Source organism: Sarcophilus harrisii, chromosome 1 (genome assembly GCF_902635505.1).
Source record: "Sarcophilus harrisii chromosome 1, mSarHar1.11, whole genome shotgun sequence".
Classification (NCBI taxonomy): domain Eukaryota; kingdom Metazoa; phylum Chordata; class Mammalia; order Dasyuromorphia; family Dasyuridae; genus Sarcophilus; species Sarcophilus harrisii.
In genome coordinates this window covers 649172937-649461294 of record NC_045426.1, presented here as the reverse complement: position 1 = coordinate 649461294, position 288358 = coordinate 649172937, and the positions used below count along the sequence as shown (strand labels likewise).

The window sequence follows — 288358 nt, the reverse complement described above, 5'->3', positions numbered from 1 at the left end:
AATGTCTTGTAATGTATTCCAATGGAGTAAGTAATCATATTGGTGATATCCCAAATCCATCAAAATATCAAATTAAATTGAATTTCAAAATCAGAGTTGGAAAATCTAAAAGCTGGAAAAAGCTTCAGAGGCCTAATCGAAAGTATATCTCATCAAGAATCATCTCTACAATATGCCTAAGGAGTGGTCATTTGGCTTTTGCTTGAAGCCCACCAGTGATTACCACCTCCAGAGGCAGCCCATTCCATGACTGTCTAGGTGGCTCTAATTGTTAAACATTGACAGTGTTATCTAATGCTTTCCATGCTATAAACTTGAAGCTCTTAAGCAAAATTGAACATAGTCCTCTGCATTTAATCCAGCTGAGGTAGACCAGGAATATGATCATTCTTCTGGTCTTGAATATCATACATTTCTTAATACAAAGGCCCTTAAAATGTAATTTGCACCTAAAATTGCATTAGTACTTTTGGATGTCATATTACTGTTGATTCATAGGAAACTTGGAGTTAACCAGAACCCCAAACCCTTTTTCTGACACATTGATCTATAGTCTTATCTCCTTTTATTTTTAAGCCAAAGTGCAAGATTTTAACATTTATCCCTATTGAATTTCATTTTGTTAGAGTTAGATCAGCTTCCTAGCTTATTAAGTCTTGCTTCTGTCATCCAGAACTTTAGATATCTTTCCCAGCTTCTGCTATCCACAAATTTGATAAAACATTATCTGTCCTTTTAGCCAATCTATTGAGAAAAAAATATAAGTAGCCAAGAGGCTAGAATAGATCAGATCCCCAGGGCACTCCACTAGTAACTTGTTTCTAAGTTAACTTTGAACCCCTAATGACTACTCTTTGGGTCCAGATATTCAACAAATTCAAAATTCACCTAACTACACTATTGTCTAGTCCACATGTTTTCTACAGGAATGAGAATCCTTGTATAGTGCTTTGCTAAAATTTAGGTAAACAATTGTGAACAGAATTTTACTGTCTTTGTCTCTAAGCTGTGAATAGCTGGAGCCACACCAAGCAGGTCCAAGTGGCAGGTTTTAGAGATCAAGTAGCATATTAATTAATTACTTCAGAATGAAAAATACAATTTGTAAACTGGAAGTTCTCTTGGGCAGGAGACCTCCCCTATTGCAAGAAAGGTAAAGATTTCACACACAAATCATAAGTAGGGAGGGAACGGAAAAATGGATTACAATACAATCAGTTTCAGGGCCAGAGTGGTTTTCCATGACAAGTCCATGAGTGTAGGATGCTATGGGTATTCTCCAGTCCTGTGGAAACAGTTCTTAAGTGATTGTTTCAAATCATGGGGGTCATTGCTTGATGGGGGCATAAGACCAGAGTTCTGTGACAGGAAGAGGTTCTACAATCTTTGATTCACTTTACTTAACATGCACAGGAGAACATTATCAAGAATTGATTTCAGAAAGTAGATTTCAAACAATTCAGAAAAAAATGACAAGTAAGATCAATAGTATGGCCTAAAATTCTAAAAAGAAATTAGGCCAACTGAAGGTAGAAAGACCTTGAGAATGAAATCTTGTAGCATTGTAATATTCTGATTTCCAAGTCAGAATCTGCTGGGAAAAAAATCTAGATTATTAGTATATTCATTACACAATATCATGATAATTATAAAATTATAATGATTTTCCTCACTATATTTAGAGAATTCTCTTAATTTGTCAGTCTCCCAATCTTGTACCCCTATCAAAAAATAAAATGTTCTTGACAAAGTCATGATGGCTTTTTGTTATCACTATTTCTTTTTCTGATTGTTCACTAAACTTCCCTTTAATTGTATCTTCTAAAAGATTACAAGAAGTTAAAGTCAAATGCATTGGTCTAGATTTTGCAGATTTTTCTCTCTTTTGAAATTTGGGTATTTTCTTATTCTAATTAAAATTAGAATCATAACTAAACATTCCCCCCCACCCCCCACTGGGACAAGTACTATAAACCATACTCAAGGTGAGCCACATGAAGTACATAGCTGAGTGTGGTGAGATGGGAGGGATATATATGTGTATGTGTGTGTGTGTGTGTGTGTGTGTGTGTGTGTGTATACATATATATACACATGTATGTATGTATTTATGTATATAGAACCTGGATATTAGCTCAGGGCTGTTGGAAGCATCACTGAAGAACAGGGCAAGAGGAGAGTTTACCTCAGTCTGATATCTGATAATTTTCGATTTTGCTGTTCAGTCATTTTTAATTGTGTCTGATTCTTTATGATTCCATTTGGGGTTTTCTTGGCAAAGATACTGGCAAAATAACTTGCCGTTTCTTTCTCCAGCTTACTTTACAGAGAGGAGACTGAGGCAAACAGGGTTAAGAGACTTGTCCAGGATCACATAGTTATTAAGTATCTGAGGCGAGAAAGATAGTCTTCTTGACTCAAGTCTAGGACTCTATCCACTTATCCTCTTATCCATTTAGTTGCCCAGCTTTCTATTTTATCAACTTTTATTTGCTGACTAAATGAGTGATAAATTCCTGCTGTTTTTATGCTACTAAAGATCTACTTTTGGTTCTCTCTAAAGAGAAAGACCTCTAAATTTGGCACTGTGGGACAAATTTTTAGTTTTCGTGCCTTGGTTATACATCTAGACCTCACTCTTTTTCTTCATGATCTTTCAAACATGTTATCCGGGACTCAGCAATCACACTGGCTAGTTCTTTCAATGCCTTAGATATAGTTCAATAAGTCATTAATTCAATCAATTAACAAGTATTTCTTAAGTGGCTATTGTATGCCAGGTACTGTACAGATTCAAGGGTTGCAAATAAAAAATTTGCAAGGAGCTTATATGCTTGGACCTGGTGGCTTGAATCCACTGGGAGAACTATGGACTTTCTTATTGCCTCCCTGCTTATCTTGGACATCAACTCCCCATTTTAGCTATTTTTGACTAGTCCTTTCTACTCCAAAAATCCTTTTCCTTGGTAGAAAAAGGGAAATAATGAGGTTTCAACCTTCTCTTTCCTGTCCTGAACTTTATTTTCCCAACATAATTCCTGCGGGACTATGTCATGCTTTTCTATTCATTCTGTAATATCTACATCCGATTCCATCTACTACTAATATCTTATTAAAATGTAGGTTGATTAATAAAGTTCCTGCATATACACATTGTCTCTTTAGAAAACTTTCCCATTTTTTTTCTCATTAGAATTATTCTCTCTGTGTCTTCAAGATTTCATTCTCAAGGTCTTTCTACCTTCAGTTGGCCTAATTTCTTTTTAGAATTTTAGGCCATACTATTGATCTTACTTGTCATTTTTTTCTGAATTGTTTGAAATCTACTTTCTGAAATTCTAAGAATTGTGTCAGATGATATTTAAACTTCCTCTCATGGATCACAAACTCTAAATTGCTGGAAAAAATAAAAAATTTCCCTGAGATTCTCTTTAAAAAGATATCTTTAGATGAAGCAGCAATGTCCCCTGAAGAAGAAGAGACAGCATGTGCCCCCAAAATCAAACCACCACCACCATCTTGACCATTTCCCCTCAAACTTTAAAGGAGATAGTCCAGGACTTTAAGCCCAAGAGCCTTGGGAATAGCAATGCTTCCAGCCCTGTGCCTGCAGCCATCATCCTGGGAATTTCCACTCCTGTGGAAATACAACCTGGCTACTTCGGCAGGTGCCTCAGCCACAGCAACTGAAGACCAAGGGAAAAAAGTTCTTGCAACAAAAGTTCTTGGAACCATTAATTGGTTCAACATCAGACACTGATGTGATCTTTTCCAGGAAAATGACATTAAGGAAGAAGCATTACCATCTGCTTTGCTACTGCACCCTAAGGACCATGAGACTTTTCCATCTGACTTCTCGCTGAAATCTTTATATGTGTGGTTTCCCCCAATAGAAAGTGACCAATGAAAGCAGGATCTGTTTTTATTTTCTTTTTATACCCCCAGTGCTTAGCACTGGGCTTTGCACGTAATAAATGCTTGCTAAATGCTTTTCTTCGTTCATTGATTCATTCCTTATTGGTGAGAGAATTAGATTCAGAATAGTAATTACTCTAGCTTGTTCCCCCACCTTTTGATGTATGAAATAATCATCAAGGTAAATTAAGAAATGGTGAGCTGGTCTGCTTTCAGCAAAGAGAATACTTCCACTAATTGAAATCCCCCAACACTACTAGAACATTCATCCATATGAGGCTTATGATGTGTTTCCCAAACTCTTCATCTTTCTGTCCTCTGATGACAATGCTACTTCTGATCTTTCCTCTATTGATCTTTATCCAAAAGCTTTCTACAGACTTTCCCCCTCTATTTCCTGGAATTCCTGACATGAAAATATCTTCTTAATGTACAGTGATACTCTGTCCGTAACCCTAACTTTTGCTACTTATCCTACTCTGTCCTTTCAGAGTTACATTTCAATCTCTGGATTCATCTTGCCAAATCTCAGTAATACCTGTGAGGTTCAATTTTGTTCCTTGCACATTTAATTGTTACTTATATTTTGTGTTGTTGTATATAGATATCCTAGGCCATGGTTTTTATTGCTGATTTTTTTCTTGGATTTTGTTTCCTGTGCATTTTTACAAATCTTTGTATGATTCTTTAACCACATTCTAGTTATTGTCTATGAAATATAATTTGGTAGAGATACATAGGTAGTTTTCTCCCTCCCTCCTCCTTCCTTTTCAGTATAAAGCTCTTTTGATTAGATTTGCAAGATTCTGAGCAAATACATTCTTACTGGCTCTTGTTTTAGGGTGTGATCCACCTTTAGTCAGGAACATGTAATTCCTTTATTTAAAGTCATGGTCCAGTAACACAAATTATATTCTTTTAGGGCATCTTTTTGAACTAGATGGTCACTTCCCAAATCTGCCTTTTTGTTCTTTATCTCTTGAACTTAATAGGCAATAATGGTGGAAATAACACTTATCCTTATAAAATCTTCAGTTTCTTTACCAAGACTTCTCAATCTTTAGGAATTCCTTCTATATAGCTCCCGACAGTACTGTTTGTGCCCAAATGAATCTCCAGAAGTAGGTCATAAACTTTCAGTCTGAAAGGTTCTCATTCATGCCCTGGATAAATGTCTTAAAATAGAAGATAATAGACTTTATTGTTGCTGTTGTTGCCAGATCAACAAATATTTTACTTCTTCTCTTTTCTTTCTCTGACTCTTATTTGATGAAATCTGTAGATCAATTATTCCTTGGAGGTCAAGCAGATCCTTATCCTCAGTAGGTCGAGATTATTTCTTATTGGCAAGAAGTTCATATCTCTAACTTAGTTTCAAATGTTTAGGGTTTCTTTTTTTTTTTCTGTCATACTTTCACTCTCCATCTTTCTGACTTAAGTCAGGATTCCTCTCCTTTAAATTTTTTTCTTCTTTGTTTTCACAGTGCAGTCCTTTTTTTCTTTCTATCTTTTCTTTCTTCCTTCCTTCCTTTATTTCACTCTCTCTTTTTCTCTCCCCTCCCTTCCCCTCCCCCACCCCTCTTCTCTCCCCTCTCCTCCCCAACCCCTCTTCTCCTCTCCCCTCTCCTCCCCCTCCTCTCTTCTCCTCTCCCCTCCCCTCCTCTCCCCTCTCCTTCCCTTCCCTTCCCTTCCCTTCCCTTCCCTGCTCTTTCTTTCTCTCTTTCTTCTTCAGTTCATTCTCCTCGATAACTCACAGGGTATTGATGATAATACTTTGCACATGACAGAAATATAAATTCTATATACTTTACACAGGTTATTACAAAAACTTCTTTGCTGAAAGTGAGATCCTCAATCCATTTTTCTTTCTTCCCCACTCCTACCTCAGAGAACTGAAATGATTTGAATGGAAGGGTATAAATTCTTTCCAGTGCCCTGAATACTTGGGGGGAAGAGATCAAATCCAGATACTACCATAAATCTGGAGGAGAGTTACCCTAATCTCAACCTACTCATGAGCATTCTTCTTGTGAATGGGGCCACCTAAGGTAGTATTATAAGATTAAAGTGCTGTGTAGGTCCCTAGGGGAGATAGAGGCTCATCAGAGAGAAGTTATCTTGATTATTTATAGCTTCAACTAGATGCACTTTGCTTTTATGGCAGGGTTAAGTGAAATCTATTCTATATGCTCTATAACTTGTTCGTTTGAGTACTTGAATGGGAATTGAGATCCGTGTATGTGTGTATGTGTATACTTGGGAGCCAATAAAATACATCTCATATTGAACTCTGTTCATGGCAGCACAGAGCTATGGCAATTGGTCATTTGGATGTACTATAATGCACCCTATTATACATTGTGTAGTAGAGGGTTTTTTTTAAAGATATGGTACATATATGCATGATTATATATATATGATATAGATATGATAGATATGCATGACTATATATGTATATTATATGTATAATGTATAGCTTATTTTGTTAGGATATGTTCTCAAATAATTTTATTTTTTAAAAAAAGAACATTTATTAAATACTATGTCATGATTCAAGTGATTGGATATATGAGAAATGCTTTGCAAACCTTATTGCTAGTCATAAAGGATAGGATTTTTTAAAAAATATGATTCATTATGTGAAAATAAAACTTAATTAAGGTTAACAACTGAACTTAAAATTAAAATAAAAACTGAAAAGTCAGGAATAAAATAACTTTTTTGGAGACATTAAAGTGTACTCTTTCCAAAGTTATCAATGATCTCTTAATTGAGGGTAGCTAGGTAGCACAATGGATAGATCACTGAGGTTAGAATTAGAAATATCTGAATTCAAATATTTATTAGCTGTGTGATCCTGGACTGTTCTTTTAGCTTCTGTATGCCTCAGGTTCCTTAACTGTAAAATGGAAATAACAATAGCACCCACCTCCCACAGTTGTTATGATGATCAAATGAAATATTTGTAAAGTACTTAGTAAAGTGTCTGGAAATATAGTAGGCACTTAATGAATGCTTGTTTCTTTCTTCCCTCCCCTCTTAATTGCCCAGTCTAAAATGCCCAATTTCATCTAAATTCTCATTCTTCTTGATCTTTCTACAATCTTTGACATTACCTGGGTGATCTCATTAAGCTCCCATGGATTCAATGAGAACACCTATGTTGATGATTCTCAAATCTATGTCTTTAACCCAAGCCTCTCTGCAAGCCTGCAGGCTTGCATCTACAATTGAACCTTGGCCATCTTGACCTGGATGTCTCAAAGACATAAACATAAACTTAAATTGAACATCTTTCTCCACAAAAATTCCCTCTTTCTAATTTCTATATTATTGCCAAAGACATTTTTAGTCATCTAGCCTCATAATCTAGTGGTGATTCTCAGTTCTTCTCTCTCCTATCCTCTGCCCACCCCCCCCCCCCCCCCCCCCCCCCCCCCCCCCCCCCCCCAAATCTAATCCAGGCAAGAGCCTGCCATTTCTACTTTTGGAAAATCTCTCATATGGGTCCTCTTTTTTTGTCTCTCTCTCTGACAATACAACCTTCCTGGTTCAGGTATTTAGCATTTATTGCACAGATTATTGCAATTGTTTGCTAGTTGGTCTCTCTGTTTCAAGTTATTAGAGAATAACTCTAACTCATCCTCTACCCCACATCACTTCTTCTACTCAATAAGCTTATGGCTCCCTATTACCTCCATGACCAAATATAAAATCCTCCACTTGGATTTTTAGAACTCGTTTAATCTGGCCTCTTCCATGTCATCTGGGAACCAGTGATTTTGACCTCCTTGATGCTCTTTCATCTTCCAACTCAAGACTTTTCACTCTGCTCCCATGCTTGGATCTCTCTTTTGTCTCATCTCATCCCTGGCATTGAATTCCCTGGCTTTCTTCTCTTTTTCTACCAAAAGTCCTGTTCAGTTTTCCTTAATTTTAGTGTGCTCTCTTTGAGATTATTCCCAATTTTTCTTGTATATAATTTATTTGTATATAATTGTGTGCATATTTCTCCTGTCCGATTGTGAGCTTCCTGAGAGCTTTTCTTGTTCTTGTTGTCATCGTGTGTGTGTGTGTGTGTGTGTGTGTGTGTATGTGTGCACTAGATTTAGCACAATGCTAGCCATATTGTAGGTACTTAATAAATGCTTGCTGACTGTTTCACTGCACAAGCTTGTATACAGTCCTGTCATTATGTAAGGTCTAAAGGGAAGGGAAATTACTTTCTTCTTGAGATAAGATAGGTGGGAATTTGACAGATTAAGGGAATAGGGAGGGAAGCACAGGTATAGACAATAGATTCTGTGAGTTAACATCACTAAGTTATCCAAGTATTGTATATGTTTGGGAGACAGTTATACAGGTTGGCTAGAGTACTGAGTCATTAGACAGCAGTAATATGAGATAAGGCAGAAATGGTAAAGTGACATCAGACTGTAGTGGACCGTAAGTGCCAGCCAGAGGAATCTGAACAGTACTCAGTAGCCAATAGGGAGCCATGGAAATTTTTGAGCCAAAGAATTTAGTGATCAGAAATATATGCTGGAATTGACAAACAAGATAAAATAGAGTAACTATTGAAATCACTCTTTTCAAGTTACCAGTGACTTTAAGTCACTGGATGCAACTGTCATGTTTTCAGGCCATTTCCTTTATCTTTCTATAGTTTTTTATTTGTTTTACACCTTCTTGATACTTCCTCCATACTGCTGCTCTCCTGGTTATCCTCCTACTTCTGTCCTTTTTTGGGAAGGAATTGTTTTTTATTTTTGTTTTTACTGGTTTTTCTTCCAACTCTCACTGCCTAAGTATTATGCCTAAGTATCTATTTTGGTTCTGTCCACAACCTTCTCTTTATATATGTCATCCTTTGACAATTTCATCTATTCCTATGGTTTCAGTTATTCTTTCTATGCAAATGAATCCTAAATTTGTACATTTCTAGGGTCATCTGCTTCCCCCAGGGACTGTCCCCTACATTGTCAACTGTCTATGAGGCACCTCCTCTCTAGAGACTTGACCTTAAACATAATATGCTCTGACCAACATAAAATCATACTTATTAAATCTACTTCTCTCTGTCTCTCTCTGTCTTTCTCACCTGCTTCTGTTGATGGCATCATGACTCTCCCACTCATCCGGTCTTAAAAATTTGGAACTATTTTGTCACCTTTCTCTCACTTCCTAATTCTAAGCAATAGTCAAGTCCTATTGTGTCTATCTACAAAATGCCCCCTAGCATTTCTCCCTTCCTTTCCATTTCTATTGCCATCTCTCTAATTTGGTTCCTCTTTACCTCTAGCCTGGATTACTGTAATAGCTTCCTAACTGGTTCTATTCTGTGTGCCTCTCTCTATCTCTATTTTTCTCCCCTCTCTTCCTCCCTCTCTCTTCTTTCCTCTTCCACCTAGTCTCTCTCTCTCCCCTTCCCTTTTTCTCCCTTTTTCTCTTCTTCTTTCCCTATTGTCTTTTTCCCCCTCCCTCCCTCTGTCCCCATCCTGCTCTCTATCCCACCTCACCCAATTCATCTCTATATTGCTGCCAAAGTAACTTTCCTATTTAGACACTAATTTCTTCCCTATTCCATCTTCTTTTCTTTCCTAGAAGATGGTTGTCTGAAGGAGATGTGATGGTTTATGGAGGGAAAAAAAAGGGAAAGAAGCCTGGTCAGAGCACAGGATTGATGGTCAAAAGGACCCTGAAAACCTTTTATTTTACAGATGGGGAAACTGAGGCCCAAAATTATGCATGTGGTAAGTGGTAGAACTAGGATAGAAACCCAGAAATCTGACTCACAATCTAGTACTCTTTTTTATAACATGATACTGCTAACTTTTGATCTAATTCCAAGGTGGAGAGCACTATGGTTGGCTTGCTTTTAATGAGCAAAGTAGAAAGGAGTGCCATCTTGTTTCTGGGACAAATCTGTATGAGCATATCAATAGCTCTTTATGACTTATATAATGGATGGAGGCCCTGAATATTAGGGTACCTGTTTCTACCACAAGTCATTGTTGCCTGCCCACTTCCTGGACCAATTATGAGAAACACATTCAAGGAACATAATCATACTCAAACTATGCTTCAATCAGAGAAACCCTTCATTTGCTCAGGAACTCGAGGGCCTGCAATCTGGATGAATGTGATTCAGAGAGGATTATTTGGAGCCCTACTTTCAGTTTTTTGTTTTGGAAGCATAAAAAATCCTTCTCTGTATTTCTCTGGTCTTTTCCCTAGAGGAGACAAGAATGGACTGGAATTTCTCCAATCTGCCAGACCAATGGATACGCTGAAACCGCGAGAGCTGGTTCTTAGCCTTTTTGCCTTGGAAGCACTTTCCCTGCCGTTCTAGCATCTTTGCCAGCTAGCTCTTCTGCCTCCTCGTATTCATCGCCTGCTCAGAGGCTTTACAAAGCTCTGAAATCTGAAAGTGCTGAGGCCAAGGGTCTTTTAAGTGCTTTGGTCTCCTGTGACCAAGAAAGGACCTGCTGGGAAATTCTGTTAACTCCTTCCTGCCCAGGGTCAATTGTTAGCTGAGGAGGAAGGAAGGAGGAGGGAAACTGGGTTGGCAAATGGTCCCAAAGCTCCAGTCCATCACCCTCAATATTGAAGGAGCCTAATACATAGTCACCTACCAAAGTTCCTTCCAAGTCTGTAATGAGAATGGAGCTGAGAGGGTCATGGCCATGGGCTAAGGTCAGGAAGCTTAGTCTTGGAAAATGTGGGCAAAGTTTTCTTCTATACCTTCAAATGAAAATATTTTCCAGTTTCCTACTTCCTTTTAGTTGGCTCTCTCTTCTCCTTTGCCTTCCTCCCCCCACCCCCTTTCCTCTGTCTCTTTGCCTGTCTATTTCTCTTTTGTATAGTCTTTTTATTTTTATTTTTTCTGGGTGGTGCTGGAGGAGGGGAAGCTGGATTCATCTAATTCTCCTGTGTAGCCCCTAACCAGGAGCCAGGAAGACAAGAATGAACTAGATGAGAAAATCAATTTGGCCTGCTTAGGGAAGGGCGGGGAGAGCTTGAGTCAGCCATAATTGTACTGACACATTCCCCCCTTCTTTTTGTACCTGCATCTCCGGAGGGAGGGAGGGAGAAGGGAGGCTCCTAGCAGGTGGGCACTGGGGGTTAGGCTGTTGGCCACACTCGGAGCCGCCAAAGCAGAACAGGAAAGAGAGGTCTGGCCCATTCAAGTGCCACCTACTCTTTTGTCTGCCTGTCTGCAAGGTCCCTCTGCTACCTTCCCACACACCTAGCCTGCTGTTTAATCAGAGGGTAGGCTGTGCTGATGAGCCCGTAACAGAGCCACTGTTACCAACACAGCTGTTGACTTCGCCTGCCCAGTTCTTTTCTAAATGAAATTTTTGGCAGCAGAAGGTGACATGTTGCTGCTGGCTGCTGCCCTCTTTTTATCCTTAGCGGGGATAGTGCCAGCTTCTTCATCTCTGCTCTCAGCCATTAGTCTCCCCTCCAGCTGAGAGAGCCCCCAGTCAGGAGAGGAGAGGTTGTCTTCCAGGTGGGGTGAGCTATTATGCTGAGGTGCACACCTGCCCAATCAGGACTGAGCCTGAGCTCCTGAACCATTTCTTATCTCGCTGCTTTACCCCTAGGCTACTCAGCAGTCAAGCGGTACCCTGTTTTCAATGTTTTTCTTTGCAAAGTAATATATATTTTTCTGTTGGAAAGATATGTAAAGATGATTGGTTCCTGTCCTAAGGGAATTTTTTGTTTAGTTAGGGAATCAAAATATATGAAAAGAGATTTAGAATCATAAAGCTACATAAATCTACAAATGAGCCCTAGAACCTCACTAATTTGGACTATGGAGGGGAAGGGGTTGATAAGTGATAGAATGACAAGTGAAAAGCCTGGGGTGTATATTTTGAAAAGAAATGGAATCCACATGGCGATTAGAACTGAAATAATAGAACATTGTATTGCCCAACATAGGGCTTTCAGGAAGCTACTTAAATTAGAATAATTTGTAGCTAGCATATTAAATTTTTAGATAAAAGATAATCCTTTTAGAATATTTGCTAATCATACTTTCAAATATGCTAAACATCCCCTTGCAAACTTTGTTCACCTTATTCATTTGCTTATGAGAGGCCTCTTCTTTCCTAGTCAAATATGCTCTAGTTTGGATTATGACAAATTCTGAATTAATAATAATGATAACTAGCATTTATATAGCGCCAACCATGTGTCAGGCAATGTGCTAAGCAAATATTACATCATGTAATATTACCTATTTTACATTGATTGATGTCTTGGGGAGGGTAAAAATATAAATTTAAAAAGAAAAAATATATCATTTGATCCTTACAACAGGAAGTAGGTGCTATTATTAATAGCCATTTTATAATTTTATTATTAACTCAGGCAGACAGGGGATAAGTGACTTATCCAAGAACACAAGTTGAGGCTAGTTTTGAACTGAGATCATCCTGACTTCAGGCTTAGCATTTTACCCACTGTACTAGTTAGTTGCCAATTAGTGAGCTCTGTATTAATGATCTTTTATTAAATAGTACAAACAGTAGTATATAGAACATAGGCTGTGATCAGAACCACGTGAAGCATAATTTAATTTAAGGAAATTTTCCCTCTAATTTAAGGAAAGTTTTTCTGGAAATAGGTTACAAGGAATAAATTCTGGATTGAGTGTTAAAGAGGAGGACATGGATAGCAGTGGATAAAATAGTACACATTAAAGCAGGAATACGAAATTATCTGGAATCAATATAGTCTAATAAATCTAGGTCTTGATTAGTGTGAACAATGACTGTTTCTAAAGTGGCTGCATTATTTGAATTCACACTGCATATTTCCATTGGGTTGGAACCAATAATCATGTTTTACATAATTATAAATTCTAATAATATGAATTTAAATATGTGCAACTGCTTCAGGAGATTCATTATTTGCACTCATTATTTGCACTAATTGGGATTTAGTTATAATGTAAAATGGCTAAGTTGGGAATTGGGAGCTTAGAATTCTAGTTTTTACTCTCCAATTAACCTGTGATTTAGGGTAGGCCACTTAGCTTCTTTATGGTTCAATTTCCTTATCTCTTAATATTAATTAATCTATTAATAGTATGCATCCTCTATGGGCTCATTCTCCCAACTTCCTCTCACCCTGAAGCTTAGGGTTTCCACCACAGGGCTATTCTTCCCCCAAGGTTCTAGGGATAAACTTGAAGGAGCTGGGTATTCCATTATTACAACTCATTATCTCCCCAGTATCTATTAGCCAATTATCATCTCCTCAATATCAATTACCCAGGTAATATCAATTAGAGATAGTATTGAAGAGGTGCTGTAGCAAGGACCAAAGAACAAAAACATCCCTCCAAATGGGGAGGGGCAATATTCCTTTTACAATATCCAATCTACTGATTGGATAATCAGTCTCTGGGGAGAGTGGAAAGACTCAAACTTGAAATAGTTTCCATAAAACATTTCTCCAACCTGAGGTGGGTATGGGAACTCTCTTCTCCCCCAAATTCACTTTTGAATTTGTTTTAACCACTTGTCCAGTTGGGCTGCCTTGTTGTTATTCCTCAGGATTGCTATAAGATTTTCTTATCATACTTGACTACTGCTGCCACTGATTCTGGGAAAGATATCTAACTGATCTCTCGATCTCACCATGGAAACACAATGGGAATAGGATCACCATACATTCACAGATAAGCTAGTCAAGCCATTTCCTCTCCCGTTACCTAGAAGTTTGCAGCAATCCTTTATTTTTTGAAAGTCATCAAGAAAGAGATGGGGACTTGGACCTTTTATAAGAACACTCAGAATCTAGCTTGATAGTCAATTAAAAGGCTTTAAAAAAAAAAAAAACAACATTCAGTAAAGCAAACAGGAAATAGAAAATACTTTTCTTGTGCTATGAAGGTGAAGGAAGAACCCTTCCATGATACATACCTGAAAGCAGATTCACCAAGCTTCTACACGAGCTAGAACCAGGTAGACTGCATTTCACATATACTAAAAACAAGGGCCCTCAGCCATTACAGTGAGAAGACAACTATGTGCCTCACAGAATGTGAGGTTAATTTAAAATGATAATACCAAAGGGCATGAAAAACAGTAGGTAACTTTGGGTAATAAGTGTTTTATCTTTAAAGGTTTTAAGGTAAGAAACTCTATTTCCTTAAAAGGTTCTAAGGTAAAATAATTCTTCTTTTTCCTTCTTCCTTCTTCCTCTTCCTCTTCTTCCTTCTCTCTTCTTTCTTCTTCTCTTCCTCCTTCTCCTCTTCTTCCTCCTCCTCCTTATTCCTCTTACCCACCTCTTAGTCTTCTTCTTCTTCCTCTTCTTCCTCCTCCCTCTCTTCCTCTTCCTCCTCCTTCTCCTCCTCTTCCCAGTCTTCCTCCTCCTTCTCCTCCTCTTCCCAGTCTTCCTCCTCCTCTTCCTCCATCTCCTTTTCTTCCTCCTCCTCTTCTCCATCTTCCTCCTCTTTTCCATCTTCCTCCTCCTCCTCCTTCTCCTCCTCCCCATCTTCCTCCTGCTCCTCCTCTTCTTCCTTCTCTTCTTCCTTCTCCTCTTCCTTCTTCTCCTCCTCCTCTTCCCCATCCTCCTTCTCCTCCTCTTCTTCTCCATGCTTCTTCTCCTACTTCTCCTCCTCCTCTTCCTTCTCCTCCTCTTTCTCCTATTCTTCCTCTTCCTCCTCCTTCTCCTTTTCCTCATCTTCCTCCTCCTCCTTTTCTTCTTCCTCCTCTTCCTCCTCCTCACCCTCCTCTTCTTCCTCCTCTTCCTTCTTTTCCTCCTTCTCCTCCTTCTTCTCTGCATCCTCCTCCTCTTCCTCTTCCTTCTCTTCCTCCTTTCCTCTTCTTCCTTTCTCTCCTCTTTCTTCTTCCCTCTCTTCCTCCTTCATTATCATCATAATAAACACTTATACTAAAAGTCTGCAAAACACTACAAATATTAGCTTATTTTTATCCTCAAAAAATCCTAAGAGATAGATGCTATTTATCATCTCCATTTTATAGATGAGGAAATGAAGACATACAAAAATTAAATGACTTCCTGGAGACACATAGCTAAGTATCCAAGGTAGGCATGAACTCAGGTCTTCCTGATTGCGGTTATAGCATCTGATCCACTAACCCATCAGCTGCCTAGATTCATAGTTATAATTAAGGAATAATCAGCAATTTCAGTCCATGAAGAAGGAGTCCTTACTTTGCACTGAATCTTCCTAGACCAAGCCAGGAAGAAACACAGCTAGTAAAGGATATTTACTTAAAATAGAATACAAGGTAAATAATAAAGGGTGTAATCAAGCAGCAAGTACATCCACCACCCAGTTCTTCAAATTGCAACTTTCTAAGCCTCTAAGATGGGTTCTCATTCTGTGTCATGGACCTTGTCCCCCCCTCCCCTTTGGAAGTCTGCTGAACTTTATGGGCCCTTTCTGAAAAGAATGTTTTAAGTGCATCATATAAAATACATAAGATTATAAAGGAAATGTTATTGAAATATAGACATCAAAATGTTAGAAACAAAACAAAATAACCAAAAAAGTGCACATATCCCATAAACCTGATTTGAAAATGGAAGACTGTGTAAGTCTCCCAGAGTTGCTTTTCAGACCAACTGTAAAGCCTACAAAATGGGAATGAAGGGGTGCTAAAAGATTTGTCCGTCATGAATGAAAACAACATGCATGAAAAAAATCTTTGTTTTAATACGGTAACGCCAAGGGTTGGGGGCACTTCTCTCCAAACAAATACTAAGACTTTAATAACTCCTTCTGCTCTCTTTCCTTGAAATACTGACATCAGCATGAGTTGATGGGAGAAATGTCCCATGCAGCTGGTCCTGGCAGGAGATTGATGCAATCCTCATTCATTCTTTTCTCATATAACTTGCCACTTATTTGTTAGCCTTCTTGTGAAAATTCCTCCCAAATTTAAACTCTCTACCCAGAAATGATGATCACCTAGTATCTGATGATCTCTTCATGCCATGGAACCCTACAAGAGGTTCTGGGGAATATAGCCGCCCCAAGAAATCACATTCCCTTTACATTCAAGGAAGCTATGGACTAATTTCATGACCCAAATGCTGCAGAGGAAGATGCAGAAAACAGTCTGTGAGGAGCTCCAGGACTCCAGGGGAGATGCTGATTAAGTGGGAGGCAACTTTCCTAGGATGTGGAAAGAAAGAAAATGTGAGAATTCTTACCTCAGCTTTTACAAGAGCAGAAAATAGAGCAGGAAAACTCCCAAAGCTTCCTAAGTACTGTAGGATCCTAGACTGAGAACTGGAAGGGAACCCCCTGATTTTCAGATGAGGGAAACTAAGGCTGAGAGATCAAATTACTTGTATGCCATTATTCAGTTAGTAAATATTTGAGGCAGGAATTGAAGGCAGATTTTCATGATTCCCAGCCTACTGCTTTGTCCATTATCCACTTAGCTGCCTCTACAAGACTCTTGGTGAAGGCAGAGCTGAGAAACACAAATGAGGGAAAAGAAAGTCATCAAGAGCCAGGAAGTACTATTATTCAACTTTTGGTCTTTTTTCCTTGGTTAAAAAGCTTGGAAATTGGTAGCATATCCCTAGGAAGGGGAAGAAATCCTGGAACTCCTAGAGATCATTAGTGGAAAGAGAGCCTGCTAAGATAAGTGAAGGGAGCCAGAACACTAGGGGAATGGAGTACCCCAAACTGGTAAGTCAACATGCCAAGGCAGTACCATTGAGAGAGTAAGATGGGCACAAATCTCAATGGAGAATGAAGCAGCAACCAAAAGAATAGAGAAAAGGAAGTATTCAAAGAGCAATAAAACAGAAGCCCCCGGTGTGGAAGAACAAACCAGAATCTCATCCAGGATAGCACTGCAAGTTTTGTGGAGTCTTTAGGTCTTTCAGGATGGTTGACCAACTAAAAGGTTTGGGGTTGTTGAAGTCATGAGAAAACTCCAAATTCTTTTCCTTAGTACTATATTCCAAGAGGACTGGATGGGTCTTTGGTGGAGGTTTACAGAAAACTATTGAGCTATGTGAATGTCTAGGAAATCTTGAGTTACTTCTCCTTAATGAGGGCCCTATCCAAAACAGTGCTCTAATCAAGGAGGCTATGAAAATGCCTAGGGGAAGGCAGAGTACTCTATCGGAGAGGAGCTTTCACTTTTGAGTTTGTGTTCTTTGTTAAACCAATAAAGATTATTTCACATTTGATGCCTTTTGACTCCGAGTGCTTGTAAGGGTAACTTCTCCCTCTGGCAAGGTGCCATATCCTGATATTCTTAGGTGGGGAATGAAAGCCAGATTTATAAGATAAACGAGCTCATGGCAATTTTGGGGGTAGTACCAAATAAATGAGTTGTCAAGAGCACCTGGGTAGGAGTTAATCAACCAGAGAGACTTATGAAATGCACCCCCTCAAAGGGTTACCAGCCTCTCATGTCAAGAAGGCTCTGATACAAAGGCTAAATTTTAGACCACTCCTAGGTAGGTGCAAATGATACACAAATGAAGGAAGAGAAGTAAAGAGGAAACCCTCACACAGATTTATGTCCCCAGTAACTGCCATTTAACTCCTGAGCTTCTTTTTTTTACCCTTCCACTCATGGCCTCTGAAACTCTGAGTTTAGGGATCTGAAAATCTATAAAGAAAATGGCGGGAGGCTAAAAATACAAGAAAAGATTACAACAAAAGGAAAGGACCTGAGCTGTGGACTTTATGTAATGAGCACTAAAGCTTTGTAAACAAATCTCCTTTAGCAACACATTGGACTCACAAAAGCCAGGATGTGCTTTTCTTTTCCTTCCTGCAATTCTTGCCTAAAAGACCTCTCTTCCCATAGGTTGATGATTGATTTGTCAACATTTCCATGTGAGATATAATGAGCTCTGATAGCTAGCTACCACTTTATCACCAGGTGCAAAATTTGTAGACTGCTTTCAGGTTCTGAAGGCACAAACCCAATTCCCAGCTGGTGAAATGGAGAATACTTCAAGGACCAGCACGTGGTCATAAGCTGGCAAAGTTGAATTTGGTTGAATCTCCTTTAATGAGTTTTCTAGATTGCTGCCAGTTTCTGTCTTTTACAGGATAGTGTTGAGAGGAAGTGTGGTATATTGGCTCTTTGAAGCTAAGAAAACCTGGGTCAAAGTCTATTCTGTCATATATGCTAGCTGAATAATCCTGGGGTAATCATTTAGCCTCTTTGTGCTCTGAACAGTCTCTAAAACCATAAATTGCAGAATAGTTATCAACCTGCATTGGCAAATAAACTTTCCTAATTTGGGAGTTCCTAGATTAATCACTGTAACAGTCCCTATCTATCTCTAAGGTTGTAGACAATTTGATTTGTTAGAATGTTCTTTGACTCTTTCCATGTCAACCCCTTCTGACTGGCTTCTTAAAGAAAGTATTCATAGTATGCAGGTCTCTTTTATAGGACCATATGGTTTAGAACTGGAAAGAACCGTGGAGATCATCTCATGCAACCCTATCACATTGCAGATAAGCAAACAGAGGCTCTGAGAACTTAAAGTGATTTGTGTGAGGTCACACAGATAGGCAGTAGTCAAGCTCCTCTGCTCACCTTGGCACTGAATTTACACAGTATACATAAACCCAATTTGGAGGATCTTTTCTTCTGCTAAAGATGTGTAGTAAAAATAATAAAATAATAGATAAACTGTAATAATCTTCATTATGGCCTATTTGCTTATGAAAACACTGAAAGATAAGATATCCCTAAATCCCATGAAATGATGTTTCTTATTGTTTTGGGGCTCACAATGAATTTAGCTCTCATAAGGCCATTTTCATTTAGTTGTAATTTCTTTATGACTTTTGATTTCATTTATCATATGACATAAGTATAGGTTGTTTAGGTGCAAGCTTGTGGAGTAGTCCGTGTCATTGCTTAAGGGACACTGGAATAGGGCAGACAGTTCAGCCCATACTGACTCATAGGAACCCTAGGAAGGCAGGACTCCACTTTATTAATAAATCTGCAAAGACATGTAAAATATAATTTGACCACCAGGTGATGCTATACTAAAGACACAGACTAATGATTTTGTAAAAGTTGATCTGATTTCTGCTGTGAAAGAACCCTATTAATAAACTCTCAGGCTACATTTCCTCCCCCTCCCTCCACTTCCTCCTTGGAATTTCTGGGCAGTTAAAAAAAATCCTGAATTTGGGGTTCTGAATTTTAACAGGGGCATTGACAAAACATTTCCCAGAATTATTAAAGTAGGAAAAAAACGCATAAACACACAATCTGTGGATTGTTAGCTCTTAGCTCACATCTGGAACTTTCCTTCTTTTCCCATTACAAGCTCCCACATTCATAAGACTCGGGCAAACAACATTCTGTAGCTGTCCTGTTTATTGGACATAAAGGGGGGGGGGAATGGAAAAAGAAATTAATCAGGTATTCCTGCATGAAGCCCAACCATTTCCCAGTCTCCTTTCTCATTTCCTCCTAACTATCCTCAGGTTATAAGAAAATAAAAAGATGTGTGTGTGTGTGTGTGTGTGTGTGTGTGTGTGTGTGTGTGTATCTTTACAGGGTAAAAAGTCCATCTTTCTGACCCTGATTACTCTTTCACACTCTGCCATAATTGATGTTCTCCATTACTTTAAAATTTCCTTTGGTAACAGTAATCCCTGCAGTCTCTAAAGGTAGTTTGCATTTCTGTGTTATGGGCCAGAACTTGAAACAAAGTGCTAAGTCAGTGGAATTGATAGAGACAATAGATATCTCGTTTAACATGGTTTAGTATGATTGATTTAATCCTACAAGGAGATGTTATGGGCCAGAACTTGAAACAAGGTATTAAGTGGAATTGAGGAGACAATGGTTAAATCTAGTTTAGCATTGATTAAATCCTGCAACAAATAATGGTTTCCTAGTGATGTAATGATTGGTGTATGTATTGGTATTGTATTGGTATATGTAGAGCATATAAGGAGAAGCTCTCAGGGCCAGGAAGGATAAGCACTAGAAGCTCTCAGAGGCTGAGACAGATTCATTCCATCTTTCACCTTTGTTGTGGCTGGAGGCTGAAGCACAAACCCTTGGAAGTTGGGGAGATTTAGAGGCCAGAGAAGGCAGGCAGGAGCTCGAGTTCTTGGAACCAAGGAGAGAGATGGGCCTCCAGAAAAACTAGCTGAACCCCAAGTGAAGGAGACAAGGCTTTGAAGGAGACAATAGAGGATTTGGACTTTAACCCCTGGCTGCATTTGTGGTGATTACTGAACTGAAACGAAGGCTTCCTCCAGAGACCCCAAGGAAACCCCAACGAGAGAAGATTACATTTTTTTAGAAAGAATATTACATTTCTGCTCCAAATTTGGGTCTCAGCTCTCTCCTATCTTGGCAGGTAGGGGCTTGGATTGTAGTCCCTGCAATTTAAGAGGTTCCATTCTCAAAACTTTTCAGGCTCACCCACATGGTAAAGAATCAGTTCCAGTCGGACAGCCAGGCAGGCAAGTCGACAAGCATTGATGAAATTCTTTAATAATTGCCAGGCACTGTGTGAGTTAAGTTCTAGGGATACCAAGGGTAGGCAAAACCAGTCTGACTGCAGTGTCTTTATTAGCTCTTTACAAGGCAGAGGGGAGGAGCAATACTCCCACATCTGCACACAAAATGTCAACCCCTATCCTATCCTCTTGTTGACAATTCATCCATCCTCAATGTACTTGGACACTACTTTATCTGGTAGTGTGGGATCCCTATTCATCTTTTAGGAATTTCAACTGATCCCCACCTTCCTCAAACTGTGCCCTATCAGCTAGATGGAGGAATAAATAGAGTACTGGGTCAGTAATCAGGAAAATGTAAGTTCAAATCCTAGGCAAATTTAATCTCTGCATGTCTCAGTTTCTTCATTTGTAAAATTGAGATAATAATAGTATTTACCTCCCACAGTGGTCAGGATCAAATTTGTAAATCATTTAGCATAGCACCTGGTATATAGTAGGTGCTTAATACCTCCCTTCCTCTCTCCCTCCCTCCCTTCTTTCCTCTATCCTTATCCTGCCTCCTTCCTTTTTTCCTTCCTTCCTTCCTTCCTTCCTTCCTTCCTTCCTTCCTTCCTTCCTTCCTTCCTTCCTTCCTTCCTTCCTTCCTTCCTTCCTTCCTTCCTTCCTTCCTTCCTTCCTTCCTTCCTTCTTCCCTTCCTTCCTCCCTCTCTCCCCTCCTTCCTTCCCTCTTTCCTTTTCTTCTTTCCTAGGTAATTTCTTCCTTGCTCCTCTAATTGGTTAATGATGTCAGGTTTTATGTTTATATCATGGACCTATTTGGAGTTTGTACTTGGTATTGAATACACCTTCTTAATATACAATGCTCCCATCCCCTTATGTATCCTATTTCTTTTGAATAAGCAATATGTGTTCAGTGTTATGTCTTGATCCTCAGTTTTATTCCACAAAGTCTCAATGATATTTACAAGATCCCAAATTTGCCTTATTCCATTATGTCCTCTTAGTTTGTATTTATTGCCTAAAATCTGGGCATTTATGTATAGATGTTTGAGGCCAGATTTTGTCTCCTGTGAACTTCTAACATTCTTTGCTATTCTTTGTAGCTAATCTCTGTGGGATCTAACTTGGGGAATATGCATATATTGTCTACTCCCTTCTTCCATTCCTTTTGATTCATTTAATTGATTAGTTCTGCAAGTCACATGACAAATACATTCTAATCAGATTTTGCTAGGTGTACTCTCTGACCAGTAATCTATCATCTTTATATTACACCATCATCCAGTGTAAGGAAAGGAGTTTTCCCACCCACCTCAGTTGGTGTAGTTATGGAGGATCCAGAATATAATCCAGTTGTTAAGTAGGTATTAAGGAATCTTCCAGCAGCACCTTTGCAATAATGTGTGAATTTGTTAGTTATAAATTAGTCAGTTTGAGAGAATTCTTGGCCTTAAGCATTGGATGAAGTATATTGGTCCCTCACAAGAAACATTTGTGATGTGAATATCGGTGACATCCCTTGAAACTATATATAAAAGAAACAAGTAATTCAGTGATAGAGTAATGCAGATAGAATTCTTGGGTTGGTTCTAGAAGTCAACGAAAGGGAGAGGGGACCTTGTCTTCTTTCTACTCATGTTGGCCACATCAGTCCAGTTTTACTGGACTGGTAGATGATATATTCAGCCAGGAGCAGGGACATATCCATATTCTCCCATCCTTCATAGTCACCCAACAGAGCACAACCCCTTGAATCAGAGAATAGGGATGATTATCAAATAAAGAGATGAGCAGGCTCTGGGAGCACAGCTGACTGGCCTGCCAAGCAGAGATGCTTTGTTCAAGGGGAACTGTTGTATAACTACAAAAAGAAATGGAATTTCCAGACATGCAGTACCAGGAGTTGTGAGTTACGCTGCTACATTAGAGCAGAAAAAAAGATGCAAAAAAGGAAATAGAAACTTTAGTTGGGATAGATGGAATGTTAATTGCCGACAACAGAGGGAAGATAGAGCTTATACAATTCATAATTTGTTCCTGCCTCTTCTGTAAAGGAGAATAACCTTCATTCTGGGAAAAAATAGAACAAAAATGAGCAATGAGGAGTTGAGAGCCAAGATAAACATAGGTATAGTGAATAATTTGCTTTCCTTTGTTCAAGTCACCTGGACCAGGTGAACTATAGCTTCAGGTATTGGAAAAATTGGCATATGTCATTGTTAAGCCATTGTTAGTCATATATGAAAGATTATGGAACTTGGGAGAGGTACTCCAAGGTTCTACTTTTAAACATTTCTAACCTATTAACTATCCCACTCACCCTTCTAGCTATTTCAAACCTTTTATTACCTCCTTAAGCCTCCCATTATATCTCCTGCTTTTTAACTGAGGATTTTTCCGCCGATTTCTCTGGGGAAAAAATTGAGGTCATTTGCCTAGCTCCCTCTTTTTCCCTCCTCCTCATCCAATATCACTTGTCCATCTTTAGTCACCATCTCCTCCCTCTCTCTTGTCTCACATGAAGTAGTGGTCCTTCTTCTTACCAAAGCAAACCCTTTTACACACACAGATTTTTCTACACAAACTTGATACCATCTTCTCCCATCTTCTCCAGCTGATTTCCTCCTCCCTCAATTCCACTCTTTAAATTTCAGTCTCAATTACTGGCTCCTTTCCTACTGCCTACAAACATACCCATGTCTCCCTGATACTTATAAAACCCTCACTTAATCTGACCCTTCCCTCTCTCATCTGCTATCTCTTCCCTCCTCTTGTCTGTACACCTAGAGAAAGACATCTACAATAGGTACCTCTGCTTTCTCTCCTAAATCCTTTGCAATCTTGCTTAAAACCTCAGTGAATAATTCACCTGAAATGACTCTATCCAAAGTTACCAATGTTCTCTTTCAGGTCTAATGACCTTTCCTCAGTCCTCATCTTTCTGGATCTTTCAACAGCATTTGACACGCTCACTCATTTGCTCATTCTGGATACTATCACTGTCCTAGGTTTTCATGACATTATTCTCTTCGGATTTTCTCTTTTGGATGCTCACTCTTCAAATTCTTTTGCTAGTTCCTCAACCTCATCTTTCTTGCCTTCTTTGTAGCACTTGATGCTATTGATCACCCATTCCATTCTGCTGGATACTCTCTCCCCTGTGGGATTTTAAAAATAAAATAAAATTTAAAATATATAAAAATAAAAATATTATTAAAAATTAAAATTTTTCAAACAAAAATATGGTTTTTCCCACCCCTACCTCCATCAGGAGAAAGCAATAGAAACCTTTCAGGTTTTTGTGATGCTGATTTCTCCTATTTCTCTACTGCTTAATCTTCATCCAGATCAAATCTACCAATCCTGGGTTTCTCAAGGCTCTGCTTTGGATCTTCATCTCTTCTCTCCCTAGTCTAGCTTTATTGGTGAGTTCATTAATTCCCATGCCATCAATTATCATCTTTCTATAGAGTAAAGCTTCTTAAGCTGTGGGTCATAACCTCACATAACTGAATGTATATTGTGGAGTTGCAAAATTATTATTTATTATGGATAAATGTTTGATTTGTATACCTATTTTATATACCCATTATCATGTAAAAAATTTGGGGGCAAAAGATGTTGTGAGTGGAAAAGGTTTAATAAGCTCTGCCTTAGAGGACTCCCAGATCTCAAATTTCAGGTCGATCTCTAATCTTTTCTTCTGAGCTATAGTCCCCTATCACCAACTGCCTTCTGGGCAACTTGAACTGAATGTGCTATTGGCATCTCAAACTCAATGTGTCTAGAACAAAACTCATTATCTTTCCTCCTAAACCTCTTCTTCCTTTCTTATTACTTTCTTCTTATTATTATCCTCTTCTAATTCACAATCTTGGTATAATACTTGATTCCTCACTCACATTCGCCCCACACATCCAATCTGTTGTCAAATCTTATCAGTTCTATCTCTATAGCATCTCTTATATATGTCCCCCTTTTCCCACTCACATAACAAGTACACTAGTAGGGGTCCTCATCATTTCTTGCCTGCATTATTGCAATAGCTTTTTTTTTTTTTAACTGATCTCCCTGCTTCAAGTATTTCCTTCCTCATATCTATTCTAAGTATCCCACTTTATGCAGAAGGCCTTTCCTAGTCCTTCTTGCTAATAGTGCCTTTTTCTCTGAGATCATCTTCTACATATTCTGTGTATACATAGATATCTATGTACATATTGTCTCCTTAGAATGTGAGCTACTTAAGGTTAATGATAGTGTTTTTCCTGGTACTTAGTAAACATTTAATCAATGTATATTGACTGACTGGTTCCATGTCAATATAGCAGGAAGTCTCTAGTGTAACACTTCATAAATCTGTTCTTGACCCTGTGCTATTTAACATTCTTAGCAAAGTCTTGGATAGAGGCATAAATAGCTCTGTGTACATGACCCAAAGGTAGGAGGGATAACCAGCACTCTGGATGATCTTGAGCACAATCTAATAAAACGAAATTCGACAGGAATAAATGTAAAATCTTTTACATCTAAGTACCAAAAATTCAAATTTATAAATCTTAGATAGAGGAAATATGTTTGGGCAATAGTTGTTCTGAAAAAAGATCTAGGGGTTTTAGTGGGTTGCAAGATTAATATGAGTCAGAGTGTGGTGTGGTATGACAGTCAAAAAAAAAAAAAAACCCAATAAAACCCAAACCCAAATGCAATTGTGGGTTGTATTAAAAAAGCATAGCTTCCAGGAATAGCAAGGTGATAATTTTACTTTTCTATGAAATTTCACCATTTTATGCTCAGAATAGTTGCTAGGGAGGTGGTTCCATGCCGGTAGTATGTAGAGCTCTTTTATAACCTAGGTCCTGATTTCTTCATCCAGTCAGTATTCAGCCAGCATAGCAAAAAGTACTTTCAAAGTAACTTTTTGACTACTCCATTTACTTCTCAGGGAGAACTTCCCAAGGCCTATTTAATATTTCAATTAAGAGGTGTAAATGCCTTTCAACCTCCACCATGGTCCTGGTTGACCCCATCATTACATTGGAGCTTTACTTAACTGCCTGGAGAGGCAGGATGGAGATAGTCACCATTGTTTTATATTTTGAAGTCATATCAAAATTTCCCCATTCTCTAATATGTCATGACAGAATGACATATTGAATTGCCTGCTGTACTTGGTGCCAAGGTTCAATATCTTCCAATAAGCCTCAGTTTATGTAAAAGGGGAATAACAATATTAGTAAAACATTATAGTGCTGTGAGGATTAAAGGAAATAATGTATGTCAGACAGTTTCAAAACTTTAAGATGCCATATAAATATTAATTATTGTAACATAGTCTAATTACCTTATTTCATAGATAAGAAAACTGAGACTCTGAAGGGTTAGGGGTCATAACAATCACATAGCAGCAGAATCAATATTTGAGCCCAAATTTTCTTTTTTTTTTTCTTAGTTCTTTTTTTTCAAATTTTAATAGTATTTTATTTTTCAAATACATGCAAAGATAGTTTTCAGCATTCACTTTTGTAAAATCTTGTTACAAATTTTTCTCCTCTTCCTCTCAAGAAGGAAGCAATTTGATGTGCAATTCTTATAAAAAACATTTCCATATTTGTCATGCTGTGCAAGAAAAATTAGATCAAAAGATAAAAAACAAAAGAAAAAAGAAACAAACAAATAAATAACAGCAATAGAAAGGTGAAAATACTATGCTTTGATCCACATTCAGTTTCTATAATCCTTTCCCTGAATGTAGATGGCACTTTCCATCACAAGTCTATTGAAATTGTTTTGCATCACCTCATTATTGAAAAGAAATAATTCTATCACAGTTTTTCATCACATAATCTTATTGTTATTATGTACAATGTTCTCTTGGTTCTGCTCACTTCACAGCATCAGTTCATGTAAGTCTTTCCAGGCTTTTCTGAAATCTTCCTGCTCATCATTTCTCATAGAACAATGATTCATGTACCATAACTTATTTAGCCACTTTCCAACTGATGGGCATCCACTCAATTTTCAGTTCCTTGCCACTACAAAAAGAGCTACTACAAATATTTTTCACATGTGAGTCCTTTTCCCTCTTTTATAATCTCTTTGGGATCCAGATCCAGTAGATACATTGCTAGATCAAAGGGTAGACGTCAAATTTGTTGAGCCCAAACCCTATGTTCTATTCTCAGTGTGCTGCCTTTAATAGTCTATGAATGGATAAATGCAAAAACCAATAATTATTATTTACTATGTGTGCTACTATAAGCATTTACTAGAATGTGCACTGTGCTAGTTATTGGAGATACAAGGACAAAATTCAAGGCTATCTTTACCCTCAGAGAACTTACATGCTAGTAGAGAAAGGCAGTACATGTAAAGAAGTGGTGATCATGAAGAAATACTTAGGTCTGGGAAGTCGTTGGGATGGAAAATGGAGATATAGGGTGATTGATTGACATGCTTCTTCCAGGAATGGTAATATGGATTTAATCATTATTCTTAGAGCAAGAAAAGGAAAGTAAAGGGCTGGGAGAGGAATGGTACTGTAAGAAAATGGCCAGGTCATAGGTGGTCAAGTTTGAGGGCAGCTAGCTTTGGTAAAATCCCATCAGTGACTATTGTGCATATTTGTGCAATAATTTCTCCATACACCAGTCAGTGAATAAGTAATCATCTTACCTGAGGTTTTTGCTTAAACAGAGCTTCCACTAAGCATAAGTGTTCATATGCAAATCTCTCTGGATTTTTAGGGTATATATCTTGAGATAGACTTATTCAATTTAAGCCTATGTATTCATGGTGTAAAGCAGTTGTTGGATAAAATTCAAAGATTTTGATTCAAAGTATTAGCATTTAAAATTTTAGCAAGCAGAATACGAACCAATATTGTTGCTTTTCCACTACCTCTTGCAGTGGCAGACTAATAGCAGAGAGAATGTTCTCTATTGGTTTCTGGAATCAATGACGAATAAAGAAATTTCTCTCCTGGTGGTCCTTTTTAAAAGTTTCCTATACTAATCTTTTTTTATTAAAGCTTTTTATTTTCAAAATGTGCATGGATAATTTTTCAACATTAACTCTTGCGAAACCTTGTGTCCCAATTTCTCCCCTTCTTCCACCCCCTCCTGTAGATAGCAAGTAGTCCAATATATGTTCAACATGGTAGAAATACGTTAAACCCAATATATGCTTACAAATTTATACAATTATCTTGTTACACAAGAAAAATTAAATCAAACAGGAAAAAATGAGAAATAAAATAAAATGCAAGCAAACAACAAAAAGAGTCCTACACTAACTAAACTTACAAGATTGAGAAATTTGACAAAGCTGTCATGTAGTAGGAAGAAATCTAGGTCTGTCAGAAACCTAGGTGATCTTGGCCAAGCCACTTAATGTTCACGGTCTTTAGTTTTCCCATTTCCAAAATGAAATCCCTTAAACTTAGCACTTTTAGAAATTCCAATCCTTCCCTTGTTGGTATACATTATGGAAATGATTGCATAATAAATTCATCTTTAATAATAATAAATGGCATTTATATAGATAGCACTCTAATGTTTTAAGCTTTTTACATGTTTACTCATTTTATCCTCATGACAATCCTGAGAGGTAGGTTTTATAAATCCCCATTTTACAGATGAGAAAACTAAAGCTGAGAAAAATTAAATGTTTTACCCAGGATCACAGAGTTAGTGAGTAGCTCATGCATGATTCAAACTCAGAACTTCCTGACTACACTCTATCTAATGTGTCACTTATCTGTCGACCTGGGTCTGAAAGGTCATTCTTTGGAACATGCTGGAGTTGGATCCTGGCGCCTTCCCATGAGCTCCATGTGCTCTGGCTCACCTCTGTAGGATCTCTGCTTTGGGATCTTAGCATCCCTTTTTCAAGTGCTCCTGGACTTTCACATGGGCATGATGCCATCTCAAGGATCATGCTTGGGGATGGGACCAAGTTTTAACCCTTGCCAAAAGATGTGTGTGACCAGAGGTTCTTAGTTCCTGTTGTAACCCAGTTTTATTTTTAGTCAAGTCTGGAACACTTTACATAAGATTCTTGTAATTAGGGGAGAAAATGATGACACAATGACAAAATGACTGCATGAGAGAAGTTGGAGAGGAGAGACATTCTTTATGCTGTTTTCAAGAGGACATGCTTGGTGTCAGAGGATTGACTCTAGACACATGGAGAGAGAAAGCAGAAAATAGGGAAAGCTGATTCCTGAACCAGATCCTAATTTTGTAATCAAAGCCTCTGTCTAACTAGAGACTTCAGAAAATTTCCCCGCGGGTAGAATTAAAGGCTCCTTCTTTGGGTTTGAGTTGAGATATTTCAATCTGAGTAGGAAAATCTCATTCACTCAGTATATTTTCTGGTATGTTATAATCCACATAACTTCTCTGATTTCTATGTGCTATTTGCTATTCATTATTTGGGATAATCTTTTGCAACTATCATTTGGTGGGAAGAAATTAAATCTGTGGGTGTAATCTTGGTATAATCCTCCTCCCAAGAGAGATCAGGAAAGTAATTTTGTTTTGAACCCATTATAGTTCTAGATGAGAAACATTTAGGGAGGCCAGAGAAACATAAGAGGGGCAAGAAATATTTTAGAGATATCTGTCAATATTTTCTTTTGAGTTGCTTGCCTATATGTTTAGATATCCCACACAGATATATTAATGTTACAGGGGAACATATACATCTTACATTATTATCAGGGGGAGGAGGTGAAATTGCACTAAAGAGGACTGACCATAAAGCCAGGAAGAGTCCTACCAATCACTAATTTTAGAAGAAATGGTTTCTGCTGTCATTCACTCTTTCTATCTTTTGAAAGAAAGTATGACTTGGGATTCAGGAAGCTTTCCCTTGGATATTTCCAGTGAGGTAAAGGAAAGGCAATTTCTCTTCCTTTTCTCTCCTCAGTAGCAGCTATGATAGTTACGTGCAACATGGCAACAAGAGAGTATTTGCCTGAGAGTGGATCTCAAGGCCCTCGTTTTCTCTCAGTGTCTCTTCTGCTTTGTATTTCTTTCCCTGAGCACAGGTGACTAATGAATCTTTTTAGCCTTGGTTACCACCTCATGAATTTGAGAAGTTGAGTCATTTAGAGAGGTTTGAGTGTTGACAGCAGGAAGTTCTTAATATAACTGGATTCCTTGAAAGAGAAAATAACCAGTGACATAAAGATAAGGCATGCAATCATTTCTGGCTGACCAGAAAATATGGATCTTGACTCAGCTGCTCAAAAGGTATCGTTAGAAGGTGAAAGTACAATATCTATTCAGCAGTCCTACAAAGTATCCTTGGAGTCTCTACCTCTTGAGAGCAAAATAAAAGATACTGTTTCATGTTTTAAATATCCTTTATGAGAGTTTTATGTTGTAAGCATTTCTTGTGTGGGGGAGGAAATGCATAGCTGATTTATACCTGATATCTAGTGCTCTGTAGATTTTCTAGAAGGGGCCCTGTGAATATCTTTTGGGTAGATCCTTAGATATTAGCCAAACATAAGCTATATTTAAGTGATTTTCCCCAGGATTTCGGAATAGGGGAAAAAAAGAATTAAAGAATATGAAGGAAATTCTTAATTTCTTCTTTTAGCGGTCAGGCAACTCCAGGGCTGAATTTCAATTTCAGTGAAGCAAGAGTTAGAGTCTGTTGGTGGGAGAATGATGTTTTTTGAATCATAAGAAGGAAGAAAGGAAGAAAATGAGGGAAAAATAAGGAAAGCAAGAAGGAAGCAAGGAAGAAAAGAAGGAAGGAAGGAAGGGGAAAGGAAGGAAAAAAGAAAGGAAGAAGAGCAAGAAAGAAGGAAGGAGAGAAAGAAAAAGGGAAGGAAAGAAGAAGGAAGGAACTTATTAAGTTCCTACTATAGGCCAGACTCCATGCTAAGTGTTTTACAGATATCTATTTTAAGCCTCATAATAACCCGGGGAGATAGGTGATATTATTATTCCTATTTTATAGTTGAATAAATTGAGACAAGCAGAAATATAGTGTCGCCCAGACACGTGTCTAAGGTCAGATTAGAACTCAGGTTTTTGTGACTCTGGGTTCAACACTTAATCCATGGCCATACCATAGGACATATATATCATGAGCATAGATTTCATAGAAAAATAAGGAGATTGATCTTTCTAGTTCTGTCTCTGGTACTAGTTTGTAGCGGGAGTTCTGGCACACTTATCTTTCTATTCTTCAATTTCCTCATCTATCAGATAGAGATTATAATATTTTATCTACCTCACAATGCTATTACCACATTAAGTTTAAATTGTGGGAGTGAAAATGCTTAGAAAAAATAAAGGATGGTCTTCTATGCACTAATTGACATACAGGTGATAGATGGATTCAAGAAGCAGACTGAGATATACTTTTTTTTTTTTTTGAGAATAGTACCAGGCAGAGACTTACACGAACTGATGCTGAGTGAAATGAGCAGGACCAGGGGATCATTATATACGTCAACAACAATACTAGATGATGACCAGTTCTGATGGATCAGGCCATCCTCAGCAACGAGATCAACCAAATTATTTCTAATGGAGCAGTAATGAACTGAGCTAGCTATGCCCAGAAAAATAACTCTGGGAGATGACTAAAAACCATTACATTGAATTCCCAATCCCTATATTTATGCACACATGCATTTTTGATTTCCTTCACAAGCTAATTGTACAATAATTCAGAGTCTGATTCTTTTTGTACAGCAAAATAATGTTTTGGTCATGTATACTTATTGTGTATCTAAGTTATATTTTAATATATTTAACATCTACTGGTCATCCTGCCATCTAGGGGAGGGGGTGGGGGGGGGTAAGAGGTGAAAAATTGGAACAAGAGGTTTGGCAATTGTTAATGCTGTAAAGTTACCCATGTATAAATCCTGTAAATAAAAGGCTATTAAATAAAAAAATAAAAAAAAAAGAGAATAGTACCAGGCAGCATTTATAAGACACTTTAAAGTTTGCAAAACTCTTTTTACAAATATTTCTTCACTTGATCTTCTCAACACCTCGAGGAGGTGGATGCTATAATTATCCCCATTTTATAGCTATGAAAATTGAAGCAGACAAAGGTTAAGTGACTTGCCCAGGATTAGAAAGTTAATAAATGTCATGGGCAGGACTTGAACTCAAGTAATGGTTTGTCTTCCTGACCTCACTATATATTGCACCATACCTATCTCTGACAAAAAATCATGTGAGAATTTGTTTTTCTTGGTTATGCATATTTGTTACAAAAAGCTTTGTTTTTCTTTTCTTTCCTTTTCCATGATGGTGGTGGAAGAATGAGGGGAATAGGGATAAGATAGCAAAATAAAAAAGAAAGAAAGAAAAGAAAAGAAAAAAAGAGGTCACCGAAGCAAGTTTTAAAAAATACAGAGAAGAGAAAAGAAGGAAGGAAGAAAAAGGAATAGACAAGGAAGACAACTTTAAAAGCTATAGGATGAACTTACAAAAAGAGAAAATAAGCTATACATAAGAGATATGAAGTTTCATGTGCAATCATTTTTTTACTGTTGTAATTTCTATATGCTCATTTTATTTCCTATTTTAAATTCACAATGAAAATTAAAACAAAACAAAAACTCTTTCACATAAGAAAAAAGGGAAAAAAGATGGTATAATAATATAGTATTATTATAATAAACTTTGGAGAAACAGTTAAACTTATCTAGAAGTACATTTAAAAGTGTCCTTTATAAAACTTTAAAGAGATAAGCTCCAAATTTTAAGAAAATGGAAATTATTAGTTAAAAATATACCTATAAGCATAGACTTATAACATCAGATGGGACCATCTTGTCCTGTTCCCCTACCTGAAGTCTTCACAACATATTCAGCACCCTCGTCTTGAACATGTCAAATAAAAATCTCCCAATCTAGCTCATTCTACTTTCTTTAGGAAGTTTTTTCCTTACATTGAGCTTAACCTACCACTTTGCAATTTCCATCTACCAATCTTAATTCTTCCTTCTGGGGCCAAGCAGAATAAGTCTAATTTCTCTTTCACAAGCCATCCATTTAAATACTTGCAGACAGCATGCACAGCCCTTGCAAATCTTCCTAGTTCTTGCAACCAATATGCATATGGTATGGTTTCTAATCCTTTCAGCATTTTGGTGAAAATCTTTTAAATGTTATTTTATTTTTAATTTATGGAATAAAACAAGCATTTCTATAACATAGTATAATATGAAAGATGATTGCACATGAAACTATTAATCTACTGTGTACAATTTGCTATTTCTTTCAAATATACAATAAAAGTATGCAAATTTTTTTCCTTTTTTTCTTCCTTCTCACCTATCACCCTAGAAATGTTCAGTATAGACACAAATAGGAATATAGATGTGCATGTATGTAAAATAATTATATATATATATATATATATATATGTAATTCTATTTAGGAGTTCTTTCTGTTCATAAATTTTTTATGGTTATTTTGGGTATTTATAATAGTCAAAATGACTTATTGGCTCAAAATTGAAAAAATAGGAAGTGGAGTCATCATATCCATTAATTTAGGATTTGATTTTATTGATAAATTGATAAAAATCAAATCTTTAATAAGTAATAAAGGATTTGAGGTCTGCAGATTTGGATCAGGACAATATAAACTCTTGTCTTCTTTAAAAATTTCCTAATTTTGATATTTTTATAAACTGTGCTTGTTTGAACATTTTAGCCCTATCTATGAACATAGGAGATCCAATATAAATCCAACCACCCAGGCCTTATTTAGAAATCATAACATTCTCTATGGCAAAATACTCACAAAAGGTGGAGAAACCCATATGGTAATATTCAAAGAGGGCCAAAGTGACTATGTGTAATGAATGGACGTAAGTTGTGTTAGGGAAAAGTGCTATCTTATCTACCATATGCTCTCATCTTTCAGAGACTTCCGTTTGAAGAAGGTAATGTAAAGTCGTGGTTAAGAACATGATTTAGAATACCTGAATTTGAATCCTGACTTTGCTCTCTATCTAACTTGCAGCAAATCAATGACCCCAGTGTTTCCTCATCTGAAAAAGAAACAGTTGGATGGGATGATGTCTAAGATTCTTTCTAGTATTAGGCACTATGAACTTTAGTTTAAAAGCCAACAAAACATATTTCACTTTGACATAGCTTCCATTAAACACTGTGATAAAGACTCAGCCCTTCTTAAGAAGGCCAATAGGAGCTTAATTCCTAGAATTTGAGTGCTCAGTAAAGGATGCATTACTCAATTAAACTTTAAGTTGTTAGTTAACATCCATGAGGCACAGGGAAAGAAAGATATGAATTTATTTAAAGAACTTATCTTTCCACAGAGACATGAGAAAAAATTAAATAAAAGAGAATTGGGGTTCTGTGTTATCTATAGCTTATCCATATTGTGATTGATTATAGTCATGGATTGTTGAATATGGTGACATAGATCAAATACTCTTTGTGTCTCATACTAAGACCCTATAACCCATTTTAGAAGGGACACTAAGCAATTAGATAATAAGGATTTGAAGCCTTTGGATTTGGACCAGGAAGACAGAAAATTAAATCTTTGGATAGATCTGTTCTTGAAGAACACCACTGTATCATCTGGTAATTGTTTTTGAAACCAAATGTAATTTAAGGTAATTTGTTTCAGAAATTATTCTGGTGATGCTGCCCTGGTTAATTGAATAAAGCATTCAGAAATGGTTTAGTAATGCTGTTGCTGTGTGTTGATCTTGTGAAATTTGGTTTTGTTTGATACATGTAACCCCCAGGTAACAGATGTGAGTTAAAGATTTGAACTAACCACCTGAGTTAATTTTTGCCAGTCTCTTCTTTTTGTGACTGAGATCTCTCTACTTGGCAAAGAGCAATAATTCAGATGATTGTGCAGTACTTGTCTAATGACTTTAGGAATTCTAGGAAGGTCAACAACACCTTACTCATTTACTAGCAGATACCCCAAATCTCACAATAAGGGGGTTATTCCTTTGACTCAAAACTTATTACTTTGTTGCTTTCATCATTATACATAAAGCAAATCTCAACTCTCACATTTGAGAGAAACTCAGGAGTTTCTGGGGCCACAAATGTCCTATTCTTCCTGGTGATCAACCTCCTAGCGAGGAACCTCTCCTCTCTTAGCTAGTCTGATTCTCTGAAAACAGACAGACATTCAGTCAGTCAGAGGACTTGTGAATCCTCTCTAGCTTGGCAGGATCTGCAATGAGAACTTCTGTTATGTTAGCATATCCTTAAGGAAACCAATATCTTTGATGAATCATCAGAAGGAACCTTTCCTAGAGTTTAAGACTTTTTTGTGCCTATAAAATGGAAATATTACCAGAAAAAGTATCAAAATCCCCACAATAGAATGTAAGCTTCCTGAAGGCAAACACTGTTTTTTTGTCTTTGTATCCTTAGCACTTAGCAAAGGTACCTTATTAATTTTTTCTTTTTATAATAATAGCTATATGCAAAGATAATTTTCAATATTCACCCTTGCAAAACCTTGTGTTTCAAATTTTATTTTGTTAATTTGGGATATAAATATAAATATAAATAAAGAGATGCCTTTCCATCCTTGGTAAGGGCAGAACTCTTTGAAAAAGTTTTCTATAATGCTGTCTCTGCTTTTTCTTTTCTCATTTTCTTCTTAACTCCTTACAATCTGACTTCTAACATTAACATTCCACCAAACTGCTCTCTCCAAAGTTATTGATGATTTTTTAGTTTCTAAATCAATAACATTTTCTCAATCTTCACCGTCCTTAATCTCAGTGCAGCTTTTGACACTACAAATCATACTTTTCTCTTGATACTGTCTTCTTAGGTTTCCAAGACACCATTCTCTCCTGGTTTTGTGTTGACCTCTCTGAGGTCTCTGAGTAGTTACAAGAGAGGCAGGAGAGTTTTGCATGTCTAGGGAACATCCAGAGAAAATTCCCAGAGCTGGGCAGAGAAATTTCCAAAGAAATGGAGTCTTGTTTCTGGAACAGCCAGGAAGCCAATATTACTCCATCAAAGAGTATGTCAGGGAATGAAGTGTAAAAAGACTGGAAACAGGAAGGGGCTGGGTTGAAAGCCTTTGAGTGCCAAACACTATTTTGTATTTGCTCATAGAGGCAATAAGGAGCCACTGGAATTTATTGAATGGGAGTGGAGGGGTGTATGTGTGTGGGGGATTGTGTGTGACAGTTGAAATTCTATTTTCTATAGAAAGCCTTTCCTAACCTCTATTATAGTGTTTTCCCTTAATTATTTCCTATTTATACTATGTATAGCTTGTACATACATATTTGTTTACTTGTTGTCTCCCCTATCGACTGTAAACTCTTTGTGGATAGGGACTTTTACCTTTTTTTATATTAGGTATCCCCAGCACAGTGTCTGGTTTAGGAATTCTGGTGATCAACCTCCTAGCGAGGAACCTCTCCTCTCAGCTAGTCTGATTCTCTGAAAACAGACAGACATTCAGTCAGTCAGAGGACTTGTGAATCCTCTCTAGCTTGGCAGGATCTGCCAAGTAGGTACTTAAAAATGTTTATGGATTCACAGATTATTATTGATATCATTCTACTACACATTATTTCATTCAAATCAACCTGGACCACTCCACTTTCCCATCATTCCTTTATTTAAACTACTCCTTATATCTGAGAGATGCTGCCTATCTCCTCTTCACCTGTTGAATTTTTACCTCAAAGTCTTCTCTGATACTATCAATATCATTCTTCCTCCTGTGACATTCTGGTTTTACAACTAATGTGCTTCTGTAATATTCGATACTGTAGCTATTTTCATTTGCGTATTAACTCCCTCCTAGACTTGTAAACTCTAGGAGGACAGGATATTTATTATCTAAACTTTGTAGCTCCTCTCTAGCCCAGCCACCTTGGCACAGACACTTAATATATTTATTTGGTGAATGAATGTTTCACTGTTTTGCCTAAGGCCTGCTCTGTAAACTATATTAACTGAGAAGAAATAATGGAATATATCAAGGCAGATTCAATAATAGCTCATACTCCCCTAAACTGAAACTTTGATTGATTTCCTTAACTAAGCAGGATTAGAATAGATTTCTATGGTGGACAAGATACCTTCAGAACCTGATTGCTCGCAGCCCTTCAAAATGTATTATGTAGCCCTTGTCATTTGGTTTAGTAACTTGTAATCAAATGAACAAGTGAAGCAAAAATAATGTGTGTCTGTGTGCTACACACAGATACACATACACTTTTTAATCTACTATGTATAATATATGTATATATGTATAGGCAATGGATTAGACACTGAAATCAGAAAGACCTGACTTACTTTACATAGGGCTTTAAGGTATGCAGAGAATTTTATATGTGTTATATCTTTTGATCCTACCATTCTGCAAAGTAGATGCTATTATTATCCCCATTATACAGATAAAAAAGCTGAGGCAAACAATAATTAAGTGACTTTTTCAGAATCATGTAGCTAGTAAGTATCTGAGGCAGGTTTTGAACTCAGGTCTTCCAGACTTTACTTTGGAGTCCGATCAAGGTGGGCCCCTTGATGGTACTTTGAATGCAGTTGTCTATTTGGGTTCACAGTTCTGAGTTCTCACTAATGACACATCTTCTCTTGCTACATCAATCCAGATAATATATAAATTCAAAGCAAAAAGCAGTTGGTGAAATAGAATTGCAAGATAATAAAGATAGTGAAGCTCTTAAGTTATTTTCCCAACCCACAGTAGTACTAACAGGTCAGATTCCCAGCGCATGGCTGTTGCTTTAGCTTTCTTTTAAGATTCTAGTGGTACTCCTGAATGTTTTTTTTTAATAATGCTATTGAGTCAACCCCCAATTCTAGTGTTTTCTCCTCAAAATAAATGGGGAGCAATTACTTCTCCACTATTATCTACCACTGCCAATCTCTCTGGTATAATTTGTTAATATCTTAATATTATTAATAAACAATTAACATCCATTAGATTTCACAAAGAAATATTTTTAAAATGGTCTTATTCAGTCACATCTGATTCCTTGTGATCCCATTTGGGGTTTTCTTGGAAAAGATACTAGGAATGGCTTGCCATTTTCTTCTTTGGCTCAATTTACAGATGAGGAACTGAGGCAAACAGAGTTAAGTGACTAGACTAGTGTTACCTAGCTACTAAATATCTGAGGCTGAATTGAACTCAGAAAGATGAGTCTTCCTGACTTAAGGACCACCACTCTAGCTACTGCAATACCCAGCTGCTTTCAAAAAACCCAAAGTACAAAACATTTCCCCAAACCAGGAAATATTTTCTCCTCTATATCTAGATTCCTAGGGAGAGTGGACTCAGCCTTTTTTGTTTAAAAAAAAAATCAGTATTATGTTTTTTATCTTAATTCTTTCCCTCCCATCTCTTCCTTCCCCTTCCATTGAGAAAATATAAAAAGCAAAACATGTTACAAACATGTATAGTCAAGCAAAACAATTTTGAGTGGATTCAAACTTCAGGTAGCCCACTTAGTTCACTTCTGGATGAGGAAAAAGCTCCCTTGCCATGTCACTCCATTGCTGGGTGTCAATGCTGGTAGTTTTCTCAGTCTCTTGAAAATCATAAGCATCCTCATTTGCCTCTTTCCTCTGAGTAGAGGGTTAGAAGGTAGAGAAATAAAAACTCCTCTCAAAGCCTCCCTTTAGGGTGGGTTAGATAATATCTAGATAACTACTTAACATTTTTAGGTAACATCAGCTGCTTTGCTTGGTTTCAACTCCAGGAACATCATTCCTCCTTCAGGATAAGCTTGAAATTTAGTCATCACACAGATTGACTCAGTTCTTTTCAATTCAGTTGTTTGACTCAATATTGAGTATATTTCTTCAGCTCCTTCAGGTGCCTCTCCCCTTTGACTGGAGGGCTGAGAAATAAACACCTCCTCAAGCTTTTTTTTTGGTAAAAGACTCAGAACTTTCCAGCTAATTCTTCATTTTCTAAATTATTCAGAGTAGTTTTAGACTCCACAAACATCATGTCCTATCCTTGGTATCCCCTGATGGCTCTCCCCTCTTCCCTTTTCAGCTTTCTTTTGTGTATTGTCTTCCTCCATTAGATTGTAAGGGTAGCTAGGTGGCACAGCAGAGAAAGCACTGGCCCTGGAGTCAGCCCACTTATTAGTGGTGTGACCCAGTAATTTAACCCTGTTTGTGTCCATTTCCTTATTTGTAAAATGAGCTGGGGAAGGAAGTGGCAAACTACTCCAGTATTTTTGCCAATAAAACCCCAAATGGGGATTAGGAAGAGTCAGACATGACTGAAGACAAATGAACAACAAAACATTAGCTTGTAAGATTCCCCAATATTTAGTACCTATCAAATGTTTATTTTCTGACTAGCATGGCTGTAGTCTGGTTCTTTCTATCTCAATACTCATGCCCTTATTGCTTGTGGGAGAAATTATAAAGCTCACCCTTTGGCATTTAAAGTGCTCCATAATATGTCTTTTCTCAACCTTTATTTCAAATTACTTGGAAGTAATACTCTGGAAGCTATACTCTGTATTCCTATCCTACTGGACTACTATAGAGATCCCAGTCTCCATAGAAAGCACTCTATCTCACCCCTACCTCAGACAATAGAATTCTTAGCCTCTTTCCAAACACAGCTGAAGGTCTCTCTTAAGAACTTGAATTGATTGTAGGAGGTGGGAAACACTGGCACAGGACCACTCAGCATGGCATGCCCTTATCAGAGAAGATGCTGTGCTCTACGAGCAAAACACAATTGAAGTAGTTCAGAAAAAGCACAAGATGCACAAAATTAGAGAAGCCCATCCCAAATATTCATATGGTCTATTTGTGCTAGACCTGTGGCAGAGCATTCCAAGTTCCTATTGGTCTGATCAGTCAAAGTCAAATACACTAACTTGACTCTAACATAATAATGTCATTTTGGTCCTCTTTGAGAATGAAGGACAACAATCAACCAATCAACCAGGTACCACCTTCTGTGAGATATTTTTTTAAGAGGTTCCTCTTAAAGTTATTATATGTTCTATTCTATTTACTTATTTGGGTACATGTCATAATTGTTCCTTCCACTCCCAAGGGAAATGTAAGTTTCTTGAAGTCAGAAACTCTAATTTTTGTGTTTTGTCTTTGTCTACAAAGCCTTGCATATAGTAGGTGACTAATAAATGTTTGTTGAATTCAGTAGGTGTTCAACAGTGATGACGACATACCATGGAAAATACTTGTTGAGCTCTATGGTCTTACTAGCACTAAATCTTATTTTCTAATATTCTGATGACATTTTAGGTCAATAATGAGTAGATAAAGACAGGACCATCAAATCTGAAGGTAACAAAACATGAGATGGATAGCTAACAATTAAAACACAGTATAATACAAAGAAAAGAGCCCAGTAATGATTGTCTGGGAACCCGTTTCAAAATCCAACCCTGTTATTTCCTGCCTGTGTAGTGTTAGATAAATGACTTAAACTTTTTGGGAGTCACTTTACTGATTTGTAAAATTATCCCTTTTAGTCTTAAATCTATGATTGTAAGAGAATTCAAAAATATTCCAACAGGTTAGGAGAATGACTGAAATAAATAAAACAAAATTTAGCAGGGACAAAAATAAAATAATTTTCTAGTTCAAAAAAATCCATTGATAAGTACATTTGGAAAGGTGTGTGTGTGTGTGTGTGTGTGTGTGTGTGTGTGTGTTTCCCTTACCATTCTTTACCAACTTTACATTATTTTGAACTTTTGGTATCCTGATAAAATTGGTATGGCACTAATATTACACTTTTGTAATATTACAAAATATTACATTACACATTATACAATTACACAATACAATGCATACATTATACAATACAAAATATCACATTGCAAAATATTTTTCTGAGCCATTAGCTCTTGTTTTTTCCTTCCTCAAATACTTCTTGAGAACTGTTTGATCTTCACATTATTGTTATTGTTCTTCAGTCATGTATGACTCTTCATAACCTCATGAACCATAGCATATCAGATCTTTTTTTCCTCTACTATCTCACAAAGTCTGTTATAGTTCACGTTTGATGTTTCTGTAACTCTATCCATCTCATTCTCTGCCTTCTCCTTTCCTTTTGCCTTCCATCTTTCCCAACATCAAGGTCTTTTTCAATGAGTCCTATCTTCTCATCCTCTTGTGCTTAAGTTTCAGCATCAGTATTTGACTTTCCAGTGAATGGTCTGAATTAATTCTTTAAATATCGACTGATTTGATCTTGCTATTCAAAGGATCTCTCAAAAGTTTTCTTAAAAGCATTGATTCTGGATGTATTCAGCTTTCCTTTTAGTCCAATTCTTACAGTCATATATTGCTGCGAAAGATCATAGCTTTGACTATATAGATCTTTGTCAGCAAGGTGATGTCTCTTCTTTTTAGTATGCTGTCCAGATTTGCTATAGCTTTCTTCCAATCAGCAAGCGTCTTTTAATTTCATGACTGCATTCATTGTCTGAAGTGATCTTTGAGCTCAAGAATATAAAATCTGACACCCTTCTATTTCTTCTTTGTCCATTTTCCAGGAAATGATGTGTCCAGTTACCAAGATCTTAGAGTTGTTATTATTATTATTGTTGTTGTTGTTGTTGTTAAGTTTCAGACCAGCTTTTACTTTCTCCTTTTTTATTATTTCCTCCAAGCCCAGTAAAATTCCTTGAGGGAAGGGATTATTTCTTTTTCATTATCGGTCTCCTTCTCCTCGAAATTTTTTTCTCTCAAGGTTTTTGTGACATTCCTCTATCTCTTTTGCTGCATCTGCATCTTTTTACATGTCATCTCACTAACTGTAGATGTCCCTCAAATCTCTATCCTGGGTACTCTTCTTTTTTCCTTCTCTGTGATTTTACTTCATGATCCAATTCCCATGGATTCAATTATCATTTCTATGCAGAAAATTCTCAGATTTATAACTGTAACCTCTCCCTGTCTCCAAATGGATGTCTCTGAGACTTCTTATACTTAACATGTCCAAAATGGAACTCTCCCTCCCAACACACCTACCTAAGTGTATACATACCTGTGTGTTTGCCTTACTTTGTATCTCCACTGTTTAGCACAGTGTCTTGCACATATCGGGCATGTAAACACATTTGTTGCATTCAATTTGATTGGATCCACACTGTTACCTGTCAAATGTGATAATGTTTGTAAAGCACTTAGCAGAGTATGTAGCACATAAAAAGTGTTTCATAAAAGCTTATTCTTTCCTTTTTCCTCTTCCTTGCTTCCATCTTCTATGATATCTTTAAAAAATATGCCTTATTCAATGAGTTCCTTTTGTAACCATATTAGGCTCTTTAGACAGTTCCCCTTTTTCTTCATCAAAATTCCATTTGTGTCTCCAGCATTCAATTCATGAGAACTTTCTGTCCCTTTGGGTCTGCCTTACCTTTGAAATTTTTAGGCTGTTCAATCTTATTTACCATTTGTTGAACCCTTTGAAATTTGCTCTCTCAAAAATTTAGGGTCCATATCAGTTGATGCTTAGATTTCCATTTTTCTCTCAATGGTTTCTAAGTTAGAGGTTCTGATCTTTTCTACTTCAAAAACTAGTTATTTATTAGGATCCAGTCCAGAATAAACAGAGCTGTGTATGATTTCCTCTCTTCTTTGAAGAATGGAACAACCCAAGAATCTTATCAGCATCTCTGCTTTTGAAGTGATGTTAGAGCAATGGGTTTGGAGTAAGGAAGACCTGAGTTTAAATCCTGTCTCAGACACTTACTAGATGTGTGGTCCTGGGCAAGTAACAATGCCTGGCACATGGTAGGCTTCAAAAATGCTTATTCCCTTTCTCTTTTTGATAAAGAAAGTGTTCTAGCAGTTGTTCAGCACTGAACCCACAGAAGCCCTACAACATGCTGTTTCATATCTCCCAAATTTGTTGTTAATTTTTCATCCTTCTGTCCAGGTGGTCTGTGGTATAATCCCACAATAATATGGCTTTTGTTTCTCCTTCTCTTGCTCTTTATCCAAATTCTTTCTACCATCCTTGAGTGAGAATTTTTTCACATACGAATGTGTTTTTTACATATAATACTTCTCCATTTTTTTCCTTTTGAATAATGTGTCCTTCCAGACACTTCCAGACAGTCATGAGTCCTATCCCATCAACTTTCAGTGATATCTATGAAGGGGTAGCCCTTTTTGCTTCTTTTTAGTTCCTCAGAAAGAAGTTAGGAATGAAGGGATAAGGAGAAGGGCAGCTGTCAGTAAGGCATTCCTTAAAGCCCAAGTAGGTATGAGGTGGCAGATGAGAGAACCTCTTTGGGAATGAATAAAATGTTTCCCACTCCTGACATCAGAGTCAGGAGTTATAGCTATGTTTCACAGATATTTATGAGCTGCCTTTTCTCTCCCCTTCCTTTAACATTGTTGTTCTTGGATTTACTTGTTAACTGTGAGGCTACGAATGTTACTTTTTATATGTAAGTCTCAAAGGGAGTTGGATTAGATGTTTTAAGATAATAGATAGTTAAGAAGAGATCTTAAGGTCATCTTGTCTATTTTCCCCATTTTATTGATGTGGAAAATGAGACCCAGAAAAGTTAAATTACTTGCCAAAAATCATACAAGGCAGTAAGTAGAAGAGCCAGAATTAGAAAATTGTTCTTTGGATTCCAAATCCATTATGCCATGTCAAAGATAGTCTACCTCCAAATCTTGTGATTTTCTAGCTAACTTACACTGCATGCTAATAGAAGAGATCATGCAAAACAGTTAATAATTTAAAAAATTATTTATTTTTGTCCATTTGCTTTTAAATGCTCGCAGATTCACCCAAAACCTTCATGGATTCACCCTTCTCTGTCCTGCCCTCCTTCAAACCTTTTCTTGGCTTAATAATACTATCTGCAGTTTGATTGCATCGCTCTGGGGAGGATGGGTCCCTATGGACAGATAGCCTAAAAAGGATAACCCAATTGCAGAACCCAGGTAGGAAGAAAGAACACTTTTTAATGTAAAAAATAGTGAAAGGAGAAATGGATTTAAGTCAGAAGATGTGAGTTTGAATCCTGTGTCATTAACAATCTATGTGACCTTGAGCAAATAACTCTGGGTATAGATTTTTTTCCTCCATAAAATGAATGGGTTTAACTCAGTGGCCTCTAAGACCCCTTCCAGCTTGGATATTGTGAGATGAGAATTAACTTTTCTCTGAAATTTCTGGGCAAGTTACCTTACCTCCCTGAGTGTCCTCTAGACAGCTTGGGGGAGAGGGTGCTAATCAGATGGTCCCTTTGAACTCTAACATTCTAAGCTTCCCTGGTGAATTTAGTAAAGACAGGACTTACCAAGCCTTCCCAGAAGTCTATGTCAATTAATTGCTATTAATCCCATGGCCAGCTAGATGGAAGAGCTGGAGAAAAAGAGAAGGGAAGTAGGCCTGCTCCCACTGTAGCTGCCACCAGGTTAATTATCAGCCACAAGGAGATTAACCATTTCCTGCTTCTTTGCCTAAGGGGACTTTCTGGGGCACTGACTCAGAATTTTCATAGCTCAAGTGTGGTTCCTTGTTCCTTATTTTGGGTGCTAACATCTGAGAAAGAAATAGACTGTGGTTGGTTATCTTTTTTTTTTTTTTTTTAGTTTAGAAGAGAAACTCCAGAATTCCCAGAAGGGCTTGGTTTTTATTTCTCTTTCAAGAAATATGTCGTTTCTTTAGAGCTTGAGAAAGTAGGTACTATCTTTACATTTCACTCACCTTTCTTCAGCCAGTTTCTCCCCACACCCTCCTCAGGTTAGGAACTGGGGAGAATCTCAGCAGTTTTCCACTTACCATTGGAGTCCGTGTGAGAATAGTGGGGTAGGAAACAAGATCTTCTTTCCAGGCTTCCTGGGGGGAGGGGGATTTGTCCCAACTTCCCCTCTGCCTCTACACCATCTCTATCCCCCACAAACTCCAGTGGGTTTGTCGTGCAGTACCTCCTGTGATTGGTCCCCAAGACATCATGTGCTAAATATTTGGGCTGTTCTTTCCCACATTAAATTGATCAGTCTCTGCTCATTATAGCTCAGCTTGCCAGTGGTTCAGACCTTTTCTCCCATTTTTTTTTTCTGACTCTCTTCTCTTTCCTTCCCTCTTGATCCCCCTCTCCCCTTCTTATTTTAGCAAATTCAAGAAAGAAGAGAAATTTATCAGGAAAAAAAAGGGCAGACATTGCAGCACCTAGGCAATGGTCAGGAGTAGATGGTGGATGGCACACACTCCTCAAGCTTTCGTGTTCGGATTTTACCGAATTTCCTTGCTGCATTCAAGCCCTAAGATGATGCCAAATTGAGACACACGCGCGCTCGCGCGCGCGCACACGCACACACATCAGGGCAGGAGCAGCAGCCGCGGGTGGGGATACAGGAAGAGCAAACAGCCCTGCGTCTTCAAGGAGCCTAACGCGATCTTCCGAGCATCTTCCCTCACCCCCATCCCCAGCCCCTCTGATCCCCCAATCTTTTCCTCTTTTCCAACCCCCTTTTCTTTCCCTTTAATTTGTGTTTCATTTTTTTTTCTACATATATTTCACATATATATTTATTTATTTAGGGATCAGAAGCAAATGCTCAAGTGATATAGAACTGGGGGGGAGGGTATTATCTGCTGGTTTTTCTTTTCTTTGCCAAGAATATATTTTTAAAAATTTTATTTTTCTTTTTTAAATGATTTTTTTTGCGGGAGAAGATAGGACCGCACTCAGTTGCAGAGAGAGATCATTTTTGAAAAATGCAGTCCTGATCGGGACATCGGAGGGATTGAAGGTTGCATCGCGTTCCGGGTTGGGGGGCCGCTGAGGGGGGAGGGGATCCTCATTTCTTTAACAACTGTCCGTGTGGCAGCTGGGATCTGGGAACCTGCGGTTGATTTTTTTGGGAAGGAAATTGACCTTTTGGAGGGGGTGGAGAGAGGTTTGCCTTGATTTCTTCATCAGGTATTATTTGCGTTGCTTGTCTTGCTCCCCCACCCCATCCTCCGCCCCCCCTTCCCCCCGTGCCCCGCCCCCGCAACCTCTTTGCCCGCCCCTCCTCCCCCCGAACAGCAAGGAAGATGTCCCGAGCCGCTGCTGGCCCCTGCTCTGGCCGGGCTGCTGCCTGAGCCACACAGCGCCCGCCCCGCCGAGCCGAGCCACTGCCGCCGCCCGATGGGATGGGATGTGGAGCTGCTCCGCAGTAGCAGCAGTAGCAGCAGCAGCAGCAGCAGCAGCAGCAGCAGCAACCTTAGCAGCAACAGTAGCAGTAGCAGCAGCCGCCTTAGCAGCAGCAGCAGCAGCGTCCGCCGCAGCATCCGCCGCAGCCTCGTAACCCTCGGCCCTTTCCTCTTTGCAGGATGGCCCGGTTCGGAGACGAGATGCCTGCCCGCTACGGGGGAGGAGGCGCCGGAGGAGGCGCTGGGGCAGTCGTGGGAGGTGGAGGCGGCCGGGGTGCCGGGGGCAGCCGGCAGGGAGGACAGCCTGGGGCGCAAAGGATGTACAAGCAATCCATGGCGCAGCGAGCCCGGACCATGGCTCTGTACAACCCTATTCCGGTCCGACAGAACTGCCTCACGGTCAACCGGTCTCTGTTCCTCTTCAGCGAGGACAATGTGGTGAGGAAATACGCCAAAAAGATCACCGAATGGCCATATCCTTTGCCAAAGACCTTCTCACCTGCCACTCCCCACCTCCTCTCCCTTCTCTTGCCTTCCCCTCCCTGCCCCCACCACTTGCATGGCCACCCTAGTTTTCAAAAGGGATAGGGCCCTAGGGCAGTGGGTCGGGAGTCAGCCGGGTCGGGCCCTGGTCGGGAGTAGGGAATCAGATGGAGGACTGGGGGGTGGAGGGGATGAGGAGGGTAATAAGAGGTAACTGCTTCAGAGGATTAGGGTTTTGCCAGACCAGGCACAAAGCTAGAGCTACCATGTTGCTCTGTGGGGAACTGGCTTACTCTTAGTGACTCAAAATTAGGGCTGGGCAGGCCAGGCCATGCCATTCTCTTCCACCCAATGGGCTAAGATTGCAGAGGGGAGCTCTGGTTAGGGCTTTGAGGCCGATCCAAAAGAGTCATTTGGCCATGACAGGACAGGACAGGAGCATTTGAGAGAGGGAAATGGAGGAGGAAAGAAGGGTGGTAGTTACTCTGCTTCTGGTCTGCTGCTCCTGTTCATTGATGAGTGTTCAATACTAGAAGCTCATCAGTTGTAGGCCAGTCCAAGGGAGAACCAAGTGAACTCTCCACTGTCTGTGGTCTTCATGGGGTTTGGAAGAGAAACAATAGGGTGCCAAACTTGCTTTACCCAATTGCAGCTTTATAGGTAGAGCAGGAGAAGGGAGAAAGGGGATTATGTGAAGTTTACATGGAAATTGTAGGACTTCTTGCTGCACCCTAGTTAATAGGGTACAGTATGGTCCTAAATGCTTGGACCAGATCTGTGAAGTGATGTATTTGTACATGGGGATTACTGCTATATGTCTGCATGCGCAGTTAACATATTCACTAAAAAATGGTCCTTGGAGGTGTTGGTTGCTATTAGTCAACTTGATAGAGAAAGCATAGATTTCCACCATCAGCAGAAATCTGACATTCCTTCTTCTTACCCTTGCCCATGAAAACCCAGTTTGGGTCATTGTGGCAGAGAAGGGAAAAGAAATGAGGCTTCCGGGCTCAGCCACTCATTCCTAAGGCCTCCTCCTCTCCCTCAGTGATAAATATTACTTCAGGTGCTCTGGAGGACTGGGTGGAGAGAACCGAAAAATATTGTCATCTATTTGGATAGACCAACTTCGGTAGGTAAATACATTTTTTTTTTAAAGACTCAAGGGAAAGTGGTTGAGAATCACATTTTTCCTTTATTGACCCTCTATCAAAATAGACCTTAGAGCTTATCAGACCCCCTTTGGAGCCATCTCTCCTTGAAATGGGGATAGGGGAACATTTAGCATCGGTTGAGCTGTATGCAGAGACTGGTCTTTAATTTGTTACATGGGTCTGTTCAATTTCTTAGCAGGTACCTAATCATGACCTAGATTCCATGTGGGCAAATTTGCTGGGATTATCACAGTTAATTTTACATCAAGATATGTTTTTTTTTAAATTTGAGATTCTTTCTAGATTCTCTTAAATTTTTTTTTAAATTCTCTGTCTGGGAGCTTGTGGTTAAAAGCTCTGGGTTTAATTTCCATTTTCTTTTTTATCCTAGAGTTGAGTGCTTTGTACCCACCAGGGACAGGCATATGCCTGAAGCCTACTAGCAGTGGTGGAATGTTATTGGTGGGCCAAACATTGAATAGAGCTGCTGACTTCTTTGTGTTGAAATTTTAGGGGGGAACCACACATGAATGTTTAGGGTGAATAATTTGATAAGACCTCAATTTACCCTGAAGTCGTGAGAATTAACTGGTTCATTGGGAGGTCATGGGGGAGGGAAGGAAAAGGGAGAAAACATCTCTAATCATAGGAATTCTATGAAAATTATTAATGGAAAATGACCACTATGATTACACAGCTCTTCAAAGTGGTTCCCTCAGGAAGAGCCTCCTAAAATGAGAAAGGTGTTGCTTGGAATAACGTCTGAGGGTTAACTCATCAAAATGGTTGGGGATCCCCTTCCCTTCTAGGGGTTTCTGATATGCTCAGTGATAATATCTGTATTTAGCTTTTCATACCTAAACTTGGGAAGCTGGAGGGGAAGCTCAGAAACTGCATCCTGTAGACTCTTAGAACATGTGTCATGCAACAGTAGTTTTCTTTCAATCCTCTCTCTTTTGGAAGATTGTTTCTGGAACAGGCACAATACTGACTTGTGTTTAAATTCACTTTTCCCATCTGATTTTGAAATTAAAGGAAATGAAGGGAACGAGAAGCTTTCTGCTGTGTCCTTAACTCGCCTCTGCCTACCCTAGATTCCCTACTAAGCATCGATGTTGAACAGGGGGACTTCAAAGGGTTTACCTGAAGGAAGGATTGCAGCTCAGCAGTGCAAGGCTAGAGAATAGACCTTCATTTGGAATGCCATTCTTTGCTGTGGTGAGCTATCCTCGAGCTCTTTGTAGTCCCAAAATAAGACTTCCTGCATTTTCACTTGGCAGGTTGTGTGTGTCATCCAGTTGCCCATGGGTGGTAAAGATAGTACTGTCCTCTCCTAAGGTAGAAGGTTTTTGCAGACAAATTTAATCAAGCCTAAGGGAACCGTGAATGGATCAGCCAGGACTAAATATCGAGGCTTAAGGTAATTTTAAGAAAGGGTTTGGGCTAGGCACAGAGAAATAGACTCATCCACAGTGTATTCAATGCACAGAGAATGGAGGATCAAGGAAGATCCAAGGTTGTGTGCAGACTTCAAAGAATTAAAGTCCCAGAACAGAACATGGATTTGTCTACTATCCAGAGATGCTTTCCATTGCTTGTTAGGTTGGGCCTTCTATTTGATAATATCATTTAAGGAGCCAACTAGGAAGGATGTCTCTTTCTGACATGTGGAATAAAGAGAACATGTGTGTTTTTATAGCTATAGCTGCAAATCTAATCCAAATGCTTGCAGAAAGCACTAATTCAGGACATGTCATTGTTTTCATAAAGAAGGGTCCTATGATATTTTCCTTTAAGCATAATAACCCCCATATTGTATTGATGAGGAGACTGGAAGTAGAATGACTGGCATTGAGGTCACCCAGCAAGTCAGTGACAAAGCTAGTATTCAAATAGAAGTCATCTTAGTACTGGTTTAGCTCTTTCCAAGACAACGAGCCAACCTTAGGATCACTCCACCTTTTCATTTGCCACCTGCCACTCCCCTGGCATTCCTCCCTTCCTTCCATCTCTCCATTCCATGAAGCCTATAAAAAGGGGGGGAATTCTCTTTCTTTCAAAACGTAGATAGTGGAAATTAATTAAATGTCATTAGAATTATTGCTTACATTAGTACTTTCTATGAGTGTACTGTTTATCTATAAGTGGGCAAGCTGCATCCTTCTGATATCAGGATTTTGTCGATTGATACTCAGATTTAAATAATGTCATACTGGCTCCTGATGGTTCCCAGAGAGTTTAAATCTATCAGCTCAGGAACATACATCTGGTGACTTTGAATTGAGTGAGCTTCCCTTTAATGCGACTTTGTACTTTGAATTTCCTAGCAGAACAAGCAGCATTCATGTTCTGTTTCTAGGTCTGCTGATGCCAGCAGATCTCTAAATGAACTTGTCAGGGGGGATTTATCCATAGAAGGGATGGCAAATTCAGACATCTGGGTTTTTAACATAGTTGAGCCTTTCAGGAACAAACCTGTGGTTCCAGCTTTTATGTTCATGGGAAGCCACAGAAATTGAGTTGGAAAGAAGAGCAGAGACCATCCAGTTCAATCCATCCCTGAATAAAATCCCCCCTACAAATTTCACAGAAGCTGTTATCCTGTCTCCATTGGAAGACAGAACTGGGGACCCATAATGCAGCCCATCTGATTTTTGTATATCTCTGTTAGGAAATTTTTCCTTTCTAAATTCTAAATTGAACTCTTTCCAGTTTCCATCCATTCTTCCTGCTCTTCACCTCTAAAGTCAAGCAGAACAAGCTTATGACAGCTCCTCATATTCTTAAAGACTACAATTGTGCCCTCCCTCTCTTCCTAGCCTTCTCTACAGGGAAAGTTTTTCCAACTGAGCCTCTTGTCTTCCCAATTTTTGAAGCCCAGACATATTGACACCAGGGTATTTATTAAATCCGATTGACCAAAACTTATAAAACATATATCTTTTTACAAGCAGATGCAATTGGGAATCTGAGGGAATTCTTAATTCCAAGAAGCTATCTTCTTAGTTGGTTCCTCTGAGCCTGTAGGTTGCTAGTGAATTATTGACCTACAAAGTAGATGCAATTCTTTTATTAGATGCAAAATTATATGGTCCTTTAACTAAATTAGCTTGACTGGTTTATTCAGAAGGCAAAGTGATGAGGAATGAATTAATTTATCCTATTTCGTTGGGGGAGATGATTTTTTTTTTTTTTGCTATTGTTAAAGTGAGGGCCATAGTAGGTTTAGGTCCTCAATAGGTAAATCAGAGAAAGTAAATTGCTTCTAAAATATATCTTTGCAGCAGTACAGAATAGACATGGTTGTTTTTTTTCTTAACAATGCAGTGCAGTAGACAAGATCCTCAGACATTAGGCTAATTGGTTCTGCCTCTATTGTGAATTAAATAGTGTTTTGAATGTTGTGCTCATGGATAATTTATTATTTCCTAAAATTGATAATAATTGTGGTCCTTGACCCGAATGTAAAGAAACTAGATTGTGGGTGGTAGGATGTTCATGGGGATGAATAAGCCAATATCAAAGATGGATTGAAAAAAATATATATATTAGCAGTCTCGAGAGGCATGCCAAAGTTGGAAAAGGCATGAGAGCCAAGTACTTATAATTCTATGGTGAAGCCAGTTTTCCAGAGTTTGGATTGGTTCTTTTTATTTGGGAACAATTTCCCCCTAATAAAGGCATTTAGTCCCGCCTTTCCATTTCTTTATCTTGAGCACCCACACTCAAGAATACTCATTTGACTTTGGGGACACTATGACAGTGAGTTTTCAAAGGACAGGAGGCAGTACATTTCTGAATAACCATTTGCTCCTTTTTTTTTTTTTTTTTTTTCAAATTGAGGGTGGGAATGTCTCCAGATTTGCAATGGGAAAGCTACAACCACCACAGAGAAATAAGAAAAGCACTTCAACTTGACTCTTCAACATCTGGAATCTAACCCTCGTGTCCCCCTCTCCAGGCATATACAAAGAAAATGTCTTTTTCCCATTTAATCATAGGGTCATAGGACTTAAAGTTGGCAAGGTGCTTAGTAATCTTCTAGTTTAACCCTGTCAGCTGTAGCATTTCAGTAGTGATAGGAACCATAGCAACCACAATAGATATTTTTTGATCACATATTATGATTCCAAGATAAGGAAAAAAGGTAATGGTGCAGGCTTCTTATTGATGCAATGGTCACTTTTTCCAAACTTGTTTAAATTCTGATTTTTAAAAAAATGGGGAATTTATTTGTGGGAATTGGTGGGAGGGTGGGAGAAGTAGGAGCCAAAAAAAGAACCTTTTATCATGGTTGGAGAGGGTAGATTCATTGGTGTTTATTAATTTGACTCCATTAGAAATAGCTCAAGGACTTCTTTTAATAGAGTTTTGGTATTCATTTCTCTCTGAGAGATTCAGGATGGAAACACCCTTGTCCATTTGGCCTATTTCCTATTCCTATCAGTTGTTTTGTCTCTTTAGGAAGAATGAGTAGCTCATTAAGGGGGCAAATCCAGTGCATTTAGTGAGTTCTCAGCCACAGTCCAGAAGCTTAGGACTCTTGGGATCAATTTGAACTCCCTAAAATGATCTTTACACTAGTTATAGTAGCCACCCAGTTTTTGAAATAGAGCTGTGAGCTAAATTTGCTTGTAAATTCTAAAATGAGGAAATGCTATTATTTTCAGTGTGTTTCATTAAAGGCACACACACACACACACACACGTGCCATTCCCTTTCTTATCCAACCTTTTACTCCCCTTGCTGCGACCCAACCTCTTCTTCCTCCCTTCACATCTTATGAGCACGCCAGCTAGAAGAGATTTACAAAATGGAGGCCACAGAGATTGACAGGGACATTGTTAGCTGCTGCCCAGGCTAACAGGGCAATCCAAGGGGGAGAAATTGCACCTGCTTCTTTCCTTTGACACTAATGAATTTTCCTGTTGTATTTCTTTTCTTAATCCATATTGTTCCACTCTTCTTCCTATCTCTAGTACCAGAAAGGAGAAGGTAGAAGGGGAGGTGGACTGTGGGAAGATGCTAGATTCCTTGTGTATTCCAGTTAGCAGTAATTTAAGCATGATCTTATCAGAGGTGCGTGCATTTGTAGAGAGGGAAGAAGAAGGCAAGTCAGAGAGATGTTGTCAGAGCATTGGTAGTGAGGTGATTTCTAGTGGAGCAAGTGAACTAGACCTTTTAGTGATGGCCATTTTATTTGAATGAATTCTGCTTAGAAGCTGACTTTATGGAGATGTCTAAAAGCAGGCTAGCATATCATGACACAGGAGTTCTGAAGGCATCTTGCTTTCATTTGTTTCTGTGTTGAGCCTTGTTCCTTGTCTCAGAGCTGGCTGAGGTGTCTATTTTGACATAGTAAATCCAGTGCATTTAGTGAGATCTCAGCCATGGTCTGGAAGCTTGGGACTCCTGGGATCAATATGAGCTCACTAAAATGACCCTTACACCAGTTTTAGTGTCTGTCTCATTTCTTAAAAAGAGCTGTGAGCTACCTTTGCTTGTAAATTCTAAAACCAGGAAAAGATGTGTTTCATTTTTTTTTTTTTTTGGTCAGTTGTGAATGTTTTATCAATCTTTTTAGAACATTTATACATGAAACGGTATCTGAAGTAGGGACATGAAACCTTGATAATGCTTTTTCAACCTGGAGACTAAATTAATTGATTCATCTTAAAATAAGACATTAATCCAGAATTTCCTACTCTGCAAGGGATACAAAGATAATGACCTTCAAGAACCAATATTAATAACTTTGTATTCTATTATCTCATTGACCTTTATTACTTTCTTTAGTCAGAATAATGGATGCTCAGTGACTCTGCTGACATTGCATTTTCCTCTATGAAATTTTTATGGTATGTTGTGGATTTTGTGAATGAGAAATCAAAAGTGGAAGTATCACAAAGATAGAAAGGGAGGAACTGGCAAAGGGAGATTTTAGAAGAGGGAAAGAAAATGGGCAGTCAAGGCGTTGATTTTAATTTGTTCTCTGTGGGGTAGCTAGCTTCAGCTGGGTTCACCTGAGGTAACAGATGAGCCAGGATGTTCCCCCTTTTCAACCTTTCCAGTGCTTAAAGGCAGGGTTCTGTGGCTAGAGAGGTTGTTCCTCTCAAATTAGGGAGCAATCCTTTGGGACTCTTGACGGGAAGTCTTGGATATTTGCAAGTCTCATCTACCCTTTGGCAGTCCATGGGTGAAATGTAGGCTTTCAAATTATGACTCATGAATGGGTTACTGTGCAACAATGGAATGTGGGTAGTGTTTGGCAGATTTTAGTGGGCAGCTGCAGGGAGGGCTCTATTTATTGTATTTCTTTTGGCCAGAGAATGACCGATTTCCCATCATTCCTTGTCAGGTGTAGTAGTTAATGGGTCCAGTTTCCTAAAAAGTACGAATTACACCTATACAATGTCTTATTGCCCTCTGAGTGAGCCCCATCTTGGTTTGAAATTCAAGTGCTGAATGCGGTTGATAATCAATTAAGTTTTATGGAATGTTTCCTTAATGTTTAGCAGTATGCTAATAAATAGTAGAAAAACACAAGTTGTATATATTTGAGCTGACTTTGAGACATGGAGACATGATTAACATGCCTGAAACAATCTGCTAATGATGCAAAATCATGTATGCTCAAATGCTTAATTATGCCTAGTGGATTGTCAGAAAAAAGTCAGAAAAAAAGGAGATCTATTTGGCCTCAAATGGTCCAAGGAGTACTCCTTGGTGGAAGAAGGTGGAACTAGAGCTGAGCCTTTTAAACTAATACAATTTAAATCATTGGAGAAGACAAAGTATAGGCAGAGAAGCAGAAGGGAGACTAGCTGAGGAGATTCATTTGATGAAAGTGGCTGGCAGGTCTGTGTTGGAGGGTAGTGTAAAATAATGTGTACCAATTTATGAATGTCTTTGAGAGCCATATGAAGAAACTTAGATTTGATGTGGTAAGGAATGGGGAGCCACTACTGATTTGCTGGTTTAACAGAACAAGCAATAACAAGAAATATTTATTGAGCTCACTTTGGGGCAGGCATTGGACTAAATATTGGGAATCCATATCTACCACACAAAGAAAGACTGCCCCTTATTGCTTTCAGGGAGTTAAATTCTAATTGAGTGAGTCTTCTGGGGTAGCAGGGCAAAACAGTAGATAAAGCACTTGGAGTCAAGAAGATTTGGGTTCAAAACAGACCTTCGACACTTACTAGCTGTGTGTCCCCATTGGGCAAATCACTTAACCCCTATTTGCCTCAGTTCTTCTGTAAAATGGGGACACACTGAAGAAGGAAATGATAAACCACTCCAGTATCTTTGCTATGAGAATCCCATGAATAAAGTCCATGGGATCACCTAGAGTCAAACAAGAAAGGCAACTCATTAAAAAAAAAAAAAGGAATTAAAAAAGAGAGGTGGGAAGGAGATGAAGGTACCTGGTCCAGAGACAGAAGAGAGGAAGTGAGAAGGGCAGCCTGGACAGGAATGAAGATCTATCTGGCTTGAACCTCCTCCTTAGAATGGAGGCTTGGGGAGAAACCAGCCTGATCAGAGGAAGAGACTGAAGGGGTACAGGATACTTCCAATGTGAGAAATAGTCCAGGAGTGAAGGTGACTTCCAGCGGGAAGATAAAAGTTGTAACACTCTGGAAGAGTCTCTTAAGTTCTCCAAACCTCAGTGTTCTCATTTACAACAAGGGGTTGGGGAGACATAATATTATGTCAGGGTGGCAAATTAGGAGGCTGCTGCAGTAATCCAAGGGTGAAGCAGAAAAAGCCTAGACAAGGGAAAGGGGGAAGGAAAAAGGTAAGAGAAAGATTTCCAAGAAACAATGGATAGAACTTAGTGATTGAATGGAGGAACAGAGATCAGAGGTTTTGAGCTGGGGAGAATGGACAGCAAAATTATGAGAAGAAGTCTGAATGGAAAGAGAGTAATTTTTCAGCTTCCAAGTAGACACTGTGGTGGAGTAAAAACAAACAAACACCTGGTGGATTTGGAGTGAAGAGAGAAAGAATATGGAATTGAATCCTGATTTTGCTACTTTTAGTAAGTGACTTTATATCTCTGGACTTCTCTTTCTCTATGATCTTTGAGGTTTCTTCCAGCTACAAATCTTGTGTTCCTATAAAATACTCAGAGATGTGAGAATTGAACTGGTAGATATAAAAAGACAGGATATGTAGAAAAATAGAGTAGATGATGAGTTGGCCTGAGAAACTCCAAAACCTGGATTCAGGTTTCTGACCTTGGGCAAATGATGCCTCAGGTAGCTTTCAGAGAACTTATGTTGCAAAATAGTTGATGATCTACAATGAGAGATTCCTCCATTGGTGAAATCATGGGTACAAATGATAATGATATTTTTTTCTTTTAAGAAGAAGACAAGCTAACAGAATTTTGAGATATAGTTAGAATGAAATTCACATATTGGGGCAGGAAGGATTTTTTTCTTGGTACTGTAAGACAGACCATAGCTCATGGTAAGGCTGTCTTGGCATTTAACACTTATCTTTATTACTTAGATCTTCTGTAAGCTAAATTTCCTAATTAATTTTGAATCTTGAAAGCTCCTTTGGATTTTTCTGCATTTACACCATTCTGATGCTTTAGCTCAGCTCCAGAGCTAAAAGCCACTCCTTGCTGAGATGGTGTACCAGAAATACTGAGATGGGCTGCAGCTCCAAAAAACATTGTTGCAGCATTCTTAGGAGATAGATTTCTCCAGGGCTCCCTGTATCTTTACTGTAATCTCTTCAATGGCTTCTTCATCAGGTTTTTGAAGGTCTGGGTTATTTGCATTTATTACTTGTTTGGGAACCAGGTCCTTTCAGGGTATCTCAGGTGAGTAAACTAGAGACCAGAATCCTTAAATAAGAAATCGTCCTGTCCTAAGGGTAACCTCATTCTGTACTCCCCTGTCATGCCTGATTTCCTCAAGGCTCCTGAAGCTTTGGTGTCATTCCTACAGAAAACCTATCCTGACTTCTGTTTGCTAGTATCCTCTTTGTGGAGGTGATCCTTCTTATCTCTACACCTTAACCCCCTAAATCTCACAGTTACTTTCTATATTTAGTCTTTAACAAAGTAAGAAGGAAAAAAAGAAGGAAGGAAGGAAGGAAGGAAGGAAGGAAGGAAGGAAGGAAGGAAGGAAGGAAGGAGGGAGGGAGGGAAGGAAGGAAGGAAGGAGGGAGGGAAAGAAGAAAGGAGGGAGGGAAGGAAGGAAGGAAGGAAGGAAGGAAGGAAGGAAGGAAGGAAGGGAGGGAGGGAGGAAAGGAAGGAGTTAGGAAGAGAAGGAGCGAGGAAACAGGCATTTAGTAGACACTATGTGCCAAGCAATATACTAAGCACTTTAGAAATATTATCCCCTTTTATTCTCACAACAGCTTTGGGCAGTAAATGTTATTTTGGTTCTCTTTTTATAACTGAGGAAACTGAAGCAGATGAATGATTTGCCCAGGATCACATAGCTAACAAGTTTCTAAGGCTGGATTTGAATTCAGGTCTTTCTGACTCCAGGCTCAGACCACTATCTACTGTGTCTCAGTAGAAATAAATTGCTTAAGGGAAGGGACTGTTTTAGTTTTGTGTTCCCAGAATCTAAGACATCTAGAATATAGTAGATACTTAGAAAAATCTTATTGAATGAATATTGAAACAGGGCTGCCCTTGCTGTATAGTTTAGGACTCCTGTGAATGTAGGGGAAACAATGGGTTGATGGCATTATCGTTCCAATTTCCTTTGGATTGTATGAGGAGCCCTAAGAGATGGTGGTTCTGTTTCATTCAGGATGATGCTTATGATGAGCAGAGAAGCTTTAGGGAGGGGCACATTGTAGAGATGACATTCACACCAATTTGGAATGTTTGCCATTCTCTCACTGAGTGATGCTGAAGGTGACAGAGGCTTAGGACTTTTGGGTGACTTAGAGTTTAATTTATACATGCTTTTTATATAGAAGTTTAAGCCAGCTTTTTTTCTGACCTTTGGATTCCACATGATCAACAGGCTTGCTGCAGACATATACACGAATACATGGCTGTATATATAGAAGACTATATTTAGAGAACTCTCACTCTATATCTGTTAGCGAATGTTGGAATGAAAGCTACTGCCTCCTCCTTTTCTTTCTCTTCCTCCTGGGTCTTTCAGACTGGGTGTTTGGCCCATTTTATGGATCGTGTCTCACTTGCATGCCTTGGCAGCCTAATTGCTCCTGGTATATATCATAGCTCTATAACCCTTGATGTGCCCAACCAGGTCTGACCTCGGCTGTAGGTGGAAAAGGCAGTGGTCTGTGTGGCGTGGTTTGGGAAGAGTCCCAATTGCCACCAAATACATCAAATGTTTCCCCTTCCCTTGGTCCAAGGAGGTCAAAAATCTGCCATTACAGATACATTTTTGTCAGAACAGATTATTAAAGGGATAGTTTGTTAACACTTAGAAAGGGGAGCTATAAGCACTAAGAATCAACATCACTTTATCAAGAATAGGACTTGCCAGATTAATCCCGTTTCAGCTCTGTGATGAGAAGACTAGAATGACTTATCAGGAATCCTATTGTCTACATAATCTGGTTTTCAGAAGGCTATTTAACAAAGTCTCTCATGGCATCCTTATGTGGAAGATAGATATGTATGTGGATTAGATGATAGTAAAGTTGGATGGATTTAAAACTGATCGAATTATGGGATCCGAGGGTCATCGTTAAAGAATTAATATTTACTGGAAGAGTGAGATCTCCAATGGAGAGCCATGGGAATCTACCCTTGATATTTTCTGTTTAATATTTCTACCAATATATGTCATGTTTGTTTCAGATGATACAAAGTTAGGAGGGATGTTAAGCACATATTATAAAAGAATGAGAATTTTAAAATGTTATCTAATAAAATGAAATTTTTTTTAGGAAGGAAGGAGGGAAATAAGCATTTGTGAAACACTTACTGTGTATCAGGCACCATGCTAGTGAAGTCCAATTTTTGCATTTGATTAAACCCATACAAGGTGGAGGACGCATGGTAGGACTATGTATAGTGGAACTTATGTGAGAAAGATCTGGAGCCTTTGGTGGACTCAGCATTGAATGGAAGTGAGACATGCTAGTTGAATAAGTTAGGTAAACCTTGAATTAATAAAACATGGTGTTCAGTATTTTCCAACCATTGGTGAACCCATTTAGGGTTTTCTTGGCAAAGATATCAGAGTAATTTGTTATTCCTACAACTCATTTTACAAATGAGGCATTCAACAACTTGCTTTGGCTTATGCTGCTAGTGTCTGAAGCTAGATTTGAATTCAGGTTTTCCTGATTTTAGTACTATATCCACTTCACGACTTAGCTGCCCTTTATGAAACAATATCTAGAACAAGAGAGGTGGCAATCTCGCTACTCTCCTTATAGTCTACATGTTATGGGGAACATTGACAAATTTCCAGAGGAGAGTGGCCTAGGATGGTGAAGAAACTAGAAACTCTTAAATGAGAAGAATAGTGGAGGACCTAAGGATGTCTAACTAGGGGAAGAAAAACCTTAGAAAGGGACATGAGAGCTGTCTTCATGTATTTGAAGAGCTTTTCAATGGAAGAGGTACTTGATTTGTTCTTCCTAGCCCCAGAGGGCAGAACTAGCCTTAAGTTAGAAGCTATAGAAAGGAAACTTTAGGTAGGAAAAAATGTCTAACTAGAACTGCCTAAATATAAAATGGACTGCCTTGGGAGGTAGTAAGTTTTCTTTCTCTGGAAGTCTGTAGGCAGAAGTTGAATGACTGTTAGTTTGGTTTATTAAAGAGATGATAGCTAGATTCCAAGGGCTCTTCTAATTCTTGAGATTCTGGGGGATTCTGGGCATGGGAATGACCTCAGATGACTGCCTTCACAATTTTGCTGAGGGTTAGTCATATAGTTAGCCATTCTTTGGCAAATCGATATGATCTGATTCAGTCCATTTTTTTCTTCTTCCTATTTAAATCAGAATGGTATCTTGGGCCTATAGCATCCCATATTAATTCTATGAATCTCAGAGGATATAGTAGATTTCTTTTGATTTTAAAATTCCCTTGGTAGGCAATATGGCATAGAGTGCTACTGTGAATTGAAGTAAACTAAGATTCAAATCCTGCCTCAGACTTTTACTAGCTATGTAACTCAACTGCTGTCTATCTCAGTTTCCTCATCTATAAAATGAGGATAATCGTAGCACTTATCTTTCAGGGTTATTGTGAGAATCAAATGAAATCACGTTTGTGAAGTACTTTGCAAATTCTAAATATCTAGTTATAATTGTTTTTCTTGTTATTTCCCATCATATTCCTGGATCTTTGTGAACAGGGGCTCTCTTCTGACATTCAGATTCTTGAAAATTCCCTACACTAACCAGTTGCTTTTACTCATTGCCTTTTCCTATGACCTGGACACCAGGAGTGGATAGAAAGGGACAGTAGAATAAGGGAATCTCTATGATTTTTCCTCACATTTTATTCCTCTGGAGATGAGAGAAAAATTCATCTTGCTTCTGTCCTTGGGTATCTATCTTCATGGAAGGTTAAAGTTTAGTGCTTCGTGAAGTCTATGTTGGTCTTGGACTTCATGAGCTTCAGGATGTCAGTTGAAGCTATTGGTGAAGTGAATCAGCCAAGTGATTCTCTTATGGTGAGATGGTGGCTATTCAATTCAATACAGTTCAATAAATATTTATTAAGCACCTACTATATATGAAATCTTGTGTTGGATGCTGGAGGGGATACAACTTATAACAGGCATGGTCGCCGTCCTCATGGAGTTTAGTGGGAGGAATGCCATATACATAGATAATTATAGTACAGAGTAATCCAGAGGAACATCACAGAGGTGTAAGCAAAGAGCTCTTCAAGGTCCAAGGAGAGGAAGAACATTGTGAACTGGGAAACTAAGGAAGGCTCCTTGAAAGAAAATAGTGTTAGTCTTTAAAAGCTAGGTAAAAAGTCAGCAGGTAGACAATAGGAGGATAGCAAAATGAAGCATTCTATGCATAAGAAATAACACGAGCCAATGGACATGTTCTTTACACCTATGTACTTTTTGGGGGGAGATCCAATTGTTAAAAATTTGCTAGCACCCCTTCAACTGATTGATAAAGGGAATCGGAAATCCTGTGAGACAGATGGGAGAGAACAGTGTATTGAAAGCCAGTATTAAGACATAGATCTGGTAAATGTAATGTCTTGTATGGGGAACTGCACATAGATCAGTTTGCCTGGGAAAGAAAATGCACAAAGAAGGGTGATAGCAGTTATCCTGGAAAAGTAGGCTGGAGCTATATTTTGAAGGGCTTGGAATATCAACAAAAGAGTGTTTATTTGATCCTAGAGGAAATGGAACCCATGGTAGCTTCCATAACAGGGGAATAATATGATCAGAGCTGTGCTTTGGGAATATCAATTTGAAAGTCTTATGGGATGTATTAGAGAAAAGGGAGATACCATGAGGAGGGAGAACAATTAGAAGGTCAAGAGGTGCTGAAGAGCAATGCCCACATGAGTGAAAATAAGAGTGCATGTGGGAGAGCTGCTGAGAAAGAAAAATCAACTTTGCAACTGGATTTGGGGGGAGGAAATGGGGAAGAATGAAAAGCTGAGGTAAGTATCCCTTCTTCATTTTGTGGTGGGTTTGAAACTTCTGAGGAATCCTTGTAGATAAAATTTAAAAATAAATGGGGAGCCTCGAGAAGAATTTCAGGACTAGGGGAAGGTGAGATTAATACATGAATAGACTTGAACATTCATCTGCCTGGAGGTCTTTAGTATAGTGCATGCAGGAAACCAGGACCGGATTCCTCAATGGGGAGGACATGTATTTGAGGGAAAATATAGTGTGATGGACAGCCTAGGGATTGAAATCAGAAGATCTGAGCTGGAATCATAGTTCTTTTGGTTACTACCACTATGGTTTTAGGCTAGTCCTTTTCTTCTTTCTATACTTCATTTGCAAAATGAGATGGTTGGACTACATGGTTTCTAAGGTGTCTTCCTGATCTAAATCCAATAATCCTTTGAAAAGAGAGAATTTGTTCTGGGTTAGGTGCCAGGAATGAAGTACTGTGCATTCAGATTCTTGAAAATCCCTACACTAACCAGTTGGGGGTTATTTTTGCAGAAATATATAATGACATATACAAAATATAACATTTAGAATTCAGAGGTTCTTAACCTGGGGTCCAAGGTCCTGGATGAGGTCCATGGATTTGTGAACTTGGACAGAAAAAAATTACATCTTTATTTTAATTACCTTTTGGTTTCATTTATAATCCCATGTGTTTTATCTTATGTACTGAAAATCATAATTCTAAGGAGTCCATAGTCTTTACCAGACTCCCAGAAGTATCCATGACACACAAAAAAGTTAAGAATGTCAATTGAGATATTTGGAGGAGTCTCAGCTATCCAGAGGAGTCTCTGTCTTGCTTTTTCAAATGCTTGAAGAAAACATTGGTTTATTTGTTACTGACATGAGGGAGTGTTTCACAAAGTTATTCTTTTACCAAGCCTGAGTTACACACTTATCCAGAGGTGACTGAATGTGAGCAAAAGCTTTGTTTGCTTTGCCCTTTTTTCCTACACTCCCTTCCCAATGTTGCCAGTTTTTTGAACTAAATGATCTTCACTAAGGTCCTTCCCTGCTCAAACATCCTCTGATTCATTGTTCTCCAAGTCATATGTAGTATTCCTATGCTAAAATGTCACCATCACCTTTCAGTGCTAATAGACAAGAATTCTCTCTGACTGTAAAATGGCAGAGCTCTTTCTGTGAAGCCACCTGTTTTTCTTCCTCGCTTTCCTAGGGAAGGTTCTTTGTAGAAGAGATTTCTCTCCATCTCCTCTTTCCTAATTAATTCCAAATGAGATAATACATTATTAAGTGGGACCCATTCAAAAATATTTATGAGAGGGTTTTTATAATAGTAATAATAATAATAATAAAATTAATAATAATAATAATACTCTACCTTGGTTACATAGGGTACTTTCATACAAAAAACATTATTTGAGGGTTTCCCTGGCTGGAAATGACCTGGCATATGGGAGTTTTAGCCCCCAAGAGGCAGCTCCACAAGATAGTCATGACTCATTAAAGTGCCTGCAATAGAATTTGCAAATAGCAAAATGAAATAAGTTCATATATACTAAGTACATTCTAGCATCCCATTCTCTAGACTATTTAACTTCTCTTCATTCCACACCCTTTCTGCTCAGGAATCACAAAACACCTTTTCCCTAACCTTTCTTGTACTACCTTCCACGATAAGATCCCTTATCAGTATCTGGAAGAAAGCAGCCAAACACTACTTTGTTTCTTTCCTAACTGGCTTCTCTTGTACCCAGTGCCCACTGTCTCTACTACTTTTAAGAGAAATTCTTTGAACATTACATAAATAATATTGGAGTTGGGACAACATGCTCTACATATTATAAATTGGGATCTTTATTTCTTAGGAAAGTCTTGGGAGGAAATTAACATTGTATTATTTTGTGTATGTGTGTGTGTTTCTTTAAAATATTTTTTACAATTACATGTAAAAATAATTTTTAACATTCACTTTAAAAAATTATGAATTTCAAATTCTCTCTCTCCTTTCTTCCTTCCCTCTTCATTGAGAAGACAAGCATTTTGATATAGGTTATACATGTGCAGTTATGTAAAACATTTCTATATTAGTCATGTTATGAAAAAATGTAGACCAACCCCACCCCAAAATAAAGTAAAAATATTATGCTTCAATCTGCATTCAGACTCTATCAGACTCTAGAAGTAGATAACATTTTCTTCTTAAGTCCTTCAAAATTGTCTTAGATCATTGTATTTCTAAGTATTTCACAGTTGATCATTGTACAATGTTGCTATTGCTATATACTAAGTTCTTTTGGTTCTTCATCCTTTACTCTGTGTCACCTTCTTTGAAGGCTTTTCTGAAAGCATCCTGCTCATCATTTCTTATAGTACAATAACATTCCACCACAATCATATACTACAATTTCTTCAGCTATTCCCTAACTGATGAGCACCCACTCAATTTCTAATTCATTACCACTACAAAAAGAGCTGCTATAAAGATTTTTGTATATATAGATACTTTTCCTTTTTCAAAAAATCTCTTTGGGATGCAGAACTAGTAGAGATAGTGTTAGATCAAAGGGAATAAACAGTGTTATAGTAATTTGGACATAATTCCATATTGCTCTCCAGCTGGTTGGATCAGTTCACAACTCCACCAACAATGTATTAATATCTCAATTTTCTCACACTCCCTTCAAGATTTATCACTTTCCTTTTCCATAATATTAGCCAATATGACAGGTGTGAGGTAGTACCTCCCAGATATTTTAATTTGCATTTCACTAATCAAATAATGATTTAGAACATTTTTTCATATGACTGTAGATAGATAGCTTTGATTACTTTGTCTGAAAACTGCCTGTTCATATCCTTTGACCTAAGTGTTCTCCTTCACAAAAGAATTCAAGCTTCTTGAGGTGAGGGATAGTTCATTTTTGTCTTTGTGTCCTGAGTTTAATAAAGAAGGAGTTTAATAAATGCTAACTAATTAATTGATTTTTGCTTTTTCTCAAAGATGAGCTTAGAGTTGAAAGGAACCATTTTGGTGTCCTGTTTTTTCTTTTCTTAATTTTTACTTTTATTGTAATATTGAGATTTCATAGAACCATAGTCTCAATATTGAAATTTCATAGAACCATAGCCTTCAAGTTCTTTAGAATCAGAACACACCTTTTCCAAGGCTTAGATACTTGCACATCAAAATAGTAGAAAAATACTTCTTTTAAAAAATTATTGGGCAACAAGATCACTCCATAGAAGCAAAAAGTGACTATAAGCTTTGTAGTCCATTGTCTCATGATTTTCTTGGTGGAAGAAAGATGCAGTGCTAGATTTAGTGATCTTTTTCTGAGCTCCCTGGGCTTTGCCCTGCTGAGAATGGGTGTAAACTGGTTAATCCCAGCAGCAAGTCCCATGTCATACTCTCCAGGGTCCTGATATAAAGGCAAGATTTCATCTCAGCTGGATTTCTCCTAGTTAAATATTTAATAAATAATACATGCAGCCTGTGATGCTGGAGATTGTTTGATAGTGAAATTAATGAGAGTTGTAGGCACTACACATGGCTATTTCAGAGCAAACCAGCATTCACATTTCAGGTACCCTGGTGATGATGAACCCATGCTGTTCATTTTTTTTCTTCCCCTCCTTTTTCATTGATCTCTCTCTCTCTTCTTTTTTTTCCTTGATTATTCTTTTCTTGCACTCCTTCCATCTTTCCACTTCCTCCCCATATTTCTTTTGGTTCCCTCTTTTCTCTTTCAATTCTCTCTTGGATATACTTTAATTTCTCACCTAGCTACTGCCCCTTTTCTCCAAATCTATTAAAGAGTTTCCCTCTATGTTTATGGACCTTTTTCTGTATTCTTGTTTTCTTTCATTAGGTTTTTCTTTTTCCATCTCATCCATACTGCGCTTTCCTTTGTCATTCTATTGTCCCTCTGTCTAATCATAAGGACATACTTTAAAAACAAAACAAAACCATTGCTTAAAGGAGGATATTGGTTTCAAGTTTTTGTTGGATGTGCCCTTGAGATGAGATATTTGCTATAAATATCCTTTGATGGTCCAGTTAACAAGGACCACCATTGTACTTCCACAGCCCATTAATCTGCCTGAAGAGTTTGTGGGGGGAATTGTATTTTATTATAGTAATAGTTAATATATTCATCAATATATAGTGGTACATCGTTCTATTTTATGAATGATCTGTTTAATGTAGGTATACCTTCAGTGATGCAGATTAAAACCTATCCATACCTTCTCATCCTATATTATTCTTGTCTGTGTCTTTAAATCTTCAATAAAGGACTTTTCCATTATGCTAGAAGCTTTCCTTTAAGTTTTTCTTTTTATACTTGGGGTATTCAGTCGTTGTTCTATGTTCTTACTGTATGACTGTCTCTCTTTGTTTTCCCATCACATATGTCCTGAATGGTATATTTTATGCCACCTATTATTTGCAAGGCTTACATGGTAATATGATATATATTACAGTTCTACCATACATTTATTCATAGGTCACCTACAATTTAAAATTTTTGGAGATTGTGACCTTTCATGATTCTTAGCCATATAGACCAATGTCCTGATTAGTACAAATAATGAATCCTGCAAAGTAGTCACTTTTATTTGAGTTCATACTGAACCTTTCCTTTGAACTGGAACCAATGACCATATTTTACATAATTATAACTTCAGATAGTATGAATTTGAATACTTGTGATTACTTCACAGGATTCATTATCCACATCAATGAAGATCTATTAGGGTGTTGTCACTGAAAATAAGTATGGAGCTAATGTGAAAGAACATCTAAGTCTTTGCATTTCATGAGTTCCGTGCACTTATCCTGGATGGATTACATACATTTGAGAGCATTGAAACAATTGATAGATGTGACTGATAAGCCACTATTAGGAATATCTGAAAGGTTATGGGGACCCAGAGAGGTATCAGAGGATGTGCAACATCAAGTTGCACAAGTGCAAATGTTGACCTAGTTTTCCAAAACAGAAGAGAGAATGGCTGCAGATTCTTTACCTTTTGGAATCTGTCTTTAATTTTTGGCAAAATTGGGGAATAAATTAAAGAAATGGTTAAGAACATCAATAAAAGGCTACAGTGAGCTTGGAGAAACAACTTAGCATCATCTAGAACAAATCATGACAGACTAACCTCATTTCTGTGTTTGACAAGGTTGCTAGACTGAAAGGCCAGAGGATTGTTGTAGATAGGGCTTACAAAGATTTTAATGAAGAATTGGCAGTATTTCTCATGTTATTCTTGTAGACAAGATGAAGAGATACGTGCCGATGTCAGTAGCATGAGGTGGATTTTAACTGGTTGAATGGCTCAAACCAAAGTATAATCATAAATGGCACCGTGTCAGCTTGGAAGAAGGTATCTAGTGGAGTGTCCCAGAGATATGTGCTTGGCATTGAGCTATTTAACAGTTTTATCAGTGCTTTCAATAAAGACATAAATCATATGCTTACTCAATTTGAAGAAGACACAAGCTGGAAGGGAACGCTAACATACTAAATGACAGAATTCAAAAAGATTTTGAATGGCTTGTATCGGGCTGAATCTAATAAGATGAAATATATTAGAAATAAATGTGCAGTGTTACATTTGAATTCAGAAAAGTGAGGGACTCTTGTCTGCAGTTTCTTTGAAAAAGATCTGGAGTTTTAGTGAATTGCAAACTTAATATGAATCAGCACTGTGATTGGCAGCAAGGAAAAGCCTTTTGGTCAGGAGCATTAATGTCCAGGATTGTGGACGCACTAGTCCCACTGCCCTGTTTCCTGGTCAAGCCAAATTTGGAGCATGGTATTTGAATCTGGGTGCAACATTATGAGACATTGATAAGCTAGAGAATGTCCAGCAAAGGATAAATTGAAATTGAAGGAAAATGAAGTTTCATGAGGTCAGGCGGATCCATTAAAGGAACTGGGTATAGTTAGCCCTGAGAGGAAGAAATCTAAGGTTGAGGGGGATGGGGAATGATATGATAGCATTGAAGGGTTGTCATATGAGGCAATAAACTTGCTTTGTTTGTTGGCATAGTCCTAAGTTAGGAGCAATAGGTGGAAGATAAAGAGGAAGATTTAAGCTAAATAACAGAAACAATTTCCTAATAATTAGAATCCTTCAAAAATAGAATGAAATACCTCAGGAAATAGTGAGTTCCCCCTTACTAAAGGTCTGCAAGTAAAATAGGGAGGATCATATATTTTGGTATGCCATAGAGAGGATTCTTTTTTTATATGTGAGTTGGACTAAATGGCTCGAGACACCATCCAGATGTGAGATTCTGTGGTAAAAGTGAAGAACACACTTGAAAATGTCTCCTGATTCTATGACTCACGTGACATGGATAATTGGGGTTGTGGTACAAACAGATACAATTGCATATTTGTATCTGTTAAAGAATCTTGTATGATCTTAACATGAAAGATAGTTTATTTTTTCCCTTTTTATTACTTAAAGAGAAAAGGAATACAAAGCAAAACATTGTCATATGCACAGCAGAACATTAGGGAGGATTCAAAATATATAACAAGAAATACTAGTTCAAGAAAGTATATATATATATATATATATATATATGTGTTAGTAGAAGAAATTATGTTCATGAGTATCCATCTTTTCTTTATTTCCTTGTAAATTGTTCTTTTGTTCTCTGCTATGTACCTTTTTACTTTATTCTTTTTCCCCCTTTCATGCCCACCAACATTCCCAAGCAGGCTATAGTTAAGAAAGGATATATTTATATATACATATGTAGATATATACATACACATACCTATACACATACATACCCCCCACATATACACACACATATCTTTTCCTATCCCTGTTTACCCTTAGCTTTAATTCTTCTTCTAACTTGCATTGCTATTACTTAATCTCCCTTCACCCATGGACCCCTCCTTTGGGTTCCTGAACCCTTTGCTTCCCTGTCCACCCTTTGTCTCCCCTTGTTTCTTTATAGATTTGGAAGGGTACTATATTTTTCATTGTATATGTGCCATGTTGTCTATTTAACCCATTCCTGATGTGAGTAGCTTTTCAGAACTATGAGCCCTCCTTTCTCCTCTAATGCCTCTGTATCTATTCTTCCTTTGCACCTCATTTATATGACACAATTACTATTTTTGCCTTAATTCTGACCCAACCTTTCCAGCTGCCCTATTGTTTATGTCAGCCTTAAACATCTGCTATACATTGCTCATGTAAAAAAGAAATAAATATTTTGTCCATATTGTCCATATTGAGTTCTTTCCCTCTCCTCTTATTTCTTTGTAGATTTTTGGAGGGTGCTACCCTTTATCGTATATATGTAGTGAAAAATACTTTAGAAAGAGAACTTATAAGACTGCATTTTACTCTGCTGAGTCAAATGCCTTTTAAAACATAACTAACAAACAATAAGCACAATGAGATCTTGTATTTTTCATAGCTTTACACTTTAATTTTGTAACTATGAAGATATGCTTTGATGTAGTGAATCATCCACTAATTTACCTGTTCTGTTCTGAGATTTTATCAAGGATATCCACTATGTGAACAGATCATTCTCATAAAGAATTTGTCAAGGTAATTTGTAGAAAAAATAGGCATAAAGGGGAAAATTGATGTCCTATTGTTCAAATTTTTAGATAATAATACCACTTATTATTTTCCCCAATATTTTGATTCTTTTCCTTTCTCTAAGATTTCTCAATAATGGCTTACTAAACATTTTCAAAATCTTCTCTCATTGCATATTTCTTATATGTATTTTTTCTGGTCTAATTGTTCTTCCTTTTTTCATTTTCTTTAGTAATATGTATTCATATAGTATGACAGGGTCTGAAGAGTTAGTCTAAATGTGGTTCATTCCATTGTCATCAGTAATGAAAATACTTTGTTATAGAAATGCTTATATAGAACTGTTCCATTTTTTGTCTGTTTGTTATCCTCTTGGTCTCATTTGTAAATGCTCATTGGATGATCTGGATTAGTTGAATTTCATGCCAAATTTTTTTTGCAAACTCATTTTCCCTTTATGACTCAGATAATATATAAGACATGAAGGACTTATAGGAACTCATAAACAGATATAAAAACACATCAAATACTCAAATAGCCCATCAGTTGGAGCTCATCAGTCCTTCCCTTGGAAGAGAATGAAACTTAATGTTGCTATCAGAATAATTCTTTGATATTCTACCTGATCTCTTTCCTACAAAATCATATGCAGTTTCCCTGGACTCTAAGACTATAGATAATATTAATTGTGATTTAGAGTCCCCTTCAAACATATTCTGAGCACTGTAATTTCCTTTTCACCAGACTTTCACTATCCATGTTATTCACATTAACAGTGGGAAGTGGAGAGATCTTTTCCCCCTGACACTGGACTTTAATCCATCAACTTTAGCTCCTCTAAAAAAATCTCACTTTAAAAGTGTCCAAACTCTTGAACTTAGGAACTTTCAAATTTAGGATCACTCACAAGGCAGACTAGGGCAGGACTTCCACCTTGGGCTGAGTGAGCATGTCCACCTCTTCTGTCAAATGCTTCTGTAGGAAATTTTTTAACACTCAAGCTGCTGCCATCTGCCATGTTTCTGCAGGAATGTTACCAGTGTCCCAACTGCTGCCATCTCTTAGGCTAGGAAAAGTCTCTCAGGAAATCAAGTTTCCACTAGTTGATAAGAAACTATGGGTGGAAACAGGTAATCCTATGTACTTCTATCCTAAGCTTCCTAGAGAGAAGTAAGAACAGGGAGGATAGAAAAAGAAATTGTCTTTTATTTCCCTCACTTCCTTCCCTCTAGAAAAAAGGGTTAAAAAAATTGAAGGAATCCAGAAGAGAAAATGAGATGGTTTATCAACTCAATTTTATATCTTTGAAAAGGAACTTTCTTATTGAATTTCAACTAAACTCATCATGATTTCCTTAGCAAATGTACCTATGAGCGTTCTCATACTCCATGGGAAAGTGCCTTTCAGATCTTTTCAATTCTTTTTACAAATAATTTGGTATTGATAAATACATAGATATATACATATATACATATATACACATACATGTATATATCTTAATTTTATAAAATGTTTAGCATAGTGTCTGGCACAGAGTTTGTTGTTGTTGTTGAGTCATGAACGGATCTTTGTAACCTCATTTGGAGTTTTTTGGCAGAACTACTGGAATGATTTGCCATTTCTTTCTCCAGCTCATCTTACAGATGAGGAAACTGAGGCAAAAAGGGTTAAGTGATTTGCTCAGGGTCACAAAGCTAGTTAAGTTTCTGAGGCCAGATTTGGTCTCAGAAAAGTGAATCTTCCTGACTCCAAGCCAGGCACTTTATCCACTGACCTTCAAGCCAGGGATATTTGAGTCCATTTTCCTGTAGCACATACAAGTTAAATAACTCTGGAAATCACACAAGCAGCCCTTAGTTGAAGGCCAAACTTAGTTCTCTTGACTCCCAGTCTTGGACTCTTTTCCAAAGAGGAACATGCATAATAACAAGAAGCATTTATGTGATCTTTTAGGATTTACTGATGAGGAAATTCCAGATTAGAAAGATGAAGCAAATTGTGAGCTAGATTTACTGAATTTCCTCCCAACACCAAGGTCAGCACGGTTTTTACTTCAGCTTCTACCTGTCACATCTATACTTAATTCTTTTGGAACTCATCTTTTCACAGTGCTAGAATAAAACCTGAACCTCTTCCCTCCTCATATTCTTTCAGCTATTTTGGAGGGCTCAGTAAACGGACAAGATGACTTCTAGCTTCCTTTTTAGGGAGGTGTTAGCAGCACATTATAAATGTGGGGAAGAGAGGGGCATAGGGGAAAAGGCCTGAAAAGGAGGACCTGGAGTGGGCTGGGCCAAGTGACCTCTAAGGCCCTTTCCAGCTTTGGCATCTGTGATTCTGAGTGTTGAGAAATATCCAAGAGTTGTGCAGTCGCTAGGGTTTTTTCCTGGCTCTCTCTGATAGTGAGTGGCAATGTGCTTAGGAGTTACAATTCAGCAATATCTGCTTAAAAAGGAGATGAGGTGTTGTACCATTCATTCTGGAATGACATCCAAACAGGACTAAGATTTACTGGAAGCGATCAAGAAAATGTTCAGGGAAGGAGTGGTGCAGCATGTTGCCTTGGAAGATCTGCCAAAGCCACACCTTTAGTTTCTGGTTGTTGCTGTGGTTCTAAGACTTATGTTTGAATCCTTGATGTGCCTATCTCTGACAAAGGGGAAAGTGTCTTAGTAGGAAGATAGGGAGAGGGGCTTCTGTCCTTACAACCTTGTATGACCTTGGCTAAGCCTTTGTAGTTCTGTGTGCTGATGTACTTATTTGGGAAGTACAGATGATATAATAAATATAGAAAAAAGACTCAATAGATTTCAAATTAGGTAACATATAAAAAAAAGTACTTTGCAAATATTCACTAGAAGAATTCTAGCTGTTATTATCATCATTATCCTACCCCTTTCCTAATACAAGTAAATATTTGGAGATCTTTTTTTAAGTAGCAAAGAATACATGACATGAAGATAATTTGATTTTTGTTTGCAGCTCAACAGATTTACATTTTGCTTACAATTAGTACCTATTATTTGTGGAATATATTAAATACTAAAGAAAATACACAGTTTATATAAGAGACCTTGCCCTCTTGGAGCTTATATTCTAATTTGTGACCTTTTAGAATTTCTTTAACAAAGTACAAAACCAAATGCCATATGTAGTCAGGGGTGGGGGTGGGAGGGAGGAGGAGGAAAGAGAAAGATTGTTACTGACAGCAGAAATCAGATAATGTTTTATGGAAAGAGAAATCATATAAAGCTTTCTCTTTGCTCTCCTTTCTCTCTAATGTTGCATTATTTTTCTCCTTGCTTCTGCCCCTCCACCATTGATTTGCTTATTATCTCTGGGGTTCCACCCCCTTGCATCCCTATCATTTCACACTATCTCTTCATGCTCCATTTCCACTCCCTTGCTTTATTATCCCAAAAGACAGAAAGAACTCATTGTCTTTTCTTCAGAGAAGGAGTGGTCCCTAAAGCGTTTCTTAGCCAATTTAGTTTGGTTCTTTCTATCTCCTTTCTCATACTTCCTTTCTCCTTGCCACCCCTCCTCCCCCCCACAATGAGAACACAGTATCAATATTTCCTCTTTACTTTGAGATTCTCTCTCTCTCTCTCTCTCTGTCTCTCTTTATATATATATATATATATATATATATATATATATATACACACACACACACACACACACACACACATATAAATGTATATATATATATATATATATATATATATATATATATATATAGAGAGAGAGAGAGAGAGAGAGAGAGAGAGAGAGAGAGATATGTAGATCATGAGGCAGCCAGGCCCTGCCTCATATCATTCTCTCTTTTTTCTCAAGGGATACAGTAGCTGGCTCACACTCCCTCCTCACTCCAATGCCTGTCCTTATACTAAGGGATTTCAATGTATATTTTGATGTTCTCTAAATACTCTAATGTGGCATTTTTAAAAAGTTCAAGACACAAAGTTTCTGGTAATTTAATCATTTTGGTAACATAGCCAGCATTTTAATAAAGGGATGGTTATTTGGTCATTTCTTTTAGACCAAAGATCCTTCATGGTGGTGGGATCATAGTTTATATGCCCTTGAAGAACAGATGCTCCTCAGGGTGGCAATCAACTCTGATTGTGAAGATGAATATTATAATGAGAGGGTGGACTGTATTACAGTAAGTGTTTTGGGGTACATGACTTAGGTCAACCAAGTCTCGGTCAAAAAGATTTATTTCATTTTCCCTCCAATAATATTTTGTTTTTCCAAATACAAGTAAAGATGTTTTTTCTCTCTTCTTCCTTTAATTCCCCCCACCCCCAAGACAATCTGATGATATAGGTTAAATATGTACAATTTTAAATATATTTCCATATTTGTCATGTTGTGTAAGAAAAATCAGATCAAAAGGGAAAAAAATGTGAAAAAGAAAAACAAACAAAAAAGGTGAAAATACAATTCTTTGATCCATATTCACTATCCTTACAGTGGATATAGTGTATCCTAATTGGATACAACAGGCATTTTCCATCCCAAGTCCATTGGAATTGCCTTAAATCATCACATGAGACTTGAAAATTTCCATATAACATGTCTGACAAGACTTTCCCAGACCTGCCTGAGCAAATACAATGAGCAGGAATGCACCCATTAGCCCAAACTTAGAATTTCTTTTATTGTCTGATTAGATCTTAGCCATTTTGTCTGAAATGACTTTAGAAAGAAAGATTTCACACAATTGTTGATTTCTGGATGAGGAATTGAAAAGAGGAAAAATCTTGGCCCTGATGTAATAATTAGTTATTAAATATAAGAGAGAAATAAATATTTCTCACACTAGCCTCTTATTTCCTCAGGTTCCTCAAATTCCATGATCATCTCAGATATTCCATTTCCATGATCAAGATTCATGAAATTCCCTTATCTGGCCATAATTTCCTATCAGTTCATTTCCCTTTATACCTCTCTCCCTCTAAAGCTATTTTCCATCCTTACTGTGATTTCCACTTCTCAGCCTTTTGCAGTGTGGCTTCTAACCTCATTACTCAACAGAAATTGCTTTCTCCCAAGTCAACAATAATCTTTTAATTATAAACCCAGTCATTTTATCTTAGTCTGCATCCTTCTTAATCTATAAATGCATCACTTAGCACTGTGGATCATTCTCTTTTCTGATATACTCCTTTCTTTATGGGTTTTTTATGACACTTGTTTCCTTTTATTCTCTTGTTTGACCTCTTCTCCATCTTCTCTGATGATTCATCTTCATATCCTGCACCCTAAATGTGGGTGTACCCTAAGGCTCTGTCCTGGGCTTCTTTTCTTTTCTCCATATGCTCTCTCACTTGGTGATCTGATCAGCTCATGATTTTAATTATCATTCCTATGCTAATGACTTCTAGATCTATTTTTTCCAAGTCTAGTCTCACTCCTGAGCTCCAGGGACATATGTCCAACTTCCTATTGGACCTTTTGAATTGGCTATCCTATAGGCATCTAATCCCCAACATTTCCAGAACAGATTTCATTATTCTTCCTCCCTAAGCCACCTCCCTTCCAAATTTTCCCATATCCATCCAGGATATTTCTGTTCTTTGAGTCACTCAGGTTCACAACCTCAGACTCATATCATCTCCTCTTTCTCCCTTCCATATCTAATCAGTTGCCTTGTCTTATTATCTCTGCTCCCACAGCAACTTTTATATTTATCCCCTTTTCTTTACTCAAGTGGCCAATACCGTAATTCAAGCCCTTATTTCTTCTTGCCTGAACTATTGTAATAGCCTCCTAATTGGTCTTCCTGCCTCCAGTCTCTTCTTCCTCCTTTCAATCCATCTTGTGCATAGCTGCCAGATTGATTTTTCTAAAGCACAGGTTTGACCATGTCACTTTCCTGCTCAAAAAGCTCTAGTGGCTTTGTTGGCTCTAGAATCAAGTATAAACTCATCTGTTTGTCTTTTAAAGCCTTCCACAACCTGGCTCCAACCCACCTTTCCAGCCTTATTATATACATTACTCCTGTTGATGCACTCTGTGGTCCAGTCAAATTGGCCTTCTTACCATTCCTCAGTCACATTCTATATCCTATCTCTGTTCTTTTCCATTGGTTCTTCCCTTGTGTAAAACAACCCCCCTCCTTAATTTTCCTCTTTGAATCCCTAAATTTCTTCAAAGCTCAGTTCAAATGCGATCTACAGAAATCTTTTCTGAACCTTCCCCTCCTTCCCCTGATGGTATGCTCCTCTTAAGACTTGTATTTATCTTGTATTTATTATGTATGTAATTACATGGGTATATATTGTCTCCCCAGAAGAAAGTTAAGTTCCTTGAGAGCAGGGATTGTTTTATTTTTGTCTTCAAATTTCTTTAGCACTGTGTTAGACATTTAATAGATGCTTATTGGTTATCATGGGTTGAAGAATGATTTCTTTCTTTGCCATAGGATACCTTTTCATCTTTCTGCATTCCCCACTTCAAACACACCCTTCATTCCTTCCTACCTCTTTTTGCACATTTATCCTTGCTCGTGAAAGGACTTCAGCTCACTTTCTGCCTCTGAGCATGTCTTTATACTGCTATTCAGCATCTCTGGCTTGGTCCAGCAACCTTGGTGACCAGTGTATGATGTGAAGCAGCGAACCATTCTGAAGTTTTAATATGTGAAAGCATTTTCTTCAATTCACTTAAGTATTCTCTATGAGCTTTTGTGTATCTCTTTCCTTCTCCTTTTGTAAATCTTCCTTCCTGAGTAAGAAAATCATCTGGGGTCAGTGAAGACCTAAGGAGGAGATCTTGGCAAGGGACCTTTTGATGTTAAGTCTGTACTGGGTGCTGTCATATTGATTAAACTCCTGGGATGGCTGCCAGGAGCCTCTAGGATTAAATCAATAGAGTTTGCAAAAGTAAAAGCTTCTTAGTGAAGGCACAGAGTATTTGAATTTATTTTTTAATGATAAGGCTTCAAGGGGAGTCTTCACTGATAGCTGGGCCAATAAATCAGAAGGCATGCAGACCCAAATATGCAGAGATATGGAAATAAAGGAAGAGAACCAAGGCACCAAGGTTGCATAATATGTCCTGGGTCTTCTAGACAATTGATCCCTTCAAGTATTATAATTCAAAACAGTTACTGAAGGAGCTTAAGGAGGTAGAAGTGAAATCCTGAGAAGGGAACATGGTTATAGCTGCCAGATTGATAGTCCTAAGGCATAAATATGATCATCTCACTTCCCTCCTCAGATAGCTTAAGTGGTTCTCTGTTGCCTCTAGGCTAAAATCTAAGCTTTTCTTTTTGGAATTTAAAACTTCATAGCCTAGTTTCAACCTAGCTTTTAGACTCATTTCATATTAGTCTTCCTTAGCCTTGCTCTACTTTATCTAGAGATTGTTCAGTCTATCTTTTGGGTGCAAAGCCCTCCTCCCATTCTGTAGAAGGCCCCATCCAAGCTCTTTTGGGATTGTACTTGCTTTAGAACTTGGAGTGGATTGGTCATCCATCTCTTCCGTGTGGATACTTCTGGTTGCCTTTGGGGCAGATCCCAACATCTTTTCCTTTACATCCTTTGCTGTTGTTGTTTAAGTAGTATAAGGGCTATCCAGTTTTGAGCCCCACTACTCCCTTTTCAGAAACTCTTCCATCATCACTGTGAGAAAATAAAGGAGCCTCCTGGAACTGAAGGCTACTTTATATTTTTCTCTCCTTCATTAATTATATTTAGAATCACCGATTTAAAAAAAAAACTGACTTGGTTGGCATTTTATCCCATTTACTTCTTATTGATATATCATATTGTATAAATTTTGGGGTTTTCAATTTTTTTTATTTCAGCAACTCTTGTGGCCATGGGCAAAAAATTCATTTCCTAATATTAGTTTTCTCTTGTTTAGCCAGCCTCTCCATGTTTTATTAAGCTAAGCATTGAACAATGGATCCAATTCGACTAAATTAAAACCTTTCTAATTTCATGGGGCTTACCAGGCTCATATTTTTCAGGCATAGGCTTCAGGATCTCAGAATTGCTTCCACACTAGAATAAGGCATTGCATATACTAAATAGCAACAGAAGAGGAATGATGATGAGAAGAGGATGTCTATTCAGAGCTTGATCATATGGGGCAGATCCTGAAAATGCATCAGTGTGTGCAGAATGAGAAACACATTTTTGGACATGGCTGATGTGGGAATTTGTTTTGCTTGACTATGCATATTTTACAAGAGTTCCTTTTTTTTCTTTTTTCTTAATAGGGTGGAGTGGGGAGAAGAGAAAACAGGCTTTTGTTTATTGAAAAATTAAGAAAAATTCTTTTCAGTATCAATGTTTGATATCAATCAGTATCTTCCTAGAGTTGCTCTCAATTGTTGTTTGCTCTTCTTACTCCAAGATATTTCTATTTTCTTTCCAGTTTTCCTTGTTTTTCATAGCTGAAATTAACTAGTGAATATTGTTTCCATAAAAGTCCTTCTCAGACTTATCATGAAGATGACCCATGATCCTTGAAAGCTATGTCAGTAGAATGTAAACTTTGACTGGCTTGACTAAGCTGTAAAATTATTCAAGAACAAGCCCAGCAATAGACGTGTGTGTGTATGTGTGTGTATGTGTGTGTGTATGTGTGTATGTGTATGTTTCCAAAAGACTAGCCTGACTAAATCAAAAAAAGTTCACTGCCACAGGTTTGACCATTGAGTGATAAAATTGGGAACCTTGTAATCTCTATATTGCTGGAATAGGTAATTCCCCAGTGAAACGATGGATTCTGGTGACAATAAAAATTCAAGACATTGGGGTAATTGTTGTATGTTTACATGATCATTTGAAAAGCAAAATTTTCAGGAGGACTCCTCTCACTCTTAGATGAAAATATATTAAATCATATTTCTATCACACATCAAGGTTTGCAAAATACTTCACTTACAACAGCTTTGTGAGGCAAGTGATGCAAATACTGCCTCTATTTTTTTCAAAGGAGGAAACTAAGGCATATATCTGTTACATGTCCATGGCAGGTTTTAGACCTAGGTCTTCTCACTCTTAAATATAACAAGAAAGTCTCCAAGGATGCTTGGTGAAATTTATATAAAGCCATGAATTCTTCAGAGGAAAATCAGGAATGGCATGTAACAGGAGTAAATGAATGTATATGTTTAGGGCAGTGGAAAATAAGCAACATTATAAGGCACTGGAGATTCCCTTCTCATTTTAGTCACATCTCCAAGAGAGAGGAGAATTGGGGATTTTGGCTTTATAGATAATACAGTTTGTTTATTTAGAAGAAATATTCTTCACAACCAGAGAAATTCATGGATCTCCAAAAGTGAGGTGAAAATGAAGATTTCAGATGAAGTAGAAAATTAAGAACAAGCATTCATAGATAGAGAATGACTGAACAAGTGTTTAAAATTCTTTAAGCTGGAGCTGAATATAACAGCCCAAGAAGAAAGAGGGTAGATTTTTCTCAGAATTGAAATGAAAATCTTCATTTGAGTGGTATTGGAAGACATATTCCATTCCATCTGCTGGCGGATTATAAATTGTTACTGCTTAGTTTGGCTTTCCTTTTTTTCCCCCATCTTGTGTCTAGCCCATCTATAACATAAAATATCTTAGTTAAGTGTTGCTAACTTGACATTGGCACAGTTCACACTTAACAGAGCCAAATGCTTTGGAATGTGAACAACTTTCACCTTGCAGAACTGGCCGTGGTACTGAAAGTATTCAGAGCATATGAAAGTCCATCCTTGTTAGCAATTATTCTTTACCTGAAATCCTTGGACTATTCAGCAAGTGGAAAGCTAATGGTGGTTTGCTTGTTTTAAAGCTGAATTGTATGTGTGTTTTAAATATGAGTTGGTTATTGAGGCTACTCCTTCCCTTGTATTGGATTTAGATTCAGAAGATCTGGTTCTATTAGGTGGAAGCTAGGTGGTGCAATGGGTAGAGTATTGGTATTAGAATCAGAAAATCCTGAATTCATATCTGGCCTCAGACTCTAGCTATGTATCCTTGCCACTTAGTTCCATTCACCTCAGTTCCCTAATTGGTAAAATGGAGATAACAATAGCCTCTACCTCCCAAGATTGTTGTGAAGATCGAATGAGGTAATAATTGTAAAGTACTTAGCACAGTGCCTGGCACATAGTAAGCACTATATAAATATTAGATGCTGTTGCTACTCATACTCCTACACCTATTACACGTGTGTGACTTTAATTGCTCTATTTTACTTCCAGGGACTTCCATTTCCTTATTTGTGTTAAGTAATCCCTAAAGTCCATTTCCAGCTCCAGGATTCAGCAAATATTTATTCAATCCCTACTATGTGGGGGCTACAAAAATGAAAAAGAAACAGTCCCTGACTTTAAGAAGCTTACCTTCTTGGGGTGAGGTGGAGGATGGAGGGAAAGGGAGAAAACAATATGTGCATAGAAAAATACAAGCAATATTGTTGATAGGATTGGGAAGGTCATCAATAACTAGTGGAATGGAAGACCCTCATATTAGTACTTGAGTTGAACCTTGAAGCAAGCATATCTTAACTCAAATTAGAATTAGAAGACACAATTCCTCACTAACATTTCTCATGCCAGTCCTGATGCACATAATTTACTTGAAAATAAAATCTTGTCACTTCCTCCTGACAAATTTAGGCCCTTTATCTCTTTCTTTTGTATATGCAGACCAGGCAGCATCCCAACTCCTCCTCAACTCAGCCCCCCCATCCTGGAAGGGCCCCAGCACCCGGGTGGAAGAACGGACTGACTAGCTAACAGGCCAGATTGTATTTTCTTGGTGGAGGAGGTGGGAAGTAGGAAGAAGGAAGGATAACATGGACAGAAAGAAGTTTGTGCATGGAAAAGGACCAGTATCTTTAATGCTATGAGAGAACGTGAATTGGGGGAAAGAGAGCAGTCATTTCAAGTGAATTAGTTCCATTTAATATAAGAAAGTGTCTATTAGAAGTCAGTCTGTCTTCCCCTCCAACAAGCAGTTGGTCATTTTCATCCCTCATTCCTCATGTTACTTGCTTTACCTCTGTATCTAACTACAGCCCATCTATACCTATTGATGACTCTATTTATGGATGGAGCCATTTTTAGCTGCACATGCCTGGATAGTTCTGTTTCCCTTTACATCCATGTATATAAGAAGCCAGCTTTCCTTCTTCACTTCAGAGCCTCTCCTCTCCTTTCTTTTTATGCTCCTCTGGTGCCTGATGTATTCCTAGATTGTGCTGACATCAGTGTATTTCCCACAAACCAATCAGTGGGCAGGAAAGGGCCTGTAACTGGCTCCTTTTCTCAGCATCCAAGGAGGCTCCCAATATATCCAGCTCCTACCTCAGGGTTAGGACAGGATCTGAGTGAAGCTAGAGAATGCTTAACTGCTTTTACTTCCTCTGATTCATATCTTTTCTAATTCCAATCTTGTTTCTACCTGCTGCTTTTAGCATTTCTTTCTCTAATGAGGTTACCTACCCTACCGCAAATATTCCTGGCCTTTGTGCTTTGTGCTTACCTAATTCTTGGATGCTCATGGGACCTGGAAAGAGACAAATTGTATAATGGCTCCATCTTATGTTCCCATGCTGCACCATCACCAGCTCTTTGAAGGATGAACTTTCTGCTTTATCCCAGAGGACATGCATAGAAGCAGTGGGAAGAAGTTGCCAAGGCAGGTTTCATCTAATATAAAGACTTAGAGCTAAAAAGACCTGAGACATCACTTAGTCCAAATTCCATATTTTACAGATGAAGAAACTGAATCCCAAAGAGGCAGAGTCACCGGTGAATACATAACAGAGCTGAGATTGAAAACCACATTATTTAAATCCAGTGCTGTTTATACCATACCATTCTGTCTAAAAGTAGAATGAATAACCTCAGAAGGGAGAAACCTAACTGGAAGCCTGGGTTAGATGATCCTTTGTTAGAGTTTTTTTTTAATTGAAATGAGATTCATCTCTCCAAGTATTTTTGGTCATTCAGATAGTAGTTAAGGTCAGGGTTACTGGGCTGAGTGGATAACTACCTTGTGTGAATTAGTAATTTTATGTTATAAAGAAGGTTCCCATTTGTATTGCTCTAAGTCACCTCCAATTTCCCTCATAGCTCTGGAATTCTGTGTGATCCTGTGTGTCTTTCTTATTTTCTCTCCTTCAAGAAAATTCAAACATATTCACATTTTTTTAAAAATAAAAGAGGCAATGTTTAAACTTTAAGCCAGTGAGCTTAACTGATTCCTGGGAAAATTCTAGAACACATTTAAGAGATTTTTTTTTTAATTAGAAAGGAAAGTGATGATTACTGCATGGCTTCATGAAGAAAAAAAATCACACTAGATTTACCTTGTTTCATTACAAATTTATTTTATATAATTCTAACCAGGCCCTCATTGTTTCATGACAATCATTTATTCTTCCCTGATTGCTCTGGGTCATACTATCAATAGCATCATTTAAACTTTTTCCTCTCCTGCAGCTATCTATACTATCTCTCTCTTCCTCCTCAGCAGAAGATCTTGTTTTCTTCTTTGCTCAGAAGATGGAGTCCTTCAGTCTCCTATCTTCTCCTTTGCTTCCATGTCTGATGACGAAGTGTTCCTTTTCACTAAAGCTATCTTGGAACTATCTATGTTCCAAGTCCCATCCCTGCCTGACTGTTCAAACAGATTGCTCTTGAAATCATCATTCCTCCTTTGCTCTAGTTTTTGATACTTTTCTGGCTATTTAATCTTTCCTGGTGCTTACAAATATGTCAAGGTCTCCTCTATGCTTAAAAAATTTTTTATCTGACTGTCCTTCAAGCTCTCATTTTATAGCTATGCCCCCTTCCATAACAAAACTCCGAGAAAAATCTGTCTCACTGCTTTCCCTTTCTCTCCTCTCACTTCTCAATCCTTTGCAATCTGGTTTTATACCTACTCACTCAACTAAAACTATACTCTCTAAGGTTCCCAGTGATCTAATGGCCAAATCTAATGGCTTCTTCCTGAGTCCTTTCTGACTTTTTCAAATCACCTGGATTTTGGTAACACATCTCTCTTCTGGCTCATCTTTTATCATTCAGCCACTCCTTTGCTGAGTCATCATCCCATATTCATATGTACACTTATTTACCCTAGAGCTCCGTTTTGGGCCCTTTTTCTTCTATATTCTCTCTGTTGTCATAGGGTCAAGTAACATCTTTGAGCAGATGATTCCAAGGTTTATAGCCAGTCTTTTGCCTGAGTATCCCTTCCACATTGCTGAATGCTTTATGGACATTTTTTTTTGCTGAGGCAATTGGGGTTAAGTGACTTGCCCAGGGTCTCACAACTAGGAAGTATTAAGTATCTAAGATCAGACTTGAACTCAGGTCTTCCTGATTTCAGGACTGATGCTCTATCCATTGCATCATCTAACTGCCCCTCTTTTGGACATTTTTCACCTGGAAGTCCTGTGGCCATCTAAAGCTCAACAATCCCCAAACAAAATGTGTTATTTCAAATGGCTCCTCCCCAAATCTCTAATCTTATTTCAGTTGTGTATACTTTCACATTTCTAGTCATCCAGCTTTGTAACTTCGAAGTCATCTTTACTATCCCTCACCACACATAGCCAGCAAATGTCTTATTGATTTTACTTTCACAATATTTCTCACATTCATCCTTATTTCTCCACTTACATGGAAACCACATCTCAAACCCTCATCACCTCTCATTGGGAGTATCATGGAAGTCTCTTCATTTGGCTCATTATTTCCAGTGTCTCTGGTCTCCAGTCTTCCTCTCCAATCCATCCTCTGAACACCTGCCAAAGTACCATTCCTAAAGCTCACATTTGACCAGTTTACTCCCTTTCTAAAAAAAAACTTCTGGTGATTTCATCTTATCTAGTTTTTTTCAAGGTTGAGATCAAGTGCTACTTACTTCCTCCATGAGGCTTAGTCTTATTTCTGATAGTTGTTCATGCCTTCCCTCCACTCCACTCTACACTTCACAATTTCTTGAACATAGTTTACATTTACTTATCTGTGATTGTTGTTTTTTCCCCACAAAACTACAAGTTCTTTAAGATCAGAGAGTGCTTTTGGGGGTCTTTGGATCTTTAGTATTCAGCACGGTACTACCAAATGTTTGATGAATGTGAATCAATTCCCTCTTTTCCCTCTCTACCACATCTTCAAGATCTCTCTTCAGCATATCCCATTGTCTTCTCTAATCTATGGTGAAGAGGTTGACTTTCTCCTCATCAAGGCTTACTTTTCCATTTGTGCTTTTGGTCCTGTCCATCTTTTCAAGAAGTATACCCCCTTTTTCATCCTTCTTTTTCCTTTTTAGTCCCTTCTTGCCTACCACTTCAGATATGTTCAGGTCTTCCTCATCCTTTAAAAACACTTTAATTTGACTATGCTATCTTTTCTAAGTAGAGTAAAATAGTTTTTTCTCCTAGTGAAGTCCTTCCTGATCTCCCTAACACAGTCTTAGTTATGACTCCACCACTACCCTGAAATTGCTCCCACTATCGCTACCTAGTTACTAATTATCTCTTAACTGTTATATCCAAGAATTAAGAATGAATAGATGAAAAAAAACTTTTATGTGTCTGCTCTCAAAAAGCTTCCATTCAAATAAGGCGAATATATAGGAAAATAGTAACCAGGAAGCATTTAGTGAGTGGTATCATAAATAATAGAGTGATATACTCTAGGTGTAAATGCAACATTGGTTTGATTATGATTCCAGGACTGGAAAGATAGGAGTAGCTCAGGATATTGGAAGGGAAGGAAGACAGCATCAGCTTTGGACACAGCCATTCCATCTCCGGGCAATTCTCCCTACCTATCTCATCATTTAGTTTTCATTTCTAGATAATCATACTACTCCAGTTTCACTAAGTTTGAGCAATGTCCCAAATTTTGACCTGGATCCTCTCTTCTTTATATTTTTTCCTTTGATGATAATCAATAATTCCATGAGCTCAATGATTATCTCTGTAAACATATACATATGTATATGTGTACATATGTGTGTGGATGCACATATCCATATACATATGTATGTATATATTTCCAAACTTAATATCTTTTAGAAACTTCAGGCCCATTATCTAAATATCCCATCTGAAATTTGGAGGATACAAATTTATTCTTTTAACCATCTAGATTCATTACCTTGAGTCATCTTTAAGTTTTCTTTCTTTTTCCAGATAGTTTAAAATCTTATCTATTTATGCACATATCTCATAATCTATTGTCCTTCTCTCCACTCACACAGTAGCTATCTTACTTTAGACCCTTATATACCTTTCATCTGAATTATTGCATTAACCTCCTAAGTGGTCTTCCCATCTCCAAGTTTCACACTTCTAGTTAACTTTGTTGGATGTCAGTCAGGACTCACAAGAACTTGACAAGATAGGACTGTGGTCCAAATCCAAAACAATTAAGTTTAAAAGAGTTATTTATTATTGTTTTTGTTATTGTTGTTGAATAATAACAACTAACATTTATATAGAAATTTAAGGTTTGCAAAGTGTTTTAGAATAACATTAATGTAGTGTTTACTGTATAATTGTGTGCTAAGTACTTGACAATTGCCTCACAATTTGATCCTCACAACTCTGGGAGATAGGTAGTAGAGTATGATTGTCCTTATTTTATAAATAAGGAAACTGAGGTTATGAGAAGTTACGTGACTTACCCATAGTCATGAGGCTAATAGGTATTAAAATTGTGATCTGAAATCAGGTTTTTCCTGACATCAGGTCTAGTATTTTGTCTGCTTGAGTTCAAAGAATGAACTGCCACAAGTATAATGTGAAAAAAGCGTGGTTAGATAATAGTTCCTGTGGGAAAAGATCTTATAAACCACTGGCTAATTTGATTTTTTAAAAGAAAGAAGAAAACCAAATAAACATTGTCAAAAATGAAAAAGGTAGCTCGCTACTAAATGAAGAGGAATAAAAGCAATTATTAGGAGCAGTTTTGCCCAACTGACAATCTAAATGAAATGGACAAATAGATACAAAAATATAAATGACCCAGATTAACAGAACAGGAAATAGAATACTGAAATAACTCTTTCTTGCAAAAATTGAACAAGCCATAAATGAGCCCTTTAAGGGAAAAATAAAACAACCCAGGACTGGATGGAATTACAAGCAAATTCTATCCAACACTTAAAGGACAATTAATTTCAGTGCTACATAAACTGTTCAGAAAAAAAAAAAAAAAACAGGTAAAGGAGTCCTATGAAATTCCTTCCATGATAATCATATAGTCTCAATGTCATATGATGTCTTGATACCATTAACAAGATATTCTTTGATAAGCTAGGAAGCTTAATATTGGTGCAAAAATTTAAAATACTAGCAAGGAGATTGTAGTAATAAATTACAAAGATCATATACTGTGACCAGCTTTACATTAAAAATTCAGGATTGGTTCAAAATGCAAAAAAAAAAACTATAAGCATAATTATCCATGTAAGTAATAAAGGCAACAAAAATCATATGATTATTTCAATAATTGCAGGAAATTTTTTAACAAAATATGATACACATTTCTGCATAAAAATTTAGAAACTATATGGAGCTTTTCTAAAATGATAAACTCAAGAGCAAATATTAGCTATAATGGAGAAAACCTAGAAACTTTTCCAATAAGAGCAAGTGTGAAACAAGGGTGCCTATTATTACCATTACTATTTAATTTTATACTAGAAATACTAGCTATAAAAATAAGACAAGAAAAAGAAGCTGAAGAAATAGGTACAGGCAAAGAGGAAACAAAACTGTTACTTTTTGCAGATGATGAGATGGTTTAAAGAACCCTGAAGAGTCAACTAAAAATGAATTGAAACAATTAACAACTTCAGCAGAGTTACAGAATATGAAATAAACCCTCACAAATCATCTACATTTCTGTATATTACCAATAAAATCCAGCAGGAAGAGAAAAAAATAAATTCAGTTTAAACAACAAACAGTGTAAAATACCTGGGAATCTGTACAGTTGCACACAAGATATATATATATATGAACACAGTTATAAAGTGCTCTTCACACAAATAAAGACAGCTCTAAATGACTAGAGAAATATTAATTTCTCTTGAATAGGCCAACACAATATAATAAAATTTAAAATGTGACCTAAATTAGTTTACTTATTAAGTGCCATATCAGTCACCCCATCAAAGGGCTCCTTTACAGAACTAGGGAAGGGAGGAGGGAAATAACAAAATTCATCTGGAGAAATAGAAGGGCAAAAATATTAAAGGAATCAATGAAAAAAATGGGAAGCAAGGAGGCCTAGTAGTATTAGATCTTAAACTATACTACAGAATTGTAATTGTTGAAATAAGATAAGAAATAGATTGCTAAGGAGAGCAGGTTAGTTACACAACATATAGAAGCAAATGAACACAGTAAGATACTATTAGATAAGCCCCAAAATCCTAGTTACTGGGACAAGAACTCACTATTTGATAAAAACTGTTGAGGAAAATTGAAAATAGTCTAGCAGAAACTAGGCATGTATCAACATATCATACCATTTAATAAAATAAACTCAAAATATGTATAAAAAGGGTGATATAATCAAATTAGGGATCAGGGAAGAAATTATATCAATAGACAGGGGAAAAGTTTAGGATCTCGGATTAGCAATAGAAAGATTCAAAGGAGATAAAATGGATAATCTTGATGACCTAAAATTATGCTTTTGCATAAACAAAACTAAGGCAGCTAAAAAGAGAAGAAAACCAAGAAAATAGGAAAAAATCTTTGTCACAAATTTCTCTGAAAAAGATTTTATTTTTAAAAGTATATCTGGAACTGAGCCAAATCTACAAGAAGATATGAATAGGGAGCCTTCAAGGAAAGAAATCAAAGCTATCATTTGTTACATTTTAAAAAGTGCTCTAAATTATCAATAACTAAGGAATGAAAATTAAAACAACTCTTAAAACACCTTGAAGCCATTTTATTGGCAAAGAGTACTAAAAAAAGGAAAATGACAAATGTTGGAGGATATGTGGGAAAACAGGTACATTAATAATATGCTGCTAGAGCTGTGAATTAGTTTAATCATTCTGGAAACAATTTGGAATAATGCCCCAAAAGCTATTAACTGTACACACCCAGCAATACGGATACTAGATTTATATTCCAAAGAGATCAAAGAAAGAAGAAAATGATTCATATGTACAAAACATTTATAGCAGCTCTTTCTGTGTTATCAAAGAATTGGAAACTGAAATTCCATTCCAAATCAAATGACTGAGCAAGTTATAGGATATAAATGTGATGGAATGCTATTGTACTATAAAAAATTATATAGGAAATGATTTCAGAAAAATCTAGGACGATGTGTATGAACTGGTGCGAAGTGAAGTGAACAGAATCAGGGGATCATTCTACACAGGAACAGCAATGTTGTAAAGATAACCAACTGGAAAATTCAGTAACTTATAAACTCTATGATGGATTAACACAATGACAAATCATAATCCCGAAGGACTCATAATGAAACAGGTAGAGAATTGATGGGTTCAGAGTGCTGACTGAAGCATTTTTTCTTCTCTTACTTTTTTGGAACATAGTTATTGCAGAAATTTATTTTGTACAACTATACATATTTGTAATGTTTTTTGTTTTTTTGGCCTTCTTAATAGTGAAAGAAAAGGAAATTTGGAACTGAAAAACAGAAAAAGTCTGTGCTCAAAGAAAGAACAGAAAAGAAAAAAGATCTGTTGTTTTGGCAAACTGAAAGTTCAGGATGAGCCAACAATGTTACAAGACAATCAAAGAATGTAACAATATTAGGCATAATAAAGATGGGAGTCATAATGTTTCTTTTAAAACCCCCTTGGGAGAATCTTGTTCAGTTGTGTGTGCCACATTTTAGGAAGGACAGTGACAATAGGAAGTTTATGCAGGGGAGGATGACTAGAATGATGACAGGACTGGAAACTGTGCCTTGGTATAATTTGAAAGAACAAAGGATGCTTAGTTTGGGGAAGAGAAGACTGAAAGGGGATGAGAACCTTCTTCAAGTGTGTGAAGGACTCTCATATGGAAGACAGACTTAATTTATTCTCTGTGATCCCAGAGGGCAACATGGTTAGAAATTGCAGAGAAGCAAATTTGAGCCCAATGTTGGGAAATTTTTCCCACTAATTGGAGCTAGCCCAAAGTGGAATAGATCATGCAAAGGAGATAGTGGATTCTCCTTTAGTAGAAATTACTTGAGCAATCTGGGTGATGATTTACTTGGCATATCACAGAGAGAATAACCATACTCAATTCTACTTCTGAAACTTATTTTCTGTTTGATCTTAGACAAATTATATTAACTTCCCTGAGCCTTTCCTCATTTGTAAAATAAGGGGGTTGTCCCTTATGATCCTAAAAGCTAGTTGACCTTTGAGGTAACTTCTAACTTAGATTATGTGATTTTATATATTTATAGTAGCATGTTGTAATGCAAAAGGATGAAGGAAGACAGATTAATGAAAGAGCTTCTAAGAAACTTTCACGTTTCAGACTTAAATTAATTTTTCCACATTGCATTGGTCATTTTTCTTAGCATATTTGCTAGTTTCCAAAATGATTTTTCTTTGTTTCTTTAGGAGCTTTGTTTCCTTAACTCACTCTTCCTTCTCTTTGGCCACCTTGCTTAATATCTAGGCTAGAAGGTTACAGTTGAAACTTCTTGGATTACTATTCTAGGGTAAAGGTGAAATCAGGGCAAATTCTTGTGATGAATGATTTAGATCTGAAATTCTGTGATCATTCTCATTTCTTCTGACTGACTACAGGCAAATCTTTTTACCTAACATTGCTTATTCCTACCTCTGATGAATGAGTCTAAAGTTAATATAGTTTCTTTCTGCTTGTGTATATGTATGTATGCACATGTGTATGTGTGTGTGTGTTTATTTGTATGTGTGTATATGCAAGATGGAAAGGGATATATAGTAAGTATGGTTTAAATGTTGATACTAACATATTTTAATGAAATTAGATAAAAAGCATTTATTAAATAATGAATCTGAAAAAAAGAAAAATTAAAAAATGAATTTGTGCCAGAAAACGAACTAAATACTGTTTTTTTGTGAATCATGTTTTATTTTTTTAATTAAAGCTTTTTTATTTTTAAAATATTTACACGGATAATTTCCAACATTCATCCTTACAAAACCTTGTGTCCTAATTTTTCCCTTCCCTTCTCCCCACTTACTCCCCTAGATGGCAAGTGTTCCAATATATGTTAAACATGTGTAATTCTTCTATACATATTTCTATAAATAAGAAAAATCAGATCAAAAAGGAAAAAAATGAAAAAGAAAACAAAATGCAAGCAAACAACAAAAAGAGTGAAAATACTATGTTGTGGTCCACATTGACTTCTCACTGTCCTCTCTCTGGGTGTAGATGGTCCTCTTCATCACAAAACCATTTGGAACTGGCCTCAATCATCTCATTGTTGATGAGAACCATGTCCATCAGAATTGATCATCATATACTCTTGCTTTTGCCATGTTCTTGATTCTTGAGCTAAACACTGTTGACAAGAATTTTTAATGAAATCAAAGGTACCCTTTTCCTACATGCTAACCGAAGCTTCATCACCTTATACCAGAGAGACCTCAGGCAGATTGTAGGGTCTGGGAGACACTGGGCAATTTAAACCCTGATCATTCACCTAGAGGGAATGTTGAACATTACTGTTGTACCTTGAAGCCTTTGGGGGAAGATCTGGTTTTGAAAAAGTCACATCAAAATGATTTAGAGAGTAGGAGACCAAGGCCACAAAAAGAGGAGACCCAGTAAAAGAATAAGCCAGCCAGTAATGAAGGGAGGAGAGGTCTGGCTCAAATAATGGTATCAGAAACCATAGCAAGAGGCATCCAGGGAAAAATATGCTGGGAATCATTTCTTTGTATGTAAATGTTTTTTCTTATTTCCACACTCTGAGCTTGTGGGGTGAGGGAGAGCTGGATATTTATGAAACATCCCCAGCTTTGTTCTCTGTCCTCTTAATTACAAGCCTGCACAGATCCTGCACAGGAGGCAGGAAGCCAGGCATAGCCAATCAAAGACAAGACTTTCTGCTGCTGATTTCCAAAAATGCTGTGTGGCAGATATTTTCTACAGAGTGAAATGGAGTGTGGTCGTATGATTTGGGCCAAGAGCTGAATGCTGGATGTACTCCTAAGTTCCCATTTGAAATTGAATTCCTTGGCTTTCTTTTTAGGCTCTGTTTTCCTACTTTTTAAAGTGAGGAGACATACCAGCATTTCTCTTAGCCCACATCAAAGTTGTATTTGATCATAGAATTTGGAGTCAGAAAGGAACTTAATTTTTATACAGGAGGAAACTGAGGGCTCAAGAAATTAAATAACTTACCTACAACAGCTAGCTAGGTGCTATATCGGGTAGAGCCCTAGGCTTGGAATCAGAAAAACCTAAGGTAAAAAAATTGGCTTCTGCCTCAGTAGCCTTAACAGTAAAATGGGAGCAATAGCACTTACATCTTGAGGTCATTGTGAGAATCAAATGAAACAAAATTTGTAAGGGCTTTAGCATGGTGACTGGCACAAAGAAGGTGCTAAATAAATGTTAATTTCCTTTCTTCTTCGCTCAGTTCACATGGTTAGTAAAAATAGTAGTTCTGGAACTTGAAGCCATGTCCCCTGAGTTCAAGACCAATTTTTTTTTCAATTTGCTGTACTGACTCCAAAATACTCAGCCCAATTCTGGTTTACAATCTGTGACTCTTCCTAAATACCTCTAGAGGAACAGTTGAGTCTCAGATAAATTGCCTTTGTGGTTCTGTAGCCTGGAATGTATCTGAATTATTGCACTGTCACAGACTTGTTCTTTGAGTGAATTGATCACTCCTCTCTCCCCCTTCCCTCCTCTCCCCTGTCTCTAGAATTTGTACCAAACACAACAAACACAGTATTTAAAATGCTTTGCAAGAGACACATAGAAACACAATTGTTCCCCCCTTTCTACACTGCCCCACCCCGGGCTGCCTTCCTAGTGAGTCAGTCCTTGGAGAAGTGTACAACACATGTTAATGTAAGGGAAAACTCCCTGGGATCACCACACAATGCATCTGCTTTCTCCCTCTTGCTCAAAAAGCTTACTTGGGTCAGTTTCTCTCTTCATTAATGCTGCCTAAAGAGAAGAAGCTTGGAACCAGTCTTTTCAGACATATATTAAGCACCTGCTGTATGTTAGGCACTGTGCTAAGCACTGAGGATACAAATACAGCTGAAATTTAAAAAAAGATAGCCCCTGCCCTCAAGGAGTTTACAATCTGATTTAAAAAAACTGTAGACCAAAGGGAGGTGAAAAGAACAGGAGGAAATACTCCATTCAACAGCATGATGAAAAGTCCAAAGATCAGCCAAGTAGGACATGAAAAGATGGCTGCCTTGGGCTCCCTCCTTAGATAAAGGTTCTGCAGTAGCTCTTCACTCATTCCATGAAGATGGGTCTCAGAAGCATAGGATGTCAAGCAGGTGTGAATAATAAGACTGAAATGATCTTGCAGGATGAGGTTCCTAGGCAAAAGAAGTCCAAAGAAATGTACCTGCAAGAATTGCCATCCTTTCTTCTCAGCTACCTGCAGATAACACCACTTCTGCACATCAATATGATGCTATAATACCTACTCCCAATGGCTTTGCACCAGGTTCTAAGAGAGGAGTTTGAAATTGAAAAAAAAGTTGTTATCATAGTTACAAGGAGCCCTTTCTTTCATGAAGGCAGATCAGTATGATCTAGTTGAGTGAAAGGAAGTCATTTAAAAGTAGGAGATGAAGAGAGAGAGGGCAAATTAGGGGGAGGTCTAAAATTAGAGAGCAATTTGGGAAAGTCCCTAGAGTTAGGGAGTAATTTTATGAACTCACATGCATTATATCTATGTCAGGAATTACATGATGGGGTTATAGGAAGAGGGATATACTAATAATCATAAGAATGTGGTCTCCCTTCATAAGGTTGACAACGGAAAAGAGGTGGGTTCAGTTGGAGTTCACATTATTCCCAAGGGCTGCATCATAACCCAGGAACCTGGTTAGATTCAGAGGTGACAAACAATGGCATCAAGAAATAGTTATTCAATCCTGTTCTGTGTAAGCTCCTGTGCTGAATTCTGGTGATAACAAATGATAATTTCTTGTTTTCAGTTAGTAGTGTAGTGAATCGTGTACTGGGATTGGAGTCAGGAAGACCTGAGTGCAAACCCATCTTCACACCTATCCTGTGTGACCCTGGGCCCTCAATCTCTATCTGCCTTCTTTTCCTCAATTGTAAAACAAGGATAAAAACAGCACCTACTTCCCAGGGTTCTTGAGAGAATTAAATGAGATGATATTTGTAAAGTACCTAGCACAATACCTGGCAGCACAATAGGTGCTTAATACTTATTTCTTTCTTTCCTTTCTTCTTTCCTCTCTTCCTTCCTTTTCTCCTTCCTTCCGTTTCTCCTTCCTTCTTTTCTTCCTTCTTTCCTTTTTCCCTTCCTTCTTTATTTCCTTCCTTTTGTCATTATTCCTTCCCTCTGTCCTTCCTTCCTTCTGTTCTTCCTTTCTCCCTCCCTCCTTTTCTTCCCTACTTCCTTCCTTTTCTCCTTCCCTACTTCTGTCCTTCTTTCCTTCCTTTCTTCCTTCATATTCTAACGGGAAGTTAGAAGACACAACAGATTCACAAATTAATGTAGTCCAAAGTGTAATTGATAAAGATAAAGAAGAGGTCCCATCAAAATGCTCTAGGGAAAAAAAAATAAGCAGAAGATATCTCTTTGAGGGGAGAGGAGGCAGGAAATAGGAAACAGAATAGGCTTCATGACAGTTTTGGCATTTTGAGGGAAAAGATGAAGAGGGCGTGCATTTCTGGAGTGGTGGACAACCTATATAGTTGTACAGAAGGGTAGAAGAGATCAGGGCAAGGGCAGAGAATAGCAGACAGTCTATTTGGGCTAGATATAAAAAGAGAAGAGGGGAGGAGAATAATCAGCCTGGAGAAGTAGGTCAGGGCTAGATTGTATAGGGGTTGGAACACTAGGCCAAGGAATTTTTATTTTATCATATAGGCCAAGGGTCAGCAAAATACAACTGAGCTGGCCCACTGCCTATTTTTGTCTAGCTGGTAAGCTTTGAATGGTTTTGACAAAATATTTTTTACAAAGGTAGTCCCACAGGCCTAAGTTGACTGATCCCCAGCATAAGCAATAAGAATCCTCTGAAAGCTTTGGGTCAGAGGAGGAATCTGGTCCTATTTGTGAATTTAGTTTGTAGATGAAAATTGGCCAACTGTGAAGAATAATTGGGAAAGTGGAAAGGGGGGAGAAACTGTGTTAAAATAGCATAAGCCCAAAGGATGAGGACATTCTCCTTTATAATGGGAGCTAACCAACTTCTCCCATCCTTGCACCTCTGCCTCCTGGGCCACCATCCTAGATCAGGTTTCCTAGTCAGGAACTTTAGACTATCTTTCCCTTAGTTATTGAGCCTGAATAATTCTTTCTGTCCCTTCCTATTCAATATTTCTAGAACTAAGCACAAGGCTTTGCACAGAAAAAGTGCTTAATCAGTGTTGTTGAACTGAATTTCTTGAATTCTGAGTTTCTTTCTCAGTAATATCCGAATCCTTGTTCCTTGAATTTGTTTGAGCTGGGGTCATCTCAGGAGTCTGAACTTTGACTATACACATTAACATTTACTAGCAAGAGCCCATTCTAACTCGAAATGAAGAGGACAGATTATTCCAAGGGGAACTTTAGAAGCTTGTGGGCCTGTTGCCAGGAAACTCTGGAGACCTTGTCAGCCCAAACTGATATTCATGGGCACATAGGATTCAGGGAAGAATGTATTTCTGCTCTTTAGGGGAAAATCCAGCATTCAGGAAAAGGAAATTTGCATTTCCAGGGTTCTTTTGTGGAGAAAAAAGAAAGTATTTGCTTTTTGTGTTTGATCAGAAGCTGACTGGGCAAATCGCTAGCTTCAGAGAAGATCTGCCCAGGTCTTGCCATTGAAAAAAAGCGATTGTGTTTCTCTTAAAGGAGGTGTTGGCATGGTCCTGGTGGATTCTTATCTTAAAGAATCCTTAAAAGCCTTAAAGATCCTGGTTCTTCTGAATTTTGAGTTTGTTTTTGGACTTTGGGGCTCAGTTTACTTCCAGGCTCTCGTGTGTGTGTGTGTGTGTGTGTGTAGACTCGAATGCAAGGTCAATTTTGTAAGAAACATGGCAGAAAGGAAAGGGAGGGGAAGAAGGAAGTATCTCTCCAATTTTTCCTAAGACATCAGCTGCTCTGTTCCTGGGTCTTTGGAAGGATTTGCTTTAGATAGTTTAAAACAGATGGCTTTGGCAGCTTATGTGGTAGCAGGGGTATGGGGAAGGGGAGATAAGGTAGGAAGTTTGGAAAGCATGAGAAATTACCATTTTCCTAGACTCAAGATGAACCAGACTAGCTGTGGCAATTCCTTCAGGGGAACTTCTGAAATACTTAGGCCAGAGGGTGCATGCACACAGTTGGACATAATGCTCCACCTCAATGAGTGGATGGAACTTTCCTTAACTCTCCAGAACTCCCTTTGAATACATGATTTTAGCCACCATCATAGCAAACTGCATTGTACTTGCTCTTGAGCAGCATCTGCCTGATGAGGACAAGACGCCGATGTCTGAACGCCTGGTGAGTGATTCTTCAGTGCTCTTCTTTCCTTCCCTTCCTTTCCTTTCCCTTACTTCCTCCCTTCCCTTCTTTTCTCTTTCTCTGCTCTTCCATTTCATCTTCCCTTCCCTTTTCTCTTCCTTTCTCTTCAATTTCCCCTTCCTTTTCCTTTCCTCTTCCTTTTCCTTTCCTTCTCTTCCTTTTCTTTCTCTTCTCTTCCTACTATTCATTTCCCTTCTCTTCCCTTCCCTTTCCTTCTCTCTTCCCCTCCATTCTTTCCCCTCCCTTCCCCTCTCCTCCTCTTCCCTTCCCAAGAAAGAGAGTGGCTCTTGGCCCAGAAATTCCACCTGTCTTATAACCCTTAGCATATTTTATTCCCATCTTTCATGGAATGTCTGTGTATGTCTTTTTAGACTGAGAAACCAAGGGAGGAAATGTCTGAATGACTTTTGTTTTGATTAGGAGGTGATACCTGCCTGCTTCATTAGCAGCCTCTATCTGGTCTGCTAAAAGATTACTGGTTTTAGATTGTGGAGGCATCTGTTTTATTTCATTCCTGTTTAAACCCATTTGGTCATTCAGAAGTTGAATCCCCCAGTGAGGAGAGTCAGTGTTTCTGGTTTTCTCCTGGGGAGAGTTGAACTCTGCTTTAATTCATTTTAGTCTCCAGCAAGAGTCCCCAGGGAGGATTCTATGTAGGACATTCTGTGTGTGTGTGTGTGTGTGTGTGTGTGTGTGTGTGTGTGTGTGTGTGAGAGAGAGAGAGAGAGAGAGAGAGAGAGAGAGAGAGAGAGAGAGAGAGAGAGAAAGAGAGAGAATGAATATGTATGTATGTGTTGGGGTGGGGAGTTATGGGAAAGGATACCATAGTTGCCTGATTGTTCCACCTTCTGTAGGCTTAATAGTTCTATGGAATTCCCAGTACTGCTAATGCTGACTGATTTTTCTCCTCCCTACCCCAGGATGACACAGAACCATATTTCATTGGAATTTTTTGTTTTGAGGCTGGAATTAAAATCATCGCCTTAGGGTTTGCTTTCCACAAAGGCTCTTACCTAAGGAATGGCTGGAACGTAATGGATTTTGTGGTGGTGCTAACAGGGTAAGTTGCTTGTACTGTTTCTTTAGGGGAGAAAGTTGGGTGGGGGAGGGAAAGAAGAGCTTTCGGTCTTGAATGCTTGCCTGAAGATAGAGCTGAACTAGCAAGTCTAGTTTCTCCATCTATTTTTCTGGATTTTCTGGCAACTTGACTCTTGGTGCAATGTGCTGGTGACTTGGTTGCAGTTGGCAATTTGGGAGGTGTATAGCTGACAGGATCTCTTGTGTGTGGCCTTTCAGTGTTTTCCAGGGAATGGTCTTTGAAAGATCTTTGATCCTGATCTCTCTCTGTCCTTGGGTTTTCTTGACTTTGAAATCCAGTTCTTATCCTATTGAACCCCTAAGTGCCTTCCTTCCTCTTTGAATAGGTACCTCTGCTGCTTTGGTCTGCACTCTGTAGTCATATAACTCATGTCAAATATTCTGTTGTGTCAATGTCCATTGCTGCTGGGTTATCCTGGGAAGTCACTATAGGGGTGACTGAGTTTTTTTGATGGATGATTGGTTTCTAATCTCTTGGGGAGAACTGAATGATTACTGTGCCATCACCATGGTGAATAGTGGTGAATCATGTTTCCTGATTTTGTGGAATGTGTCCATTTCATTATTTCCATTGGACTGCTGTGGTTTGTGTAGGGTATTATAATGACTGAAACCTAGGGAGATATCACATTCATATCATTTAGGGTTTTTGTGTTCACTATGGATATAAATGAGGGCTTTGTTCTGGCAGTGTACTATGACACACTTCTCTACAACATCTTGACAAACATTAATTAAATGACTTAGTATGAAATTCTAAATATTTTTGCTATAGACAGGCCCTGGAGTTCCTCTGAACCCAGAGGAATGGAAAGTAGGAGAAATAAATATGAAGAATTGAGGAACAATGTCTACAACTTTGCTTATATTTCTCTTTTCTGCTGTTATGTTTGCTTATTTGTAAGTTTGTTTGTTTTAAATAAACTGTAAGGCATCATAAATCATACTTGGAAAACTGCCCAAAAGACTGTTTGCATTTCTTGGTAGTTTTACATCTGACATGATCCCTGACCTTATAGAGCTTATTATTAAGCCTAGTTGGGGGTAGAACACAAGCAAAATAATGTCTGCTGAATGAATGAAAAGCCTCCATTAAGGAAGTGAATTTGATTTTGGCTTTAAAGAATTGGTAGCAATTCATTAAATAAAAGGAAATGCAGACGAGGATATTCTGTGATCAAAAGCATGAAAAGAGGACAGCACAGAGTGCATTTAAAAGAAAAAATATTCCACTTTTGCTTTAATGTAGAGAATGATATGGTATGAAAAGCTTCTGGCCATACTGGGAAAGGTCTTGAATGTCAGGTAAAGAATAATCAATGAGAAACTGAAAAGATTGCCTAGCAGGAAATAAGAAAAATTAGTATGGCAATGATACAAGGGATAGGTTGGAGAGCGTGGGAAAGTGAAGGGAAAGAGAGTTCTCAGAAAGTTATAATAATAAAGCAGATGGTAATATGGGCTTAGACTAGGGAAATGATATTGGGTGTAGAGAAGAATGCCTGATGTGAGGAATATTATAAAAGTAGAACTCTATGATAATAATAATAATAACTATTGTAATAACAGCTAGAATTTATATAGTGCTTTAAGGTTGCAAATTACTTTACACATATTTCATTTGATCCTCATAACAATATTTGGAGATAGATGTCATTTTTATTCTTATTTTACAGATGAGGAAACTGAGGCAGATTTGCAGTTGAGTGTCACATAAGTACTAAATAACTAAGACTGAACTTGAACTCAGGTTTTCTTGAATCCAGGTTCCATGGTCTATTCACTGTGTGAAAGAAAGGAAGGAAGAAGGGAAGAAAGGAAAAAAGGAAGGAAGGAAGGAAGGGAAAGAAAGAAAGAGAGAGAGAGAGAAAGAGAGAGAGAAAGAAAGAAAGAAAGAAAGAAAGAAAGAAAGAAAGAAAGAAAGAAAGAAAGAAAGAAAGAAAGAAAAAGAAAAAAGGAAAGAAAGAAAGAAAGAGAGAAAGAAAGAAGGAAAGAAAAAAGAAAGAAGGAGAGAAAGAAAGAAAAAGAAGAAAGAAAGAAGGAAGGGAAGAAAGAAAAAAGGGAGGAAGGAAGAGAAGGGAGGGAGAGAGGAAGGAAGGGAAGGAGGGAGATAGGAAGGAAAGGAGGAGGAAAGGAGGGAAAGAAGGGAAGAGGAAAGGAAGGGAAGAAAGAAAGAAAGAAAACAATTTTTAAAAGTATGCTGCTATCTGCATTCAGATTCCATCAGTTCTTTCTCTGGAGATGGATAGCATGTTTCATTTTAGGTAATTCAGAATTTTCTTGGATTTTTGTGGTTCTGAAAATAGCTAAGTCATTTGCACCTGATTATTGCACAATATTGCCATTACTGTGTACAATGTTCTCCTGATTCTCCTCAATTCACTTTACATCAGTTCATATATGTCTTCCCAGGTTTTTTAAAAGCATTTTGCTCATTATGTCTTATAACACATTGTATTCCATCATTATTATATACTACAACTTGTTCGTTCATTCCCTAATTCATAGGCATCCCCTCAATTTCCAATTCTTTGCTACTACCACAAAAAAGGCTTTTATATTTATAATCATATATGCATTTCAAAACCTCTATCATTTTTCCATGGATTTCTGAAGTATTCTGTCTTTTACATCTATAAAGTTTGGAGACAAAAGCCACTTATCTTGGTATTTTTAATGGTACTTCTTACATTGTGATTGATGACCTGGTTAATTAGTATATCAAAAATACATATGAGGAAGGCATCAGAAATTCTGATTCTTTTATTACTGATATTATTGATCTTGTTTCTAAAATATTGATAAATAATAATAAAAATAAAACTAACAAAAATAAATAATAATGCAAACATTCAAATGATGCTAAAAATAAAACAGGACAGTTGTTTTTAATTGAAAGATGTTGATCCTTTCTGTAGTAAGTGCCTCTCAAAGGATAGAATTACATGGGAGAAATTCCATAAAGAGACTAGCACCAGCACTGGAAAAATGTTCTGGCCCAGATTTGAGATCTAGTCTGGCCACCTCCTGTTGAATTACTTTTTCTTTATTGTCCTCAGCTTTCTGTTACGTGGGGGTTTTTTGATTAGGTGATCTTTAAGATCCCTTCCAGTTCTATTGGTTGATAAAAATGTTAAAATTTCAATTGAAGCCAGTGGGTGACAAAGAATTAGGCACCAGGGCCTTGTGCTAGATCCAGGGACAGGGGAACTGGGAATTCTGCCTTTTCCTTTTTCTCCACAGCCAGCTCTAAACCCAGAGTTCAGGATTAGAGGCAGAGAGAGTTTTTCCAACTTGATGTGCCCAAGCCAGAGTTCTTATTAATGAAATGTGAGTTATTACTTAGAAGTGGAATTCCATTTTTTGCTTCAACTTCCATTTCCCTGGTGTTGAGCCCTGGGTGTGAAGTATGAATGATAGAGATCACCTAGATGAACAAAAGGGGAGGGTTTTAATGCTTCTTCCTAATCCTTGCTCTTGGATGTATTATTTTAATCCAACACATTTGTTAAACACTTCTTATGTATAAGGTACTACACTCGGTCTGAGGGTACAAATATGAAAATCAGAAGCACTCTGGTCCTCAAGAAAATAGAAATCTACTGGGAGTGGGGGGATGGGGAAGAGGAAGTAAGATATATGCACAAATAAATATACTGTAAGATAGACTGGGAAAAGGGCCAAATGGAGAGTATCCTAGGAAACACCCGAGGAAGAGGTCACTTTCAACTTAGTGAGAAGCAGAGGAAGAAATCTCAGAAGACTTCAAGGAGTAAACCTTGAAGGTTTCCTTCAGATGATGGTGACTTTTAGCCATGACTGCCAAAACTGAAGGGTGGAGGATGAATTTCTTTAGGGAGTGATGATTAGAAAGCCAGTGCTTCTCAAATGGCATTGAACAACTTCCAAGGTCCTGGAAGGATTGAATGACCCACAGAAGATACAGTATTGGGTCTATCTGCCTCTCCACATCCCTCTTGATGGAGAGGGCCCAACTGTCTATCTGTTCCATTTCTGAGGAATTAGTTTCTGTGGCTAGGATCTTTGGATGCCCAATTCTCACCTGTATCTCCAAACATGCATAATGACTATACCCTGTTAAGACCATCTCAGCAGATGGGCTATACCAGACTGATGGTACCCATCAGTGAGGCAGTCTATCTCAAGCATGTGGAACCTTCCCTTGTGGAATGGATGGAAGAGAACAATCTATTCCAATGGCCCCAAGGGCAGGTGAAGCAGATGCTATGGAGTGTTTAGAACTTGGTCAGACATTAAAAATGCCAGAATTATCCACTGCATCCTAAGCCATCCACTGAATCCCAGGCCATTGCCAGTCATCTTGACTTTTATCTTGCCACTGAATTTCGATGACTCTGAAAGAAAGAGTGAACCTGACTACTTTGTGCAAGTCTGCTTCACTTAAATCTATTTTATGCACAAGTCAAGACACTACCTTCTGATTTCACTGGTCTTCTATGAAAACAAAATATAAACAATAATGATTCCAGACTCTTTAGACCATAGTCCTACTTGCCTCTGGAGAAGTCTCTGATGAATGCAAAGCAATGGCTCTTCTCTCCTTTACCAGATGTTGGAGGCAGGGGAGAAGGGAGAAAGCTTTGGGGAGGAGGTGGGAGGCTGAGAGTCTAACTTGCAGGCAGGCCTGAAGCTCTCAGCTGAAAGGGAAGCTAATAAACAACTAAGGCTGAGGCAGTAGAAGGTCTGACAGTCAAATGAAGCCTTCTTGCGGAATAGAGAGGCAATGAGGCAGTTTACCAATCATATTCTCCCTCCCTGTTGTAAAGGGCATAGGGGGAGGGGGCTTCCAGAAGACAGAGCCATGAGAACTGGGCAGGGGAGGTCTTAGCCCTCACTTCATCAGGGGAGGTCACTTAGCAAGACCTGGCTGGCTTTTTGGAACCTAACCAGGAGGACTTGGGAGGTGATTTAAGGTCTCATTTTAAACCTGCTGTATTTGGATCTGAAATTCTTTCCAGATTAAGACTTAATTTTATTTGTCAGTCTGCAGGAATTATACTTATCAGAAAAAAGTGAGTAAAGCCAGGGTTTGAAGGAGACTCAGACTGGATCCTAGATCCTGAGATGCTGAAAGTGTATCCCTACTGTCAATGTTGCTTATGATATATGTATTTTGGGGACAGTGAGCAGAAGGACAAAGACAGATTCGCCTGGCAAGAATAAATAATTGTTATCTTTATGTACGTGTTCAGTTATGACACAGGAGGAAATTGAGATGTACTTGTGTCTAGAAAATAATAATTTCCATATTTATATAGCAAAGTATTTTCCTTTAATAACTTTTAAAAGTATTTTCCTTCTAACAAATAACCCAATGAAGTTGGTTGTTACAAGTATCTTACCATTTTATAGATGAAGAAACTGTGGTTTCAAAGAGATAATTAGTTGCCCATGATCAAATATTAAGTCAGGCTATAGCCAGGATTCAGATGTTGATCTCTCTTGATACTGATCTGAATCAGGTGCTCTTTCACCATCTTTTATTCAATGAGATGATTCTGCCTAGAGGAATAAATTGCTGTGCCCTTAGCACATCAATCAATCAATACTCGTTTATTAAATACCTACTATGTACCAGCCACTGTGTTAAATTCTGTAGATACAAAAAAAGAGGGAAAAGACAGGATCTTACAATCTAAAGGAGGAGACAGTATGCAAACAAATATGCACAAAGCAAGCTATGGGGAGGATAAATAGGAAATAATTTACCGAAGGAAGGCATCAGAATTAGGAAGATCTGGGGAAGATTTCCCATAAAAAATGAGATTTTATTTGAGACATAAAAGAAGCCAGGGAAAGCAGCAGGTAGAGTAGAGGAAAGAAAAGAGTCTAGGCATGGGGGACAGCCAGAAAAAAATGCCTATAACCTAGACTTAGAGTGTCTTGTTCATGCAACAGCCAGGAGGCTTATGTCACCAATGAAAGAGTACATTTTGGAGGGTAAGAGGTAAGAAGACTACCTGGAAAGATAGGAAAGGACTAGATTATAAAGGGCTTTGAATGCCAAACAGCACATTCTGTATTTGAACATCATGGTTCCTTATGAAAAAGGAGCGTTTTAGAAACAAAACACTTTTGCCATCCATCTCTGCACTCAAGAACTTGTGTGCATATTCATTAATTGTATATATTTTGAATGTATGAATGTATGTATGTATGGGAATATTGTGTGTCTAGGTATAATACAGTTATCTCTATGTATAAAATTCTGTTGATTGAGTGTCCTGTGATAAAAAACTGCCAAATGTTTTTACACCTTCTGGTCCATTTCAGCTCCAAGATACTATACTTTTATGATTCACTGATTTTTTGAAGGTCAGAAAGGGCCAAAGACTGTTATCTTCATTATACAAGGGGCAGTCAACTATGGCAACAAAGCCAGTCATAGAGGAGGTAAGTGACAGAGCCATGGAAAGGACTATTACAGTTTAGTTACACTGTTTACTCTAGGCCATGTTAGCCTTCCAAGCAAAAGCCTATGTTCACTTAGATATCTGCATGAAAGAACATTACTCCATACTATCTGTTAATCATTTAATTAATATGTATTAGTGCTCTACTTGAGGGCTTTGTTACACTTTCAGGGGAGGAAAAATAAGTTTTAAGACAGGTATTTGCCATCTACTAGCAAAGTACAGTTAAAGGGTCAAGGCATGATGAAATAATAATAGACATATATATATATATGTGTGTGTGTGTGTGTGTGTGTACACATATATAATAGGTTCTAGGCTTTATGGTTGACAATAAATATCTCACTGAATCAAAGTGCTAAAGAGTCAAGAAAGACTTTATGAAAGAAATAGACTTGAATTAAATAAAAATAGACAAAATAAATCCAAAATAGATAAAGGTATGAAGATTAGAAGTATAAGTCACATAGTGATAGAACAATGATGAGGAGATCATTGTGCCTAGATCTATTGGGAAACAATCAGAAACAAGGTTAGATTGATAGAGATTGGTTATTAAACAGTCAAACAGTAAGCGTTAGCCAATGAATGTTTTTTTAAGCAAGGGTATATAGTTTAAATGATTTTAAAGGGAAATTAATGTCATCTTCCACAAAAAGTCCATGTCTGATGCTTCTTTGTGGTATAGAGGTATTCATAGGTTCTTAAAGGATATGCCATGTTTAATCATGCTGAAAAAACTTTTATATAATATGATTTCTGTCCAAGAATAACTTTAAATAAGGACAGAAAGTCTCAGCAGCAGCAAGCTGACCTCTGGATCTTGAATCCTTTGGCCATATTAATCCATGAAACAAAAAATAATAGTGGTCTTTAGCTCTTTGAAATCTCCTTCCACTTCTGCAGTGATGGGGGCAATGAGCACTAAGTATCTGATTTTAAGTTTTAAAAAATTTTAAATTATCAGATGAGTCCTTGATCAACCTGATAATTCTTACCAGTCAACCTAACAAGGTAACTGGGCAGGAGCTTTGTTCAGAGATATCTGTGAGGTACTATTCCATGGAGGTAGTTATGTCTATTAATTTAGAGGAAATTTCGAAGACTGATTCTACTTCAAAGATAATTTGCTGATTGGGACGGCTCTTGGTGGAAATGCTTTATTCTACAATATATAAAATTGAGTTCTAAATCCAACTTTCTATTTTTCTTTGCTCTTCTTCTCTTCTTCCTCCTCCTCCTCCTCCTCCTCCTCCTCTGTCTCTCTTTGTCTCTCTCTATCTCTTTTCTCTCTCTTTCTTTCTCTCCTACTCTCTTTCTATTGCCCAACACATATTTGAGGAATAGGGTTGAGAGAAGGAGCCTATGCTCCTTTTCATCCCCCAGGAGCAGTTAATTGATGATGAAGTGGACATGTCTTTGCATGCAGCCTAAGAGAGATCCTGAGAGTAGACTTTCTTATCTTAACAGATGGTAGTAGCTGGGACACTGATAGATTCCTGCAGAAACACATGGCAGAGACAGATATATCCGTGCCCATTCAGCCTAAGATAGTTTATGGACAATACTCACGAACCTCAAACTTTTGCATGGCATGGTGGGGGGAGGATTATGAAGTCCCTAAAGAGTGCTGTCTTTTTAACCAGAAAAGGTAAATTTCCTGGGTAGTTATGTGGATAACCCCAAATTTGAGAATTCATGGATTAGACCTTCTAAAAATGAGAAGGTAATATCCTGATGTGTCATGCTCCTTGGAGAAAGAAGACAACTGCATAGTTTCTGCGCAGTGTCCTCCTTGAAGAGCAAAGCCAGTGAGTTACTTAGACAGTGCAGATCCAGTGGGAAAGGGCTTGAAGGTTCATTCCCCTCCCCTAAAATGTATTTACCTTCCAAGAAGTAAGCCAGGGAACTTTGGATAGGATAAGCGAGAAATAACATTACAAAAATAAAATTGTATTTTAACAGATAGGAAATGGTTGGTGACTGCTGTGGGAGTCATTTCTAAATCAGGTGTCTGTTTACAGACAAATCATTGATTTGTTAAAGCAAAGATAAAAATTAACGCCAAATTAGAAGAATGAAAATGATAATGTGCAATGAAAACAGCTCTAATATGATCTATTTAAACAAGCTATTGATGCCAAAAAAACATGAGAAATGGATTTCAGAACAGACACAGACAATTACCATTTTCTATAGAAGTTTAACCAAGACAGAATAATCACTACAATAAGGAGGCTAAAAGAGCCTACAAACAACCTTCTCAGACAGTAAATGCTTGCTTGTTCTCCTTGCTACCCAAAAAGATATATCAGCTAAGGGCAATACTCTTAGGATAGAAATTCATTTACAAAATCTTTCAGAGGGGGATCATGGAAGATTATGAACAGCACTCTCTTATAAGCCAGGAAGTAGAAGCAGAGAGAAAAACTAATTTGCAGGAGACTCGGTGTGAGATCTATTTAAGTCGGATCATCTCAAGATCCCTTAAAGATGAAACCAGAAGGCCTAACAACAAAAGTTTAAAAAAAAATCTGTCAACATTTCTATAACAATTCACCTCATCAATAACAGTAAAGCCAATACATTTAGACTCTAACTAAAAATTATTAAAGAAAATAAAGATAGAAATAATGGCTGGACCAAACACAGTAAAGATCCTTATAGGAAGTGACTCAATTTTTAAGTCTGTAAGTGATTGATTTTCAAGATATAGAAAGAGAAGAAAAAACAAAATAATTGGGGGGAAATCACAGATGTTATTATTGCTGAAAAACAAGTCAATTGAAAGGACATCAATATCTACCAAACCATATGCCTACTTTTTCATCTCTGCAAAGTATGAAAATAACCTACACACATATAATTCAGGACGTTCTTACTGAAAATATGAAAAGGGAACAAATAGACTTTTGTAAATATTATGCTACCACATAACTTATCTTTATCATTATACAGTTGACAGAAAGGTGTAGATAATTAAAGATTTCATGGCATTTATTTTGTATTAATTATAAAAGCATTTAATTTGATACATTATTTTATTATATTAATATTACTTATATTAATAATTATAAAGCAATTGCATCAATATCTATATGGATATAGAAAGATAAGACAAAGATAAAAATAGATAGATTAGATGAAATGGGCCCAGAATTGAATAGGAAGAAGGGAATTGGATACATTTGAATTGAATAAGAAGTAGAAAATAAACAGTTAGGTGATATGGTTGCTGGAGCATGGTGAGTACATATTCAAGAAGACACAAGTTCAGATACTTCATCTAGACAAGTCACTTAACTTCTATTTGCCTATTTCTTCATTTATAAAATGGAAATAATCATAGCAAAAATAGTAATACCTCACAATGCAAATATCAAATGAGATAATATTTGCAAAGTGTTTACTTAGCACGCTATCTAGCATATCCATGATGATAATGATGATGATGAGTTTATTGGAAATTGCACAAGGCTTTCAATTACCCTAAACTTCTCTCTGACATAAAAATTTAAACATCCTTTTAAAAACACCATACTTGTTTTGGTGATTCTGTCCATATGGCATATCTTGAAATACCACAATCTGAAGCATCAAAATTCTGGGTCACCCAAACAGGCTGCACAACATTTTACCAATACTGAACTGCACATAAAAACAGCATAAAAGATGTCATCAAAGAAAGTGCAATGTAATAGGAACAAGAATGAGAAATAACCAAAGTTCACTTCTTTGGTATCCTTGTCATGTTAAGAGAACTAGAGGCAAGCAAGCCCCTTGCATGGTAGGCAGCTTCCTCTTTTACCCCCATAAAATATTTTCTGAAATTTATGAAAGTAAGATTTGAAGGTTAAGGAGAAAACAAATAGGACCTACTATGTGCTGATACTGTGTTAAATGCTTTACTAACATCTCATTTGTTCTCACAACTATGTGAGAGATGTGCTATTATAATACCCATTTTACATTTGAGGAAACTGAAGCAGACGGTAGTCAAGTGACTTGCTTAGGGTCATACATACTTGTTTAGGGTTAGTAAATGTCTGAGACTAGATTTGAACTCAGGTCTTTTAGACTCTAGACCAAGCATTCTGTCCACTACACTGCCTCTATGATGAGAAATCCTAAATTTGCCATCTGAATTACTAAGTGAAATGCTCACATTGATGAAATCATATTTAATTGAATTACTGAGGTATATATATATATATATATATATATATATATATGCTATATCCTGGTTGATTGAAGAATAGATTCCTTCACTATTGTCCATCTCTTGTGTTATTTCCCATCAGTGATTATATATTGTAGGACCATACAATCTAAGAGTTAGAAAGAACCTTCATCTAGTCTAACTTGAACCTAAAATATGAACCTACTCTGGACCTATCCCTGGGCAACACCTACTTTTTTTGTTTTCTGTATTTCTTACTTTATAATGAAATTAAATCTCTCTCTTTGTAACTTTACCCCCTGTTCTGAACCCAATTCTCAGACCAAGCAAAATAAATAAATCCCCTTTCCCATATGGTGAAGACAATTTTATTTATTTCTCCCCCAATCTTTTCTTCTCCAAATATCTAGTTCCTTCAGTCACTTTTTGCATTGAGTGGGCTCAAATTTTTTCCCCCTATTGTGATTTCTCTTCTCCAATTCCCTAATCCACTATGACAGAGTACTTCCTAAAATGTAGCATCTAGAGGGCAGCCAGATGATATAGTGGATACTTTCTGTCCTGGAACTGGGAAGACCTGAGTTAAAATATAGCCTTGGACATTTCCTAGCTAAGTGCAAGTCAGTTAACCTCTGTCTGCCTCATCTGTAAAATGGAGATGATAATAATAGTATCTACCCTCAAATTTTGAAAGATTGTTAAGAGAAGCAAATGATATAATATTTATAAATTGCTTAGCACAGTGCCAGGGACATAGTAGGTGCTATATAAATGTTAACCATTATTATTTGTCGATAAAAATGGCAGTAAAAATGTGCTACTTACAGAGTAGACCACCCAAATAGAAGGAAGAAATGGAATAATGACAAGAAATGGATGATGATTAATAGGAAACAATCACAGATCTAGAACATACAATGAAATAGAGATTGAATATGGATTTCACCTATCCAGAAAGATGTCAGAGTTTTCTTTCTTCTAAAATCATTCAGTCAGTAAACCTTTATTAATCACCTACTATGTTCTAGCTAAGCACTAAGGATTAAACAAGTAGCAAAAGACAGTCCCTATTTTCATGTAGCTCATAATCTAATAGGGGAGTCAACATGCAAATGACTGTGTACAATCAAGTTATATACAAGGTAAATTGGAAATATCTAACAAAAGGAAGGCAACTAGTCATAAGGAGGATTGGGGAAAGCTTTCCAAAAGTAGGATTTTAGCTGTGAGATGAAAGAATACTGAAGATAGAGATGAGGAGTGGGAGAATTCCAGACATAAGAAACAGGCAATGAAAATGCCTGGCGTCAGAAGATGGAGTCTCTAAGGTGAGAAGCAGCAAGAAAACCAGTGTCCTCTACTAAAAACATAAGAACTAATAATTTTTTGCTTATCTTATTAACAAATGTCAAAAAATATTATAGCTATGTTCATCAAAGATATAGAGGAAGAGATAAAGGAAACTATTTTTCTGGACATGATTTTTTCATGACATGACTGAAATAAAAGTGATGAGAACCTTGGCAGGAAGTGACCAGATCACAATAGAGTTGGCTAGAGATAAGAAAGAGGAAACTGGCAATTATTTGATATGCCCCTTTGATATGGGGGAGAATAGATTCCAGAGATCACAGCTCTATCATTTTTCAGGGATCTGTAAGTTTAACTTAAGAGAGATCGAATTCTCTCAAAAACCAAACTCCAACAATAATCCAATAAATATGTATTAAATACTAAATGTGCAAACTACTATGATAGGAAGACAAAATAAAAAAGGGCACAAGTACAAATGATTCTGAAACATTAAAGAGGGGTGCTGTTTAAAGAGTCTAATGGATATGCATCATCCGTCTTAATGTTGTTGGGTTTTTTTTAAGACATATATGGAGAGAAAGGGCAGATAAGTCCCTTCCTGTAAGAATTGTTTTGAGAATGTTAATGATCTGATGTTGGTGATAAATTCTAGGAATAACAAGAACTTTTGGAGGACTGTGTTGAATACAACATAGAAATAAAATTGATAGGAACCAAAATTAAGAGTTTTAAGGTATCTTAGAAATCATTTATTCCAATCTCTTCATTTAATGAATGAGTAAAGTGCCTCCAAATAGCTAAGTGACTTGATTTAAAAAAAAAAAGTCATATAAGTAGTAAATAGTATAGTCAAGATTTTCACCCAGTCCCTTCCTGCCATCTAATTTGGAGTTCTTTTCAGTATTTCATTCTACCTCCAAATCTGTGGTGCATTAGAATATTGCTGTCTGCATGATGGAACTACTTTCCTGCTTGGTTCTATGGGATGATCATAACAAAACTAGAGGCTTTACTATTTAACTCTATTTTGCTTTTTTTTCTCTATCAAGAAGAGTTATCTTTGGAATGAGGATTGAACAAAAATGATAACAGAATTTAAACCTAAAAAGAACAATATGTTAAGAAAATACATAGCTTTTTGCAATGAGTTAAAACTACTACATCTGAATGAAATTGAGGTGCAGATATTGCAAAAACTAGAAGATGCTCCTGTTCTATTAAAAGCAATGTGGCACAAAAGAAAGAATGCTAAACTTGTAATCAAGTGGGATCTGGTTGATCCACCTCTGGCACTTGTGGTATTATGGGCAAAATACTCTTTCTGAGTCTGTTTCCTTATTTGTCAAATGGGCATAATGATATCTGTAGTACTTATACAAGGTGTTTTTGAGTATCAAATGAGGTAATATGTTTTAAAGTACTATGTAGGTATACAATTATTATTATCTTAAATTTTTTATTTAATTTTTCCCACTTACATTTAAAACAATTTGTGTATCTGCTTTTAAAAAGTTTTGAGTTCCAGATTCTCTCCCCCAGCCTCCATTAAGAAACACATGTGAAGTTATACAAAAAATTTCCATAAAAGTTGTGAAAGAAAACAAAAATCTCTCATCCAAATAAAGAAAAAAGAGAGACAGGCAAAGAGAGAGAGAGAGAGAGAGAGAGAGAGAGAGAGAGAGAGAGAGAGAGAATATCTTCTTTCTCTGGATAGGGATAGGATTTTCCATCATAAGTCCTTCAGAGCGTCATGGATCATTGTGCTGCTGAGAATAGCAAAGTCACTTACAGCTGATCATCCCAGAACATTACTATTACTTTGTATATAGTATATTTCACTTTGTTTGAGTTCATGGAGGACTTTTATGGGTTTTTTCCCTGAGAGCATCCTGCTTATCATTTCCCATAGAACAATAATATTCCATTATAATCACATAGCATAGTTTATTCAGCTATTCTCCAATTGATGAGCATCCCTTCAATTTCCAATTATTTGCCCTGAGAAAAGAGCTGCTATAAATATTTTTGTTCCTATTATTATCATTTTCTGAAAAACTGTGAAGAGAAATGACAAGAAGACAAACGTATCAATTTTCAAAAAAAAGAGTAGATTCTGCCATCCTTAAATTAACTTTTAAAAATTTAACGTTAAAAAGGTTAATTTTGTTGCTGGAAAATTCTAAAAAATAGCATTAAAAGAGATGGTTTATGAAGCCTATAAGGGAAAGGCTAGGATGGCTAAGAGTCAGCATGAATAGGGCATATCAGATCAGTCGCCTTTCCTTTGCTGACAGGGTTACTAAACTAGGTTGGGGAATTATAGCAGATATAATATATATGGTGGCAAAGTCCATTATAATTTCCTACTATCAGATTGGAAAGATGAGAGAAATGTGGGTTGGAAGATAATGAAGTTAGAAATCAAAGTCCAGTAATTAATAGATTCATATTGACATTTGAGAAAAAGCATGTTTTTTTTATAATAGCTTTTTATTTTTCCAAATACATACAAAGATACTTTTCAACATTCACCTTTGCAAAACCTTTGCGAATTTTTCTTCCCCTCTCCCCTAGAGAGCAAGCAATTCAATATAGATTAACCATGTGTAGTTTTTCTAAACATATTTCCACATTTGTCATGCTATGCAAGAAAAATCAGTTAAAAGGGAAAAAATATGATAAAGAAAAAGACAAGAAAGCTAACAACAACAGAAGTAATGCTTTAATCCACATTCAGTCTACATAGTTCTTTCTGTAGTTCCAGGTGACTCTTTCCACCAAGTCTATTGGAATTGCCTTGAATCACCTCATTGCTGAAAAGAGCCAAGTACATTACAGTTGCTCATCATATAATCTTTTTATTGCTGTATACAATGTTCTCTTGGTTCTACTCATTTCACTTAGCATCAGTTCATGTAAGTCTTTCCAGACTTTTCTGAAATCAGCCAAGTATGTGTTTGTTTGTTTAGCTGATAACATGCTTATCAGATTTTTAAATGATTCAGAGGAAGAAGGAATAGGCAAAACACTATTGACAAATCTGATCCCCAAAAGATCATTGAACCATAGACTCAGATGAAATATTAGAGATCATCAAATTTATTCCCCTCATTTTCCATTTCAACAACTAAGGAGGGCTGTGGACAAAAATTTGCTAAAAAATGAAACTTTATTGGGATAATTGTTGAATTCTGTTTGAAATAACAATTTCAAATATATTGGGAAGGAAGATGTGGCTTGCCAAAGTTCATGGGAAACAAATTGAGAATTTGGTTAAGTTTGTAAACTCAATGTGAGTCAGCATTGTTTCAGAACAGCCAAAAAAATCCAGTGCTATCAGATCATAGCTTTAATTATAATCTCCTTAATAGAAATGTAGCAGGAACATAAATCTTCTTCCCTCATAGGACAGGAGCACCCAAGGAAGGAAGTGGCTTTGTCCTCTCCCTCCCCTCCCTTTTGAAGCTCTTTCTCAGAGTAAATCTATGGTAATTTGAAGTAGCCAACCCAACTATCACAAAGAAAGATAAGGGATGGAGGGATAAATAAAAAATAGGCATGCCCCATAAAACCTGAGACTCTGTGGGACATGCGATTAACCTCTCAGTCTCAATTTCTTTCTCTATAAAATGGTAGTGATAACACCTTTCTCACATTGTCTTTGTAAAGTTCAAATGAGGTAATTCATGTAAGGTGGTTTGCAAACCTTAAAATATTATGCAAATGTTGGTCATGAAGGATAAGGATGATAATGATGATGACGAGGATGAGAATGAGGATGATGATGATGATACAATGATTTAAGGTTCCTGAGAAGAAAAGACTCTCCGTGAGCCAACTAGAAGTGAAAAATAAAAACTAGTTTAAGAAGTCACAGAGTCATGTAATTTCAGAGCTGTAAGGGATCTCAGCCTCTTATCTAATTCAGTTTCATCTCTGAAGAAGAATACCCACTATAACATCATATGGCTTTGGTTTTAAAAATCTCCAATAGGCAGAACCCATTGCTTCCTGAAATAGCTTATTTCACTTAGGATACTTTAATTATTCAGAATTTTTCCTTCATCAAAACTAAATTTGACTCTGCAACCTCTACTTAGTTCTTAGTCTTGCACTCTGAATATCTGGTCTTTTTTCTATATAATGATAATAATGATAAATGACTGGCATTTATATAGCATAAGGTTTTTAAAGAGGTTTATATATGTTAATTAATTTGATCCTCACAGTAACCATATGAAATAGGTGCTATTATTGCCTGTGTTTTAGAGATAAGGAAACTGAGGCTGTGAGAGGTTGACTTCCTTAGGACCACACAGCTAATAGAGGCAAGATTTGAACTCTTTTATCTTCTTGATTCAAAACCCAACTCTCTATCCACCTAGCTGACTCTGTGAGAAATCTTTCAAGTAAATTGAAGACAATCCTCATAAAGTAGGCACTTGAGACCTTTGATCCTGAACTTAGTAATTTTTAACAGATAAACCTCAAGAAGATAATAGATACTTTATTTATAAAACATTGACTAAACTACAAAGGATAGTCTCCTGTCTCCTATCACTTCCATGTTGGAAAGAAAGGAAAACAAAGTTAATTGATGAAAGCATTAAAGCCACAATTTCAAGAGAATGCAAAAACTGTAATAGTTGTGTGTGATATGGGAGTGGGAAAATGGGTAAAGATTTCTCTATAGCCCCCATTCTTTTTTATTAGTCCATATTTCTTTTCTGGAAAGTCCAAGAAGAAAATATTTTCATAATCACCTAAAACTACCTTTGTATGAGAACATATAAGGCTATGGAATCCAGGTGTACAAGAGAGGATATCAAAAGAATAGATTCACTATTTTGGGCAAAACCAATGTCTCCAGAATGGTCTCTTCTGGAAGTCAATTGCTATTGGTCAGATCCCCTGTGGAAGGCAACAAGTGCCATCCTCTGGGGAGTGACAGAACCGCACAAAGTCCTCAAATGATCTGTTATAGAAGGAGAGTCATGGAAGAGAGCAAATCAAGCCTATATGAGATGATTATCTGCTAAGACTTAAGGGAAGATACAGGAGACAGTTTGGAAGATGATGGGGAAGAACAAAACTGAGCTTCTCTTTTTGTTGGAACATTATCCAGAGCATTACTGTAAGTCATAGACATTGTACAAGTTTCTATAGTGATGGTGTCCTGCAAAATGGGAAGGATTCAGCTTAGATGCAAGTTTTTCCTATTTCAATTAATTTAAAAATTAAAATTTTATACTTTAAATCTTGTAAACCTGAATGCTTATGAGAGAAACTAATGGTTACCTTTGGAAACATGTCAGGGATGGATGTTCCTGGGTTTCATATGAGATGGGTAATGAGCCAGAGAATTCATGATCCCTAAAGTATACCTGGAGCCTTTGTGTCATAAAAGAGTCTTTGATACAAAAGTATAACATACAAATCCAGGGAGATAATACCCCTATTATTTCTCTATCTGGTAGTACTATCTATCTATCTATCTATCTATCTGTCTGTCTGTCTGTCTATCTATCTAAGTCTATCTATCTGTCTATCTGTATGAGTTATAGTGTTTAGTTATGAGCTCCACAGATTCATAGCATTCAGAATGATGAGCAAAGCATTCATTCAAATCAATGATTAAAATTCTTGAGAAAAACAGAAATAAATTCCTCTTCCAGATTGATTTTTAATCTATTAAATGGTGCTCTTTGTATCCAGTCTTGTCAACTGGTTTTGAATTCACATAACTTTGCCATCAACTAGTTTATATCATGTCCACAGAGATATTAGAGGTTTTATTAGATGCCTTGCAGAAATCCAAATATACTGTGTCTGTAGCATATCTCTGATCTATAGAAGGAAATAAGATTAGTCTGATATGATGATATTGAGAAATCCTTGTAGACTTGTGATTGATGCTTTTCTTAGAGTTCCTAAATCTTTCTCCTCTCATTCATCAAATTCATCAAACTCAAAAGAGTTTGCATTTATTTCATGCAAAATAGTATGCTAGGAGCTGGAGGTACAAAGAGAGAAAAACACAATTCCTGCTCTTGGGTAGCTTATGATCTAACAAAGATAATAGGTGAATATAAATATGTATCTACAAAGTAGAACATTAGGACAATGAAAGAACCACAGTGATATACAAATAAGTAAGGATGGAGAGACCACTTCCAATGGGAAAGTTAGAGAGGACTTCATGGAAAATATGAGCCTTAAAGGAAGAGAATTTCAGTTTTATCAATTAGGAGGGAATGATCTGTGCTAATATTCAGAGAGGGAAGAGTACTGGACAAATTGAGTGTGTAAAGGGATAAAGTGTGAAATTATGGAAGGTCCACTTAAAGACTCTGGCCTACTCTAAGCATTAGGGGAGCCATCAAATTTAAGTAGGGGTTTAGTTTGGTCAAGCGTATTATGCATCAGGAAAATAATTTGACGTCTGCATGTGATGAAAGAATTAGAGGCATGAAAGGACAGGTGCTTAAGGACAACTCATCTCTAGTATAAAAAAATGACACCATTCTGTAAAGATAATATCAGTAATAATAAAGGTTTTTAAGAGCAGAAAAGGATTCTTGCAGCTATTCTGGGAGAAGAGGAAGAACAAGAAAGATCCAGAACCAGTTAGGAAGCAATTATAATTATCTAAACAAAAGATAAGAGCAGCTCGAACTAGAGAAGATAGTTATGAGAGATTATTGAGGAAGAATATATAAATCTTGATAATTGGTTGGATATACATTAGACATTAGTTGTGTGTGATCCTAGGCAAGTCATTTAATCCTGTTTGCCTCATTTCCTCATCTGTAAAATGAGTTGGAGAAGGAAATGGCAAACCATTCCAGTATCTTGGCTGAGAATTCCAATTGGAGATATGACTGAAATCAATGAATAACAATAAGGATGGATATATGGGAAGATAATGAAGGGAAGGGAAGAATCAAAGACAAAGACAAAGTTTTAGGTCAATGGGATCATTCAACAAAGATAGGAAAGTTAAAGGAATGACTAATATGGTAATATGTTTTGCATGATTGAACATCTATAACCTATATCAAATTGCTTATTGTCTTAGGGATGGAGTAGCTGAGTGAGAAAAAAGAACTTTTGAACCCACAATTAAAAAAAAAAAGAATGTTTAAATTGTCTTTACATGTAACTGGGGGAAAATAAAATGTTATTTTTTAAAAATGAAAGTTAAAAGGACAGGGTTATGAAAAGAGGTGATAAATTTAATTTTGAACATATTGAATTTAAGGTGCCAGTGATGAAGACAGATGACAATGTCTAGCAGGGAGCTGGAAGAGTAGACTTGTAGTTCAAAGGAGATAGCTCTTCTATCAAGAATTGTATCTAGAATCTAGTTCTAGAATTTTGTAAGGAATTGATATCAAGCTCACCAATCTTGACACATCCATCTTCTTCCTTTAAAAAAAATTGGCACCATGTTTATATGTCTTCAGTCTCATGGAACATTTCCTATTTTCTATGATTCTTCAAAAACAGTTGATTGAAATTCATTAATCACATCAGCATGTTCATTCAGCATCAAGAGATGCAATTCACCCATGATTGGTTGAACTCATTGGGGGTAACATGATGCTTTTTTCCCATCTCCTCACTTTTCCTGTGTCTGGTTTCTGTTAAACATTTTTGCTCTGTCTTTTCTCTTTTGAAAATCATTATCCTCTCGAGAATATAAAATTAAGACAGGAGTTCATTGGCACTGCTTTTTCTGTCATCAGTTATTGTGACTTCCATCATTCTATCATCAATTATCATGACTTCAGCACCCCATAATCAGTTATTGTTACTTCATCACCCTGTCATCAGTTATCATGACTTCCCCTTCCCCTATCCTCTCTAATCAGTTATCATGACTTCATTGCCCTAAATAATGGTTCTGGCTTTTCTTCATTCTTCCAGTTGTCCTTAAAGTAGTTTAAAGGTCTTTTTTGGTGTTCTTTGGTCAAAAAGGGGTGTTTACCCCTTTAATTAACATTACTGATATTATTTTTATGGAACTTTGTAACTTTTTAAATATTGAATCTGAGTTCCATCTTAATTAATTAATTTCATTTTAAGTACATGTCCTTTCTTGTCTTGTATACAATCATCTTGGTTTCTTCTTTTCTTCCTCAATGGAATTATTTCACCAACTTCATATTTACAATTCATTCTTGAGATTCCCACAGTCCTCCTGAGTCAATTTCCCTTTATAGCCTCATGTCATGAAACCTGTCTTCTCTTTGAATTTCCAAAAATATTTCCCCCTAAATCTTGACTATACATAAATATATCTATAATTATCTCCTTTATATATGAGGAATCCTAAGGTGATGTGATCATTTTTTCTCTTTACCCAATATTTTTTCTTTGTTAGCCAGTTCATCCTTATTGGTCAGAATCAGGTCCAAAATTTCCATTCTTCTTATTGCTTCTTCTACCTTCTGAAATATGGAATTATCATTGAGGTAAAATTATGTCAATTGCTCTGCTCTTAGCAGAGAGAAAATTCTGGTGGATGAAGAGATAGATAAGGCACACATTACAATTATAACTCCCAAAAATGAACTTCAAATATTTATTGTTATAGCTTGAAAAATCTATTTTCTGATTTTCATTTGTTATTTTGTAAAATTTTGACAAATAGGATCCACTCTATTGGTCCCTCGTTGGTAGTGGAAGAATGGAAAAATGTGTGTATGTATATTACATATCTATACACACATACACATACACAATATATATATAAAATGGAGGCAGTTATGTAAAAGATAGCAGATCCCTGACATCTCTGACACAGGTACTTCCATTTAAATAGTTTAGACTGGCATCTCCGATAAGAAAATCATACTTCTACAGTCTCAAGAACTCCTAACCATTCATTGAACAAATCTTCATTGAACATCAGCCATATAGAGAGAATTATGCTAGGTTCAAGTCATTTCAATTCAACTGACATCTCTGTAATTGAGTACATCATGCTAGGTACTGATGACACAACCACAAAAAATGAGACAATTTTTGAACTCAGACGACTTACATTCTAATATGGAGAGATGTAACCGATATGTTGATAAAGCAAAAATAAAATGATCAAAATAACAAAGTAATTTCAAGACGTAGAGAATCTTAATACCTGGGAGGGTCAAGAAAGGCCTTGATTAGAAATTCTACTAGATGGAGGGGTGGGCTTCATTCCAGAAAAGGGAAAGCACAATGTCACAGAGGCAAGGTAAGAGGTGCAGTGGGATGTACGGAGACAGCTAGCAGGTTAGTTTCACTGAAACTGAGGTGGCATGAAGAGTGGTTATTAGCGCTGGAAAGGTAGGTAGGATCCATATTGTTGATGACTTTAAATGGCAGACTGACTATTCTGTATTTTATCTTAGAAGAAATAAGAAGACATTTTAAAAAAATTTTAAGTAGGAGGGAGATGTGGTCCAATCTAAGTTTTAGGCACATCAATTTGACAGCTGAGTGGAGAATGGTTTGGAGTGGGGGAGAGCCCTGAGGCAGGGAAACCAATTAGTGGCTATTGGAATAGTTCCTTTGAGAGGTAAAGAGGGCCTGAATCAGGTTAGAGGCAGTGTAGGCTGTATGGTATGGTGGAGAGGAGGGCATGAAAGAAAAAGATGTTGTGGGGGTAGAAAATGGGAGACTTAGCAACTAATTGAATATGGATGGATCAGTGATTCTCAAAGTGTGCTTTTGGGGCCTTTAGGGGTCTCCAAGACCTTTTCAGAGGTTCCCATGAGGTAAAAAAAATTGTAATAATAACCAAGACATTATTTGCCTATTAAAACACTCCATTAGTTCCCAGCTATTTATATGGACGAGGTCAGATTTTCTTCATATATTTTAACTAAAACAACACATTACACCAGAATGAACTTGAGCAGATATAAAAATCTGTCTTTTATGAAATCAGATATTAAGGAAATTTGAAAAACTGAGTAACACCAGATCACTCCTCTGACTCATTTTTTTTTGTTTTGGAAATATAGTTACATTTCATAAAAATATGTTATTTAGGGTAACATGTAATGGGATTTATTGTTGTTGAGCTAAAAAAAATTGAGATCCACTATGATAGATGATTTGCCCAGTCCCTTCAATTCAATTCAACAAACATTTATTAAATACTTTTTATATACATGGTTTAGGGGCTGGTAAGATACTTAAATCTATGATTTAATTATTTTGGGAGACCTATGAAATGCTGCATAGCATAAAGCATCTATTCCTACTCATTCAGAACTCTCCCTTGCTAACCCCAGGAATTCCATCCCATGTGCCAGAAGCCTTCCTCCTTGAACTTACATTCTAATGAGCTTGCATTCTATTGTTCTAACTACTATGATCTTGTGGAAATAGAAGAATTTCAGGTCTCTGTTTTTCAGTACTGAGAAGATTCCTCTGTTGCCTGAAATCTGCCATTGTTGACTTTCTGTAGATAAAAGGTATTTGTGAATCTTCAAGAGAAGCAATGTTCATTGTTTGGTACATGGAAGAGGCTGAATAGAGATTCCTTCTTAGCCTTGTAGGTGATTTCCCTATTTGTCTAAAAAGCTGTGATAAGAATGAACAAAATTCAAAAGATCTGAGTGTTTCAAGTGGAAGATGAAATTTCAAGTGGGAGAAGGCTGGACCCTGTGGGAAATGGGGTTGAAATGTCAAATTTTCCTTCCCTTTAGCTGGGCAGCATTAGGGGAACTTCCCTTGAGAAGATGAAGGCTCACTTCCTTTGTAAGATATAGAACTTGGAATTTTATCATCCTGAAAAGAAACTGCCATTAACAGAAAAGTCCAAAGGGAGTCTGAGGTGATGAGGAGCATGGTCTTCCCTGTAAGGAAAAGCCCAGCACCTCAGAGCCCATCTTCTAAAAGAGAGGAGGAGAAGTTTGGCCTTAGTACTTATTTCAAGGAGAGTGTATTAGTCTCGGAGATGGAGGGAGAACTTTATGAAAGAGTGCCTTATACATAGCATGTTTGGAGAAGGGAACAAAGGGGTGTGGGTGTGGGTTGTTAAGGAAAAGGATCTAGTAGAAGCAGGGGTAAGAGCATGGTGGAGCTCATTTAGGGATAGAGAATAGCTATCTATTCTATAGCTATCTATCACTCTGCTTGTGAATGTTGCAGAAGAAGCTTATAAACAGACTTGCCACCATAGACCTTTTGAGCTGGAATGGCATCTCTGCCTAAAATACTATGGGCTTGTTTTTGTTATTGTTATTGTTCAAGCTGGTCATTTCAGTCCTGCCCAACTCTTTGTGACTCCATTTAGCAAAGATCCTGAAATGCCTTCTCCAGCTTATTTTACAGATGAGGAACTGAGGCAAACAGGGAGAAGTGAAGCCCAGAATCACTTGGCCAGTATGTGGCAGAGGCAATGTTTGAATCTGTCTTCCTAGCTTTGAAGCCAGTTCTTATGTGTCTAATGGCTATTAAAATAATAGTGAGTCAGTAAACATTTAGTAAACAGCTATTCTGTGCCAGGCATTATGCTAAGCACTGGAGGTACAAAAAAAAAGGCAAAAGATAGTCCCTGCCAAATGGAAATAAGCTGTAATGTAGGATAGATTGGAAAATAGTCGACCAAGGAAAGGCACTAGGAAAAAGCTTCTTGAAGGAGGTGGAGGAAGACTTGAAGGAAGCCAGAGCAGCCAGGAAATGGGAATTCCCAGTGTTGGGAAGTGGGGAGGCAATAGAAATGCTTGTAGGGTCTTGTTGGAGGCTAATGTCACTGGATTGCAGAGACTATGAGGATGGGGCAGTAAGAGGGAAGGGCACATTATAAAGGGCTTTGACTGTTCAAGAGTGGATTTTATGTTTGATCCTGGAAATGATTGGGAACCATTGAAATTTGTTGAATGAGGGGAGAGTGACAGCTTCTGATCTCGGCTTTACAAAGATTAATTTGCTAGCTGAGAGTAGGATGGACTCAAGTGGGAGAGACTTGAGGCAAGATAATCAGCCAGCAGATTCTTTTGATGACCGTCCCGATATAACTGGGCGAAGGCCTGCATCAGGGTGGTAGCGATGTCAAAGGAGAAAAGGGGAGGACTGTGTGAGACATCTTGTGAAGGTAAAATTGACAGGACGGGGCACAGATTGGACATGGGAGGTGAGAGAGACAGTGAGAAGCCCAGGATGACACTGAATTTTTGAGTAGTGTTTCCACGCTAGGAATTCCTTCCTGGTATTTCTCAAGAAATTTATGTTGGATTTTTTTCAAATGTCGAGGAAAAAACAGTTTCAAAATAGAGGGAAAGTAAAATTTCCTGCCAGAATGAAAGGTTAACAATCAACATAGAGAGATAGATATCACTGGTTCAAAGGAAGACATTGACCTCAAGTCAGACGCAAAAGCAGCAAATGCAGATGCACAAACTTAAAAAGGTTAAGGTGGACACTTCTAGAAACCAGGACAGGCTCAAGTAGAAAAAAAGGAAACATAATCTAATCAGCCTCACTTGTAACTATTGTCCTGTTATAAATATGTGTTTGTGTCTTTGTCAGCTGCTAACAGTGAATCATTCTTCCAAATATTAATGTTTATATGCTTAGTATTTGTTGTGATTGTTGAATCATTTTAGTCACGTCTGACTCCTTGTGACCCATTTGGGTGTTTTTTGGCAATAATACTGGAGTGCTTTGCCATTTTCTTCTCTGGTTCATTTGACAGATGAAGAAATTAAGGCAAAACAGGTTAAGTAACTTGCCCAGATCACATAGTAAGTGTCTGAGGCCAGCTTTGAACTCAGGGAGAGGAGTCTTCTTTCAAGCCCAGTACTCTATCTTCTGCCTCACCTAGCTGCCCCTAGATGTAGTATATTTTATACAAATCTTATAAGTAGAATTCCAAGAAATAACAAATTTTGGAAGCAAAATAAGTCCTTAAATTGGCAATTTCAATAATTGCAACGATTATCTGTTATTCTTGCTAGAAAATCCATATGGTACATTATTCAAATACTATCCAATAACGTTCACTTATATTGTTCAAAAGTTGAGTATTCACTTTAAACTACAGTAAATACTAATACACTTAATACTTCTTATTATTGGACATATAGAAGGTTTTATCTGGATCAGGAAAAGGACAAGTTCTTTATGTGAAAGAGGGGTGAATCAAGAGAGATAGCAGACGGCATCTTCACTATGTGATGTGAGATGAGGGACTACCTTTCCACAGTGAGGACCTAGTTGAGATTATGTAACATGAATTTGTAGGGGATCCGATCACAACCCACATGGTTTTGTGATTTTCTACAACTTCATTCAAGCATAATATATTAAGATTTTTTGGGGAGGAGGTCATAGTTCTGTCTTATACTTAAGCATAGTATATGACATACTAAACCTTTATTGAAGTAACTGATTTTATTTAATAGCCTTTTATTTACAGGATATATGCATGGATAACTTTACAGCATTAACAATTGCCAAACCTCTTGTTCCAATTTTTCACCTCTTACCCCCCCACCCCCTCCCCCAGATGGCAGGATGACCAGTAGATGTTAAATATATTAAAATATAAATTAGATACACAATAAGGATACATGACCAAAACGTTATTTTGCTGTACAAAAAGAATCAGACTCTGAAATATTGTACAATTAGCTTGTGAAGGAAATCAAAAATGCAGGTGTGCATAAATATAGGGATTGGGAATTCAATGTAATGGTTTTTAGTCATCTCCCAGAGTTCTTTTTCTGGGCATAGCTGGTTCAGTTCATTGAAGTAACTGATTTAAAAAAAAATGTTCAGCAGCAGCAGTGGGCCAAGCATAGATTCCCTGAGATATTCCATTGGAGACCTCTATTCACATTATACTGAGCCTAATTAACAACTATTCTTTGAGTCCAGCCATCCAGTTATAATTCCATTTTATGGTATTATCATCTAATCCACATCTCTCTTCTGCAGAAAAATTATATGGAATATTTAATTAAAAATCACAGCCTTCCCCTTATCTACTTATTTAGTAATATTGTCTAAAGAAAGCAGTGAGGTTAGTCTAACATATTCTGTTCTTGACAAAACTAGACTGACTCTTTGTAATAACCACTTTACTTCCTGGATATTTGCTGACTAATGTTCTAGTCTAGAATTTTCCCAAGAATCAAAGTTAAGCTTCCTGTCCTGTAACTAGAGACTCTATTGTCTTTCCTTCTCTGAAAATGAGCACAGCATTTGCCCTTCCCCAGTCTTGAGGCATCTTTCTCATTTGCTACGATCTTTAAAATATTAACATCAGAGGCTCAGCAGGCAAGTCCATCAGTTCTTTCAGGACCCAAACATTTAGTTCATTCAGCCCAAAATAAGTTGGATTTATCAAAGACAGCAAAGTGACATGTATTACCTATATCAAATTGTTTGATGGAGGGGTGAGGGAGGAAAGGAATTTAGAAGTCACAATTTTTAAAAATGAGTGTTAAAATTTTTTTACGTGTGATTGGAAAAAATAAAAATTTTTAAAGGGCAGGATATTGACTTCCTATAAATCATTTTTGTTTTGTTATTTCCAGTACAAAAATCATTTTTCTTGGAAAGAGAAGCAGAAACTTATATGAATTGAACAGCTCTGACTTCTCTTTATTTTCAATCATAATTGTCCCATCTATCCCATGCAAAGATCTTATGCCTTCTTTGTTCTTTCCCTCTCTTTCTAATATAGGGTCAAGGAGGAACGATACAAAACACTTTTTTTGTTGTCCTGTTTCCCTTGACAGTCTCAATTTATTCTGAGCTTTGGCATTCCTATTTTTATAAAACTGTACCACACTCTTCTATTCATTTTCTGTTAGCTAGTTTTATTGATGACTTCTGTACATTTATTTTTTAAATCTAAGTTGGTCAGTGATCTCTCTGTGTCTCTATCCACTTTGGTTTCCTTAGACAAAGCACCTATTCCTCATTGATAATATTGTATCTTCAGGTTTTTAAATTTTAAATATCTCCCATCTTTCTTGGGATGATTTCTGATGATGACACATGCCTCCCACCTCTTAGCAGAGAGTATTGGACTAGAGGTGCAGAATACATTCACAGACATGATCAGTGTGTTGATTTGTTTTGCTTGATTATACAGATTTGTTATAAAGGAAAACTTCTATTTGGGAGTTTTATGTGGGAGTGAGTTAATGTCTTAAGATAAGTATGCAAAGGAGATAAATAAAGCATTTTAAATGTACCAAAGAAAACAAAATAGGACAGAAGGAAAAACACATACGATTTTACTGCTTCATCAAATTATTTATATGATTCATAATTCTTGTTTTAAAAAGCTGTTACAGAAGTTCAGTTTCTGATATAACATTTTTTGTATTTCAAAATGTTTGTTTTTGTTGATGACTACATTCATAATAAAAATTTAAAAACAAATAAAGTGAAATATTGAAAACTGTGCACTGTATCATTGCAGGTTGCAAAAAAATTAGTATCTACCAGATGCTTAGAAAGACACAATAGGGTGGTAAAAATTCTATATCAGAAGCTGACTTTCCTTTAGAAACAGTTAATGGATATCCTTATTAGAGCTACAAATGCCAAAACCTTCTCAAGAATTTAGCACATACACTTTATTAGAAACAGAGCATGTGATTATAGAGTGGAATGTTGCACATAACCACTCCAACAGAATACTGATCCATTAAAATCTAAGAACAATATTTTTGATCTGTCATCATACTGCATATTCATAATCCCCAAACAACATAATATGAAAAGCTTGCAAAATATAGAGACCTAGCAAAAGGAATTCAAACCAGGTGGGAACAGGTGGGGAGTGGTCCATAATATCCTCAGTACCAAAATAACAAGTGGTAACCAAGTTATACCAGAGAGATTTTCAGTGAATTGAGAGAAGGTAAGCTTCTAACTTAATTCACTAATTTAACAACATTTTCTCTATTTTTTTGACAATGAGATGGTGCTATGGATTGAATGTTGGTCCTGGAGTTAGAGAGACCCAAATTCAAATCCAGCTTCAGATATTTTCTAGTTGTGTGACCGTTTGTCTCAATTTCCAACTATAAAATGTGAATAATAGCACCTACTTCCTAGAACTGTTGTGAAGATCAAATGAGATAATTTTTTTGGATAATATTTATAAAGTACTTAGTATAGTGTCTGGCAAATAGTAGCCACTACGTAAACATTAATTGCTATTGTCATACACTTATATGGTATTCTTGATGTTGTTGTTGACTCATTTCCAGTCTTGTTTAACTCTGTGACCCCATTTGGGGTTTTCTCAGCAAAGATAATGGAGGGATTTGCTATTTTCTTCTCCATCTCATTTTACAGATGAGGAAATTGAGGCAAATAAAGTTTTATCCAGGGACATACATCTAGGAAGTATCTGAAGCCTAATTTGAATTTAGGGAGAGGAATCTTCTCCAAGCTTGGTGCTCTATTCATTATACCACCTAGCTGCCCTGCATGGTAGTCTACAGAACAGTTAATATAAAAAAATAATAGCAGGATAGTAATTGTTCCTTGTGGTGTGCATATATATACATATATGTGTGTAATATACATTTAAACTTATTCAAGAAGTGACAAAAAGAATAAGATAACAGGGATGAACAGGGATGAGAATTTAATAAATAAAACTATACTAAAAGTAGACTATTATCACAATTGCTTTGATATGATAAAAAGCTTGATCTGTATAAGCTTATGAACAAAGTTATTACTAGATGTCATCATACTCATCCCTCATTATTTTTAAGCTAACTGGAATAAAAAGTTTTTTAAATATACAGATCTTAGTGGAACAAATCAAAACCACATGGGAATAAGATGAGCCCATGTCATCCCCATCATCCTACCTATTATTAGAATTGGCCTGAAGGTGTTTTCAGTGAGTCTGCAGAAGATGAGCTTACTTCCCATTATTTTTATTTAACTACAAAAGGCAGTTTCTTTATTCCCTTTCGACCATCCTATAAAAGTCTGCAGAACATTAAATGTAACTTCACATGTAAAATGTTAAGCATAGAACATTAAATATAAAAAATAATAAAATAACGACCACTCCCAATACTGCTTTTGCCTCAAACATCCTTGACTCTCATGCATCCTTCTCCATGTTTAGTTAATTGCCAAGTCTTGATGATTCCACATCCTTAGCATCCTATTTCTCCCTTTTTCTCTACTTGCACCACAGTCACTCCATTTAAGCCATCCTCACGTGTCATCTATACTAAGGCAATAGCCTCCTGATGGATGTACCTGCATTTGATCCTTCTCTTCTACATTGCACTCTCCATACGTCAATGCTACTTGATACTTTCAGAATATAATTCTTACCATGCTATTCCTCTGTTCTGGAAGTTTCAGTGGGAAGCCATTGCCTTGAAATTAAAGTATCAAATGATCTATTTGCCTTTTAGAAGCTTTCATAATCTTGCTCCATCTGTCTGCCTTTCCAAGCTTATGGCACATTACCTCATGAACTTCAATGTCCAGTCAAACTGGCCCATTTGCCATTCCAGAACTCTGGGCTTCACCTCTGGAAGGCTTGAGTTTAATCAAGCATTTAAGCCCTTTATTTCTGTGTGGGTTTCCTCAACTATAAAATAGAAGCAATAACAACATCTTCCCCTCCAGTTGTTATGAAGATCAAATGAAATAATATTTGTCAAATCCTTAATACAGTGCCTGACTCACAGTAGGTGCCTAATAAATGCTTGTTTCCTTCCTTCTTTCCACTTCCCACTTTAAATGGCTGATTTACCGACTAAACCATCATTCTTCCTGTCACTCAAGCTTGATTATCCTCACTCATCAGTTCCTTCCTCTCATGGGGCTATAGATTGAGAAGCAGAAAGGACCTCAGGGGTCATTCATTTTAATTCTCTGATTTTATAGATGGGGACACTAAAGTTCAGTGCTCTAGTCAAGTGCTACCTTCCACATAAAGCCATTTTTGATTCCTATAGCTACTAGAGCCTCCCTTAGAAAATTACTTTATGTTTACTTTTTAGATAATATACAAAAACAAAAAGCCAAAAATAAATATGTGTGTTTGTGTAAAATATATTTATAAAATTGATTTTGTATTTATATATGTATTATAATACGGTCCAACTATTATTTATAATTTATCCTGTGTATAGCATGTATGTGTATATATATGAGTATGTATATACATATGTACACACACACACACACACACACACACACATATATATATATATATATATATATATACCCTAGATCAAACAGTCTTTTGTCTAGATAACATGTGTGTCAACTGGGGAGAAGGGATTCATGGAAGGCAGATGACCATTTGGAGGGAGAGCTCTGACTCAGGAACCATTGAGGTTCTGACTAGTCTCATCCCATCTGGGATCCCAAGCCCCCTCTTTCTTTATAGGAGGATGGAGACAGAAAGAGGAAGAAGAGGAAGAAGAGAGGGATGAAAGTAGTCTTCTTCAAACCATCTTCATTTACAAGCCTGACCTTTCTTGCTATCTCTCTCTCTCAGATAGGTTGGAGTCTCACCTGAGAACAGGACCAGGGTCTTTGTAACTTCTGTGGGACCTTACTCTCTGAACTTCTCAGGATATCTTGGAGTTTATGGACTAGATTTTTTTTCTAAGGACCAAATCCAAATCATTCTGGCTCTCATTGATATGCCACCATTAGGTCCCAACCCAAATCTCACTTGGGCTTTGTTTGGGCTCTGAAAGCTCCAATTGTTATGCTTTGACTAGAAACCCTGAGTGTCTTTTCCTCGAGGATTGATTTTTTTTTTTTTTAACTAGGAAAGAGATCATTCTCTGCTTCATTTCTTTTCTGGGCTAAATCATTGAATGGGTGTTGCCTAATTAAAACTGAGACCTGGGAAAGACCTTAGCTTAACAATGCCAGGGTCTCCTACTGTATTCGGGGGTGGACCCAGATGGCTCCAGAGGAAAAAGTGAGGTTGGTAACTTTGCTCTCCTTCACTTAAATCCAATTCACTTGCATATTATGACATTACCTTCCTGAATCATGGTCCTCTTGGAAAACGAAAGACAAAAAACAACATTTATAAAGTACCTATGAGATAACATTTATAAAATGCTTAGTATGAGACCTGGCACATAATAGGTGCTTAATAAATTCTTGTTTTCTCTTTCCCCCGACCCCTATTTGTATAAGATCATTTTAGACTCTAAACTGTCCAATCTCCCTAGAGACAGTTTTTGGGTCTTGAGAACCATCTACCCAATTTAAGTTCAAATTCAATAATAAGCCCATGACTTTTGGGCTAATTAGTATCACAACTGCTGACAGAAAGAGAGGTAGAGGCAGAGGCAGAGAGAGAGAAGAGAGACAAAGACAGAAAGAAAGCCGTAGCACTGTTCACCTCCTGCCCTGATCCAGTGCTGTTGGCTTTGATAAAGACTGGCTTTTCTTAACTGAAATTTTTGATATTTTTCTGTGGAAATGTCAGCTTCTCTGATCAAAGTTGGCTACAAATGTGACTTTAGAAATCCAAAGGCCATGTCTTGTTAAATGGCATATAACAGCTTCTCTGAGACCCTTGATTTTCATTTCTCATCCTCATTCTTATTTTTTTTTCTCTTTTCCCCTGCCCTTTTTTTCCCTTTCCTTTGATTATTGCCTTTTCCATTTCTACCATCCCAACAAGCCTGGATTGCAGGAGATATGGTTGCTAGTGGGTAAGGAAGATAGCTTTTCAGGAGCCATATCATTGAAATTCTTTATATGGCACCCACCCATTTTGTTTCTTAAAGGTGAAAGATCTCCTCCAGTTCCACTTCTGATACTTTCTTCCTGCTAGTATGCAACTTGAAATTGAAATACAGAGACATGAGATAGGATTCTACTGACTATTAAACCTGGGCTTTTTTTTTCTTGCTTGGTAAAATGAGAATATTATGCTAAATAGGCTTAGTCCTCTGCAGTAGCTCTAAAATCCTAAAATCTTATAGCATCCAGTTATTTCTTGAGAATTTATAATGGTAAAAAGAGAGAGAATGAGAGGTGATATGAAGGATCAAGAATTCTTAAATTAGCATTTTTCCTCTAAAACAATGAATGACCCCAAAGATGTAGAAAGCATACTCAGTAGTATCATAATGAGGATATTTCCTGCCCAGTCTAGGCAAATTTCTATTTTCTAGTAAGGCAATATGGAAGTTGGACACCATGGAGAAGGGACTCTGTGAAGAACTCTTGATACCTAAAGGGATGGTGCTGCTACACATTTTTTAGCTCTTTGGCTTATTTGTTTAAGACTCCAAAAAATATTCTGAGAGAGCAAAGTGACCATTATAGGAAAAGTGGCAAGATGAAGATGAATTCATATGATCCTCTGTCTCTAGGGTAGCATCTGGGCCTGGATTCTAAGCATTTCTACCTTAGCTTTTCTTGGTAGCTCTAACTGCTGAAGAAGATTATGGAATTTTCTCTTTCATTGTAGTCTTATTGTAAATAGATGTGCAAGTAGCATAGACTTCATCAATGATGGTTACATTGAATTAAATTAGTTGTCTTTACTAGGTTCCTGTATTTGTAGATGGGGAGCTAGATAGCTTAATGAATAAAGAGCTGGGCCTGGAGTCAGAAAGGCTCATTTTCCTGAGTTCAAATCTTAACTTAACTCTATTTACCTTAATTCCTCACCTGTCAAATGGCAAGCCACTCAAGAGTCTGCTAAGAAAATCCCAAATGGACTCATAAAGTCGGAGATGACTAAACAATAAAGAATTTTTTGTTTCCTGTGAGATGTTTAAAATCATGAGCCCATTGTCAGGAAAAATCTTCAGAGGAATAAAGATTTTGTTGTTAAGTCAGCACTGGCTGGTGGAAGGGCATCTGCCTTTCCATGACTCCAAGGCGTCAGCTCACTTTCATCATTAATGATAACTTGGGGCTTTTAAAGTGACGTTGGATTTGACAATGAAAAGTGACAAGAAATCAAGCAGAGTTGCTCAATTCTCATATTGTGTTTGTTTTCTCTGCAAAGGATAATGACCTCTGTCCTGGTAATGATAGAACAAAAAATGGCTAACAGAAAGTTGAAACACTAAAGAGGGAAGGAAATAGTAAGAGAGCTTCTAGCTGCCTTGATGAATTCAAGTCACCTGTTCCAGATGAACTACAGCCTTAAGTAATGAAAGAACTGGCAAATGCAATTGCTGAGCTATTGTCAATTATATTTGAAAGATAGTGGAGAATTCTATCTTCCATCAAATAATAGAGAATTCGAGAGGTACTGCAAGACTGGAGGAGAATAAATGTCAACTAGACTTTCAGAAGGGAGAAGAGAATAGAGTTTGTCACCTAAAACTCAGGAAATTTGACTTTGATTCCCAGGGAAAATTCTAGAATGTATATTTAAAGTGATGGCAAATGAACATCCAAAAAAAGAAATGGTGCCAGTTATCATCCAGCATGACTTCATCAAGCACAAGTCATGCCAGACTAACTTCATGTCTCTCTCACCCCACTCTGACCTTTTTAAAGAGTTATAACCAATTACCATACTGTTAAGTCGGGAGAATGCTAAAGATATCGTTCACCTAAATTTTAGTAAGGCATTTGATAAAGTTACTTTATAATATTCTTGACAAAAGGTGGAGACTGGCTAACAATCCAACTAAGATGAATTCAAAACTGGTTGAATGGTTAGACTAAAGGTTTATGGCTCTGTGTCAACTTGGCAGGAAGTCCCCAATAAAATATCCCAGAAATCTCTGCCTGCTTTGTGCCATTTAAAATTTTTATCAATGATTTGAATAAAGACATGAGTGACATACTTATCAGATTTTCAAGTGACAACAAAGCTGGGAGAGATGACAGGGTCAGAAATAAAAAAGATCTTGCCAATCTAAAACATCTAAAAGAATATACTAAGCTGAAATTAAATAGAAATGGGTATAAGGTCTTAGACTTGGGTTCAAAAAATTAACTTGTACCTGATCAGATCAATGGATCACTATATTCAGATTTGAGCATCATATTTTAGAATATGATCCCATGGATTATGAAGGTTTCAAGATCATACTGCATGATGATTAGTCCAGGGAAATGGATCATTTAATCTGGCAGAAAAGAAAAAGAGATTCAGAGAGGGGACATGATTATTGTCTTCAGGTGCCTGATGACCTGTCATGTAAAAAAGGAACTGGACTTGTTCTGCTCAGCCTCAGAGTACAGAACTAGGAAGACTGGAGTTTTATGTAAGGAAAAATCTCCTAACAATTAGAGTTATACAATAGTGGAGTGGGCTGCTAAGGACATAATGGGCTCTCCCTTTGCTTGGTAAGCAAATCCTGGATGACTCCTTGTTGAATAAGTTATAAATGGAATTCAGATCGCAGTTGGACTGGACAGCAATCTCTAAAGTTCCTTCTGCCTCTGACATTTTGTTCCTCTTTTAATTTCATTCTTCTTCAGCTTCTGACCAGCAGAACATTGAGGTTCTGTTTGTTTTTGCTCTCTGGGATTTTCCTTAAAGAATCATGTTAAAATTATAAATAAAAAATTGGGATATAAGTTCTTTTTAAGATTTATTGGTTCTTTTTTTCAAGCTAGAATTATTTTATATATATGATATGTATGTGAAATTTCATATATATATATATATATACACACACACACTTTTTTTTTATAGATGAAAACCTCTCAGTATCTCAGAAATGCTCCAGGTTGTTTTTTTTTTTAATAGCTGTGGCAAACAAGTAAAATGTAGTATTTAACACACAAATGCAGGCAGCTGTAAGCCCAGAAAGAAACCAGAACAGGAGCTCTGGGGACAAAGATGATAGGAAGAGCTAATTTTAGTGGTTAAAGAGGAAGCTAGAAGGAGACAAACTGAGGGGGAGTGGAGGGGGAGTGTTTCAAAGGTGTGTTGGTTAGTTCATGAATAATAGTATGGAAAAAAGAGAAAGACTGGACAGAGAACAGAGAAGGTTGGGAATGGAGGGGAGGGAGGGAGAAAGTACAAGACATAAGGCTAAATGATACGGGTGAAAGAAAACTGAGTGACAGACAAGGTTAAAATAATATAGTGCCTTATCTATATTACCTGATTTAATCCTTACCCAATAAAGTAAGTTACACAGATATCTTTGTCCCCATTTCACAGATAAGGAAACTGAGATTCAGGGAGGTTAATGGTGATTATACTAATTAATGTTGTAAATCATGTTTCCAATACAATTCTTCCTGCCTCCAAGTGTCACACTCTCTCCATTGCACCATGTAAATAGAGGAGAAGAGGGGGAACATTAAAGGAGAAGAGAATATTCACACATCTAGAATATTTTGTTCAATTCTGGGGAGGATATTTATGAGTATCCAGAGGAAAGCAAGCTGTTCATGTCACGTGGGGATTATTGGAAGGAATGGGAATGTTCAGCCTGGAAAAGAGAAGGGAGTGGTAGAGTGGGGATTGGCAGAGAAGAATGATTATTGTATTCATATATTTGAAGGGCTGTCATGTGGCAAAAGGGATTATTGTTTTGTCATGTCTGATTATTTGTGACCCCATTTTTTTGGCAAAGATATTGTAATGGTTTGCCATTTCCTTCTTCAGCTCTTTTTACAGATAATCTAACTGAGGCAAACAGGGTAAAGTAATTTGCCCAAGGTCACACAGCTAGTAAGTATCTGAGGCTATATTTGAACTGAGGAAGATGAGTCTTCTTGACTTCAGGTTCAGCATTTTCTCTAATGCACCAGCTAGCTATCTGGCAAAAAAAAAAAGATTAGACTTATTCTATTTGGCCACAGAAGGCAGAATCCAGAACACTAGCAAAGAGAAGACTTTAGACTTAATGTCAAGAAGCAATTAATAGATCTAGAAGTATCCAACAGTAGAATGAGCTCTCTCAGGATTTAGTAGGGTCTCTTTTGCTAGAAGTCTTCAAGAGGGTCAGTGTCACCACTTCCTGAGTATGATGTAGAAAGTACTTTTTTTTCAGGTATAGGTTAGGCTAAATGACCTCCAAGGTCCTTTGCGACTCTAAAATTCTGATTCTGCTGAGGGAACAAAAAAGGGAAAACTGAAGAGAAAAAGTAGGTTAAAGAAATACCAGAGAGAAAGAGGTAGAGGCGAGAAAATATGGTGGAGAGATATGTCATATGGATTCTATAAGTCAATTTGCCTTTGACAGAAGGCATTGAAATAACTAGCAGTGCTGGGCTGGCAAAGGGGAAATGCTATGGATGGCACTGAAGACAATATTTATTGAGTGTCTGCTAAGAGCTAGATATTGACTCAGGATCTAAAGATGAAAGAAGAGGTAATATATACATATATAATTTTATAGGCATAAATATGCATATATATATAACTATACATACACATCCATATATATACATGCATGCATATATATATATATATATATGTACATATGTATGTAGGAGGGATAGCATTGCCATCTGCCCTGCAACAGGACGAGAATATTAGGGATAATTTGTATCATCTCCCTCAGTTACAATGTGTGCTACCTGAAATCTTGGTCTGCTTATTTTTTCCTCTATTGTCAATTCTTAGAACAGTGCTTGACATATGGTAAGCAGTTAATAAGTGCTTATCTATTCATTCATTTATACTAATGGCTTGAACTAAGAGTGGAAGGAATGGGAGTAGCCAGGTGAGCATAAAGAAAGGGGCTAGTGTGAGAGATATTATGAAGATAGAAATGATAAGATTTCAAATGGGGAAGGGCAAAAATGGGGGGGAAAGCATTTGCATCTTTATTAGGCAACCCATTTAAGCTGATGCTGATTTATAATTACAGTAGTAATAAAATCTATTTCTGATCCTTCTGTGAGGAAATCCCAAAATAGGCTAGGAACAATACTTGCAGGGGAAATCTGTGTTAGAACTGCATTGTTGAATTACAGTTAAATTTCAAAACTATTTCAACAGGATGGAATAACGGGTACCACATTTGGAGAAGAATATGGGCAAGTTAGAGGGTGAACAGAATTGAGGGGGACCAAGAGACCATACCACATAAGGATCAATTTAAAGAACTGGGGAAATTTAGCCTGGAGAGGAAAAGAGAAGACATGACAGCTGTCATCAAGAATTTAAAGGAACTGCCTATGAAAAAGTGATTACACTTGTTTACCTTGGCCCAGAGGGTAGAACTAGGTGGAAAATTGTAAACAGGCCTATTTAGGTTTGTGGTAAGAGAAAACTTCAAAACAATTAGAGCTTCCTCTAAATGGAATGGACTACCCCAAGAGGTATGAGCAGTGAATCTGGACAGACTGGGAAGGATCTAGCTGACTAGGTATTGGCCATGATATAGGGTTATTGAGGGAGTTTTTGGAATTTATTTGGGTAGAGCTTGTATTAAATAGTCTCTGAGCTCCCATTTAACACTGATTTTGTGATTCTGTGACAAGGCTTCCTCTCTACAAAGTCCCTGCTGTCCTAAAGGGAATCTGAGATCTTTGGCCACCTCACCACAGCTGTAACACCAGAACAAGTGCCCACCTGGGGATATGTTCTGCCTCACACCCTCATTTTATAGATGAGGAAGTAAGCGCAGGGAAAGTATGTGATTTGACCATGATCACATGGCTAGTCAGAGACTGAATCAGCAGATGGGGTATATCTTCAGATTCACAGTGAATTAATTAGTCAAGAACTGATTTATTATCTGCTCTGGGCCAGGCCCTCTTCTAGGCAGTGGGATACAAATATAAAGGATGAAACAGTCTCTTCCCTCAAGAAGCTTGCCTTCTAACAAGTCAAAAATAAGAACATATTGATAGCTTCTGAGGTCCCATCCAGATTAGAGTCTCTGATTCTCCAAAGGTATATGTAGAATTTATAAAAAGAGAATAAATACAAAATGGTTAGGGAGGGAGATCTGCAGAAGCTGGGAAGATAGGAAACTCTTTATGAAAAAAGAAGAAGTTAAGCTGCTTTCACTACTTTTCTTTGATGGGAAAGGTTTTTTGTTTTAAAAGGGGAGGTGATCAATCAGATCTTCTTTCTAGGCCTTAGTTTACCCATTGTGGGGGAATAAAGGCTAGAGAAATGGCCATTCCATTTGGATATATTCTATCATTTTGATGTTTTTCAGTCATGTTTCAGTCATGTCCAACTCCTCATGTCCCCATTGAAAGTTTTCTTGGCAAAGATAACTTTTATTTAATTTTTTATTCAATTTGCTATTTCCTTTCTAATTCATTTGACAGGTGAGGAACTAAAGCAGAGTTAAGTGACTTGCCCAGAGTCACACATCTAATAAGTATCTGAGCAAGATTTGAACTCAGGAAGATGAGGCTTTCATTTTCTAGTCTTGGCACTCTGTCCATTGTATTACCTTGTTCTATGTCCATGTTCTATGATTGGTAGGTACTTAAAGGGGAGTGAGAGAAAATGTTTGGGATTTTTGCTAAGAAGCCCTGTTTGTTGTCCTTACCTCTTCCTTTATCATGTACACAAAAATACTTAAGGGCTGAGGTACCTTTTCTGTGGTACTCTCTGATGACAAGGTTAATGAGGTCATGTGACTTAAAACTTGTAGGAGACACATTGTAATGGTAAGGGGCCATGATGATTCATGGTTCCCCTTTCTCTTTGTATGTCTACTACCTAACACAGTGCCTGGCACCTAATGAGCCCTCTGAAAATGTTTGCTTTCTTGATTGATTGATCATAGGATCTGGAAGCCAAAGATATCTTAGATATCATCTAGTTCATTCACCCTCTTTCTCCTCTTCCCTACCAGCCTTTTTATAGAACAAAAAACCCAACTCCCAGAAGGGTGAAATGATTTGATCTAATAGCAAGACTTGAACCCAGTTCTTTTGAACTCCATATCAGTATTCTTTCCACTCTACTATAGGAAGCCACCTAATACAGTTTATAGAACACTGGCCCTGGAGTCAGGAACACCTGAATTCCAATCTAGCCTAAGATATTTACTTGCTCTGGGACTTTAGGCAAGTCATTTGACCTCCATCTGCCTCGTTCCTTTGTAAAATGGAGATTATAGTAGCACCTACTTCATATTATTGTTGTGATGATCATCAAATAAGAGATTTGTAAAGCACTTTGCAGCCCTTCAAGTGCTATATAATACAATAATAATGCCTATTAGAATTACATTTGTGGTGGGGAGGGACACTGTCCTAGGTGCTGAAAAGAAAAACATTTTATAGGAACTGTGTATGAACATACTCTACATGACATAGCAGAAGGACACATATGGCTGTGTAGACTTTCCAAACTAGGCTATTAATTGAAAGGTTTTTGATTGGTTAAATTGAATTAGCATAATATGTGGGGAGATAATGTGGCGATAGTGAAAAACATGTTGGAGACCCGGATTGTAGCCATGGGTTCTTTCACTTCATCTCTCCAGATCTCAGTATCTCAGAGAGTAAAATGAGAAGCTTGGCTGCAATCATCTCTAAGGCAGGAGGAGTTCTAAACCTGGGATCCATGACTATATTTCAACAGAATTGGTTTCTTTTGTAATGCTATGAATTTCATTTTATTCATTTGAAAACATTCTTCTGAAAAATGATCCATATTCTTCATCAGATTGACTGCTGGAGGGATCCAGGGCATAAGCAAGGTAAAGAAGCCTTGCTCTGAAGTTTCTGCTACTTTTTAAATTCTGAGTTTAAATTCCTAGCTAGGTTGTGTATCTCTGGAGAGTGATGTATTAACATCCAGGACAAGGCAGCATGTCAGGGCTAAAGGAAGCAAAAGTAGCAGGAGAGAGCCCAGCCCAGGGCCTTTGAGGGGAAACAGGCTCCTTCACCCACCTAACACAAAATGGGCTCCACTTGACTGTTTTCCATTTGCTGGTACCTGTCCCATTTTTCAATGTCCTTAACAACTCTTACTATCTCCATTGCTTCTTGCACCCAGAAACTCCAGAGGAAGTGACAGCAGCCCTGTCTCTTGCTTGCTCCTGCCCAGTGATGTGTAAGGTGCCCTGAGGGACAGGACACTGGAAAGTGACTGAATGGGTCTGTAGATAGTTAATGTGACACGTTTCCCTCTAGCCCTGGATGAGAGCTGACAGATTGGCAGCCTGGGTTAGTGCCAGATACCTCAGAGGTTTGAGCTTCTTTCTGACCTGGACAAATGGTAGCCTCCTTCTTCTTACAGCCAGGCATTGCTTCAGGGTGGGAGTTCAAAACCTGTTTATGCTGCTAAATACCTTTGTGTTTTCAGTAAATCACTTCATCTATCTGCTCCTCTCTAAAATGAAATGTTCTGAAGTCCCTTCTGGCTCTCACCTCCTGTGATTTGCCCAGCTTCGCCACAAAGTACTTAGAAATTCAGCAGAAATGTAGCTATGTATAGATAGGGAGGGGATGGGAGCAAATGGGGCTAATGAAAAGGGAATAAGGCTGGAGTCCAGCTTATGTTACAATTCCAAATCACCAACCCAAGGTTTTAGAATCTAGGAGTTGCTATCTTAAGATAAATATGAAGTTAAAGAAAGAAATCTTTGAGGTCCTAAGAAAAATAACAGAGATGGAAATATTTAACAAAACAAAGGAGAATTTAAAAAAAGAAAAGACCTCTCCCTGCTCCAAGCCAACTCACTTTTGTTCAAATAGCATTCAACTCATCCATCATCAATCTTATTCTTAAACCAAATGATTTGGGACTCCATTCTTCTCCTAGATTTGAAACAATGGATAGAGGTAAATATGTGTTGGTATCCAAATCTGAGTTGGGTTGGGACTGTTATGTGCTAATATTAGGGACCTGTGCTTGAATACTGTATGTCCTTCCTCATGATATTCACCCCAGGGTCTGTGTGAATCTGAGTCAGGAGAATTAAGTCAAGGATGCTGAAGGGAATTATATGCTAATGTGAGTCAGAAACAACTCCCTCATGCACTGACACTGGTATAGACACATTGCATGCAGGTCTAGTCTTGATAAGGCTGAAAATTTTTCCAAATCTGTATGCAGATATTGGTCTTTAATACTTTTCAGAGTCTTCCCTCACCATCTTTTCTGTCTTCCTGGATTCTAAGCCATTAGCCCTCACCCTTGGCCTCCCCACCCTATTGATTCATCCAGGAACCCTACTTTCTAAAGAGCAAAGATTGTATCAATGAGCCAGTCGCCATGGTAACAGTTATGAATGAGCCAAGGAAGGTAACCGTGGAGATGGTGTGAATGAGAAATGGCCTGTTGCCATGGAGATGTGGTGAATGGAAAGGCACCCACTGGCACGATATGTCATCGAGATGGAATAGCGTGCTGTATGGAGTCGGCATGTCTATTTTCAACTCTTGAGTTATAAAAATATATTGTAATAAACCTCACGATCTTCCTCCTCCCTTCCCCACTACCTCCCACCCTATTCCTCACCCCTCATCCTACAACTCTGCACTCAAACATGGCTTGTAAAGTAGGCCTCAGAGGCAACCCCCCCTGTCACAGGCTTTCTATTCCTCCCTCCCTGGGCAGCCCTCACCAACTCCTGGCACCTTGATAGAACACTCTTGTATCAGATTGAGTACATCCTAGAATAGCTGTGGCCTGGCATGCCTAATGTCAGGATCTCCTTTTGGAGGTTTCCTGACATTGGGGGTTAGCCAGTTCCCCATCAGAGGACATTTTTACCTATGGATCTCAATGCATTGGGAAGGGCTCTTCATAATTAGTGATCTCAAATGTAGTCCAGGCCCTATTCAAAAGGGACTTATAAAAATCATATGTGAGACCTCTGATTTCTAGGGATTTAAGTTGAAAGGACAATATAATTATTTTGATCTCACTAACCATCTGCCCTCTGTCCCACCACATTTTTCCAAAGAGCCATGATTTCTATATTTTGAGGAGACAAAATATATCCTTTTATGATATTAACTCAGGGCTCCCAAAAATATTACTTTGAGAATTTTTGACACCCCTCGAAATATCCAGAAATCTTTTGCCATGGGTTGTTACAGAGTGTTGAGAACATTTAAGCAGGAAATTAGTGTTTGGGCCCAATGAAGATTCGTTAACTTCTATAAATTAACTTGAGAATTCAGAGGCATCTGGACCTTGACCACACAGGACACCCACAGATTCTCTAAAATAGTAATAGTAGCTAAAATTTATATAGGATTTAATATGTACCAAGCACTGTGTTGTTATCAATATCAACTAATATCCAATATTTCTTGAAGACATTCATCCTGCTCACATAATCTAAGGAGGAAGGAACTAGACATATATTGTGTTTCTTATCAATGATTTAACCAGGACCCTCCTAGGCTTTGGTTTCATGCAGATTGACTCCAAACCAAAGAGCTATCCCAACAGAATTATATTCTCTTTGGCTTATTATGCTTCCACTCTAAATATGTCTGGATTTATCTTGGTATAGGTAAGAAGACAACCTAGTTCTTATACAAGCACTCAGGGTAGCAGATGCACATTTCACAGAAAACAGCCATATTTCACATGGAAAATACAAAACACACAAAAGACTCACAGAAGTCCAGAAACAGATAATCCATCACAATAACTCATAAGCTTCCTCTTGGAAAGAAATGGCACACAAGGTTTCCATTGCAGCAACATTTAGTTACTCAGGCAATAAACATTTATTAAGCTCCTGTTATCTGCCAAGCAATGTGCTAAATGCTGGGGATACAAAAAAATGGCAAAATTCTGAAGTCTTTAAGGAGCTCATAATCTAATGGATGAAGATGACACATAAAAAATAAATTGGAAGTTAGAGTAAAGGAGTTTACCCAATACAGGGGAAATGATGAAGTGGTTTGCCCTGGGGCCCCTTTCTTAAACAGATGATCTGGAAGGAACTCTCCCATGTCTCACCCTCTACCACCTATCCAGAAGGAGAAAAGGACTACAGGGACAGGGAATACTATGGAGATAGTGATAATTTTGGATAGACAATAATGAAGTCCACAAACATCCCCGTGCAAAATGAAGAGGTGACTGTCCTGTGCCCCCTACAACATTCTGATGTTCTGATAAAACCTTAGTTCATTCAAAGGGCTCTACCAGGGGCATACTTTTATGGTGTTGACTACACTTTTACTATTTTAATAGGGAGAAACAATTGAGCTTGGCACATGGATAGGAAGAATAAATGGTTAAAAGAGAAAGCCTCCAGGTGGCCTCCAATATCTGCTTTGCCCCTAGCTAGCATCACCTTTCCCAACAGTGGTTTTTTAGGGTCCTGAAATCCCTTCTCATGAGACACCCAGTGTCCTGGTGATGGGGAATTGTCACCTCACTCATAGGGCTTTTGTGTTCCAAGGTCTGAGGTCTCTCTAACAACTGATTTTTCTGAAAAAGTGACTTTGAGTACACCTTTTGTTCTTGTCCTGGGAGTATTTTGTGGCCTAGGTATTGTTAAATACAATTCTGCCTCTCTTTATCCCCTTTAGCTGCATTTGGGAGCCTGATTTTAGCGGGAGGCTTTGTTGAGGTGGGATTGAGGCTGTCACTAGAATTGTGAGAACCAGACCATCATGCTGTCTTCCCTATTCCGACTTATATAAATGGGCTTCCTGGGACTGAGGGAGGGAGGGAGAGAAAGAAGGAGGAAGGGAGGCAGTGACGTGAATGTGTTGGGGGAGGGAGAGAAGGTAAGTGCTTGGCAGGCAGGAAACTGGAGGCAGTACTGGACTTAATTAATATAAAGAATAGAAGGCAGGACTGTGATCAGAATAAGAGAGCTAGGCAGATAGTCAGCCTGATACAAATGAAAGGCACAAAATGAGCTAGAAACAGACTTCTTTCCTATATTGGGCCCTGCAGCTCAAGCCAGGCTGTCTCTTAATAATGACTGAACAATCCCTGGGTATTAGTTACCTTATGCCTGGAAAGAACTTTCGAGCTAAAAACACACTGGGAGCTTTAAGTATTTTCTGTACATGTCTGCAAAGTGTATAAGGATCTATTCAGATTGTAAGGAAAGAAATAAGCAGATCCCAGCTCCCCTGAAGAGGCTTGGTGGCCCACAAAGACATGTTCCAGTTTGCTACCTGTTTTAAATCTGCCCTCCTTTTCTGGGCCTGCCATTTTACCTTCCTTTTGCAGGGTGGTGTAGGCTACTTCTCACTTACAGCTTTCTTGGGAGAAGGTTTGTTCACATTAGGGTTCCTATAAATACACACCTGACAATATTATTTAAAGGCATCAAATGGCCTAGGTAGCTGCATTGCTAGTCTTGTTATTAAAAATAGCAAGAGCCAGTGGGAGGCATCTGTCAGCTCTTCTGTATTTGTCTTCAACATACCTGTCCCCAGGTGGCATGACTGATGGAGCTGGCTTATGAGAGTGATCTGCCCACTGGCCATCTGCCCGCCTCCCCTCCAGACTCTCCCTGTGACACCTTGACCACAAGTCACCCACAGATTCCCTAAAACAATAATAGTAGCTAAAATTTATATAGCATTTAATATGTGCTAAGTACTTTTTAATTTCCAGAGAGTTACAACATGCGATCATTGGTCTGATTTCATGAGATTGATCCTAGCCTCTTATAACTAAAATGTAGATTTTTTAAAAAAAATTATTGGCACACTTCTAGAGATATCTGGAGACCCCATGCAATATGTTATCATGATACTTGTTTGGGATATATTTAGAAATGATTTAAATAACAAGTTGGTATATAGATTTACTTTGCTTCTTCCCTGCCCATTATTCTGATGAGTGTAATTAATGGCCTTACTTTAGAACAGTATTATAAAAGAGCTAAAGTATGAATGAGGAAACTGGAATTCTGGAGTCTCCTGGGTCCCCCTCTCTCCTGAAGAGGTCAGAGAATCTGGGTTCAAATCCTAGCTCTCCTGTTAGTTGTGATTTTTGACCAAGTAGAATTCAGTTTCTTCTTTTATAAAATTAGGGAGTTTTATTAGATAACCTGGAAGGTCCTTTTTTCAGTTCTAAATCCTATAATCTTAGGATCCTGTTTCACAGTATAACCTTGGACAAGGCAATAGATCTCTGTACCCCGACTCTGACCAGTAAAAGAGAGAATCCTTATCCTCAGCTGATCTCCCAGGGCATAGAATGAGGATAAAGAAAGATAAATGCTACAAATTTAAGTGATTGATGGGTCTGCATCAACCCTGATGCTGAGTGGCTCCTGTGGGATCCTTTCTCTTCCTATTTGCGTCCCTGTGAATGAAGGACATTGCAGGAGTGGAAGAGAGTAGTAACTCCAACCATCTAAATCAGAACACTCTCCACCTAGATTTCTGAATCTGGGCCACTGTAGCTGACTCTACATTGGGAGGGCAGGCAAAAGGGAGGGTGTGATGTGGTGTGTGTGACTGAGCAGTGCCGGCTGGTGGGATGCTGGGGAGGAGAGACAGAAAAGGGAGAGGGAGGTGAAATTGGGTGGGGCATGGGGGAGAAGAGAAGAAAAAGAATAGTGAGGAGTTTGAGGTTCTCTCTGGTCTGTGAAGTGATTACCCTGAGCATAATAACAACTTTTATTTCCATAAAGCTTAAATATTTAATCAGTCAAGTATTTGAATGCCTATGTGCCAAGAATTGAGCTAAGTGTTCAGAATACAAAGAAAAAGAAAAGAAATCAGAGCAGCTACTTAGTGTAATGGATTAGAGTACCAGCCCTGAAGTCAGGAGGACCTGAATTCAAATGTGACCTCAGACACTTAACACTTCCTGGCTGTGTGACCCTGGACAAGTTACTTAACCCCAATTGCCTCAGGAAAATAAATAAATGAAAATAAAATTTTTTTAAAAATCCCTGCTCTTAAGGAGTTTATATTCTAATGGGGGAGACAACATATCTATAAGTCAGTACATACAAGATGGACCATAGAGTAAACAGGAGGTAATATTAGAGGGTAATGCTGTCTGGAGGAGGTATTGAAGGGAACCAGGAATAATAGTCTTATGAGGTAAGTAGGGCAATCCCCATTTTACTAATGATCCCTATTACTATCCCTTTTCTACTGATGAAAAAATGGAGTCACAAGAAATAAAACCTTGCATAGACTGAATAGGATAGGTGAGACAGGAGGCCTTCTTCATGGAGGGGATGAGATGTGAGCTAGGTCTTAAGGGATGAATAGGAGGATGAGCTATAGAGAAGAGTAATATAAGCTAATATAAGCAACCATGTGTAAAATAATTGGTCAATTTAAAAAAGAGAGAGAAGAATTAGAAATGAGGAAGGGGAGATCTCACAGCAAATGCCAAAAAAAGGAAAGAAAATTATCAGAGACTATCATATCCAACTGTGTGCCATCAAAACTGAGATCGTAAAAGAAATGAATGAATAGTTACAGAAATATTAAAGGCCCATATTAGCCAAATAGGGACAGCGAGGTGTGTGTGGCCTTGGACAAATTCATTTAACCTGTGTTTGCCACAATTTCCTCATCTGTAAAGTGGGGATAATAACAGCAGCTATCTCCAGGGTTGTTGTGATGCTCAAAGGAGATAATAATTGTAAAGTGCTTGGCACAGTGCCTGGCACATAGTAAGAGCTATATAAATGTTAGCTATTATTAGCTATTATTATTAGGAAATATATAGCCTAAATAAACCAATTTTAAAAGAAGAAAAGAAAGTCTGTTAATAAGCTTCTCCGTTTAAAAAAAAAAAACCCACAAAGACGAAACAGCTTCATTAGATATCTGAAATGGAGGCTGAAAGAGAGAACATACTCTGTAAGTACCTATGTGAGCAACAAAGCACTATTAGAATTCACTGAATTTTTATCTTCATTTTTTTCCTCTCTGGGAGTGGGGCAAGTGTTCAGGGTGGTTGCCCCAATCTCCAGCCTATTACCGAGACATATTGCCTCAAACTCCAGCTTCTGGTACTCTTTCAGCATCATCAGGGAAGTTTTTTTTTTTTTTTTTTTTTTAAGAGATCTCAGGATGTAATCCCAAAACTCACACCTTCACTGGCAAAATCTCCTGGGCTTTATGTTAGACAAAATTGTCTAAGAATAAAAAGCTTTACCACACCCTAATTACCTTTATTTCCAGGTACCCTTTCCTAGCATTCATTTCTTTGTCTTCTAATCTGTCTCTATACACTTGAGAGCACAAGATGTGTTTTCTAGGCTTTATCCACAAGAGAAAAGAGAATATTCAAATTCAGAAATAAGAGATGGTAAGACCCTTAGAAATATGCTTAAAAGCAATCTATTTGGATCTCAACTAGGTAATTCCAAACTTCTTGAACTTTATAAATTAAAATATCCCTCAGTCTTCCCAAGGCCTGAATATCCTGATACCCTCTGGGCTGGTAGGAAAATAGCATCCTTTTTACAATGAGAATGCCATCTTCTTTTTAACCTTCAGTCCCAGGCTAAATGTGAGGGCAAAACTCAGAGTACTGATCAAAATTGTAAAGACAATCGTTTCCCTGCAATATGAAAACAAACAAACAAACAAACATCATTTTGGATTTGTCCAAAAGTGGAGATGCTTCCTTGGGAATTAGTGGATTTCCCATTGCTATATTCAAATAGAGGCTTGGTAATGGGATGAAGTGGAAGAAATTCCTGTTCAGGTAGAGATTGTATTAGATGACTTTCAAAATGCCTTTTTTTCCCAACTCTTAAGATTCTATGACTTTATTAGTTTTCTCTCATAGGTACAAGCTTCTTCTCCCTTGAGTCCAGGGTGTTACTATGAGTTACCCTGATTCACTATGTTCTATGCTATCAAACAAATAGGATAGGATGCAGTAGAGTGCATTAATAGCTACTAATTACCTACCTCCCTTCTCCCTATTAGTGGTGACTGCAGCTTTTCCCCCTTCTCCACAAAGGACCTAGCCTAGGCTTACAAGACTTGGATTCCAAGGTTCATGCCATGCTGAGATGCTGCTAATTCAGTTCAGGAGATGGATGGTTCAGTAAAGGAAGCAGGAATTCCTGGCTTCTCTCTAATCTCTAGTAATTTCCTGGGATTGTAGCACGCCTTCGCTTTTTCCAGGTTCAGTGTGGCTGTTTGGCAGTCATCATTTATGTGACTCACAGCCCAACAAACCCAATCTACGTCCTTTCTTGCTAGACCATACCAGAGATGTGTAAGTCTAATAGCAAAAAACATTTCATTAAAAAATTATAAGCAAGAGAATCAAATTGTAAAACATTCTCTGCATCTGTAAACAAAAGAAGGAGTACAATCTATTTTCAGTGGGACAGTTTTCTAATTGTCTCTTCATGTTTCTGATTTTCCAATTTAGTGGTGGAGAAGACTCAGTCATTTCCAAAATGGTGATAAAAGGTTAGGATGTAATGTTACCTGCCAGTTGGAATTTCTTTCCTGGGATTCTTAACAAAGCTTGGGAATTTTCATGGTACAAATGTAACTGTCCTCTGGATGGTCATCCTCTGTTTCCCTATACCTGCTGCAGTTCTACATCTTACCATATCTATTCATATCTCTCTCTCCCCTCCCACATATTCATATCTTTTATTAATGTTTCTCATTATGCAACAAACACACATTCTCTCTCTCTCTCTCTCTCTCTCTCTCTCTCTCTCTCTCTCTCTCTCTCTCTCTCTAACATTTCTGACCAATGTGAGTTCTCTCTTAGTGGTCATCATGCTACAGCCTTATGTAGGAGGCAATTAGATGGCTCAATGGATAGAGAACTAAGCATGGAATCAAGAAGATGTGAGTTCAAATCCAACCTCCCGGCACCTACTAGCTGTGTGATCCTGGGTAAATTTCTTAATCCTATTTGGCTCACTTTCCTCACCTATAAAATGAGCTGAAGAAGGTAATGGCAAGTCACTCTTTGTATCTTTACTAAGAAAAACCCCAAATGGAATCACAAAGAGCTGGATGCAACTGGAAATGATTAAACAACAACATCAAGAATACTCTTATAACAATAATAATAATAATACTCTAATAACAACAACTAGCATTTATATAATGCCTACTAATTGCCAGACACTGTATTAAGTACTTTGTAATAAATCATTTGATCTTTGCAACAGCCCTGGGAAATAGTTGCTATTGTTATTCATATTCTATATTTGGAAACTGAGGCTAGAAAATAACTGAAGCTGGTTGAACTCAGATCTCCCTAACTCTACAACCAGTATTCAATCCACTATATCATCTATCTGGTCATCAAATAGATAAAATAGCTGAACAACAACAGGCTCGTGTGTGTATAACCTTCTGGGAAATGTAATACAGAGAATTTCTTCCAATTAGAAATGGCCTCTCAGTTCTCAACACTGTGAGAAATGAAATCCTATGGACATGCCCATTCTTTAACTGTAGCTTCACTATTATCAGCTAGAGCCTCTCTTAGCATCATTGTTTGGGAAATCCTAGGTTATTTATTATCCTCCCCCATCTATGTCCTTTATTATCCAGATCCAGCAGAGCTTCTGTGTGGTTCAATTGAGTTAATACTGGCCCAGAAGTCAGGAGATTAGTTTGATTCCAGAACCTAATAATTATTATTTTCATGACCCTGTCTTCTTACCCTCTGTTTCTTTTGCTGTAAAATGGGATTATTCTATTTGCCTAACCTTTCTCTCAGAGTTGTTGGGAGGAAAGTATTACCTTAAAGGATTATGCAAATTTTTGTTTCTTATTATTTCTCCATTCCTCTTCTGAAGAAGGCCAGGGCTGGCAGCTTTCCCAGAGCTCCCAGAAAAGCCCAAGGAGGGGTGGAAAGGAAAGAGCAGAATTTTACAGCTGGTTCAGGTGTGGTGAGAAGCACAGTTATTGTTCGCAGTGATGGAGCAGAGAGGGAAAAAATGGCAGTTTTCTAGATGAGGCTCTATATGAGGAGTTTATTAGAATACTTAGCTTATTGGTTCTTGGACAATTAATATAAGATTTGTGGAATTAGGGGGAAGCAGTTTCTAGTAATATTAAAAAAAATTTTATTAGTTCCTCCTGCCCTCCCAGGACCTTTCTCCTTTCCCTTCTCGTATATGGATTGTGACTTTTGCTGACTCATCGGTAAGAAAGAAATAAGCAGGGAGGAAATGGGAGCTGCTCATTGACCATTTTCTCTGTCTAGTGACTCAGCTGTGATTCACATTTTAATTATCTTAGCTGAGAAATTTTATCAGTCAAAATGCATATATCCTGGCTGAACATCTAGCATACGCAGCCCCAGGCTAGTTTCCTTGTAAAACTACCCTTTTAATAAAATCCCTCAAAAAAACCCTCCAGTGTGCCCTGAATAAAATGATGATCTCTGTGCTCTTGTCTTTTCCCTGAAGAATCCCAGAGGGCCTTCCTGTTTATACAGAACCCCTTGCTCTGACCACCCTCTCTGAATTGATAAGTGTTGGGTGAATGAATCTGGTAGGAACCGGAATTTGGGGGAAGAGTTGAGAGGAGAGTTCAGGATAATTGGTGCAGGGAAAGACTTTCTACTTGAAACCTGAAAGCCATTATTAGAAAGAGATTATGGAAAATGGGAACCTTTTAGTGAAGTGGAATAATATATGTAATGGATGGAGTGTTAGCCCTGAAGTCAGGAGAAGCCAAGATTAAATCCCAATTCTGCCCTTCACTCACTACCTTTGTGATTTGGACAAGTGACCTAATCTTCCATCAAGGAGAGATACACATTGTGTGTGTGTGTGTGTGTGTGTGTGTGTGTGTTTTATCATTCAGTCATTTCCAACTCTTCATAACCCAGTTTTTTGTTTTGTTTTGTTTTTTTGCCAAATGTACTGGAATGATTTGTCATTTCTTTCTCCAGCTCATTTTACAGATGGGGAAACTGAGGCAAACAAGGTTAAGTGACTTGCCCTGGATCATACAGCTAGTGAGTGGTCTGAGACCAGATTTGAACCCATGAAGATCCAACTTCAGATGCAGTGCCATATGCAGTATAGCACCTCCTAGGCTATATGTGTGTGTGTGTGTGTGTGTATCTCTGTGTGTATCCACACACAGATGGGATATATTCTTCCCGGCTTGCCAGACTTAGCCAATTTAGTTGGAATTGATGAAAATAAAAAAAAAAAAATTCATTGGTCAAGGAAATATATGCAGGGAACCCGAATGTCCAGGAATCATAAACATAAATATGTGTGTGTGTGTGTGTGTGTGTGTATAAAATCTATGTATATATACACGAGAAATAGACAAGATATCAATATATCTATAAGCGTGTGTATGTGTGTGCAAGTGGGTAGGCAATCAGGCCATCAACCCTTAGGCTAATAAGGAATAGTGACTACTAGGATCTCTTCCTGGAACAGGGCAGGCTAACTTCTGTTTACTCATAGCCATTCTACCCAGATAACAAAGGCCAAGCAGAGTGCCCCCAGGCTAAGATTAGGTCTTTCCTTTTCAGCCCCCTCCTTCTGGGCTGGAGATCAAAACCTTCTGTTCTAGATAACTAGCTAATTTGTGTAGCAGCCCCCAAGATCCTCTCTGGCTTAGCGGCAAATGAATTTGATCCTGGACAAAAGATAAGCAAAGGAGACAAGATCCGTGTTTTCCACCCACCTAGCTTGAAGTTATGAATTCACCTAGTTTGGATTCATAACTTTATTATGTTTATCTGTTAGTGGCAAAGCCCAGTGGCATTGGTGCTGTGTTTTGGTCAGCCAAAAAAACCGTGAAGGATGAATTGGACATGGGAGTAAACCCTGGGGTATGCTGTGGCCTGGTTTGTATCCACTCCTGAGAACTGATTGTTAGATTTTCAGAACACTTACACCCTGGAGATTGGGCAAACTACAAATAAGGGTTTGATTCATTACCTTGTTTACTATCTGATTTAAGAAAGTTGATGAATAAAAAGTTGCCATTTTCAAAAAGAAGGTTGTTAAACATCTACTAGCACACCCTGGTTAAATCTTGAAAGAAGCGATGAGGATGGATAGACATTCTAGGGAGGGAGATGGCATTTTGCAGTAGTGCAGAAGGAGGAACCAGATGGTTTGTATACTGATAAGCTTGGCTAGAGTTGAAGTTGGAGAGGTAATAATAATAATTCTTACATTTGCCTACTACTTTAAAGTTTACAAAGAGCACTCTCAGATTTGGCATTTCATTTGATCTAAAGAACCACACTATGGAGTGAGCAGGGCAAATTCTATGCTCTCCATTTCTGGTAGAACACCAGGGAATCCCTAAGACTCATGACTGCAGCTCTCCAGGTTTGAAGCACTCTAGGGGTTAGCACCCACTGAAGTCCATCCTTCATGAATTCCCAGTTTTGTATTTATGTTCTCATCTGCCAGCCAGAGGACACATTAGCTTAAAGCACAAGATATTTCGTCTAAATAGTAAATAAGATGACAAAAAAAGGTTCCCTGATGTACAGATGGGATATATTCTTCCCGGCTTGCCAGACTTAGCCAATTTAGTTGGAATTGATGAAAATTAAAAAAAAAAAAATTCATTGGTCAAGGAAATATATGCAGGGAACCCGAATGTCCAGGAATCATGCACAAAAGGATACATCTGAATCCCATGTAGTTACATGTTAGGAACCAATATGGCTAGAGTCCATGTGTGAAGTACTCATTGTGTGTGACCAGGTAATTTGCACCTCTAACACTGCAGATGTCCTCTGCTGCTGATGCCTTTTTTTTCCCCCTGGGTATCATGTTAATTCCTCTGGTGAATGGTCCACTAAGTTGTTCTATACCTTCTGCTGTGATTCAGCTCTCCAGGGACATCTATTGGATCAAATGAGATAACACCTGTGTAATGCTTTGCAAACCTTAAAGCACTAGGTATCAAAGCTAGCTAGAATTCTTTGCTTCCATCTCCTAAGGTGCATTGTGGCCAGAAAGCCTCCCTCCCTCCCATCCCCAAGAGAGCAAGGTGTTAGTGGAAAGCTGAAACTATGAGCCAGCACAGCTCACTGAGCTAGGGCAGCCACAAGCACAAGTCAGCCTACTATCCTAGGCTAAGACATAATCTGTTCTTTTAAAGTCTTTGCCTGGTGCTGAGCCAAAGTCCGTGGTCCCAGATGACTATCTGATTTAAGTTTAGGAAATTTCTTGCAACTTCTTTAGATGTTTAATTGTGAGCCTGTCTTCCCAACATAAATTTAGGATCTCTGTCCCAGCCAAATGCACAGGAGCTGTGACAGTGACTGGTGCATTTTTAATGCATATTTTCCATCAGCAAAAGCATTATTTGCATTGTATTCTGGTCAGTCCCAAATCTCAATGGTTTCCCTACATATAGATGAGAATACTTCAATGACTCATCCAGGGTTTCATGACTATCAAATGGCAGAAGTAGGACTCCTCTCTTCCTTGTACTACACCATGATGCTTTTAAGGGGAAGGAAATAAGCTATCTAGTCTTCATGCCTTTTTGTGGGGCAGCTTATTAATAATTTTCCCTTTTGGTTTATTTAGTTCATATTTTAATAATAATAATTTCATAGTTCATATTTTAATAATAATAGTTAATAATATAGTGCTTCCTATATGCTAGGTATTATTTACAAATATTATTTCATTTGCTCTTTTCAACAGTCCTGGGTGGTAGGTACTATTATTATCCCCATTTTGCAGTTGAAGGAACTGAGGCAAACAGAGTTTAAATGATTTGCCTAAAATCACATAGTTAGTAAGTGTCAGGCTAGATTTGAACTTTTTTACTCTAGGTTCAGCACTGTGTCCACTAAACTACTGATGGCCTTGAATCATTAAGGTTTAAGAGAACCCTCCTGTTGGAAGGCTCTTAAATATTCCCTTTTTCTTCCTACCAAAAATATCCCACATTAGAAGGAAGAAAACAATAATTTGCTTGTTCAGGAGGAATTAATTAGCACAAATATGTCATGTATCACATTGTATGTCAAGAATATATACTAGGTGCACTAGAAAAAGGACACTTGATGGAGAACATTTTGGTAATGATATATACCAAGGATCCAGTTGATGGAGAAGTAGAATATTGTGGTGATTTTATACTATAGATTGGTCAACCAAAAGGAGGAAACAGATGATGAGGTCTTCTACATGGAGATCACAAAGCCAGGGTGGAAGCATAGGGTAGTAGTGATAGAGAAATCTCAGCTATATACACATCTGCTGAAGATCCTTGTAGCCCATATAAACTATGAGGCATACTTATCCCGACTCCCACTCCCATTGATAAAAAGAGTCCTCAGAGACTGACTATCTACTCAGCAGGGTTTTAAAGGGTCAAGAATGATTCTCTAAAGGCAACACTTTGAGCCCCCACCAGTGTGTTTCACCACCTAGATTATCAGTTAAGGAACATTTAGTTATCATAACTTTTAGAAAGTGGGTATTTACTAAGGTGGTACCATGTTGGTACAAAATACCTCCACACACAAAGTCTGGGGTTCACACAGGGACATAGAGTCCTGAGGAAAGCGGGCTCAAGCTTAGCTTGTACATGTGGCAAAGGGACATCTCACAACTCTTAGTTGCTAGAAATCTTTTTCTTTCATTCAAAGGTTACTCTAAAAGGTCCCCATGACTATGGTCAATCTGCATCCAGTGCTCCTCTGCCTGAAGGTAGGGAAAGGAAGGAGACCTGGCCATGGCTGAAGCTGAGGCTTCTTCTCCCCACTCCTCCAGGGGTGTCCCAGAAAACCACAAGTTTCCTCAGTCTACCTGAATAAAATTTTTGTGCAGAATCATTCTGTTAATTCAGTTTAAAGGCCTGAACTATTACAGTAAGATTTGTCTCCTTGCCTCAAGTTTCTCCCTTTTTCATGTAGTTCATCCTGCATTCAGCTGTCCAAGTAATCTTCTCTTTAAAGTTCAGGTCAGATCATGTTAGCGCCTCTCCCTCTCACTTCATAAAATTCCAGTGGTTCCCTGTTACATCCAGGATCAAACAAAAAATGCTTTATTTGGTTTTTAAAGACCTTCTTAAGTTGGGTCTTTCCTACCTTTCCATTCCTCTCATACTTTCCTCCTCCCCGCTGGCCTCCCTATCCCCACCCAAATACAGTCTGCAATGCAGTCACATCGGCCTCCTTGCTGTTCTTTGAACAAGACATTGCATATCCAGACTCTAGACATTTTCACTGGCTGTCCCCCATATCTGGATGATTCTCTTCTCATGTCTTTCCTTGCTTCTGTTGAGCCTCAATTACAGTCCACCCTTCTGCAAAAAAAGGCTTTTCAGGTCCCTTTTAATACTAGTGCCTTCCCTTTGAAATTATGTCCAATTTACCTTCATATATCTTACTGAAAAATAGTTTGCATGCTTTCTCTCCCATTAGAACATGAGCTTATCTTTGTATCTCCAGCACTTATCACAGTTCTTAGCACATAGTAAGAAGGGCTTAATAAATGCTTATTGACTGAATGGTTGCTTTTTTAGCATTTGATCTAAAACCAATGAGTAATGGGTTGATTGAAAATTAGATATTAAAAAAAATAGAAAATTGAAGTATCAGCACCATCCTCATACTTAGACTATTATGATAACCTTCAAAATGATCTTCCTCTTTTAGTGCTCCCCTTACCCATCTAACTTCCACATAACTGCCAAAATAATTTTCTGACCAAGTTATTCCTGCGATCAGAGGTTTCCCATTGTCTGTAGGATTGCCAGGATACTTCCCCCATTGTGATGGAGTCTTTTTTGTGGTTTGAGTGCTTCCTTCCTTAAGCCTACAAAAAGACAGTATGTCACTGTTTTAATTATCCAGAAAGGGAATGTAATAGATTAATTGCTCACCAGCTCAGATTTGTCAATTATTCTTTTTGTGTATGTGAGAAGTAGTCCTTTGCTAAGATACTGCTGTATCCCCAGAGGGCACTTAGCCTTCAAGCATCTAGACTGCCCTCTCCCCTCTTCTCCTCACTTTCTGCAAACTGATTTGATTAACCCTTCGTTATCCTGGTCCAAAATTAGTCTATGGGATGAAATGAATATTGCTCAAAATATTAAAATGGGAAATCTGTTGTCTATACCTGCCTTTGAGTCCCTACCCCATCATGTCTTCTATTCTCTCAATTCACCACTTATAGCAATAATATAGAAATTTAGCATGCTGTGATTGAATCATTTATTGTATAGAGTAAAAAAATAAATAAAGTAAAAAGGAACTAGACCAAACATTCCTGTATGGTGACATTTGCTTCCAACCATTCATCTCCTTTTCTCCTTCCAGCTCTTTGTGCTCCACAGGGGATAATCCCAATCATATACACACAGATGGCTTTCAGAAAAGGTAAAAAGAATAGGGTGTTTGCTCTCTATCTCAGGATTCTGGACTAAAATAGGGAAAGTGGGGAACACAGGGAAAGGCTTCCATTCCCCAGCACAAGTTCAATGACTAAAGTAAAATCAACTTCTTCAGCTCACTAGTTAAACAGAGTCCATGATAATTTGCAGTCTTCATAAGTCTCCCAGTAACAGTGATTTCCCACTTTGCTGTCTCTGCACCAGGGTCAAAATCTCTCCTCATGGTGCTATGGCTTCTGGACATATTGGTAATGGTTCCTCTCCACATGGTATGGTCATCAGCCACTCCCTTTTCTTTTCTGGAAGGCTAGAGAAAGGAAAAGAGGAATCAAGCAGAGTATACAGGACTGTATAAATAATATCCCCTTTATTCTTTCATATGACTTCTGCCCATTGTAAATGAGAGCTCACTAAGACCCCAAGTAAGAAAGAAGAGGTAATCACTCTCCTCTTGCAGGATCATCATAAACCACTTTACCAATCTTTCTGTCTCCATGAATTAGCTCCTTAGGTCCAGTGAACACCATTCAGTGAGATAAAAGGACCAGGCAGATTTCTTCTCCCCAGCTACAGGATTAAAAACCGACTCCATAGCCCTCAATCTCAGTTTGGCTCCCAGTCAGCTTTCCAGCCTTATTTCTACTCTTTCGCTACATGAACTTGAGCCAAGCTGTACTACTAACCTTTCTCTGAACTCAGTATTCTATCTCCAGCCTTGGGGGCTTCCTTCCCATTCCCAAACCCAGACTGGAAGGCAATCCCTTCCGAACTCCATCTCTCATAATATTTATCTGCCTTTAGCATTGATATTAGGTGTCATCTCTCTGCCAAATTTTCCTTGCTTCTTCCAATCATTAGTTCATAGAATGCTGGACTCGGACTCAGCGAAACCCAAGACCTCAAATTATACTAGCTGTGTGAACCTGAACAAGTCATTTAACCTCTGCCTTCCTCAGTTTTTTCATCTGTAAACTTGAGATAATAATAGCATCTTCCTCTTGGATTAATGTGAAGATGAAAAGAGATAATATTTATAAAATGCTTTGAAAGCCTTGAAATACTCCAGAAATCCTAGTTATTGTTGTTCTTATTCTAGCTTTCTTATCCTCTACTTATTTGCATCCATGGTGTATTTCCCAAGTAAATTATAGGAAGCTCCTGGAAAGCTGGGATTATTCCTTTTTTTTCATCATTATCTCTAGTACATAGAACATAGTAGGTACTTCAGAAATGTCTGTTGAATTACTATCCATTTTAATTAAAGGAGAAATAATGAGGACTTTGTAATGAAGTTTTCATATCAGTTTAAAAACCTATCAGAGATAAGGAATAGAAATTTGAACATGGGCTTATTGTATCCAATTTTCAGAGAGAGTATTTCAGAAAGTTCAGAAAAAGATCATGTGGCTAACGATATATGGGGAAAGCCCTCTCAACAGAAAGAGGGTACTCTAGGGAATGAAATTCTTATAACATAAATGTAGATGTTTCTAGTGACAATGAAAAGGAGGAGCTAAGTAAAGACTGACTGATGTGGATATTCAGGAAATTCATTAACAACTTTTATTTTTTAAAGATATTTAGAATATGGAAACAAGAGAAGATAATTAAGGATCAATTTTTAAAAACTGTACAATTCTCTAAGAAAAGTGGTAATAGTCCAAAGTTCTAGAACAAGGTTCTTAATCTTTATTGTCATGTGCTTCTTTTTGACAGGCTGGGAAATGCATGAACCACTTTTCAGAGCTATACTTTTAAATGCATAAAATAAAATCCATAAGATTACAAATGGAACCACCTCTATTGAAACATATTTATTGATAGCATAAAAAACAAAAACAAAAACGAATTTACTAATCCCAAGTTAAGACTCCCTGGTCTAGAATGAGCTGATGCTTGCATTGAATACTCTGCACAGTAAAAAAGTCTTTGTTAGAGATCAGCAGAAGATTGAATGGGGAAGTGACCACTGCTTAGAGACAGATAGAACAGTTACAATAAAGGATGGAATAAGAACAGTTTACTACTGTTTTGCTATTGTGTTTTTTTCTAAGGAGAATGATTTTCCTACTGACAAGTATAGAATAAAAATGATTTATAAGGAATAGAAACCCAAGAAAAGTGAGGGGATGGCAAAACAAAACAAAACCAAATGAAATAAAAAACCATAGATATACTCTAGAAGTTCAAGCCAAGTCATCTTTTTAAAGTACAGGTCTGGCCAAGTCTTCATTCTACTTAGTAAGCTCCAGTGGTTCCCTGTTACTTCCAGGAGCAAATATAAAATTCTCTGTTTGCTGTTCAGAGCTCTTCACAAGCTGACCCCCTCCTCCCTTTGTAGTTTTCTTACACCTACTCACCCTTATACACTCCAATAATACTGGCTTCCATGCTGTTTCTTGAACAAGACACTCCATTTTCTGGCTCCAAGCTCATTGGCTCTTCCTGTTCAATTCCTCTTTCTGTCTTCTCTAGCTTCCTTTAAGTCCTAGATAAAATCCCACTTTCAAGAGGAAACTTTTTCTTATACCCTTTAATTCTGGTACCTTCTCTTTGTAGATTATTTCCATTCCTCCTGTGTATAGTTATTTTATACATAGTTGTTTGCATTCTGTCTCCTATTAGACTGACCTTGAGAGCAGGGACTAAATTTTTGTAAATCTGGTGCTTAACAGTGCATTCATGGCTCATACTAGGTGCTTAATAAATGTTAATTGATTGACTTCCCAAAATGTTGAAAGAGTCAACAACTGTGATTGCTGAGCTTCTATCAGGAACTTTTTAAAAATTTATCATAGCAAATGGAAGAAATATCCAAAACTAAAGACAGAGAAACATCCCTATTTTTTAAAATGTGAAGGTGAACCTTTCAGCTTGTAGACTGGCAAATTTGACCAAATTCCTGACAAAATTCATACTAGAAAGCATGATTATAGGGATGACATGTAAACACTTAGAAAAAGAAAGTGGTGGTCATCATAGTTCAATAAAAACAAGTCAGGTCAAACTCATCTCATTCCTCTTCTGATAGCGTTTCTAGACTAATGGATCAGAGAAATATTGTAATCACATTTCAAAAAGGTATTTGACCAAGTCTATCATGATTTCCTTGTGTACAAGATGGACAGAGGTGTTATTGATGACATTACTGTAGGCATAGTGAGAACTGATTTAATGGCCAGATCCAACAAGTGTTGAACTGATGTCAACATGGAGGTAGTGATCTTTCATGGAACACTGCAGGGATCTGCTTTTGGTGCTCATTGGTTCAATATTTCTCTCAATGAGTTGGACCGAGCCCTAGATGGCATGCTTATCAAGTTTTCAGACAATACAAAGCTAAAAGAGATCGGTAATTACGCCAGATGACAAAATGGGGATCTAAAAATATCTTGCTGGGCCACAAATGGGTAAAGAAGCTAAACACATGAAATATAATGCCCTTGGGTTAAAAAATCGACTATACACGTACAGGATGGGAAAGGAGTAGCTGAAGAGGAATTCATATGGAAAATATTTGGAGGTTTTAGTAACCACAAGCTCAATCAGCATCAAACATGTGATGTAGTAGCAAAAAAAAAAAAAAAAAGTCATGCAATATGAGACTATGTTAATGAGGTTTTGATATCCAGGAGAAGGGAGGCACATAGCCTGTTGTAGGTTATCCTGGTCCAATAAATGCATGGTCAGCTACGGGTGCCACATTTCAGAAGAGATATCAACCAGCTAAAGGATAACTAGGGGGCAGTGAGGTGAAGAGATTTCGGGAAGATTAGTTTGGGGAAGAAATGATTTAAGGGAAATGTAATATCAGTCTTCAAATATTTGAAGATTATCTCATGGAAGAAGCATTGAAACCTGTTTTGCTTGGTTGCAGAGAATGGAACTAGAAGCAGCTGATATGGCATGATGGGAAGAGCCAGGGTTCTTGAGTCAGAGGTTGTTGATGTTGTGTTGTTTCAATCATGTTTGACTTCTTGTGACCTCATTTGAGGGTTTTCTTGGCAAAGATACCAGAGTGATTTGCCATTTCCTTTTCCAGCTCATTTTATAGATGAGGAAACTGAGGCAAACAGTATTAAGTGGCTTGCCTAAAGTCACAGTTTTCTTGGAAAAGCTACTGGAGTGGTTTGCCATTTCATGTTGTAGCTCATTTTACAGATGAAGAAACTGAGGTAAACAGTTAAGTGACTTGCCCAGTATCATACAGCTAGTAAAGTCTGAGGCTGCATTTGAACTCATGAGATGAGTTTTCCTGAAGTGAGGTCTGGCACTCTATCCACTGTGCCACATATCTGTCAGCTCTGCCATCTAACTGCCCAGAACCGGAGTTAGAGGACATGAATTTAAATCTTACCTCTGACGACTGCTACCTTTGTGACCTTGAGCCAGTCATTGGGCTTCAAATGGGAAGAGCTGAATCAGATGACCACAGAAGTCTCTTTCATCTCTAGATTAGTGATCCAGACTCACCTGATATAATTTTTTAAAAAATTTCTAACCATCACAGGTGTCCAGAAGTAGAACGGGCTGCCTTGAGGATTAGTGAGTCTCGTCCTTGGAGTTCTTTACATAGAGCCTATGTGGTGGGGATACTTTGGATGGATTTCATGTATTGCTTTATGAGAAGATGAACTCTAAGGACCTTTTCAAGAACCTCTCAAACTTCATTATTTTCTGATTCATTCATCTTTCCCTTCCCACCTAAGTACATATGCACCTATATCCACTCCTGACCAAGGAGAGATCCTTGTTCTCATCCCAGCCCCTTCCCTTTTTTTTTTTTCTTTCAGCATTCTGGCAACAGTTGGCACAGAATTTGACCTACGGACCCTGAGGGCAGTGCGTGTCCTGAGGCCCCTAAAGCTGGTATCTGGAATCCCAAGTGCGTGAGTTATATAATCTAGTTCCCATACTCTAGGTTTTGTTTTTTTTGTTGCTGGGTTTTTTTTTTTTTGTTTTTTTTTTACCTTCCCATGACTTCCTTTGCTTCTTAATGTAGTCATGTAGTAATGAGTAGTCAACACCTGCTTCCTCTCTGCCACATCCTGTATTTGTGATGACAAATGGCTCCTGAATTTTTCTCTTGGGGAGAATCCAGGGAGCCTCAAGAAGTGGGAGACAGGGTCTTCAGTATGGCTTTAACAGAGACCTGGATTTTGGTTGGGATGGTTTCTCTGAAGCAGATCAGACATGGTCCCAAGCTTCCCAGATCACTAAGGTACATTTCCGAAACTAGCAAGCCACCTTCTCAAGTCAGCATCGTATAGAAGTTTTATTACAAAAAAGTGAAATAATTTTCCAAAGTCATATCGGTCCTGACCTATTTATGTCCTCTGTCCTCACTTAACATTAAGTAAATTGCTGTAGGCTTTCATTTCCTCATTCAAAATGGGGCCAGATTGGCATTATTGTTTGCTTCTTCTCTGGGGTTTCTTTGCGTCCAGGTCAAGCAATAAGACATTCTAAGTTGCCCAGCAGTGGGACCTCCCAGAGGAACTTTCTAATAATTAGCACTGTCCAAAAGTGGAATGAGTTTCCTGCGTAGACAGCAGGTTCCCATCACTGCTGTCTTCAAGCCAAGGTTAAATAAACATTAGCTAGAGATGGTGAAAAATGGATTCTGATTCAGGCATCAATTGGATCTCTAAAATGCCTTCACTTCCAAAATTCTCTGATTCTGTGTGAGTCTATGATAGCGATTCTTCCCCCCCCCCCCCCTCAACAGAGCCCTTTAAAAAGAAATGGCTTTTTTTTTAAGGGAAAGAGGGCTGAGGCCTTTATTAGCACTTACCCTGATATTTTTCACTATTGAATTTGGCTACACTTCCTTGAGTTCTGCCAATTTTTCTCCCTTTGAGGGGTTTCTACCTTTCTAGAAGATAGGTACAGCAGATGGCAGATTATATGCCTTCTAGTCATATAGCCAAATTATGCACTATGTATTTAGAGCTTGGAAATCTAAAGGATTTATAGCCATAGTTATTTAACAGCTTTAAAAATCATAAAATGTTAGAGCTGAAAGAAACCTTATACACCATTTAGTTCAAATCCACTCATTTCACCATTGAGAAATTCTGTCCTATCCTGGGACTTCCTCTGCTATAACAAGCTACTCCAAATTCACCACTATCTCTCTATTAGTTCACTTGCCTAAAACGACATCATAGCTAATGACAATTCCTGCTCAAAATGTCATTGAAGTTGAAAGTCAAGAAACTTCCTTCTCTTCATTTTTCTTTCTCTTCCTTCCTTCCTTCCTTCCTTTTTCATTTCTTTTTTTCTCTCCCCCTCTCCTTTTTTCTCTTTGTCTTTCTCTGTATGTATCTCGTTGCGTCTCTCTCTCAGTCTCTATTTTTCTCTGTGTGTCTCTCTTTCTGTCTCTATCCGTCTCTCTATATCTGTCTGACGCTGTCTCTGTCTCTCTTTCTCCTATACAACAATTAACAATGAGACCCAACCTTTTTGAGTAAGACTCCGTTTATAATGTCAAAAAATTTTGCAGACTTCCACATCATAGTTGTATTATTTTTTCTGTTGCTGAGCAAATAGATGACAAAAAGCTTCTAAGAATTCAGTATTTTGTTAATCATAGAAACATTTACATAGGTTTGAAAAAAATCATCATCCATCTATATGCAAGGTATGTTATTTATTCAATTGATAGAAGGAATATTCTTTCCCTCCCTCTGATCCCCAGTTGGTCTGCAGCCCAGAGTTAGCAACCACTTCTGCAGAGATTAGCTTTTCCTGAACTCAAAGACTATGAAGAGGTACCTGGGATTCTCTCTTTTAGGATTCTCTGTGTCACTGACTATAGGTTTTGTCTTTGTTTCTTTCCAGGTTTACAAGTTGTTCTGAAGTCCATCATGAAGGCGATGATACCTTTGCTACAGATTGGCCTCCTCCTGTTTTTTGCGATCCTTATTTTTGCAATCATAGGGTTAGAATTTTATATGGGAAAATTTCATACCACCTGCTTTGAGGAGGTAACAGGTAAGTTCCAGACATACTTTCCATTTTCCTTCTTTGATTATTAATTACAGGAGTCTCTTGGATATGGGCATGGAAGTCCATTTATGTTCCTATCACCTCTGCAATAAAGAATAGCTTCTCCTTGGGAAAAAAAAATAATTAAGACTTGGTTGACCTTGGTCTGCCATCTAGGGTCTTAAGGTGTTTCTGAGTTCTGAAAGAGGGGAAGAGGAAGTACCGTACAGCTCTTTTAAATCTTTATTGTACTGAGATGAAAGAAACTAGCCCTAAGCAGAAATCTCACTTTATTGTAATGACCCTATTTTCAGAAAGCACCAGAAAGGATAGTAGAGGAATTTGTTCTTGGTCCTCCTGCTCATCTTTTGTAGTCACGTTTCCTAGGAGTGCCTGACTTCCCCCCTCCTTCCAATCATTATTATCTCAAGGGACCAAGATGCTGGAAGAAAAGTTGTGTGTTACAAAAATGAAAACCCATACCCTAGGGGAAAGAGGTTCCCTGACCCTCCTCTTGGAGCCATCATTGTTGGCTTGTGGAGAAAGGAAGGTTTTCAGGAATAATTATTGTGTTCCTTCTTACTGCCAAATGTGCTGGCAATCGGAGTTGAGATGACAACTTCCACGACCCTTCCACACCCAATATCTCCACCAGAGAGTGATGGGGCAAAGCCAAAAAAAAGTGGGGTAGGATTATTTGAGAGGCTTCCCCCCCTCCTTTTCTCCTATTCCTTCTGTCTCCTTTTCTCCTGGGCTTGTAGAGTGTGCTCAATATGGAACGTCCTAATTATTTCTCTCCCGGATGGAGAAGGTGTTAATTGAGGCAGAGCTATTTCTGCTTCTGGCCACGTCACCCTGGCGGAACTGGAGACAGAGAGAGAAACAGAGAGAGACAGAGAGAGAAAGACAGACAGAGAGAGAGAGACAGAGACAGAGATAGAGATAGAGACACAGAGACATACACAGAGAGAGAGGGAGTATTGTCCATTGGAAATACCACCTATGATCAGAATAGCGAGAGCCCCTTTTTCACAATTAGTAAAAGAGAATGAGAAATTGATTTGTTTGCATGGAGATGATGCAGATATAGTATAATGGAATGAAACATATTTTCTTCTTAAGAATTTGATGGGGCAACTAGATGGTGCAGTAGAGAGAGCACCAGCCCTGAAGTCAGGAGATCTGAGTTCAAATCTAGCCTCAGACACTTAATGCCTCCTAGCTGTGTGACCCTGGGCAAGTCACTAAACCCCAACTGTCTCAGCACAAAAAAAAAAAAAGAATTTGATGGTCAAAATCCATATTATATTTAGAGCTACAAGTGACCTCAAAATTCTTCTAGTCTAACCCCTTCAATTTACAGGTGAAGAAATCAAGGAAGGTCCTATAGGGAGTAGGTAGTAAAGTCATGTTCCCTACATACTGTGCTACCACAAGTATGCAGTTTGTGTGCACACACAATAGATTAAGAGATTTGGGGCATGATGGAAATGTAATCAAATCTTATGTTCCCTTTGGATCTTTGCTTTTCCAAAAACAAAATTCAGAAAGCTTCTTAGGCTCAGTGGATGAAGTGAAAGGCCAATTCAATTCACCTTGTTGTTGTTGTTGTTATGGTTCAGTTGTGACCTACCCTTTTTGATCCCATGGATCATAGCATCCATGGGGTTTTCTCAGTAAAGATACTTGAGTGATTTACTATTTCCTTCTCCATGAGATTAAAGCAAATAGAAATCACTTTCCCAGGGTCACACAGCTAGTGAGTGTCTGAGGCCAGATTTAAACTCAGGTTTTCCTGACTCCAGACCTGGCACTTTATCCATGAGCCACCTGGCTGTCTCCTTGATTCACATCAGCCAATATTTCTTTTTTTTTTTTTTTTTTTTTTTTTATTTAATAGCCTTTTATTTACAGGATATATACATGGGTAACTTTACAGCATTAACAATTGCCAAACCTCTTGTTCCAATTTTTCACCTCTTACCCCACCCCCACCCCCTCCCCTAAATCAGCCAATATTTCTTAAACAACTACTTCCTCCTACCATCTATAGGCCCTGGGTGAGGCATCGAGTGGGACAGAAAAATAAATAAGACATGATCCCTGCTCTCAAAGAATGTAGTAAAGAAGATATATCTATCAACATATACAAAATTATGTGAAAGTTCAGGGAACAGTTCTGAGAATAGGGAGCAAAGAAAGGCCACCTTGAGGAGGTAGCATTCAAAATGAAATGGATAGGATTTCAGCTGGTAAAGGTGTTCGGTGGAGGAGGAGAGCAAGAAAGTCATTAAAAGCATCAGAAAGTATATGAGCAAAGTCACAGAGTCTAAAGAACACATGGTTTAAACAAACAAACAAAAGAAGCCTGTTTTTGACTGCAGTGTAGGCCTTATGGAGGAAAGGACTGTGAGATAAGTTTGGGTGGAACCAGATTGCAGGGGGTAGAGGAAGGGTTTAGAATACCAAACTATGGAGATAGCAGAAGGCAAAGGGCTCACTTCTATTTTGGATAATTAGATGCTATATTAAACAAACTTCTCAGGATTCATTTTTCTAAGCATTAAGCAAATATTTATTTCTAGCATTATACCAGACACTGAATGAAAGATGAAGATAATGCAAGATACGGTCCTAACCCTGTAGTCAAATTGGAGAATCAGGAAAGCCACACCTAAAACAAAGCTGCCCATTTACAGTTGAGTGCCAAGATGAATTTGATAGACAGTAGATGCTTCAGGAGCTCCAAAAACCATAATTGCTGGTAGTTTTGATGGTTAAAAGAAAGTGGATGGAAGAAGTGAGATTTAAGCTTGATGGATGGGAAGATTTTAGTAAATGGAAAAGAGGAACAGGGTCTTCCATAGCAATGGTTTGTCAGAAGTGTGGCAAAAAAAAACCCCAAACAAATTAGCAATTCAGTTTGTATCCTCTGCGACCTCACTGTGGCAACATGCCAAGAATCCTCATTTTTTTTTCCAAGAATGAAATGTCGGGTTTTCTGCTTTAATAGAAGAACAATGCCCAGGAACCCAAGCCTGAAGGTACTTAGGTTATCCTTTTTTTGATCTGACCCATCAAGTGGCTAGAGGACTCCAGGACTCTTGGGAGTGATCTCTTGGAAGAGCTTTCCTTCTGTTCCACGTCTGTGCCTCTCCCCTGCCCCATTTTTTTATTTTTATTTTATTACTGCTGGGGTTGGGAAAAGGTTGCTTAAATTGCTAATAAAAACTTTCTTGTTCTTGCCCCCATGAACATTTAATGTAGTTGGATATGAAGAGAAAATATCACTACTAAAGTTTCCATTTCTTTGGTGCTTGATAGGTCAGTCAGGTGCACAGAGTCTTGGAAACCTAATTTTGGGATGGTACCTATAACATTTCCACAGTGAGATCTATTTGGTTTTTGACTTCCATTTCTATATGTCTGTAGGATTCTGGCTTTCCATTGGCTCCCCTTTAAAAATTAGGCTTTCCCTATCTGTTCTCTGACTCCCATAAGCTTCTAGATGTGATCACTATCTCTTCCCCTTCTTTCTTGTAGATGATATTCAGGGTGAGTCTCCAGCTCCATGTGGAACCGAGGAACCCGCCCGTACCTGCCCCAATGGGACCAAATGCAAGCCCTACTGGGAAGGACCCAATAATGGGATCACTCAGTTCGACAATATCCTGTTTGCAGTGCTGACTGTCTTCCAGTGTATCACCATGGAAGGGTGGACTGACCTCCTCTACAATGTGGGTGCCACCAGGGGCTGGGAAGGGAAAGGGAGAAGGGGGAAGATAAAGGCAAGAACAAAGCATTGATCTATGAGTTACTCTGAGACTAATATAGAGGGAGAAAGAAAGGTGGGGTGGGATGAGGGTTGGAAGTAGTTGTGCACCCATGTATATGGACAGATGGTGGGGATACAGTGGAAGGAATACTGGATTTGGAATCAGAATCCCAGGTTTGATTCTGGTTTTGCCAACTGCACCTGGTGGTTAAATTAATTTCTAACTTTCCAGAAGACCAAGGAGGAATCAAGTTCAGGGGTTAATGAAATCAGCTTTGGATATACGTTCAAAAGCACAGAGTAGTATTTTACAACAAATCCTGATTCTGTCACTACTTACTTGTATGGTTCGGGCAAATTAGTTCCCCCACTTTGGATCTCAGTTTTCTTACCTCTAAGATGAGGCAGTTGAATTAGATGACTTCCAAGTCTTTTCCCATGATAAATTTTATAATTCTGTGCCCCCAGACACATATTTAGATCCTGAAAAAAATTTCTTTCCTAACCCCATCCATATTAGTGATACATGCTGCTAAAAAAATTTTTTTTGCCCAATTTGGAGATGGTTTCTTCAGTCCATACTCTTTATCTGATCTTGTGTTCCTTGTGAACAACAACCATATTCTAATTGGTGAAGCAGGTGGCCAGAATTGTGATATTTAATCTTATAACCAGAAAACAGAACAAACCAAACAGTCCTACTACCATGGAATAGTAGAACTACTACTTCCTTGATCCCATTGACCAAGTAAGTTTCTGTGGCCATAGACATGCTGGGAAATTTTTCTGACTGTTAAATGCAAAGTACAAAGGACCTTACTGACTTTTTGAGGATATGTCCTTGATAAAGTGTGAATTCTTTGCCTTTCCCTGGGTTGTCCCATTGTCTGGTACATTGAAGATGATTGATTAATTCATCATCAGCTCATGCCCTTGAGATTTGGCCTTTAAAAAGAGAGGTTGAACCAGGAGGTTGGGAGAAAATGAGAAGAGATCAAAGATACATGAGGACTCCATTCTCTGAAAGGAAACCTTCACAACCATCCCCTCCAGAGGATGACAGTAGAAAGAGGCAGTCACAAGGAGTTTTGGGGCCAAATTGAGAACTACATGATTCAAGCCAGTGAAAGCAGAGTAACTTCAGTAGAACAATGATTGAGTTTCTATATCTGCAGAAATAATAAGTAGAGTGTTTGGAATCAGAAAATCTGGATTCAAATCCTGACTCTCTAGTAACTACCAGTATGATCTTAAGCAAAATACTTAAAGTCTCTTCTACTACTGAGTCTAATTCCTGGACAAGCAGAGCAGTTTCTGGACTGAGCAGAGATATTCATCAAACAATCCTCCAGAACTTAATAGAGTTGTTCTTGAAACAAAAAGGATTCAGAACCAGGGAGTAATTAGGAACAGAAGTGATATGGAAAAGAAAACCAAGATTTGTTCTTCAGTGGTACTATAAGTTACAAGATATTGTGTTAGTGTTGGAGTGGGGTTTCAACTCTTTAGTGAACCTACGAACATGGTGAGACTTAACCTCCAGAGCAGTACTCTAAATCTGGAGGAAACTCTAGCTCTCTGAGAAGAATGAAGATAGAAAGAAAATTACTTTTTCTTTGAACTCCTGTGAGAATTCTTTGAAGATTGGTCAATTTAAGCAAAATCAAAGGAATCTTAGACTTCTTTGGAAAGACATAGACAGGAGATGAAATATGATTTTCCTAGAGGAAATACCAAAAAAGAGTCTGTGGGAAAAGTCCCCTAAAGTTGAACTCAAAATTAATCCAGAGGCAATAGGTTATATGAAGATGGGGAATCCCAGAGGAACCAAAAAAGTATATGATAGTGAAAAGGGAACCATGAGTGCCTTGGAGCTCAGCTGTCCAAAATGTTGACAGAAAAAGCCTCAGAAGCTTAGAGTGGATGCATTAGGGATTTACCAGGCAGGATTGGAGGGGACGGGGGAGGTAGAGATTTGATGAACATCTTCTTACATTGTATGAATGAAAGTTACTAGAAGTCTCCTTCCTAGGAAATTTAAACTGAGAATTGCTAAGCCTTTTCAGTGTTTTTAAGATGAGATTTTGTTTTATTCCCCCAATTCCATTCAGCCCTCAGCCTAAAGTGTTGGTTTCTCCACACCTCAGGTTGGGAAGAAGAAAGCCTTCATCTTAATTGTCATTCTTTAGTTAGAAGAGGGATGTGAGGGGAGGGAGATCACATAATGTTGGCTTGGAGATAACCACATTCAATGCCTTTATACTCTGCTGTGTCCGTTTGACTTTGGTAAAGAGCATCATTTGCACTCTTGGACAATAATGGAACAAATGTTCCTTAAACTTTTCTTCACAAGAGGAAGGTAGTGTCCCATTATGGAGTTGACATAGCACTTGCCACATCGGTCCCCAAGCTTGTGCTCCAGGACATTGCTAGAATTCACAGCTAGGCTACTACCTCAGTTTAGTTCTGAGCTGGGCCAAGGGCCCCCACCCTATTGGAACAATGGTGCTGTCCATGGTATCTGAAAGCAGCTTTCTGGTTAGCATCAAGACTGATCCCCAGATCTCTCACCTGGCCATTTGTGTTCCAACTGTAGCTCTCTTTGGGCTCAAAAAGTAAGGCTATGTACAGCTTTTGCTTCCATACTGAGGGGGAGCCTACTATCTTCTGAGGTAGTTCACTCCATTTTGAGATAATTCTGATCCTTTGAATGTTTTCTGGTTTATCTATATCCTTCTAAAAATGTGATGCCTAGAAGAGAATGTGCCATTCCAGAGGTGGCTGATCAGGGTAGAAAAAATGGCACTAAAATTTCCTTATTCCTAGAAGCTATATCTCTCTAGGCCCAAAAATGCATTGGCTTTTTTTAAACTGCTGTGTCACACTTGGTTCACATTGAATTTACAGTTCATCATAAAAACCTCAGATCTTTTTCTAAACTGATGCTCAACCATGCCTTCATCATGTACTTATGAAGTTGGTTTTTTGCATGCAACTCTAACACTTTATGCTTCATCCTATTACATTTCATTTTAGATTCAATCCTATCAGAATTCATTTGGAGCCTAGCTCTTACATTGAGGGTTTTAGCTATCCCTTTCAGTTTTGCATCTTTTGCAAATTTGATGAGTGTCATCTATGTCTTTATCCAAATATTCATAAACAGGTTTAATAGTGCAAGGCCAATCACAGCTCCCCTGGGCACTCCTCTGGACACCTTTCATGTTGACATTCAACTATTAATGATACTTGGAATAAGTGCTAGCAAAAGACCATCCATCTTGTTGAATTCTTTTTTGTGGTATGATAGCATTTATCCAGAGGGCCAGCCCATTTCTTTTGTTAAATTCATCAAAGTCCCAACTTGGGCTTGGAAAATATTTTATCTAATATGGAATGACTTTCATGCTTTCCAAGAACAGGAGATAAATTCTGTGGAAAATAATTTAAAGTTCAGCAAGCAATTGATGCATAACTGAGTATGGAGGAGAAACTTTTTAATCAATGGTCAATCATGTACAGTTATTAAGCTCCTCCTATATGCCACATACTATGCTAAGATCTGAGGGTATAAAAAAAGAAAAGATAGTCCCTGTCCTCAAGGAGCTTACTATCTACCCTTAGAGTCAATGACCATTTACTACTCCTTATATAAACTGCAGGACAGAGAGTCCTGTTATATTATAGAAGCTGGGCAAGATAGGTATGCAGATAAAGGATGGTTCAAAAAGCTAGCTCAGTCAGTTAACATTTACTAAATATATGCCAGGGTAAGCACTGAAGATGCAAAAAAGGCAGACATACAGGATGCAAGAGGCATAATTAAATAGCAATTCATTTGAAAAAGATCTAGAGGTTTCAGTGGACTACAAGTTTAATAGGAATCGACAGAGGGATAAAGCAGCTAAAAAGAGTAATTACTAGGGCTTAAGTTTCAATTCCCAGTCTCTCTCCTCTCTCCAGGACTCTGTTTTCTTCTCTATATACAAATTCTTCCTAGATGAGTGCCTCCGGTTCCCATCACACAGCTGCCACACAGCTGCCAAAATCATTTTTTTGAGCCACAGGACTGACCATCATTCTGCTGATGTCTCCCTCTTCCCTCTTTAAGATTAAATCCAAATTCATTAGCATAATACTTAAAGGCCCTCTACAATCTACATTCCTCCAACCTTTCCAACTATACTTCATATTATTCCCTTCATACACTTGCACAGCCTACTAGCTACTGTAGTTCATATTCTGTTTCCCATCTCTCCTCAGAGCTGCCTTGTAAAATTCTTATCCTTATAATTCAAGTCAAGTACCAGCTCCTCCATGGCAAAAATCAATGGATAGTATCTATTAGGTATTATCTGACCACCACCCCCTTCCAGTTATGTTTACTTCCTCTATAAATGACTTTATGTTTACTTTTCTGTACATACGTTATATTTTCAAAGTAGGGAAGGAATATAGACAGGAATAAGCATTAATAAGCACTTAATATATACCAAGCACTGTGCTAAGTCTGATATAGATATTGTCTGTTGTTCCTTGTAACAACCCTGAGCGTTAAATGCTGTTGTGTTCCCTATTTTACATTTGAGGAAACTGAGGCAGATAGCAGATAAATGACTTGACCAGGGTCAGACATCTAGTAAATTTCTGAGGTTGGATTTAAACTCAGGTCATCTTATCTCCACCTAGCTATCTCAGATTAGATTGTTTTAATCTTTGTATTCCAGTTTCTAGCACAGCACCGGACAGTTATAGGCCCTTGATAAATAATTGTTAGATTAAATGGAACAGAATCTATTAGTTCAACCATTTTAAAATACCTAACTTGTGCAAGGGACCAAAAGTTCAGCAAACTTTTTTCAGCATCCACTATGTGCAAGAGAAATTGAGATTTTTCTCCATGGATCCTGCAGTATAGTGAAGAACTCTATGAACACATCAATGACAGTCATACTGAATAGTAGGTGACAAATGCAAGATGGAGGCAAAAGCAACATGACATGTGGGCTGTGAGGGGAGGAAAGAACATTGCCAATGAAAAGAATTAGGGAAGGGATCCTAGGAAAGATTGTATCTGAGTTTGTATTTGAAGGTTGGGTAGGAATTCAATTGGATGCCAGTTTCTCTGGATTTTGTTGCCAGAGTGTCCTTAGGATTCCAAGTGGGTCAAAGGCTAGGAAAGAAAATTTTGGATGAGTGGGGAAGAGATAATAATTCTACACTTTCAGGAAAGAATGGGTCACATATATTGTACTTTAATCCCACCTAAGGTAAGAGACAAAATCCAGTTTGCTAAATGAGAGCCCTATAAGAGATGACTTCCAACAAGGTGTTCTGAATACAACACCAAAACTTTTCCAGGGACCTGGGAAGGCTGAGACCATTGTAATAAAGAACTCTGCTTAAAACAATATATTAAGGGCTATTCTTCTAAACTGTCTCCTTGCCAGATGCCCATTAGACTTAAGATAACTAATGACTAGAAGGAATAGGGATCCAATAACAGTGAACAGATAAGATTCATGCTTCCAGATAAGATTCAGAGAATCCAGGAGGCCGTGTAATGGAGGAAGACACTTGACTGGAGGTTTTGCAAGAGAAGGCTCCCACGGTGACAGTGTCTAAAAGAGACCTCTTGAGTTGGAGATGGCTGGACCATGAAGATTCTGGACCAAGGAACTCTGTTTTCAGTTGTGTTCCTTCTTCCTGTCCTTGCAGTTGGAATAACCTTCAGAACAAGCACATGTTTGTAATAAGTTCTCATTCCAGCTAATTACTGGGGACCTTGGGTGCTCTGTATGAAAAGGGAAAATCACTGCCTGTGCCCCAGATCTCTGTGATAGAAGCAGGAATGAGAGGGCCCTTCGGTTCTAAGAAAAAAAATCACTGCCTTTCTGGATCTTTACCTGTTCATAGAGACCTCCCAAATGGCCTGAGAACAATGGGCATTCCTCATGTGGCAGCTGATGGTGAGTGCCCAGAGTGACTACAGGCATGTGGTTCACATCTCCCTACCAAGTTCTGGGCATTCCCTAGGGAAACCAGGCTTATAGGAATGACTTCCAGAACCAAAGAAAGGGCAGGAATGGAAAAGTGGAGATGAGGAAACCCTCTATAGGATGGGAGTGGAAGTGGAGGGGAGGAGAGAAATTAGATGGAGTGATTGAGGGCTGAGGCATAACAGGTCTGGCACTGGGTAAAGCCTCCCTCTTGATAGCTGCTAGAGAGATTTCTCTGCTAGAGCACAGTATAGTTTCTAGACAGACAGGTGTCCCCATTTTCCAGGAACCCCCTCACCACATGTGTCCAAAGCTAGCAACTTGGCAGTGTGTAGAGAAACCAGAGATTGACTCAGCTCCCCTTAGGGGACCCTCTCCCTTCTTGTTTCTTGCAAACAGGGGTGAGGCAGATTGACAGTGGGTGTGTGGGTGAAGCTGGAACTGCCTCTTTCTAGGCTGTCCCCACTCAGAAGGTAAATATAGAGTGCTAAGCTCATCAGCCAGAATCACTTAACAAACAAGGAAAGGCCCTTCCAGATTTATGGATATTTAATGAAATCATCCCTTGAGCTTAGTTGCTATTGGGAACTCCCTTTCTTTCCCCACTCCTCCTCCCATCATTTAATACAGAGATTACCATATTAAATTAATACCTACCTTTGCAAAAGGTTCTATGCTAATGCTCTCTTGATATGTGGGAGGTCAAAGAAGAGAAGAACAACTCTTCTCTCAAAGCTTACCATTGTTAACAGGATGCAGATGGAAGAAGGGTGCTTAGGGACTCCTTAGACAGTCTGGAGAAGCTTAATACTACTGTGGTTTGCTGCCCACGTTCATAATGGAATGAAATGCTAAATTTTTAGTTAAAACTTAACAAAAATAAAAATGTAAGGAAAAAATTGTTCAACTTATGGACTCCATAAAATCCAGGTTCCTAGAGGTAGAAGGATGTGAGGATGCAGAGGATCTGCTATAAAATCAAGCAACAAGTTCAGAAAAAGCAGAAGAGGAGGAGGAAGGAAGGGGCAAGAAAGACAATAAGAAAGTGGTAGAAAGGAAGTTCCAGGGTAAGAAATAGACAAAATCCTCACACATTTCTACTGTGCGTGTTTTTAGATATGTGCATATTCTGTATATGGGTGTTACATTTTAAGCTCAGCACCAACTATGGTCATTGGAGAGTGTCCATCAGGGATTTAAGAAATCAGCAGATTGATGCTTAGGCAACTGACAGCAACATCTGCCTAGTGGCCTGATAGCATTTTCATGCTAACATATGTATATCAACCTTTTACCCACATCGTTGCATTTTGGTGATGTTTGTTTGGATTCATATCAAGACATTAGTCAGTTGGATTAGCAATATTATACATAATGTAATGGAATAGATATTGTTTAATAATAACAACCATGATAATAGCTGACTAATGGCTCTTTCAAGGCTACAAAATAGTTTATAATTGTTATCTCACTTAATCCTCACAGTAGACTATTAAGAACCCCATTTTACAGATGAGAAAACCGAAACTTGGAGCTGTTAAAAGACTTGTCCATGTTCATATCTGCTAAGTCAGAAGTGTTTCAGGAATCAGAAGTAAGTTTCAGGAATCCTGATTCCAAATCCAATATTCTATCTACTGTACCCTTCATCCTGAATGTTTGGGGAATTGAATCTTTTATTAGCTAAATATTCTGGTGACTTTTTTGGGGGAAAGGGAAACATGCCTGCATTATTGGTTTTTAAGGAATTCGAACACACATAAAATAGATCTGAAGCTAGTAACATTGTGGAAATGGCACTGGGCTTAGAATTATTATAATGGTCACTATTACTATTGTAACTTGGGTAAATCCTTGACTTAATTAGCATGGATATTCTTTCCATTGATACAGATAACAAAACTACCTTGCCTTTTCATCCTGTAGAATTCTTGATCATATTTTCTCATGGCCTCTCTTACTTAGATGGACTGTGCTAATCTATATGCATGTGTTTGTACGTGTGTGAGAGACAGAGAGAGAGAGAGAGAGAGAGCTACCAATGTACTTCCTGAACTATATGCAATTGACTCATTTTACTATATTATCTGTTCATAAATATCTTCTATAATATCTTTTACGCCAGTCCTTATATACCCCTTTTCAATATTAACATACTAGAGCCTACTTGCACCATCTTTCCACTACTCTTTGAGCTACTGATAAATTTAATTCTATATGATATTTTATGATGTGCAACCTAGGATAATATAGAATGTTAAAGAGATGGGCTTTTGTAAGAGTGAGCAAACAAGATTTAGCCTAATCTCCTCTTCCTACTAATTCTGGGTCCAGCTCATTGTTTAGTTGTAATGTCTGTTAAAGATATTCATACCAATGGATTGATTTTCATAATCTAAGCAGTACATATTTTTCATCCACCTAGTTTTTCCAGTATAGATAGTTAGACCAATCTTTCTCACACTGCTGTAGATTCCATTGAGAAAGCTTTGCAGCATTCTAGGGATAGTTTCAATGACTGCAAAATCTTCTGCAAATAAGAGTATTTGGAGAATTTTACCATGAAGAGGCAATTCTTTTTACTAAAGTCATCCAGAACTTAATTTAATTTTTGGCAATTCAAAAGGCACTTTAGGGATGCCTCAGCATCTTTTTCTCACATCAAATAAAGCGCTATGGGAAAAGTTTCAACTGTTAATTTTCTTAATGTTTGTATTTGGGGTACATATGAGTTTATGGGATTGCCATAAGCCCCACAAGCACAACAGCAATAAGAGTATTGTGGGTATAGCAGTGATCTAGATATCAGAACTCTTGGGTTCTTTTCCCAACTTTATTATCAGCTTAGTAAGTCTCCATATAATGTAGAGAATCCATTTTCCTAGTTGCTGTATAAAGAGAACACAAGAACAAGTGAAATTATGATTATAAAGACTTATCAAATCTTTGAAAGAAAGACACTAAGGATTCCTAAGTATCATTATAATTGCTTGTTATTGTTAAGTTATTATCGTAATCACTTCTCTGAATTCCATAGCCAATTCTCTATTCAGACAAGTATTCTTCTATGCCCAGCTCCTACTCCAGTGGGCAATAAGCATGATGACACCTTTCCTGATGCATAAAACTCTCTCAGTGAAAACATATGCCAGACACGCAACCATTACCTGGATTAGAAAAAGAGGAGAAAACTTTGAGGGGAAATTTGTGCAACTGTGTTTGCTAATGAAAGTATCTGTGGTGGGTACAGTGCTCTCTGTTTGGGAACTTCTTTTTATATTTTCTCTTCGTTCAAACTCCTACCACCTTGGAAAACTGATTTCTCTATCAAAACCTGTCCTCCTTCACCTTCTCCTGGTTGTGCGGGATTAATAGGTTCATTGAATAATTAGACCAGGTTAAAAAGAGAAAGAATACCTTTTGTAGAGAATCACAGAATATCAGTGCTGGAAGTTACTTTAATGATCACCTATCTCCCTGTATAGATGAGAAATGAAGGCTAATTTGAGAATAAAAATCATGTTCGCTGCAAAGAAAAAAGCAGATGAGTGAACTGGCATTTGGTGACCATTTTGAATAGCTCCAGGACCTCTTGCTGGCTTAAGCTGATCAAGAATCTTTAAAACATAGATGACTGTGTAGTCAGGAACCTGTCCCCTTCGTTGCTTTCCCAACACTGTAATCAAAGAAATCCTAAAAGAGAAAGAAAATGAATGGTCTCCTCTATGGGTGCTTCCTATGTTCCTGGCCTGGGCTGGGGGGCCCTTAGCCACTTCCCAGATTTGCCCCTGGCAGGTCCTATTCCTGCCCTACTTCTCCTGTTTCCACTTCAGCCTCCTCAGCTCTCATTACTGCAGCCCAAAGATTTCTGCCTTCCATCTAGCCCATGTGGGTGCTTTGCTCCCTTGGACTAAATTTAGCACTGAGAAATAGGAACAAGAAATCTTCAGCAGTTCATGTAGACAGATGAGCAAAAGTACAAAGGCTGCTCTGGTTCCCTTCCGGCCCTGTTTTGTCCTTTCTCTGCCAGCACCAGCCTCACTCAGTACATCTTTGTCCTCATATATATCAGGCAATGAAGCTTTAGTTCTTTCAGAATAGTGGGGAGGGCAGGCTTGAAGCAGGGCCAGGCCCATTAGCCTCTTCCCTAGGGCCAGATTGACTTTCAAAGCCAGGCTTGTTTGGGACAACATTTTCTCAGGTGACATGAGGGGGAAGCAGTTGCCCATAGGAAATGGTGATTCTCTTGGTCCTGAGTCCTGTTTCACATCTCAGACTGGGCTGTTAAAATGAGATATAGCCGAGACTCATTTTCTTTTTAAAACATATTTCTATGTTTGTCATGTTGTGAAAGAAAAATCAGAACAAAAAAGGGGGGGAAATATGAAAAAGAAAAATCAAATAAACAAAAAAAGGTGAAAATAGTATGCTTTAATCCCTGTAGTTCTCCCTTTGGATACAAATGGCACAAAGACCCATTTTCTTAGAAGCAGAGGCTGTGAATGCTTGAGCTATTTGATATCTTTTTTTTAAGTACTTAAAATCTTAATAACTGTCAACAGACTACTGATCACGCACATACATATTTGTCATTTGATAGCCCCATAATATTCCATTACATTAATACTGTGATCTATGAGGCCCTTCTCCTAGGCTGCCACTTCCAATGGCTTCTCTCCTGGGTAAAGGGGGAGAGAGGGTCTCAGTGAGAAAAGGATGCATGTCACCTTCATACAAGGCCAGAGCTATAGGAGGCAAGTCCACTTACCAGCATTTCCTGTAACTTGCTTCCCAATCCTTGCATCGACCTAGCTCTCAGTCTTCAATTTCAACCCCTTCTGTTTTGGGGCTCAAGAGAAGCCCAACGTCCCAAGCCAACCTAACATTTTATTTACACTTGTTCAGAGCCCAGTTCACACTTGCATCTCTTCACCAGAAGATGTTGACACATGCAGGATCCTTTGTGAGAGAAGGGGTACCATATTTGGCGCCTGACTCTTTTCACTGACTTGTTCATGTCTGGATAATCCCCAAGGAGTTATAATGGTGGTGGATTGGGGGAGGAGGTTGTGCCAGAGGCTTCTCAAATCTTTTCTATTCATAGGTCTGAGCAAGAAAACAAGGAAGGCCATCACTATCCATTTCGTAGTGAAAAATCCTTCCCCTTTATCAGTTAAGGGTGCAAAATCTCCATAAAATTACCCAGGGCCTGAGTTTTTCCAATTAAGTTGTGTGAGACAAGATAGGATACTTTAAATTAGCTGGCTTTTGTCTTCCCCCACTTTTCTCTTAATTGCACGTGTATCCAAAATACCCTCCCTGTTTCTCTGGCTTATGTCTGTGTATTCCTCCTCTCTCTTTTCTTCTCCTCCTCTCTTGTCTCTTCTCCTCTCCCCTTCTCTCCTCTCATCTTCTCTCCTCTCCTTTTTCTTCCTCTCCTGCCTCTTCTTCCCTTCCCTTCCCTTCTCTCCTCTTCTCCTCTCTTCACTCCACTTCCCCCTTCTTCTCCACTTCCCTCTCCTCTCTTCTTTTTTTCTCCTTTCCTCTTTCCTTCCTTTTTCTACTCTCTTTTTTCCCTCTCTTTTGCCCCTCTCGCTCCCTTCTCTCTATTTCATTCTCTTACACATACCATTCTTTCTGATATCAGCCTTCATCATATATGTTCTTTGACTTGGAAAACAAACTGTAAAAATTGCAAGATTCCTGATTTGGAAGAAAGCTCAGTAACAATCTTTATTCTACCTTTGTCTGTGGTTTTTCATGATGATCTTACCTTAAGCTGGAAGGAGTGAATTTTGGGGGTTCTGACTCCCCAGGACCAGATGATCCCTTGTAGAGGTACAGAGCAAAGTGAATGAACATAGGGACTTGGGAGGAAGGGAACCAATTTCTCAGTTCGTCCAGGATGTCACAGTTGGACATGATTTAGGGCACCTCATTCATTTCATTGCTTTTTGTTCCAATCTAACTACTCTTGGCCATCCTGGAATCTGCTGTATTCCCAGCTTAATCATGTGCCCCAGTATTCTAAGAGAAGCTTTTCCCTATGGGACTGTCTGAAGGACTCTTAGCTGCCTACTGGGGTTTTTCCTATGGGTTGGACCTGTCCTTTACTTGCACTTACAGTACTTGCAGACTGAAGAAGCCTGAGTCTTCTGGGAGGTAAAGAGACATGACTCCCCAGAGCACGGGCCCTCGGCTCCCACCCTACCTCCTGCTCCATAGTCTCACTTAGTATTTCTCACCCTTTTCCCCTGCTACAGAGCAATGATGCCTCAGGGAACACCTGGAACTGGTTGTACTTCATTCCCCTCATCATCATTGGCTCCTTTTTTATGCTGAACCTTGTGCTGGGTGTGCTGTCCGGGTAAGTCTCTTCTGGCCTGACTACTTTGTTTCTTCACAGTTCCCATGCCCCATGTTGTATGAAGAAGAATAAACTGGGGGAGAGAATGGCTTCTCTTCCTTCCTTTAGTCTCCAGGTTTAAGGGCAGTGGTATCCTTGACCTATCCCCCCAAATGTTAACAGGGCCTGTGCTGACCCTCTAGTGCCCTTGCCCTTTGCAGACAGGACCACTGCTCCCACCTCCATGCCCACACATCCAGAAAGAACAAGGAGCCTCTAAAACCCATATTAAGCCAGACAATGGAACTCTACTTTGTGCTTTGCAGGGAGTTTGCCAAAGAAAGAGAGCGGGTTGAGAATCGGCGAGCTTTTCTGAAGCTGAGACGGCAGCAACAGATAGAGAGGGAACTCAATGGCTACATGGAATGGATCTCCAAAGCAGGTGAGACCTTTACCTTCTGGCCCATGGGACATGCTGTAGATGCAGGAGGACCAGGCAGCCAGGGTCTGACCATCTCTAAGATAGCACCAGGATGGGGACTTCCAAAGGAGGGGTAGGCAGATATCCTTGAGTGGAGGATTGTTAGCCGAGAAGAAGAGACAAAACTGGCTCTGAGACACCTATGAGACAATTAAATGATATCTTATTGGTATTTCTTTATCTGATCATAAGCATCCATTATTCTACCTTTCCCTCTTACAACCCTCTGATTCCACTTCTTCATCCTCACCATGACCTTCAATCCTCTTACCCCTCAGTTCTTACTCAAGCCATCACCCCTGCCCTGGCCATTCCATTTTCCCTTTCCCATCTTGACTCCTTAGTGAACTAATTTGTCTCTAATTGCCATTTTTGGTCCCTGGGTCCTTAATTCCCCTGCCAAACCCCAGCCATGGATTTCTCTATCATTTGCTTCCTCCACTGTTATTTATGTTACTGAAAGCAATTGGTTGAAATCACAAAACCGTTTTGACTGAGTCCACTACAAATTTATGTTATATAATCTCAAATGAATCCTCAGTGTTTTAAGGCAATTCTTTTATGTCTCCTGGATCAATTCACTGTCCCACTCACCATAGCAAATTTTCCAACCTTTTCATCTTTCTTCAAACTTTCCTTGGTGGTCCTTTCCCTCAACCCTCTCAGCTGAGAACTTTGCCTCAAATTTTACTGGGAAAAAAAATGCAGCTATTTGCTTAAAGCTTCCTCTCCCCACCTCCTCATCTTGCAATATTGAAGTGTCTCTTGCCACCACTATTTTCTCTTTCACCTCACCTTACATGGAGAAGGGACCCTTATCTTAGCCAAGCTCTTCTCATGTACAAATGATCCCAATCCATCTCATTCTCTAATTGGCTGCCCCTCAATCATCTTCAGTCTGACTAATATTTATTTATTCTTTTCCATTCTACTGACTGTGCCTACAAAGGCATCCATATCTCCCTCAGCAATCCCCCTCACATACACACACATTTTGATCCATCCATCCTTAGTAACTATTACCCTATAGCTCTCCTCCCCTTAAACTCCTTAAGAAAGTCATCCACAATACATGCTATTTCCTTAAATTTCACTCTTTTTAAAAGTCTATGGGCATCCAGGGCCATCTCCAGTCATTCTGATCTATATCTGCTACTGGACCCAGATGATTAGAGAAAAAAGTGACTGTTGTCTTTGCATAGCCCTCTTTCATTTAAATCCAATTCACTTGCATGTCATAGTATTACCTCCCTGATGTCATGGTCCTCTGAAAGATAAACAGCTCTCTGCAATCTGACTTCTAACTTCATCATTCAACTGAAATCTGCTCTCTTTGATGCTACCAATGATCTTTTAGCTTGCCAAATCTAATAGCCTTTTCTCAGTCTTCTTTCTTTATATCTTTGCAGCCTTTGACACTGTTGATACTTTTCTTTTTCTAGCTCTTCACAACACTGCTCTCTCTTGGTTCTCCTCCTAAGACTTCTAAATCTTCTTTACAAGATCTTCATCTAGGCCCCAGCTTCTTAAACTATGAGTCACAACCCTATATGGGGTCTCGTAATTAGAGTTGTGAAATTATGATTTCTTATCATTCAATTTTGATTTGTATATCTATTTTATATTCCTATATACTTGGGGTCACATCCAAATTTCTTGGGTGAAAATGGGTTGCAAGTGGAAAAAGTTTAAGAAGCTCTGATCTAGGCCACACCCATTATGGATGTGTATTGTGGACCCTCTTTTGCCTCTATAATCTTCTCTAATGTTTGACTTTGTGATCTCATCAGATCCAGTGGATTCAGTTATTGTCTCTTGGTGGTGATCTACTTATCCAGCACCAACTTCTCTGCTGTCCCCCTCTTTCAAATCTCAACTCCCTGGTGAATATCTCAAACTAGATGCCCTGTCGGCATCTTAAACATGTCCAAAACAAAACTCAGTACCTTTTCCTCTAAACCTTCCCTCCCTTCCAAATTTTCCTATTACTACCAAAGACAGGTACCATCATTCTCCCAGTCATCCAAGTCACAACGTAGGTGTCATTTTTGACTCCAAATTCTCTTTCATTCCCCATACCAATTCTTCCAATGGGATAATAATTGTAAAAACGTATGTCACATAGTAAGTGCGGTATAAATATTAGCTATCATTGTCATCTGTTGCCAAGTGCTATTAATTCTCTCTTCTAAACAATCTCTTGGATAGACCCCTCGTATTCCTATGACTCTATAACTATTCTAGTACAAGCTATCATCACCTGACCCTGGGACAATTGCAACAGCCTGCCAATGGGTCTGCTTGCCCCAGGTCTTTCTCCTCTTCGTTCCATCACTTACAGCTGTCAAAATGATTTTCCTAAAGTGCAGATATGACATTCACCACATACAAATTCAATAAACTCCAGTGACTCCCTATTAGATCAAATATAAAATCCTTTCTTTGGCCTTTTGAGCTCTTTATAATGTGGTACCATCCTGCCTTTCTAGTCTTCTTACACCTTCCTCCTCTCCCCATCCAGTGACATTCCTTACTGTTACTCACACAATAAACTCCTTCTCCTCACTCTAAGCATTTTAAATTGCTGTTCCCCCCCATACTTGAAAAGCTTTGTCTTTTCATCTCCATTTCCTGATTTCTGTGACTTCTTTTATGTCTTAGCTAAAATCACCTTTTGCAAGAAGCTTTTCCTGATCCCTCTTAATACTTTTGTCTCCTCTCTAAGATCATCTCCAATTTATCCTGTATATGGCTTATTTGAACAAAGCAGTTTGCATGTTGTCTTCCTCTTCAGTCTCTTTGACTGAAGGCTCTTTGAGAGATTGTGTTGTTTTGGGGATTTTTTTTTTGCCATTCTTTGCATCCCTAATGCTTATCACTATGTGCCTGACTCTTATTAAACACTATAAATGCTTGTTGATTTGCCTATGGAATTCATCTGACTTGGCTGATTGGGCCCTTTTTCCCACAGTAAAAGAACTCTGGATACTAACTCATGTTGGGGGTGGGGGGAAGAAGTCCTCAGTGCTGTTTTTTCAGAAGCCAAAGGGGGACTCTGTGGAATCTTAGTTCTTATTCCAGGGTAACAACATTTGTTCCCTGGAGACTTTTTTCCCCAAGAGAACCCACTCCGACTTGGTCTGAAACCTTCCCAGACCATCTGGGATGTGATTCCAGGCCAAGCGTGGGTCCTGGCCCTGTGAGGGGGAAGTTCCATCTGCCTGACTGCAGGAGGTTAATTTGCTCTTCTTTTTCCTCAGAAGAAGTGATACTAGCAGAAGATGAAACAGACGGCGAGCAGAGACATCCCTTTGATGGTAACTCCTCTGAGTTTGACATGATATGTGATAGAGGATATGCTAGGGAAACAGTGGGCAATGGGGGCTTCCAAGGTGGGCCACTCCTGGCCAAGAACCATTTTAGGAGATTCTCAAGGAGCCATGTCTAAAAATAACGTAATAATCACAGGGGTTAGCTTGTGGAGATCTATCTCCTAAAGCTAATTTGTGATAGACAAATGGGGCAGCACTGGCTTGGATTCTATATGACCTAATATTCACTTTGAGTTCTACTGTGGGATACTCCACCAAATCAAGTTTATATCTAGGAACTGCTTAATCAAAACTGACAATACCTTTAATTGGAGATTCTGTTCACTAAGAGAACAGAGTCAAGTTCGTAGAATAAGTTACTGGCAAATGAAAATTAAAGCAATTCATGTGGGAGTCTAAATGGCTCTCTCCAAAGATTGTGTGTCATTATATTAAACTGCCCAAGGTTTGAATTGTGCAACTGGGCCCCAGAAAGAACTGGCAAGAAGCATCCAAGAGGGAAATTTTAACTCAATATTAAGGGAAAACTTTCTAACAATTGGAACTTTAAAAAATGGAATGGTCTGCCTTGGAAGTAGTGAGCTCCCCATTACCAGTGGTTCTTGAGCAAAGGAGATTATCTATCACGGTTTTATAAGGAAGTTATATACAGGCATGAGTTAATCTAGCTTATCTCTGAGGACCCTTATTCTGTAACTCATTTCTGGAGCTGGATCCAAATGCTGAGAGGGGTCTTTCTTTGGCTCCCCAGCCAAAGCACTAGAACAGGCCAGAGGCTGTTTCCCTAATAAAATTCCCTGTCCCTCCAATCTCACCTTTGTGAAGAGCAAATTTTAAGAACATTCAGAGAGTTCCAAGACTGGGACAACAAGGGTAATGTCTTTTTCTCTTGCCATGTTCCTATTGTTGGAGCTCTGCGGAGAGCCACCATAAAGAAAAGCAAGACAGACCTGCTCAACCCCGAAGAAGCCGAGGATCAGCTGGCTGACATGGCCTCAGTGGGTGAGTTTTTTCTTGCTTTCAACAAGAACCTCATCACAGAAGGCATGGTGAGAGGAATGGAGGGAGGGGGAAGGACATTGCAGACTTGGTAACATGGACCATGTGAGAACAAGGGAGAATGAAGATGACTGAAACTTTAAGTCTGGATGACTGGGAAAATAATAGTATTACTAACAAGAGAAGAAATACTGTGGGCTAGAGGAATCATTAGATGAGGTGGCAGAAGACCTGGAGTTACTACAAATTTGCAATTTCTTCTATTTACTGATCATATGAACTTGGGCAAATTCCCTAAATTCTCTAAGTTTCTGCTGTCTCCTTTGTAATATGGGAATAATACCTGTCCTGTTTATCTCAAAGGGTTGTGATAATAAATCACAACCCTATATATGTGTATATATACCACATATATAGTATGTATCCACATATATAGTATCACACATGTATATGTGTGTACATACTATATATATGCATATATATATGTGTGTGTGCTGTATATATTATACATAAATAAGCACTGTGAAACACCATGAAGTGAAAATAATTATTACAATGCCTTATATATAGGAGACATCTAATGAATATTTCTTGATTGAATGAATGTTAAGAAAAATAGGAAAATCTAGACCAAGAAGAGTTTGTTTGGAGGCAGAGGGGATACAAATTCAGTTTGGGACAAATTGAACGTCAGAGGGCAATTGGAGATAAAGATCTGGAGCTCAAAAGGCATTTTAGGGCTAAAAAAAAAAATTAGCTCCAAGAAGGAACTTTCCTCCTCTTTTCACCTCCTTTGTGAGGTCAGTTGAGGTCTCCTGGTCTCAGTGCACCAGCCTCCAAGCCTGAATTCTAGATCTCTTTAAAGAGTTCCCAAGTTGGTAATCTCCCACTGGACCTGATCTTCTCCAGCCCTGCTTCTGTTGGTTCTCAATCTTCAGCTGCTTGACTTACTTAGCTTGAGAAGTCAGCTTCCTCATATAGGATTCAGAGCTGAAATCAGTCTCTGAAATTGTTTTGTCTTAATTTTGTTTTTAATGGAGCTCTTCACTGTAGCATCATTGTTTGTTTCTGTTGATGGCCCTTTGCCCTTACACTACTCAGCAAAGGACTGGAGCAGAATTGCAAGAGCTCGTATCATTAATTCAGAGCTTTAGGAAAATAAATATGCATGCTGATCGTAGCTGCTTCTGCCCAGAGCATTCACTGTGTTGTGGCTGCTAGACAGATGCTGTTGTTTCTCAAGTTAAACAGAGGTTTGTCAAACTAAGGACCCTCCTTCTTAAATCATCCATAGCTATATACAGATATTCCCCCCATGCTCCCGAAACCCTACCCAGAGTCCTCATTACCTTTTGCCTTCACTCTCTTTGTGCCTGGGGCTGGAACTGGAGGGATGCTTCTCTCACCGTCACCCCCACACACCCCACCCAGGCAGCTGTGCCCCACAACAGCTGCTGGGCTACAGCAACCCCTGTAGTTTGGGGTGGGGGGAGCGAGCCAAATTCAGTCCCCATCTAAACAGGCAAGCAACGGCCTCAGGAGACAGATAAATGAAGGTATCATCATTGACATTATGAGATATAATTGTTTGTTTTTTCTTATACTGTTAATTTCAGGGAAACCTTCTTCCTCTAAGAGTCGCAGCTGCAGAGTGGAGGAGGCTGGGGGGAGCGGGCAGTGATATTCCCGAGGCCGGTGGGTTTGCTGGCTTGGCTAATTGAGTCTCTGGCCCCCAGCCTCGCCCTGGGCTGAGTTATGGGTTGGTTTCCTCCGCAGGAAGGGCCTGCTGAGACTACCCTGACATTTTCCTTTCTCCCCTTGGCAGGTTCTCCCTTCGCTAGAGCCAGTATTAAAAGTGCCAAGCTGGAGAACTCGACTTTTTTTCATAAAAAGGAGAGGAGGATGCGCTTCTATATCCGCCGCATGGTCAAAACTCAGGCCTTCTACTGGACAGTTCTCAGTCTGGTAGCTCTCAACACGCTGTGTGTTGCTATAGTTCACTACAACCAGCCAGATTGGCTATCTGACTTCCTCTGTGAGTTGCTCCTCTTGCTGCTTCTCCTTTTTGTCCTAAAATTCCTTTTCTTCCCCCATCACTTCGGTTCTTTGTCTTTCCTTAAAAACAAAGTCCCTCACTCCTTCCTTCCTCAGTTTCTTCATGAGTGAATCATTCTCCATGCTGTTTTGTACAAGTAGGCAGGAGGCTGGGTGGTACAATGGTTAGAGTGTCTGCCTCAGTTCTTCATCTGTCAAATGGAGATCATAATAGCGTCTGTCTCCCAGGGTAATTGTGAGGATCAAATGAGATTTTTTTTGTCTCCAAAAAGGAGATAATCAGGACCAGTATCACACAGTTACTAAGTGTCTGAGGTCAAATTTGAACTCAGATCCTCCTGTTTCTGGGGCTAGTGCTCTATCCACTGTACCTCCTGGATGCCTCTAAATGAGATTTTTTTGAGGAGCAGTTGGGGTGAAGTTAGGAAAGGGGGACTTCAAAAGTTCGGGGTCACAGTTCCGTGTCACAAGGGGTCTCAAAAGAATTTGCAGGCTTGAACCAATATCCAAGTCAAGGGGCAAAGTTTATTGTAATTGTAATGCCAATTGCAGTAGGCAAAATTCCAAAAGAAATTAGCAAGGGATAGAAGAGAAGGGATAGATTTATAGGACAGAGTTAAATCAGAGCTTCGTGTTACTTATTTGCTAATTTTATGGCTTACAAGTAGGTTTGAGGGGCGATCTATTCACTATTGTCTCAGGAACTTGGTCATTACTGACCAACAGATTATCTCCCTGACAGTCAGTAATGTTTGTAGGACTATTCTAAGGCCAGAAGACTTTGAAATCATTGACAGGTTGTTAGAACAAGAGCACTCTTAGGTCAAAGGGCTTCAGGACTACTAAAATATCTAAGGGAAGAAATGTTATCACATTCCTAGGCCGCCAGAGGACTTTTACACTCATTGACAGGTTGTCAGAACAATAGTATTCTTAGGTCAGAGGGCCTTGGGATTATTAACACATCTTCCCTAAAATCCAAGGGAAGAAATATCATTATATTCCTCTACAATTATTGACAAGCAGGATTGTTAGAACAGAGCATTCTTAGCTCAGATTGCATCAGTTGGGTCCCACAGGTCACACAGATAGGCAGTGTTAAGTGTCTGAGCTGGATTTGAATTCAGGTCCTCTTGACTCTAGGACAGATATACTATTCGCTGCTCCATCTAGTTAGCAATTTCCCTAGTTCTAAGTGTCATCCAGGATTCTAAAGTGAGAGGCTGGGTGATGATACAGAAAACAAAGAGAATAAGGGAAGAGAGATAACTTCTATTTATTTTTAGTATTTCTTCAGCTTATCTATTCTCTTTCTCTTTTTCCCTCTCCCATCCCTCTCTTTCTCCCTCCTTCTTTTCTCTCCATTTTTCTCTCTCCCTCTCCATCCTTTCCTTTCTCTCCATTCCTCTTCCTCTTTTTCTCCCTCTCCCTCTTCCTTCCTCCCTTTCTCCCCATTTCTCTCTCTCCTTCCTTCCCTCCTTCTCCATTTCTTTCTCTCCCTCTCCATTTCTTTTCCCCTTTTCTCCTTCTCTCCCTCCCCCCCCCACCTTTTTCTTCATCTTTTGAGCCCCTTATTCAATTTTCAATTTCCTGCATCTTTCCTTTTTGAGTTTTAATCACTTGGACTCAGTCTGGGAAAGTCCTCCCTGCAGAGCTCCTAGTCTGTGCCCAGCCGGTTCCAGAGTTAGGCCCAAGATGCTCAGTTGCTGCTGCAGCCAAGGCTGTATCAGCAGACGGAGAATATATTGCCCTTCTCAGTGAATAAAGATAGAGTGCCTCTGGGCCTCTCCATTCCGGGAACTAGTAGGCAGAGGAACCCAGGATGCTCACTCAAGAAAAGAAAAGATGTTGAAGGTGGGGAAACCTCTGACCAAAATTAAAATAAAGAGTTCTGACCAATCAATAAGCCCTTGAAATCCAAAGCAGAGTAAGAGATGTGGGGGGAATAAAAAGAAAGTTAATCCTCCTCAGGTGAAGAAATCAGTTCAAGGCCCTGAACTAGAAGGACTTTGGTTCTAAGGAGTCTCCTTGAGCTTGTCTTGAAGCTGCCCTTTTCCCACAGCTTCCCTTTCAAGCCTGGCTAAAGTGAGTATAAACTGATAGGTTCGAGGTTCACAAGATCTGCCTTCCTGACCTGGGCTCCCTCAGGCTGAAGAGTGAAAAGAGTTTGTCCAGTGGACAGGGTGAACACAGGGAGCAGGAGAGTTAATGGAAAGATGTCTCTTAGCTAAACCACAATCCCTGCCCACCTCTTCACTGTTCCCTATTGGCTTGGTACAGGAAGCTTTGAAAGAAGAGGGCCCTGACCCAGTTTCAGCTTAAGTAATTACATTCAGCCTCCCTGAAGGCTCCTCAGGAATGAGGATTCTTTGCTTCCTGCCTCTAACTTCTGAGTTAGTAGAATGCTCCTCTATTATTTTCCCCAGGCAGTGGTTTTGCTTGTCCTGGTTTGAGAAGGCCTGGAGACAGACCGCTTCTGCTATGTTGAGGGCTTTCTCAGGGGTAGGAAATGGACCTGGGGTTCACCCTGGACCTCAGAATTAGAAGACCATTGTCAACTTGCTGAATGATTCCTATACAAACACATCACTGGAGAGGCACACTGGAGTAGTAATTTTTCTTTCCATACATACTTTCCCTGCCCCTTCTAGTCCCCTGTCTCTATGAATGAGGATTGAATCAATTCTACAATTTGCCCCAGATTCCATGTGTCAGGCTAGGAACCCCAACTCATCATCCTTATAATTTTCTTTACCAAAATGCCCCTCCTCAACCACTAGTCCCCTACATGGAGTTTCCTCCATTAGAATATAAGCTCTTTGAGGACTGTCTGCTTTTGTATTTCTACTCCCAGACTTGACACAGCACAGGTCACTTATTAAGTGCTTCATAATTGTTTTTTTTTTCATTTATTTATTCACTTTAAAAAAAATTTCATTTGGATCTCTACATGGTTTTTAATCAACAAATATTTATTAAGTGTCTACTATGTGTTAGTAAATAGGGGATACAAGTACAAAGAATAAAAATAACCCTACTTGCAAACATTTACATTCTAATGGTAAAACAAGTCATAACTATCATATATTATAATTATATCCAGTAAAGACAGAACCAAGAATCTAAAATATCAGGTTACCCCAAAGTTGCCTGTGTTAGTTGTTGGGCTGTGTGATAATATTCTTGTAACCCCATTATATGGATTTTCTGCATCAGGAGAAGTTGGAGAAGCTACATTTTTTTTTCCATGAGAGGACCAGCTAACTTTCCCTATTCAGCTTCATTTTGGGTTGAATGATATCTTTCTTCCCAATACAAGTGTTATATATTTTTTAAAATAGTGTCACTTTAGTACCATTAGTTCCCTCAATTTTCTCACTGGACCAGGCAAAAATCAGAGCCTTCAGGGCAAAACTACAAGCTACAGAAAGTCCTGATGATTTAGCTCTGATCTAGCCCATTTCATGAGATTTGCTTGTTTTGCTCTCCCTGAGACTGTTCTATGGGGACATGAAAAATTATTCTTCCCCTTTCCCAGAGGAAAAACTGAGACTCAGAAAAAATATGGCATTTACACGAGTCACCAACCAAGCCAGAAGTTTATGAAGCACCCAAGTCAAGATTGGGAGCCAGGGTGAAAGTATCAAATGCCCTTAGGATCCTTCTGGAGGAGAAACTCCCTGGAGCACCAAAGGCTAATCCTCCTTTTTTTTTTTTTTTTTTTTTCTGTTTCCCTTCTCTCACTTCCAGACTATGCAGAATTCATTTTCTTAGGACTCTTTATGTCCGAAATGTTTATAAAAATGTATGGGCTTGGAACGAGGCCTTATTTTCACTCCTCCTTCAACTGCTTTGACTGTGGGGTAAGTTCTTGAGAGATATACCTGTTCAGCCTTGCCTACAACCAGGAGAGGTTTTAGGGGTCAGAGATGGTGGCTGGGGAAAAGTCTCATAGCCGTTTTCCACCTCCCCAGAAGATAGCAAAAAATTGACCCTCTATGGGTCAGAGTCTAACTTTCCAGATTGGTAATAGGGAATCAAAGCAGGACTGGAAAGAGACCATTCATTATTCCAGACCCACAGAAGATAAAAGTCTTATAGTCAGGAATTACACAAGAAATTACTAAGGGGCATGTCCACCATGGGAAAATGCTGTGTGGGTGGGGATTAAATAGAAGGACCACGGTCACTGGTATCCAACCTGCTGCTTCTTGCTCCAGGTTATCATTGGGAGCATTTTTGAGGTGATCTGGGCTGTGGTGAAACCTGGAACATCCTTTGGGATCAGTGTGCTAAGAGCTCTCAGGTTATTGCGTATTTTCAAAGTCACAAAGTAAGTGTTCTCTGTTCTCTGCTCCCCTGACATTCCAGGTGGGAGGTGGGAGTGGAAAGAATCGGGAGTGGGATGTGGCAGCTGGCGTCTCTCCAAATACTCGCCAGTAACTGGCCATGACAGGAAACCTGGCATCTGAGCCATTCTTCCCTCGTCCCCCTACCTGACTGGCCCGGCCAGGAGCAACCCTCAGTAACGGACGGGGTCTTCTGTTGGTAGATACTGGGCTTCTCTCAGGAACCTGGTCGTGTCTCTCCTGAACTCCATGAAATCCATCATCAGCTTGTTATTCCTTCTCTTCCTCTTCATCGTTGTGTTTGCCCTTTTGGGGATGCAGCTCTTTGGAGGCCAGTAAGTGCTCAGCATCCTGATATCCACCCCCTTGAAGCACCTGCTAGAATCTGCCCTTTCCCAGAGTCCCATAATTGTCTTTGTCCCATCACATTATCGCAGTGGAGCAGAACTGCACCCCCCCCATCTCCCTTGCCCACTGGGACCATTTTGAAAAATTTCTTCCTGCGCTCCTGGTGTCATTGCTACTGGTTCCTTGCCCCTGTGCTGCAAAGTGGTGGAAAAAGCCTTGGGGAGCTTTAGGACATGGAAACAATGTTAGTTTTTGTTTTGCACAGATTCAATTTTGATGATGGAACGCCTCCTACCAATTTTGACACTTTTCCAGCAGCAATAATGACAGTGTTTCAGGTATGGCTTCTGTCCTGCCCCTTTAGCCCACCTTGATTAAGTCTAAAAGCCTATTTGTCACTATAATTGTGGAGTTGGCTTTTTAGACATACAGTGAGAATATCTAAGATATTCAGAGGATTGACCAGAGATTAAATGCCTCTTCTTCCTCCTCTCCTTCCCCTTCCCCTCTCCCTCCTTTCATTTCCTCTCCTCTCCTGAACCTTAACCTGTAAAATGTGTACATGTGTGTAAAATCATTCTATACTACTTCTGTTTATCAGTTCTAGCTTTAAGAATCTGTATCTAGAAGTGAAGGTAAAAGAATAATGACTCGAGCTCAGACATAGGTGGTATTCTTGAAACATTCTCCAAGCAAATATTTGAGGCAGGATTCTGAACAGCATTCCCCACAAGGCAACTGAGGCCAGAGTTCACCTCTAGCCTAGGAATTTGCTTGTCCCACCACAACAAGCTGAGTGTCTGAATCCACAGAGAAGCTTCCTCTGGCCATGGAACCAAGGAGGACATCAATATCATCCTTTTGGTTTTTCAGATCTTGACTGGAGAAGACTGGAATGAGGTGATGTATGATGGCATCAAATCTCAAGGGGGTGTCAAAGGGGGCATGGTGTTCTCCATCTATTTCATTGTGCTGACACTCTTTGGGAATTGTATCCTTTGGGAAACCTAATGGGATGGGGAAGAGAAAGGGAGTCTGGGGTGGGAAAGGTATGTGTATAGGTTATAGTGGGACATGGAGGATGTGAAAGGACATATCTGTAACTAGCCAAGAGGAGGCAGAATGTGACATCAGGGGAGTTCATAGGATCTGAGTTCAAATCCTGCCTGAGATACTTCTTAGTTGTATAACTTTGAGCAAGTCACTCAAACATTGTTTGCCTCAGTTTCCTCATCTGGGGAAAGTGGGAATAATAGTCATATTGATTTGACAGCATTGTGTTGATGGGGAAAATGGTCATAATAGTAGCATCTACTTGTTGGGATTATTGTGAGGGATAAATGAAATTACTTTAAAGTATTATATAAATATCAGTTACTATTGCTATTATTATTTTCATCATTACCGATATATTGCTGTGCTTGCAGTCAGGAAAACCTGAATCCAAATCCTGAGTTGAACACTTTGAAGTAGTATAATCCTGGGCAAGGCATTTAGCTTCTCTTAGAGTTAGTTTCCTCATTTGTAAAATGAAGGGATTGGACCCTTCCCATGTCCCTTCCATATTGAAATCCATGATTTCGTGATACTGTTGTCCTTTGAATAGTGCTGGCTCTGTCCTTGACTCCTGCTTCCCCAGATACTCTACTGAACGTGTTCTTGGCTATCGCGGTGGATAATCTGGCCAACGCTCAGGAGCTCACTAAGGTGGAGGCGGTGGGAGAATGTTTCTCTGGCAAAGTTACCACCTGCTCATGCCTGATCAGGACAGCCTAGTGGAAGGGGAACCTGGAGGGGTGGGGGAACCTGGAGAAGCACCAAAACTTACTAGTGTACAGGATCAAAATGTATGTTTTAGATCCTAAGGAAGGAGGAGGGAGAAAAAGAGAGAAAAGAAGGAATGAAAGAAGGAAACAAGCACTTATTAAGCACCTCCTGTGTGCCAGGCAATGTATTAAGTGCTTTACAAATATTCTCTCTGCTGGGAAGTTCCCAGCTAGGAAACCAGTTAGCCACAGCCACTCCAACTTCCATAGTCTAAAGAGTGAGAGAGAGGCAGGTCCTAGATGGACTTAGCTCCCTACGTTGGAGCCCCTGAGGCTAACCTGTATATTTCTTGCCTATATTGTCATCAGAAAAGCTCTGGGACTAGTCTGATAATTCTGGGCCCTCATAATGGACTAAGATATTAGGAAGACCTGAGTGTGTTCTTAGTTACTAGTTGTGTGACTTTAAGCTAGTCATTTGATTTCTTTGCCTCAGTTTCCTTAGCTGCAAAAATGGGGATAATAACAGACCCTTTCCTCCTCCCAGGGTCAATGTAAGGCTCAAATAAGATAATATTTGTAAAGCTCTTAGCACCTAGCACATAGTAGACAAAATATAAATGGAAATTTGTTAGAGATTGGAGTCCTGAGTCTGATTTCTCAATCTGCCTAGAATTTGTAGGTAAAGAGGCAGTAAATGATTTGGAATCAGGAAACCTGAGTTGGTTTGAATCCTAGCTCTGCTATTTACCTCCTATGTGACACTAAACAAGTCACATGCCTTCTGTGCCTCCATTTCCTCTTTAAAATGAAAACATTGCACTTTTTGACCTATAAAGTCCCTTCCAGCTCTAAAGAGAGACTTTTTCCTATCTTCCTTAGAAGATCTTACATCCTGAGCTAACTTCCCTCTCTCTCCCTATTTCCTGTAAGGTAACCTCCTCCAAAACCTGGGAGTTGATAATGTACCCAGGAGATATAGCCTTGCTTTAATATTACTTAGTATCAATTTGTGGAGTACAGTATATAGAACACTGGGCTTGTAATCAAGAAATCTCATTTTCACAAGTTCAAATCAGGCCTCGGATACTTACTAGGTGCTTGACCAGGACAACTTACTTAGTCATACTTGCCTCAGTTTCCTCATTTGTAAAATGAGCTGGAGAAGGAAATGGCCAACCATTCCAGTATCTTTGCCAAGAAAACCCCCAAATGACATCACAAAAAGTTCAATGTGACTGAAAAATGACTGAATATAGCCGAAAAGACTTTATTTTAGATACAAAATCAATGATTTCTCAGTTGTCCATCTCAAATGGCCTTTCAGGAAGTTATTGCTTCCTGCTCTGACCTTGGGCCACTGTATCATCTAAGTAGTCTTTTAGTGATTGTGAACTGTGCCCCCTACCTGCCTTAAAAACTAGCCTTTTCTGATTTTTCTAGCTGTTGGACTGTCTTGGAGCCCCACTCATTCAAAAAGCACCTTGACCTAGTTTATGTAAAATTCTAGGAGAAATATAGAGTTGTTTTTTTTTAAAGGCTATAGTCCCTGTCCTCAAGGAGTTTGCAATATAGTGTTACTCAGACGTACCCCAGAAGGGGAGTGAAAAACTTCACATTCCTTAATGAACCTTGTGACTCTTGGAAGATCTCAAAGACATCCTTGGAGTCAGCCAAATAATGAATTTCCCCTTTATCCAAAAAAGGAGGGAGAGTGATTTTTAAGCATAGCATTAGTCTAGATTCTTGGAATATTTAATCACATTTAGCCAATAGAAAGAGTTCTGCTTGATTGCAGGTTAGAAAAGGGCTATCTATACTGCTCTATTTGAGGCTCAATTTGCTGAGAGTTGATTTAGTATGGGAAGCATCTTTACTATGAGTTCATCAAAAGATCCAGGCTAAGTAGTCAGGTGTGTTTTACCTTCCAACTCTTCTGTCCCACTTCTTCTATGGCTAGTCTTTGTCCTTGCTACTATTCTCCCATCCTCTCCTTCCAATGCATAACCCCTGTTCTGGTCTTACTTTCATCCCTTAATAGTATAAATTATATAATTAACCAATTCAATTATGTATGGCCCTCTACCTTTGAATCCCTCCAATCCTGGGTTGCCCCCACCATCTGCCTTCCTTGCTCCCAGTTCTGTGCTGCCAAAAGCTGCTGGAAAGAGTTGTGCATCCATGCTGATTGGATTCACTACAAATTTGTGTTTTTTCCTCACCTTCAATGGGCTTTTTCAGCTGAACAACTGTTTTGCTTTTCTTAGATTCTTTATCATATTCCTCATAATAGCTTTTCCAACACACACACACACACACACACAAACACACACACACACACATACAGCAGATGACCTTCTCTCCTTCAGGTTGCTGTCATTGGTGAATTTCCCCATCTCCTCCACTCTATAGTTCATTCTCTTACCCCATCCCCTTTTTCTTTGTTTCATTCAGAGAAAAAGGAAAGAGACAAAAATAGGAAAAGAGAGAAAAGGAGGAGAGAATGAGAGAGAAGAAAAGAGAGGGGGAGGGAGGAAGAGAAAGAGGCAGTGACAGAAAGAGAGAGAGAAAAAAATATGAGTGAGAATGAATGAGTGAATATATAATATCCCAGATGGGATGGATTGGATCATAAATAAAGGGACTGACTTTGGCAAAGAAAAAGGTTTTCTTTCTCTTTCTTTCTCTCTCTCTCTCTTTCTCTCTCTCTCTCTTTCTCTCTCTCTCTCTCTCTCTCTCTCTCTCTCTCTCTCTCTCTCCTCTTTTTTCTGTCTCCTCTTTCTCTTTGTCTGTTTATCTCTTCCTCTCTGTTTCCCACCTCTCCCTATCTACTACTAAAAATTTCTTACTATCTAAAGATATGTTCAGGTCTCCCCCATCTTAAAAACAAACAAACAAAATAACTTTCTCCTTTCATTCCATTGAGCTAATATTAAATGTATTTTCTTTTCATGGCTACATTTCTAATCATCCACACCTATTGCTTTCATATCTGCACTAGCTTCTCATTTTTCTACTTCCTTGCAATCTGACTTCTGTAGTAATACTACACAAATACTGCTTTCTCCAAAATTATCAAAAATCTCTTACCTACAAAATCTAATGGGCTTTTCTCATTCCTTCACCTACTTGAATACTCTGCAGCTTTTAACACTATCCCTTTTCCCAACCCCTTTTCCTGGTTTCTCTACCCTCTTTTTGGTTTCTTTGACATTGATTCTAGGTATCCAATGGCTTCTTCTTACTATTTTTTGCTGGATCCATCAGTTTCTAGTCACCTGGGCATGAGTGTTCCTAATTCTTTTCCTACATCTTTTTCCATTCTTTCTCTACATTTTCTCCCTTGATGATCTTAACTTTTCTTGTGGATTCAAGTATTATCTTGGCAAAGATAAATAAAATAAATAGGTACAGACAAAAAGCATACAGAATAGAAGAAATATAATCTTAAAGGAAAATACTCTGTGTCTAGAAGTATTACAAAAAAAAAACTTCCTACAGAAAGTAGGTTTGAGTTAAGTCTTGGAAGAAACCAGTGATGTCAGGGCAAAAGTAAGGAGGCAGAACAAAAAAGTAGGGGATAGCAGTCAGCACAGAAGCACAGAGATAGGAGATGAAGAATCTTATACAAGGAATGGCACATAAGTTGGTATCACCATCCTGTTGAGTTCATAGAAGTCAGTTAAATAGGAAAAATCGGGAGTGGTAGAAAGAGTCTTAAATTCCAAGCAGAGGATTTTATATTTGATCCTGAAAATAACAGAAACGATGAGATTTATTGAACAAGAGGATGACATAGTAAGACCTACACATTTTAGGAAAATGGGGGCTGGATGGAGGAGGGTTTGGATTGGGCAGAGATTTGAGGCAGGGTGATCAATTTGAAGGCTATTGAAGGACATCAAATTATAGGGCAGCTATGTAGTGCATGGAGTCAGGAAGACTCATTTTTATGAGTTCAAAACTGGCCTCAGACACTTACTAGCTGTATGACTCTGAACAAGTCACTCAACTAGTTTTCTCATCTGTTGAATGAGCCAGAGAAAGAAATGTCCTCCAGTATCCTCACCGAGAAAACCCCAAATGGGGAAAGAGATAATGAGGGCTTGAATTAGGGTTATGACTCTATGAATGAAAAGAAGAGACTTATATGAGAGATATAGAAAGGATAAAAAATAACAAGATCTGACACTAATTAGATATGTGGGATGAGGGAAAACGAGGAATTGAAATAGAAACTGAGATTCTAAACCTGCAACTTGGAAGGTGGTGATGCCATCAACAATAATAGCAAAGTTCAGAAAGGGGGAAAGTTTGAGTGGAAAGTTCTAGAGGCAGCAAGGTAGCACAGTGGATAAAACACTGGCTCTGGAGTAGTAGATGTGTGACCCAGGACAAGTCACTTAACCCTGATTGTGGAAGGAAGAAAGGAGAGCAAGGAAGGAAAGAAAGTAGGCAGGAAGGAAGGAGAGAGGGAGGGAAGGAAGGAAGGAAGGAAAGAAGAAAGGAAGGAAGGAAGGAAGGAAGGAAGGAAGGAAGGAAGGGGGGAAGGAAGAAAGGAGGGAGGGAAGGAAGGAAGGAAGAAAGGAGGGAGGGAAGGAAGGAGGGAAGGAAGAAAGGAGGGAGGGAAGGAAGGAAGAAAGGAGGGAGGGAAGGAAGGAAGGAAGGAAGGAAGGAAGGAAGGAAGGAAGGGGGGAAGGAAGAAAGGAGGGAGGAAAGGAAGGAAGGAAGAAAGGAGGGAGGGAAGGAAGGAGGGAAGGAAGAAAGGAGGGAGGAAGGAAGGAAGAAAGGAAGGAGGGAAGGAAGGAAGGAAGGAAGGAGGGAAGGAGGGAAGGAAGGAAGGAAGGAAGGAAGGAAGGAAGGAAGGAAGGAAGGAAGGAAGGAAAGAAGGAGGGAGGGAAGGAAATAGTTCTGTTCTGGACATACTGAGTTTGAGATGCCATCGGACATCAAATTCTAGGGCAGCTCTGTGGTGCCCGGAGTCAGAAAGACTCATTGTTATAAATTCAAACGTGGCCTCAGACACTCACTAACTGTATGATCCTGGACAAGTCACTCAATCAATTTCCTCATCTGTTAAATGAGCTAGAGAAAGAAATGTCCTCCAGTATTTTTGCCAAGAAAAACCTAAATGGAATCATAAAGATTCACAACTAAAAAAATAACTCTATAGCAAGAAGGAAAAGAGCCACATCTGAATGTGCATTAAGCTGTTAAAAATGCTGGATTGGGACTCAAAAGAGACAGTAGGCTTAGATATACAGAAATGGGAATAGTAAGAGATGATAACTGAGCCCTGGGAGCTGATGAGATCATTAAGGGAGATAGAGGAAGATCCAGGACAAAGCCTTTTTTTTTTTGGGGGGGGGGGGTTAACCACAATGAGGCAAAGTGGCAAAGATCAGTTGCCAAATCTCATCAGTCCTACCATCACAACATCTCTCCTATTTTTTCCCTTTCCTTGCATTCATAAGACCACCACTCTCTTTCAAGCCTCAATTACTTTTTACTTTGATTGTTTAAATAGCCTCCTAATTGGTCTTCCTGTTTCTAGCGTCTTCCCTTCTTCAGTTCACTCTCCATACAGCTGCCAAAATAATCTTCTAGTCTGACTATGACACTCTCCTCTTCAAAGACTCTTGAGGATTTCCTGTTGCTTCTAGAATAAAATAAAAATTCCTCAGCCTGGCATTTTAAACCACCCACAATCTAGCACCAACATACCTTTCGACCCTTTTTCCATTTTTAACTCCTCCCGATCCCCATCAGAGTTTATATTTCAACCTAACTAGACTATTAGCTGTTCTTCCGAGCTTCACATGCCATCTACTGATACCATCATTTGCCATTCCCTCCTCACTGCTGTAGAACTTTATTCTCTTCCTTCAGGCATAAGGGACTCTGTGTAGTCTTCCCCAATTCCAGGTTCTTAGTGCTCTCACTTCTTCCTCAAATTGTCTTATATTTGCTTTTGGTGTGCCCTGAAATAGAATATAAGCATCCTGAGGACAGAGACTCTTTCCTTCTTGTCTTTGTCCCCAGCATTTAGCACAGTGTCTGATGCACAGTAGGCACTTAATAAATGTTAATGGGCTTGAATTTAAATTTAGATGCTCTCACATCTCTGCAAAGTCAATTGGAATTGGAAAATTCCATTGAGAGAGGCCCATTGCCAGTCCTGTAGATAATGCAAATGGCTCAATCAGGTTAGAAAGTCTGGTTCCAAGGGGGTCAGCTCCCTTGGGGATGTTTAGCTTGGAAAAGAAAAGACTTGGTGGGGGGGAGAGGGAGGCATGGTAACTGTCTTCAAATATTCAAAGTGTTGTCAAGTGATTAGATTTGTTCTGGCTGATCCCAAAGGGCAGAATTAGGAATGATGGGTAGAAATTCTAGAGAGGCAGATTTAGGCTTAAGGTAATAAAAAATTCTTTCACTAATAGTGCTATCCAGAAATGGAATGGACTGTCTGGAGTGGAAGGGCAGGAAGAGGGGAGCATTGTGGATCCATCCTGCCATCCACCCCTGCCCTCCCCTGGACATCTTCAATGTCAAACATGAAAACAGTTTGTCAGGGTTGTTCAAGAAAGTCACATCCACTTGGGTATAACTTAGAATAATAGCCCTTTCCATTTTCCAATTATTTGAACCATATTGCAGACCAGGCCAGAAAAGAGGAAACTCTTCACTTCCCAGGGCAACCCAGCTTTGGAAAGGTCTGGGAAAGGGGTCCCAGAGCTGAGGGTCTTTCCTTTTGCCTTCAACTTCTTGATTCTCTGGTGCTTCTGCCAGGGTACTCAAACAGCGAGAAATGGCAGTACTGGCATTCTTAGCCAGAGAGGTCCCATGCAGAGGGAAAGGGGAACCCCATTAGCCAAAGACTGGCTGACTTTTCTCCATCTGCTTGTCATAGATGACAAGAAATGTCCTGGTCTGGCTGTTTCCTAGGTGGTAACTTTGCTTCCTTATCACAAAGAGCTGTGTCTGGCTAAGGAAGATGCATTGGAGTAGCATGATGACTCTATCGGTGGGGTTTGTTCTGTCCATTTCTTTCTTTCTTTTTGTTTTCTGTTTTACAAATAAGGGGCTGCATGGAGGCTGAAGATGGATTAAAAGTCCAAAACGTCTTTTTATGTATGTATTTTTTTAATGTCTTTTTTACGCCCCCTTTTCCAACTTCCTTCTCTCTGAGTCTGTCCAGCTGGTGACCCCCCAGGGAAGTCCAGCAGCAGTGAAACTTTACCTGCCTTGCCCTTCCCTCTCTATCTCCCCTTCCCCAGAGAGAGCTCCATCCATGCCCCTGTGGACCTGTGGGCTCCCTACTTGTGTCTCTGTGTGGGAGTTCTGTGTGCTGCATGCCACGCATGGACCAGTGAGCTTCCTCCCTGCGTCCCTGCATGGGGAACTGCAAGCACCGTATGCCGTGGGCTGTGGGCTACTGTGGACCACTGGGTTCTCTCCTTGTGTCTCTGTGTAGGGAGTGATGAGCACCGCATGCTGGGGGCTGGGGGCAGCTATAGGAGGAGCCCTGTGCACATAGGGGCAGGGGGGAGATGGAGTTTACTCCCCATGCATGGGGGGCTGGCTATGTTTTGACTCTGGGGATTCAGAGATCTGAGGGGCAGGAAACCAGGAAGGAGGAGGGAGGAAAGGCTTTGACAGCTGTGCAATAGCTGCTCATTGGCCACTCCCCACAGAGGCCAGGCCAGATCCCAGTGGGGAGGGGGGACTTGAGGAGGAGGTTTTAGAACAGGGTTCTTAGCAATCACCAGTCTATGCTAGGGTCAGAGATCAGACCTCTATCTATGGTGTGTGAATGGGGAACATATGTGCTCTCTAGGATGAACAAGAAGAGGAAGAGGCAGCCAACCAAAAGCTTGCCTTACAAAAAGCAAAGGAAGTGGCAGAAGTGAGTCCTCTGTCTGCAGCCAACATGTCCATAGCCATGTAAGTGCCGCCCATCCAGGGGAGCTTAATCAAGAGGCCCAGGAACCCAGGGCCTGGCCATCTCAGCCTCCCTGGGCTGGAGCATGGGTCCTCCATCTCAGCAGGAGGAACAGGGAGGGTGGCTCCCCGTGGCTGACCCTTTGCTGTCATGCAACCAAACCTGTTCTCTCTTTAATACTGACTGACCCTTAGGAGATGGGGAGAGCCCATAAGTGGGGAAGGGAGCAGTGAGACAAGCCCTTCTACCCTTTGTGGGAGTTTCCCCAATAGGGCAGAGACAGCTGGGAGGGAAACAGTGTTACTGCAGGGCCAGAATTTTGGACCAGGGTGTCTGCCAGGGGAGGAGAATTTTAAGAACAGGAGAGACTCCCACCCAACTGGACCAAGACCTCTGCTATCCTGCTCAGAACTGGGGGACATCTGAGTATCTTCTCGTTTCATACTTCCATGGTTCCGTTCCAGGAAAGAACAGCAGAAAAACCAAAAATCCTCCAAGTCAGTGTGGGAGCAGAGAACAAGCGAGATGCGGAAACAGAACCTGCTGGCTAGCCGGGAGGCTCTCTACAACGAGCTGGGCCCCGAGGAGAGATGGAAAGTCTCCTATGGCCGACACATGAGGCCTGACATTAAGACTCACCTGGACAGGCCCCTGGTGGTGGACCCACAGGAAAACCGCAACAATAATACCAACAAGAGCAGACCCAGTGATCCCTCCATGGACCAGCGGCTCAGCCAGCAGCGCGCTGAAGACTTCCTCAGGAAGCAGGCCCGCTACTATGACCGGACACGGGGAGGCTACGAGCGGGCCGATTCAGGGGGCCTGGAGCCCCGGAGGCAGAGGAGCAGCAGCAAAGAGGCTGACCTGAACCATGAGGGGTCATATGGGAGGGAGCCCGAGTACCAGACCAAGGAACGCGACGGGAACCAGGATCGGGGCTTTCGGGAGGGAGACCCAGAACGGAGCAAACCTGGGGATCCCCATCGGAGGCACCAGCACCGGCAGGGGGGCAGCAAAGAGAGCCGCAGCGGCTCTCCCCGGACGGGCGAGGGGGAGCGGGAGCCCCGGAGACACCGGGCCCATCGGCGGCCGGGCGAGGAAGGCACCGAGGACAGCAATAAGTCAGAGAGGCGGTATCGCCACCGAGAGGGCAGCCGGCCCAGCCGAGCAGGCGACGGGGAGAATGAGCCTCCAGATGGGGACCGGCGGCGCCGACACCGCCACACCACCCCTGCCTACGACAACGACCTCAAGAGAGAAGACAAGGAGAGGAGGCACCGGCGGAGGAAGTAAGTAAAGGGAGCTCCAGAGCCCGGGCAGGGTGGGGATGGGGCCACAGTGTCCCCAGGGTTGCCTCCCAGTCTGGCTAACTTACCCATTGATCGCTGGGATCCCAGACCAAAAAAGGGGAGGCTGTTACCCGCCTCTTGCTACTTCTGCCCTTGTAAGCAACCTCTGAACCAATTTCATCTCTTCTAATTTTTCCTGTGATTGTCCATGTGTGTGCGTGTTTTTAATTGATTCAGTTTGTATCAATAATGAGCTCCCCGCTTCTCCCCAGCTGCTGGAGACTCCGCTCTGCCGGTTGCCCTGCATCTGCATGTCTGCGTCTCCCCCCTGCTGCTGGACTATCCAGAGCTTCCGAACCTTTTAGATTAGGTTTGCACAGGCCAGAATGAGGCGTTGGGCCCTCAGTCCTCTGCTGGTTTTTTCTCTTTCCCAGAAAAGGGCGAGACTTTTTTATTCCTCCCATGCCCCTGGCCTTCTGAAAAAGTTACCCAGCTCTCTTATTCATTCCCATGAACCGCCCCTGAATATTCACCGCTAAAGGACCACCTAGTCTGTCTCAAGCTCCCATTCTTAGGGTAGGATGGGCTGTGAGGCCGAAGTCAGCTTGGGGCAGGGGGAGCCTGCTCCCACCATCACCATCACAGCAGCGTCACTGCTTATTAGCCCCACACTCAGTGGGGCGATTCTTCTACACACATTTCCACAATTGTCCTGCTGTACAAGAAAAATCAGGTCAAAAAGGAAAAAATGAGAAAGAAAACAAAAGGCAAGAAAACAACAATAAAAAGGTGAAAATGCCATGTTGTAGTCCACCCTCGGTCCCCACGTCTCTCTCTGGGTGCAGAGGGCTCTCTCCATCACACGACCATTGGACCTGGCCTGAATCACCTCACTGTTGAAAAGAGCTACGTCCATCAGAATTGATTATTGTGTAATCTTGTTGTTGCTGTGTATGTTTTCTTGGTTCTACTCACTTTTCTTAGCATCAGTTCATGTAAGTCTCTCCAGGCCTCTCTGAAATCATCCTGACACTATGTCTATCTTAATGAAGAATAAGATTTTATTACATAGCTTTTTATCATTCTTTTAAGTAATATTGAACTAGCAGTCCGCTGAAACCCCCAGATCTTTTTCCAAATGAACTGCTATCAAGTCACTTCTCCCCCATCTTGTATTCAGGAATTTAAAATCCTGGGACCCCAAATTTGATATTTTCTATTTATCTTCTGGTAAATTTCATTTTATTGTAGCATTTCTAATAGTTTAGTCTCTCTAAATTCCTTTGACCCCTATCTTTGTCATTCAGTGTAGTATCTGTCCTTGTGAGCTTGGGTCATCAACAATCTTGATTAGCATGATGTTTATCACTTTACTATTAAGTAATTGATAAATACATATATACATATACATATATATATATACCTTTAAATAGAGACATATTTGTATGTGTGTATGTGAATGTGTGTGTGTCTATAAAGGTGGTCTCCAAATTGGGGGTCGTGACCCAATGATAGTTGGGGGGGGGGGGCTTGTCTCCAACACCTATCTTCATCCTCAAACTCCTGCAGTCCACCTCCCTCCCCTATACAACTCTGCCTCTCCCCTTCTCTGAATCAGGCTTTAGTTCCCAACCACTACTGGGCACCCATGTAACATTTTCACAGATGCCCCTGGGAAAATCCATTCTCCTTCCAGTAAACTTATTCAGATCAGTTCGGGCCTATAGTGGGCATGCCTGGGTGGGTTCTGCACATGGAGGCAGTGAAAATTTGCTTCCCCCACCTTTTGGAATGGAACACAATGAGTTCCACAGTATGAGCAAGCATGGAAAGATGCAGTTGCATTATAAGATCTTTCCCCCAAAACTGAGCTCTCTTTCTTCTAGTCAACCAGGTTTTCAACCTCAGGGACATCTTTAACTCCTAACCGTCCCTCACCTCATCTCCAATTGGTTACCACGTCTTATTGTTTTGGCCTCCACATCTCTGACATTTATCCCCCTTTCTCCTATCACATGGCCAACCTCCATGGCTCAGAACTTCCTTACCTCTCACCTGGACTTCTACAACAGTCTCCTCATTGGTTTCCTTGCCTCTGGTTCTCTCATCTCCCCAATCTATGCTCAACACAGTTGTCAAAATCATACTTCAATAATGCAAGTCCAATTAGATTATTCCCTTATCAAGAAGCTCCAGTGATTGCCTATTGGCTCCAGAACCAAAATTATTTCCTTTTTTCTTATCCTTTTAAAATTCCTCATTCTCTGTATAAGCTTTATAATGTACATTATTTTAAACACAGTAGCACACATATATATTATAAATAAATACATACACATTAGGGGTACATGTAAAAATTTTTTTGTTGATAAAAATTTTGAGTCCCTTGTACCAGAGAACTTCCAGGCTAACATCAAATTACTACTAAGGGGCAGCCAGGTAGTGCAGTCCATAGAATACTGGCCCTGGAGTCAGGAGAACCTGAGTTCAAATGTAGCCTCAGAGACATACTATCTATGTGACTATAGGAAAATTACAACCCTGATTACCTCCAGAAAAACACAACAATAACCCCAAACCAAAAAGCCATTATTAATAAGTGTCACAATAGATAAGAGTGTTGAATTTGGCATCAGGAAGATCTGAATTACCAGCCAAGTGAAATTGCACATTAGCACAACATTTAACAAAGGCTCTTCCTCTCTTCAAGAGGAAAAGATGGAGAAGTAGTGTTTAGGTAATGGGACCTAGATAATTATTAATAACTAGCATTGATATAACACTTTAGGGTTGAAAAAATATATTACCAAGATCATTTCATTTTATCCTCACAATAATCATGAAAATTAGAAGCTACTATTTTTACAGAAGTGGAAACTGAGTCAGAGATTAAGTTAATTAAGTGCTACTATTATCCCCATTTTCATAGTTCTGGAAATTGAGTTAGAAGTTAAGTTACTTGCCCAAGATCACTCAATCAGTTAGTATCTGAGGCTACATTTGAACTCAAGTCTTCTGATTCTGGGTCCAGTGCTCAATCCACTGAGCCAGATAAATGAAGACCCCATCAGAGCTACTAAATCCTGCCTCTGGGCCAAGCTTATGGTTTGTTTTCCAAATTCCTTTCCTACTTTTTCTCTTTGTCCAGGTAGTCTAATACCAATAACAATTGATCTGCATGTCCATAACAATATTCCTTTTATTTCTCCTATTATCTCCATCCATGATTCCAAGAATAAGGTGTAAAAGGAGAGTTTGTTTCTATTAGGGATAGGGTAGTTGGTTTATATTTGAAAGTACTGTATAGCCTTATACTTATCTGAATATTAAAATTAAAAATAGGGAACTCAAAATTAAATATATATATATATATATATATATGTTAAGAATTGTTTTTATGTGTAATTGAAGAAAAATAAAGTGTTTTCAAAAGGACACAGGGAAAAGAAAATATGCCAAAAGAGAATGTTTTCATGGTGTAATACCCTCATCTTCTGACCTTTTCTTATTGGGTTGCTTTTTTCACAACTATAGGAATAACTCTCCCCATCCCTATTTAACCCTTTTTAGAAGTGTTGTGTGCCTCAACTTTTTGGGGGGGACTTTTAGTAGACTTCTGAGATCATTAAAGGAGTCAAGATTTAATAAATGACTACTCTGTGCCAGATATATGCTGTGCTTTATAAATATTATTTCATCAGATATTCACAATGACTATTAAAAAGTAATGATAATCATAATTATAATAGCTAGTATTTCTATAGCACTTATTATGGGCCAAGCACTGTGGGAAGCACTTTACAATTATTATTTCATTTGATGCTCACAATGACCCTGAGAGGTAGGTTCTATTGTTATCTCTATTCTACTGTTGAGGAAAGTGAAATTAAGTGACTTTCTCAAAGTCATATGGATAGTAAATAGTTTCTGAGGTCTCTTTCCCACATGACACCCTGATGAAATTTTCATAAGTGAGACATGCAGTAGATGCTCTGAGCAGGATTCTGCTCTTGATTTCTTCATTTATAGAATGGGGGAATTAACTTCTTTCCCATCTTGCCTGAGAGAGTGACTCTTACCATAAACAAGCCTCAAAAATGGAGCGTGACTGGGTCAATGTCACCATCTCACACCAAGCCTATGTAGTCTAAAGAATGAAAGCAGCTTTACCTATCAGCATAGATTTGGGGAGCCCTGAATCTAGTGAGCCAACAAATGTTTATTTAGTTAGTTTTGCTGAGGCAATGGGGACTAAGTGACTTGCCCAGGGTCACACAGCCAGAAAGTGTTAGTGTCTGAGGCCAGATTTGAACTCAGGTCCTTCTGACTTCAGGGCTGGTGCTCTATCCACTGCACCACCAAGCTGCCCCCTAACAAACCTTCATTAAGTGCTAGCTGTTTTCCAGGTACTCTGCTAGGTTCCTAGCACTAGGGAAGTAAAGACCAAAAATTAAACAATCCCAGCTCTCAAGGAGCTAATAGAGAAGAGAGCCTGTCTGCATACATGTATCCATATGTATGTATAAAGAATAAGTATCAGGAAAGGAAAAGGTTGTTGTTGTTGTTGTTGTTGTTGTTGTTGTTGTTGTTGTTGTTGTTGTTCATTCATGTCCAGCTCTATATGGAAATCCATGGAATTTTCTTAGCAAAGATACAGAACTGGTTTGCCATTTCCTTCTCTGGGTGTCTTCATATTACAACTGAAGAACTGAGGCAAAGAGGGCTTAAATGACTTGGCAAGGGTCATATAGCTAGCAGGTACCTGAAGTTGGATTTGAACTCAGATTTTCCTGACTCCAGAACTGATGCTCTGTCCACTGGACCACATAGTTGCCCAAAGGAATAGTATAGAGGGTGATAACTTAGCTTTGTCTTAAAAGAAGGGGGAGGGATTCGTGAAACAGTACATTGCAGGCAATACAAAGATGAGGAAATAGAAGATGGAGTTCTGTGTGAGAGGAACTGAGAGAAGGGCAGTTTGGATTTTAGAATACAGGAAGAGGAATAAGTTATATTAAAAACAGACAGGTAGGTTGAGGCTGCGTTTGTGAAGGGCTTTAAAAGCCAAATGGAATTTGTATTTGATCCTAGGGCCAATAGTGAGTCACAAGAATTTATTGGATAAGGGAGATTGCTGCATAAGGCATCTTTGAGTAGAGTGGATTATAGGAGAGAAAGACTGAAAATAGGGAGAGCAATTTGCAGACCCCTGCAAATGTCTAGACTAAATGTGTTAGGGGACTGGACTGAGTTTGTGAATATGCGAGTAGCAAGAAGGAGTTGTAGGTGGGAAGCATGGGTATAGAAATGACAAATTTTGGCAGCTGATATGTGGGATGAGGGAAAGGGAAATTGGAGGATGATTCTGAGGTTCTGAACCTGGGAGATCAGAAGAATGATGAAGTAGGTAAGTTTAGTAGATAATCAAAAGATATCACACCACGAATAACAAACTGACTTGTTATCAGACCAGAATTCTAATATGTGACTCTAATTCACTGGATTCACCTCTTTGGGACTCTAGTAAGTCAATGCCTGTAAGTGTTCCCCTCCTGGACTTTATGCCCTGGTCAGATGGCATAATGGCCAATTTGAAAGACCACATTTTAGAAAGGACATTGATAATCTGGAGTAGATCCAGAGGGTGGAGGAAACTAGAAACCATACTTACCAAATAAAATTCCAACTTGTGGTTTTATGCAACTCAGTTCAGATAAAGAATTGGAGGTTTTTAATGAGGAGAAGAGAACATTCAAGGTAGATAAAAGAGCTGTGTTCAAGCATTTTAAGAACTGTTATGTAGAAGTATTAGGATTGTTCTACTTTTCCCCAGAGGGCAGGATCAGAAGCAATGGGCAGAAATTACAGGGAGGCATAGGACTACTTTGTAGCAATTAGTGTTATCCCAAAGTAAAATAAATTCCTGTGGCAGATAGTGAGCTCTCTCTCATTATAGAGGTCACCAAGCAAAGTCTGGCTAATCACTTGTTGATCATGTTCCTGAGAGGATTCTCATTCAGAGAGGAATTGGATGAAGTACCCTCAAGAGATTCGTGATTCTGTGGTTGGTTCCCTAGAGAAGGTATATTACTTGTGAAAGATTTTTTTTGGATCTATCTATTGGGCTTCACTAAATTATTACAATTTTTTTGTGTCAGCTGCAAACTTGAAGCTTGAATCTTGGAAACGTTGCTAAAATTTTGATTGTATTTCCTAACTTAAATTTGTTTGTTTGTTTTTTCCCCTCTGGACTGCCTGCCCCAGAGAGAACCAAGGTTCTGGGGTCCCTGTGTCTGGCCCAAACCTGTCCACCACTAGGCCAATCCAGCAGGATATGGGGCGTCAGGATCCTCCACTGGCAGAAGACATTGATAATATTAAGAACAATAAGTTGGCTACCACGGAATCCACCAATCCTCACAATACCATCCATGCTCTCCACCCCCAGAACCCAGCCCAGATGGGTAACCACACCAATTCCCCACCCATGCGGCCCCCATCCAGTCAGCCAGCTGGAAACCCATCCAACCCTGGGCCCCCCAAAAACCCAGAGAACAGCCTTATAGTCACCAACCCCAGCACTCAGAACAACCCAGCCAAGACTGCCAAGAAGCCTGAGCACACGGCGGTGGATATCCCCCCCGCCTTTCCCCAACCTGTCAACAACACTGTTGTCCAAGGTAAGTCTCTCTTTCCCTCTCCCACTAAGGGTGATGCTCTAGTACTAAGAACCTGCTGGGTAGAACTGGGAAGCAGAACCCATTCTTTCTTTTTCTGATTCTGTTACTCATTCCCTGGCCTTAGCCCCCAACAGCCATTACCACTTTTATCTCTTACTGTATTGTGCCCTACTCCCTGCCCCATTGTCCATTTTTAATGTAGAGAAGGTAAAACCCAATAATGTCAGAAGGAATGGGAGCATTTTTAGGGATTTATAATATTTTAAACTCTATCCAAAAAGAAAATCCCAAATGAAATCAGGGTTTAATTTCTATAAACCCGTTGGAATTAAACTAGTTGGCATCAGACAGTGATGAAACACCATCTTGCTTAGGGTTAGAGAAAGGTTATCCTTCTCTATTCTTTCTCAAGATGCACTCACCACCCTACCAGATATAGAAGTTGTGCTTAGTTGTTATGAGTTTCCAGATTGCATTATCCATACCAGGCAGGATGGTGCAGTAGGGATGGAACTGAATTTGGAACTGGAAAACCTGGGTTTAACTCTCAACTCTGCATGACAATGGGCAAACTATGTACTCTCACTGGCTTTCAGATACCTTAGGTGTAAAACAAAGTTGACTTAGGTCATCTCTAATGTTGCTTCCAGCACTCAGTCCTCAGGTCATCATGGCCTATGGTAGCTTAAGAGTGCACAGAGATGGGCACTTCCCTGAATACCCCTAAATACCTACTCTTACTGCATATAAGCAAGCAAGTAGCACAGATGTCCTGCTTCCACTGGAGAGGTGACCTAAAGCTAAAGATCTTCAGAGAAAAATAGTGAGAGGCTTTTTGGTGATCTGTCTCAATAGTAAACAAAAACGCCAACCCAGACCCACTGCCAAAAAAGGAGGAAGAGAAGAAAGAAGAGGATGATTCAGGAGAAGATGGTCCCAAACCTATGCCCCCCTACAGTTCCATGTTCATCTTGTCCACCACAAACCCGTGAGTATGGCCTCAAGTATGTGGCTTTAGTGGGATTGGATCAAAGTTTCTACTGCTCTGGGCTCTTGATAACCAGGATGACTGACTAGTTCTCTGTAGGAGAGGTCAGTCTGGCAGTGCATCAAGGACAAGATAGATATAGATTGCCATTCAGTGATGAGCCAGGGAGGAGGTTTAATTCTGAGAGGGTGATATGGTACTGTTGGTTTAGTGACAAGAACATGAGTTTGGTGGCAGAAGAGTCATATTCAAATTGCAGTTCTGCCACTTAGCACTGTTATAGTTAACGACTGAGTAGGGATTTTTTTTCCATCTAAAAAATGAAGGGGTCAGATTAGACAGTCTGTAAACCTTTCCCTTTTGAGTTCTGACATTATTGCTTGTCAGTGTTCTGAGCTTTCCCGGCAGGGCATACTTCCTGATAGAGATGGATATTTGAACAAAATTGTGAATTTGGGGAGAAAAAGTTCCCTTAGCAATCAGGTCAGGGCAGTGTTTCTTAGACTGAGAACCTGATATCCCCAGAGATGGGGGAGAGGGAAGAGACAGGTGAGATGGGAGGGTTATGGAAACCAGAGCTATGTTTCCCAACAGCTGTTATGGAAGTGACCAAGAGTTGTGGTCCCAAAAGGTTAGTTTGATCTCCTTCTCCAGCCTGGGGGAGTCTTCCTCTGAGTCTCTGCCTCTGTGGCAAGGATTGTCACAGAGATACCAGCTAATTGGTTTTATTTGATGTGCTGAGGGAGTGAGGGGTCCTGAGAGCCCATAGGGGAAGATTCATAATAAGTGGGGGATGACTGACCATCTCTAGTTTTTGGCAGTAGTGTGAGTTCTAAGATCACAAAGCATGTGCTTCCCTCAGTGTGATCCATAACTCTTTCTCTCCCAGCTTACGCCGGTTGTGCCACTATATCTTGAACCTTCGATATTTTGAGATGTGCATTCTGATGGTGATCGCCATGAGCAGTATCGCCCTGGCAGCTGAAGACCCTGTGCAGCCCAATGCCCCCAGGAACAATGTGAGCAGCTCCCTATGCCCCCCTCTCACTCCTCTCTCCACCGCCTAACACTCTCCTTCAATGTGCCAGTTTTCCAAATTAGCATTGGTCTCTTTGGAACACAAATTTAGCTCAGAATGTCCAGGTCCTGGCAGAAAACTCATTATCTGTTAGAGTCTCCTGAGGGTTTTTACACCCAATCCTTTGCCTCTGGAAAGCCCAGCTCCAAGACCCCCCAGAGTACCATGAGGACCTGCATACCCAGTTGGCACTTTTCACATAATGGAAGTTACAAAGGAGCAGGCCTGTGGTTAATGGTCTTGCAGGGTATCTGTGAATTTCTGCTGGGCTGTTCACCCCTCTCACCTGAATAGGAATCACTAGACACACTACAGAAATACCCAACTGGGAATTGTCTGTATGTGGTCATAAGCTTTGGGGTAAGAATTTGGAGAACTAACTTGCATTAAAATACAAGGAGACTATAGATCCCAGCTCTTGAATTATGAAGAGTCAGTGAGATCCCTGTATTTGGGGGTGTACATGCTGAGACTGGATGACCATTTGGGTGAGGATGCTGTAAGGATTGATCAAGCAGGATTTGAATTTGGATGGCTCCCTTAGGCCCTTTCTGGCTCTGGTTCTAAGGCAGATCCTGTGGCTCTTCCAGTCTAGAAGGTCTTTTATTTCCTTGAGAACTTCTCCAGCAAAGCTTTGATATACAAGGATCACTGTCTTAAGTTTATACACTACCCTCAGTAGTCAGACAGCGAAGTGTTCCTGGGCAGCTGTTAACTGAGAGAAACTAAATCAAAGCTTGTATGGACTTTGCCATCATACTTCGCAGTACATATTGGGACCCATGGCCAAGAGGCTCTTGAAAGTTACTTCTATTCATGACTTGTACTCACAGCCAGGTTCTATTTTTTGCACCCTGGGCAACTGGGGTTAAGTGATTTGCTCAGGGTATCTGAGTCCAGATTTAACTCAGATCCTCCTGACTCCGGGGCCAGTGCTCTATTCGCTGTGCCATCTAGTTGTTTCCCAAGTGTGGATTCTTGCAGCCTTTACTTTTAGAATTTATGGCCTCTGGGGAAATGACTATTTGACCCAGAAATAAGCACTAAAAAATGACTCAAAACTTTGGCAAAAGAAAGCTTCTTTGGGACTGAGGACTGGGGCCCACCAAAGGTCAGTCTGGTAATAGCTCCTGTCCCTATTGCTCTAATGCCTTCCCTTTCCAGAGACAAAGCTAGGCTTCCTTTTTCTTTTATGAAAACAGGCAGTTCTTCTTAAGTAGGTTAGGAGCGAGGCCATGGCAAGTCCCATAAATCAGAGGTTGGCACAATCACCCTCTGCAGCTTACCTTGCATTTTCTTTCTTCTACTCCAGGGCTAGATGGAGTCTGCTGGGACCTCATGGGGGAGATTGACAGAAATAATTAGAACACAACTCCCCAAAGGAGCCAGAAATCAGGGCTGTGCTAAAATGTCTTGCACAACTCAAGCTGGTGCATCTTCTATTTTTTCTGTCTCCTCATTTCCACAACCAGCCTCTGGGGGATTAAAGTTAAGGAGGAGTGGGTCACAATAATAGAACTTATCTTGGACCTAAATGATGACCAAGATGGGAAGGGGGAACATATCACATGAGAAATAGCCGAAGGAATGGTTCAGGAGATGATGTGGGCTAGGGAAAAAACAATAAATTTGAAGTCATTGTGGTTCAATATTCATTTGCCATATGATCTTGGAAAAGCCTTTGGTCTTAGTTTCCAGATCTGTAAAATTAGAGGATTGGATTAGTTCTAAGAGTCCTCCATTCTGTAAACTGAAGTGTTTTTGTTTAAGGAAGAAAAAATTTAGAGAGTACATGATGATGATCTTCAATAAAGGCCTGAAAGGAATTTTATTTGTTCTATTTGGCCTTAAGTGACAGATCTAAGAGCACTAGGAAGGTAGTGGAGGAAGATGGGGAGACAGATTTTGTTTCAGTTTAGGAAAAAATTCCCAGCAATCAGCATTGGCCAATAATAGTTACATTATGAAATAGAGAATTCCCTGCTAATGGAAATATTCAAGCATAGTCCAGGTGACTGTTCATCAAGGGTGCTATAGGAAAGCTGGGTGAGCTGTTCACTTATAGGCCCCTTCTGAACCTTAATATAAGCAGTTATATAGAGCTCTAGGCTTGGAATCAGGAAAATGTATCTTCGTTGAGTTCAAATTTAGCTTCAGGTATTTAAGTTGTGTGACTCTGGATTAGTTCAGTGTAGTTGCTGCACTGGAGATGAACAGAGTAGGCTAGAGATAGAAGAGGCCAGAGTCAAAGAGTAGTTTAATTTCAAACTGGAATGGAAATGGACTGCAAGCAAAAACATATGTACCAATGCCCTCCCCCTAGGGGGAGGACCTGAGGGAGTGAGACTGAACCTTGATTTATGTACTTGAGGCTAGACAAAGAGTCAAACAATGTAGTGTAGCAGTAGCAAAATGAATGAGGCACAAGAGCAGCAGTGAGGCAAGGTTGTCTAGTGACCAAAAGTTCATTCATAGTAGGACTTCGTGTCTGGGCTTCTTGATGCTGCCTGAGATCAGAGACCATCAGTTCTGTGATTTTGTGTCAGCAGAATTTGTCCAGAGGGTGAGCACAAAGGATTGTTGGTATGTCACGCTCAGAGCACAGCTTGCTTGCTGGACCTTAGCTCTGGAAAACAGGGTGTCTCCCAATAATGTCTTGCCATTTCCCCCTTTGAAAGAACCCCTGTCCTTCTAGCCAATAAAGAGTTAAGTATAAGCCAAGATGCCATGAAAGACCAGTTGGGCCAGAATGAGATATTGCCCCGGGGGATTAGTTCCTTGAGTGGACCTATCCAGGAAGTGTGTCCCGGGTATCATTGCTAGGGATTGTTTACTTGCATACAGAAAAGAGGGACGGGCCAAGAATATAGAGGGGGAAGGTGCCAATAAACAGTTGAAACAAGACATTGATGATTGAGCACATAACAACAAAGGAGAGGAAAAAAATAGGACAGTATACTTAACCCTCAGAATCTTGGGACATCTGTCTCATCTGGTATTGACTGTTCTGGATCCATAATAGACAAATTCTGAGGAACCTGAAGGGTTCTGTCATCCATTGAGGAGCAGGAATATACATCCTGGAGTACATATCCACAAGTTTGACAACTGTGGGAGTAGTCAGAAGGACTTGATAGGGACCCTTAAAAGGCATATGGATGATAATTGTGAGAAAACTTGTATCAATCTTTGGATTTGAGTTTCTCATAAGTATAACATAGATCCTTGGTTAAGGATCTCTTAAACAGCGCTTAGAGATAGTCTAGTCTCTGCATGGTTTAGCCATGCAGTGCTAGGCTTAAACAGTGCAATAAAGTTTTATCATAATTCCCATAATTACATTGTCAGGTATAGATCAGACTACTTACAGGTCTCATAATGGACTAGTTCTGAGAAGGGAGATTTACATGTCAGTAATTTAATCAAGAAAATTTAAACATAAACTTCTTGAAACAAAAGACAAAATAATGCAATAGTTACCACCGATATTAACAGCAAGTCTCTCTTTATCTCCTAGTAACCCCTTCTCAATATCCATTTAGCCAGCACATTTTGAGTATTATCTGATCCCTAGATATCTTTTCTTGGACAATATTATTTAGGATAGCTCGAAAAGGGGCTCTGCTTCTCTAGTTCCAAATCTAGATGTTCTAAGATGTTCTGACTTAATCTAATTTAGTACAGTCACTTAAATTTGGGTCAATTTTGAAACTTCAGAGAATTTCAGTTTTCAACCATTTACTGTATTTATCCTTACCTAAATCCTATACCTGATGTAAAAATCGTTTAAAAAATCTCTGAGAGAGACTTATTAAATGATATAGTGTATAGAGTACTGGCCTTAAATTTAGGAGACCTGAGTTCAAATTTGACCTCAACCACTTAGACTTAGTTAACTGAGTCCAAAAAATTTTTTATGAAAGACCAACTATAAAAATGAACTCTTCTGCCTTTTAAAATTATAAGACAAATACTTTAAAATGGGATACTAATTTCACTTTCTTTACCATTATCAATACAATTTATGTGTAAAATGTTTACATCCAGTTTTGGGAACTTATCACTAAAACATACTCAAGCCTGAATTTCCATTTTAAATTTGGAAGCTAATCATATAATCCTGTTGCTTTCTCAAATTTTACTATTCCACTTATATAAGAAACTTTTACATTACATCTTTGTCTTATTACTTTGCCTACTCAGTTCCCCTTTAGGGGGATGTCATTCCTGTATTATAATTTGACCACAAATATAGGTTAAAATTGTAAGATATTTGTACTTGAATCCTATGATAGTAACTCAGAGTTATTCTAGTTATAAATCTATTGCCTAGTAGATTTAGTATTGTATTTACAAAACTTTTTGATTATAGAAATTTGCTATAAAAGAAAAAGGAGGGCCATAGTTATAGCAATGTCATATATCAAACGGGGTGGGGAAGATACTCCCTTAGTTCTATTTGATTCCAAGCATGGGTCATATCTGTCAGTCAATCATATAATCACAGAGTGTTAAAATCAAGTCTCAATATAAGCCAGGTGGTGAAATTTTCTTTTCAGAAAAAAAATAGCACAGTGGGGAAATAAAGTCATGAGGACCCTATCTAGGCCATGCCATGGTTGTATCCAAAACATTTTCCATGCAAAGGCATTCACCATTAGCAGTTCCCAGACTGCAACACATGTAATTTTCTATTATTGGCTTCATGACAATTCAAACAACTGTCCCTGTAGTCAAAACTCAAAACAATAGTAAATTACAAGACTAATAATTTTTACCTTAAATAAACTTCACCAACTACAACTTAGGGCTTGAATATCTCTCCTGATGTTTTCTAACATCAGTTAACTAGTAAACTAACAGTTAACATTTCTTTTATCTTTTACTTATAAATTAGAACTACCCAATATTCTGGGACTTCAGACATATAGCAGATACTAAAAGTTGGTTCATCATTAATATGTTAAAGCTACATTTTTATCAAGATTTTCAAATAAAACTCGCCATCAAATATCATTATTGTTTGCTTTATAACAAAATGAAGCTTGTCAAATATTTGTTTTCAAATATCTATTTTTATCATATTTGTTTAAAAGCCCAATTAATGTGTAATAGCATCCAGATTAAAAAAGTTGTTTTGTCTAACAGCATTTGTCTTACAATGATCTCTCAAATTTCACAATATAAGAGAATTTAGAAATACAGTAATAACAAACAATATCATGTATTTAAAACATGAAACATAACTTCAGATGACATCAATTATATTTCCAAATTATCCCATAATAAAAAGCATTAGTCTTATTACCTCTGATATTTTAAAACCACTTTAGAGTTCTCAGGTATAGAACAATTACATTCAATTAAAGAAATAATGTACTGTTTAGCATTTGCCACTCACTGTGTTAAACACTTTACAATTACTATATTATTTTGATTTCATAACAAAAGATGGATACTATTATTATTTTTCTCAGGAAACTGGGGCAAACAGAGATAAGATAAATTTGCCTAGGATTGCACAATTAATACATTTCTACAACTAGAATGTAATTCAATTTCCCCCACATTTTCCCAGTATTTTTTTTTTCTACATCTTGTTTGGGGAACCTGATTTGAGTTGATTCAGAAAGAGTTAAGAGGAGGCGATTATAAGGTGCAAACCTTTTATCTTTTTTTTTTCCTTTTTTCACTCTGGATTTCTTCCAAACTAACTGCCTTTCTTCATTGCCCTAGAACAATGAAGCTAACTTTTATAAAATTTAATCCTTATTTTTCTTTAAAACAAATTCTGCAGAATGGTACCCAAAAACTTACTAAGTTATTTCAGATGGGAATGAGTTCCTGGAATTACCCCAAATCCCAGGAGTTCTCCTCTGCAATTTTAAAATGATTAATCTTCAAAGCTCCAAAATATGCTAAGATGTTTTTAGCAATTCTCCAAACTTTGATGATCTGACTTTTTTTTTCATATAACCTAATCTCCCATGGAAAACCTAAAGTTGGAGTTATTCCTGCTTACTGGAACAATTGCTTCAAATATGAAAGTTCATTAATCTTTCTTTCCCTGTGTTCTAAACTCTGGCTACAGCCTTAGAAGTTTTTCTGACTGGCTGCATTTTAAATCTTTCAAGGTAACAGTATCTACACAGACATTTTACAAAGACAGAAACAAGAAGACAGATACAAAAAGACACAAATGACTCTAAAAACAAACATAGTTACAATTCTAATTTTATAGAGACACATAGTTACCAAGGGCTACAGTTTTAAGAAACAAGAAAAGCACATGGTTACAAGTTTACAGAGGCATGCAATTTAAAAAAAGCAGAAGTGTGCAGAGAAGCCAGTTAACTGAGGTGTACAATTTAAGAAAGGATATTCTTACTAGAGTAACCTGAGAAAACTGGGTCACCAGAAGGGTCCTAGAGTTTTCTTGACAAAGAATGACAAGCTTGACTTGTCTGCCTTGGAGCAGAGAGAAAAGCAAAGGACTGATGATGGGGTGGGGGTTAGGGGCGACTCTTCAGAAAATAGGCTATTGGTGGTGTCTAATCCATTTCTACTGGTACCAGAGAGTCCAGTGGCCCAGTTCTGTGTCCAATTCCACTTCTGACACCAATTAATGTCAACCAGACCAAATCAGCCTCTAGCCTGTGCATGACTGGAGCCAAAAGAGCATGCTAGAGGTGAGAAAATAGGAAATCCAGGAGGACAGTTTAATTTAAAAGTGAGAGAAATGGTACTTGGGATGGGGGGAATGAGGCAGTGAGACCAAATCTTGATTTATATATTTGTGGCTAGACAAAGAGTCAAACAGTGTGTTGTAGCAACAGTAGCGAAGCACAATAGCAACTTGTCTAGTGACAAACAATCCGCTCATGGCAGGGGTTCATATCTGCTTGTTGGTTCTTGCCCAAGCTCAGGAACCATTGTTCCAGAAGGTGAGCTCAGATGACTGTGGTGTGCCAAGCTCAGAGCACAGCATACTTACAGAGTGTCTTCTAATAGTATCTTGACAAACTTAAAACCCTATTTGACTCAGTTGCTTCATCTGTAAAATAAGCTAGAAAAGGAAATGGCAAATTTCTCCAGTATTTTTGCCAAGAGAGCCCTCAAATGGGGTTATAAATGGTCTAAAATAATTGGACAATAATCTACAACATGACTTGGGGAGGAATTTAAAGAAGACATTTATCTATTTATGAGAATCTATCTATCCAGGAGGCAGGGAGAAATCAGATCTGGATTTTGATGAAGACAGATTTGGGCCTTTCTGATCCCAAAGCATTCACCAGACCACCTGTCCAGTAATTGCCTGCCTTGCTCCAATGAGCAGCTGCCTAGAGCTTGCAGGAGAAGATAGGAGTATCATGCAAGTATTTTGATCCTTGCAGCAGTGGAAAAACTATCCCTATATGTATTTGAATCCTGTAAAAGCCATCCAGACTCTTCCTCCTCCATTCCATCAATAATATTTCTGGTACACTGATTATCTGCTAAAGAAATTGAAGCTTTCATTATCTCATCTCTTTTCAGCCCCTTGCAGTCTGCCTTCTGACCTCATCACTCAAGTGAAACTGCTAAATCTAAAGTGACAAATGTTCTCTTAATTGCCAAAATTACTGGCCTCTTTTTAGTTTCATCTTTTTTGACCACTTGACAACATTGGATTCTGGACACCCACTTCCTCCAGAATACTCCTTTCTCCCTGAATTTTTATGATATTGCTCACTCCCGGTTCTTCTCCTGCCTAACTGACTTTTCTTCAGTCTTCTTTGTTGTATTTTCATCTGTGTTCTTATTCTTAATTGTTTTGTATTTCTCGAAACTCTGCTCAAAGTCTTCTCTTCTTTCTTTAGGCCTTATCTCTGTGTGGGTCTTAGCAATTCCCTTGGTTTCCATATCTCAATATGGCGACTTTCAGACTTCTATCATAGTTACTGGCACATTCTGATTGAACACTGTCATTAGCTTGTCTTTAAAAGAAAGAGAAGGTCTAATGGGAATGCCCCTTAGAATGTATGGATGTATGGATATCCATACATCTGGTCCATTCCCTATGACCTCTATTCAGTCCTAATTACTTTCCTAAACTCCAGCCCCAAATCACCAATATTTCTAACTGAATGTCCCCTAAGAATCTTAAGCTTTGTGTACCAAAACTAATTATCTTTTTTCAGAAACTCTTCCTTCTCCCCATTGTCCTTATTTCTATAGAGGCAACATCATAGTTGGTGTGCAATGGACAGAATACTGGCATTAGAGTCTTTAAGACTAAAGTTCAGAGCTCTTTACTAGGTTTGTAACTGTAGGCAAGTCACCTAACTTCTATTAACTTCAGTTTCCTCACCTGTGCAAAATGGGAATAATAATACACCTAGCTCCTAGGATTGTTGTCAGGATATAATAAGAATGAAGAAGTAAAGCACTTGACAAAATTTAAAGTTTTATACAAATACTAGTTATTATAATCTTTTCAGGCACCCAGGTTCAATATTTTGGATTTACTTATCTGTGTTCATGTTGTTTCTTTCCTCTCCCCCAGTGGAATATAAGATTCTTCATAAAAGAGACTGTTATTTTTTAGTCTCACTACCCAGCAGTGTATGGCACTGTGAATACTTAAGTAACACATGGAGAATGAATGGATGGATGGATGAATGAACTATTTAATTAGTTAATTAGTTAATTTCCCTTCTCTAGAGCCTATAACAGGCTCTTATTATTGGTCACCTCAATCTAAATTTTTCTACCAGATCTTCAAAGTTTTCTATAATCTAGTCTCACTTCATTTTCCATTACTTATTCATTCATATGACAATTATTTAGGTTCTTAATATGATAAGGGTATTATTGCCAGGACTATGGAGGACATTAAAAAAAAAATGTGTGAGCTAGTCCCTACTCTCCAGGAACTGGCCATAGCCCTCCCTCCACCCGTCCACATGTTCATTTCCACCTCTGAATCTTTGCTTGTACTGTTTACCCATCTTTCCCTTCTCCATCCATTTCAGTACAACTTGTTCTACAAGTCCTGTTTTTTTCTCCTTCACTGCTGAGCTTCTCCTTATTCTGAAGCACCAGGGCACCTGTATTCACTATCACATATTTAGGCTCTCATTGTGTGGTGTATGTATCACTCTTCTTTCCTCCTCAAGGAGGCCTTGAGGTTCAGGACCATATTTTTGTATCTATGTATCCCTCAGAGGGGTGGGTATATAGTATTCATTTAATTAGTGATTTGTTGATTGGCTGAGCTGAATCACAGAAGTCACCTAATCAGTAGAATTTTATTAAACCTAGAGATCTTTAGATCTGGATGGTGTGCATAGATTTTAAAAATCACATGCTTTTATTACCTCAGCAAACCATTCCTAGCTCCCTTAGTATCCTCAGGAGTTCCAGACAGATGGTAGCAAGGAAATACAGAAGTCAAACTGGCTTTGGGCCAGAAGATTGAATCTATTATCATCTTGCCTTCAGAAGCCTTCTTCCATTCTGCAAGTAGCCTGTTCCAGGGGACTAGAGGAAGAGAAAGGGTGTCTGGTGATCAAGGTGCTGGAATGGGCTCATGCTGGGGCAAGTTTGCTGGGATGCCTGCCCCCAAATAGGTTTCACTGCTCTCTTCAAGTGTCTTTCTCTTTCTGTTATACAATGACAGCTGCACTTATTGCTCCCTGCTACGGCTCAAACAGGAGATGAATGGATGGGTCAGTACTGGTGGCTGTGAGGTCATCTTCTGTAGGATAGAGTCACAGAATTGGAAGTAGCATAAATGGGGAGAAGAGAGGGAGAAGACAGAGAAGAAGAGGTGTCTAGATGGCACAGGGGATAGAATGATGAACCCAGAGGCAGGAAGAACTGAGTTTAAATCGAGTTTCAGACACTTACTAGCTATGTGACCCTAGGCAAGTCACTTAACAATTCTCTGTCTCAGATTCTCCATCTGTAAAATGAGGATAATAATAGTACCCACCTCCCAGGGTTGTTGTAAGGATGAAATGAGGTAATATTTATAAAGTACTTTGCAATCTTAAAGCAATATATAAATACTATTATAATGTATATACACATATATATTCACTCATATGCACACATACACACACAAATATACACATATATTTGTAAATGCTGGCTTTCAAGTCTAAGTAGTAACAGTTAATGAGTGGTGATTCTTGTCTCTTAGCAAGGGGATGGGGGTACTGTGGAAGAATGAAGGTGGAAGTAGAAGGTAGAAAGTGAGTTGAAGGAACTGGAATGGGGGTGGTGTCTCACATCAGTGGAGGAAAGGAGTCCTTTCTGAAATACATTCCCATATGGGATAAGATATACACCTATTAAGAAAGATCAGGACCTTGTGATGGATTTAATCTGGGAAGAGTTTGTGCATTAAGCAGCCATCCTGTCTGAGAAAGTATATCTTCATAAGCAGTACCCTGCCAGGAGAAAGGATTTGTGAGTTTCTAGGAAAATCTGGTACCCAGATTGCGGGAGGAAGAAGAGAAATGATGTAGAGATATGAGATAGTATTTGAGAAGACTGATCATGTTGAAGGTATGGAATAGGACTGGACCATTGGGACACAAGGCAATTTCTACCATGAAATACTGCTTCTACCAATATGGATTTCCTCATGAATTAATATTTCTAAGTTCAAGGCAAAGCAGGAAAAAGTGAAGAATAGAGTAAGATCTATAAGAACAATTACATAAACTTTTTTTTAGATACTTGATGATTAATGATTGAGATTAGCTGTACTAACCTGACACTTTGGAAGCTGCTTAATCCCATGAGTGACATAGAATAATTGAGAAACAGATAAAAGTAGGACTAATATTTCAAAAACTAAAATTCAAAATTGATTGGAAGGAAAGAGAAATAACAAAAATAAAGCAAAGAAGGCCTTTTAGGAAAATGAGTAGTAAAAGAAATTTAACAAAAATCAGAAGTTAAGGGAAAAGCTTTTGAACAAATTACTTTATTGGGAAAGAAAAGGAAGAGAATAGGGAGAACATAAATAATATTTTTGATGTTTTTTAATGAATTTTAAATGAAAAAGGAATTGGTTTAAGTAAAAATCCAAGCTCTTGGAAAAGGGTAGGCAAAGGGGATCAAGTGAAGGAAAGGCTTCTTTGGAGGGAAAAGATTAGCATCAACATAATTGAAAGCTCATCTACAGGACAGAGTGCCTGAGTGGCTTCCATAATAAAGAGACATGAGACAGAAAATAACTCACCAGAGGATACCGAGGAACAGTCCTTGGAGGCTATCTAATCCAACCCCTCTCTCCCCAATTAACAGATGAGGTGCAGCAGGATTTAAATGACTTGTCCAAGGTCACATGTGTCAGTAAGTTGCTTAGGTCCATTGCTCCACTCTCTTTACCCTGCATGATTAGAGTTCATCACCTGAGTTTCTGACCAACCATCGAGGCTTAAGTGCATTTGTGCACCTATAGCTATGTAGATAAGGACTAGGGGGAAGAGAAGCTCCAGAAGAAGCATTTGCTCTTTGGAGAGGATTTGTCTTCATTAGAACAACAAAGCCCAGTTAAATGTTTGGTTCAGCATCTGCACATCTAGAACATGTGATTCTACCTTTTAGAGTTTATTTATAACTAATGTTGGAAAGACATGCTAGTTTTTCTTCTTCAAGCCTTTTTCAGTTTTTCCTCTTCAAGCCCTTGATTAGAACTTTGCAGGCAAGCAATCCTGATACTAAAATCACCAAATCCCAACCTGTTTGCAGCACAGACTTCTGGGATGATCTCCCCTTTAGGCTTGTGTCTGGGAATAGCACTCAACCTTGCCTTCTCTCTTCCAGGTGCTGCGATATTTTGATTATGTCTTTACTGGTGTCTTTACCTTTGAGATGGTGATCAAGGTGAGTTCTGAGAGCCAAGAAAGAGGAACCCAGAACTAGTGTGTGGATTCTAGAGTAAAAAGGTAGGGGTGGGAATAGGGCCCTAGCCCAGAACTCTGACAGCCTCTCTGATAGGGCTGCAAGAGTCCACAAAAGCAGACTGTGACCTGAGCACTGCAGAAGGCAGCTTGGCTTTTTGGATGCCATGTTTTTTTTGTGCTATGTAATGTAAGTTATTATTATTATTATTATTATTATTGCTGTGTTTAAGACACAGGCTAGGAACTTGAAATCCAAAGATGGGAAGGCAAGGCTAGGGGAAAGGAAGGAAAAAGAAAGGAAAACAACCCTTGTGCCTCCCCCCACACACACTCTTCTGGAGTTTACTTTCTTCTGGAAGTTACAGTAAAGAGACAAGTAAAAATAAGACCTTTTGAGAAGGTCTGGACGCTAAAGACTGGGAGTACTAGGCAAGGCTTCCAGATGCCTCCAGCTCCCTATGACTTTCAAGATCAAACACCAAATCCAGTTTGGTTTAAAAAGACTTTCACAATCTTGCCCCTTCCTACCTTTTCTGCTTTCTCACACATTATTCTCCTCCATACACTTCATAATCCCCAGTCCAACAATATTAACTTCTTTGCTGTTCCTCTAGCTGGACACTCCATCTCTCCCTCTGAGTGTCTGCATTGGCCATCTCCTTATGCCTAGAATGAGCTTCCTCTTCACTTCAATCTCCTGGCTTCTCTGGCTTCCTTCCAGACTCAGCTCAAATCTCTCCCTTTCTTCCATCTTTTCCCTACACCCTCCCCCACTCCTGGAGTCTCCCCCTCTGAGACTACCTCCTATTTATACTGTATATTTCTTGTATATACATAGGATTTGCATATTGTCTCTATTTAACTGTGAGGCAGGAACTGTGTTTTTGCTTTTAGTGCATTCTGCCATGCTTAGTACAATGTCTGGAGCATTATAAGTAGTAAATAAAATGCTTATTGACTGACTCAATGACAGAAGGAAGTAGTGGCTGACCTATAACTTTAATAAGCATTAAGAGTTCATCTTTTCCTTCTTTACCTTAGAAGTGGAGGCCAAGTAAGAGGATTTTCAATGAAAGATAAGCACAATTAAGCCTATCCCCAATGCTCTAGGGCAAAAAGGGAGGTTGGTGGGGAGAGGAAAGTTGCCTGGCAATAGAGCAAGAGCCTGAGTAGAAAAGAACTGATTTGCCAAACTGGAGGGGGAAAAGGTCAGCAGAAAAAACCAATGGCAGATAGAGCTAGGCTGTACATAGTCTGAGGACAAGTAGATTCCAGTACAAGTCCAGAACAGTTATGGAAGCGATACCTTCAGGCAGGATAATGGAGAGTGCAAAACATATCTGAATACAAAGATAGTGGCTACAAGTTCCCTCAAAAGGAACATAGGGACTGAGAATGACCCTTTTCTTTTCCTCCACATCCAAGCAGGGGACTCTGGCTGCTTCTCCTTTCTCAGGATCACTCCTACACTGTTCCCTGCCAGGCATTCAGGAGTAGACATTCTCATTTCTCACTTGCCATGGTCCAGAAAAAGGAGTTTTGAATGGCTCCATATTTATTTCTCCTCTGTCCATCAGGATAACTCCATCTGCCTTTTACCCCTCCACCAATGTGTTCATTCTTCAAAAAAGACAGAACTTTAACATATTTAACATGTATTGGTCAACCTGCCATCTGGGGGAAGGGGTGGGGGGAAGGAGGGGAAAAGTTGGAACAAAAGGTTTTGCAAATGTCAATGCTGAAAAATTACCCATGCACATATCTTGTAAATAAAAAGCTATAATTAAAAAAAAGAAAAAAAAAGATAGAAAGTTAAGCACATGTATACACATCCACATACTACCGCTAACATGGACAAAGACACATCCCAAGAGTCAGTTGCCCTGCCTATCAACCATGAGCAGGGAGAGTGTATAAAATCACAGGACACTCACTGCCTTGTTCTCTTTGTACAGATGATCGACTTAGGGCTGGTTCTCCACCAAGGAGCATACTTTCGGGACCTCTGGAACATCTTAGATTTTATTGTGGTCAGTGGGGCTCTGGTAGCATTTGCCTTCACGTAAGTTTCCCAGCAAGCATCCTGCTTGCCTATCCTCCTCACCCCTCCCTGCCTGGGTCTGCTCTCTCCTCTGGCTCAGAGGAAGAGTGCTCTGTAGTGATGGGGCTAGGTGGAATGGGGATAGAGGATGCACCCTGAAGCCAAGGAGGATTTGGATTGGCTTTTTGCATGATGTCCACCATGGGGGAAAAGGACCTGTCTGTCTCCCTCATACAGCAATGGTGTCTAACCTCATCATTTAGGCTTGTTGCTGTGTTGCTGGTCTCAGGCTAGCCTTGCCAGACCATTTCACTCACTCATCCTCCGGGTTCAGCCCTGAGCAGCTGTCTCTTTGGGGTTTCCCCAAAGAGACAATTGGGAGCAGAATGCGCATGAGTACTCTGGAGGCCAGAGGCCCCTTACGTGGTAAATGTGGCGCATCTCTCTCAGGTAAACATGGCCTCTCCCTGCATTCCCAGAGCACTGTTTCCTCCTAAGGGCAGTGCTTCATTTTGGTACTCCAAAATGGCCCTTGAATGTCTGAGTACTGGGCAATCATTGAGCCTCCAAGGTGGCGGAAACTCTTCTAGCACAGGACAGTCCACACCATAGATCTTTGGGCTGAAGTGAGCAGGCCTTGGTGGCTTCTTGCCAGGCTTCCTGAATTTTGATTTCCTGAACTTCCTGAAGTTTGATTTCTGTGACACTCATAGTAGCATCTTCAAGGGCAGTTCCCTGAAGTAAAGGTTTCTGAAGTTATCATGGCCTTTTGTCTTCTCTTTCCCTGCCCACTTTGTATTTAAGCCCTTATAGACCATTATGGACATGTCAACAAGGTCAGTCACTACTCAAGAAAAACAGTACCTGTTTGGAGGCTAAGAGTTCCTAAAATTTTGCAAGGTGGTCTGTTTTCAATACAACCTTATGTAGGGGCCTTAAATGAACCACCCTTCATTTCTATATCAGAGACAAGTTTATGTGACTAGATCTGAAACATCAGTATGCATCTGCTTATTGAGTGAATAATAACCAAAAATTCTGATTTGCTCTGAGCTCAGCAGACAAAAAAATAAAGATTCTTGGGGCAGCTATGTTGATACAGTGGATAGAGCCCCAGCCCTGGAATCAGGAGGATCTGAGTTTAAATATAGTCTCAGACACTTAGTAGCTGTATAATTCTGAGCAAGTCATTTAGCCTCCATTATCTTTTTTTAAAAAAGAGAGAAGAAAAAAAGAAAAAGAAAGATTCTTTAATGAAGTCAAAAGTTGAGTATCCAGACTCCTGGTATTTCTGGTTATGTCTTCCTCAGTCAATATTTTCTCTTTCTCTCTCTCTCTCTCTCTCTCTCTCTCTCTCTCTCTCTCTCTCTTTTCTTTTGATGTGAAGCTGGCTCTCAGTACTCATTTTGAATGAGGGGGTTTGGCTCTAATGAGGGCTGGGGTAGAAAGATCCTCTATAAATTAGTGTGGCAGCTAAAAAAAAAGTGAATCCAGGTTGGGGAATGAACTTGTTCCAGACTCATGAGTAAAAAGGCCCAAGCATCTCTCTGACTTTTCAGGCTATCATTCATTAAGTGGTGATCTGTGGATCCCTATGTGGAAGGAAAAGGGCTGCTTCTTGTCCAGTAGGGGTCTCCCTCCTTGAAGAGTTGTTCATCTCCATACATCCATTCATTCCCATTATTCATAAGCACTTAGCCCAAACCCTTTGCATGCTCGTGTCAATTATCCAGTTCCCTCAAGTACTCCATCATGATCCATACAGGTGACTATTATTCTGGGGGTGTTAGTTGGGTATGGCTTCAGTAGAATTGTTTTTGTATTTACTTCATCATCAAATTAACCAAGATTTTCTTTTCTCAACCTTTACCACCACTGAAAATCTTCAGCCTAGGAATCAGCATTTCCTGAAAAATGTTTCCCTGTTTCCTTCCCAGTGGGCAAGAGATCTCTTACCATATAATGGACAGATGCAAAGGCAACCAGCACCTACCCTCTCTGAACCTCAGCTTTACTATCTATAAAATGGAAGGGTCAACCTAGATGATCTCTGAGGTTGTTATATCTAAGTCCTAAGGATGTTTGCACTAAATGTGGTACACACAGTGTACTGTTTTACTGGTTTTCTCTTGAACCTCTTGCCCATCCTGGAGAGTAACTGCAGGGAGGCTTTTAGGAAGTCATAGAAGCTATTGGCTTTTTGGTTTACCCATGAGTAATGAGAGGGGTGTTTTTTTTCCTAATTTAAAGAACCTCAGGCTATCTACCCTAACCATGCCTAATTAATCTTTACAAAAGTAAATATGGTAGATTTTTTTTCATGAGTTTGGTAAGCTCTTAAGCACACATAGAGTTTCCAAGCTGGAACAGGCCTTTAGATGTCACTAAGATCAACTTTCCATCCTTTCATGGCACAGAATTCTAGAATCTTAGCTTGGGAATCCAGAGGACCTCAGAGTACCTCTGGTCCAGATCCTATCTAAATACAGTTCATTGCTTTGCAACCAACACTGGCCTGGAAGTCAAAAGACCATTCCCAGATTATAGGTGCTTGGGCAAATAGAGGAAGCATGGTTAGAAGATCCAGCACCAAATCTTAGCTCTAATACTTACTACCTATGTGATCCTGGACTCTTCTCTTGCCTCCTCTGTGAGCCTCAGTTTCCCCAGTTATCCCTGAAGGAGTTGGGCTGGATGACTTCTAGCATCTCTTTAGGTGCTAGCATTCTGGAATTCTGTTGTTGGTGAAGACAAATATGAGGCAATCTTACTCTTACTCATCCTGTATAGGTAGTCTTTACTTTAAATAATCTGTTGTATCAATGGTGGGTTTACACAAAAAAGCAATTAAGGGGATGATTCTTCATTTTACCAAGGATTTACCATAAGAGTCTTCTAAATATCAAGTTCCCTAAGTACATTTAAAATAAAATTAATTATAAAAATTAGATTTGCACTCAGTTTCTCAGGAACACAGCTCTTTTGTAATTTGAGCTATACCTCAAAACTCTAGTGGAAAACAAAACCCAATTTTTAGAGATTTTTTGTTTTGAGGTATCCTAAAACTTCCCTCCCTTTACTATCCTCAATTAGGCTAGTGATCTTGAAAAGGAAAGAAGAGGCTTACACATAGGAAGGATTCTGGGAGTTCCTTTTAGTATTCTGTATTCTTGCAAGGACCTGAGTTTAAAGACTGACTATGGTAATACCTATGTGACCTTGGACAAATACTCTAACATTTCTGAGTCTCAGTGTCCTTAGATGTAAAATAAATCCAGACTAAATTATCTCTAAGATCATCTCTATCTCCTATAATTCTCTAAGTTGATCCTATTTTCTATGGGAATCCAAGAAATTGAGGTAGGAGAAAAAAGAAAGCTTTTACTTTCTCTGAGAATATGAGACAATTTCCATTAGAAATGTTAGGTTTTTTGGAAGGGTGCTGGCAGGTTCAGGGTCAGGCTAGAGTTGTAAATAGACCAGGAATTGTAAATAAATAGACCAGGAATGGAGACCCTTAATCCCATTCTCCCTTTCAACTCCTGAGAGAATGAAAGACCCTGGAAATTCTCTAGCTAGTTGCATGTTTCAAATCTTCTATCCTGACTCTAAACTTTCTCGTTCCTAATAAATCCCCTGATTTTCCTCTTTCCTTTTAAGTATCTCTTGGGGCACTTGGCTGCCAATGAGAAAACTGAAAGAGAGTCAGGGTCTCTCTCAAATCAGGTGCCTTTGTTTCTTTGCCTTCCAACTTTGTACCCTTTGATTTGGGTATACTCTTCTATCCCGAGCACCCTTTTACTTGCAGACCCCCCCCCCAAAAAAATGGTGATAACAAAGCCAAAAGCTGTTAGCAGCCCATCTCCTCACTTCAGGAGCCTCCAGCTTCTTTACTACAGGCAGGTAAAACCAGAAGTCAAATCAAGTATTATCCCTTTAGGACTCTGAAACTAATCCCAAGAGTCCATTGCTATACAAAAAGGAAAATGGAATATAAAGATTTGGGATACCAGGGCAATCCATAGCTAGATAAATCAGCTAAAAAACCCAGCTCCATGATTGGGCTGAAGGCTTAGGGTGGGTCTCAACTTCAGCAGTATGCTTTTCTCCATTGTTGCCCTTCCTTCTTCTTCCTCTCCAAACACCAACACCTAGAGTATACATGTTGCTCTTGTGTGTACCATTAACTGTGTCATACCCACTGTTATTTACCCCATCACACTGTAACAGGCTCAAGGCAGTTTCATTAGGGCCAGGCAATGGACATTTCTCAACAGCTGGAGTTTTATTATGCCTCAGTCCCCATCCACTACCAAAAGCCATCTGGATCTGTTGCTCTAGCCAGTGGAAAGGAGGGCCCAGGGAAGGCTGGGTGTCCTCCCATCTCCTCTGACTGAAGCAAGAGTGGCAGTGATGCTAATCATGGCCAGGCTGCCCTGGGCAGCTTCCAGCTTCTGCTTTCTCTTCAAAGGTCCTTCTCCAGCTGCCTATGACAGAAGCCAGTGTTTGGCTAACTTAGAGAATTTCTGCGATATGGAAAAGGAGCATAAGCTGTTGTCCATTTTTATGGGTGGGTTTAGGCAGGGGCAGAGAGGAAGGTATTTCAAATTGATCTCCAGAAAAATTTAAGTCCCCTTTATGGGTCCAGGATATGAAATTAAAATGCTCCCAGGAGTCTTTGGTCCTTCCCCATTGTGTTAAACAGTTGGTTTCATCACCATATTCTCAAGACCTTCCAAGTTATTTGTTAAAGCCACTGAATAGAACTCTCATTAACAGATGGCCCTTTTCCCCAGCCTTTCTAGTAGCTGACTTTATTTCCTAATCTGGTTTGGGGCCATCTTTGCCATGCCCTAAGTAATTATTTCTCCCTTAAAGAGTACTGCAACTGGATTTGATGTCTAGGCACTAACTCCTCTATCTATCTGATCTTGGGCAAGAAAATCATTTAACCTATCTGATCTCAGTTTTTTCAGCCATAAAATGTGGGATTTGGATCAGTGAACCCCCATGATCCAATAATCCTTTTTTCTCCCTAGAAAAATCCATTCCACTTAGGGCAACAACCTAAGAGGGACTTCCATATATGGCCTAGGCCTCCAGCTGAATGGTGTCTTACTAACAGCCAAACAGCTCCAGCTTTTAGTAAGGCCCTCCAGGTGGCCTTGGAAACTTTGAATCCTTCTGATATTTTTACCTATGGGGAAGTTACATCAGCTGTGGAGTAGTGCCTATTAGAACAAGGAAATCAGAACATATCTTGGCAATGGGTAAAGGGCTAAATTTCTCAGACCATAGTTCTGCTTTTGTTTAGCCAGATATCTCCTTATGTTACTGAAGCCAGAAAGCATGCTTAGCACCCAAAACAGCCCCTAAAATTAAAAATAAAAGTATAGGCATTTTCTTACTTCTAAAATCAGAGCTGAAGTCCAGAGGAAACCCTCTTGCCAGAGCAGGGAGAAAGGTGTTGTTTAGGCATGTGTTGTGTGTTTTTTCTTTTGAGGTCGCTCACCTCTACTTGTCTCTCCCTCTCACCGCCACGTGAAACAGGAGTACTGCACGGTAAAGTCTCTCTTTCTGTCTCTCTTTTTCTTCCTCTCATTCTCTCACTCTCACTCTAATACACTCCTTTTATTTCTATGTTTTCTCTTTTTCTATGTTTGTGGTTGCCTACCTGTTACTTTGAGTCATAGGGTCTGGGACTCAATGTCACCCCACTACATGTAAATGCCAGGGAGCGTCACAGAAATGCTTACAAGAGGCTTTGAATCAAGCATTTAGGCTGAAAGCCAGGATTCCTGGCTCCTTTATTGGCCCAGCCACTGACTCAAGAACTTTTCTGTGATGTGTGCCTCAATTGCCCACATGGAGATGAGGCTAGGGAAAGAAAAAACAAATGTATACAAAGAATTTCAAGAATATGGATGAAGAAAGATAAGGGAAAGGTATGTCCTTACCAGATTTTATCGTCATTTACTTTAGAGGAAGTATGAGGAAGGTAGGTAAATTTCATCGGAAGAAGATTCTTCAGCCTCCATACATAAGAGGGCAGTGCCCCACCCCCATCGTCACCTCTACTCCAGGGAAAGGCATTCATTCTGTTGGTACCTCTGCCCCTTGGAAACATAAATATTGATGCACTGCAAAGTTAGTTCCTAATCTACCAGGAGTAGATGACCCCAGAGATTTAATTCTGCCCTACCGAATGAGGGGAGCTTGTTGTATGTCAGATAAAAAAGGGCTAAAATTAATCTTAAGGCATTTTAAGAATAGATGGTTGTGACTCTCAGGAAACTTATGGTAACTGGGAAATAAGCAATAGCTCCAAGGCTCTGGAGGAAAGACCTGGATTGGCAACTCAGTTTTCCTGTTTATGCACGTGGCACTCCTGCCTTTAGGAAAGAGGAAATCTCTTTCTTAGGAAGTGTTTTTACTTTTTTTTAGCCTTCAATTTTCCTTCTCAGAAAAGAGAAAAGAAAGTCTAGGGATGAGTAGATATCTAGAGAAAAAGAGATCTTTTTCACTCTGTCTCCTATTCAGTTTGTCCTACTAACCAAGTAATAATAAAAGAGCTGTCTTCCTTTGGAAACAGCCCTTTAAACAGCTGTCCAAGGTCCTGGACCAGAATTTTCATAAGGAGCTGTCTAATAAGGGATGTCTATGTCACTAAGAGTCCCAACTACCAGAGGCAGTAAAGGAACCATGGCCTACCAGACTTAGCAAATTTTATTTGGAATTCTCTAGACCCTGTGCTTGTTGGTTGTGAGATGGATTGGCTCTGGGCAGCATCTTCATCTGCCTTTAGTCCTCCAGAGGAGAGAAACATGAAGTCCGTGAGGACAGTGACCCCAATTAGGGAAAATACCAAGGCCAAATAGACACCTTGACTTGCACCCCAGCCAACCCAATCTTTGTTTTTTTGTGTGTGTTTTTCCCCAGGAGGACCTTCAGGCTGTTTAAGGTTTAGCATTTGATTGAAAGAGCAATTTGCCACTTCTCTGTAGTTCTTTTTAAGGTCTTAGGATACTTTTATTTGTGAGTGGGGATGGGAAACAGGCAAATATGTAATCTATATCTTTGGTCCCTTCTTTTTTTATCCCAAAAAAGGAAAGCCAGAAGACTTCAGAATCATTGTCAGACAAGACTGTTAGAACAATAGTATTCTACTGTTAGGGAGTTTTGGGATCACTGATATATCTAATATATCTTCCCTAAAGTTTAAGGGAAGAAATATTATTATATTCCTAGGCCAGAAGACTTTTACAATCATTGACAGAACAATAGCATTTTTAAATCAGAGGAGCTCAGAATCACAGATTCCAAAGCCAGAAAATTTAGAATCATTGACAGATTGTTAGAACAGAAGCACCCTAAATTCAGGGGACCTTAAAATTATTGCTGTCTTCCCTAGAAGCTATATTCCATCAAAAAGGCTGTCTCAGGATACAATGGGTTCTTTGCCACTGAAGTTATTTTAAGTAAGGGCTGGATAAATATTTATTAAGGATTGCCATTAAAGCATGGGGTGGGCTAGTTAACCTCTGAGAAATCTTCCATTTCCCAGAAGTTTGATTTTGTGATTCTGTGACAATGTGTGTAGGCAGGAGTCCTCACACACAGCTGCCTCAGGCACTGGGTATTAGCAGGGTTCATGGATCCCATTCTGGTAAGTGCCAATGTTTCAAAAAGCCCCAGAGCTGAGAACCACAAGGAGCAAGCTTCCAATATGTTCCAGAGCACAGGGACAAAAGGGAAGCTAACCCATTTCTCATCCAAGCTGGGGAAAGTCAAGTTCATTTAATTTCCACATTTTTGAGCATACCATACTTTTTGAGGGTGGGGGCTTTGTAGAACCAATTGAAGGCTCCTGTGCTGACTCTGAGTTTTGCTCTCTTGCCCCCTTGTCCTCAATTGTTCCCTACAGTGGCAATAGTAAAGGGAAGGATATCAACACAATTAAATCCCTTCGGGTCCTCCGAGTGCTGCGGCCTCTCAAAACTATCAAACGACTGCCAAAACTCAAGGTGAGTTGGGAGCTGGAGGACTTGGACCACTGTAGAGCACAGCCATGCTCTAAGGCCCATGGGCATCACTGAAAACATGAACACTTTCACCACAGTCTTGCAGAGACAGCACTGAATCAGAAGGCAGGAGAGCTAGGTGTCTAGTCTCACAACAATACGTGACTGTGTGACCTTGAACTTCTCTATGCCTCCATTTCTTTAGCTCTGTGGTGGGAGTAAAGGGACAGCTAAGTGGTGAAGGGGGTAATGTCAGGCCTAGAGTCAAGGAAAACTCATCTTGGTGAGCTCAAATCCAGCTTATTAGTAGCTGTGTGACTCTGGGCAAGTGATTTAACCCCATTGGCTTCAATTTCCTCATCTGTAAAATGAGCCAGAGAAGGAAATGGAAAACTATGCCAGTATCTTTGCCAAGAAAACCCCAAATGGGCTCATGAAGAATTGGACATGAGTGAACAACATGGTGGGAGTAATAATTCCTGATAGGCAAATACAATAATAAGATCCCTGGGCTCTATAAATCACTATTGATTAGAGAAATGTAAAGTAAGACAACTCTGAAGTGCCACTTTATACCTCTCAGATTGGCTAAGATGACAGGAAAAGATAATGATGAATATTGGAGGGAATGTGGGAAAACTGGGACACTGTTATTTCCCACAGTTGTTGTTGTTGTTGGAGTTGTAAATTGATCCAACCATTCTGAAGAGCAATCTGAAGCTATGCCCAAAGATCTATCAAACTGTATATATGCTTTGATCCAGCAGTGTCTACTGGGTCTGTATTCCAAAGAGATCATAAAAGAGGAGAAAGGACTCATGTGTGCAACAAATGTTTATAGCAACCCTGTTTGTAGTGGCAAGGAGCTGGAAATTTAGTGGATGCCCATCAGCTGGAGAAAAGTTGAATAAGTTATGATATATTAATATAATGGAATATTATTGTTCTATAAGAAATAATGAACAGACTGGTTTCAGAAAAGCCTGAACTGATGCTAAGTGAACTGAGCAGAAGCAAGAGAACATTGTATACAGCAACAACAAGATTATATGGTGCTCAACTGATAGACTTTACTCTTTTCAACAAGGAGGCGATTCAAGGCAATTTCAATAGACTTGTGATGGAAAGAGCCATTTGCATCCAGAGAGAGAATTATGGAGACTGAATGTGGATCAAAGCATAATATTTTTCACCTTTTATTGTTATTGTTTGCTTGTTTTTTTCTCTTTTGATATGATTTTTCTTGCACAGCATGATAAATATGGAAATATATTTAAAAGAATTGCACATTTTTATTGGACTGCTTGCTGTCTGGAATGGGGGGAGGGAAGGAGCAAAATTTGGAACATAAGGTTTTGCAAAGGTGAATGTTGAAAATTATCTTTGCATGTATTTGGAAAAATAAAAAGCTATTAAAATATAAAAAAATAAAATCTAAAAAAAAAATCAGTGAGATCACTAAAGATGCCCTGTTCAATCTATTTGTATAGTGAAAAGATCCTTGGATAAGCAGCCAGAGCACCTAAATTTGAACCCCTGCTCACCAACAATTGCAATTACCTGGGTGACCTTAGAAAAGTCACTTTCCCATTCTGGGCCTTTATACTCTTTTCTGGAGAATGAGAGACTTGGACTAGATGTCCACAAAGATCTTTTCTAGCTTAAAATCCCATGAGCCTTTGGAAGGCCAAAACTCAACTGCAATGTTAGGGAGAGATGTAATAATAATGATGATGGTGATGATGTTGTTCAATCATTTTTCAGTCATGTCCAATTCTCTCTGGACCCATTTGAGCTTCTCTTGATAGATTGTCATTTCCTTCTCCAGCTCATTTTTAAGATGAGCCAGTTAAGTGACTTGCCCAGAGTCACACAGTTAGTAAATATCTGGGGCCAGATTTGAATTCAGGTCTTCTTGACTCGAAACAATGCTCTATGTATTATGCCACCTAGCTATTATAATAATTATTAAATAGCTAATTTTATATAATGCTTCCTATATGCAGGCACTATGCTAAATGCTTTATGGTTATTATCTTTTTATCCTCACAAGAATCCTATGAAGCAAATGCTATTAATATCTCCATTTTAAATATGAGCAAATGGGTTGAATTACTCAGGATCACGCAGCCAGTTAAGTGTGTCAGGAGACATTTGAATTCAAATCTTAACTCCAGACACAGTGCTCCATGTGCTACCAAGGAGTTGGGAGAAAAGGAAGGGGGGAAGCAATAATAAGATAATTCCAAAAATCCATAGTATATGCAGGCAAAAACAACAGTAACTTAAGAAAGAAAGGATAAGTATCAATAATCAAAGAAGGACATGAAACTATCAGGGTCAGAGAAGGCAGGGACTTGGCCTGGCATTTGGGGAATTAGTCTGGGAAGGAGAGCTGGCTGAGTTCACTTTCTATGCAAGCTCTAAGTAACTTGTGTCCCTTATCTTTATCCTAGGACAGTATAAAGGTTGAACTTTTGCCAAAAAGTCAATGGCTGAAGAGAGGAGCTGATAGCACAAGATCTTACCTCCCAGATACTTATCCCACCCTGGGGAGACTATGGGAAGTAGGAGCTTGCAGATTAGCTGTCTAGGATAGGGAGGGGGTTCTCCTGTGTAGCGGAGTGCATTGCTATACTGCTATCTTCCCTACTCTCTCAGCCTCAACCCCAGGCCTCCATCCTGATCCCTGCCCTGACTCCGGGTGCTTGCTTCCCTTCCCCAGGCCGTGTTTGACTGTGTGGTGAATTCTCTCAAAAACGTCTTCAACATCCTCATCGTCTACATGCTCTTCATGTTCATCTTTGCTGTGGTGGCCGTGCAGCTTTTCAAGGGCAAGTTCTTCCACTGCACAGATGAGTCGAAGGAGTTTGAGAAAGATTGCCGGTGGGTGCCCAACCATGCCCTGCCCATCTGCCCCCCTCCTTTCCTAAACTGTCTAGCCCTGGACTAGGAACCCCTCTATTCATGAACCAGCTGTGGTTTGAGAGTTGGGACAATGATGACTTCTCACCCTGATCTTCCATGTGACCCTATTTTCTGCCTCACTCTTCATTCAGTGAATGACCCTCCTGGCCCCACTCTCTGAAGACCTGTATCAGGCTTTTTCTTTTCCTAGGTGAGGGAAGGAAACAGCAGCTGTATGGCCTTTAGTGCCATTCTAGTATCCCAGCTTTAAGAACCATCCTTCCCAGATCTGGGATATACAGAAATAACTCCGACCACACAGCCCATATTGGGAATTGATGCTACTTGGCTTGAAACTAGCTGACTCTCAATCCCTACCCTTCATTCCTACTCTGCCCCTTTCAGAGCACTGGTCCACTCCCAATGACTGCTCAGGTTAAACTACTTCTCCAATGATTGCCTTTATTTCCTTTTCAGAGTCCAGGGATATGGCTCCAGAGGGCTTCTCCCTGGGTCCATTAATTGTGTACCTCACTCCTCTTTCCCAGGGGCAAGTATCTCCTGTATGAGAAAAATGAGGTGAAAGCCAGGGATCGGGAATGGAAAAAGTACGAGTTTCATTACGACAATGTGCTGTGGGCTTTGCTGACCCTTTTCACCGTGTCCACTGGAGAAGGCTGGCCACAGTAAGGGTTCTGGGGCTCCTGGCTTCCCACCTGGGTGATACTTAGGGAGCTCTCTGGGACTGGAGGCAGTACAACCTTTCGTCTTTGAGCTGTCAAGTTCAGGACCAGGATGCTTTGTCAGGCCCGCTTCTGTGTTCTTGAAAGTGACCCCACATATTCGTGTTGATCTTGGTCCACTGCCTGCTACATCTGTGTGTGTGTTTCATATATGGTCAGAAATTCCAGAGGGACTCTTAGCACAAGGCTCAGCCCCCACGAGCAGAGTTTAATGAAAAGGGATTGACCACCAGCTCCATCTAGTTCTTAGTGAAGGAGCCTGAAGAACAGTGACTAGTTAAGCAGAGACAGGGCTCAGCTGAGCCAAGGGAGCAGGCAAGGACAGAGAGACAAACGGGTTCCCAGCACTCCCAAATACCCACACACTTATCAGGAGGCATCTACAATTCACAAAAGTATACCAAGTAGGTTACTCAATTATTAATTAGCCAGTTCTTACATTCCTAACTTGGTTTTTTTTTTTATTTTTCATATTTCTTTCTTTGATTCCAACTTTTGTCATCATCTCTTCCCATCCTTCCCATCTCAATTTAATTCCCTCTCAACCATCCTGTCCCACTTCCCTCCTTTTGTCCCCTTTATCCCTGCCCTATCCCATCTCTTCCTTTCTTCTTCTCGTTATCCTCCCTCCCTTCTTTTAACAGGGTTCTCAAACACTCAGTGGATGCAACTTTTGAGAACCAGGGTCCCAGCCCTGGATACCGGATGGAGATGTCCATCTTCTATGTTGTCTACTTCGTGGTGTTTCCATTCTTCTTTGTGAACATCTTTGTGGCCTTGATCATCATCACCTTCCAGGAGCAGGGAGACAAGATGATGGAAGAGTACAGCCTGGAGAAGAATGAGGTGCAGGCCCCTAATCATCCCTTCCCTTCTTCATTTCAAAACTTAGGAAGTAGGGCTATTTCTACAGGGCACCAGTTATGAGGCAGGGAAGTAAGAAATTCTGGTTGCTAATCCCTTATCAAGAAAGGAAAGTGAATATAGAAGGAAAAATCTTGGCTTCAAGATCGACAGAGCCTGTCCTTGTTCCCCTGGTTCCATCAATTCATTGAGTGGATGGTGTAGTCTGGGATTTTTCCAGAAAAGAAAAGAAATATTACCTTAACTACCTTCCTCCTCTTTCCTCTCTCCAAAAGAAAGCCAAGATAAATGAAATCTTTTGTAAGAAAATCACAAAGGCATATTAGATATTAGTTTATTCTTTAACTATTCTTGAATAGTAATTATAGCATAGCTACCTCTTCTGTGAGGGGCACAAAAATCATAGGAAGCTGGGGAGCCAAGGAGGAAATTTCTTTTTTTTATTTAGACAGGCTCAAACATCTAGAATCCATAGCTGTAAGTGGCTCATGGTTAGAGCTCTCCCTGGGACTCTGCATGGTTTAAGCTGGTGTTTGGGACTGAAGAAGCTGGAAAACTAGATACAAGATAACTAAAAAAATGAAGCAAGAACTTGGAGCGGGAGGAGGAATCACATTGAGATTTGAAGAATAGTAGTGGGGATGGAGCAGATCCAATGAATGTTAGAAAAGGATGAATGAGATTCCCCTCTCCCCCAGTCCATGTACTTATCCACTGCCCTGTGCCCTTCTTTCCCCCCTCTCTCCCTCCTCTGTCTCCCCTCACCTTCCTCTTCCTCACATCAGTGTCACCTTTTTCCCTGCAGAGGGCATGCATTGACTTTGCCATCAGTGCCAAACCCCTGACAAGGCACATGCCTCAGAACAAGCAGAGTTTCCAGTACCGCATGTGGCAGTTTGTGGTGTCCCCTCCCTTTGAATACACAATCATGGCCATGATAGCCCTCAACACAATTGTACTTATGATGAAGGTGAGACTTGACCACCTCTTGCTGGGGAGGAAGGGAAGGGAAAAGGGGAAGGAAGGTTGGGAAAGGGGGAGGAACTCCTTAGCATTTAGAACTGGGGGCCAGTACAGACCAAAATCCCTGGGCCTGCCTTTCAATGAGGGGGAAAACTGGACTCTAGCATTGCCTTACATTCAAAATGAATTGGGTAGCCAACTGACTGCCCCCACTTGCCTACCACCTTTTTCCTTCCTCTAGTTTGACGGTGCCACATCTGCGTATGACAATGCACTAAGGGTGTTCAACATTGTCTTCACTTCCCTATTTTCTTTGGAATGTCTCCTGAAAATCATGGCATTTGGGATCCTGGTAAGTCTACACACATCCCTGGGCAAGGGAGGGAGGGGGAGACAGATGGTTATCTTAGAATTCATTTCCACAGGTTCCACTGGCCATCTTGCCAGGAATTCAAATTTGCAATCACCTTTAAAGTCTGATTTTTTTTGTAATCACAATTTGAGTTCATGAAATAGACTGTATTTTACAGAAGGGAGAAGACTTTCATAAAGTCACACAAGTGATAAATTCCCAAGTTCTTTAACCTTAATAGTGGTTCACATACTGAACATTCTTTATGTTTAAAAAGTTCTTATCACTGCTTGTTTGTGTCTGACACTGGCTTAAGGGAGTCAGTACATTCCTGCAAGAGGAAGGAACCTAGAGATTCCCACTTCATCTAAACCATGAGCATTGGCCCGTTCTGAGGAGCCAGTCTACTCACAAAGACTCAGTGATCCTCTGTGGTCTTGACTGGAACCTCAATAGATCCTGTACTAGGAAACCAAACCCGATGGCATATAAGTGTTACTGGGCCTCTGAACCTCCCCATCATCCCATCCATAAGAAGCTGGGATCATTGCCTAAATTCTCTTGGGTTTGGTTTTTAGCTCATACAAACAAGGCAGACAAATGGCTTCCTCTCGGTTAAGTCCCTAGTTCACTGTCTAGGAAGATTACACAGTAGGAGATGAGCAGGGGGAAAGAGAGGAAGGGATGACCATTTAATGAGTACCTGTTTAGTGCCAGGCACTGTCCTAAGCACTTTACAAATATTATCTCATTTTATCCTCACGACACTCCTAGCGGGAAGAGGAGGTACTATTATTATCCCCATTTTCCAGTTGAGGAAACTGAGAGAGATTGAGGTTGAGTGCCTAGCCCTAGGTTACTCAGGTAATAAGTGTCTGCAATTACATTTGAACTCAGGTCCTCTTGCTTCTAAGCCTAATCCTTCATCCCTATCTAGCTTCCTGGGAGACTAGAGCAAAAGGCCAAAGGCCTACCAATGAAGGCACCTAGAATCTAGGGGCTAGATAGTGGAGGAGAGTCCAAAGGGGGGTTGTATTCTGAGAGCTGGGACTCTTAATAGGGTCTTAAAGCAAAGGCAGCCTGGGGTGGTGAACAAAGAGCTGGCCTCAAAGGCAGGAAGTTCTGGGTTCAAATGTGGTCTCTGACACATACTGTGTGACCTCTCCATGCTGAAAACAACCATCTGATCTGGGTTTCACTCTTGCCTTATTCAAGCAACTTAATTTCTCTGGACCTCAGTTTCCTCATCCATACATGAAGGTATTGAACTAGATAACTTCTAAGATACTAACCAAATGTAAATTGATAATTCTAAATTTTAAGGATTATGTGAGGTTAAGGATACAGAAAAGGAAGGAGCCAAAGGAAGGCAGTCAAAGGAAAAGGCAGAATAAGGGTGTCCAGGTAAAGGAATATGAAAAGATTTATGTTTAAGTCAGATGGGGCATTTCAGGGAAAAGAAAAAGGGACTCCAGTACAAACTACCCATTTTATTCTCAATTGTGTCATACACAGATTTTTCATAAAACATCAATAAGTAAATATATATTTTGTTCCTATGGGTAACATATCAGATATCAGGATGTAACAGGCAGGAGCACAGTTTTAAAATTATTTGTATTTGTTTTATTAAGTATTTCTCAACTACTATGAAAATTTTAAACATTAAATTTTTTTTTTAATTTTGAGTTCTGAATTCTCTCCCTCCCTTCTCCCTTCCTCCCCTCACCTTGAGAAGGCAAACAATTTGATGTTGATTATATATTTGAAGTAATACAAAGTGAAATCATGGGTTTACTCCTATCCTTATCCCTAAAGCAAAGGCATCCAGATAGAGAGATGCAGTGTTAGGAGCTGCTAACCTTTGCTTCCTTTAGGCTAGACCCAATGGGATTCTGTAGAGGAAGACCCAAAGCCAGACCTAAGTGTCTTAATCTGCATTTTTGTCATGGGAATCTGGAAGTGTTTAGCATCTGGTTTGGATCCCAATGAATTCTGGTAAAAAGCAACATCTTGAATTCCTTGAGAAATTTTTGATTGTTAATCATATGACTTTGGGGAAGGAAGGAGGGAAGGAGGGAAGGAAGGAAGGAAGGAAGGAAGGAAGGAAGGAAGGAAGGAAGGAAGGAAGGAAGGAAGGAAGGAAGGAAGAAAGAAACATGGGGCTTTACCAGTAAGCAGGGACCAAAATACACCAGGCCATGGAGAAGACTAATCTGTTCCACTTTGCCTTATGGGATTATGTTCAACATTTGAAAACTTGTTTAGCTCTGGAGGAAAAGCTGACCAGCCATAGGGTCAGAAAGGGGAGTTGGGTAGAGAAGAAACTGGTCAGGAAAAAATCATTTGCCCTTAATGATCCACAAACTGAGCAGAGAATCAAGAGCTTATTGTATATTTCAAAAAAGTTGGAATCCTTCAAGTTGTACTATTACTAAAGCAACTCATTTCATTATAGCCTCCTTGTGCCCTTTTTTCTGTGTTTAATAGGTTGGGATAGATTGAAAAAGCAAGTGAGGGGTTGGGAATGAGCTCAGAGTATCCCCAGGAGAGAGAGGGGAGAGAATTCTGTGAATGTTACAACCAGCCTCCTGACATGTCCTCCCTCTGCTCTGGAAACAAACCCAAAGGAAAGGTTACCAAGCCCAGAGCCTGGCCTGTGAAGCGGGGGCAGTCCAACTTTTGTTCTCTTCCTCAGTGCTGGAGCTTGACCATATCTGGGTTTTGCTGTGATTCTTTGTGTTGTGGTCTCTTGCTGGTTGTCCTCCTTGTCTTTCTTTTGTTGTTTTTTTTTTCTCTCTAGAATTATTTCCGGGATGCCTGGAATATCTTTGATTTTGTGACAGTTCTGGGCAGTATCACTGATATTTTAGTGACCGAGTTTGGGGTAAGTGCCACACTAGCTGCTCTCTGGGCTGTGACTGTGAGGTAGCAAGGCCCCTAGGGCCTATCCCTTGGTCTGGGCAAAGCCAGACTGAATAGGGCAAGGAAAGCCAACAAGGTGGCCCACTGCTAGCCTGATGGCCAAGAGTGGTTTCTTAGAGAGCTTCAGGATTTGGTTTCCTCAGCCATTTGAGCTAAAAAGGGTATAAGGGGGAAGGGCTGAGCAGTTCTCGCTTAAAAGCACAGAGAGGTCAGCTAAGAAACTCAAGGTCTAGGAATACAGGATGAGAGCTTTTTTCCCCACTTCTTTATTTCTCAATGATGTGAGACCAGAAGTCATATGAAAAACAATTTGTATTCATAAGCCACTGATTCTGAGAGTTAGAAAGATCTTTCCCAGCCTGTATTGTATACAGCAACTTAGGAGAGAAAGGGGAGGCCAGAGGGAACCAGCCTAGAGGGAGCATTTGTTATAATCTTCCTGTGGACCACACTGGTTGATCCTGACATTAGACACTTGTCCCTATAAGGCCCTGAGAAAGGGAATTGTTATTTCCGGATTGAAGAGCAGGACAGCTCCCTAATTGTCCTCTGTATTCCTACTCAGTAGCAAGTACCTAAATAGTACCCTTCCTTCGTCCCATTTCTCCCTCCCTGCCTCAGTACCAACTTGCTCTTTGTCTCATTGTGTTTTGGAAGATCCTAGAGGAACCAGGATCATCCCCCACTTAAGCTGGGTCTCAGTAGCATCCTACCCTCAAAGAAGCAACTGTGCCATAATAGGAGGAGCACAGATTTGGACCCTTAGGACTTGGGTTGCATTCTCATATCAAGTAATTTGACCTCTGTTCCTCAGTTTCCTCATCTATAAAATAAGATAGATAATGTCCCTTCCATCTGGGACTCTGTTGATCCTAAGGCATTTTCCCACTGACATCCCCTTCCCCTCCTCTTAACCTTTCTAGCTGGTCTAATTGACTAAAGCCAATAAAGTAATTCTGCTGGCTTCTTTCCTGGACCACTCACCAGTGAGCCTGGTCACCCAAGGGAGTAAAGCAGATGAAACCTGTAGAGCAACAGAGTCTTGGGGAGAGCAGGGACTACTTAAGTGGTCAGTTTCTGGGGAGGGGGAAGGGAAAAGAGGTGAGATCCAGGTTTGAGCAGGCTGGCTCTGCACTCCGGAGAGAGTAGAAAAAATGTCCAGCTGCCGAGAACAGCTGAGAAGGCAGCTTTTAAAAGCCTTCCTATAGTGGCCTTTGTTCCTCCACAACTTCACTAGTGTGTCTGAGCAGCAAAAGTGAGCATTTTCTACCCCTACCCCCATCATTCCGTGATGCTGATTGTTCCATGGGTCTAGGAAAAAAATGGGAGGAAAAGCAGGGAGTCTGTTTAGAATATGCCCTGTCTTCTTATCTTGAGAGGCTGTTTATAGAAGGGATCATTCCCCTAAAAGTAGTTGAGTCCATTTCCCCTGTTCCTAGTCTTAGGCTGAGGCTTAAGGGTGCTGTCAATTCTGTTCCCTCTGCAAGGGACAAAATAAGAGTAGCCTCTTCAGCCCTGCCTTCCCCATAATCCTCTGCTGTAAATTTCTCCTCAGGGACCCTCTATCTACCCCTATGTTTTCCTGTTTAAGACTCACACCAGAGGAAATGCAACCTGAGAAAGTAGCTCTCTGGCCCAAGGAGGCAGTTTGATTGCTTCCTGTCTTTGAAGGTTCTTTCCTTACCCCAAATTTTCAAATTAGAAATCTATAGTTACTATTTTCATGTACATTTTGTGTGCCTACCTTTTGCCACCGCAGAAGGGTACATTCATATTCTGAAGTCTATAAGCATTTTCCTCCTAGACCAGCTCCTTGACTCTGACATTTTCTAAGTGACCTGAGGTTTTCCTATAAGGCCCTCCTGGAAATCTACCTGTAGCGTATGATTGCTGTCCCGGCCCAACTCAACTAACTAATGGCCTTTTAGGGAGACATAGGGGAAGGAAGGGGAAGAAAGAGCATGCAGGTAAGGCTCAGCCTTAAGTACTAGGTTCTTTGGGCTTGGCTAGGAGGCAGGGTAGGGGTAGGGGAACTTGGTTGATTTTTTCCCATTCCTTATGCAGCTGATGGAAGATGCTTCATTTTAACTGTTCCAATTTAGATGAACCCTGGTTCCTAAGCAGAGCCAGCGACTAGGATGTGGGACCAAACAATGTACTAATTATTCTCAGTGACAGTGCTGAACTAGAACCGTTTTTGGAAAGTGATTTGTGTTGCTGAAATGAGAAAAAGATGGGCATTTTTGCTGGTGCCTCATGCCCTCTCAGAGTCCAGTTTGGCTGGAAATCCCCAACTTTTCAACCTCCAATTGGAGCATTTGAACTTTCCATTGGGTAAACTGATCCCATTATTCTCTGCCAGTCAAACACTGGGGCTGAGCCTAGTATGGCAGAGTAGAGAGTTATCTGCCTGATCCAGTGAGAATCTGGGAGATGGTAGACACTGGGGCTTGAGAATCTTGAGTCCCCAGTTCAGCCAGCCAGGTGGGGATGGCTAGTTGGATAAGGATGAAATGCTGACATTGACCGGGGTTGACTTGGGTTTGCCTCATGTGCAGTATATAATGATTGTGTTTCTTGTCTTGTCTCTTTTCATGCTCGCTCTTTATACTGTATGTGCCAATGCACAACGCCGTCTGAAAAACTCATCCAATCAAAATGCACTATGAAACTCATGTGTCCATCCATGACCTGGTCTGTGTGTCCATACACCAATGACTATATCCCAAACCCACTGCCCCTACCCCCTCTTTGGAACCGAAATCCATTGGGTTTTGGCACTGATAACGAATCAACTTAAAATGCTGAATAAACCTCCCCATCTGCCCCCGCCCAATCCCCCATTCATCTTCAACATCTACATCTAGGATCCGGTTGGTTTTACTTCTTTCTGAAGCCTAAATGCCTTACATTAGCGGAAAGCATCCTCTTGTCTCGGCACTGCATGGCCCATGCGTTTGAAAGCCTGAATAGCATTATCCTTTCCACCTCCCCACCACCTTACTCTTTGCTTCTCTCTCTTCCTCTCTCCTCTTTTTCCTCTCTCTCTTTCTCTCTCTCTCTCTCTCTCTCAATATATATATATATGTATATGTATATGAATACATATACATATATATATATTTGTATATACTTCTTGCCCCTTTGTTCTGATCTTTGTTGGGTCTGTATTCTTTGGTTGTTTTTAGTGTCCCTCTCTCCCCAAATTGGTCTCCTGACTGCCAAGAAGCCCCCAGAAGTGCCCAAGAGATGATCCCAATGAAGCTGCTAACTCTTTGGACTCCTCACTAAAGGGAGCACCTCAGTGTCCACTACACCAGCCCCGCAGAGCATCCCATGATGTGCATGCCCTCTGTGACCCTCCCCCACGCACACCTTGATCCAGTATCATTACCTATCTAGGGAATGCACTCTTACTGCCTCGAAAGCCTGTGTTCCCTGGGCCCATTCTCACACCACAAGCTGCACTAATTCTGTTGAAGCTGACTTTCCTCTCTCTGTTCATCCCTCGCCTGCTCCCACTGACAAAGGATGTGTCCAGCTTTCATTCCCCACGTGTATCCCCTGAGCTAGGGACTTTGGCCACGCGCCATGACTTGGTTTGAAGCAGAGAAGAGACTAGAAGAAGGTTGGCTTTCAGGTGGAAAGGATATGGAATGGCAGAGCCACAGCCCAACCTACTCTGCACTAAAGCTGGCAATCCAAGGCAATGCTCAGAGGAGCTCCCAGGTTGCTTTCTGCCGGGGCAGCTCTAGTCTCTGTGCAGGCACTTCCAAAAGGAAGCCCCTCGGAATGTACACTCAGAGCCTGCCCAGCCGCAGGCGGCAACCTTCACTGTTCCCTAATCCCCTGCTCTTGCATGTATTCCCACAAACACACTGACACTGACTCTAACTTGCTCATACACAACATACACATTTCTAGGCTTCCCTCTGCTGCCCGTCACCATCCCAGGAAAGCCCACATCTTCACCCTGCTTTGTTCTTCTCCTCAGATCCTCACTTTTTTCGCTGCTTGCATATGCCTCCCTTTCCCCAAGTGCCATAGAGTCTCTGCTATCCCCTGGTCCTAAAAGGAAACTCTTTAAATTACCCCCACAACATTCTTTTTTGTCTCTGTGCCAGGACTTGTTGGCTGATGGTGGAGCCCAGTCCCAACTTATCATTAGAGATCCCCTAGGGGATCTGAGGGGCCTGCATGTCTACAGTGGGGTTGGTGTCATGACACTGACTCACTTTAACACATGGGCTTTCCCATAATAGCCTTTAGTTCCCCCCCCCCAAAAAAAAAAACAAAAAAAACTTCCACCAAGTCTGTCTACCTCTGCTGGGAAAACATTTAGATTGCTAAGTCTAGAACTAGGGTTGTGTGGAGTTGGAAGCTTCAGAAGCCAAAGATATCATTGCCTCTACCTATAGCGTGCTAATGACCCAACTAAAGGTAAGGAAGCAGCATGAGGAGAAGGAACCCAGGTGCCCATCCTCCCATTCTGGCTAGGGTAGAAAGCTGATGTAGTAAAACTTTCCTAGGCCAAGTGGATCTTTAAATGATAATAAGAATAAAAATTTGTGTAGTACTTTAATATTTTCAAAGTGATATATATGTCTGCATATATATCATATATGTATAGATATGTGAGTGTATATGTATGTATATATAATATTAAAAATTCATTTTATCCTCACAACATAGTTTATCCTGGGAGGAAAGTGTTACTATTATTCCCATTTTACAAATGAGGAAACTGAGGTCAAGAAAAGTTAAGGGTCACATACCTAGAAAGTGATTGAGTCAGGATTCAAACTTGGGCCTTCCTGACCCCAAATCCAGCATTTTGTCCACTACATCAAGCTTCCTTGCAGACATTGTCCCAACCTCTCAGATATGCAGAATCAGGGTCTGAAATCTCTGACCATTCATAGGGTGTGAGATTCCCGGAGCTTTCTGCTTATGGTTGGGCAGGAAATACCATGGGAGTCTTGCCTCTTATGATATTGAAGCAGGTTCTGTCCATATGAGAACCAGGAAGCACATGGCCAGATTTGAAGATGCAACTGAGAGAAGGAGTAAGAGGAGGCTCACTTACTCATATTCCCTGTCCCTAAGCTGTCCAGCCCCCCACAGCCCATAGATCTAGCTAAAGGGGAGACAGGGGTGTCCAAAAGAAACTAGGGCTGTTGGGAGTTAGGAGAAGCAGTAAAGCAGGCAGAAGATTTGGGGGTAATTTGAAAATCTGTGATCCCTTTAGCCTGGAAAAGAGGATAAGAGATGAGTAAGGTTCAATTTTGCCCTTCCTCCGGCCCTCCCCTGCCCCATCCTTAGTCCTCTCTCTAGACCCCTTGTGTCTCCCCCTTGCTGTCTTCTAAGGTGGGTGGTGGACTTTTGCATGCATCTCTCCCTTGGAACTGTTCCATGGCTTCTCCAGCATCACCACAGCCGACTGAACTCTTCCTGCACCTGCCCCTGGCCCTCCCCTGTCCCCTCTGTTCCCCCTGCCTGGGGTCGCTGGCCCACTGTGGGAGCTTCTGCTGCTCTGCATGCTCTGTTGGAGTCCACATGTTATGCTCCACCCATGGAAGGGATGGCTTGCACTTATGGGATCGACAGGAGGGGAAGGGTCTCTGAGGAAGTGGAAGAGGGGGCAGAGAAAATGGCCACAAGGTGGAGTGCCTTGCCAGGTCTGCTGGGTGATCTAGTCCAGTTCTATGGGAGCTGTCCCATGGTACCAGCTGGAGAGGGACTAGGGGTTGGGCAGTTTGTCCCAGATGTCGTACGGGGACTCCATGTGCTGAAGAGAACTTCAGCTTGGCTTGACTCCTGGTTCCCCTTGGGTTGAGTTAGCCTATTAACCGAGACAAGGGTGTTTGTGTTGCGTGTTCTGTCTTATCGCACCAGCTCAGAGGCACAGGCTGCACTCCTGGAGCAAGAATGCCAACCCAGCAGGCACTGTAATGGCTCCCCAAAGGCAAAGCCCTGCTGGCCAGTCAGGGAGCTGGGGTGTGGAGGCCCAGAGACAGTTAGTGTGGTCTCCATAAGCTCTGGAGGCCCTTGGAGGGCTGGAGGAGATCCAAGGGCCCAGCTCAGAGCTAACCTGAAAAGGTCCCATCACCCAGCCCTACAAATAGATTGCTCTCTGGTGGTCGTGAATGATGTATGCCAGTCAGAGGAGGATTAAAAGTGGGGTCCTGTTAATGGGTTTTTCATGCTCTTCCCCCACATAATCTGAGTGGGTTGCTAAAGTAATGGAGACCAGGACTTTTATGTTCTTTCCAAGGCTAGCCCTGATTTCTGCCTTCAATTGGCCCTGGCGACTCTTCTCCACTTCCTCTTCCCCGAATCCCATCCTCCTCAGGCCTGTCTCCAAAAACAGAGCAGGAAGATTATTTAACCCAGCTATCTCTTAGGCATAGCACCCACATTTTGTCCCTGCTTTTGCCCCAGCCCACCCCCCAAAAACCTCATAGTGCTTGCCTCTACACCTGCTTGCACCCACATACCCCTAACAACACATTCCCATATGAACTCGGGGCTAAACTCACTTTTGTCGGCCAAGTAAGGAAGCAGTTGTTTCCTTATCTCTTTTTTCCCTCCTCTTCTCTGATGTCAGCCAGCTGCAGTGAAGCCAGGTGGACTCCTGGAAAGACTTGCAGCTTATAGTACCTGCCTTAGGTGGGGAATGAGGGAACACTAGGGTGATCATCCTTCCCCACACATCTCAGCTCCTGCCCCAAGGGTCCCAAAAGCCCCGGTGTAGGCCAGGAAATGGTGTAGTCCCCAGGGAAGCAGCTCTTCTTGTTTCACCAAACTGGTGCGCCAGAGCTCTCCCACCAGATCCCATCCTGATCCTATCTGAGCCTTGCCAATCAAAGTATTTCCCTGGTGTCTGGGTTTTGGCTTGGGGGGGAGGAGGAGAAGGAGGAGGAGGAGGAGGAGGAAGAAGAGGAGGAGGAGGAACAGGAGGCGGCAGCAGCCAGAGGTGGTGGTGGCAGCTAGGGAGCAGGGCCCTCAAGTAAAGTCTATGACCACAAGGCAGGGAGGGGTCTGACAGGGGCCGTGCTGGGGGCAGGAATGGCTCAGACTCCCTGCCCCCAGCACACACCCATCTGTCAGCCTGGGACACTTTCAAGCTCACAACACCCATGGGAGCTCCATCGCTTACTGCAGGCTTGGTCCCACGCTGCTCCACCCAATCCCAGAAGCTGTGAAGCCATCCCAGAGAGGGGGGAAAAGGGCCAAAAATGCATCTTCACGGACTCACCGGGCAGCGAGGACTCACCCTGCAGCCGAACAGCCCCGGCTCCCTTCTGTCCTCCCCATCCCCGCTCGCCAAGGGGGTAAGAAAAGATCCTATTCTGCTTCTCCCGATTGGCTCGAGCACTGCTGCTCTCAGCCCTTGGCTGATCGTCTGGGGGTGAGGTCAGGGCGGGCCAGAGCGGGGTGGGCAGCGCCACGCCGCCTAGAGCTGTGCCGTGCGTGCACCTGTTGAGTCCGTGTGACTGATGCATTTCTGGCCCGGATCGTAACATGCACATGTAACACGCACAAGCCCACCAGGCCTGAGCTTGCTGCTTCCCTCTCTTTGGTGTCTGTGCATCGTACATGTGTGACGAGACTCGGCGACGTTACCTGCTTGTGTCCTAGTGTCTCAGTGCATTTGGTTGTTGGGATAAACAAAAACCATAATAATTTTTTTTCCTGATTGGATGATTCAAATATTTTTGTTTCTTTTCCTTTTCTTCTCTTCTTTTTCTTTCCTTCTGTTATGGGTTGCCGGGTTGGGGCAGGTGGGAGGGTGTTAGCAAGTGGTTTCCATTTTGAGTTGTTATTCTCCCTACCTCCTTTCTCTCTCTTGCTTTTCCTCAGTGACATTGTGTTGGCACTTCCTTTCTTCCCTTTCCCTCTTTGGTTGGGGTTCAGATTGCTTTCTCTACTTGGTTTTGGGTTCTGGCATTGTCCAGATATTGAGTGCTTTGGGGGTTTACTTGTGTGGGCAGATGGTCATACCTTCTTTCCATCTTCCCAGAACAACTTTATCAACCTCAGCTTCCTCCGCCTCTTCCGGGCCGCCCGTCTCATCAAGCTACTTCGCCAGGGTTATACTATTCGCATACTCCTCTGGACCTTTGTACAGTCCTTCAAGGTAAGGGATTGTGAAGACCCAGGGAGGGGCTGTCCCCAGGTCTGGCTTCCACGCAGAAGGCAGGTGTCAGATCCTCCTATGATACACGAAGGATAAAGTGATGATGAGAAGGTACCAACTATGAGGCCAGGTCTTCAGCAAAGCTCCAGCATTAATTGTGAAGGCACCCATTAGGAGCCCTGAGAGTGATACGGAGGTTAATTCAGGCAAGGATGTTTTGATCTACTCTAAAGTCCAAGACTCTGGCAAGGGGCTCTCTCCTGTGTAGCTTTTTCACTTTCTACCAGATCCTTACCTGCGCTGTCCAGACCTAAAGGCAATTGATCTAATCAGAGCATAAATTTAGAGAATCCATTTAGAGAAGACTACATGGCCAGCCAAGAAGGGAGGTTGTGGTAAGATGGAGCTGTCAGGCAGGATGATGTGGGTTGTCACAGGGGGAAGTGAAGTAAAAGTCTTTACCTGGCTTCTCTTTAGGCTCTCCCCTATGTCTGCCTTCTGATCGCCATGCTGTTCTTCATCTATGCCATCATAGGGATGCAGGTGAGTTGTGACTTATTCTCTGCAAGAACCTCAGGGTACCCTTTGCATGAACTCTCCCTCTTCCTCTCCCCCTCCTTCTCCCCACCCTCTGTCACTCTGTCTCTGTCTCTCTTTGTGTGTCTCTTTTTCTCTATCTCCCTCCTTCCTCTTCATAAAACTTCTAGAAGTTCTATGGGAAGTGAATTTCCCATTTACTTTATGCAGAGGAAGGACAATAACAAATTTGGAGACTGGAGAAATAAATGGGTTCAAAGACTCAAGGTCATGAAATCCCAGAGCTGGAAGGGACCTTTAAGATAATCCAATTCAACTGTCTGGAATGCCCTCCCCCAGCCTCTTCATTTGCTGAATTTCCTGTTCCTCCTTTAAAACTTTAAAATCGCATGCTGCCTCCCTGATGCCCTCCCTCTGCTTCCTTGTACCTCACAAGGCTGAGGCAGGAGTGTTTGTTTTTTCCATACAAGGGAGCCTCTGGCTTGATGGCCCCCACAGGCTACACGATGTTGGGGGCCCATCAGCCACAGCGATCTGCCAGAAGCAGACAGATAAAAAACAGTGTTCTAGGGAAAGAAACTGGAGGAAGTCTTGCTTAAGAATTCTCACAGCTTCTTGGCATATTCTTCTTGACTTATAAACACCTCAGAGAAGTGTAAAATCAGAGTATCTTCTTTTCAAAAGGGCTTTTGAAATAGGCATTTATAGAACACCAACTATGTGACAGGCGTTTTTACAAATATTTTCTTGGAGCCTCACAGCCTTGGAAAATAAGTGGTGTGACTATTCCTATTTTACAGATGAGGAAACTGAGACAGACTTGCCCAATCAGGCTTACCCAGCTAGTCACCTTCTGAGGTGAAATTTGAACTCAGATCTTCCTGATTTCAGGCCCAGTGTTCAATCTACTGCACCACCAGCTGCCTAATACTTGGGATTCTTGACAGGCAGTTTCCCTTAATAGGTTATCACCGCAGGAAATTCTCCCAGTTATTTAAATTTCCCGTGTTGTCCTTTATCTTTGATTTCATCTTCCCTGTCCTTTATAGAGATGTAGAATCACCCTTAATTTTGCACCTCTCCGAAGCACTTATCCCTGTTAAAGTGACCTGTGTTGTTAAAGTCTGACCCCTCCTTGGCCCTCTTTAAGCTGCACGAGAGCAGGGCCTGATCTTTCTCTCCCAGGTCTACCACGGCACTAGGCACATAGTTGGTGCTTATAAAGTGGGTGTTGGCTGGCTGAGTGAGCTTCCCGAGTGCTGACCAGGACCAGGCCTGCGATGGCGGAGCCCTCTTTCTTGAGAATGTTGCCTTTCTTAGGTGTTTGGTAACATCGGCATTGATGTGGAAGAGGAAGACGACGATGAAGATTTCCAAATCACAGAGCACAACAACTTCCGCACCTTCTTCCAGGCTCTGATGCTCCTTTTCAGGTAACGTTGGGGAAAGCAGGGGGGCAGAGACAGCTGCAGGTCCCCAGACACAAGCCCAGTGGGGGGAGGCAGAGGCAGACAAGAGATGACCTCGGGTGCTGGCCCTCCACGCCCAGGTTCAGTCCAGCCAGGCCTGGCACTTTGGCCTGTACCTTCTGAACCCTGGGCACAGCTGTGAGTACCACGAATAGGGGAACACAAAAAGAAGCACCAGAAATCCTTTCTCCTAACCCTGGGGAATGGTGAAAGGCCTGTGATTACAGGCCAGGAGGGGGTCAGGAAGGGGGACAGGCAGCCAGGAGGGGGTCAGGAGAGGGCAGGAGGGCAGGATTTCCTCCACCCAGCAGGCTCTGACTGCCCTTCTGTCCCTAGGAGTGCCACAGGTGAGGCCTGGCATAACATCATGCTGTCCTGCCTCAGTGGGAAGCCCTGCGATAAGAACTCGGGCATCAGGGAGCCTGAGTGTGGGAACGAGTTTGCCTATTTTTATTTTGTGTCTTTCATCTTCCTCTGTTCTTTCCTGGTGAGTCTGGGGGGGATGCCGTTGGTCCTCAGGCTTGTGGGGGGCGGCGCTGGGGGGGAAGGAGGGCTGCTGCTCAGCAGCTGGAGGGTTTTTGCTCCTTCTACAAACATTGGCCAATCAGTGACAGTGTGTAAGGCCCCGTGCGTGACCATGTTCCGGGTATGTCCGGAGGAGACAGACGTGTTACTTCAGGTCCCTGGGAGCTCATCAACAAGCAGAAAGGTGATCGAAACAAAAATAATTGCAGTCTAAGGCAGGGCAGGCTGAGGACCCAAGGAATAAATTTTCCATGGTCCTTCAGAGGCCTGTGGAGCTGCTGTACGAGGCTGGACCCACGCCTTTTCTGCAGAACAGCCCCCTGAATACTTTCTCTGCCAGGAGGGAGATAGGACAGGTAAAGGTTAGGAATCTGTAAGATGTGAACAAAGGAGAAGCTCAAAGGTGAGGTAAGGGATTTCTAAGGCAGATGGGGAGAAGGGTAGCCGGAACCAAGTATGCTTTGGTCTTTTCCTTCTGGGCTCTCACTTAAAGTTGCCTCCTCCGCCCCGGCCCCACTGCAGATGCTGAACCTCTTTGTGGCTGTCATCATGGACAATTTTGAGTATCTCACCCGAGACTCTTCCATCCTGGGCCCCCACCACCTGGATGAGTATGTGCGTGTCTGGGCCGAATATGATCCTGCAGCTTGGTAAGAAGTTATCTGAACTCTTCTGGCCTCCCCCCTAGCTCCCAGCCTTGGAGGCCATAGTCTGGGAGAGACCCTGGCTCGTCCCCACACCTGGTTTGGGGGAGTACTTCTCAGACAAGGCTCCGAGATTAACAGCTGTAAGAAGGGAAGATTGGGGGTCCACAGGTCTGACCTGTCTCACCTCCTCAGGAGAAGAGGGGTGCTGGGCTGGCACCCACATGATGTCACTGCTAGCATTCATTCTGATATAGGGACAAAGCAAAGGTCCCATCTGGTCAGACAGTTAAAAGAAAAGTGCAAGAGCCCAAAAGAGGAAGAGAAATGGAAGTGCCTCCTTATCATGGATCTGGACTGATCCAGACCCTGCACAAAATCTGAACTCTAAGCTAAAAGACTTTGTCAGACATTTGGTATCAAGGGCCAAGGGCCCTTTGGCAGGATATTGGGCTTCACAGCTTGAAGGCCCTAAGACAATGCCTCTCTCCCCTTCACTCTCCCCCTCTACTTCTTTTTATTGCTAATACATCAATACCACCCCAAGAAAATAAGCATCCCCTCTCCTACAGACCACCTTCCTTGATTCAACAAACCAGAGAAAAGTACCTTCAATCCACTGTAATGACAGCCCCCAAATTCCCAACCCAGTCATCATGCAAAGATTCCCTCTCATTCCTGTCTTGAGCCCTAAGCTCATGGACTGATGGTCCTTGAAAGACCCAGTGGAAGCCTCCCATTCCTGACCCTTTAGCACCCTCTCAGATCTCAACAGTGGGAGTGAGACAAAGAGGTGGATGTTCTGTTATTACAACCCTTCCACCCTAGGCAAGGCTCCAGGTGCCCTGGCCAGGCCTAGAGGAAACATTAGGGTCAGTGGACTTAGATTGTTGCTGGTGATTAACTTTTACTTTTTTAACTTTAGGTCATTTCATTTGAATTGCATCCAACTGCTTTTTTGATTGATAACCATTGACACTTTGCCTCTGCTGTCTTCATCCAAAGAGGCTATTTAAAATGTCAGCAGGTCCAAGAAGGAGTCACCTTATAAGCCCAACTGTGCTTTGTTGTCGTACCACCAACCTCCTTTCTCGGTCCAGTCAAGGGATGGTTATGTGTTTGTGTAATGTGTGTGTGTGTTTGTGTGGTGTGTGTGTGAGTATGTGTGTGTGTGTGTGGTGTGTGTGCGTGTGTTTGTGTAGTGTGTGTTTGTGTGGTGTGTGTGGTGTGTGTGTGGTGTGTGTGTGTTTGTGTAGTGTGTATTTGTGTGGTGTGTGTGGTATGTGTGTGCGTATGTGTGTGTTTGTGTGGTGTGGGTGTGTGTGGTGTGTGTATGCGTGTGTATTTGTGTAGTGTGTGTGTTTGTGTGGTGTGTGTGTGGTGCGTGTGTGTGTGCTTGTGTGGTGTGTGTGTGGTGCGTGTGTGTGTGCTTGTGTGGTGTGTGTGTGGTGCGTGTGTGTGTGCTTGTGTGGTGTGTGTGTGTGGTGTGTGTGTGTGTGGGTGCATGCATGTATGTGTGTGTGTGTGTGTTTGTGTGGTGTGTGTGTGAGAGCACACATAGATTTGATCTTTAATCTGGAGGTGAAAGGGATTATAGGGAGCACTTAGTCTGAGCCGCTCAGTTTACAGATGAAAAGCCTGAGGCTCTGAGGGAAAGGGACCACCCCAAGATTCCTCCACTAAAAAGCTACAAAGGCAGGATGTGAATTGGGGACTCCTTCCACAGCATCACTCTGTCTACTAACCCCTATGGGTCATGGGCCTCAGAACGAGCTTTGACTCGAACACAGAGCTTGTCTCCAAGCAGATAGCTGGGGGGTCCCCCTGACCAATTGGTGTGCTTGCTTAAACGAAACGTAAAAGAATGAAGGATGAGAAAGACTGTATTCTCGTTGCCCCCTCTTTCCTCACTCTCTTGTGTGCAGTTATGTTTCTCCAGTTCCTTTATTCCGGCACAAATGTCTGGAGTCAGTGCTGGGCATTTCCAGCCCTGTTATTTATCTCTGTGGCCGTGATCCCATGACATCGCTGTGTGATGCTGTGTCTGTATACATGTACATGTTGTATTTGACCCTTAGAATCTGCACTAACACCCATGTATTCTTCTTACAGCGGTCGGATTCATTATAAGGATATGTACAGTTTATTGCGTGTTATATCTCCCCCTCTCGGCTTAGGCAAGAAATGTCCTCATAGGGTTGCTTGCAAGGTTTGATTTCCACTAAAACCTGCTAGCATCAACGGAATGAATGTGGCTTTTGGTTCTTAATATATATATTTCATATATATATATATACATCTTTCAATATATCTTGCATTTAATTAGTGACCTCTTAGCAAACAGAATGCCTAAGATAACGCAGTCACTTAGACTCAAAAAGCATGGAGCATATATCTCAAGTTACCTTCCACCATCTCTGCTTGCTGTTAGCTAAAGCTGGGCATTCCAGGGTCTCAACTGCCCCCTTCCCCAAACCAAAGTCGCATTAATATGGATTTCCATTTGGGGAGGAGTAAAACTGCATTGACGACTCTATCATTGACTCCACTCCCTTTCCCCTCAACTCCTGACGTGCCCTGCCCTCTTTCCCAGGTCCCTCTCCCCCAGTAAAATATCCCTTTTTAGTTGTGGGACTTTGTCCAAGTTTAAAGAAAAAAAAAAGGTTTCCAGGTTTCTAGTAAAGAGTTTCAAGCCATCCCCCCCCCTTGCTGATTTGCCAAGAAATCAAAGTCAGAAGTGAACATGACTTTGCTCTTTCTCTCTGCCAATGAGCAGTGAAGTAATCTTTTTTATTACTTTTCTTCCATTTTTCCCCCTTTTCAATTTGTTTAAAAATATATTTTTTCTTGTTCTCTGCATCTCTCTCTATTTTTTCCTGATTTTTTTGGCTCGTGTGGTTCTTCTCTCTGTGTTTTTTTCCTCTCTTGGTTTTTTGTTGGTTTTTTTTGTTTTTCTTTTTTCTTTTTCTTTTTTCTTTTTGGTTCTGGTTTTGTTGTTTTGGTGCTGCCAGGGGCCGCATGGCTTACCCGGACATGTATGAGATGCTCAGACACATGTCTCCACCCCTGGGTTTGGGGAAGAAGTGTCCAGCCCGAGTTGCTTATAAGGTAGACTAAATCTGACACCCACCAAAGGAAAAAAGGTCACTTTTCTTTTTTTAAATGCTGACAAAGACAACCTACCAGATCTCTTTTTCTATTGATTCTTTCTTTTTTTTTTCCTTGAGCAAAATAATTCTCATCGTCATGATCTTCTTTAACCAATACAGTTGTGTCCATTCTCTTTGGTTAGTGTGTTGTGTTTCAGAGACTCCATTATGGCCAGTAGCATGGGGTGGGAGGGGTCACTTGAGAATCAGACCAAGTCCCTCAGTCACTGCCATGAAGCAAACACCTTCAAAGCGCAAGTATCACCATCCCATCCCGTCTCTCTCTTTTTCTTTCTCTCTCTCTCTCTCTCTCTCTCTCTCTCTCACACACACACACACACACACACACACACACTGCATAGCCCTTAGTCCTGACCTGGGAAGTGGGGAATGGGGTAGAAAACCTGTGGCAAAGTAGAGATAATTGAACAGGGCAGGACTATCTTGGCTCACCCTAGAGAGGTCCCCAAGAAGTTTTCCAATCATCTGGAATCATGCTTAGCTAAGAGAAGAAGGGAAATTTCCCATGAGAATCCTGAGCCCTCTTTCCCACTCCCCTATTCCCCCATACACATCCCCTCAATGCCCAGGGATGGCTTTACAGAGCCCCCTGGATGCCCGGCCCCCAACATTGGAATGTGCTTCTTTGTTGTTCCAGAGTAGATGGGCAAGCCGAAGCTGGGGTCCCAGGACAGGCTGGCTCCCTGACACTGTGGATATGCATGCTGCATCTCCCAGGAAGGGCCCAGAGTGGGACAGGGGTAAAGGGGGTGTGCATGAAAGGAGCCCTGTGCATGCTGAAGGGAGCAAAGAAAAAACTTCTCCATCCAAAGAGAGCCCGCAGCAGGAACTTGGGGGAAATTCCTAGTAGCCTTTGAGGTAGAATCTTTCTGAGGTTCCAGCTGAGTTTCTAAACTAAAGCCATCCCTCTAGCCTTCCCCATCCTGCTGACCTCAAGCAATGTCTTCTATGTGTCCCAAACAAATCTCCTCTCTGGGCCCTGCATGACCCTGGGATTCCCATCTCTCCGAGGACAGATTTCTCAGATAAGCCACAGTAACTATCTAAGATTTGGAACTTTAAAAAGAAAGAAAGAAAGTCATCCCCTGACAAGAGACCCTAATAGCCCCAACCTTTCCACTTGGCTTGTTCCCTTTGCCCTCCCCTTCACAGTGTCCCTTCCACCTCCCTCTCTGTCAATGCAGTTCTAGCCTGTCTCATAGCTTCTCTCCCCTGCCCTCCTCATTCATCCTTCCTTCTCTGCGGGTCCTGACTCCCTCCACGTTTGTCCGGGGCAGCCTCCACTGCTGGCAGCCAAAGCCCTCTGCCTCCAAGCAGACTTCTTGCCTTCAATCCCGCCACTGTCTCCCCTCTGTGCCCGTCTCCCCCTCCTCTCTTGGCCTTTCCCTGCCTCCTCTGGCCCCTGACATGTGCATGTCTGTCTTTGTCCCTGTGTCGGCATCTGCTCTCCCTCAGCACACACCACACCCCCCTTCCTGGCTGAGTCCGTGTCTCCTAAGTCCATGTGCCTAACTCCTCATCCTCCTGTTTCTCACTAACTGTCCCACCGAGGACAGTGGGCTCAGTGTCTCAGCCCCCTGATGGACCTCACACCCAACACCATCTCCATACCACTTACAGTCTGACCTGGCCGTCCTTCCTGCCACACCCCCAGCACGCCCCTGGGACTAGGGAGCAGACCCCACCCCCACTCCCCCACCATCGCACTGAGCCGAAATCTGGACCTGTCACTCAATACTGATCTCTATGGGAGCTATGAATGAGTCTCGAGATTCCATGTGGATGCTTTCCTGTCTGTGACGCCTTGTCCACGGCTGCTGTGTGTTGCATGCCCTGCACGGCTTCCGCTCCCACCTCCTCGGGCCAGTGGCCCACATAACCGGCCCCTGCCTGCCCACCTGCGTGTGCACTGAGCATCTTCTCAGAGAGAATGTAGCGTGTCACGGTCTGGTCTGATCTGATGTCGTCTGGCCCAAGCGGGAGGGTGCTCCTGCCCATCCCATGGCCCCCGTGTTCTGTGCTTCTGCTCTGCCTCTGCTGCCTGCATGCTCTCCCAGAAATGGGTCTGTGAGGCTTCAGACATGTCCCCTTTTTCTTTGGAGTTTTATCTGAATCGAGTCATCCAGGGAGAACTCTGTTGGGCCATGGCATAGGAAGACCAAGGGAAATGGTGGGGGAGGGTGCAAGATTCCAAGAGAGGGGCTAAAGGGGCTTACAAACAGAAGGAATTTCCAGCTGCATGCAGAGGATGCAGAAGGCGTTAAGTGTGGCTCAAGCAGAGCGCCACAAAGGAGTGCTCCCTCCTCACAGACAGAAGGCGGGAGTCTGGGGCCAACCCCAAGAAATGGGGACTCTGGGCAATTACCAGATACCTGGCCAATCACAGAGTTCTTCCTGCTGCTCTTTGGTTTTTGAAATGCATTCTGGAAGGGGCTAAGGACATGGGTGATGATGACAGGGGCACTGAGCTGATTGGCTCCATGTTGACTCTCCGCAGAGACTTTTGCGAATGGATTTGCCTGTTGCAGATGACAACACAGTTCATTTCAACTCTACTCTTATGGCCCTGATCCGGACGGCCCTAGACATTAAAATTGCCAAAGGTAAAAAAGGGGTGAGAGAGATGGGAGGCACCAATACTGAACCAAGACCTTGGTTCTCTGAAAGGCAGGAGGGCGTGTGGACAGAGAGAGGTTCAGTGGTCCTTCTGAGATCTAATGGGTTGAAAAAGACAGTCCTGACTGGGCCCACACCCAAGGGTCAGAGGCGTTGCTCTTCCCTTGCCTGACTGAATAGAAGAAGCTCAGTGGAGGACGGTGTCTCTGCCAAAAGATCCCATTGACCACCTGAAAAAATGCCTTCCCCAAGAGGGTAGCTGTACATAAATGGGTTGGACAATAGAAGGAAGAGAGACAGGAAGACTCATATCAGGGCCCAAATACCCCACTCCTAGAAAAGAGAGCATTCCATCAAAGTATCTTTGGGGACCCTTTCATAGGACATTTTCTAAGAAATGATAGAAATAATGAGGAAGTTAAAGACAGCAATTGGACCCCAGAGACCTGTGTACTGCCCCTGACTCTGTAGGGTACATAGCAGGGCCTTTACTAGACTCTTTCATGCTCCCCTTGGAAGGAAAATCTCCTGAGATGACATTCTGAGATCCCTATCTTTAGAGAAAATATCTGTCTTTGGAGTACTCTGTGATGAAATACAATCACCCCAGTGAAAACCTGCCCCTTGAACCCACTGGTGTGAATGGTGTGATGATTTGTGCAAGCCTTGGTCTGAAGCCAGAGTGAGCAGGGTAACTCACCCAGTTGGAGCACAAAGCTGCTTGGGCATGTCCTTCTGCGTGGCACCTGTTTGCTTCATCCACTTCCATGGCCATAGAGTGTACCCATAACCCTAGGCATCCATCCATCTGGCCAATATCCTTATGCTCAAAGTGATTAGCCAACAGCCTGGAAAGAGAGTGTAGATAGTTTAGTGCCACACAACCTCACTTAAAAGAGAAAGCACATCCTAGGCACTAATGAGTTAGAATGAGTTGGAAGATAAAGACTTGAGTAAGCAAGTAATGCAAGATTGTAGGAGATAATCTTTAACCTAGCTGAGAATGCTTTTAAGTACTTTAGAATAATAATGATAACAGCTAGCATTTATACAGCACCTCCTATGTACCAGGCACTCTGCTAAGTATTTTACAAACATCTTATTTGACACCTTGCAACAATCTTTTTGAGGCAGGTACTTTTATTATCCCCATTTTATAGAGAGCGATTAAGTGACTTGCTTAGAGTTACATCACTTGTAAGTGTCTAATGTAGGATTTAGGTTCAGTTCTTCCTGACTCTAGGTCCAGTGGTCAGTTCATTGTACTTAGAAGCAATATTCATAATACTCATTCTTATCTAGTCATTAAAGAACATACTTAATAAAACATACCTCCTATGTTAGCCTGTTACTGTATATATTTGAAAGTAATCAAATGTTAGTGGTAAAATCAGATTTTTGGTGTGAAGAGAAGGGACAGAGAGAATTAGGGATGAGTGGCTCAGGAGCACATAGTGTGGTTAAGAAAAATGTATTCTAGGTTATGGAAATCATGAGTATACTTGTCAGTGGAGGGGAGTATTTCTTTAACAGATTATTCTGCTCATACTGTTCATCTTCATTCACCACATATTTACTGCATACTTCCTCTGTGAGAAAAAATAGAAACCTAGAGATGAGTAAGAAGTGATCCTTGTTGCCCAGTAGCTCATGGCTTAATTGATAAAACAAGGATGCATATACTCCTAATGCAAACAGTGAGTTGGAAATGCCCTAAGAAAGCCATGAAAGTTATGCTATAGAAGAAAAAAGCCAGAGAATCCGATTTGTATGATCCATCTTGATGGATGACTTGAGTCTTGACAGGTAACAGATATCTCCTTTGAGAAAGCATAAGGTATGTTTGAGGAACAACATCCATCCTGGATGGAATAAGAAGTCCCATTGATCTGGTATCTGAAAATTTACAGAGCACTTTTTTCACAATATTGTTATGAGGTAGGTAGTGCAAAGATGACGATCCTCATTTTACTGATGAAGAAACGGAGGCAGACAGAGATGAAGTGACAAACCCATAGTAACACAGTTACACAAATCCAAGCTTGTATTCAAACCTAGAGGTCCTTGACTCCCAGTTCAGTACTCTTTCAAATATTCCTGACATCTATATATGTATATTGTATAACTCCTTGAGTTTAAGCTTTATTTTGTGAACCCTGAGGGGCTATTGAATGGCTCTGTGTAAGACAGGACTAATCAGAGCTGTGACTCAGGAGAAGTCAGAGGCAGCTCAGAGAGATAGATTGGAGCACAGAGAATGAGGAGTGATTGGACATGTTCAGGAGAATAGTTTGGGAAGAGCAGTAGGAACAAAAGCCAGAATTAACAAGCAGGCAATAAAGGAAGCAGAGATGGCTCTTGAGAAGTTGGTGATAAAAAGAAAGAGAAATTAGAAGGGTGAGCTCACAGAAATAACTGCATGGAGGAAAAGATTAGTTTGGGTGGGTTGTTAATTTTTAGGACTGGGGAGGCTTAAAAATGATTGTAGATGAATAGGAAGGAACAATAGAAAAAAAGAAGCTGAAAAATAACAGAAAGATGGCAATTAATAGAGCAAGACCCTGAATAATAGTTATCATTTATATAGCACAGATATTTTGTTTTATCCTCACAATAAACCTGGAAGGTAGATGCTGCTATTATCTTTATTTTACAGATGTGGAAACTGAGCAGGTATTGTGACTTGCCATGGGTCATACAACTAGTAGAAACCTGAGGTAGGATTTGAACTCAGGTCTTCTTGACTCTAGGGTCGTTGTATGATCTGCTGTACCACCCAGCTATCTCTGAAGGAAATAAGATGGGAGCAACAGCCAAAAGAAGGTGGTGGATGGCTTTGCTTTGTCTTAGCAAAGATGAAGCTCCTTTTATCCATGAAGGTCCAGGCAAAAAGAGGAGAGAATGGGTGATGCTGAAAAGAGACTTTAGGAGGTGAGGGAGGATGGAAGTATGGAGAACTCAAGTCAGCCTCTGTATTAACAAATTAAGAGTCAAGGTTAACTGGAAAGAAATCAAGTTTGGAAGCTGAAGAAAGGGAAAAAGTGAGAACAACTATCATAGGGAATGAGACAGAAAAAAGTCCAGTTACCATTAGAGAACATGAATCTAGTGAGCCAAATCAACTGTCTTGGAACTTTTGAGCAACTTAGAAATTGATAAGTCCAATGCTGTAAAAATTAATATTGTACAGGAGCCTGGAACAGAAGATCTATAAACCAAGGTAAGTTGGATGTGTTAACAACAGAAGATAGAAAGATTAAGCATCAACACCTTAGGTTTGAGTGAACTTAAATGGATAGGATTGGACAGAGCAAGAATCCCTTAGAAGAAATAAAATAGCCTTCATAGCCAATAAAAAGTTGAGAAAAGAAGCATAATCTCAAAAATGACAGAATGATATCTATTTGAATCCAAGACAAACCATTCAACATCACAGTAATGCAAATCTATGATTCAACCACTGAAGTTAAAGAGGACTAAGTTGATCACTTTTGATCAGTTCTGTGAAAACTTACATCTAGAAATAACACCCCCAAAAAAATCATCATAGGGGATCAGAATGCTAAAAAGGAAATCAAAGTTAATTGTAATAACAGGCAAGTTTGGTCTTGGAAAAGAAAATGAAGAGCAGAGACCAGTAGAATTTTCTCAAGATAATTCACTGGTTATAGCAGATGCTCTTTTTCAACAACCCAAAAGGCACACAGATGTCAATCTAGAAATCAGGTTTATTATATACTTTGCAGTCAAAGGCAGACGAGGTCAGTTAAAACAAGATTTGGAGCTGAGTATGGCTCAGATCATGAGCTTCTTATTTTAAAAATTCAGATTTAAATTGAAGAAAATGGGGGAAATCATCAGACCATATAGGTATGACCTAAAGAAAATTCTTTATGAATATAAGTGATGAATAGATTTAAGAGATTGGATGTGGTAGATAGACTTACTAAAGAACTATGGACAGATATTTACAATGTTGCATAAGAGGCAGCAATAAAAACTATTTCAGAGGAAAAGAATAGCAAGAAAGCAAAATGGCTATCTGATGAGACTTTATAAATATCTGGGCAAATAAAGATAGCAAAAAGTGAAAGGGAGAGATGTACACAAATGAATGGAGAATAGCAAGGAGAGATAAAAAGGTTTTCTTAAATGAATAATGCAAAAAAAATAGAATAGTAGAATATGAAAGACAAAAGATCTCTTCAAGAAAATTAGAGATATCAAGGGAACGTTTCATGTAAAAAATGGGCATGATAAAAGCCAAAAATGGTAGGGACTTAGAAGTAGAGGAGATTAAGAAGAGGTGGCAAGAATACACAGAACAACTATACAAGAAAGATTTTAACATCCACAGATAACCTCAATGCTGTGGCTACTGATCTAGAACCAGACATCCTAGAGAATAAAGTCAAGTGAGCCTTAGAAAGTATTGGTAATAATAAGGGTAGAGGAAGTCATGGAATTTCAGCTGAGCTATTTTAAACCCTAAAAGATGTTGCAGTTAAAGTGGTGCATTCAATATTCCAGCAAATTTGGAAAACTCAACAGTGGCCACTGAATTAAAAAAGATCAGTTTACATCCCAATCCTAAGGGAGGGAAAGGCCAAAAAATGTTCAAATTACCAAACAATTGTGCTCATTTTACATGCCAGCAAGATTATGCTTAAGATCCTGCAAGATAGGTTTCAGCAATATGGGAACCAAGAATTACCTAAAGAATTGCCTGGCTTTTGTAGAGGCAGAGGAATTAGAGACCAAATTGCAACCATTTGCTGGATTATGGAGACAAAAATGGAGTTCCCCCCCAAAAAAAATATACTTCTGCTTCATTGACTACATAGCCTTTGACTATGTGGATCACCACAAAATGTGGCAATTTCTTACAGAGATGGGAGTACCAGATCATCTTCTTGTCTCCTGAGGGAGTACGTGAGCCAAGAAGCAACAGTTAGAACTGAACATGGAACATGGAACAATTGAATGGTTTACGATTGGGAAAGGAGTAGAGATAAACCTATAAACTGTCACCTTATTTATTTAACTTATATGCAGAGTACATCATGTGAAATGACAAACTGGACAAATCAAAAGTCAGAATTAAGGCTGACAGGAGAAATATCAACAATCAGATATGCAGACAATACCACTCTGATGGCAGAAAGTGAGTAAGAATTAAGAAGCCTCTTGAGGGTGAAAAAGAGTAATGTGTAAAATCTGTCATGAAACTTAACATCAAAAAACCCCAACAGATCTTGGTCATTAGTCTCATCATCTCCTGGAAAACAAAGTAAGAAGAAATGGAAATAGTATCAGATTTTATATTCCTGGACTCAAAGACTAAAGGACAACTGCAGCCATGGAATTAAAAGACTCTTGTTCCTTGGGAGGAAAGCTATGACAAATCTGGACAATATACTAAAAAGTAGAGACATCACCTTGCTGACAAATGTCCGTATAGTCAAAGTAGCAATATATGGCTGTGAGAGTTGGACTTTGAAGAAAGCTGAAAACTACACAACTGATTCTTTCAAATTGTGGTGCTGGAGAAGACGTCTGAGAGTCCCTCAGACAGTGCAGAGATCAAATCTGTCGATACTTAAAGAAATAAATTCAGACTACTCATTGGAAGGACTAATACCAAAACTGAAATTTACTTTGGCCATACAATAAGAAGACAGGACTCACTGGAAAAGACCCTGATGCTGGAAAAGATTGAAGGCAAAAGGAAAAAGGGACCGCAAAGGATGAGATGGATAATGTCATGGAAGAAATGAACATGAACAGACTTCAGGAGATAGTGAAGGATAGCAGGCCCATGGGGTCACAAAGAACCAGACGTGACAAAATGACTTAACAACAATCTCAGAGGTCACCAGTTAGTTCAACCTATACTTTACTAAGAATGTCATCTACAGCAATATAGACCCACTGTGATATAGTGGAAAGATTATTGGATTTGGGGATTATAGATCCCAACTACACTTAATAGAAATGTGACCATAGACCAGTCAAAACCCCTCTGAGTCTCTTTCCTTATTTACAAAATGAAAATTGTAATACTTTTGCCTACCTCATGGAGTCACTAGTTATCAAATGAAAGAATGTATATATACATGTATACAATGTATATACAATGCTTTACAAACCCCGAAATGCTACATGATACCAGTTATAATTATTACTATCATTTCCAAGAAGTGGCTGCCCAGACTTTGATTTAAGACCTAAGGGAAGGAAAACCCCCTGCCTCCAAAGCCAGTCAATCCTACTCCTAATTATTAGGAAGTTGTTCATATTGCATAAACTTGCCTCTCATCTCTTCCATCCATTTCTCTCACTTCTCACCTCTAGGACCAAACAAAATAAATATAATCCCTCTTCCCTACAGCAACTTTTCACATTTCTGAAGATAGCTCTAAGTCCTCTCCAGGCTAACATCCCTAGTACCTTCATATCACATAGTACCTTATGTGATATGATGCTGAGGTTCCCCATCATTGTATTTGTCTTCCTCCGAATTCTCTCCAGTTTATCAATGTACTTCCTAAAATGCAGCACCAAGTACTTGAACACAGCACCCTAGATGTTGACTGCCATAACTAGGAATTTGTACACTTGCCACAAAGGAATATAGGAAGTAGAAGCTTGCCTAGAGTTTAATTTCCAGAAGGAAGAAGCATCTTAAGGTTTGCATACTGCTGAAAAGAGAGTCTGGGAGCTGCTTAGGTAGGTGAGAGATAGCCAGCCAGGTAGCACTACAGGTACCCTGTAAAGTTTTGTCACCTAGTTATGATTCTCAAGGCAGAATGCAATAAGATTATCTCTTCCCATGTTCAAAATACTGTTCTTCTCTTAATAGCCTAAAATATGTTTTTTTGAGTGACAAATTGAATTGCTAATTTTTTGAATTTTTAGAGCATTAAAACTTTTAAGTTCTTATGAACTATTGTCTAGCCGTCTTTCCATATTTTATATTTATTGAAGTTGTAGTGTTGTTGTTCAGTCATTTTTCAGTCATGTCCAACATTTCATGACCCCATTTGGAGTTTTCTTGGCAGAGATACTGGAGAGATTTGCTATTCCCTTTGCCAGTTCATCTTACAGATGAGGAAATTAAGACAAATAAGTTTAAATGACTTGTCCAGGATCACAGATATGACCAGATATAGTACTTTGCCTTTACTTCTATTAAGTTTCATTTAAATAGATCATCGTTATAGCCCATCATCTTTATAGCCCATCTAGATCTTTTTGGAACTTGACTTTGTCTTTCTTGCTCTTGCTTCCAACTTGGTGCCAGATGCAAATTTAATAAACATATCATCTGGGTATGCCTTTAGGAAATCAGCCCCAGAGGGATGAGTCATGTTTAAAAAATGATATCCTGAAGACACAGAAACAATTCCACTGAGGAATAAAATATGTATGTGTTCTTATGAAATCAATGCAGATGCACAGAACATTAACCAACCAAGTTAGTTATTTAGAGCACAACCAAGTTAGTTATTTTTCTTTAAGTACGGAAGATGGAAGTAAAACTAGGTAATAAAGAATGAGTATGAGAATGTAGCATTAACCTATAAAAATGTGTGAAATGCTAAACCTTAGAATGATCTGAAGCTGAAAAAGAGAAACTAAGGTTAATTTTTTAAAAAGGTGCTTTTTAGTTATGTTGAGGGGAAAAAGGAACAAAGAAAGGACAGGACTCTTGCTGGAGAAAAATAAGATGATGATAACTGACCATAGGGAAAAGACAGCACTGCTCATTCATATTTCATTTGTTTTCTTTGCAAAGAAGAGATGACCTTTACACTGGAAATGACAAAACAAAAATGACTAACAGGGAGTCAGTACCTAAGACAGAAGCTAGTAAGAGTGCCTCACTGTTCCTTATGAATTCAAGGCATTTGACCCAGATGTGATAGTAATATTTGAGCAAACATAGAAAATAAAAGTGGTGTTTTAAAATTAGCAAAGGGTAGATGTCCTGATTTTCAAAAAGAGGGAAGAAAACAGAATCTGCAAACTATAGGTCACTGAGCTTGAATCTGATTTCTGGAAAAAGTCTAGAATGGAGCATTAAAGGTATGATTGGTGAGTCTAGATAAGGAAGTAGTGACAGGGAAGAGAATGGAACCACCATTGCTTCATCAAGCATAGTCAGACTAACCTACTTTCCATTTTTGACAGGATTACTAAACCAATAGATAAAGGAAATGTTTGTGGACATGTTTTATCTCTTTTTGCTAGAGTATCTACATCTTCTTATGGAGAAGATGAAAAGATATGAGCCCTGATGCTGATATAATCAGAAGGATTCTGAATAGGGTAGGTTGCCAGATTCAAAAAGTGATTGTTAATAATCTGATGTCAACATGAAAGTATTTAGGGATCTATGCTTGGCTATGTGCTTATGATATTTTTTGTGAATGATCTGGATAAAGATTGCAACAAATGCAATACTTATCACATTTTCAGAAGACAAAAAGCTGGGAGGAATAGCCAACACACCAGATGACAGGGTCAAGTCCAGAAGGATCTTGAAAGGGCAGAACATGAGGCAGAACTTAATAAAATGAAATTAAATAGGGATAAATGAAAATTCATACATTGAACACAAAAAGAATTACATATGGGGGGATTGAATATGAATAAGAATTCGTATAGGGGAAGTGTGGTTAAAAAGCAATTGTTCTGAAAAGGATCTAGAGATTTTAAGACTATATAAGCTCAGAGATGAGTTAGCCAGGTGATTTCCCCCTAAAAATTTTTAAAAAGTTAATTCAATCTTGGGCTGAATTAAGAGAGGCATAAATTCCAGGAAAAGGGAAATGACAATCTCCCTCCCCAAGTCTTATCTATATTACTGTGTTGAATTTAGAGCACAAACAGTTTAAGTTGATAAGCTGGAGAATATCCAACTAATATAGGGAAGGGCCTTAAATCCATGTCTTAGGAGAATTATTTGAAGGAACTGGGAGTTTTTAGTCTGGAGAAGAGAAAACTTGGGGTAATAATATAGCTCTTTAAGTATTTGAAAAGTTTGTCTTATGAGGAAAGGAATGGCCTTCTGTTTGATTGTAGAGGGCCAAAGCAGGAACAAAGGAAGTTGCAAGAAGGCTAGTTTAGGTTTGTATGTAAAGCTATCAGAGCTTAAAAGTTAAGTGGGAGTGTCTTGAGAACAGGTGAATTATCCCTCCTTAGAGGTCTTGAAAATATAGCTGAATAATAAGTCAGATTTGCTTTGATGTCATTTGACATCACACTGAATTAAGATGCTGAACCTAGAGTCAGAAAGACCTGAATTCAGATCTCACTTAATAGATGGGTGATTCTGTGCAAATCAATTCACATCTGCCTCAGTTTCCTCAACTGTAAAATGGGGATAATAATAGCGCCTATTCACAGAGTTGCTGTGGGGATCAATTGAGATAATGTGTTAAAATGTGCTTAGCATTTTGGCTAATATGGATCCTTAAGGGTATGGGTTATATTTAATCACTGAAGAAGGGATTCCAACTTTCAGAATCTATCTTTTTATGATTCTTTGATTTGCCCAAGTCATTAATAGCAGTATACCGTAGTATGGAGCCATGGCTAGATCTCAGGAGTCTGTCATTAGAAATCCTCCACCAGATTGACATCAAATTATTAGTTGCTCTTTGGGTCCAATTATTGAACTAATCTAGCTAACTATTTTATTGTCTACCTTTCATCTCTCCATCTTGTCTGAAAGAATAACATGAGAAGCTCTGGCAAATATTTCACTAAAATCTTTGTAACCTCCATCTAGGATATTTCCTTGGTCTAATATATTAATCCTGACCAAAAAAAAAAAAAAAAAAAAAGGAAGTAGGTTAAGTTGGCATGATTAGCTCTACCTATCTTATCCTCTGAATATCCTCATTTGATCTTGCTATTCCCCCAAGCTACCATACTATATCTCTCCTCCTGGTCAATGACAAACTTTTTTTTTTAATTACAAACATTCACTACTTCCACTCTTTCACCACCAGTGGGAAAGATTTACTCAGGCTTAATGATCATGAATTACTGTCAACAAAGCAAGGTAAAGAAGTTAGAGTCCCTGAGGGAGAACAAACAAGTCTAGGCCCAGAACTGCTGCAGCCTGACCTAGCTTGGCTAAAAAGGGGGAGCCTAGCTAAGGCCTATCACTCAGAGGCCAGACAGGACTTTGTTCATCTAGGAGAGGAAGAAGAGGAAGGCTCCATTGGTGACCCCAGACTTTGTCAGTCTTTTAGCCTTGCTATTTATTAGGTTGCTTAAAGAGAAACTTTAGTCTCCTTATTTAGACTTAATCTTTTTAATATGGCTTCAAACCCCACTCAACTCAAACTGTGCTCTTCAAAGTTACCAATGACCTCTTCTAACTGCCTTTTCTCAGTCCCCATGCTCCTTTACCTCCTCTTAGTACTGGTACTGCTGGCCATCTTTCCCTCCCTTGGCTTCCATGACACTACTCTGTCTTAGTTCTCCTTTTGCCAGTGTGACCATTCTTCAGACTCCCTGACTAGGTTATTTTCCATCTTGTGTCTCTTTATTATGGGTGCTGCTTAAGTCTCTGTCTTGCGGCCTTTATTCTGGACATATCCTCACTTATCATACCATCTCTATGCAGATGATTCCCAAATCTAACCCCAATCTCTTTTCTAAATTCTAGTCACCTCCTAGATCATCAAAGTATCACAGATTTAGAGCTGAAAGGCCCCTTAGGAGCCATTTGGTCCAACCACCTCATTTTATAAGTGAGAAAACTGAGAATCAAGTGGATTGTGACTTCCTCAGGGCCATACAGGTAACATCAGAAGTGAAATTTGAACCCAGAACCTCTGACTTCTGAACCAGTGCTCTTCCCATCACACCTCACAGAAGTCCTATTAGCTTCACAAACCCAGCATGTCCAAGATAGAGCCTACAGGCATCTTGGTGCTCCTGCAGTGGCTACAGTCTCAGCCCCTGTGTGAACCACAAGATCTCTACACCATCCTCCACTCTTATTTGCCTTGCCACCTTATCCTATCACTCTTCCTACAGTACTGCCTGATCTCAACCTTGAATTACTCCCACCTTTGTTACTTCTTTTGCTCCTCTTCATATGCTATTGAATGGAGCTAGAGGAAATCACGTCAACTGACTAGGCCCTCTACAAATATATGTTCTCTAAGTTCAACTGGACCCTCATTGCAGCAGGATAGACATTCTATTCCACTTTAATTGATTCTCTATCTGTTCCATTTTCCACAGCAGCTGGTCTAAATCTTCACCTTTCCTTTCAAATATCTCACAGTATCCTTTTACCCCAACCTCTCAGCCAAGCACTTGTCTTATATTTCACTAAAAAAAATCAAGACCAATCACTGACAGCTCCTTCTTCTTCACTCTTCCTCACCTCACATCACTCATATATCTCCCTCCACAATCTCTTCCTTCACCACAATCTCAGATGAAGTGGCCTTTCTCTTTGCCAAAGCCAATCCCTCAAAATGCATCCTGATCCTATCCTTTCCAGGCTTCTCCAGCAAATTGCAAATTGCCATTATCATCTCTCTTCTCTGTTTTTCTTCAATCTCTCCCTATCTAGGTTATTATTTCCCTGCTGTCTACAAATATGCCCATGTTTCCCTTTCCTTAAAAAAATGTTTTAGACATTTCATTTGAATTGATTACTTCCACTAAACACAATTTTTATCTCTTATCCCATTCACAGCTAAACTCCTTGAGAAAGGTGTCTATCCTAAGTACCTCTAGTTCCTTTCCTCTAACTATCTTCTAAACAATCTGCAGTCTGGCTTCCCATTTCATCATTCTTCCCTCTCTAAAGTTACTAACAATCTCATAACTGTCAAATCTAATGGCCTTTTCGTCAAACTTCACTGATACTATTGATCTTCTATTTACAATCTCTTCTCATGGTTTTCATGACATTGCTCTCCTGGTATTTCTCCTATTGAATGAAGACTCTTTGGTCTCTTTTTGCTGGATCTTTATCCAGGTCAAGTCCATTAACATTGGGTATCCCTCAAAATACTGTGTAAGACCTCTTTCTCTTTTCATTCTATGCTATTCCACTTGGCAGTATCATCAACACCCAGAAGTCCAGTTATCTTTTTATATGCAGATGATTCCATATCTATATTTCTAGCCCACCTAATCTCTCTACTAAACTACAATTATGAATCCCCAATTTGATGTCCTTTGGGCATCAAGTCCATAACAGAATTCATGATCTTTCCCCCAAACACTCTCTACTTTTTAATTCCTCTATCACTTTTCAAGGGATACCATCATCCTCCCAGACACCCCATCTCAAAACCTAGGCATCCTCCTCCAACCTCCCATACATCCAGTTCTCTGACAAATCTTGTTATTTTTACCTTCACTGTATCTCTTATATTTGTCCTCTTCTCTCCATTTATACAGTTACAGCCTTAATTGAGGCTCTCATCACCTCTCTCTTGGACAAATACCATAATTGGCTTTCCTGACTCCAGGCCCTCCTAGTGAATACTCTACTCAGGTGCCAAGGTGATTCTTCCAAGTTACAAGTCTGACCATTTCACCCATTTCTTTCTCAGTAAGCTCTTGGGGTTCCTCGTGTTTTCCATGATCAGACAGAAAGTCCTCTGTTTGGTATTTCCAGCTCTTCATAACGTGGACTCCTCATGAGGAGTAGGCCTCCCTATTGGGATAGATTAGCAGCCCTACTACTCCTTAGAAGACCATGACTTTTTGGTATTTTTTATACCTTATTTCCCCTCTATACACTCTACAATCCAAGAACATGAATCTACTTGCATTTCCTCAAACATGACACTCCATCTCCCATATCTTAGCTTTGATGCTAACTGTTCCCCATTCATGGAATGTTTTGCCCTGCTATCTCTGCCTCCTAATTTCACTGACTTCTTCAAGGTTCAGGTCAGATCTCACTTTCAGAAGGCCTTTCTTGGTCTTCCTTGTTGCAAATGCTTTCCCCTTTCAAATTATCTTAATACACTCTGTCTCTATCTTGTATATACCAAATGCCCACATGTTTGCAGGTTCTTTCCATTAGGATATAGGTTTTCTGAAAACAGAGATTGTAGGGTGGGTTTGGAGAGCAGAAAGTGATATTTGCCTTTCTCTTCATGGACCTGCTACTTGGCGCTGGGGCTGACACGCACTAAGGATTTAATAAAAGCTTGCTGACTAACATTTTACTTTTATTTAATGTCATTGCCCTTTCTAAATTCTACATCTTAGCCATTCTCCAACAAGCTATTCCTCAGAACACTGTCTTCTGCACAAGCCACTGTCTTTTGCCTAGAACACACTCCTGTATCATCTTAGTCTGTTAAAATCTTTGCCTTCCTTCAGGAGTCAACATAGGGACCACCTCTTCCATAAAGTTCTTCCCTGATCTGTCTAGTGGTTAGCGCCTTCTCTTTACGTGGTTTTTTTTTTGTTTTGTATTATACTTATTTGGGAGGGTGTTATATATTCTGCTTTACTACCTCTCATGTAAGCTCCTTGAAGGCAGAGACTATTCCATCTTTGTTTTTATAAGCCCAGCATACAACATAGTACCTGGCACATGATTGCTGCTTAATAATATTCGCTGAATTGATCTACTCTTGATAATTCCATGTTGATTTTTTGTGATCACCACTTCCTTTTCAAAATGTTCTCTACCCATACTGGTCCATATATTGTGGTCTTCCATCTACCTACTAACTAACGCCAGACTCACTGGCCTATGGTTTGTGACTCTTTCTTCTCTTCCATTTGGTCTTTTCTGCTGTTGCATAATGTTTCAAAGATCACATGCTGAGGATCAACAATCATATCTGCAGGCTTTCCCAGTCAGTATCCTAAGATAAACCTTATGTGCTGTCTGAAATTCATCTAAGGCAGTTAAGTATTCTCTTACAATTTTCTTTCTTACCTTTCTTACCTTGGGGGTCAACTCCCTACTTACTCTTTGTTTTATTCTTTCCATCCTCCTTTATAGAGATAAGAGCAACTGAAGAGTTGAGTGTTAGGCTATCCCTCCATTGTTTATTAAACCTTCTTCCCCCCAGAGGAGTAATTCTGTTCCTTCCTCTTTTATTCTCAGCACTCCTCCCCAGCCTTGGCTTATTCTGAAGTTTCATTCTCCTCACACTATTCTTAGCCTGATACCTTCAGTTTGTATTTTATACTGTTACCCATCTTGCTTCCAGCTTTTATATGTCTTTTTTAAATAAAAGCTGGCCAGTAAGTCCCCTGTCCATCCACAGTGGTCTTTTTAGACAACTTCCCTTTTTCCTCCTGCCAGGAATTCCTTTTCTTAATGTCTCAAGAATGGCATCCTGCAGAGCTTTATGTTCTTCCTGAACTTCCCTTGGAGAATTTTAGTGTGTGGGTTTCCACTGATCATTTCTCTAAGCCCTTGGAAATCAGTTCTTTTTTTAAAATTTGTTTTAGGTTATACATGTGCATTCATTTTTTACATATTTCTATATTTGGGAAGAAAAAAATCAGAACAAAAGGGAAAAACCACAAGAAAGAAAAAAGGAAAGAAAGAAAAGGTGGAAACAGTATGCTTTGCTCTGCATTAAGGCTCCATAGTTCTCTCTCTGGAGCCAGTCCAAAGACATGAAGATGGGAGATGGGGCATCCTGTTTGAGGAACAGCAAGGACATTGTGGCTAGATTGTAAACTCTGTAAACATGTAAAATATGGAAAAAGGAAAAGGAAAGGAAAGATTAGAAAGGTAGGAAAGGACCAGATTGTGAAAAGTGTTTGAAGCCAAACAGAGGTTTTTATAGGAAGTCATTAAGGTTTATTGAGTAGGGGAGTGACATAATCAAACATGTACTTTAGAAGATTACCATGGCAACTAAAATAGAAGATGATCTGTAGTAGGGAGATTCTTGAGACCAACCAACTACCTACTGTAGAAATAGAAGACCTGGCCTGGGCAGTGGGGTGAAGAAAACAAATACTGAAAAGGTAGAAAAGACTTGGCAACAGATTGGCTATGTAGGGCAAACATGAGGAATCAAGGGTGACATCTGAGTTGTGATACTGGATGTTGATACTCTTAACAATAATGGTAGTTCAGAAGAAATGAAGAATTGAGAGGACAGGTAATAAGTTCAGCTTTGGATATATTGAGTTTCAGATGTCTATGGAACCCAGTTAAAAATGACCAGTAGGCAGTTGTTAATATGATTAGACATCAGGAAGGAAGGCTAAGGCTTGGGGGAAAAAATTTGAGATTCATTTGCCTGAAGATGACAAATGAATCAATAGGAACTGATGAAATCACCAAGTGAGACAGAGGAAGAAAAATACCAAGGCCAGACCTTTGGAGGACAGCAATAGTTAATAAACATGACCTGGATAAAGATCCAGCAAAGGAGAATGAGAAGGAGCCATCACACCGTTAGGAGGAGAACAAGGAGAGAGCAGTGCCATAGAAATCTAGAAAGCATCCAGGAGAAGAGGGTGATCAATAATGTCAAAGGCTAGGAAAGGCCAAAAAAGCATGAGGACTGAAAAAAAACTTTTAATTTGATGATTAAGAAATCACCAAGAAATCATTGGTAACTTTGGAGAGAGTTGTTGGTGCTGTTATTATCAATTTTATAGGTGAGGAAACTGAGTTAAAGGACTTGTTGAAAGTCACACAACTAGTAAGGGTCTGAGAACAGATTTAAATTCAAGTCTATCCTGACCCCAGGCCCAGTGAATTATATACACAGTACCATCTAGCTATTAAATACTTCTGTCTGAGCACTGAGGATATAAAGACAAAAACATGATCCCTTCCCACAAAGAGTTCACGTTCTAATGGATAACACACAAACAATAATGTACAGATGAGACCTCTTCAGGGTAAATGGGAAGTAATCTCAGAGGCAAGGAGAGGGGGGTACGGTGCAGGCAGGAGGGAGGGATGATGCCAAAGTTGTGAGCAGTCATTTTCACTCTTCTTAGCAGGTTTCCCTTCTTGGGAGTCCAGCTCCCTATGATCCTGTCACCCTATTCTTTGAGATTTTAGGAATGAGCCACTGACCCCAGGGGTACAGTCATGTGTGTAGTCATGGCTTTTTCCCTAACTGTCAGACTTCTGAAGGGTGGTTTGTCTTTGAGTTTCATTTTTCTACCCATGGGGTACATCCTTCAGCTAGACCTATTGTGCATGCAGCTGGCTTGATTGGGACATCCTTCCCCCAACACAGTTAGCTGCACCATACAACTAAAGCTCTGTGTTTACCCAGTGTTGGGACTGATGCAGCCACAAACTTGCCTTCTGACAGGCAGAACAGCCTAATGGTTAAAGATCCCATATTTGAGAGGCTCATGTTCTGATAGAAAGCAATATAACATAAACTTAAGGAAGATATAACAGAACCAAGAATTATGAAATATTTGCTCAAGGAGAAATCATTTTCATTCAGAAGTATTAGGAAAAGCCACAAGAAACACTTGGTGATTTGAAGTGAGCCTTAAAGATCTCAACAGATGGAGAAGGAAAAGTGAGGTAAGCAAAGGCATGGATGTAAGAAAAGGGAGGGCAAGAACAAGGAATATAGACTAGGACTCTTTGGCTAAATGAGGTCATTGGTAACTTTGGAGAGAGTTGTTGGTGCTGTTATTATCTCCATTTTATAGGTGAGGAAATTGAGGCAGAGAGAAGTCAAGGGGTTTGTTGGTGTACCATCTAGTTATTAAATGCTTATTTTGCTAAAGGCACTGGACTAAATGCTGAGGATGTAAAGAGGCAGGGGAAGGGAGAATAAAAACTAGACAGGTGGGTAGGAATTAGACTATAAGAGAACAGAAGAATTTAAACTTTGCCAAGTAAAAACTGGGATATCAATAGTAGGAATAGGAATTGAACAAAGCAGTGTGTTAGGAAGATTGCTTCAGGCATTGGTATGTACAGGGAATACACTAGAGACTGGGAGATTTTATAGGAAGATATTTAAATAATCTAAGTGAGATAAAGGCCTGAATTAGTCAATTAGCACTTATTAAACACCTACTGTGTGCCAAACCCTGTGCTAACAAAGGAGAGAAGGGAACTTGCTTGAGTCATTGTAAAGTTAGAAATGTCAGGGGTATGATGGGAAATAGTCAACAGTGACAACATAATCTTGGAATTCTGAAAGGTCTACTTTTCACAGAAATGGGAATTGGGCAAGGGGGAGGGGAGGGAGAAGGGGGCTGCCTATTTTAGGAGAAGCCAAAGTCAGTTTTAGAAGGATGAGGTGTTTGAGGTGTTTGCTGGTGGTCCATCCCAAATGGACCCGTCCAGCGTCAGGTAGAATTTCAGTCCCCATTGCTGACATTCTCCAGTCTCTCTTTGGGCTTAGATATCTAAGCTTAAATTCCAGGCTCATGTTCAGTCATTAGAAACTTCCTGCCAGCCTCAGGTCCCCATCCCTTCCAGAGCTTCTTTGGCACAGGCCTGACTCAAACCAGCCCTCTGGGACTAGAGGAAGGGCTGCTACCACAAAACCAGTGTGTGGCCCGGGTGGCCAGATGGGTGGCCCACCAGTCCAGCCCCACATTCACGATGTTCTCTGGCTGGTCTTACAGGCGGAGCTGACAAACAGCAGATGGATGCTGAGTTACGGAAGGAGATGATGGCTATTTGGCCCAACCTTTCACAAAAGACACTTGACCTCCTCGTCACCCCGCACAAATGTAAGAATGATTCCCAATACTTCCTCCGGGGCCCAGGAGAAGAGCAGCCTCTACAGTGAGGCCGTGGGCCATCAACTTATGCTGGGGTAGGAGTTTTGGAGAAGGCTCCTGAGCAACTGTAAAGTCTGCAAAGGAAGGATAGGTTGGGGGAACCATGCTGGAGGGAAGAATGGCCAGAAATAGTAGACAGGCTCCCCTACATCTGAAGAAGGCCGGGACATGGGAGGAACCCACGGCAGATGCAGCCACTCATCTGTGTCCTGACAGACAATACAAACTAATGGTTAAAACAATGATCTAGAATTCAGATCCTGATCCATGACTTAAGTAGTCCCAAAAGTACTCTCTAACCTTAGCACTCTGGGAGGCAGTAGAGTACAGTGGGAGGCATCAGGGATAGTGGGAAGATCACTTGATTTGGGTTCAAATCCCAGCTTAGTTATTTACCTTTCTCCTCTGGCCTTGTCTACCTCCAATTCCTCTGATTCTAATTGGGCCCCAAGTTCCCTTATGAAATGGGCATGGCCTCTTCAGAAAGGCGAAGAGCTATTGGCTGGAACTGGATTGGAGATCCGCCCTGCAGAACAACCTAGGTCTCTCTCACACTGAGCCTGCCTGTCCCATTTGCCCACAGCCACAGACTTGACAGTGGGAAAGATATATGCAGCCATGATGATCATGGAGTATTACCGACAGAGCAAGGCAAAGAAGCTACAGGCCCTGAGGGAGGAGCAGGCAAGTATAGGCCCGGAACCGCTGCTGCTTTGCTTCAAAGGGGAGCCCAGCTGGGGCCCATCAGCCAGAAGTATCTCGCAAAGGAAGACGAGGTGGCCCTGGTGCTCCTGGAGGCCCCTGGTGACCCAGACTTGGTCAATCTCCCAGCCTTGCAATGAGGTTGGTTAGAGAGGAGCTTCTACAGCCTCCTTGGGTGACTTTCTTCTCCCTGACCATGGTTTCTGGACTTCCCTCGATACCTCACTGGAGCCTTCCTTATCAACATTCCTCATAATTTCTTTCTAGTATCTATCTAATAAAGTTGGAAAACAAAAAGTACTGATCTCCTTATAAAACTGTACTCTTGTATTCTGGGAGATTGGCATTAAAAACCTTCCCTTATCTGCACTCAGAAACACCAACTTTTTTAACTTTTGTCCAGCTTTTTCCTTTGAGGAGAGGCTCTCCTGCAGCTTCTACAGCCCCTTCCCAAGCCAGAGAAGCCTCTCTGAGACCACATAATTCTCACCTTTTCTGTGCTTCAGGTTTCATCTTAATCCCGAGGAGGGATTCTGCCCCTGTCCACACTTATTTTTCTTCTCCTCTCTTCTCCCTCTCTTCCTCTCCTGTCCCTCATCTCATCATCACACATGAGCCTCAAAGCCCCCCACTGTGGTTATTTCATAGCCACAAATACCCAGCTGAGATACCAGGCTGGCTTGATGTCCCTCTGAGTCACCCTCTGTTCCTACAGAACCGGACGCCGCTGATGTTTCAGCGCATGGAGCCACCATCCCCGACTCAGGAGGGTGGCCCTGGTCAGAATGCCCTCCCCTCTTCCCAGCTGGACCAAGGGCTGTGAGTATGACCCAGAGTGAACACAGTAGGCACCCCCTTTCCCACATCCTGACATTCTGCCTCTTAAAAGAATGAGTGACCAAAAAAGCTCACTCTGTGCCAAGCACTGTGCTAAGCAATTGAGACAAATATAAAAGGCAAAACAGTCCCTGAATTCAAAGAGTCCTCATTCAAATTAGGGAAAACAATGCATCTGGGAGAATCCAGATGTGGGGTATATAGGGGAAAAACCCTGGTTCTGAGGGTCTAACAGTTGTCCAAAAGACAATGCCAGACAAAGCACGTAGAGACAGAGCATTCGGGAAGGCCCAGAATGGGGTTGGTACCTCTGTGCCTCATGCAAACCACGTGAGGGACCATGTCCATTTGACAGAGCAAGCCCAAGGTTCCCTCATCAGGGAAGGGAATTAGTGGAGAAGGGGATTGGGGGTTTGGGGAAAAGGATCCCCCTGTGCTTGCTCTTTTGGTCCCCAAGCAGTTAGAGGAGATCATCCTGTTGAGAGGCCAGCAGAGTGCCTTGTTCTCTGGGAAGGGGACTTTGCAGAGCACCTACACAGAGATGAAGACCCTGCTCTCCAGGACCCCACAGTCTCAGAGAGAGAATGTGAACCAGACTCTTAACTTTTTAAACAAACTACAGAATGTTTAGGAGAGGCCGAGTCCTTCAGAAGGGGACTTACTGCTTATTTCTCTCCCTACTTTTGCAGGATGGCCCATGAAGGTGGCATGAAAGAGAGTCCATCCTGGGTGACCCAACGTGCCCAAGAGATGTTCCAGAAGACAGGGACATGGAGCCCTGAACGAGGACCTCCTGATGATCTACCTAACAGCCGGCCCAGTTCTCAGGTACTTCACATCCTCATACCCAAATGGGGCCCACAAAGGAGCAAGTCTTGCTTGCTAATTTCTAGAGAATAGGATGGGAAGGAGTCACAGTGATGAGGGAAGAAGCAAAATATGAAGCTGACTCTCTCCCTAATAGTCCAAGCCTAAAGAATAACACAGCCTCAAGAGCACTTTCCATCCACTCCTAGCCTTTCTTGGCCTGGATGAGGACAAAACCCGTTTTCAAAGTGGAGCTTTAATAGGTAGGCAAGGAAGGCAAAAATAGAAACAGAGACATCTGCAGAGGCTAGAGCTGTTATCCTAACATAAGTATACATAGTCACATGCAGACACAGCTTGGCTTGGCTGGCACACAGCTTTTCGAGTGACTGCTTTTGACCCTACATTACATTACATGGTATCTGCAGAAAAATCTCCCCATCTCCATAGTGTGTTCTTGAAAATAATCTGAAGAGGTAGGTATTATGATTTCCAATTTATAAATGAGGCAATGGTGGCTCCGAGAGGTACCACAATAGAACCAGGGTCCCAGAACTTCTATGAATCATGATTGTCTCTCTATTAACAGTTTGGAGCCCAAGGCTCTGCCTGCAACAGCATACTTGTTGGAGATGGTCCTGCATTGTAATGGCTCCAAAAAGCATTGGATCTAACCAGACTTGCAAGACCTACATTCAAAACTCTGCTTTACTACTTTCTAACAGTATAGCCATAAGCAGCTCAGAATCTCTCTATTTTTCAATATCCCTCCCTCTAAATCCTGTGATCTGAAGTCAGACCCACAGAGTTCTCTGTTGCAGAGAGATTCCTTTTACCATTTTAAAAGCTCTTAAAAGCTCACTAGGAGTCCATCCTTCACCTCTGCTCCTGTCTCTGTCCTAGGCTGTTTGTTTAAACATATTAATGAGCTGTTTGTTAATACCAGCTCAACATTCTTTGCTCCATTACCTCCTGTTATAAACCTCTAGGCCAAATTGCTACAAGGAACCTTTATAAAAGTTTTCAACCTCAGCCCAGTATTTCATCTCACCATCAAAAGGGCTACCTTTTTTCTCTGTTTCAAAGCTACTGCCTTTTGCTGGGGTCTCTCTCCAGGTCTGTGGTTCTCAGAAAGTATCCTAGTATAGTGTAAAGGCACAGAGAGAAATTGGACTTGAATCTATAAAGCTATAAAACTTATTGCCTCTGTTTTTCTACCCGTAAAATAAAGAAGTTGGATCAGAAGATCCCACAGGTCCTTCCAGCTTTAAATATTATGATAATTTGTTGCAGAGAGGCAAAAAACATACCTTAAATCCAAAGAATGATACTGCTGTTTTAAGGAAAGGTCATCGACCCAACCCACCTCCCCGGGTTCCCTTTGATAACATACCTCAAGTACCAGACAAATCCCAGAAGGACTTCTCATAAACCTTGAATTGTGATTTTACAAAATCATAAATACTTCATAGTCAAGGATGCCCGATATTTCTAGTCCCATTAAGATCAGTGTCTGACTTCTTCAAAGAAAGAGAACAATGACAGAAATTGCTGACTCCTAGCAGCCTCCTTTAGCTTCTTCTGAGGACAAAGAGACTATGTGAAGGGCACATATGACTATATGAAGAAGACACACGGAGGGCAAAGGGGCATGCAGAAGGCTGCAAAAAGAAAAATTGAAAACAAGTAAGGCAATCTCACATCCCTTTCTATTTGATTTCTCACATTCCTTCTAAATGAATTAGCACGGATCTCCTTTTCTCCCCTTGGACACAAGACATGGGCCACTAAGCCATGTAGCTAAAATGGAATGCTACATTTTAATGATGCTGAATCTACCACTCCAGGGCTAGTTCAGAAATGCTAAGGGTTGTGGAAGTAATTGAGAATTCTCTTTTCCCAGCCCCACTCCTGAAGTAGTCAGGACAGAAGAGATGTGAAAGTAAGGTCTATAGAGTAGCAGCTGTCTAGGAAAACCCATAGGAGCTGAACATTTTGAAATTACGTGCAAATTACTTATAAAGTATTTACCAGATAAGCATCCATCTGCTAGGCTGATCAAACAGTAGGATAGGAGTCAAAGCAAGTGCCCACGACTCCTGGTTCTGCTTTGGGCTCCCCTTGGCTCCACACTTCAAGCCTCAGGCTCACCCACCCCCTTGCTGTGTCCCCTGCAGTCTGTGGAGATGAGAGAGATGGGGAAGGACGGCTACTCAGACAGCGACCACTACCTCCCTATGGAAGGGCAGGGCAGAGCCACCTCCATGCCCCGGCTCCCAGCTGAAAACCAGGTGAGGGGCTTTCATCGGAACCTTCCAAGGGGGCAGGTGAGCCCACAGAGGGCCCTCTCCCCCACAGAGCAGCTGTTGCCTAATGAGGCCTCCAACTCTGCTCTGTAGCCCCCACCCCGGAGGGCTGGGGTATTTCCCCTCCACCCCCAGATTTTGTACTTTTGAAAGATACCTTCCCTTTCTGGGGAGTATAGATCATCATTTGCTAAGTGTTCCATCATGTAGGAAGTTGGGGATAGAGATCAGGACCTGAAAACAAGGAATGAAGGAAAACTACGGTCCAAGGGACTGCCCAGACAGCCTTTTGGCCACAAGAGGTGACGCCAGACTAGCTCGGGTGGGCAGAGGGGAAGGTGTTGAGTTCCTTGGGAGTACAAAGAGCCAGAGTTTCCTCGTGGCCCCCCAAGGCCCAGACCTCGGAAGTTTCCACTCAGAAATCCCTTCACTTTGCCCTACCCCCACCAAACAGCCACATATACATGTGTGTATAAATAGATACACATACAGATCGATTCAGAAAGCGAATGGAGAGGAGCTGGAGTATTAATAATGGAAATCTATTAATCCGTGAGTCAAGTTGTATTTTATTTTCACTGATATGTGCTAGGCTAACTTTGAATGACGGTGGGTCCTCAATAACTATGTTGGCATCTGGCCCAGTACTGGGTTGGGGGGATGGCAAGAAAGGGGAGAAATTCACTATTGACAAAGAAGAACTTACAGAGAAGAAAGCATTAGTTGTTTCTGGGACTGTCTACAACACAAGTCCGTTGGACTTGTTCCCTTCCCCAAGAAAAGCCTTTCATCACACTTAGCAAGACTGAGCTCTGTTACTTCCCTGAAGTGGGGAGAGACGCCCATTAAGCTGGAGGGGCTAGACCCTTCCCAAGGAGCCAGAGCATGAAGGGCAGGGTGGTGACAGATGCTTCTGTAAATCGTTCTGCATTCAGCACAATAAGGTCAGTCCTTAAAGCCTGCTCCTCTCTGGCTGAGGGCAGGTGCCCAGGTGGGGTTTGGGTTGGGGGGTAGGACTCTGGAATGCCGTTCTCTGCTCTGCTGCTCCTACATGGGGTGTCAGTCAGTGCAATCCCCCTCTGTCATTCCTGCCCATGAATGCTGAGGCCTAGCCCTACATGCATTTTACATCCAGAAAGGTGGGTAAAATTGAGACTAAAGGTAACATATTTTTAACTTGAAGAAAAGGAAGGGAGAGAGCCTTTTTGTGGCCTCAGTCAGCACCCTGGGGAATGTGAGGTAAAGCCAGTGATGGGAAAAGGCTGACCTTCCTAGTCACTTTGGATTGTTCTTGCAACTAGACTAAGAGGCAAGGTTCTGGGGTCAGTTTGATTCAACCATATAACAAATACGAAGTGCTTCTTCCGTACGGAGCAGAATGGAAGTGGCCAGCTCTCCCAGCCGGAGGGTTAGGGGTGGGATGTGGGATGTGGGTGGTGACATGGGTCCCCCTTAAAACCACTGGGTTTTTTGATGTTCAATCCAAATGGATACAGGTGAGAATGTGGAAGATAAGGGGACCCATGCCTCACTCCGAGGAATTGGTCTGCTAAAGGGAACTTGGCCTCGAACACCACGGCCCTAACAGACAGATGGACAGACAATGGACAGATCCCATCGGCTTCTGGTGCCGCATGAGCATGCTCCTGGCCTCAGGCAGCCTCACTGTGCCCACAGCAAGGGCCAGTCCCAGCATGGCAGAGGGCCACATTGACTGTAATCTTCCCCTTGATAAAACCAAGATGGGGGGGTCTTGGTGTGGATGTACGTGCATGTGTGTGTGTTGGATTTCTAAGTGGCTGAGTCTCGAGCTGCTTTAACAACTTGTCAGCTTCCTCCCATCCATGCTGTGAGGTGTGTGTGTGTGTGTGTGTGTGTGTGTGTGTGTGTGTGTGTGCCGGGAGGAAGAAGAAGGGAAGCGTGACTCCGTGGCCCGGATCACCGGGGCCTGGAAGTCAGAGCTGTCCCTTCCCCTCCCCAATTATTGGCTGGCCTCCTTCTGGAGCCCCACCAGGGAGCAGTTTGGGGAAAGAAGGTGTTAGCAAGCCCCTCCAAGCTCAGGCAAATGTCTGTCTGGTAGTCAGAAGCTCAGAGTTAAAGTCATGTCTCGGCGGCTTGGCCCTCCCAAGGCTGTTGAATGAATGGATGGATGGCCCGCCTGTCTGCCAAAGACTCTGGATGAGTCCATGTCTTTGCATGTTTGGCTTTAGACAAGCTTGATGTGTGGCACTGGCGTGGAACAGTGGGATGCTTCTAGGGGGCAGGAACCCCTAAACCCTACTAAAGGCTGCACTGTTTCCTCTGGGGGCAGAGGTTCATCCAGAAGAACCCCTCCCCTTCCTTTCATATTCAGGGAACTTCTTGAGGAGGAAGGGAAGGGCTCCGGGGCTGAGTGGGAGGGGCTGGACAGCCTGGATTTCCTGTCCCATACAGAACTGCACGCCCCAGAGACACACAAGCACCCCCCCCCTCCCCCAAGTGTAAGACCTTGGGCAGTCAGTGGGATGAGCAGACTAGGGCCGTAACATTGCAGCTTTTAGCCAAGGCAAGATTGGGCTGTGGAGGCCCCCTGCATACGTTGGGGAGGCAGGGCCAGCAGATGTATTGCATGAGGCAGGGTCAATGGTCAGGGTGCTGGGAAACTCCAGTCTTCATGTTGCTTTCATCATCTCACACTCATCAGTCATGTGCCTTCCTGTTGTCTATCTGTCTGGCCTTTTTCTGTCTGTCCTTTTCAATCTTAACATGTCAGCAGATGGTTTGTTCCAAGCAAACCTGCCCAGCATAAGTAAAGAGAGTATAATACGCTCTGAGATTAATTCTCTGGAGTGGGGATGACATTAATCTGATCTGATTTTCCTTCTTGCTCTCTTCACTTTTTCTCAGGTTTCTCTCTCCCCATCCTTCCTCTGCTGTCCCCCTCAATGACTGACATTTTTACATGATTTCTCTTCCCACCAACCAGCTCCTCCTTTTCCTTTTTTGCTTTGATATTTATTTTCTTCTTTCTGTTCTTTCTGTGTGCACCATCCTGTGGGGCTGTGACAGAGGAGAAAGGGCCGGCCTCGTGGGAATAATCTGAGTGTACGTACCTTGACTGGGGTGGGGAGGGGCGCTAACACTCTAGCCCCTCCCCTATTTCTTCTCTGCTAATCCCCAACATCCCCCACCCTCTGCCTCCGGCTCTCTCTGGTAGCCGGGGGCCACCCTGGTGCAGCCCAAGCACCCATTCTCTCTCTTCAGGCAGGGTCTCTGGAGGTTTCTTGCTGCTGAGGGGTTGTGTAGCCCTATAGGAGGGAACAACTCTGGCTGATACCAGGTCTGGTCCAAGTCAACAAACATTATTAAGCTTTGGATGTGCAGAGGACTGAGCTTGATGCTGAGGATTACAAAGACGCAAGAAGAGTCCCTGTTCACGGTCTAGTAGACTTGTGGACTTTGAATGTCTCCTCTCTCAAGATGACTTGGGCATCTTCCCTGAGGGCCCCAATGTCTTTGATAATGTGCTCACCTCTTTAGCTTCTCAGTCCTGGAAAATCTCTCGATCATCCCAGAAATCTAAAATCCCTGAGCTAAGATCTCTGTGTTGCAAGATGGGGCAAGCTCCCAAAGCCAGACCTTCCCAAAAACTCCCAATGAGGTGTCAGCTACCTGAACAACTGTCCTTCGAAATACTCTTCCCTGCTCCAAGGGCCATCATTCCAGGGTCTAATAAAGCAGTAAACTGGCCAACACACTTACCCTACATCCCTTCTTCCTCCTTCCTCTATTGCCCCTGCTTGCCTAAAGGGAGAGACATGCACAATCTGTCCTGTTCCCCCACTGAGTTTTGGCCATAAGTGGGGCAATAAGTCGTGCCTGTGAGTCCTGGACAACAGATCCTTGGTTCCCAGCCTTCTTTCCTCCTTCAGGCACTTTGAAATAATAGAGAATTCCTCTGCACACAGTCAAGTGAGGTCAGCAATGGGAAAAGAAAAGAGATGAAGAAAGACAAAAAGGCATCTTTTTTTTTTGGGGGGGGGGGGGGGGAGGTGGAGGGGACTGACCAGTTTTTTTCCTACCCAGGCCTAGATAGGAACAAGCAGTTTTTCCCTGTAAAGCATTACTTACAGCCTTTCCACCTTCCCATCTATACCACTCAACCCCTTCCACCCATCCAATATCATTTAAGAGTCCAGAGAGGCATTCTGTTTGCTGGCCAGTTCTCTGTGGACCCATTAATAGACAGAGGAATAGCTTGTGGCCCAGCCTAAATTGAGGCTCTCCTCACATTACTCTTTACACCCGATGTATGTGTGTCTCTCAGAGATGGCAGAGGAGGTGTCCCTGGAGAAGAGGTGAGGGGTGGGCAGAAGCTTTGCCATCTTGGCTCTCTGATGGACCTAAGGCAACAGGGGAGAGCTATACACAGATGCAGGGACCTGCTTGCTAAGATGGAGATCTTAAGGATAAGCTCAGCTCAGAAGTAAACTTACTGGAAAGCCTGTGAAGAATAGGAGGTCCCTATCCTCATTTAACAGGTAATGAAGGAAAATGCAAAAATATGAGCAAAGATCTGGGCCTAGAACCTAGAATTCTAGACTCTTGGTTCCAGGCTAGAATTTTTCCATGTAGCTTTCCTGTTTCTGCAGATTCTGCCCTCTAACCCTGGGCCCTCCTACTGAGTACAAGGAAAGTCATGGAGGTAGCATTTCTGGAGCCTAGGGCTTGAGGGCACCTAAAGCAGTCTAGAGAAATTGATTTAATTCCTGAAAGAAGAAGTATGGCAATTAAGCATAGTTTATGTGGTCAGGAAATTTTCCTTTCTCAAACATATAAACTGTGCTGGTCATAGGCAAGACTGAGCTATTTGGGATAGTTTGAAAGAATTCTGTAAAGGGTCCAAAAAGGCTACCTTCACCTCCCTCATTAGCCTAGCCTGCTATGCCTCAGTGACCCTCAGAGCTAAACAGTTCTAGGCCTATTGGCAGGAGGGAGACAGAAGGGTTTATCTTGCCCTTAAAGATAGCCTCTTCTTGCTGTCATGAATGTTCATAAGCCAGAAAGGTAGTTTAGGGCATTGAAGACCTACTGCCTGCACTTTCTGACTGGGCTCCAATTGGGAGAAATAGTAACTCTTTATTCCCCTATACACACATTCCACCCCCTAAAGGGATTCAGAAATTAAGAGAAAAAAAAAAAAAAGGAATATCACCCTCAGATCTGTATAATATCTAAGGGTCTACTCAAGAATTGGCTGGACTTTGCAAAGCTTTCTCACATGGAGTATTAAAGGTTAGGAAATCCAAATGTCTAACTGGAGTTGATCATCCTATTTTGTGAGCTGTTCTATCCTGAGATCCCCTTTTAGACTTTCTCAGTTTTCTCCTTAATCCTGCCTTCCATGGCGCCATATAGTAATGGTAGCCATCACTACTGTCTCCAAAATCAATGATTGTGACCATGAGGGAAAAGGCAACACCTTAAGTTGTGTCCAAAGATTCCCCCTTGGCAGGTAGCCCTGCCTGCTGTGGGAGTACCAGGATGGAGAATAAGCTCACTTCCAAGCTGCCCTCCCTTTACTGATAGCCCAGTGGGGATGACCCCAAGACTGAGGTTGGCAGCCGGCAGGACTCTGTGATGACTTCATTAGTGACCATACATCTCGGCTTGTTATTCTGCCCTTAGACCATCTCTGATACCAGTCCCATGAAGCGCTCGGCTTCCATGCTGGGCCACAAGGGCAGGCGCTTGGATGACTACTCTCTGGAAAGAATCACTCCAGAGGAGAACCAGCGGCACCACCAACGGCGTCGTGAGCGGGGCCACCGGACATCAGAGCGCTCCCTGAGCCGATACACAGACGTGGATACAGGTTGAGTGTCACCTGTTCCCTCACTTCCCTGCAGTGATTAGCCATATAAGCAGAATACTATCTTGGATCATCTCCTCTGAGGAGAAAACCTGCAATAACAACAAAGGTCCTGTTGCCCAAAGTAGGGAGTGAGAGAAGTTTGGAGTGGTAAACGCTATGAATCCAAAGCACGATATGGCAGTCAAAAAAGAACTGATGTGAGAGAGGTGATAGTCCCATCCAGCTATCTCTGCCAAGATCAGGCCACATGGGAATATCTTGTTTAGCTCTGGGTACCACATTTTAGGAAGGGCATTAATAAATGGAGAGTATCCAGGGAAGGACAGCTAAGATAGAGGATGTCCTCAAGATTATGCAATGGAATGGAAGAAGTTTAGCCTGAAGAAGAGAGCTGGCTTCAAGCATCTGAAGGATTTTTATGTGGATGAGAAGTTAAATCAGGGCAATAGGTGAAGATTTTAGTAGAGGAAGATTTAGCATCAATAATAGTAAAAATTTCCCAACCATCTGAACTATGGGAAAGTATAATTAACTGCCCTGAGAAGTAGTCAAGTCCCCCTCCCTGGAAGCTCTCAAACAAAGGCTAGATGACAGTTGGTTGGGCATTTGTGGGGGTTCTTGTTTGGGTTTTGGTTGGTCGGACCATATGGTGTCTGAAGTCCCTCCCCAACTCTGATATCCAGTGAAGTATGAGAACAGGAGCCTGTGAATCTGAAGTACCAAAAAGGCAAGCCAAAGAACAGTTAAATCAACCTCTCTAGATAATTCCTCTCCCTTCCCTCTCAGAGGCTTGGGTATATGTCAGAAATGTAATGACATATAGATAGAATACCAGAACTTGTTCTGTCCTGAGCTAGTGCTATAAAACAAGCTAAGCCTGTCTCCAGGTCACATGGGAGTAATTCCTGAGAGCCCACATCATTGCTGACCTCTCCCTTTGGGGAAAGAATAGGGAAAGTTGTCTACTGGTGGTCTGCACTGTTCTCAGCATTTGAGGTGTGGGGTAGAGAGGCAATGAGGGAGGCTGGATAGAGCCCCATGAAATACTCAAAGAACAACAGTGTTAAACTGTGCAACTTGATAGGCATGGGAGATTAGAGAAAAGAGGGGCTGGTGTGAATTGGAGTAGTCAGGGAAGGCTTTATTATGCAGGAAGTAGACTCTAAAGGGAGCTGAGAGGAGAGGAGAGGGGTATTCCTGGCAGAGATAACTGCAAAATTATTTGAGGCAGGAATGAATGACCCTACCATATAGAGGACACTGAGAAAGGAGAAAGAATGTGATCTCCCACTGGTCTAAGTAGGATACAAAAGATGTGGAAGGCAGCATAAGCAACTATTTGTATTCTGCCCAAATTTTATAGAGGGGAAGGGGGAGAATGAATACAAAGGGAGGGAATTGTAGCCTGAGCTCCAGGTAGGGTGGACGGTGTGAAAATGAAGAGTTTGGAATCAGAAAAACTAACTTCTGCCAGTTCTCATCTGTGTAACCTTGGACCAGTCTCTCCTGTACTGACCTCAACATTTCCTTGTCTTGAAAATGAGGGAATTGGACTAAAGTCCCTTTGGGCTCTAAATTCTATGTTATTATGATTATACTCTCAAGGAAGGCTTCATAGAGGAAGGAGGTATCATCTGGACAAATATTAGATTTGGATTAGAATGTTGGGAGCCTAATATGCATTTCATGATGCATCAAAACACAATTTATAAAAAAAAAGAAAGAAAGAAAGAAAGAAAATAAATAGGGTTAGGATAAATGGAGGTGGAAAGGCCTTCTGTGATACAGGAATTTCATGAGCAAAGGTAGAGATGGATAAAGTGCAGATGGAAGAAATGAGAAGACTAATCTGATACAAGGAGGTTTTAGTAATATGATCCCTGCTTTGCCAAATTATCAGCTCTGTCACTTCTGCTGTAATTATTAATAATAATGCCTACGTAAGTGACCTTAGAGAAATCACTTAATCTCTGTGGGGTTGAGTTTCCTCCCCTATAAAATGAAGAGGCTGAATTAAATCATACCACAGGTTACTTTCAACTTTAAAAAAACTAAGGCAAAACTTCTAGTTGGTGGAGAGTTGACTGAAGAGTCTGCATTTGATCATCTAAGTTTTCATCCAAAGAGGAGCATTATAAGAATATGGAAGCATATGTAGAAAGATCCTTTGTAGGAGTGGTCAGGTAGTCTGAAGCTGAAGAAAGGATTCCACTGAGAGCAAGTGGAAGCATGAGGAGGACTTGGAAGGTCTAAGACAGTGTGCATGGAAATGAGAGATAGACATTGGTCAGATTTAAGAAGCAAGTCAAAGGAGGCCTTGTAGATGTTGAACCAGGAGGAGAATAATAAAGAGGACAGATGTTGATGATGAAAATGAGTAAGTTGTTGGGAGAGTACAATTCTGACACTGAAGTTTTAAGAAAAAAAGGCACCTTAGAAGAGATATCCTTTAAGCATCTGGCAAGGAGTCAGACTTGGGGATGCTATAGGGACCATCCACAGAGTGTGGCTTATGGAAACTGGAAGGAACAGAGAATGAGCCACTCAATAAAGAACTAGATCCAAAACTGGTGGGAGACACAGTTTGGGGGCTAAAGAAGAGCTGTTTGAGGATACCAGGTAGAAGTCTGAAAGAAAAAAGGAGGCGGGAAAGTCCAAGGAAGGAGAGCATTTGTGGAGTCTTTGCACGAGGAGGCTGAGGGTGAAGAACAAGAGAGAAGTAAGAAACCTCAGGAGAATGGATGGTGAGTAACTGGCAGTTTCCCCCAGCAGAGGGTCCTCTTGATTCCTTCCAGAGTTTCTCCAGTAGGTCCAAAGCATAAGGGCAGGGCATCCTGCTTCCTTTCCCTCCTCTTTCATATATCATGGCTGTCTCTTCTTATCTCTGGCCCAGGCTTAGGAACAGACCTGAGTGTTACCACCCAGTCTGGGGATCTGCCTTCAAAAGATCGAGACCAGGAGCGGGGAAGGCCCAAGGACCGAAAACACCATCAGCACCATCATCACCACCACCATCACCACCCATCCTCTGACAAGGAGCGCTATTCCCAGGAGCGGTCTGAGTACGGACGGCCCCGAGCCCGAGACCAACGCTGGTCTCGTTCCCCCAGCGAGGGCCGAGAGCATATGGCTCATAGGCAGGTGGGTCTGGCATGTTGCCCTTCTTCCCCTGATTCCACTTGGTCAGGGAGAGCCCAGAGATGTGAGGAGTGAAAGGTCAGGATGACAGTTCTAAGGGCAAAGAGAAATCTAGTTTGGGATGCTGGGTAAACCTGGTCCCCCATGAAACTGTCTTCCACGACGCCCTGGGCAATCCTGCTCATAGCGGTGGGGCTGTTCTCGTCACCCACTCTAGTGGGCCCCCCAGCCCCAGAGTAACCAGAATAGTGGTAGGTTACACCTAGGCTACAGGTAGGCTACAGGGAGGCAGGTAGCAACAGAGAGCAGAGACATCACTAACAAGGAGCACCAAGCCCCTTTCAGGTCAGAAATTTGTGTTGGGAACCACTGAATTAGTGAGAAGGGTCGGCAATAAGTCTCCCCAAAACTAACCAACCAAGGAGCTCAACTACAGAGGCAAAGGTCACAGAACTGCTGCAGCCATAAGAAAAACACACTCCTGGAAAGAAAGAATAGAGACCCCAATTAACCCCCAACTAACTCATCTCTCCCTCTGCCCTCATGGCCACACACTCCCTTCCCTTCCTCCTCCCCTCCCCTGTCCTAGGAGGGAACCTGTTAGCATAGGCTTGGAGTTGGGGAAGGGACTCAGGCCAAGCCCAGAAACTGTCCTTTCCCCAGCCATGGCAGCTGTCCTCCACAATTCCATATTCCAGGTCCCATGACAGCCCCTAATATAGTGGGAGTAGGAGGAGTTAGCACCCCCCTACAAAACTAAGTGAGAACAGGATCTTCTGGAGGGATAGATCCCCAGCTCTCTCAAGTGGCTACCACCTCCAGGAGGGCACTCCACTAGCCATTAGCTCCCTCCCAAGTGACCACAAATGTGGTGCCCTATTTTCTTACCCATGCCATCCTCTTCTACTACAGCTACTTTTGTTTAAGTTGTTTAAAATCCCTCTTTGGTTTCCTGGACGGTGCCTCAGCTCAGTTGGCCCTGCCTGGCCCTGGCTCATGTCCCTTGCCCGCTGCCCTGCTGTGTTTTTTTTTTCCTTTAACCCTTGGCTTCCCTTTTTTTGGTTTTAATTATGATTTATTTCTGTCCTCTGGACTCGTGAGTAATTTTGGGAACTTTTGCTACTTTAAACCCCGAAACTTACAAAACTCCATTTCTCATTTCTCTTCTCACTGTTTTTGTGTTTGTTTTTTACTTTATCTCCCTTGTTGTCTCTTATTTCCTCTTCCCTGTGGCTGTTGCTTTTCTCCTTTTTTCCATTAAAATGTTGTTTTCCTTTGTCCCCTCCCTCCTGTTTTCTGTTGGGTTTTCTTTTCTGTTGTTTCCTTTGCCTCCTTCTCTCCATCTTGTCCTCTGTTTCCTCTTGTCTCTTCTTGGTTGATTTTGTTGTATATTTTTTTTTGATTTCCTTTGTTTCAATTTTCGTGTAGGGCAGTAGTTCCGTAAGTGGAAGCCCAGTCCCCTCAACATCTGGTACCAGCACACCGCGGCGTGGACGCCGCCAGCTCCCCCAGACCCCCTCCACCCCCAGGCCACATGTGTCCTATTCCCCAGTGATCCGTAAGGCTGGCAGCGCAGGTCCCCAGCCGCCGCAGCCGCAACAGTCAGTGCGCCCCTGCAGATCCTCCACTCCTGGACCACGGAGGTACCAGGCCCCCTCTGCTGAGCACCAGGTGGGGGAACGGCCCTCTGGAGGGGGCCACGGCAGTAGCCGCTCACCGGGAATGGAGCGGCACGCCACTGCCCCACCAAGAAATGAATCCCCGAGGGCTTACCGCCATGCTGGGTCCCGGTGGCCAGCACCGAGCCCCCATACCTCAGAGGGGCACTCGGGAGCCCGGCACCACAGCGGCTACTACCAGAGCTCAGACTACGACGCCGACGGCCCAGGGAGCGAAGAGGTAGCCTTCACTTATGACACCCCGCCACATGCCTCCTCTGGTACCGGGCGGTCGCCCAGGACTTCCCGGGCAGGAGGCCCAGCCTCAGTCTCGCCCTCCAGACACGGACGGCGATTACCAAATGGCTACTATCCTACCCACGGACTGGCCAGGCATCGAGGGCAAGGCCCCCGGAAAGGACTGCACGAACCCTATAGCGAGACCGATGATGATGACTGGTGCTAAGTCCTGATGTGTGTGCGCCTCACACACACACTCACACTCACACACACCCCGTACTCCCCTCATTCACACATGAACCTACACCCAGAAGACAAAATTACAATAACTGTCATGAAAAATGGAGGAAAAATTTTTAATTTCAAACTCTTATTAAATTTGCCAAGCAGGGATGGGCAAGGGGAGGGACAAGTTGGGAAGGGAAATTGAAAAACGAAGATTTATATAACAGGGAAGAAAGAAAAAGGATGGAAGGAGGAGGGGGGAACAAGGGTAGGAACAAGGATCCAGAACATGTTTGTCCTTTACAGACAAAGTTAGGATAATCTTTGAGAAGAAAAGGCAACAACCTGTAGGTCTGGGGACCTGCTGCTGAATCTGCCAGAGCAGATACTCTTCCTGGAACATCCACCTTAGAGCCCTTCAGGAGGACAAACCACGTAGCTAAAGAGGGTTTGAATTTGTTCAATAACTTTGGAGAACTTTGGGGGAAAGGAAAAAGAGGGAAAAAAAAACATTTTTAAAAAGTAAAATGGGAAGAAAAAAGAAAACCTCTATTGATGAGTTTTATCATCTCAATTAAACTTTTCCTTTCCCTAATGAATGACAAGAAGAGTTAGTGCCCATTCTCCTGGCGAAGAGGGACCTGATGCAATATAAATGCACACAGCACACCCCTTTTTTCCCCCCTTGACCCCTATGCAGACCTTCCTCTGCACTGAGACCTGCACACACACACACAGACACACAGACACACACACACACACACACACACACACACACAGAGGAGTGCTTGCTGGTTATACCAAACCCTATTAATACTGCCTGCAGAAATAAATTTTAAAAAATAAACTAAATTTTAAAAAGGACAAAAAAAAGATTGAGAAAAGCAGCATTTTTTCTGACATTTGGTCCTGCTTGAAACAACAAAAAACAAAACCACCAATTCCTTTGCTTCTTTTTTTCCTTTTTTCCTACTTTGTTTGAGAACTGTGGGCTTGGGGCTGTGAATTATTGCATGAAATTCAAAAGAAAACAAAAAATAAAAAAAAAAAACAAAAACAAATCAAACCAAAAGGGTTTTTGGGTTGCCATGTTCTTAGTCCTCCTCTTGGTAAGTGCTCATAATCACAAGCCAGCTTTTTCCAGAGACAAAGAAAGCAGTTTTTTCTCTCCTTTTTCTCCAAAGTACAAATTATTGACAATGATGGATCAGAAAAGCCCTAACCCAGAAAAGGAGGGATGAAGGGAGGGGAGCTAGGTAAGGGACTCCCCTGGCCAAGAGAAATTAGAGTAACCTTTACCTTGCCTAACAGAATTTCTTTGAAAAGCCAATTGGAGCT

At 40.1% G+C, this 288358-nt stretch overlaps 1 protein-coding gene across 18 annotated transcripts; it reads left to right on the top strand.

Annotated features, from left to right (window-relative positions):
- Window positions 1–45639: 45639 nt before the first annotated feature.
- On the top strand, window positions 45640–287501 carry CACNA1A (calcium voltage-gated channel subunit alpha1 A). Of its 18 annotated transcripts, none has more exons than XM_031947665.1 (48): window positions 93884–94046; window positions 94988–95127; window positions 156053–156144; window positions 158103–158255; window positions 161793–161986; window positions 174287–174390; window positions 174696–174811; window positions 178114–178167; window positions 179095–179184; window positions 181007–181216; window positions 184987–185099; window positions 185457–185569; window positions 185789–185920; window positions 186199–186271; window positions 186807–186924; window positions 187573–187640; window positions 195537–195643; window positions 196106–196930; window positions 203195–203610; window positions 204466–204598; window positions 205488–205617; window positions 217503–217562; window positions 219538–219644; window positions 225174–225185; window positions 227548–227647; window positions 230370–230530; window positions 231100–231237; window positions 231939–232140; window positions 232964–233128; window positions 233363–233473; window positions 236277–236360; window positions 239266–239271; window positions 244422–244538; window positions 245016–245081; window positions 246396–246508; window positions 246881–247031; window positions 247592–247719; window positions 249826–249922; window positions 253381–253486; window positions 271095–271202; window positions 271837–271937; window positions 272671–272774; window positions 273482–273620; window positions 275777–275890; window positions 278954–278989; window positions 281573–281759; window positions 284653–284900; window positions 286326–287501. In XM_031947665.1, exons 1-48 carry the CDS (start codon window positions 93954–93956, stop codon window positions 287019–287021), a joined length of 7131 nt encoding a protein of 2376 aa, XP_031803525.1. In that variant the 5' UTR covers window positions 93884–93953; the 3' UTR covers window positions 287022–287501. The 18 variants fall into 18 exon arrangements, with proteins under 18 accessions (XP_031803536.1, XP_031803535.1, XP_031803525.1 ...); XM_031947664.1 differs by having other exon boundaries at window positions 179092–179184; XM_031947661.1 differs by having other exon boundaries at window positions 179089–179184.
- Window positions 287502–288358: the final 857 nt, after the last annotated feature.

Excerpts from the sequence above, each read along its gene's own strand:
- CACNA1A (XM_031947676.1), top strand. The coding sequence starts at position 45,724 with ATGGCCCGGTTCGGAGACGAGATGCCTGCCCGCTACGGGGGAGGAGGC. Across the intron at positions 158,256-161,792 it reads CTGCTTTGAGGAGGTAACAG|ATGATATTCAGGGTGAGTCT; the intron begins GTAAGTTCCAGA and ends TCTTTCTTGTAG. Across the intron at positions 174,812-178,110 it reads GGAATGGATCTCCAAAGCAG|AAGAAGTGATACTAGCAGAA; the intron begins GTGAGACCTTTA and ends CTTTTTCCTCAG.